We start from the raw sequence: 288,358 nt of genomic DNA, 5'->3' as shown, positions 1-288,358 counted from the left end.
AAAGCTCAATCAGAGCAAATGTAAACCCATGGAAAATCTGAATTGATGTTTGCTCTGATTCAGCTTTAAAGAATAGGGTTTTGCTGGGATAGCTTGGGGCAAAAAAATTCTGGCAAGATTCCCGCATTCTAATATGATACTGAATTGAAGGGAGGCCATTAAGAGCTTCTATCTCCAATTAGACATTAACTCCATAGTGCACAACTGCCTCTGGTCTGTTGTTTTAATTCATTCACTCACTTGGAAGCCATGCAGGCTGGAATGAGCTGGAGAGGATGGGGAGGAAATGCATGATTATTCTGACTTCCACAGATGTTGATGTAGTGCTTTACTTTTCTCTCTTTTTGGTCCTTTCATGAGCTTTGACACTTTTCCTTATGTTCTTTGTCTAGTTTAAGCTACAAGCTTCTCGGGTGTGTTTGTAAAGTGACAGTGACACTGATATGAATAATGCACTCCACATGCTGCAGGAATGCCATTTTTATTTTATTTTTAAGGAAGGTGTAACCACAGAGATGTGGTACAAAAAAGAGTGCGTTTTCACTGGATTCCCTACCTGGTAAGACTGATCAATCTCCTACTTCTCATCTTTCACTGGCAAGACCAGGCAGCGATTCCATCACCACCACCATTTATTTATTTATATCTACACCTTTGAAAGCGTAATATAACAAGGTTTAGTATCTCCATCCATCTGGATTTCTAACCTGACAGACCTCACCAGAAAGGCCTTTTGTCTTGAGAACCTATGGAACTGCTCATATAATTGTCTTAAAACAATGTTGTTGTTGTTGTTGTTGTTGTTGTTGTTGTTGTTGTTGTTGTTTAGTCGTTTAGTTGTGTCCTACTCTTCATGACCCCATGGACCAGAGCACGCCAGGCATTTCTGTCTTCCACTGCCTCCCGCAGTTTGGTCAAACTCATGCTGGTAGCTTCGAGAACACTATCCAACCATCTCGTCCTCTGTCGTCCCCTTCTCCTTGTGCCCTCCATCTTTCCCAACATCAGGGTCTTTTCCAGGGAGTCTTCTCTTCTCCTGAGGTGGCCAAAGTATTGGAGCCTCAGCTTCAGGATCTGTCCTTCCAGTGAGCACTCAGGGCTGATTTCCTTCAGAATGGATAGGTTTGATCTTCTTGCAGTCCATGGGACTCTTGAGTCTCCTCCAGCACCATAATTCAAAAGCATCAATTCTTCAGCGATCAGCCTTCTTTATGGTCCAGCTCTCACTTCCATACATCACTACTGGGAAAACCATAGCTTTAACTATACAGACCATACTCACTTCCAAAACTCCAGGCCTTGAGAAGGTTAGGCTCTGACTGCACAGTTTCCTGAATGAATCAGTCAATCAGTCAGTCTAACTAGATCTAATCAATCTAACTAGAAATGATAAAACTTCAATAATTCCATAATTCATGATTATCTATGGATGGAATTAAAAAAGCTATTTTACTTGTATCCATGGTGGACAACAGGCAGCACTTTAAACTCTTTTCAAGCTAAGCTTGGGTATTTAGCAATGCCAATCTCTAGCTTTGGTTCTTTGGCTCCCCGACCTTGTTCCAGGCACTTTGCTGTGTCCTCTGGCGCCTTTCCTGCCTACCTGCCCATATACAACCTTGTTCTAGGCCCACCACAGTTTGAATATCACAACTTCATCCCTTTTGAAGCCTGCATCAATCCTTCTTGTATGCTAGCATGGTCTGCCCAATTCAGGTCCCAAACATGCTGGTCTCCACATTCTCAGAAAGAAATGTTCTAGCATAGCCTTTCCCTGACATTCTAGTTTTCTACATGTGGGGTGTTGCTGCTGCTGCTGCTGCTGCTGCTGCTGCTGCTGTTATATATAAATAATGGTTTCAGTCAAACTGAAGCATTCTAAAGCAGTGCTGTCCAAGGAGTGAGGTAACCCTATGACATTTCCAAACATACAGTGTGTCTCTTAAGAGACAGTGTGCGTCATATAGTTAATGACACCCGCAGGACTTGTGCCCAAATACAAGATTTGGGTGTTCTTTTCCTATAAGAAGCAAGGCTTACAAGATTTCTGATTTTTTTCCCCAGCTCCAATTTTAATTGGAGTCAGAGAAGAATTCCTGGCTTACCTACTCCCCACCTGTTCAGCTATTCAGTCAGCCCCCAACACACACACCCAAACAATTCCTCTTAGCTTTCCACATGAGTTAAACAGGAGGGTTCAGGGTTTCAGGAGTAGTAGTGGGTCTACTGTGGGAGAGGCAGAACAAGGATTTATCCTACTCCTGAGACAAAAGGCCCTTGCTGGTCCTTGAGGAATTACCGGTAAGTTCTCTCAAGGTCAACTTCCAAAGATGGATCGGCTCAGAAAAATAAATAAATAATTTGGAAATAGCTTGATTTATTTCGAAGTTGTGGCGCTTATTTTTCTAAGCCAATCTGACACCCATCTCCAGTTTCATGGAAATGGCTATGACATCTCCAAACTGTTGAAGAATTCTCTTGCATCAACTGAATTCTTGAAAGTCTCTTTATAGAAGCTCCCCAGCTGCTATGCACCAGACTACAAGATGATGATGGAGTGTTTATCTCACAGTAAACGCTGCAAACACTGAATTCATGTACAGGAGGTGGAAGAATGAGGCTGACATCTGTTGCTAGGCAGGATTAATTAGGTATTACTTTAAATGATGAATCCTGGACCATTCCCATATGAACAGTTGGTAAATGCTCTGTTCTAATCAGAGATTTTGAAGATAAAGATGTTCTGTTACAAGTCTCATGCTGGCTACTAAGACCTTTATTAGTTGTATTAAGGTTCTTATCAGTTTCATCAACTTATATTAGCGTGTACGTTACACAAACTGTGTCACATTTGCCTAAAGAGAGCAAATATTTTATATTATGTAGCATTTCCCCTTTTCTTCAGTTTTTAAGCTTTGGTCAGGATTGATTGATTGATTGATTGATTGCTCTACTGCTATTGATTTTTAGGTTGGTTTGATTGGTGATGGGACAAGGAGATGTCCATTTTTTCCAGAGGACGGATGAAATTCCCTGGAAGACTTGGACCTCAGTGTTAACAGTAGTGGTTCCAGTAAGGAGATGTACACTCAGCACGACACTATGACAGAGGGAAAATACACACAGACGTGGGAAAGCCCAACAGGGCCCAGCAGGCCACAGAATATTGAAGGGGCCCTTGAAAATTTGGGGGGACTTGGCCCCTCAGCCCCTCTTAGATGGCTCCCCTGTTCTCAAGCCTTACTAATTGAGACTCTTCCAGCATAACTAGACAGTGGTCTGGACACCGCTTAAGGTTATCTGTGGTTTCCCAATCCCCATCTGACACTGCCTGACTAGAGGGGAGAGAACTGATCGAATATGATGTCCACAGGCCTCATTCATTGAAACAGCGTGGTCATTAAATGCCCATCTGCATAAGCTTCCAGCAGACATGGGAAAGCAGTACTAGATTATGCCCTGTGAAGATCCCTGTGTAGCTGGGCACTGCAAACTGGTTTAGATCAAAATCTGAATGTGTACAGGGCACTGATTTCATAACTAAGTATTACAATAAAACTTGTTACTCTGTGCCTTAATGGCGTGCTGTTTCTTCCCCATGACACACACCATATATTTCAGCATAAGCTCCTGTGTTTTGTTCTTTAACTAGCCTCTGAAAGCAGCTGAATTCGTTCCATTCCAATGTATTGCATCCAAATTCAATTTGGAGTAGGTGCCTTCTAAGTGCAGTGTTGAATGCAATCCATTCTTCTCCCTTTCTCTTCATGCTGCTAGGTGTACCCTGAAGTTTGTGGAAGAGTCTGAAAAGCATCACTAATAGCAGAGAAAAGTGAGACATAAAAGGCTTGAAGAAATCACCTCCAGATGAAGGAGGACAGAAGGGGACCATCAGATCCAGCACAACCAAAGTGTTCTGTAGTGAGAGGATTCCCCTGGAGCAAAATAAAAAAGGACATAATACAATAAAAAAAAACACTTTGAAGGCAGAGTGAGAGAAGGAATAAAACTGCCGTAGCACATATAGAAAGGAGACGATTTTGAAAAGCAAGGAAAATTGTGTGTGTTCTGACATTTCATCAGCCTCACAGCTAACATTGGTTTGGGGAAAATAGCCTGGTTTCTGCAACAAGAGGTGCCTATCTTCCTTACCTATGATTTTCACTTGTTCCTCAAAGAGGCAATGCTGCAGAAACTGATCATTTGGTCATAATTCTCCACAGAGGGGAAAGAAAACAAGAAAAGGAGCATTACAAGGATGTACAACCATACGCACCACAACTAAACAGGACCATAGCGGCCTTATACCAAATCACAGCCCACTGGTTGATCTGCATTGCATTGTCTTTACTGAAATGCAGTGACTCTCTGGGGTTCTGAGCAGGAGCTTTTGCAAACTCCATGCACAGCCGAAATGAGGGCAGCGAGCTGAGCTGACAGGAGGAATAACTGGTCCAACAACATTCTGGAATTCAAAATGACCACAACCTTATTGATTACAGATGTTGGTAGGCTTTGGCTCAGGCATTTGGCTTAGACTCCTGTTGGATGGCTGGCATTGGCAGGGTCATGTATGGGTTAAGGGTCATCCCAAGACACAGGCCAACTGAGCAGACCCACCATCAGCTTGCCATAAGAGCTTCAGGACAGAACCTTCCATCCAGACCCCTTTACCAGGGTACCCTGAGATCACCCTGCTTGCAATGAGATGGGGAAGGTGATGCACCATCTCACCCCACCCCCAAGAACAAACTAAGGATTCTACCCAATGCCTTAACTGCTGGAGTTGTGACAATTGCTATGATGAAGGCAAAAAAACCCCAACCCAATAGGTTTGCAAGCAAATTCCTTCCTGGTCCTGAATATGAGGACCAATTATCTCCATAGCAAGGTCTTCAACACAAACTGCTCTCGTGAAGCTTGTGTCTAGGATGAGTGAGTTGCTGCTGGCTCCAAGCGCAGCCGACCTAAATACCCCAGCAGCAGACCAGAGTGAGGACCAGAGCCCCACCTCCATCAAGGCCCCTATTGGCCAGTTTAAATTTTCTGTTCTGGCAGAGTATCCCATTGTTCTCCTCAGCCAGTTGAGGTCAAAGGAAAATGGCTGGCCATGAAGGAGGAATGGGCTACCTTCCCCGCTTCCATTCCTGGCGAGCAGCACTGGGCCGCAACTGTCACCTCCCCGTGGAAGGGGGTAGGCGATCGTTCCCTGTTCTAACTGAGAGGCCGGAGTTTGAACCTTGTCTGTGCAAAGCATGTGCTCTATCACTATGCTACCACCCTTCCCCTTGAGAATTCAGAGAGGCTACAGGTGCCAAGTTGGGCAAGGCTCTTGTCCAGTAGATTTTGGCATTTTAGCAGGTGGGCAGCTCATGAGACAGAGGTGAGAAAAGATGCTTGGAGACCTTCTAGATAGCAAGCAGCTAATACATTAAATTTATTTTTATTATTATTATTATTACCTGAAGGAGCGTCTCCACCTCAGTCATTCTGCCCAAACGCTGAAGTCCTGCGCCGAGGGCCTTCTGGCGGTTCCCTCGCTGCGAGAAGCCAAGTTACAGGGAACCAGGCAGAGGGCCTTCTCGGTAGTGGCACCCACCCTGTGGAACGCCCTCCCACCAGATGTCAAAGAGAAAAATAACTACCAAACTTTTAGAAGACATCTAAAGGCAGCCCTGTTTAGGGAAACTTTTAATGTTTAATAGGTTATTGTATTTTAGTGTTTTGTTGGAAGCCGCCCAGAGTGGCTGGGGGCACCCAGCCAGATGGGCGGGGTATAAATAATAAATTATTATATTATTATTAACATTTGAAACTCCCTCCCATTAAATATCAGAGAGACAATGTCTCTTCTGGGCACCTAATAAATCCTTTCCTTTTTCAACAGGTTTTTGAAGCAAAGATTTCTATTCTAGTCTGTATATGTATTATTTTTATAGATGAAATTGTTTTATGCATGTTTTTATTGTTAAATCGCTCCGAGGTCTTAAAAAACTGCAATAAATAAATTTGCTTATCCATTTGTTGTTGAATTTATATCCCATCTTTCTTCCAAGGAGCTCAGAGTGCCACACACAGTTCTCTCCCTTGCCCATGTTATCCGCACAACAACCGTGTGAGGTGGTTTAGGCTGAGAGATGGTAACTGGCCTAAGGTCACTCAAGTGAGCATCATGGCCCAATCGGCATTTGAACCTGGGTCTAATCCAGCACTCTAACAAGTGCGCCAGATTAAGCAAATGCTGGTTGTTCACTATGAACTCCCTGACTTCACATCTCTTGATTTTGCAAAATAGAAGAGCTAAAACAATATACAGGTAGCTGCTTAATCTAACTTATTTTAGTGGCTAATTTGCATATCAGTTATTCCATTCATTTATCAGTTCTAGCATGGCAGAATGCATGGGCTATTGCAAATGTATGATTTGCCTAGGGCATTATTTCACTGAGTTCACAACACATGGCATATATTCTAAGCTAATGTGTATTCAGACATGCTATGGGGTTGGGTGCTGCACGCAGTTCCCCAGTGCAGTAACTGTAGGCTTTCCGAATAACTGATATCCATGTACAGCTTTTTGAAGATATGTTGAGGATGCCCTCTGCAAAAGAGTTGTATCAGTCTGTACAGTTTCTACAATGGGATAAAATCTCTCATAGGCATTTGATGGAGAATAAAAACCCTGAAAGCAAAGCTCCAGAGTTTTCATCATGTCACTAAAAACATCAAAGCAAAATTGCAACTATAATTTATGTGCATAGTGGGAACAGATAATTTATGAGTGCATGACTTAAAAGCTACTTCTGCCCTTCCACTAATTGGTCTCTTGTCTTCCTTCGCATCCCATTCTGCACATCCTACCTAAACAATAAAGTGTCACTATGAATCTCTACCTTTATGTGAAATTGAAATTATTTGGAATTAGTGTTGGTGGGGATTTGTGTAGGGATTTGCCTTTATTCTGGACCTTACCTTGGGGCCGTTCTGTTGTTTTCTACAATTTAATTCAAAAAAAGAAGAAGACGTTAATAAGCCCAAGTCTAACAGAGCCATTAAATTAATACATACTGCTTTAAACAGCATGGTACACTTTCAACATGCACTTTGTCACAGTCTAGAATGGTTGGGATGGAAGCCATGTCAAGGAGGCTGGAGCTAAGTTCATGGATCAGTAAACCTGAAACACCAGAAACAGGTTATGAAAGCCAGGGGTGGAGGAAGGGGGGTGCGGTAGGTGCAGGCCACCCTGGGTGTCACCACTGAGGGGGGTGACAAAATGCCAGGCAGCACTCACCGTGGGCCCTGTAGAGCGCCCAAGCCACACGTCTCTCCTGGGAGTGACGCAGTGGCTTGGGCACCCACAGGTTCCACATTGCCCCAAATGGTCCGCCCGCCACCTCCCCCTCAGCTGTAGGGCAACTGAGTGTGAAGAGGTAGGCATGCTCCGGAGGCCCCGTGGTGCACCCCACCCCACCCTCGCCCTGCCCATATGGGTGCTTTGCCCCGCTCCTGGGCGCACCACCCCAGGCGTCCAAGCGGCTTCCTCCGCCACTGATGAAAGCCAGCGCCTCTTCTTCTCTTCCACCTCCAGGCCAGCCCTATAATTGGACAGAGTAAGGTGACCATCAGAGGCAGAGGATGCTGGAGGTGAGGGGCTGCAGAACTCCAGTCATTCCCCCCTTAACCTTTTGGCAACTTAACTCTGTTGGGACTCAAGTCCCTAGTTCACAGGACCAGGGTAAATACAAACTGAAATAATCTCAACACGTTTAAATGCATCATGCACTGCGTCCAACTTAAGCAACGGAAAGTCGCTGAGTAAATCAGAGGAAGCAGAAGACCGAGACAAGTCCCATGGTCTATCCACTCACAAATGCGTGAGTAACTTTACTCGTGTAAACTTCTTTGCAATTAGCTTTCATTAAGAAATTTGGCTGTAAAATGTCTGGATTTTTCATAAGCATTTATCCCTCCCTGGCTCTGCTTCAGTGTTTTTGACTTCATCACCCTACATAAATCAGAACACAGCTCAGAACGGTAACTTTAATGAACCTTTTCATCATGTCCTGTAAATCAATCCGTATGGGAGCTATGTACCTTGACTTTATATATATATATACAAAGCTCTGGCAGATGAAGTATAAGTAAATGCAACCAACAGGCTGGCACATTTAACTCTTGCTCCTCAACACAACTGGCATTGTCCTCTGTGGCCAATAAAGCTATGTACCCTCAACCAGAAGTGGGCCAGCTCTTCCTCATGCAGTAAAAATGTGACAAAATCACAGACCAGTCAGCATTTCCCTTTCATTTTGGAGTCAAGAGACCAAAAAATGTGCCAGGGATCACTGAAAGTTCCCAGATCAATTTAATTAGAGATGAACAAATCCATCTGCTTCTAGTCTTTGTCTTGTTTATGTGTTTTAGTCATGACTCCATTGCATTCTGTCTCCACATTAATCTGTGGATTTTTATTTTTTAAGAAACCCTCTCAAAACACATATTGAAACGTGAGCTTTCTTTTAAAATATGTATTCAAATGTACATTTTCTCTCAAAATATGTTAATGCATGTTTTGACACATTTAAAATGTCAAGGATTGCTTAACAATATTCAGAGAAGTGTGGAATCCAGTGGGGAGCCAGGTTCTAATGTTTGGTGTGGACATTAGAAGAATCATAGAGATGGAAAGGTGTGGATTAAGTTATTCACACACACAAAAAGACAGAATTCCTTGCGCATTCTGAAATTATTCACTACCAATCTAAGTCATTCAAGAGATTGTGGCAAGGCAGTATCCGTAAAGCCATTCCAGCTTGTTTCATTTCTACATTCCTCCAAATGCTACGCAACTGAATTTTTACACAGCTGAGGGAATTAAATTAAATAAAGTGTCCTAAATCCCAGGGAAAGCAAGGGAAATTTGCCTAATTATATCTGGCTGTCACCCTGTTAGTTTCAGTGCACATTTGAAAGGTAGCCTTAGTGATGGTTGCCAACAATTTGAAACCTGGCAAACAACCCGGCCCCCTTCCATGCACCTAATCTCACTGATTCGCAAGGCAGAGGAGAGAGGTAATCAACATTTCTTGAAAACTGTGCCACTGCACCACCAGGTATTCCAGCTCACTCCAAAATCAGGTGATGGAACCATAAGGTGACATTGGCACTATGCCACATCATTGCTGCTTTATCATGCATGGAACTGAAATGCCAGAAAAAAACTAAGCTGGCCGCTAAAGTGTACCAAAAGAGATAGGTTCACATGTTGCAGGGGGAGGCATTCTAAGCTGTATCCTCCAATGTAGTGCACCAATTAATTTCCTCTATTGTCATCTCACTAGGGGAAGGGAAAGAGAGCAGGAACTTAGCATACTAAATTATTCTGCGTAAGACCATTGGCCTGTCTAGCCCAGTATAGTCTACACAGGTTGGCAGTGACTCTTCAGGGCCTGGGACAAGAGGCTCATTTCAGCCCTACCCGAGGATGCTGGGGATCAAAACAGCTGCACCAACATCTGGACAGAGCACTGGACACCTCAACAGAGTTGCTTCCCATTTGTTAGTACAGGATTTCAAGATGAAAGTACCAAAAAGTGAACTGTGCATGCAATTTCTTTTGTAGGAATTATAAAATACAGAACAACTTTATTGTCCTCTCATGGGAATCAATCACCACAAAAGCAAAACCTGAGCACTTTGTTTCAGCACCTGTTACTGGATCCTATGTCATTGATTTCTTTTGGCAGTTTCCACCAGAAACAATTAAATGGTTCAGTCTTAATTGCTATGCTATCTTCCTGTCAGTGTACTCACTGATCTGTGCTGTCCAGTTTGGGTAGAATTTAAAGATGTGATTAGCAAAAAGTTGGTAGGAGCATGAGTGGAAGTCAATGAATGGGACACATATTCATTTAGAAAAGGACTAATCGTCTACTCCTAGTTCCATGCATTTGAAAATAGGACTTTGTTTACACCAGGAGTTTTCAGCCCATGGGTTTCCTCATAAGATTATCAGGGATTAGTCACTGTAAAGATCAGTAATGGAAGATAAGCATCCCTGAGAGGCAACATCAATCGTGATCAATATAACCATGATTGAGGTGTTACTATAAGTATATAAAGCCCTTAACAACTTGGACTCATTTTACTTGAATGATCTCCTTACCCTATAAAGGCATCCCTCCCCACTTTCGCAGGTGTTGCGTTCCAGGGCCCCTCGCACATAAGTAAAATAGCATACAGTGGGGAGCATCCTCTAAACACCCTCTTTGCCACTCTCTCTTCAATCCACACCAAAAATACTGTATCCAAAAATATCCACAACTAGAATTGAAGCTCTGGGGCCAGCAGGAGGCTGGAGGATGCAAGGGAAAGCTGCTGCTGCTGCCACTGTGCTACCCCGCACATCAGCTTTTTGGCAGGTAGGGCCCCTTAGAGTTTGTGCCTATGACTTGGCAGGTGTATCGCAACTGCTTCTTTTCTACAGCCCCAGGGAGGCAGCCAATACGGGAGTTGTGACCACCATATTTTGCGAGCATTGTGTTTTTAGTGTTTTCTCTTGGTGAGATAACCGCAGCTGTGCTCGGAGCAGGTGAAAGGTGATAACAAGTTCAAAATATATAATAAAAGTACAGGATACTGACATTTTAACAGGAGGCAACATTCCTCTCATAGATTTCATTATCCTGTTGTTTTTTTCCCAGAGAAGAGTACTTGGCAGTAATCCAAAAGTGAGAGGATACATTTAAAAATGACTAAATAAATGAAGTTCGCATGGATATAAGAAGAAACATTATCTCCTACGGTATTTCTCAAACCAGTTGCCAGATTCCTACATACATTCTAATATTAGTAGATTAATGCTGTAACACAAAGCTGAAAAACATGCAAGTGGGTGTGTAAAGCTGCATGGTCAAGCCGTTAAATGAAGCATAAAGGAATAAGATAATGGGCGGGGGGGGAGTGCATTCATTTCTGGAAAAGAATTTCTCTCATGGCCTCATATCTCACACCCCTTAGAAATTAAAATGCAGTAGGTTGAACACCCCAACAGTTGTTATAGGCAGATGGAATTGGGGAATGGGGGCAAAACATTGGAAAATGGAGCTGTCGATGTCATACAGTTTGCCCTGCATCCCTTTGCCTGTGTAGACATAAGACTGAACTGGCATTCAGATGGCTGCTGTATGTGCAACAGGAGGATGTTGTCCTGTCCTGTGCCTCAGGTAGAAGAATGTTTTGGGGTGACCATGCAGCCTCTGCAGGATCTTTCCCAACTCTTCAAAAGGAGGGGGGTTGGTTGACTCAACACTTGTCTGACATTTCACTAGTCTCTTACGAGGTGCTGTATCTGACAACGTGCTTTCTCCGGCACAAAGATTTTTGGCTGGGCAACAGAATTTTCTCTCCCTCTTCTCCTCCCTTAATTCTGTTCCAGGCATTTCTCTCTCCCCTTTAGTGCACTTTTCCTGCTTCCGTGTTGTTTTCTAGGAGTCACTGGAATCTTCATAGTTTTGTCCTTCCTTTTTTTCCCTAGCAACAGGATGCATCTTTTCTACACTGGGTTCATCTGAGATCAGGTACTCTCTGTCAGTGTTTGTAAAAAAAGAAAAGAGGTTCTGACCTCCCTTTGTTGCCTCAGCCTGGTCCTCGGACCTTTGTCGGCATAAAAGAGTCCACGAGAAGAGTATCCTTGCAGAGTACTTTCTGCTTTTATTCTTAAAAGTCTTTCTGCAAAAGCAACTGACCAACTGTACACATATCAACACTACCAGCTTTCACTAACTAACTAACTAACTAACTAACCAACCAACCCAGCAACAAACTAACATTTCTCACTCTATATATACAACCCAGTGCAGACCACTGACTCATGCTGAGCTTTTTAAGCATTAAAGAAACAGCGGCCAATTTTTTAGCCATGACACTCTCTAAAAGTTATGTTCTACAAATGCCATAGTTAACTTACAGTAAGTATTCTGGTATACATGTCTACTTAGAAGGACAACTCTTAAAATAGGTTTAATTCCAGGTAAGTGGTTACAGGATGGCAGCATATGCTTGGATTTAGGATTAGCACTGGAGGGGAAACAGAGTTATTGTGCCTTTAGCAGCTTTATCTCCATAATTAGCACCAGCAAGACATAGTCGACTTGCCATGGTATGCATGAGATTGTCTGGGAAGTAGATGCAGAGAGAAGCTGTAATGATTCTTATCTTATGCCATGCCTCAATGGCGGCTATTTTCTGTTATGCCATGCCCCCCACACACATGACAGTCATTTGGTGACTAGTACACAGAGCAACCTGTCAAAATTCGAAATGTGCTCTCTGGTTCAGAAAGGTTGATAAAGCTTGGTGAAGAATATAGACAAAAACACATTGTGATAAGCCAGTCTTGTTCCTTAACAAATACCTGTATTATTATTATTATTATTATTATTATTATTATTATTATTAAAATGGTATAAATGTAAGTTATGTTTTATATTTTAACACTGTACACTGAATTGATATTTTATGATATGGTGGTATAGAAATATTACAATAAGTAAATAAGTAGAACACCTTTCTTAAGATTATTAAAGGAGTGTTGCTTTTCTAAAAAGTATCTTTTCCATAACCATATTTCTCAGCTGTCCCAATGGAGATGAGAAGAAGCCATGCTGAATAACAAGGAGATTTCACAGCCCAAATTCCAGGGAGGTTATTGTGGAAAGAACCTAATACACTATACAAATTTCTCTATATTTATAGAGATTTTTTTATGGGCTATGGATCAGTTAGCAAAGAAAGGCATTAAGCTCAGCATTATTTAATTAATAGCTATTCATTTTATCACAAGTCTAAGCATATTCCAACAACAGGTTTCCTTTAAGTTCCAAAATAAGATATTTGACATTTAGGTCATGGTTGAGCTACCTTTCTTTGATCTCTATTATCTTTCAGCAACCTAACCATGAACTAATATTCCCTCCACTCACAGAAATATTAATATGATTTATTCATTGAATTTGTATGCCACCCTTCATCTGTCGATCTCAGGGCAGTTCACAACATACACTATTCAATCAAACCAATGCTCATTTACATCATAAGCAAAAAATATTAACCATAGTATCTTACCAGCTAGGTTTCTTCTGAATTCTTAGGTAAAGGTAAAGGGACCCCTGACCACTAGGTCTAGTCATGACCGACTCTGGGGTTGCGGCGCTCATCTCGCTTTATTGGCCGAGGAAGCCAGCGTTTGTCCGCAGACAGCTTCCGGGTCATGTGGCCAGCATGACTAAGCCGCTTCTGGTGAACCAGAGCAGCGCACGGAAACACCATTTACCTTCCCGCCGGAGCGGTACCTATTTATCTACTTGCACTTTGATGTGCTTTCGAACTGCTAGGTTGGCAGGAGCTGGGACCGAACAACAGGAGCTCACCCCATCACGGGAATTCGAACCGCTGACCTTCTGATCGGCAAGTCCTAGGCTCTGTGGTTTAACCCACAGTGCCACCCAAGTCCCAAGACCCGCATCTGAATTCTTACTTACTACCTTAACCATCACAGCACCATTGGGAATGGTATAGGTATTTCTCTTTATTTGTTTTTAAGCCACCTGCAGTAGCAGTGTGAGAGAAGCACTTCTAAAATGACATACAAATATGCATCCTATACAACTTTGCTATACTGGAGAAAACGCTGCTGCCTCCAGACAACCACTCCAGGAAGCTTCTATAGTACGTATACCTCATTCAAAGTGCTTTCTTGATGCCTCTGCTGCAGAAGAACCGTGGAAGGGTAATATAATAGGGTGGTGGGATGGCATTAATTTTTCCTGAGGTGGCACAGAGGCTGATGCTGCCCTGGTTTTCACAGCAGCTTCTCCTAGTGTGGTGAGGCATCACAGCAGCTCACCTGTGTGGGGCTGTGGCAGGGCAAGGAGGTGACATGTTTGGGACTGGGTGGATGCACCCATTACCATGAGAGTGCCAGATTGGCTGTGCCACTGCACCACACAGACCTCTCCACTACCCTGGCCCACCCCAATCCTGACTAAGTAGTCTTGCTACCCCAAACAGGTTTGACATATAAATGTATGAAGGTGCCTTATCTTGAGTCAAAGGAGAAGATGGAGAAGCATCAGAAGTTAGAGAGACAAAAGATGAAACCTTCAGCAGCTGCTAAGAAAACAGTAGACTATGGTAAACACAATGCAATCCATGTATGACACCCAGGGAAAAAGATAACTACAAGAGTGCAAAACAGAGTTCTTAAAATGTGTGTCATTAAGAACAGAATACTCTGTTCAGTAGCATTTGTTAATCCAAGGTTATAGATTAAAAAGCTGTCATATTTTGTTCTTGAATAAAGCTTTAAATTCATTAGCATTGTGAAAATAAAAAAATGAAACAACCCCAGCACAATTCATTTTCCGCTGCCTCATTTAATTTTTTTATTTTTGCACCTTGAATTCTGAAAGCCTACAATATCCTAAACTGTTCACATGCTTATTGTGCTTGTTATGAACATGCCAAAATGTGTATTTATGAACTCATCCTTTTCCCAATTTCTGAGAAGAAAAAGACACAATATAAGAGAGCAACACCAAAAAGGTTGACCTGTCAAACATAACATTAAAATGCTCTGTGCAGAAATCCATTGTGATATATCTGCATTTTCACACACAGCAACATGAGACATCTCAACTACAACAGAAAGGGAGAAAGAATAAGAATTTACCTCCTCACAGAAGTCTTCTACAACATGCTACCTCATGTACTGACTCCTATTTTGTCTTAGTTAAAGGAAATATTACAGAGTGGAAGGGGGTCTAAAAAACTTTGCAGAATTCCAATTACCTTATTAATGCAAAACATCCAGGTGTATCACATTTAAAGAGAAAATGGGTGCCTTTCTCTTTAATCCATACAATAACTTATTATAGCATTAACAATTTTTCATATCATTTCATTCATTTATTAGACCTATTAGTTGCTTTCCACCAGAAGTTCTCCAAGCAACTTACAACAAAAAGAAAAAGAAAAAAGGATATACAAAAAGTTGGGGGGAGTCATACAATACGTACATTAATATTTCATATAACATAACATCATTTTTTTAAAGAATCTCAAATAATAAACAAAGCAATAATCAGACCCATGAATGAACAAATAAACAAAAACTCAATCTACCCAAGTCCAAAAACCATTCATATCAAACCAATAATTTCCCCCCTTTAACCTCCTCACCCCACCCAGAAGTCTGTTGTCAAGGCCAGCTGTTGCAAATCAGTGGTTGGTAAATCCAGTGTTCTCCATGGATGGTCCGGTGTCTCTCCTCTCCCTTCAGTGGGAAGCAGGAACAAAACAAAGCAGGAATATGGTAACAAAAGTTTTACCTGCTTTACAGCTCCTGCTGCTGGTGGGGGTGCAGGTTTTCCACACCCCAACTTTTATCACTCTGAAAGCCAATTCAGAGTGAAGGCAATGTTTTTTACCCTCATTCTGAATGTTTAACCATTCAGATATGGTTATGTGACACTATAATCACACCATACATCTCCCTGACCTCGCTCCTCATTATTGGCTGACAGTATGAAAACCAGATAATATGGTGATATGTCATGGACCACGTTACAGGGATAGGAGATGTGGTTGTCTAGTCATGTGGTTGTCATTCTGCTGGGAACCTGATGCTCATCTTCTCATTTGTTTCTGCCTTGAAAACACACAGATATTTGGACATCATCATATACTGTCCAAATAACAAGAGAAAGAGCCCTTTTCGAGAAGCACAGTTTGCTCTGGGAAAAATGCCAATCTCCTTTTCTCATGGAAAAAAATAATAGGCAGACATTGTAGAATCTATACACCTTGATGCAGAGGAAATTAAACTGAAATAAGGATGAAAGAATTCAAAAGCACTGCAGCGTATACCCTTGGATAGATTTTGACATGTAGCAGGATGAGGAGCTTAATTAAGATGAGGTCTTCTGTGTAACTTCCGAAACAGTTTGGAGATCACAGCTCCTGACATGCAAGCACACCATGTCACAAAGAAGTGAAAATTTTGGGTCATTGCACTAGCTGCATGGCCTGGCATTTTGGAAGGGCAATGACAAAATTTGTTCAACTTTGCATGAATCAGAGGCTGGTTGCCAGATGGGAATTAGCAGTAGTTGTACACAAGGGAGCTCGTTTATACTGCTGAGTCAGATGCATTAGCAGGGCAGGTCATTCCAGTACAAAAGCCAGTTATGACCATAGTTTGCAGAAATTGGAATCTAAATGCAAGAGAAGTAAGGGAAGAATAAGAGACATTAAAACACATTTGGCTGAAAAAAGAAAACATATTTCAAATTGGCAAGCACTGAAACCACTGCAGTCAGTGAAAATTCCATAAAACAAATCTTCCCATAACAGATATCTACCAAGGGTTTTCCTTTTTTTATAGCCTGCAATTTGTGTATGTGTGTGCAAAATTGATGTTCAATCTGACAAGATATTTATGACTCTTAGGAACAAAGTGATTCCTTTCCTTTTGGAGTTACAGCCTGATGAACATCATCTGATGCTCCTCTAATTCCTATGATCAATCCCTTAAGGAAGTCCTAGGTAATAATTTGAGGAAAGTGGTTGATGGAGTTTGGAAGACCATCTCTTAAAGTACATAGAAACAGCATGCATCCAAAATGAGAATCTAAGGCTGCAATTCTATGCACATTTACCTGGAAATAATCCCCACTGAATTCAGTAGGATTTACTTCTGAGTAGTCATGCATATGATGGCACTGTAAGAAATGAGCTTTCATGTACCACTTCATTAAATCAGTCCCTAAATATTTTTATACTTCAGTGTATTTTTTTATTGGAAATGAAATTCTAGCTCAATTAATTCTTACCCACAAGTCATACTTACATAGCTGCACTTCCTCGAAAATTTCCATAGTTATACATATGGCCCTTTCACAAAGAGGTATGTTCATATGCTGCTCTTTCATTCAGCTAATTTCTAGACATGAATCTATAACTTTACGTCACAACACCACCCTCTTTTTTCTGAGATGCTCAGGCACTGCCCACACTCTCCTGGACCACCTTTTTTTCAAGCTGTCAGCCAATCATCACTCACCACCAACATTCCAAGGCCCTCTCTCCACCTCCCTATCTAACATTACCTTAACTATCATATTACTTAGCATACTGCATGTACATTCAGTATTATATAGAAGCACCAGAACATCACAGCTTACATCTTTGGGAGATAGATATCATTGAGACAAAGTCAGCATGGTGCAAACACACCAATGGATCCTGCTGGCATGTTTCCACCACTCCAACCTCACAACCACCTTGCTCCTGCCTTCTCCATCATGGTACACAGCAGCAACTTCCTTGGAGAGAGGCCAAGTGAGCTGTGTAGCCCCACCACACCATCTGCTGCCGATGCCATGGATGATATGGGAATCTGCAGCTGGGATGCAGGTGGCACTGTGGTCTAAACCACTGAGACTCTTGGGCTTGCTGATCGCCAGGGTTGATTCGGCTGATCTGGCTGGCTAGGTGGGTGTCCCCTTCCTCCCTCCCGCTCCATGTGCGTCCCTCCCGAAGCTGCGCGCTCGGTGGAAGAGGACGACCATCCCAGATAGAAGTGGTTTGTCATGCTGGCCACATGACCCAGAAAGCTGTCTGTGGACAAACGCCAGTTCCCTTGGCCTGAAAGTGAGATGAGCGCTGCAACCTTTGACTGGACTTAACCATCTAGGGCTCCTTTACCTTTTATGGGAATCTGCACACCTTTTTCTGCTGTCCGTCCATGCTCCTCCCACTGGCAACAATGAAAGGGAAATCATTAAAAGGAAGGGGGAGCCCATAAAGGAAAACAGAATCACTTCTCCATTCTACCTTCCACCCTATCAGTATGAGACCAGCAAGGCAATGCATATTCCAGATCCTCTGCTATTGGTTTCCCCCGCCTCCCTTGTCCCAACGGTTGGATTGTTCTGTTAATATCCCTAGGGTCTAAAAAAAATTAAAAAATAAAAAATAGTAATCCAGAAAAAGAAATATGAGAAGTAGAATTTCTGCAATATTTTATTACTCAATGCAAACTATCAGAATGCCTCTTTGAACCAACCGCAGTGACAAAATTACGTTAGCAAAATTAATTTCAGAGCAAAATATTCTGTATGTAAAAGTATTCAATTAGGTTTCCTGTTTCTTCTTCCTAATGAGAAAAAAAGATGGTGGCGCCGCCAGGGCTAAAGGGAATCTCCAAGCAAATGTTATCATTCATTATATGGCATACAACAGCAGGAAGCATAAATCATGCACACACAAGGAAGGGGTTGTGCAGTTATTAGAACCCAAAACAATAACTAATAAGGGTGAAGCACAGACCTCAGAGAGAATAGCATTGGGTGTACAGCTTCCTTTATCTTCATTATCACACCATTCAACCAGCTATTGATATAACAGGAAGGTGCTCCTGCTGTGGCAGAAGTGGCAAGCCATAGATGGAGGCATTACTGTCAGAGAAAATTAGCAAGGCAAATGCAGCAAAGAGCATCCCAGGAGAATTAGAAACCAGCATCACAGCAAACCAAGGAGTTGTCTTTTTTTAAAAAAATGAACAAAGCTACAGCAGGAGCAAGGACCCCAAATCAGTGGGGGAGTTTCCTTCCCAAAGAAGAAAGGGTAATATTCAATTAAGTCCTACTCAGAGTAGATCCACTGTGATTAATGGGCCTACATATATTGGTATCATTGGGCCTACTCTGACAAATGCTGAATATCATCCAAAATTCAGCTTTCACCTACAGCATGGTCAGGAATGCAGGGAGTCAGGTGGGGAATAAAGAACAGAACCTCAACTTTGCAACTGTTCTGGCTTCGGCACAGATCCAGGCATAGGCAAACTTGGCCCTCCAGATGTTTTGGGACTACAACTCCCATGATCCCTAGCTAACAGGACCAGTGTTCAGGGATGATGGGAATTGTAGTCCCAAAACATCTGGAGGGCCAAGTTTGCCTATGCCTGGATTAGGCTGTGTGTCTATCCAGAGAGCTCAATTCACATCTAAGTCTGGCTGACTTCTGTACATGAAGTAGTGAAATAACACTCTGGGTGGCTCCCAACAAAATATTAAAAACATCAAACATTCAAAACTTCCCTAAACAGAGCTGCCTTCAGATGTCTTCTAAAAGTCAGAGAGTTGTTTATTTCCTTGACATTTGATGGGATGGCCGCATGAATCAGCCCTTGCTCATGGGCTGTTCTGGTACTGCCTAGGAATAAATGAATAGACTGAGGTGTTTCTACCAATGCATTAATATCTGAGAGTTTTGACACACAGGGTTTGGCTCTTAATAGCAATGAGGTTTTGTTATTCAGTTAAGAGTTCTTACCTAAATCATCCCCTTCTAACAATGCAGATTGTCAAAAACAAATGATTGAAATATATTTGTTTCTCTGGATATGGCTGTATAATCCGAAACCAGATTTGAATCTATTGATCCAGGAGCCCAGGCAAAATAGTAAACAGCTACATGTCTACTGAGGGCTATAGTTAAGTCTATCCAATCAGTTTCCCTCAATTTATAACTCAAGCAGAATTTGTCCTCAGGGTTCACTCACCTCATACTAAGTCTACAAAATTTGGTCAGTAACAAATGATAATGGCTGGAGGTAATCTTGGCACACATTTGGAGCTGTGCATTCATTGGTTAGCTGCCAGCAGCAGTTCTGTTTAGCTGATTGCAGCCTCCGGGAGCTCATGACCAGGTCTGGTAAGCAGGGGTGTTTGCAAGTGGGGGAAGCTTGGAGTGCAGTCTCATTGTGTATGTAGGACTAAGAGAAATGGGTGGCCAGGGAGCTGCTACAGTGATCAGCAACACCTGTGTAATGTCTGTCACCCTGCCTGAGAATGTGCAAAACTACACCTGCAGCAAGTGCAAACAGGTTGCTTTGCTGGAAGAGAAGGTACAGCAACTTGAGGCCCACCTATCCACACTGCAAGTTATTGGGTAAGATGAATAATTTCTCACTAGAGCAAAGTAGACAGTCCTGCAACAGCTATGCAGGGGGAGTAACCCTAGGAAGGAGGAAGATCACTCATTGCAGGAGACAAAGCCCTGGAAGAATGGGACACACAGAAGAAGCACTGTCAGGAGTATCATTGCTGTGCCGTGCTGTGTCACTGGAGCTGTAAAACCAATTCCATGCCCTCACCTTGAATGCCAATTCTGGACCAGAGGAGCAAGTACAGCAGCTACAGACCTCAAAATAGACCTGAGGTATCTGCAGAAAGTACACTGTACAGAACAATTTCTGCCACTTCCCAGAGGAAGAAGACATGTGTGGTGGTGGTAGGTGACTCCAGACTAAGGGGGACAAAGGCACCAGTATACAGAGATAAAAGGATGTCCTGGGAGGTTTGCTGTCTTCCAGGTGCAAAGATTCATGATGTAACAGTGAAGATAAAGCCCACTGACCACAACCCCTTCCTTCTGATTCATGTGGGTACCACAATTTAAGAAGGATATTGGTAAGTTGGAACATGTGCAGAGGAGGGCAATCAAGATGATCAAGGGTCTGGAAACCAAGCCTTAAGAGGAGTGATTGAGAAAGTTGGGTATGTTTAGCCTGGAAAAGAGGAGACTGAAAGGAGATGTGACAGCCATCTTCAAATATCTTAATTCTTCAAAGAGCTTTAATTCAATTTGGCAATAATTTCTGGAGTTATTTATATACTAATTCTCATTACTTGCTCTATAGGATGTCCCTCCATGACCCATCTGCTTTTCACAGCACTTTTGGATAATATCGTATTCTTCATTCATTCTTGGGATTTATTTTTTTTATTTTAATTTTGAAGGCACTTATTTTATTTATGTGTTTTATTTATAGCATTCGTATGCCACTCCTCAGCCAAAAAGCCCCCCAGAGTGGCTTATATAAGTTAAAACAAGATAATCTCTCCCTGCAGGATCACAATTTTAAAAAGCATGACTCACAAGGAGAAGGGCACAGGGAGAGAAGAGGGGGAGACTCAGGCATGGGTGTATGTGGCAGCAAAGTTGGCATCTGGGTTTATTGCAGGCTCTGGTGCCAGTGTCCGTGTTACGTCTGGTTGTAGTATTATTGTGGGTTAGGAGCTGTTTAAGATTGGGTGGCTGTCTGTAGGCAATGAAAGGTCTTCCTCCCAGAGCTTGAGAAAGAGAACTATCATTGTCCAGGAGAGGTTGTAGATCTCTGATGATGCGTTGTACTGTTTTAACTTGGGAGCTGTATGTGATGACTAGAGGTGTTCTGTTATTTTCTTTTTTGGGTCTGTCTTGCAGCAAGTTCTCTCTGGGTATCTGTCTGGCTCTGTTGATCTGTTGTCTAACTTCATCTGCTGGGTATTTTAGTTCTAAAAAGGTTTGCACCAGAGCCTGCAATAAACCCAGATGCCAACTTTGCTGCCACATACACCCGGACAACACCATTACTGGCCCCAACAACATCACACATACCATCTCGGGATTATTTAATTGCTCATCGTCTAACATTGTATATGCCATCAAATGCCAACAGTGTCCTTCAGCTCTCTATATTGGACAAACAGGCCAAACCTTACGCCAAAGAACAAACGGACATAAATCGGACATCAAGAATCACAAGACAGAGAAACCAGTAGGAGAACACTTCAATCTCCCAGGACATTCTATACAAGATCTCAAAGTAGCTGTTTTACTACAAAGGAATTTCAGAAATAGACTGGAAAGAGAAGCTGCTGAATTGCAACTCATTACCAAACTTAAAACCATGGAGAGACCTGGTCTGAACAAAGACATTGGATTCTTATCTCATTATACATGACAAAGCCATTTTTCACCTTCTCACCTCTTGCTTTTTCCTGTAAGACCTATTGCAGTCGTTAAGAGTCGTCAACAGGCTCATCACAGCTATCTGCCAATCACCCATTCCCACCACCCTTCTGAGTAATACCCCTCCCCACCTTCTCACTATATAGAGGGATCTGGCAACTTCTGTTTCAAGTGTATCTGAAGAAGTGTGCATGCACACGAAAGCTCATACCAAGAACTAACTTAGTTGGTCTTTAAGGTGCTACTGGAAGGAAAAAAATTAGTTCTTATAATGGTCATCTGGCACAATTCAGGGGTAGGAAGTGATTGATAAAGCTGGTCTTCCAGCAAAGCTGATGGAATGAGTTATATTTCCTATCTCTCCCTCTGAGGCAGCCTGAAGCAATGGGTAAGGTTGCTGGGTAAGGTAATGGTGGGGAGCTTAGTTTGTGATGGCTCTAACTCATGCAACAATCTCCAACAGAGTCAGTGTCTCTCATTTCCCACATGGAGTGGCATCTAACTTGTAAGGTAGAAGAACAAAAGTCAGTATTTTGTCTCCTAAGTTTGGCTGGTCCTGGAAGCTGGAGAGACGGAGGCATGTCTGCTCTGTGCTGGACCCAAAGCTGTGACTTCCCTGGAAACCTATCCATATGAGCGCTTAGCTGTAACACTTTCATCCTTACCAAGGGCTATTTCAAGGAAACCAGCCCTGAGTGCTCACTGGAAGGACAGATCCTGAAGCTGAGGCTCCAATACTTTGGCCACCTCATGAGAAGAGAAGATTCCCTGGAAAAGACCCTGATGTTGGGAAAGATGGAGGGCACAAGGAGAAGGGGACGACAGAGGACAAGATGGTTGGATAGTGTTCTCGAAGCTACCAGCATGAGTTTGACCAAACTGCAGGAGGCAGTGGAAGACAGGAGTGCCTGGCGTGCTCTGGTCCATGGGGTCACGAAGAGTCAGACACGACTAAGCGATTAAACATCAACAAAAGGGCTATTTCTTGCCAATGCACTTCACTCTTCAGGCACCTCATGTGTTGGGTCAGTGGTAGATAGACTTCAGGCTTGCAGGATCTACTTTGTTGGCTTAATTTTACTCACACATTCCTGGATGCAGAATTTGGGGCAGGATAGGATGGGGTTTAATAGGAAAAGAATGCATCAGTGGCATTGATGGTGACTGCCAGCAGATGAGTTCTCCAACCTACTCCAATTTCCCCCCACTGCTTAATAAGCTGATTGGGTGGGGGATTCACCTGCCCCTTTCATAACTGAATCCACGCTGTTCTGAGACTCTTTTAGCCAGCTCTAAATAAAAATGCATAACGCTTCTCCCCGTCAAATTAGGCGCAAATCCAGTCAAAGCCAAGCACTTTCAAGCCCAATTGATTTCAGTAGAGGAGCTAAACACATGATTAAATCTCTCCCATGGAAACCAACGAGACTGAAAACTGCTTAAATTTAGCTTACTATGTCCAGTGTTCATAGCCATTTTGATCCTACAGAGAGTCATAGATAAATTGAATCATATATTTTTCTCCTGTGTTTACTAGAATTGAAAAATGCTCAGACATTTTAAACCTGCAAGCTCTTCAGCAATTATGGTTTTTGTTTAGAGCTAGCATTGATTTTGTTAAGGATAGAGTAGCATTCTCAATCTGGTAGTCATCAGGCCAGATGTGTGACTTTTTTTCTTTTCTTTTACCATAGGCATGCGATTACAGGGCTTTTTATACTGTTGGACCTTGCTGACAGTGTTTTTTGAGGTCCGTTTTTGTCAGATTGACCAAAGTTTGCAACCTTGAACAGTTCAACATGCTATCATTATTGTATTGCACTCATGGCACTGGTTGGGCAGAGTGGTATGATGACTTAATGTGTTCTGTTGGTCAAAGAAACGAACAGTTTAATTCAGCAAGGGAAGGGGAAATGGTCGTTTTATCTGGGATTCACGTCTTACACTGGGCAGAATGAAGGCTCAGGGTTCAGGAAAACTACTTTAAACAGTCCTGCCTTCCCCCAAAGAATCCTGGAAACTCTGGTCTGAAAATGGCGGTATTCCACTCACAGAGCTACAATTCTCAGAATGGTTTAACAATCAATTCCTCTTCCTAGGGAACTCTGAGCATTATACCTCTGTGAAGGTAACAGGGATCTCCTCACAGCTCTCTGCACCCTTAGCTAACTATGATTTCTATGATTTTTTTCAGGGAAGCCATGGCTGTTTATAAAGTGGTATGTTGCTGCTTTAAATATATGGTGTAGATGAGACCTAAGTCTTACTCCAAGCAGACTTGTTGAAATTAATGGACACAAATAAATTAGGTCCATTAATTTGAATGGGTCTACTCTGCGTGAAACTTGACTACCACCCATTTGACTGGAGCCAATATAATCACTTTATTGGGGATGAGAGCCTGCCTGCACAACCCTTTAAGCTAATCTGTTGCCCTCAGGTACGCTGGAAAACCCTGCTCAACCAGGGCTGAAGTAAGAGTCAACTTCCCATTTGGTCAGTTACCATATGTTGAATGGCGATATGCCATTGTGTCCTTTGTCTCAGGATGAAAAAGTGGCTTGGGCCATCACAGATGTCAACACAGAAGTCTCACTGAGTTCAAGAGGATTTTCTCCCAGGTAAGTGTATATGGGTTTACAGACTTGATGTTCTTTTTGTTGTGTGTGTGCATTTTAACAGTGATTGTAAATGAATGGGTTTTGTAATATTTTGTCCTTCACCATAGCTTGTAGCCTAAAAGGTAAAAGTAAAGGACCCCTGACAGTTAAGTCCAGTCGCAGACGACTCTGGGGTTGTGGTGCTTATCTCACTTTACAGGCTGAGGAAGCCAGTGTTTGTCCACAGACGGTTTTTCTGGGTCATGTGGCCAGCATGACTAAGCCGCTTCTGGCACAACGGAACACCGAAACCAGAGCAGTGCATGGAAACGCCGTTTACCTTCCCACTGGAGCAGTTCCTATTTATCTACTTGCACTTTTTGGTGTGCTTTCGAACTGCTAGGTTGGCAGGAGCTGGGACCGAGCAACGGGAGCTCACCGCGTCACGGGGATTCAAACCGCTGACCTTCTGATCAGCAAGCCCAAGAGGCTCAGTGGTTTAGACCACAGCACCACCCGTGTCCCTAGCTTCTAGCCTACAGTGCAATAAACTTGATTCTGAGAGCCTAACCCCATATTACATGTCGCTGTGGCATTCTTTTCTCTCACCATATATATATATTATTTTATTTTATTTTTGCAGAGAAGAAAAGGACTCTTAGGAAACTGGAATCCTGAACAGAGGAGGAGGGAATGGGATGTTTAACCTTTTTCCTGCCAGCTGTTTGCTCAAAATTCAGTCCCTGAATCTTTTGTCCCACAGGAAGGGAGAAGCAACTGAAAAGAGGCTTCTTTGAAAGGGAGTGATGAGCAGAAAAAGGGCAGCCTCTCCCTCATCCACACAAGGCCAACCGCCTTTGCTTGAGAGGAAGAGGGAAACTGTTGCAAAAAGGAATTACAATTACATATAATGTATAATTTGCCCTGATTTTGATTTTGTCCTGAACATTTCCATATATTTGTCTGAGTTCCTTCAGGAGGAAGGGCAGGTTATATACAATCAATCAATCAATAAATAAATAAATAAATAAATAAATAAATAAATAACTTTTTTTGGCCAGGTATTAAACCTGTTGCAGAAAGGGAATTCCTACCATCATTCCAAACAAGAGCTGTTAGGTCAGCTAGGGTGAGGAGGGGAAATCTATTTAACATCCTAAGAGCTAAGCCATGTTGAAGCGTCACATGCAACCAACTTAAAAGTCGCAAAGCTGATCAGGTAATGAAGGTTAAGTCAACTTTGTGCTGGGATTACCTCGCCTGTCCATGTCTTTCCCTGGTCAGGACTAATTTATAAGATTACCTCTGTTAAAAACAACTCTCTATCCTACTTGGAAGCCTTTCCTTCCCAAGGAATAAAGTGCTTACGTTAGTCCTTTAAAGCTGGTTAATCAAAAGGAGGTCCAGATTAATTTCCCTTACATTCTTTTCACAGCTGGAGATTCTAATTGATGTCGCTCTCAGCTGATCTATCTATTCCATTATAAAACAATAGCATGGATTTCTGGGTCTTTCTAAGTCATTTTTTGCAGTTCAGAAATGTTCCGTGCATATATATATAAATTTAACTCACATTTGTGACATTGGTCAGGCAGAAACAGATGCCTTTGCCATTGCTTGCTATTAAAAATAAAAAGCTTTATATTGCATTAGGGAAAGCCCATATTTGCATCATAAGAACACATAAATGGAGAGTTTATTGAGCTCCTGCTGAATGGGAAAGATCAACCTCAGCAATATAGTTGATGGTCATTCAGTGCTATCTGTGTTTGAAGGAGCAACCCAGGAGATACAATAGAGGAAAAGAATTAACTATGAGTACGTGACCAGGTGCAATGGGGGGAAATCATTGGCTGGAGGGTTACGTGGGAGCTGGTAGAAGTTAAATCCTTCGAAGACAGAGGTCCTTTGGCTGGGTCGGGATGTTATGGGATTGGGGGGCAACTCCCATCTCTTGCGGGGGCGCAATTAGTGCCAGCACCGTCCATTAAGAGTTTGGGTGTAATCTTCAACACCTCCCTTTCCATGGAGGCGCAAATTGAAGCTATGACAAAGGCGGCATTTTTTCATCTCCGCCAAGCTAAGCAGTTGGCTCCTTACCTCTTTTGCCCTGACCTAACCACTGTGATCCACGTGATGGTCACCTCCAGACTGGATTATTGTAACTCACTCTACTTGGGTCAGCCCTTGAGACTGACCCAGAAACTCCAGCGGATGCAGAATGCTGGGGGGACACTCCTTACAGGGTCCTTGCCGCAGGTATCACATTCACCCAGTGCTATACCAGCTGCACTGGCTCCCGGTGGAGTACAGGATCAGGTTCAAGGTGCTGGTTTAAAGCCCTATAGGACCCTCGTACCTATGGAACCGCCTCTCCTAGTATGTCCCACGGAGGACCTTACGGTCTTCAAATAAAACCATCTTGGAGATCCAGGGCCACAGGGAGGTTAGGCTGGCCTCAACCAGAGCCAGGGCTTTTTCGGCCGTGGCCCTGATCTGGTGGAACGCTCTGTCACAAGAAACTAGAGCCCTTTGGGACTTGACATCTTTCCACAGGGCCTGCAAGACAGAGCTGTTCCACCAGGCCTTTGGACAAGGCACAGTCTGACCCTCCTCCTTCAGTAATCCTCACAGAACTCTAGCCCAATGGTTGCCATTAATTTGATTTTGAATTGATTTTAGAATGAATTGGTTTTAGAATGCATTTCAATTAATTGATTGTGATTTTATGTAAACTGTGTTATTTTTATTGTTGTTAGCCTCTCTGAGCCCGGCTTCAGCTGGGGAGGGCGGGATATAAATAAAAAAAATTATTATTATTATTATTATTATTATTATTATTATTAACAATGGGTATACACACAGGTCCCACTTCACAAACTTTCACTATTCAAAAATTAACTTAGCAGAACACAATGAATTAGTATTCAGACTTTGCTATATTCACTGCAGATTCAGATACCTGAACATAGAACAATTTTTAATTCCTTATTTGCCTTTTCCTGTTTGGCTGAAGAATTTAGGGAGTGAGGAGGAGCAATTACAAATAAGAGAACATTTTTTTTTCTAGGCAGGTGGCTTTGGGAGGGTTAAAATTCCACAGTCAATAATGGATTAGAAATTTTCCTGTAGGAATCCATGGAAATCATCCACTCATTATGTGAATGCTTGCCTAATAATCGATGGCCAGAGAACACATTGTGTTCGGTAAGCAGGACCTGTGTATACACTGAATGTGTGTTTCTCCATCCTGTGGCATTAAAGATTCTGAGTTGGAGCTAGAGTGTCTCTTCTATGAATAGGAGGTTTCATTCCAATTATAAAAGGGACTATGAGTGGCAATTCTTGCTGATGAGGTGAGACAATTTTGCTGCAGCCCCCAGAGCCATTTCCCATGCTATTCCAGAAGGTCTCCAGATCCTTGAGAACAAAATAGAGTGGGCTATCAAGAGAAAGGATAAATATCGTTTTGTCCCCTTCCACCAGCAGAAGCATCCTGTGAGCTTCTCACTTATGGGAACTAAGAATTGAAGCCCCTATTTTCATACCCACTATCCAGTTTTCTTTGGAGTTGTCCAAGAAATCCATGCAGAGCTGGAAAAGCTCAGATTGTCAGATTCAACCCTGAACAAGTTGAATGAAGTCAATTTAATCCACTGAAGTAAAGTGTCACAATGCGCTGGGATTGGGGGAGCCATGCTATTTAAATAACATTAAAATGTACTTATATTCCTACTCATTTAAGTGAGGTCTGAAGATGTTGTTCAAGGTCCAGTCGTGACTGACTCTGGGGTTGCGGCGCTCATCTTGCTTTACTGGCCAAGGGAACCGACGTACATGTGGCCAGCATGACTAAGCTGCTTCTGGAGAACCAGAGCAGTGCACAGAAACGCCGTTTACCTTCCCGCCGGAGTGGTACCTATTTATCTACTTGCACTTTGACGTGTTTTCAAATTGCTAGATTGGCAGGAGCAGGGACCGAGCAACAGGAGCTCATCCCGTCGCGGGGATTCGAACCGCCGACCTTCTGATCGGCAAGTCCTAGGCTCTGTGGTTTAACCCACATACTTAATACTACCACCACCACCACTGATTTCAAGTCAGTCTTGCAATCAAAACTGCTATGTAATCAAAAGGCTGAGCTGAGAGCATAAGAACTGTGGAGACTAGCCATCCTTGAGGAAGGGCCATAACTCAGTGGCAGAGCTTCTGTCTTGCAAGCAGAAGGTTCCAGGTTCAATTCCTAGCATCTCCAGATAGGGTTGGGAGAGAGTCCTCCCTGAAATCCCAAAGAAAAGCTGCCTGCCAGTGTAGACAGTAAAGAGCTAGATGGATTAGTGGTCTGGCTCAGTAGAAGGCAACTTCCTCTGCTCCTATGTCCCAAAGAGCAGTGGGAAAATTCACCATCATTCCGCTCCACCATCTTTCTGTGCTACTAGGCTGGCCAGCTATTAATAGGGAGGGGGGATTAAATTCAGGTTGCATTTGAAGACAAATATACTAAAGTCACTCTTACTGAAACAAGACATAAACTGAAACAGTAATCATTTTAATTTTGCACACCTCTGAATTTTGCAATACAGCTCTCCAGCCAAACAATGTGTACAAAGTTGCATATACTCATGGGAGAAAAACATATTTTTAAAAAATGAAAAATGTTTTGCAAAATGTGTGTATTAGGCAAAAATGTGTACAAAATGTGTATGAAATTCACGCAAAAAATGCTGCTGAATTTTCACGAGGACTTTTAGAAAAATGCAAAATGATGTGGAAATGTAGTGGACTGAATTTGAGAAACTTAGTAAAACTGAAATTTACAGATTTCCTACTTACTAGACAGAGCAACAATCTCTCACAACTATGTTGTGGCAGAGCATGTGTGAATGTGTGTTTAAGGGCTCTTGAATAAATGAAATGAATAAATGCTTTTGAGAACTCGTACCAATGTATTGGTCTCTGTGTTGTTCTCCCATGCCACATTGCCTTCGTGATAGCTACATCATTAAATTATATTGAATTAACAAGCAGTACTTGCCAGTTCTAAGGAAGAGTTATGCGGAATTTGCTTCCAACAGGAAAGGAAGGGAAAGGCCAACATATTGGTTTTGTGCTTCTGCTACACAAACAGCCTCCCAAGTGAGTTGTCCTCCCCATTGGCGATATGCTACTTACTGTTCATGAGATTCCACAGAGATGAGTGTGTAGGGCTCTTTGTAGTAGCCAGTAAAATGGAACTAATTTGAGAGGGTTGATTGCCAAGCAAGCAGATGGAAAGCCATCAGATCTGCTTCTTCTCAACAGGTGTTCCAGCAATTTTTATTTTTTTTATGAAACATGTTGGCAGGAAAGGGAGACCATTCCAATTATTCTCAGAATGCAGCACTTGCATGGAGTCACTTTCATGACCTTTCATTTCCAGGAAGATTCATCACATAACATTGAGGGGAATGAGAACACTTTCTGACATGTCTGGCCCCAGGCGTGATGCTCTGCAATGTACACTAATAATGTTCTAGCTGGACTGTGCATAGCTTTGCATTCCTTCTGCCAGGTTTTGTCTGCTACCAGATCCCCTTGTGTGTCTATCCACGCAAATCCACATATTACATGCATTCACAAGGGATATTCTTTGGAAAGCTGTGCGCGACAGACATTGCAATGGACACAGCATTGCCTTGCTTATGTGGGGCAAATTCACAAAATGGAAAATACTATGTGAAATGGCTTTGCAGCTTGAAGCACCAGTAATGAAATGTAAAAGAGCAAGGTGGGTAGTTGTTACGAATCACACAGACTACCTGAAGTCATGTTGTCACAAACTTAATCTTAAACAGTTTCTCTATGGCACATTTTCTTGTGATATAATGCTTGTGCTACTCAAAGAGAAAACAAGAAGAAGAAGTGCTGGGAAGAAACAGTGAGATGAGGAGAGGAAACAAGGGTCGGACTCAAGTTAATCTGAAGATTAGGTCTGGCTCCTGAAGGCATTCACATGTTGGAGAAAGCTTGAAGTAGAGTGAAGCAATCCAGTGAATTCAATACAAAAACAATACAAAATGTATGTTTTGAGAAGTGCCGAGATATAGTAAAGAGACTTCCTGACAGGTGTAAAAGGAGATTTTATTAAATGTAGGGCTGGGTGGGAAGGGGGATTAAAGGATGTAGGTAATGAGCTGCCATTATACATCACAACATTATTTTCCCACCAGACAGTGGCAGGGAGGCCAGAACTAGCAGTCAGATGACTAAGATGTCCCTCATGGGGAAAGGTGGAAACTTTTCCCAGGAAATGTAAATTTAGATTTGCCAGTAGAAAGTGCAGACTGAAGTAGGAGGACTTAATCCAGGGGTAGACAGAGTTGTGCTCTCCATGTTTCTGGCCTGTGATTCCCATCACCACTGATCATTGGCCATGCTGGCTGGGATTGATGGGAGTTGGAGTCCAGTAACAACTTTAGGGCACAACACTGGCTGCCCCTGACAATCTAATCTCTAGGGAGGTGCTTGCTGTAGGAGGTTCATTGTTACTTTTCCTAGAGCTGCTTAATATTGGATTTGGGTGTTGAGATGGATTCCTGAATTTGCAATATTCAAGGTTATGGGGACTATTTAGGTGTGCATTCATGCTATTGCTGATATAGCGAAGAAACTCTGTGCATGGCAATGATCTTTGCCGGGAATCCCTGAGGCTTGCTTTCTTACTTAGCTAAAACTACATAGCTTTCTCTGATTCCTTACAATAGTGCTCAGAGCATTGTGCTCAAAGCAAAGCAAAAAAAAAAGCAACCTCACAGTGGTCTCAGGACACGTGCAGAGTTCCAGCTGAACTAAGATTCTCAGTAACATAACCTTTTTAACCTTTAATTATTGCACGGGTAGGAGAAGCTGAGTGTCTGCCTCACCACAGCACTATACGAACAGACAGATTTGCAGACCATATTTTACTTTGTGTAGTCATTAAAGACCCAAGAGGTATATCTGAGTAGAGGATCGGGCATCCATGTTTCCTGAACTAGCACTCATCTGACAAGCACTCCAAAGGACAAAATATTCTCAAGCAAGGGTTCTGAAAGGACAAGGTAGTCAAAAAGAAGCAGCAAGAAAAGAGAGCGGCTCTGAGTCATTAGCTTGGATATGCTGCCCTCTCAGAACACATCAGGCTCAGCAAACCTTTTGGTGTGTTTCTCTAATCAAAGGCTAAATAGCACCTCTTGAGGCTGGTCTCTCTTTTTGTTGGGCAAAGGAAGACCAAAGCCTGGTAATTTCCTCAGAGTTGGAAAACCCCATATTACATGAACCAGAGAGCTGGGTTCACTAACCTGTCGGTCTAAGTTTGTATAAAAACCACCTTATGTATGGAATGTTTATAAGCTTGGAGGGTGCCAGAGTGCTTTTCCTGGACACATTTTATTGATAGTCCAAGAAGAAGAAGAAGAAGAAGAAGAAGAAGAAGAAGAAGAAGAAGAAGAAGAAGAAGAAGTGTTTGGATTTGATATCCCACTTTATCACTACTGTAAGGAGTCTCAAAGCGGCTAACATTCTCCTTTCCCTTCCTCCCCCACAACAAACACTCTGCGAGGTGAGTGGGGCTGAGAGACTTCAAAGAAGTGTGACTGGCCCAAGGTCACCCAGCAGCCGCATGTGGAGGAGCGGGGATGCGAACCCAGTTCACCAGATTACGAGTCTACCACTCTTAACCACTACACCACACTGGCTGCAACAATTCCTCCCACTTTGCAGAGCCTGCCTACAGGCTCCTCTTTTCTTTCTCCATTCCCTCTCTTGGGTGGAATCTACACACATATATAAACCATTCTGAAAATGCTTTTTTAAAAAAAAAAACTTTTTAAAAAATACATGGAATTTTCCATAAGGCTCACCATCGCCAACTAGGGTCACATTGTGTATTGCACTTAAAACACTATTAAAACGTTTTATTTGCAGCTGTATAGCTGAGTCTCCAGTTTCCATTCCCCTTGCACGCTCTTACCTCTGATCTTCTTCTTTTCCCCTCATCCACTTCCAGAAACAAGGTGGCAACGCACACATCACCAGCGAAAGAAGAAATGCATCACCAGCCAAAAGAGGACAAGAGAGGGCACCAATTTGCATACAAATTTCATGTGCTAATTTATATGTATAGATGCAGATTTAGAGATAATGACTATAATTTAAATAGAAATGCCATGCATGTCACCATGATGGGGAAACTGTAACCAGGTAACCTTTGTGCCTTCTCGGTCTCCTGCACAGATGCTAACTATTGATGGGTAACTTCCTATCTTAATGTTGGGTTATCTTAATACTGGATCTGGACTAGACAGCCCTTCAAACAGAGGACAGTCATTTGAAAAGCCCTTCAAATTCAGTACTGTCCTCTGAAAGTAAGACATATAGGCTACCCTGTTCAGAAAAGCCTGATTCACATTACCTGCTGCCTTCTCTACCTGTTTTCTCCTTTCCAATGGCACTGCTTTTACTATCCTTCTTTTCCTAGACCCTTCAATCTGCCATGACCCTTCCTATAATCAGAATATGATAGTGGATGGTGATAAGGGCCATTTAGTGAATAGCTGTCAAAGACCTGCATGCTTGCCCACCCTTTCTCTGTACCAGAAGAAGAAGATAAGGAGGAGGCGGAGGAGGAGTTGAATGATAAATAGGCACTATGAAAAAAAAATATTTTAGTGATTAACACTAGAGAGCACAATCTTCAATTAATAATTCCTAGTGATTAAAAAGGGGATTGTTTGGGGCATTTCAGAAGATAAACAGTTTCCCTCTAAAGCAACCAATAAATGTAAGAAACTGAAGTCAGCACTAGAACACCCAATGAGAAACCTTTAAACCAGGCATTTCTAATAGTAAGAGCAAAACAACTCCCAAGAGAGATCATCACTTTGACAACTCAAAAGCAGTTTAGGTTCAGACGTTAATGGGAATGTGTGGGATGTTTTTGTTCAGGCAGGGGGCAGACAAAGTGACTCAAATGGTCCTTTCATACCCTGCAAGCTTTGATTTCATTTTCGTTACTAGGGCTGCCGCCCCTAACCACCACTCCAACCTAACCTGTCAAAGCCTTGCCAATGACTCTCCCTTTGATTACACCTGGCCAATCCCTGCTTCTGCCTCTCTACACCTCACACAAACCCCTTACCTCTTCCTTTATAGTTCATCCAACCCCTCTTCCATTTAAAGCTCACCCAAACCCACCTTCCCCACACAGCTCACTCAACCTCAACCTCTACTTGCTGGCCAGGTGAGGCATCAGATCAAGATCTGTATTTTAAAATGAGCTTAAAAAATATATTTGCAAATGTTTGTATCTCTCATGCCAGGCAGAAGACCAGCTGGGTTTGGCATATGTTTATCTTCCTAAACAGGGCCCCACTGATTTGTATTAGCATTAGCAGGAGACGAGTGCCTTAGGGTTGTAAAAGGAAATTACAGGCTAGGAGCAAAAGGTCACACTGACCATACAAATTACAGAATAATCAAACTGCAAAACACAATTAAGAGTTGGTAAATAGTAAGAATTATTGTGACTCCCATTAGAAACTTGAGCCACATTTTCATAAGGTTAAAAGGGCAAATAGAAACAGCAGCTGGACTAGGCAAAGCAGCTCTCTGAAACTGCTTTGAAGCTTCAGAGAACTTAGAGAACTTAGAGAACTCCCTTTCCTTCTAAAAAGCTATATATGTTAATGTATGAAATATATTGGCTTAAATGTAATTATGCAAAGGATTTAGAAAGTAAGAAATGTTAGATTCTTATGTTAGATTCTTATTTCATAGATGGTGTGTGAGAAGGTGAACCCAAGATCTCTGTTTAAGATAAAATTAGAACCATTAGCCATCTGTTTTGGAGTGAATAGGGTAATAGGGCTGCAGGGGCCAAAGGTTATCTGGTAATTAAGGTGCCTGGTCGAGGCAAATGTAAGATATATGACTACTTATTTGCCATTTATAGATAGAAGGAAATATAGCTCTTTGTCTCCCATAAAAGGTAATAGGAAATGGGTGTATCTTTTATGATTGGTTCTAGCAAACAGCCAATAGGAATTTCAACCAGGCTGATTGGACAGAGGCAGCCAAAGGAGGAGCAAGGGGGCTGAGCTGAGGAAATATAAGTGCTGACCATCAGGGCTGGAGTGGGCAGAGCTTTGGTAACCATATACCACTGTGTCTCTCATTTATTTGTCTGACAAATAAATTATTATTTTAATTTCTCTATTGCTGCGTTGAATATTTCATTCCAGCTAAGCGTTAACCACAAGCAGGGTGCTACACAGGCACTCACAAGTTTCTGTCTCGGCTTCCCACCTCCTTGCCCCCTCACCCACCTGCCAGCCTGTTTGACTGTATGCTCGTTCACCAGACTCAGCCACCCGCACATCTGCTTGTCTCTGTCTCCAGTTCCCCCCTCCTCATTTGTCTTCACACTATAGTTTGCAGTGCCAATCGTTGGTGGCAACACAAACTGCAGCATGATGACATTCTTACATTTTTTATGTATATAGGAAGATTTATACCACAAAAGTGGAACATACAAATCTGCCTCATAATGTGTCAGACCATTGGTCCATTGAGCTCAATATTCTTTACATTAATTGGCACCAATTTTCTGGAGTTTCAGAGTATTTTTAAGCCCCACCTGAAGTTGCCTGGAATTGAACCTGGAACAATTTTATTATAGTGGTACCTCAGGTTAAGAACTTATTTTGTTCTGGAGGTCCGTTCTTAACCTGAAACTGTTCTTAACCTGAGGTACCACTTTAGCTAATGGGGCCTCCCGCTGCCGCCACGCCACCACCGCACGATTTCTGTTCTCATCCTGAAGCAAAGTTCTTAACCCGAGGTATTATTTCTGGGTTAGTGGAGTCTGTAACCTGAAGCATATGTAACCTGAACCATCTGTAACCTGAGGTACCACTGTAGTTTCTTTATTTAGTACATCTAGGCCCTACTTTTCTTCCATCATGAAAATCAAGTAGTGTATTCCCAAGTAGTCTTCCATCCAGGCCCATGACCAGACCTAAGCCTTCTTAGCTTTAACAGGATAGCTATTTCTTTTGCCCTGGAGCAAAGCATGCATTGAGATACGACCCTCCCCCAAATTAACAAATCCTTAGTTAGTCTCTCTCACCTAGGCTCTCTTCTCATTGAATTCTATTTAAGTTACTGCTCCTAAGCTTACATCATCTAGTCACCCACTCCTTAATATGTCATTTGCTGCCAGATAAATCTGTTCCTTCCTGCATCTCCTCCTCCTCCTCCTCAACCTTACAGTAAAAATTTAATGCTGAATTTGTAACCTCTGTGTTTTGCAACTCTATAAATCTGAGTGTGATAGTGATGATTAAAAGTTTTATGAAAATGCTGAGTCAATTTTATAACGTTTCAGCTTGGTGCTATATACATGACTGAAATATTTGGTCATAAAATTAAAGAAAGAGTCTTGAAATACAGTCACGGGTTGTTCCTTTCAGAGAACAGTGTATGAACTTTAATTCAAGAACACCCTGATCAATGTTGAACATTGCTTGGAAAACTGGAAAGTAAAGGGGCTCCCCCTTTTTTTATTAAACAACAGTAGTGGGGGGCACCCAATGTCATAGTAGTAATTGCAATAATCAGTAAGAATAGTATTGGGGAATTATGAGTGGTAGCCAACTGAGTTTTACTCAGAGTGCACATACTGAATTTAATTAACACTATTCTGTTAAGTCCATTAATTTCAATAGGTCTACTCTGAGTAAGGCTTAGTTGAATACCACTTTCTATGTGTCTATGCCCTGGCAGTTGTGCTGTGAGGTGCAATTTTATCCCCAATGTTGTTTAAGATCTATCTGAAGGGGGGTCAATAGGAAATTTGGACCACAATGTCACTAATACACTGATGACACCCATCTCTAATCCTCTGTTACCTCTGAATTGGGAGACACTGTTACAGTGGTGCCTTGCAAGACGAAATTAATTCGTTCCGCGAGTTTTTTTGTCTAGCAAATTTTTCGTCTTGCGAAGCACGAAATCCCATAGGAATGCATTGAAAATCAATTAATGCGTTCCTATGGTCATAAAAAGTCCAAACAAAGCCAAATTTGGTAGAACAAGAGTTTATTAACTGCTCTTTAAAGTCACACATACTGTAAAGAGCAGTTCAAAAATTGAAGGAAAAATAAATTAAGTTTATAAACATGACAGAAAAACATTTAAAAATCAACAAAGTGTACAGTACATTTTCTAAGACTCTGGGGGACCACTCGAAGAAGGCTCCTCTTCCACTCTTTGCTTCTTGCTCAAGAACCTGTCCATAGTCTGCTGCTTCATCCGCCTTTTCAGCACCTCCCTGAAAGGCGACATGACCCTCGTATCATAAGTGTTCCCAAGGTCATGTGCCACGTGCTTGTCAGGGTGGTGCTGCTCTGCAAAAGCCTGCACCTCCTTCCACTTCTGGCAAATGTCCCTCAGTTTTTCGGAGGACAGCCGTTCCTCAGTTGCTTCCTCCTCTTCCAGCGAGGCCCACTCCTGCGCAGCCTCTGCCTGCAGTTCGACCAGCTCCTGGGTGGTCAGCTCGTGGTCGTGCTCCTCCACCAGCTCGCAGACGTCCTCCTCTGTGACCTCCAGGCCCATGGTCCTCCCCAAGGCAACAATGTCCTGCACCACTGTTGACTCTGGTGCATCAGAGCCACTTGGTGCCACACAGTCTGGCCACAGGCTGCACCAAGCGCAATTCAAATTTCTCTGGCTGACCCCGTTCCAGGCCGTGGTGATCATCTTCAAGCAGGTGACGATGTCGAAGTGGTCCTTCCAGAATTCCCGCAGGGTGATGGTGGTGCAGTCAGTCACCTCGAAGCATCACCTGAAAAGCTCCTTGGTGTAGAGTTTTTTGAAATTGGCGATGACCTGCTGATCCATCGGCTGGAGCAGTGGCGTGGTGTTAGGCGGCAGGAACATGATGTTGATGAAGCTGAACTCCTCCAACAAGTCCACCTCAAGGCCTTTAGGATGAGCAGGAGCATTGTCCATCAGAAGCAAAGCCTTCAACGGCAGGTCGTTGTCCAGCAGGTACTGTTTGACAGCAGGGCCAAAAGCAAGATTGACCCAGTCCACAAACAGCACACGTGTGACCCAAGCCTTACTGTTGGATCACCACATGACACTCAGCTGCTCCTTGTCGATCTTGTGTCTCTTGAAGGCCTGTGGGTTCTCCAAGTGGTACACCAGCAGGGGCTTGATCTTCAGGTCGCCGCTTGCGTTGGCACAGAAGAGCAGGGTCAGACAGTCCTTCATGGGCTTGTGGCCAGGCAACTTGGCCTCCTCCTGAGTGATGAAAGTCCTTTTGGGCATCCTCTTCCAAAACAGCCCGGTCTCGTCGCAGTTGAAGACCTGCTGTGGAACGTAGCCCTCCGTCTTCACAACCTCCAGGACCTCTGCTGCAAAGTCTTCAGCCGCAGGAACATCAGAACTGGCAGCCTCTCTATGCCTGACCACGCTGTGGATTCCAGATCTTGTCTTGAACCGGTCAAACCAACCTCTGCTTGCCTTGAAGACTTCTGGCTCCGGACTGGACGAGGTCTGCGTGCAAGGCCTTGGCCTTCTCACAAATGATGGCCTCAGTCACTGTGTCCCCTGCACGCTGCTTCTCTTCTAACCAGATGAGCAGCAACTTCTCGACCTCCTCCAGAACAGCTGGGCGGTTCTTCACGATCCTGGTGACTCCCTTGGCTGCATCAGTCGCCATGATCTTCTCCCTCATCTTCAGGATGGTCCGATGGTCGATGGGTTCCTGCCGTACTCCCTGGCGAGGTCCGTCACACGCATTCCGCCGTCGTGCTTCCGGATGATCTCCTTCTTCATTTCCAGCGTCACCTTCTCCTTCTTCCTCTCGCCAGCCTCTGCAGCAGCAGTCTTCTTGGGTCCCATGGCAGCACAGCTCCTACCTTCGTAAACTCACACACACAAAAAAAAATCAGTGATGTGCTTCAAATCCAAAAAATTCAAAAGCACCCAGCCACCCACCACACAGAAATTAAAACCCAGAACCAAGTCCTTGAATCCCAAACACCCCAACCCAAAATCCAAAACCCCAAAAAAAAGTTTTAAAAGTTTAACTTACCAAATGGATGCAAAAGCAGTTCTGGAAAAGCTTCAACAATCAATCACCTAAGTCTTCAGAAACCTCAAATGGCTGCAAAATAAGTTTTGGAAAAGCTTCAAAAATCACCAAAGTCTTCAAAAACCTCAACTGTTCCCCCAGCCACCCACCCACCACGCAGAAATTGCAAACCCCTCCCCAACTGCTCCCCCAGCCCCTCCCCAACTGCTGCAAACCCCTCCCCAACTGTTCCCCCAGCCACCCAGTACACAGAAATTCAAACTCAGAAAATTTTTCAAAAAAACCCAACATGGCCCAATGGTCACAAAAAATCATAGAAATTAAAAAAAAAACCCACAAGCTCCCAGATTCCTGCAGAAACCTCCCCAACTGTTCCCCCAGCCACCCAGCACACAGAAATTCAAACTCAGAAAATTTTTCAAAAAAAAAACAACATGGCCCAATGGTCACAAAAATCATAAAAATTCAAAAAAAACAACCCCACACCAAGTCCTTGAATCCCAAACACCCCAACCCAAAATCCAAAAACCCCAAAAAAAGTTTTAAAAGTTTAACTTACCAAATGGATGCAAAAGAAGTTCTGGAAAAGTTTTGGAAAAGCTTCAAAAATGAGCAAAGTCTGAAAAAAGGCTACCAAACCGCGTGCTAACAGTTGCTCCTCGAAGTCAAGTCGCAACTGCAGCTGTTCAAGCAACGCACCCTTGGTTTTAACGGTTTTAAGACAAAGGAAACAAAGTCGCAAGACGTTTTCGTCTTGCGAAGCAAGCCCATAGGGAAATTCTTCTTGCGAAGCAACTCGAAAACGGAAAACTCTTTCGTCTAGCGAGTTTTCTGACTTGCGAGGCGTTCGTCTTGCGGGGCACCACTGGACTGTTTTGAACCAGCGCCTAAATGCTGTGGTAGGCTGGGTGAGGGCCAACATATTGAGACTAAATCCTGATAAAGCACTACGTGAGCATTTCCCCCCCCCCCACACACACACACATTTTTCACCCCAAACCTTTGGCCCCAAGAAGTTCAGGGCAGTTTTATCTAACCCAGGCTGTTTTAACTTCACAAGGCACAAGCCTGCCTCCTGCCTGCATGTACAGTTAGATCAGGGCCCCAATCTTCCCCCCAAACCAGTTGTATCCATTGTACTCTGTTTTAGTCTTAAGCAGACCTTTCTTCCTATGGGCTGTCAGCCTTTTGGGGGCTGATGTAAAGTGACTGGAACCATAGCTATTTTAAACTAACATTATCACAACATATTACGGGCATGGCAAAATGCTGAAAACAACTGGCCAGTAAAGACACGTTGATGAATAGTTATTGACAGCCCTTGTGGAGGCATGCATTAATAAAAACTGCCAGGCCATTTCTGCAACATTTGGAAAGAATGAAAATAAAAAGCCTGAATATGTACAGTAATGATAATATGTGTATAGATCTAGGGGAAATAAACAGATCGTAAAATCTGCAAGCACAATAGCATTCTTCACAGATGCCCTCTAGGGAGAGAGATGTACTTTGAAAGAAATGTAAACATTTTGCAAATATTTTCCCTACCAGTACTATGTATTGAGTTGCTTGCTGAAATTGCAGTTGCAGGTTTTCATAACAGAAGGCCTATGCACTGCACAGTGCTGCAAGGGGAAGCTGGTTGAAACCAAGAGATCTTAGGGGTTCATCAACAGGAGGAAATGTGTGAATGTTGCAATTAGGGGTTGGGGATAAATGGGAATCAGCTTGCATTTAAAGGGACACCAATAAAATTCATATTTTCTGAAGCATTAAGCAAACTGAGAGAGAGTCATCCTTCAAAATTTGTACTTTTCCTGCTAAGGAATATATACAAAAATGCACACACAATGGTAACGTGTGTGTAAAAATGTTAAAATATTAGCTAAAATAGTATGTAAACATGCATAATATTAGGTGGAAATGCTTGCAGAAAATGTGCATTCAAGGCAAGATTACATGCAAAAATATGCATAGTAAGAGAAAATTGGACTAAAATGCTAATTAATTTTCATGAGAGCGTTTTTTTAAAAAAAATAAATGCAAACTGATATGGAAATATGGAGAACTGAACTGGAAAAATTAGAAATTGCGAAAAACCAAAATGGACAGATTCTCCCATCTCCAGTTGTCATGCTGCCAGACCACAGAATGTTCCTGTGTTTCTTTCCTTCTTTCCCTCCTAGTTGATTACTGAATGGTGTCTGTAGCAAGAAGGAGCACCACAAGAATACTGCTAGCTGTTCCAGATGTTTTGGAAGATGGTAGTTGCCTAAGTTACCAGCTCTTCCCTCACAATCACAAAGTCCTTGAGCACCAGCCACCCACTGAATTACCAGAACAGGTCATATTCAAGCAGGACTATAAGAGCATAAGAAACAGCAGAGCAAAATATAGAATAGAGTTCACCTGTGCTGAGAGCGTAGGAACTGTTGAGCCTAGCCAGAGGTGCCTCTTATTTAGCGTGAGCAAGCCATTCCTACATCACTTCATGCCATATGGCTGAGAAACTAATTAAAACGGAAAACATGTCACTCAAGTACTGCTCACAGATCAGAATAATCTCTCCACATTCTGGTAGAATCTTCAGAATCAAGCCAGGTAACCTGCGGGAGCACACCTGAACCACCCTTTGAGTAGAAACAAGACATTTCTCAATGGGGCTGGTATAGAAGCAGCTCCACCACATTTAGTATACATGTAAAATAAGTATAACTCTGTGTGTGTGTGATGCAGTTTGATTTAGTTAACAAAGCTAAACACTGTTGAGTGTCGTCTTCTGTTAGATCTCTAGAATGCAACCCATTTGGAGTCCCTATGAGCTTCTGTAGGTTATTGAAGATTTTCTCTGGAGAGATTCAGCCTAATTTATTGGACCCTCAAATCTCCTTCTGATTTGTTGTTATTAAGGTCATTGTCCCAAGGTGCTTACAATCTTATTCCACTAAAGGAACTCAAAGAGAAGGACTGGAACAAAATGAGATACCAGGGACTCAGCTATACAGCTGCAAATAAAACATTTTAAGTCTGTTTTAAGTGCAGTCTACAATGTGACAATAGATGGTGATGATGAACCTTTCGGAAAATTCAATGCATTTTAAAAAACGCTTTAAGAAAAAGCATTTTCAGAACAGTTTTTATATGTATGTAGATTCCACCCAGGGTACTAAGGGTTTAATATGGGCAGTTGACTTATTTATTATTGTATCTATTTAAAAGCATTTATAAACCACTTAATATTTAAAGTGGTATACAATCTAACAATATGTCAAGAAAACCAAAGCACAATAAAACAGCAATATAAGCACACATAAAATCATATAAAAGTGGATAAAATAGAAATTCAAAGGATTCAAACACATAAATCAGGGACCAGCCAGGGCCAGAAGGTACCGGTATGTCTTCACAAGACGTCTGAAGCTGTTTAATGTATGGCAGAAGGAAGGGCATTATGCAACACAGGAACAACCAGTAGTGGCCAACTGGGCAGTGCAAGTTGGGCTGCTGTGTTCTCTACAGCCTTGCCCATCCCCCTTTTGGTAACTGGCAGTAGTGTGCAGCACTGGGAATACAACCTTGCCCAAATTGCCCCATAAGCCTCTACCAGGGGCAACAGCAGAAAATGTCTGTTTTTGTCATGAACTGGCAGGATGACAAGGAGGAGGAAGAGGATCACGGCAAAGGGTTTTGCCAGGACTGGGGTACACCAAGGCAAGCAGGAGATGGGGAAGGGGATGTCACTCACAGGGTGACAGAGGATGGCGAGTAGATGGGGATCTACAGCAGTCATAGGCAAACTCTGCCCTCCAGATGTTTTGGGACTACAACTCCCATCATCCCTGACCACTGGTCCTGTTAGCTAGGGATGATGGGAGTTGTAGTCCCAAAGCATCTGGAGGGCAGAGTTTGCCTATGCCTGGTCTAAAGCAGGGGTCAGCAACCTTTTTCAGCTATGGGCCGGTCCACTGTCCCTCAGACCATGTGGTGGACCAGACAATATTTGGTGGGGGGATGAACGAATTCCTATGCCCACAAATAACCCAGAGATGCATTAGAAATAAAAGCACACATTCTACTCATGTAAAAACACCAGGCAGGCCCCACAAATAACCCAGAGATGCATTTTAAATAAAAGGGCACATTCTACTCATGTAAAAACATGCTGATTCCCAGACTGCTTGTGGGCCTGATTGAGAAGGTGATTGGGCCACATCCAGCCCCCGGGCCTTAGGTTGCCTACCCTTGGTCTAAAGCATAGGGAGCAGCGGGAGGGGCACCTTAAGAGGCTGAGGCAGGCAAAGGCCCACAGTGCAGCTCTCTAACTGGCCAGGTGAAGCTCACTAGCTCTGGGAGGAGGTGTGTGATTCCTCAGCTGGAGTAGGCTTGGAACAGGTGAGGACCACATGCTTCATCAAGCCCAGATGCTGCAATCAGCATGTAGAGTATAAAAGGGCAGTAGAGTTGAGGTGTTGGGTCTGTGTAACTGTCTAGGTTGATGGGCCTATGGGACTGTGCTTTGGGTTTGACTCTGGAAGGTGTTTCCTCAATTTGGACTTTGCTTATGGGGATTGACCCTCAGACTTGGCATACTGTCTTGCTGCCAGGTAGGCCAGAAGTTTGGGACAGTTTTCAGGGCACCACCCTATCATCTTCCATAGTTGAGCTTACTTAATATTTGCATCCTGCTTTCCTTACAGCAAATGTTGAGGTCAAACCGGCTTAAAATAATCACAATAGCATTTAAAAAAATTCAACACTATAATATGAAACACAATAGCATATAAAGCAAACAACAAACTCATCAAAAACATTAATGCAATTCAATAAGGTCGTAGTAACTCATAGTATTGCCAGGATACACCCTAATCACATGGAATCTTACTCCAGAACAACAGAATGGATTAGCTGCATTGTTTTTGCAGGTGTAGTGTAGTGGTTAAGAGCGGTAATCTGGTGAACCGGGTTCGCATTCCCGCTCCTCCACATGCAGCTGCTGGGTGACCTTGGGCTAGTCACACTTTTCTGAAGTCTCTCAGCCTCACTCACCCCCACAGAGTGTTTGTTGTGGGGGAGGAAGGGAAAGGAGAATTCTAGCCACTTTGAGACTCCTTCGGGTAGTGATAAAGTAGGATATCAAATCCAAACTCCTCCTCCTTTAAACACTTCATTGAGTGGCAGCCTCATTCACTGTATGTGAATTATAGGCTCCTACATGGAACAATACACTAAAAAACCATTTGAGGTGGGTGGTCAAGGTCCTTGAGTCAGCGGGGCCTGTCATCTTCAGACATCTGTTGGGTGGGGTGCCATGAGTAGTGTTCCCTCAGACGGTCAGAGTCATTACAGGTCTATACACAGACAGGCAACTTAAAGGTGATCAGGCTACGTACAACTCTTCCTCTTCCTTGCAAGCATTGTTTGAGGTAACATATGACATGAAGGCACCTTGCCAACAAAGGTCCGTATAGTTAAAGCTATGGTTTTCCCAGTAGTGATGTATGGAAGTGAGAGCTGGACCATAAAGAAGGCTGATCGCCGAAGAATTGATGCTTTTGAATTATGGTGCTGGAGGGACTTCCGGTTAGCGCCAGCGCTTAATGGCGGATTTCTCCCGGAGCTCCGGGAGAGATCTGCTTCGTGGGTTCGGGTCCTGCAGCCACGGCGGAGCGGGGACCCTCAAAAATCACAGGCGCGTAGCCTGTGAACTGGAGACTCGGCGGGCACCTTTGCGCCCCCCCGACGTTGTGAAATAGCCTTTCTAAAGGCTACGAAACAGCGGAGGGTGTGTGGAGCGGTGCTGAGAGTCGCTTTCACCCAGCCTGCGAAGCGAAGCCGCGTCGCCATTAGCAGAGAGCGCTGACTTCTTCCGGTGAATTTGGATTAAAAGACCAATTTTCCGTGAGTAGAATTGAACTTTAAAATATAATTGGACGTTAAAATTAAAGAATTTGGGCACCGAGACGGACAAGCACTAAAAAGGAAGTCTGCTTTCCGTTCTGTAGCAAGATCAAAGCGAAAGGCATTCAAGCTGTAACTTTCTGACAGGAGAGTTTTGCGAACTAAGAAATCCACCACCAAGTAAAGAACTCCCTCCCCCGAAGGCAGGAGGGGGGGGGAGAAGACGTTAAAGTGCTTTTCTGCCTGCTCAAAAGAAATTGAACTGTTTATCGCTGCTCCTTCACCTGGGGGTCGGACTGCCGGAGAAAAGGAACCGGCTAAGGACTGTTGTTACAAGAAGGTTAAAAAGTAACTGTAATATTGACTCTAGCTACTCTCAACTTGAAATACGTTACTTTGTTGCACAGTAAAGTTATTTGCAGGACACTATTGATTTGGATCTTTTAAAAAGAAAAAAGAATAATTGTAAGAGACTAGGAGGGCTTTTGTTTGTTTTTTGGAAGGAGTGGGACTAATTTGAAGGCAAGGATTTGACTTTACGCCCTCTAGAGGACTTGTGAATAGTTTCAGCAACAAGTGGAGTTTAAAACTTGAGATTTTCTTTTTCTGACAGCTTAAGAGTGTGGGAATGACCTTGAGTGAAAGACTTTGTTATGGCAGATGGTAAAGAGAAAGAGGACTCACAAGAAACAACCTTGAGATCTGGTAGACAATACAAAGTCGATCTTTCTATGCAAAGAAGGGCTTCTGTATCAGGAGCCTCTGGAACTGCAGCTGTCTCAAAGGCAAAAGTGAAAATAATGTCTTCAGAAGAAGCATTTGCTAAGGCATTGGGGAAAATAAATGACTCTTTGGAGGAATTAAAAAAGCAAGGCGCTGAAACAAATAAGAAAATTGAAGAAATCTCTGGGAAAATCGATTTAAATACAAAAAGTATAACTGACCTTGGGAACAAAGTGAACTCTAATTCAGAAGCAATTGGGAAACTACTTGAAGATTCATCTACAACACGAAAGATAGCTGAGGAAGCTAAAGAAATTGCAACTGCTGCCGAGGAAAAATTTCCACCGGTGTACAGGAAACTAGATGAGTACGAGCTGGCACTCTCTATGCAGGATATGCAACGCAAGGAGAGGAACCTAAGGATTAGACTTGTGCCGGAAAAGGAAGGAGACAACTTGGTGGACTACTTGACAAAAGAATTTTCTGACTTTTGGAAGCAGGAGCTGGATAAAGAAAAATTTAAGATTGAGAGTGCATTCCGATTGGGAACAAGGCAGAGGAAGAACAGACCCAGAGACTGCTTAATAACTTTAAGATCAAAGGAGGAGAGAGACAAAATACTGAACCTGCATTATCAAACAACCCTTCAAATTGAAGATTTTCACATTGAGATTTTTAAAGACATTCCCAAAAGTATTTTGGATGCAAGAGGTCCATACAAGGACTTGGTGACACTGCTGAAAAGGAACTACATACCATTCAGGTGGGAGTTTCCCCAAGGCTTGTCTTTTAAATACAAGGGGAAGAAAAGAAGAATAAAGACAGTGAGTGATAAAGACAAGTTCTTAGGAGAACACGAAGAAGACCTACAGAAAGAGACGTTTCCAGGACAAGGACACCCTTCAAGCAAGGGACCACTAGATACGGACACGGAACCACCGACAAAAGACGAACAACAACTGGGAGCTGTAGGAGGAAGTAAATAACCCCATCATGGCTCTGCAACTTCTAACCTGGAATTGTAACGGTTTAAATATTCCCAGAAAAAGAAAAAATATATTTCATGCTTTAAAGAAAGACCAATTGGACTTGATTTGCTTACAAGAGACTCATGTGACAAGAGCACATAGAAAATTATTAATAAACAAAAGATTGGGACAAGAATTTATATCTTCAGACAGAGTTAAAAAGAGAGGAGTGGTGATCTATGCAAAGGAAAATCTGCAACCGAAACAAATTTTTAAAGATGATCAAGGAAGATATTTGGCAATTGAAATTCAATTTCAAGGAGAAAAGTTTTTGATAGTGGGAATCTATGCACCAAATGAAGGGAAAGCTGAATTCTTTAAGAAGTTGCATGAGATTTTGATGGATTATATGGATTACAATTTAATTATGATGGGTGACATGAATGGAGTAGTTTCAACAAATATGGACAAAGCACAAAGACAGGTAGTCACAAAAGACGGAAGACTACCAAAAACTTTTTTTGAAATGACTGACAACATGGACTTGATTGACATTTGGAGGACAAAACACCCATTAGAAAGAGAGGGAACCTTCTTTTCTGAAGCCAAAATGACATGGACACGGATTGACCAAATTTGGGTGACTAGCAGTATGGCGTCGAACATAAAGAAAGTGGAAATCTGCCCAAAAACCTTCTCCGACCATAACGCAGTAAAGATGGTGATGAAGCAAACAACAACTGGCTCCTTCAGATGGAGAATGAATGACACCTTATTTAGAGACGAGGAGATTTGCAAGAAGGCCCAAAAAACTCTGAAAGATTATTTTGAAATCAACTTAAGGACTAAAGTAGAAAAAAGAATAGTATGGGACGCAAGTAAAGCCGTGATGAGAGGGTTTTTGATACAACAAAATACATTAAAGAAAAGAAAGCAAAATGAGAGGAAAGAGAAAATCTTGGAAAAGATAAAAGAAGGGGAAAGGAAACTAAGATTGAAGCCAAAATCGCAAGAGATTTTAAGAGAAATTAAATTGTATCAAACACAATATATGGAACTGATGAATCAAGAAATAGAATGGAAAATTAAACAAATGAGACAAAAGACTTTTGAATCTGCAGATAAATGTGGCAAGTTATTGGCTTGGCAAATAAAGAAGAGACAAAAACTCAACACGGTAACAAACATAGAAGTGGAGGGAAAGAACATATGTAACCCAGTGGAAATTAGGAACTGTTTTCAGAGCTACTTTAGACAACTGTATACACAAGGGCCGCAGAAAGAAATGGACATACAACAATTCCTCGAGAAAAATGGGCTGAAAAAGATTTCGCAGGAAAGTAAGACAATTTTGAACCAGGAGATATCAGCACAGGAAATAGAAGATGCCATTCAAAGTATGACGTTGGGCAAATCACCTGGACCGGATGGACTGACTTCCAAATATTACAAAGTTTTGAAGGAAGGGTTGATACAACCTTTGAAGGAAGTCTGCAACGAGATCATGGAGGGGAGGAAGGCACCCGATACGTGGAGGGAGGCCTACATCACACTTATACCAAAGACAGAGACTGAAAAGACCCAACTCAAGAACTACCGACCCATCTCGTTACTAAATGTGGATTACAAAATCTTTGCTGATATTTTAGCAAAGAGATTGAAAAGAGTTCTGATGGAGGAGATTCATGGGGACCAAGCGGGCTTTCTCCCGAAAAGGCATTTGTCGGACAACGTAAGGAATATAATTGACATTTTGGAGAAGTTGGAAGTGAATATAAATACTAAGGCTGTTTTGATATTTGTGGACGCCGAGAAAGCCTTTGATAATATATCTTGGAGTTTCATGTTGAGGAACCTCCGAGGGATGGGGGTAGGCCAAGGGTTTGAAAACGGTATAGGTGCAATATACTCTGAACAGAAAGCAAAATTAATTGTAAATAATGTGGTTACAGAAGAGTTCAAGATTGAAAAAGGGACATGTCAGGGGTGTCCTATCTCCCCACTACTTTTTATATCGGTCCTGGAGGTTTTGCTTAATATGATTAGGAGGGACCAGCTGGTTAAAGGGATCCAGGTCGGAGCTAAACAATACAAACTGAGAGCATTTGCAGATGACCTAGTACTTACATTACAAGAGCCAGAAGCTAGCACGAAAAGAGTTTTGGAAATAATTCAAGAGTTTGGTCAAATGGCAGGATTTAAATTGAATAAGTTAAAGACTAAGGTATTGGAGAAAAATTTAACACAGGTTGAAAAAGAAAGGTTTCAGAATGAGACGGGGTTGACTGTGGTTAAAAAAGTGAAATATTTGGGTATAAATATGACAGCTAAGAATGTGAACCTATTTAAAGATAATTATGAAAAAACTTGGACAGAAGTGAAAAAAGATTTGGAAATTTGGTCAAACCTGAAGCTTTCCTTGTTAGGTCGAATTGCAGTTATAAAAATGAATGTATTGCCAAGAATGTTGTTTTTGTTCCAAGCATTACAAATAATGGATAAAATGGACTGTTTCAAGAAGTGGCAAAAAGATATATCTAAATTTGTCTGGCAGGGCAAGAAGCCCAGAATTAAATTTAAGATATTAACGGATTCAAAGGAAAGAGGGGGGTTTGCCCTGCCAGACTTTAAACTGTACTATGAAGCGGCAGCTTTCTGCTGGCTAAAAGATTGGCTACTTCTTGAAAATACAGACATTTTGGATTTGGAAGGTTTTAACAATATTTTTGGGTGGCATGCATATTTGTGGTATGACAAGGTTAAAGCACATAAAAGTTTTAAAAACCATATTGTCAGAAAAGCACTATTAAATGTCTGGGTCAGATATAAAGATTTGCTGGAAAACAAAACCCCAAGGTGGCTGTCGCCAATGGAAGCTAAGGCAGTTAAAAAGTTAAATATGGAGTCGAAGTGGCCAAGATATTGGGAAATTCTGGAAAAGGAAGGGGACAAACTGAGATTGCAGAGTTTTGAGAAATTAAAAGGGAAGGTGAGAGATTGGTTGCACTATCACCAAATAAATGAAGTGTTTAAATTGGACAGTAAAATTGGTTTCCAGGTGGAAAAATCAAAATTGGAGACTGAATTGTTAGAATCCAGTACTAAGAATTTGTCAAAAATGTACAATTTGCTGCTGAAATGGAATACACAAGATGAAACGGTTAAATCAACTATGATTAAATGGGCTCAGGACATTGGTTATAATATTTTGTTTGCTGATTGGGAAAAGTTGTGGACTACCGGGATGAAATTCACGGCATGTAATGCCTTAAGAGAAAATATTATGAAAATGATTTATAGGTGGTACATAACCCCAGTCAAGCTTGCAAAGATTTACCATTTGCCTGATAATAAATGTTGGAAATGTAAAGAAAAGGAAGGTACATTTTTTCACCTTTGGTGGACGTGCCCGAAGATTAAGGCATTCTGGGAAATGATCTATAATGAACTTAAAAAGGTATTTAAATATACCTTCCCTAAGAAACCAGAGGCCTTTCTCTTGGGCATTGTCGGCCAAGGGGTGTTAAAGACGGATATAACTTTCTTTATGTATGCTACAACAGCAGCTAGAATACTCATTGCAAAGTACTGGAAGACACAGGATCTACCCACACTGGAAGAATGGCAGATGAAGGTGATGGACTATATGGGCTTGGCAGAAATGACGAGCAGAATCCGAAACCAGGGAAGAGAAGCAGCGGAAGAAGAATGGAAAAAGTTCAAGGACTATCTAAAGAAATATTACAAAATTAATGAAAGTTAGAATGATGTTGGACTGGAAAGTAAATGGTTACTATTAGTAATGGTTAAGACAAGGAGAATAAGGAAGATTAACTTAAACTTAAAGTAAAATAAGGGAAGATTTGCTGAATAATGGATTAGAATCTGGAATACAGAAAAGGGAGGCATGAGGAAGTCGGGGAAGAAAGGTATATGAAATTAAGATATGAAATGATACTTGTTTTTTGTTTTGTTTTTGTTTTTGTTTGTTTATGTATTTGCTGTTTTTATGTTATGTTTGTGTGATTATAAAAACTGTTTAATAAAAAATATTTTTTAAAAAAAATGAATTATGGTGCTGGAGGAGACTCTTGAGAGTCCCATGGACTGCAAGAAGATCAAACATATCCATTCTTAAGGAAATCAGCCCTGAGTGCTCACTTGAAGGACAGATCGTGAAGCTGAGGCTCCAATACTTTGGCCACCTCATGAGAAGAGAAGACTCCCTGGAAAAGACCCTGATGTTGGGAAAGATGGAGGGCACAAGGAGAAGGGGACGACAGAGGGTGAGATGGTTGGATGGTGTTCTTGAAGCTACCAGCATGAGTTTGATCAAACTGCGGGAGGCAGTGGAAGACAGAAGTGCCTGGCGTGCTCTGGTCCATGGGGTCACGAAGAGTCAGACACGACTAAACAACTAAACAACAACAAAATGACATGAAGGAGAACTTGTGGATAACTGCTAAGATACTCAGTCCCACATTGTATGTATTTTGGAATGCTAATGCTCATAATTAGCATATGGAACTATAATTTCTGGATAGGCACATACAAAGACCCTGCAGTTTATTATTCATTACCAGATTCTAATTGCACATTTTGGGATGGTCCAGTGACAAAGTGACACTTAGTTGTAAACCCCCGTCCCCCCATTTCTGCACTGCTCAGCATGAAGAAGCTGCAAAATGTATTAGAAACCAGTGTCTTTAATGACTTTCTTGAAATGCATTTCAGGTTATTCATGCTGAGAAATGTTTATCGTTTGAACTTTCAGACTGCTGGGCTATGCAAAATTAGCCGATTCTCTGTTAACTCATTGAGGGCCATTGTCTACTATCTATCTTCTATCCATCTATGTACTCTTGGAAAGTGGTTTGTCAGTCAGTTCATCTGCCCATCTGTTCTCTGTAGGTTCAGTTGCCTCTTGAGATATCATCACCAAATTCAGCACAAGGGTTCCCACATTGTGGGCAGTGGTTTTCATGGGTGTTGGGATACTGGCCTCCATTTTGAATCAAGATGACAGACCAAAACTTGACTTTGGCATGACTTTGCCCATTTTTAGCATGCCTTTGGCTGCCTCAGCAAACCTGGTCCATGGGTTCACAAGGTGTGGGAAATGAACTTCATCACTGTTTGGACACCAGGCACCATTTTAAATCAATATGGTGGACCCATTATTTGGCATAGCTTTGGCCAATTTGATGTGACCACTCCTAAGTCTATCCTGACACATTTTTGCATGAATCTGTTGCAATTTTAATGGATATTTTTAAATAAATAAATAAATGCATACATATTTTCTCTCAAGATACCCACTCTAAATCTTTTTTTATCTTAAAATACACATTTTGATAGGCATTTTGGTATATCCCTTGAGCATCACAAAAACTGAAGAAGTATGTACCGGTAAATAACACGATGAATGAGATTTGTATCATTAATTGTTATAAAATTTAATAAATATTAAAAAAACACAACTGAAGAAGTGTGAAATTCAAAGTATCACTGCATTCATCCCCATGTGGGGGGTCAGTTCACATCAGAATTTGTGAAGAAGAAATCCATCAAGCATCCCTATTCACTCTACACGAGGTCCCAGGAGGCATGCAGTATACTAACTTCGAAAAACAAGTTCCATTTGTGTGTGTGTGTGTGTGTGTGTGTAGTCATTGTTATTAGGTGATTCTAGCATTTATTAGGCCATTTTAAAAAGCTGGAGATTTGAAAGTCAACCATGTATGGATGCTTCTGCAGGAACACTTTAGCATTAGAAAACTGCAGACTACACATGAAGTGGCCATGTGAATTGGCCTTCTGTATGGTGAAACAAACAAGTCCCTTACAAGTCACTGGATCTGTGATGCTTTCAAGGCTCAAATACTAGCCCTTTCCCCTATTAAAATTAATTACATGTGAAACCTATGGGAGTAATTCTCTTTCCTAGATCCCATCTATGGATAGTCAATTTTCCTGTTTGAATTACAATCAGTTATTTCTCCTGCCATTCCTTTAATGTTGCTCCTGGGAGTATTTCACTCTAGGCTATACTGCGGTCATGGTTTTTGTGGTGTTAGCAGTCATAAATTCTAAGCTGTTGTTTCACATGCATACTTACTCCAGGTCAAAACAGGTAGTGCACAGTTTGATGAGATCACAGGAGATTAGGAGAAGATAACACTTGAATTCTTGCAATCAGAATTAAAACAGAGAATTTGTGAATTTTCTCCCCACATTTGTGTCAACTACAGTACAGCACAGATGGAGAAGAGTTGATAGATATTTAAGTACTGGATTTTTAAACTGGATTTTCAATCCACTTCAAATTTACATTCCCACCCCCCATGCTTTGCTGACGTGGAGTGTGGGGGGATACTCTGCCTGAAATCCCTACATTAAAAAAAAATCACATGCAACCATTGAAAAATATGTACTACAGACTCAAGAGGAAAATCTCACACAAGCCACTTGGGGAAGGCCATATTTAAAACTATAATCCAGGTCTCTCTAGCATCATTCAAATGAGTGGCAATTGTACTGAAGCATTTCCTCACCAGTTCTACCTCTGACGGAACAAAGCTGCCATTGATGTTTTTCGAGATACCCCATTTATCCATTTATCACTCTGCTATTGACAGATTATACACAGCTCATTAAGTTTTTGATTACAGCATCTTCTTAGCGTCTTTTTTTTAAATAACTCTATTCCCAGTAGTCTGTTATATTGAATTTACAGACTAAGACAAGCAAGGAATCCTGATGATTCTGTCTAGTTAATACATAGACCTGTTTGGTTTTTAAAGAAATTAATTGGGGAAAGGCCATGTCTTTCCATTCCCCAGGGGAAAAGCTTAAAGATCTGCAGGAAAGGACAAAGAATCAGCAGAATATCAGGGTTTCGCAGTGGAGGCCTTTGACTGTTTACTTAGATTATAGTGTGCCAAATGCACTTGATTCTGTGTATGTGTGAATGTGAGCATGTACACACTGTTCCTCTTGCCTGGGGTGCATACAAGCAAATAGTAACGATACAAGAAAGGTGGAGGGGGGCAGATAATTTATGTGACATGCGTTGATGATGATGTTGTTGTTATAGCAGGCACAACAAATATTATCAAAATGCATTGCTTTAAAATTAAATTAATCTCAAATATATCCAAGAGAGGGAAGCTATAAACCTTTCTAAGAATCTTGTCTTCTACCTGATAAAATCTCTTTGAACTTAATCTATACAACACACACGCGCACAAAATCTGAACAGGCATCCTAAAAGAATTGGGACGCGGGTGGTGCTGTGGTCTAAACCACAGAGCCTAGGGCTTGCTGATCAGAAGGTCGGTGACTCGAATCCCTGTGATGGGGTGAGCTCTCATTGTTCGGTCCCTGCTTCTGCCAACCTAGCAGTTCGAAAGCATGTCAAAGTGCAAGTAGATAAATAGGTACCGCTCCGGCGGGAAGGTAAATGGCGTTTTTGTGCACTTCTCTGGTTTGCCGGAAGCGGCTTAGTCATGCTGGCCACATGACCTGGAAGCTGTACGCCGGCTCCCTCGACCAATAAAGCAAGATGAGTGCTGCAACCCCAGAGTCGCCCGCGACTGGACTTAACAGTCAGGGGTCCCTTTACCTTTTTTTGTGCTAAAGGAAAGCAAAAACCCCAATCCAAAAATTAATTTCCCCTATGGTGCAAAAAGAAGTAGGGATGAGCCCTCTATGCAGCCTAGATGGTCCAGGTAAAAATTCATTAACCTGAATTGTTGTTTGCCCCGATTCAGCAGTAAATATTGAGTTTTCCTGGGGAAAGAAGCAGGGGCAAAAATAAATAAAGCACTCGGGCATGGATGGGGAAAGTGCAGACCTATGCCTAGAAAGCATAAGGCAAAAGGTAAATGTGGACAAGCCCTTAAATAAATGTAAATCTTTTTGTGCGGAGATTCCATTCCAGACATCCCCTCTCTGCATCTGCATTAGCAGAGTGTGCATAAGCCTTCCGCACCCTGTTCCTTTCCCGCCCTGGCCCACCTCATTCCACCTCTTTTCGCAACATCTTCTGGGATTGGCGCCGTGCACAGGTGTGCAATCATGCAACATTCTGATGCACCTAAACTGGGAATTGTCTGTATGAAGAACTTTGGTTCTAAGTATAACACCAAACGTATCCAATGAGACTGACTCTATGGTCTGCACCATATGATTCCCAATACACAAAAATGGAAGGAATAGGAGGCAGGTTTGACACTGTAGCATTGGTGAAGGCTCGTGGGTTTGCATTCCTAGCCTTCCTGTTACCTAGTTCAACATTATTTCTGTTGATTTTAGAATACACTTCATGGGAGGCATATGGTTTCTCAGAAAGCAAGATGCCCTTTCGCAAACTTCCAGATAAGTGAGAGGTGCTAATTTATACTTCTAATGTTCTCATTTTGAAAGAGTGTTTGTATAATGCTCAAAGTGGATATTTGGCGCATATATATCCCCAATTAATTTCTTATCTGCTCAAACTATAAATGTTTCTAATATTTTAAACTTGGCAAATAATTGGGTGAAAGAATAGGGAGCTGGGCTAGAAGAGCCGTTGGCATGATCCAGCAGGCTCTTCTTACATTCTTTTTTTATATATAATATTTTTATTAAGTTTTACATAACAAATTTAAATTCAAACACATCAATCACCTCTGAATCCCTTGACTTCCCTCCGCCCTTCCATGGTTACCATTATCAATCCAATTTTCCATCTGCTTATCTTATTTCCTCTAAGTTGTTACAAGAATATTATCAATTTTTCCATTGTTTTTTGTACATTACAAGCATTACTCTAATCTTGCCAAAGTTTTTAGTTGCTTACAATTTTATCTTAAGTACATTATGAATTTTCCCCATTCCTTCTTAAAATTCTTCTCTTCCTGGTTTCTGATTTTCCCAGTCATTTTCGCCATTTCGGCATAGTCCATCATCTTCATCAGTCATTCCTCTCTGGTTGGAACTTTATCTTCTTTCCATCTCTGGGCCAGTAGTATCCTCGCTGCTGTCATTGCATACATCCTTGATATAGTATTTTGAAGGCACCTGATGCAGGAACCTTGCCAAAGCTAAACGGATCAGGGTCTGGTCAGTGCCTGAAAGGGAAATCACATGGGAACCCTGTAATATCCACTTTGTGCTCCATGACAGAAGAAAGGAAGGCTATAAATGTAATTAATGAATTTCCAAAATTTCACAGGACAAGCTTGTAACACCCCAACATGTAACAAGCCTGATTGCCTTGGCAGTTCCTAATCACAGGTTCCTAAATGTTTAAACTCCATCCGCTGTATGGTCTTGTACGCATCAGCAACTTGACATGCGAAGAGCCAAGGTGTGATTTAGCAGCCTGAGCTCTATGCAGTGCCTTAGAGTTCCTCATGAAAGAATTTCCATGAGAGAAGATTAAACCTCCACCCTCTGCCACTAAGGCACTTGACTTCTAGAGACACTCTGGAGGAAGCTCTTCTCTAAAAGAAAATGACAACTCTAGCAATTACTTAACAACATTTAAAACATGGGAGAGGGAGGTGAAAAAGAAAGATGGAGATAGTGATTTATATGGGACAGGAGCCATCACTGGTAAACAGGGGCAATTGAGACTTTTGTGGTCCTAAGTTGATCTGGGTCGGGTCAGGTGGTCTGGATGGGTGAATTTGTCAGTTTCTCTTAGCTTCTCACATTTCCAATCTCAAATCCAGCTTGCCACATTTCCACATCAGTTTGTGACTTTAAAAAAAAGCCCTCATGAAAACCCATCACCGTTTAAATGTCATTCTTATATACATATGTGTGCAATTTTGCCCTATACACACATTTTCGCAGCCTTTCTGCCTAATATAATGGGTCTTTGTATGCTATTTTCACTAATAGATGCATTTTTCTGCATGCTCTCTGGCTGGAGAAGGGCACCATGAAATTTGGAAGGGTGGCAATTTCAAGAGCTAGCTGTGAATCTGTTTACATATTGTTTCAGGGAGTGCTAATTAGGCAGGTCCCCATTAAAACACACAAAACTGAATATATCCCTCCATTCCTATGGGAGGTGAGCAGGCAAGCCATGGTACGCTCCTTTGGGTTGGATCAGGTGAGGAAAGGGGCTTCCCCTCTCCCTCAAAAAAAATCTAACTTGATGAGCTTTGCTGAAGTTACCTGAGACCACAGCCCCACACAGAAGTGGTTTCTTTTCATTCCAGCCCTGAGAAACAAGGAGCCTAGACTGGGAGTTGGAATGAAGTCTATTTTTCCCCCTCTTTTTGGCTTTTGCACATATCTACTGGAAAAGTTTTTAGGTGGAGATGTCTTGCTCAAAGGTTCCACAGACAGGAATGGGAAAGATCTTCTTACCCTCAAGCGGGGGGGGGGGGAGAGAGAGAGAGAGAGAGAGAGAGAGAGAGAGAGAGAGAGAGAATAACTCCAAGCCAAGAAGGAAGATTAGGTAAAATCGAGCCAAACAACCTTTCACTGTCAATTTGATGGGTGGGGCAGGGGGATGCTTCCTTTCAGACCCAGGTTTCTTGATATAATTTTCTGGCAGCAGTGAGGAGAAGATGCTTGAGGAAAACCAGGCTGCCAGTGTTTTTACTATCTGATCATTACACCACCACTAGTCTACACACACACACACACACACACACACAGAGAGAGAGAGAGAGAGAGAGAGAGAGAGAGAGAGAGAGAGAGAGGGAGAATCCAATGCAAAGTACTGTTGCAATAAAGACCTGTTACAATGTCATCTAGCTTTATCTTGGTTGGGGAAATATATGCTTGTTCCCATCATTATATCAATCAATTGGAACTCCTCGCAAAATAAGGTGAAGGCATGTATATTTAAAAAATCTATATGAAACATACAGTGGAACCTCGTGTTACGGACAGGATCCGTTCCGGAGGCCCGTCCATAACACGGAACTGACGCAAGCCGAAGTCCTGCATCTGCGCACACGTGCAGCATGATTTAGTGCTTCTGCGCATGTGCGAGCGGCGAAACCCAGAAGTAACCCATTCCGGTACTTCTGGGTTGCTGCGGGATGCAACACAAAAACATGTAACCTGAAGCGGACGCAACATGAGATATGACTGTACACATCTTTTAAAGTGTCCTTTGCACCCACACCTTTTTCTATATATGTGTGTGAGGTAGAAGGCATGCAAATATTTTGTTAGTCTTTATTGTGCTACAGAACTCTTATTTGCCCCAACTCTTCCAGGCAGACATTCTTTTCCTGCAGAATCCTGTATCCACTGGATTAAGACATTTTTCTCTCTCTCTAGCACCATTTCCCCCTTCCCCCCCTGGTCACTCCCCAGTCTTCCCTTGGGAGCAGCAAATAAAGCTGTTGCAGGCACTAAAAACACAGGCCTGGATCAATAGCCAAATAATCGCCTATTGATTGAGCAAATTGGGAGCTGAGTTAGGGCAAAATAAATCAATGGGAAATCAGATGAGCCAGCTCAGCCCTGGGAGCCAGGGACATGAGCTGTTGCATTTTTCTTCTTGAACTATTGTTGTTGAATTGAGATGGAAGTGTGTCAGGGTCAGAGGTACAACTGATGACCATTAATATCCTATCCTTCATTTCCAACATCTTTTCTTAATGCAATCCACACTCCTTGACTGTTATAGTAGCATATAGCAATAATGTGCCGTGTTTTTCTTTCAGACACAAAGAGCAAGCTTGGAATAGTTAACCTAGCATTTTTTATTTTATTTTTTGTACTTCTGGGAAGTGAGAAGATTCCCATAATCCACTCTGACACATACACTTAGCATAGATACAGCTTTGCTATAACTTGGCTGAGAACAAAGACCGCAGCTAAAATCCCGAAGCAAGCTACACCAAAATCAAGGCTGCCATTCTCAATTTTCCTATGGGAAACAGTAAAGTGTTGTGCTTGGGGACACTGTTGCAGTGAGAGCAAAACTTGCTTTGTTTCCCTGACCCCCTCTCCCATCGATACAGCTGTCCTCTATGGAAGTATGCATCTCTGTACTCCCGAAGTCAGAGGCAAGTAGTCAGTGGACTAGGCTATTCCCCTAAATGATCCCCAGGCACCTCCTTCCCAAAGCCCTGGAAACTTCTGCCATGCTTAGGGAGGGAGGCATAATGCTCACTTGCATGATAGGGGGCCCCCATTGCCCTTGCCAGCTGGTGCCTTTAGCTCTGTTTCCCAATGAAAAATTTCAGTGCACACCACTGCCTGAGGCCCTACACACACACACACAAAATCTTGTGCCCCATGTTTGCACTATGCCAAGCTCTGCCACCTCACCCTCCCATTAAACAGCAGCGACTCAGCTGTCAGGAGGTTAGGTAAGCACCACTGCCCCAACATACTGCCAACTACTCTCTCCCTCTGTAGAACTGGTGAAGTTGTAGGAAAGTGCCACTAAAATATGTGACATAGGTTAGCTGTATGCTGATTTTTCTTGCTTCAGTTGTAGCAAACAAAACGGTTTGCTTTGCTAATATGCAAGTATGCACTGCTGATGCATGGACCAAAGGAATCAGTACCAAGGGAAGCAAATTTGGCTGGTTAAAGAAGAAAAGAAAAATGTGTTTGACTTTCAGGAAATACATAAGAATCAAGGCCAAGAACATACAGTTAGGGTCACTGTGATCTGGGAACAATATTCTTTTAAGGGATGCCATAAACGTAGTGAGGAGGAGGTCAGCCCAAATGTGCCATGTACTGCCAAATGTATAGCTAAATGCCAGCCAAAAAGTGTTTACAGGAGTCAGGAATTTAAGTTCACTATGATAGACGGTTGAAGTAAAGCTCAGTATAATATGATCTACATGTGAACATTTACATATCTTGGGAATGTGAAGTTCATAGTGGTGAATGATTACCTACACATCCAGAGAGGCAGTAGCCATCAAGAGCTTGTGAAAGACAATGGATCTATGACAACCATGATGTGAGAAAGTGATTCTGTCCCAGTTACATGGGAGAAACATGAATGGGTCCCTGATTCCTTGTAACAGTCTTATGGACCTTTGGTTCTTAGCAGGTCTGATTTTGCCTTTGATAAGATGAACAAACTCTGGTTTAATTAGAATGGGGATGGGAACTGTGGCCTTTGAGCTGTTGTTCAACACCTATCAGCCCCAGAGGTTTCCCACCTCTGATTTAGAGCCCCCCTCAATTAATTGGCATTCTGTAAGCTCACAAGTTCATGACGCACAGGGTCCCCCCCCCCCAGCCCTTGAATGTCATGTTCTGCATTTCTGTAGCCCTAGCACCTACTTCAAGTACTCAGAAGCCACTACCACACTTTTGGGTGGCCCAATTTCGCTCCTAGACGAGTTCACTATTATAGCAGGAATAGTATTATTCTGTTGTATTCTTGATCATGTGGATAATGGCTGCCCTGAGAGCTTTGAACTGAAGGGTGTCATAGGAGTATTCTAAATAAAGTGTATCACCAGTAATAAATGAGCAGCACACATACTTTAGATTTCAGGCTTGTGAGTCTTAAGGCTCAGTATTGTCAACAAGAGGTGACAGGGCTGCAGACAGGAGTCTTCCCTGCCTTACCTGCCAGGGGTAGAATCTGAGACTCCTGCTTAGGGCATGTCATTTTAGAGGGTATAACTTTATTTTTGCAAATTTCTTCAGTCTTAAAAAATATGTTTTAGAGTGTGATAAATTCAAATCTGCTTTTATTTTTCTGACTGGACCATATTTAGCTTGGTAAGTCTGCATTTGATGAGAAAGCACATAAACTGCTATCGGAAAACCAAATAATTTTATTTTTTCTTTTTGAAAACGTTAGGTAATGCTTGATTATGATGATGATACATATTAATATATAATATAACTGCAAGTACTTGGCTCATTTTTAAGGATTTCTGTGCAATTTTACACACAATTCACTTACCAAACAAAACCAAATTTTATTAATTTAACCACAGCTTTTGAGTTCCCAAGTCACGTTACAACTTTTTAGGACCCCTCATTTTTGGCAATTTGAATGCTGAAAAATGCTTAATGTATGCACTACCATTGAGCTATGGCTCTGCCACCAAAGTGAAATGCATAGGTGTGCCTTTGGTTTCAGTGAAAGAGCTAGGCATGTCCTCTCACAGGGACATTAAAGAACTTAACTTCAGCTGTGCTATTCTCTATTGTCACCTACATGACCTATTTCTTTAGAGGAAAACCAGGACTATATGAAGGAGGCTGTCGCCTCAAAAATTTTCATCACGTCACATAAAACCAATCAGAGCAAATGTCAATGTGACACCATCAGTCACAAAGGGTGCAGACACATACATCAGCGCAAGGAAACAGGCAAGGTGTGGCCCAACCCTTTTCCAGACGACTGCTAGTGTTAAATGCAGAAAACCCTGGGGATTTCTACATGAGTGCACCATTCACAAGTGGCAGTGCTGGGCATTCATTTTGGTGCCAGGATTTTTAAAGCAAAGTGTGAAGCACCTCAAATGCTTCAGTGAACTATGAAGAACCTACATGACCAAGGAGTGGTGCATGTGTGGTCTGGTGATGGTCGAGATTCAGGTTGCATAGAATTGGAAGGGACCCCACGGGTCAGGAATCTCAATGAAAGCATCAATGACAGACAGCCATCCATCTGTCATTAAAATCTCCAGTGCAAATATGTCCCACTGCCCAACAGCTCTTCTATCAGAAAGCCCTTTCTGATGTTTAGTCGGAATCTCCTTTCTTGTAAGCCATTGGTTCAAATCCTACGCTGTGGATGAGAAAAGAGGCTTGCTCTATCTTCCATGTGCCAGCCTTTTAGAAATTTGAAGGTGGCTAGCATATCTCCTCTTTCCCAGGCTAAACCTACCCAACTCCCTCAACCTTTGGAAACCACCAACTTTACCTGGAAGTGACATGCCATTTACACCAGAGGTGGGGGGGGGGACGACCTGCTCCCCTCCAGTTGTTGCTGGGCTGCAACTCCCAACCCCCTTGACCATTGGCTGAGCTGGCTGGGGGGCTGATGGGAGTTGGAGTCCAACAACATCCCAAGGGCCCCAAATCCCACCCACCCAGCTTTGCAGCAATCAGGCTTAATTCTTAATAAGATGGATACGACTGTAACAGGGTGTGTGTGTTAAAAAACACCTGTGCATTGTTAAAGCGAGAAAATGAGGGGCGTGGTAGGTGCCGGAGACGCTGTGGGTGGTAAGCAAAAAAAGTGGAGCTGGCGATGGAGCCGGCTGCTGATATCATCGGCGTTAGGACCGCTCGGCGCGCTCAGGTCCGGAGGTGGTATAAGGTTCGCAATCTCTCTCGTCGCTGCCAGTTGCAGGAGGAGATTGCTTTTAAGTGAAACGGCGGTGCCACCCCCTCTGCGCCTTCCTCGCAGCTCGCCCTCCCTCTCGCATTGATCGCGTCCTGTCCTTAAGTTTGCGAGCTTCTTTTCGCCACTGCAGGGGCCGCGGCGAGCGCCCAGGAGCTGCCGGTAGGAGTAGTACCCAAGGAGAATTTGCAGTCCTGCAAAAGAGAGGGAGAGGAGGAGGAGGAGGAGGGGTGTGTTGCATGTATATTTCATCCGATGGACTTTTCCCCGCGACTCGCCGTCGACGCTGATGTGCAGTGACATTTCTGACTGGAGCGCCGCGACGCGCCCCGGAAGCGGCGGCGGCGGCGGGGCCCTGGGAGAGGCGAGGAGGCTCTGGTCGGCGCCAAGGCTAATTGCGGTGATTTATGTCCCTTCCGAGCACCTTCAACGTCGGCGGCCGAAAATAAAATGAAAGCTGGGGGGCTCCCGCAGCGACAGCCGCCGCCGCCGCCACCAGCACGACGGGAGCAGCCGCGCCACCTGGAGCCGCCGCGGCCGGCGGGCGAGCAGCGCGCGCCCCGCGCCTGCCCGCCAAAAGTTTGACGCCAAGAAGTGCGGCGGCCTGAGGGAAAAGCCGGCCGGGGAAGGGCGGGAAAGTCCCAGCGGAGCGGGACGCCTGAAGGGACGCCGTCTCCCCGCGCCGCCCTTCCCGCCACCTCTGTCCGAGCCAGGTCCCTCCCTCTGCCTCAGGATTTCCCGCCCCGTTGTTAGCCAAGCTGGGCTGCTGCTGCTGCTCCAAAGTGGCCGCACCAGAGGAGTGGCTAATCCCCGCCGGGCGCTGCGCACGGGGAGCGCCCAGCCTCAGCCCCAGGCTCGCGTTGCTTTCCTTTGCCTCGCTCGCGCAAGTCTCTCTTTTTGGGGGGCGTGAGGTGTAACTTTGTTAGCTAGTCGCCTGCGAAGGGAGAGCGGCGGCGGCAACGGCACGCGGGAGGAGCGGCCAGTGAGGGCAGCCCTCGTTTTTCCCCCTCAGCGTCCCTGCGCTGCCGGAGAGGCACCACAGCCTCGTTGGCTCCAGCGCCCGCCAAGGAGGTCCCGAGCGAAGGCGGCGCCCGGTTCTTCGGCCTCGGCGTCTTCTCCTCCTGCCCGACGCGCGCAGCGATCACCCCGCACGGTGAGTAAAACCGCGCGCTCCACGCGAGCCCGCCCGTTGCCCGCCCTCCAGACGGCGCTGTGCGAAGGAAAGGAAGGGGTAAACTTCCCCACCCCGAAACGAGGTTTCTCCCCACTTCGGCTCGCTTGCTTAAGATCCCAGAGCCGGAAAGATCGAGGACCCTTTCGCAGCCTGCCCGGGGGAAACTTCGCTTTTGGCCAAACACAGAGGCACGAGATCCCATCCGAGGTTTGTTGGGACTTTCCCACCTAACTGGCTGCTGCGTCCTCCTCTTTCCCTTCCACCGTGCAAAGGGCTACCTGAAGGGGATGCTCAATTCTTTTTATTATTATTTTCTATCCCGGATTGGAGGGATGGAAAGTGGGGAGCCTTTGGTGGCATTGGATCTGGATGCAGTGCTGTGGTTTGCTCAGAGGAAGCGGGTGTTCATCTGTCTATCTGCCCATATACTTTTTTTAAAAATATGCAGCGTCTTCAGATGCATATTTCCGTAGCAAGCAGAATTATTGTGCTTTTCTGGCGTTTCCTCTTCTCCACCCCCCCTCCTCCCCGCAGTAACCAATTAAGAGATATTTAGAAGAGGGAAAGCAGATCAAACTTAGATACGAATAGAAACTGCGCCCTCTGCCGTTCGTCCGGGAGGGTCTTCCGTGGGGAAGGCGACCAGATTTGCGCTCTTGGCGCAAGGGCGGAAATGTGTTAGGGGGGTCTTTCAGAGGGGTTGTTTCTAGGAAAGAGGGCAATTGACCTTTTATTATCAAACAGCGAATATGTTCAGTGGTGGTGGCGGGGATCCAGGCATCTTTTCTGCCAAGGCAATGAAGCTAGAGATGTACACCTTGGGCTTGCACCGTCTCCCCTGAAATGCATTGTTCTGCTAGTGGGGTGTCCTCAATTCTGAACCATCTAATTAAATTCTGCTTCATAAGGAAACCTTCAATCGGTTACCTTCCTGCTCTGGACCTTTGCTAGCTTAGAATTTCATTTTAAAATCACAGAATCGATGGCACAAGATTTAAAGAAGGGAGAGAACCTCACTGTTGCAATTTACGAAAAAGGGTTATCCTCAGCACGAGATCTTTCCCTGAAAAAAAATTTTTTTAAAATAATGGCAGGCAGTAAGAAAAAGGAATATGTTTGCTAAATACAGACTACTTTTTTTAATGGATCATCTGAGCCAAAGCTGCTAAAAAAAGTGCACCGTTCATTCTGAATCCGAGTAGCTTTTTCAGTTCTGTGAATAAAGATTTTTGTGCAGGGAGGAAATGTGATTCAAAATACAGCAAAAAGACTGGGAGAGGTGGCTTAAGCCCAACTCCACTGGGTCTTCGTTCTGATGTGAAATGAAATACAATATTTCTAAATTAGTCAGATATAAGTGTTAGGGTTGTGGAACGGCGAGAGAGGAAAATGAGTTTATCCCCCCAAAACAAAAGCATCAGATGACAGTGAGCTATGATGAAAAGGTGTATTCAACAGATAACAACTCTTAAAAGTTTGCATGCTTTACATCTTGTTCCCTTAAAGAAAAAGTATGAGCCATATATTGATAAATATTTGTTTCTTCATCTTTCTATTTTCCAAATATATGAAAGGAGGGGAATAAATAAGGCAGTGGTGCAGATTGTGGGTTGCCAGGCCCCTTTCCTCATAGGTTTCCTTTTTTTAGGATCTGTTTGAAAATAGCCCAATCCTAAACCCGCTTAATTGGAAGTAAGCCACAGCGAACTTAATTGAGCTTTATCCTTGAGTGGATATGTAAAAGATGATTCTGTCAAATAGATTTCATAACACAATCTTGTTAGACTCGAAATGTGTTCCTGGAAGTCACTTAGACCATCATATAAATCCAGCCCATACTTTTCTGTCAAGTTTTAGGAACTTGAAAGATTTCTGTATTTGCCCTAACAAGAGAGTTGGGTAAGTACACCACAAAATGTGTCATTTGAATCATTGTGGATCCTGTATGAACTATTTCCACAGCAGTTCGCAATTAGAGATGGATATTCATTCTTTTTCAAATTGTCACACCTAAATCACATTTAAAAATGCAACTACATTTGTGATCCAAAGTGTAGAATTATTACTATTATTTTAAACAAAGCCAGGGCTTTTTAGCTTATCGGCAGCCAATTCCTTGCATATATTTAAGTGGTAACGAATATTGAAATTCGGCTGGAAAATTTTCTTATGTGTGTGTGGTGAGAAGCCATCCTGTACGCAGGGTTGCATTGCTACATGCAGAATTGTTGCCACAGTTTGTTACTTTCCAACAACTTTTCTTATGTCGTGCAGCCACCAATCTTTCCCTGGTAATTGTGCCTAACTGTTGCAAGCAATAGGCTATTCTGTAGCAGCTACTTAAATGAAGGATAGGCGTTTCAGCAATCTATGGCAGTTATAACAATACGTGCTTCCAACAGTGACTGATAATATTGCCCTCGAATGAAAACATGTGATTCATTTTCCTTCCAATTTGAATACTGTGCTACGCTATGAGGCATTCGTGTACTGTGTTTTCCGAATAATGCTGCAAGACAGAAAAAACGGAACAGTCATCATTGGGGGTTAGGTTGCTTTAGAGCCCTTGGTTTTCGTGATTAAATTTCAAATCTTGTCTCTCTCTCTCTCTCCTTACAACTTAAAATTCCAAAAATCCCTCTTACCTTCCCAAGGGAAAAATATCTGCACTGTTCCACAGTTCAAAAATTTTAATTGCTTTTTTTTAAAAAAAAAGCTAGACTATTTACCATCAAAATCCTCTTATATATTTCACCCACACGCAATGTATTTTACTACTTTTCAAGCCTAAGGGCATAAAGCATATACCCAATTATCCATATGGTCCTATTTTTGCTTGTTCAGCAGCTAATTTAGTATTTATGAAAAGCAGTGGGCTAGTTCTAAATGCAGAGGTTTCGCATACACCAGGTTTCCATAGTCGTGGGGGCACTGTACAAAATTGGCATTTTCCATTTTTGATCCCACATCCATGGAGGTAAAGTGCAAACCCTATTTTATATATATGTTCCCTTTTAGCTTCCAAAGTTGACTGAGCTTGACCTTTATTTTATTTTTTAAGATGTGGGCTGGTTTTAAATGCCGAAATCCTGGCTTACCCTACCAGATTTGATTTCCTGAGTGGTGGTGGGGGGAGTGGAAAATTGTGGTGGTTTATTGCACGTTCTGGATTGTGTTCATAACAGTATTATTGGAGCCTTTGAAAAAACACCACCCAAAATGCCATGAAAGGTTTTTAAAGAAAATCTGTAGAGAATAGCATAGAATATAGTTGACACATATCTGCTTCATGGTTTCATTATCTATCTACCAAGCTATCTACAGTACTAAGTTATGTTTGATTTGCATGTGACAATGTAAGGGAAGGCTGCAAACCTAACCACACTTCCTTAAAATGCATAAACGCTTTACTTCTTTTGAAGTAAATATAACTAGAACTGGTTTGGGTTCTTTATTTTTTTTAACTCTTTTTAAAATAAATATCAAGCCAAGTAGTAGAGGCAACCCTCACCTGGAGAGTTCTCCTGACAGCATCCCCAATCATCTCATTCTTGGGTGACAGTTTTTATAATGAGATGATTATTATTGCGAGTGTGGGAAGATGGTGCTGTTCCCAGTGACCAAGCCTACTACAAGAAGCTACATTTGCCAGCAAAATGCTAATGAGAATTGACAGTTCTCTTTTATAATAATTAATTACAGCTGGCATTCGCTTTTGGTGTCTGAGCTGGGGTATCAAATTTGGTATGCGTAATGAATGCAACATGCAAGGCTGGGCATCGATTACCCGTCCATGCCTAAAAATAGATTGCTGATTACGAAGCGATTAATATCACTGTTTTAAGTCACGATAAATGCAAGTTAAGAATGTGTGTGCTGGCTCATGGGGGTGGTGGGGTGTAAAATGCCTGCTGGCTTTTTTTTCAGACACTGGAGAATAGGGCATAGGTGGAAAATTTAAGGGTCAAAGTACCTCGGGAGTGATGAGCTATCAGAAGCAAGGCACAGCTCCAATACACTGTGTGTTGTGGCTCTGTTGAATACAGTTAGCATAATCCATTTATTTTTCCAGCAGATTGCAATTACCTTTCCTTCAACTAAGGAAGATGCTAGATTTTGTATGTGAGATGCTGTGGATCAATTCAGTTTAATATGGTAGATTGCATGATTGGATAGTAGGCAGAGAGGTTATAAAATCTTGGGAGGATTCACAACACCAGACGTCTGTCAGTTATTTGCACTTCTCTGTTATAGATCAAATTTGAATTGGGAAAATGCTGGGGTGGCGGTGGCGGAATCCTACTTGATACTTCAAAGCTCCTTATCTCCACTACAGATGTTAACGTTCAAAAAGTTTATGATCCTAAGGAAGTTCAACTAGGAATCTTATTTGAATTGTGCTGAAATAAACTGCTGTTCTGTTTAGGATCAAAGTGGAAATTTGTGAGTTCGTGCAACAAAATAAAATCATTACGTCTGTAGGTAGCTGAGACCTGGCTTTCATGAGTTGCTCTCCCCCCTCCCATGCATAAATGCAACATGGGTCACATGATGCTGTTGCCCCAAACACCTACGACCCTTAGCCTGTGATCTTAAGACAGTATCTTTCCCTGTGTCAGTGAGAGCTCATTAATAATGAGACGCTGCCAACTAGCTAAGGTACGCTGCGTTAGCTTTTGCCAAAGCATGACATTTTAAATACATTAATAATATGTCTGTAATGTAATGAAAAACTATTAATCATGTACCGGACAGGTGCCAGAAATTTAAGCTATAATTGGCTGCTTCTTGTCAAACATGCCATTCACATGTTCTGGTATCTGTCTGATTCTCATATCACCTGCAGAATCTTCTCCACTTTCCCCTTGTCAGCACACTAAATTCGATCAATGATACAGTCTATAATTCTGCGTAATGACCATCATCATGAGACTAAACTTTCCTTAATGAGGATTCATTATACAGGGGAAAGGGTATAGCCTAGTGAAGAGGGGTAGTGTTCAGTGCTGCTCTTAGTCTCCACTTTCTGCATTTGTGCTTTGTGTCTGCTGACATCTTGATGAAAAAAAGGAAAGCTCCACAAGAAATGTTAGGTATTTAAGCACACATTTGCTCAGGGGTAAAGGGTCCTGAAAATAATAGGGCTTACTTGCAGAAGTGCATCTTTTTATTCACAAAGGTACTTCATCATTTCAGCATTCATTATATATAGCTTTTTTCTGGTAATCATACATTTGATTTCTTAAAGAAAAGATCAAATAATACCAAAAAAGTGAATTATTTCTTTAGTAAACCCTTCCCCACCCCAACGATGAATGGGAGCAGGGAAAGGAAATCTGCCTTCTTTCTAAAAAGGTGCATTTTGGACTATACAATGGAAGAAACTCTAAAACAGCAGATTTGAAATGAATCAAACGCTGTTTCTAAATTACCAAATGAATGCATGAAATGGCTTGGTGATGATTACACAAGATTAAGCATACCAAAACTCAAGGGAGATGTTGGACAAGATGGTATGGTTTTAAAGGTATGTTCGTGGAAAAATATATATATTATAAAAATGCTTCTAGGTTTGTGACAATTTAAAATTCCGACATTGTGCAGCTCGTTGCTGGAAGGAAATTCAAGTAGCCAGAACACTTTCTAATGCAATGCAATGCATGTAACAGCTGTACAATACCATTTTATGAAATGAATATAATAGGAAATTGCACTTGCGTCCATAAGGCAATTATTGTAATTTGCTATGGAAACACAATTCAGCCATCTGTTGGCACTGCGTAGTCTCTGTAGCTAAGTTCAGTTTCAAGACGGTGCCTTCTTTGAATAGAAGGAACTTGTTTACAAAAAATTGCTTTGAAGACCAGGTTCCCTTTCCCTGGAAGTAGATGTTTTCTGGAATGAGCTGTAAGAAGTTACTATAATGTGGGGAGCTTTTTTTTCATATATGTGGCATCATAGTCTCAATAATGCAACTAGCTAGAAGATCAAAACTAACAGAGGTAAGCAGCTGTAGGAAGCACAGCTGCTTCCATATGCCAAGGGAGAGCTCTGGGAGAGCTGGTGGCGGATGGTGGCTTAATAACAGATTGTTAAGAATGGGGCTATATGATTAAACACATCATCTTGGGGGAAATTGCCAGAAAGAACCAGCTCCTTGTTCCCTTGAAGTCTGTAGATCAGGCTCCCAACGTTCAGAAAGCATCATTAAAGGCAAATAGAGTGGCACATTGAAATACTTCCATCCCAGCATAGGTCTGAGGACTGTGGCCTGTACCAGGGAATAACTAAACTCTCGTATTTCCAGGGGCCACACTATTCTCCAGGTGCTAGACTCTTAAATTGGAACAATATGATTTGCTTGCAGATACTCTGGATCCATGACCCAATCGGCGCCATCTAAAGCTAAGGGCTTCACAGATTTTGAGCTCAAACATCATATTATATACACATATGCACAAGCTGTGTGCAAAATCCAAGAGAGATGTCACCACCAAGTGTGGAATGCCTTTACTTCTTGGAGCCTGTAAACTCCACCCCCCCATCCAAAACCTTTGGGAACTTTTGATCACAATTTAACTAAAATTTGGTAGAGCAGGGCTGGGCAGACTTCAAGCTTGTCGAATCTATATTCTTGTTGTTGTTTACTAGGACATATAATTAGAATCAAAGCAGAAGATGCCATAGGAATTTGTTTTCAGTACCAGAACTGAGATGAGCTGACAGCCCCTCCACAGAAAGTCCACTCCCAGTTCTCTTCATTTCACTTCTTTTCATTAATTTAGGTGGGGAAAGTTATTTTGTTGCTGGTACCGTTTAACAACTGGCAGCCAGAAATCCTTTCTGATCTACTGCTGGTACAGAGATCTATCAGTAGATCCCGATGACCCTCTGCCCACCCCAGAGGACAGGAAAGAATGCTTTTTTGGGGGGAGGGGGGCTTGATTAAGCCTGACGGCTCTCAGGTGAACATCTCTGTCCCATGGTTCTGTGCATGATTTTGTGTTTAAAAAAAAATATAGTTGTAGCATTTAATTAATTTACAGCACAGTGTTTTATGTCCCTCTCCTGTGAACAGAGGGGGTTTGAGAGGATGGCTTCTGCTCTGGAAATTGACACATAAAAGGACATTAAAATAATAATAATAATAATAATAATAAAAAGAAAATACAGAAGGCCTATAGAAAGAGGAAATTATTATAAGCTGCAAATGAGCCAACTGTTATCTTTGTCATTAAACACAATTAAACAAAAGAAGCAAAGCTCTTCCAGTACTAATGAGAAAAAATCCAAAGAGACAGAAGTGTGCTCATAATATCTCTCTTATTAAGCTAACAAAAGCTGAGACGTGTACTAGACACTTGGAGCTGTCTCCCAGGCCTTCTTTCCAAGAGATGAAAAGCGCACAAGTTGTTGTCAGCCCTTTGTCGCTGTAATAAAAGATCCACTACCTCTGGTGGGTTGGGGGTTTCTATCCCCCTTTTGGTTATGAAATTCAAAAGCTGTTGAAGGGCTATTTCTTGCTCTCGGGCTTTGCCAAGATGGAAATACCATTTCTGAAGCAAATAAACCAAGGGAAAGAGGGACTCAGGACTCACTGAGAATGCTACATATCTGTCTTTGTTAGAGAGGAGTTAAATCTTTCATGTCAAAATAGTTTTGGTGATGAGTGATTCCGGTAGTTTGTTCACTCCAGTAAAAGCCCCTCCAGTAAAGGTTATCCAGATTATTCCAATTTACCTTATATTGTATCAAAGGCTCTTGAAATGTCAACATATCGTATATTTTTCTAATGCATTGATTCTTGGACAATAACTCTTACTTTTATTGTTTCTAAAAGGGTGCTGGTGCCAGAAGAAAAGAATGATTGATGGCAGTTAGACACAGGCCTGTAGATGCTCATCGTTTTGCTCCAACAACTGATTTATCGGTTTGGCTGGCCATTCCTCATGAGCCGCGAAAGAGGAGGATCGCTCAGGATTACTGACTACCCATCTGAAGACTGGCAGCATTGCTAAGCTATCATCTGATTTTGGACGTCCTTTACATATGTGATTAAGGCCCTGATACGTTCTTTTTAAGGCAGTGGACATCCTTCAGATGAAAAACATCTCTTTGTAATGCCAGGCTACCACCAAAGTTTCCAACTTTAAAAAAGCAACAACTGTAACCTAACTCTTCTGCTCTGGTCCGGAACATGTTTTTACAGTAACTCGCAACTCCTGGTGTACATACATGTATAATATAGACTACACCTTTGATTGCTACTGGTTATAGCTGTCAAGGCACCTGTGAAGGATTTAGAGATGTATTTGTCAAGATTCTTGTCACTTCATGCCCTTTGGGTTACTGTGTCGTCGGTGATACAGCACTACACTTCTGCTTGGGGGCATTACGATGTGTGTAAGACCCAGATTTACACAGATGAAGGGAAGTTTTGGGATTACACAGCCTGTCAGCCAGAAGCCATAGATATGATGAAATATGTGAAAGTGAGCCTGGATCCACCAGACATAACATGTGGAAATCCACCAGAGACCTTCTGCGGAATGGTAAGGCAAAAATCTGAATGTTGAATTGTGGCCTAAAGGATAGATCCCTCAGCACAACAAAGTGAATATCCTTAACTTCAGTCTTGGGGACCAAGACCAAGGATTTAGGCTTATGGCAAAATTTGCATGTCACTCTATACTATAGGTCTGAAAAACCTTTGGCAAATAGCAGCCATCAGCTTTTTAAGCTGAAGAGGTGATAAGTAGTCATTCGGTATGTTTTTGTTTAGGTTCAGTTGGTATCAATGGCAAAACCATTACTGGTTCCTTTAAATGAGAGGTGTGTCCTTTCACAACTGCAGTATTTTGAGTCAAAATGCACCTGGTTTCAGCACGGGATAAAAATGCAAACAAGGTTACCAAGATTTGATTTCAAGTGTATCTTGGTGTTGCCAGCATCATTAAGTGGTGCAGAGCACCTGTACTCTTCCAGGTAACTTCTCCTAAGAAGGTAACAAGCTTCTGCAAAAAGTAAGATTCCTAGAGAAACATTCCTACACGTCTGGCAATCCTATTTTTTCAGAGCATTATTTATTTATTTATTTATTTATTTCTGAGTGTGTTTGCTGTTTTCCTATAACTGAATGAACCCCAAATCCCAAAGCTGGAAGCACAGTTCTCTTGGGCAAGATGAATAACCTACTAGCTATTTAAACCAGCATTGGATAAAAATGCTGACTTGACCTGCATATGAGTCCCTACAGTTTCACTAAACTGGTATATGTGTGTATATATATACATTATATACGGAATCTCACCATTTGTAAAGTTCCTCTATAATTTAGGTGCAGTGAAAACGTATGCTCTGGTTTTGTCATCTACTACTTCTTGTGCAAATGATTATGCATTGTTATAAATTGCATGCATCCCTGGGCTATTTAAATCGGTGGCAAGCATTCATCTTGTGTTTTGTAATGTACACTTTGAGTTAACCACAGAACCACAGGACAAAGCTAGAAGTAAGAGGCAGAATATGCAAAATGCTGGACATATAAATTCCGTCTTAACCTGTACGCACATGCTGGAAGCTCACTTAGGGCATAGTCTACCCAGTGTGTACCACATTGAAATGAGCAAAAGTGGTACAAGAGGGCTACAAGCTCTGGTATTCATTTCATTTGGGCCAGGAGAGCTTCCCAGGGAATTGTGTTAATAACACCTATAAAATATTGCAGATCCATGAGAAATTCATGTAATTTTAAAAAGTAAAGTGTTTTTCCCCCCCATAGAGTTGAGTGCCCTGTTTCTGAAATGACAGAGAGCTACATGTTTGGTGAAGGATGATAGTTCACGGGTAGAATGATGTGCTTTCTGTGCAATTCTTGGCATCTCTGGATAGGACTGGGAAAACTCAAGACTCCTGCCTGAAACCCAGGAAAGCTACTTCATGCTAATGTAGACAGTACTGAGCTAGATGGAGCAATGGTCTGACTCTGTATAAAGCAAACTCTTTTTGTTTGCTGTGATGGAGACATGCAATGTGATCTAGTCACAGGAAGATTTCATTTTTAATACTTTTGCTTTGAGGAATGTTTACATGCTGAGAATGGGATGCAGGTTTCACAATAATGTTTTAAATCTAGCATGTTCCAAATCACAGTCATGGTAGGCACACAGTTAGCATATGGCTTTCCTTTAAAGTGTTTTTTGGCCTTGATCGAGACTCTTGACAGGTCACGTACTTTGTCTGGTCTCCAGACCCTGACCTGAGGTTTCAAAGAGCAGGAAGGGTTCATGTGCAGTCTGTAGCCCAGGCATACGAATGAATGAAAATGTCATAAGAAAATGTCGTCTGCAGCTTTTTCTCACTCTTGCTTATTCAAAAAGTTAATAAACTGAACTAGAGTGAAACAAAATAAAAAAAATTCCTTCCAGTAGCACCTTAGAGTGAGTGAGTTGTACGAATAGTGCAGCCTTTGGTTGAGATTTTGGTTTCTCTGTGCTTGTATGCAAAGAAGATTTTATTTATTTATTTATTCATACATACCCCACCCATCTGGCTGGGTTTCCCAGGAATGTATTCATCAGAGACTGCAGATTAGCTTCAACAGAACAAAGAGGGAGAAGATCCCTGTTGCGTTTTTAGTGGGTTATGGCTTCCAGTACCCCAGAGTACCCTGACTGGCTAGAACCTGGAGAAGAAACACTCTCTTGTTAGGAAGAGAAGGTGCACAGCAATATTCTGTTGCAGCTCTTCCTCATCTGTGCAAGATTGTTCTTTTGATGATCATGATGGCTGTGGCACTGCTTGGCCAAGCTGATGATAGCTAGCATCATGTTCACCTGTGTAGAGAATGAAACCTTTTGTAATCAAGTCTCCATGGGAGGAAGGAAGAGTGGATATCCCCCTTTCCGTTTCACTGCTGTACTGTGGGTTCCTTCAGCTCTGTGCTCAGCTCGCTCTCCTTCAGATTTAAACTGAGAATTTCTAAAATTATTTTCAATAATGAGCCGTTTACAGTTGGTGCTTCCCTCCTCCTCCTCCTCCTCCTCTTCCTCGGAAGTTTCCAGCTTGGAAGAGCTCATATATGCATTAATTAAAACAGTGGGTACAAAGAAGCTTCAGACTTTTGAAAACTGGGGGGGGGTTGGGGGTTCAGAGAACCCCAAGTTTGTATCAGTGTTATTTTGTTTCAATGGATGTTTGTAATGTTAAAAAATATGAAGAAAAAAATTAAAAAAGGAGCTTCAGACAGGATTCCCCCACCTCCTATTATTTTATCAATGCACACATGTACATGTGCACCTCAGTTAAATCACATCACAGAAAGGAATCTTGGGGGCCCTTGTGTGACGTGACCACATCAAGGCTCCTTTTCATCCTGTGTTTTAAGGAATTGCACATATGTGCTAATGTGCATTGGCCATCTGTAAGGGAGGGGTAGTAAGAAAGGCAAGCTGTACATGAGCAGATAAAGCCCATAATAATAATAATAAAAATATCAGATGAGCTGCAAACAAGATGAGGTCATTCAAAACCCAACAAAAAGTGCACATGTGCCAATTTCATCAGCATCACTCCTGGGCCATTGCATGAAGGTGGTGGAGCACTTGCAAGAAGTCCCAGGTTCAGTTCCCGGCGTCTCCAGGAAGGACTGAGAAAGAGCTGCTTGTGGGCTTCCCAGATGCTGAACTGGATAGACCTTAGGTCTGAAAGAGCAGGATGCTGGTGTACTTACCGGTACTTCTCTGTCTGCAGCCTTGGAGAGCTGCTGCCAGTCAAGGAACACAGTAGGGAGCTAGATGGACTGTTTGTCTGACTTGAGCCAAGGCAGCTCCCTGTATTCCTAATATTTGTGCATGTGTATTTCTCATGACAATTTATTGTTTCCAGGTCACTGGGTGGCTAGGTGCCCAAAGAACATGGTGCTATGCAGGAATGATTTTGTGGGCGAGGGAGGCAGAAGGAGCAGAGGTGCAGCTAGCAAATTGCCAGTGTCCACTTGTAATTTGCAATAAGCAGTAGTTTATTGAAGAGTAATAGCGACCAGAAGAGAGGAACTCTTTATTTTCTTAGGCAGCCTTTGCTGCCACAGCCCAGTGCAACATCCGAGTGTCTTTAAAAAACTGCAACTTATCTTGGAATTATCTGCAGCATGCTGCAGTTTTAGTTTAACTTTCTTTCTTTTTCCTGGAGAGGTTATACAGTGACTTTGAAAGAGCCTACAGATGGAGGAAGTCTGTGTACGTTTGTACAATTTATAGAGCTGAGTTGCTGATGGCAGCGTAAAAGCAAGCCTTTGAGTGCCACTATGGATTTCCTAGCCAATCAAAACTAAATTAGGAAACAAAGATTATTAAAAAGTCTTCTGTGCATGTAATTCTAGCATAACATTATGAGTTGGACCTTAAATGTTTTCCTTGGAGATTTTCGGCGTCATTAATGCAGCAAGCCTTTCATTACCAGTAGGCTTGCATTGCTAAAAAATTAGGGAAATAAAGGGCTCTCTGGTGTAGTTAGCAGTGCCATGATTATGTTTACTGAAATAATTAAACCATCGGATTCCATTCATCAGACTAGTTTATAAGGCAAGAAGTGAAATGAATCTGGGGTTTCATTTGGAAATGCCCTAATATATGCATGGATGCCTAAGGACAACAAATCGATACAGCACCGCAGCAGCAATATCAAGAACAAATCTGGTATGGAAGGTTGGTAGCTGGTAATTTATCATGAAGGGGAAAATAACCCATTCAGATTGTATACCTCCCTCCTTTTCTTTTCTTTGATTTTCTTCCCTTCCTTTCTTGATGAAAATGGGGTTTTTTGTGTGTGTGAATATCTTCATGTTTTTATGAATGAAGGTTATGTGACCTCTAAGCACTGCATTTCCTTTGGTTGTGGTTCATTTTATTATGGTTGCGTGTTGATGCTCATGCTTTTTTTTAAGGTATATGAAGCCACCTTGAGTATTTTTGAAAGGTAGTGTAACATTAGTAAAATAGCACTGTTTCCCACATGGGTCATGGGTAGTGTTAGATATATAGGCTAGGCACCCAATGGCTTCTTAAACCAAAGGTTACAGTCACCAAAATGGAGTGTCTAGTTGTCATTTGGGGCCAGACAGCTCTAAAGTCTTATTTTTCAATGCGGCTTTTTGGTTCTGATTGTGCAGAACCAAAATATAATGCATAGAATTCTATAGGATGTGTTGCTAGTGTGTGAAAACGGTCAAGATCCAAGGATCCCCAGGCATGCACCTCCTGGCACCTGGGCATATTCACTTGGTTGCAAGTGGCTGATAGCCAGGTGCAAAATGTTCCCGGTGCCTGGTGAATTTCAAATGCTGGCTGCAAGTAGCTAGCCTTGCCTAGGATGTGAAATAGCCTGGCACAGCACTGGTGGCAGAACTTCTTCCTTGCATACAGAAGGTCCCAGGTTCAATCCCTTGGCAACTCTAGGTGTGGCCAGGAATGTCTGCTATCTGAAACCCTGGATAATTTCTGCCAATCGTTGCAGACAATACAGAACTAGATAGGAAGACAATTGATCTACCGGTATTTTCCTACACCCCACCTTTTTCCATGGTAGACTCCAGCTAGCATGCATAGCATTCCTAGGTGCTTCTCTCCAATACAGACCTCTTTAGCTTCAGCAAGGTTCTTGTATGTGCACCTTCTGTTTCCTCATAATTCCCATCACGGGGAGAACGCTCCATGCCAAGGTCTGCATGCACCTCAGTGGATGGAAAGATAATGCTTTTCAGAGCATCACACTTCATAGCCCCATGTGATGTGCATGGTGGACAGAAGGGGTGCATATCACTTCTTCATGCAAATAGGAGCAATGCAAATAGGAGTAAGTTTATGAACCAATATGTAGATTGTAGTCATACAGTTGCAGGTTGAGAGTGGATCTGGGAAGGGATCAAGGGGAATGAGTGCATTGAAGGAAATCATCTGAATCTTATTTCAAAGTCCTATGCAAATGCACATTCAAAATGTCATTCTTTCTGGCCCAGCTAGAATACTGAATGAATATGTTTATAGTGATAAATACTATGCATGTTCTAGATGTCTGTGTTGGAGTTTTCATAGGCTATTTGTAGTGGCACACTTTTTGGTCTCATTAAAGGAATATAAATGCTCCTAATATTGCTAAACCCTCCGTGATGGCTTGCTGTGGGATGCTTGTTTCTTTTGCACCCCGACGGGAACAGCAGCAAAAAGAATATATCTTTCATGAATCAAAATTAAAAAGCCACATTCCAGGAAAAACAGATTCTAATGTCATTCATTAATCCACTTAAAAGCATGCTTGTAAATTATTAACAGGATTATGCCATGATGAATTTGACTGTAAATCTGTTTTCTAAAAGCAAGGTTTTTGGTTTGGTTTTGCTCTGTTTTTAAGAGAGAGAAAATGCAACTGAAAGAGTCCCACCCCCACCCCGGATCACATAAACACATTTTTAAAGTGAAGTCAGGATTTTATAAACAAATATGCTACTTGAGTAGTTGGACACCATATTGCTGAAATCTTACAACAGTTATATGAAATAAAATGGTTTTTAATAGAAACATGTTCTGGGGTAGCGCTTTGCATAGTGACTCATGAGTTCACTCATTCATAGATGATTCCATAGGCAGGAAACCCTGATCCAGATATCTATTTTTCAGTGCATGGGGGTCTTCTAATCCTAACCCTAGAAGGGCTATTAATAATGCTTCAGCATTCTAGGCCTGGTGTGGGCAGCTGGTTAACTCCCAGCCTGATGGGTGAATGATGAACTTGCCTTTGCTCATTCGTTTTTATTTTATTTTTAGCCGTTCTGAAGAGAACGGCGTGGAGAATAATGGTGTAGCCAGTGAACAGCCCTTACAAACCCCTGGGCTCATCAGCCAATGCCCAATTTATCAGGTTGCTGGCGCTGGGCTGCTCATGAGGGAGGATGTCTTGCTGACAGTGTTCTCAAGCTGGGGAAAGGGGGGTACCATTATTAATTAAGAAATACCATTAGGGGTGGGGGAGCTTTGATGACAGTGCAGGTGCAGTCCAAGGAGAACGATGGCACTGCCATATACTGTAGACTGGCCCAGTGTGTGATGATAATTTTAAGATTAATTTTATTATTTGCCCTATCCATCTGACTGGGTTGCCCCAGCCACTCTGTCCTGAGAAAAAGCAAGGTGGGGGACCCACAAAACCACCTGCCACCTTGCTTAAAATAATGGCAATTGCCCCTCCCCCTGTCAAAAATGAGCAAAAATTGGACGAGGTGCTGAAAATGTTTCTCCCTATCTGCAGGTTGCAAATGGCACTACAGAGGTAGGGGTGTGTGTGATATTTGGTCTCTGCTAACTAGATGAACTATCCATGCTGGGATCACATCATTCTGGTCCCTTGACAGCTGTATGGCGCCCAGAGTGGCTATTGTGAATAACAAAAATGACTAACCTGGATCTAAGCAATTATCTTGATTGGTCAGCATCCATTGCATTGTCCAGATCTGGAAATATAGCTGAAGTTGGTTTCAAACTAGCCGAATGACCCCCCCCCTTTCTTTTTCTTTTGGTGTATTGGTTAATAAGAACCACATCAGGCATGCCTTTGGAGACAATACTTGTGTCCAGTTTTCCTAACTGAGCTTTGTACACAGCCCCAGAAGCTGGTGTGAAAGACAACCCATGCACATCAGATAATTGTGTGCAAGGGTCCACATCCGGATAGAGACAGCTGGTCCATGCTTTGGTTGCCTTGCACTGGCCTAAAGATGGGGTTGGATATGTTTTCTCCACCGATGGTTGGTCGATTCATCCTTCTCACATCATACTGTTTTAAAGGAAAGCTGAAATTCCTGAAAGAAAGAGAGAAATCTTGCGCCTTGCAAATAAATCAAGTTAGCAACTGGACAGTTTAGCTAGGGGAGCATCAGCTCCCAATCTTCATACAGTATTTTACTTTGAAAAATTGGCAGTAATCCTAGATGCTTTATCTAATGGAGTGAAGCAGAGAAAGCTTGGGATAGAAAAATGTTAGTCTCTTAAGAGCAAAAGGTTCGGCAATATCCCCAGGCAGAAATATCCATAAACACATCATCTCTTAAGGTTATATTTTTAGTACTTCTTCTTTTTTTTGTCTCCAGAATTTAATAAATCCACATGGGAACAGTCACTTGGCAGTGACACTGTCTTGATATTTAAGTCCTGACAGTGTGAATGTAATTATAGAGAGAGGCTTTTGAATGAATTTTAATAACATGTATGCCCTACGAAGAGGATAGTTTCTTGCACTTTTTGATTATTAATCTCCTTCTTTTACTTGGGTGCTCAGTGATTTTCAGTCTGCAGGGGATAGTCTGAAGTCCAGTTCTGCACATACCTAAGCAGATAAGTAATGTTATATCAGATCACAAATCTACAGATCTCAGCATGGCGAGAGATATAGAAGAGGTAGTTAAAGAAGAAGAAATACATGAAGCCTACCTGGTAACTAGGGTTGCTTTGTAGGGCTGGGCGATAGCTGAGTTTCACCTTCGGGATATATCACCAGCTTAGTAAGGTAAAGGTACCCCTGCCCGTACGGACCAGTCTTGACAGACACTGGGGTTGTGCGCCCATCTCACTTAAGAGGCCGGGGGCCCCCGTTGCCTGGAGACACTTCCGGGTCACGTGGCCAGCATGACAAAGCTGCATCTGGCAAGCCAGCGCAGCACACGGAAACGCCGTTTACCTTCCCGCCAGTAAGCGGTCCCTATTTATCTACTTGCACCTGGGGGTGCTTTCGAACTGCTAGGTTGGCAGGCGCTGGGGCCGAGCAACGGGAGCACACCCCGCCACGGGGATTCGAACTGCCGACCTTTCGATCGGCAAGCCCTAGGCGCTGAGGCTTTTACCCACAGCGCCACCTGCACTGTCACCAGCTTAAACATGTGTAAATATCAGCAACCTATTATGGCTTAATAATCACAGGGCAGCACCAGTTTAAAAAGACTTGAGACTCTATAAAGCAGTATGCTAATGCAAAGACAAATCATCAGTTTTGCTGATAGAAAAACTCACCCATTCAGAAAATGAATCTGCTCAAAATAAATATGATACATATTTCTTGTCCTGTCTGAAAAAAGGAGTCAAATTATACCAAATGCTTCTATTATCTGAGTGAATACCTGCTTATTTCTAATCAGTTTTATGATCAACCTGGGTAGATTTTTTTTAGAGGTAGAAAGCTCTTCATTCTTAAAAAAAAAAAGCAGGAAGACTTAAACAAGCAATGAACTTTTCCACTATTGAAGAAAGAAACAGAGCCTTCTACTTATGTTGACCATCTTGATATTCCAAATAGAAAAGTAGTGTATACTCATGTGTATATTTGGTGGGATTACTGCTCTTTTGTAATGTACTTTGATCAGAATATGCAGGTTGGTTTTTCATTCTTGTCCAAAACCATTCAAGATGTTGCTCTTGGCCTACAGAACCCTGCATAACTAAGGGCTCTGTTTACTGGGGATGCTATCTCTTTTCCTAAATCCCATTATGATCAGTAAGATCACCTTTAAAATCAACACACCTGCACATTTTACACCTTTCCTGTAACAGCTCTGTCCTCCATTATGGAAACAGAAGCTGCCACCAACAAAATTGTGCTGCCCACATCTTCATCTGGGTCTCTTGTACCACCATGTGGACTGGAGACTATTTCATCAGTCTGATTTGCATCAGTGCAGCTCCACAGAGAGGAGGAGCAAAGCAGCTGCAAGCTTTTCTCCAGGATCCTGCAGATAAACATTTCACTTAAGGCAGGAGTTGGTAAGCTTTTTGGACCAGTGAGCACATTTGAATTTTGAGAGAGTGCTGGGGTGCCAGTCACAAAATGGCTGCCATGGTGGTAAGGTGAGGCATAGCACAAAATTAGAGAGAATGTTGTAATGGTGCAGCTTTCCCCATAATTGTATTTCTATAAAGAAGGCTGATCGCTGAAGAATTGATGCTTTTGAATTATACTGCTGGAGGATTCTCTTGAGAGTCCCATGGACAGCAAGATGATCAAACCTATCCATTCTGAAAGAAATCAGCCCTAAGTGCTCACTGGAAGGACAGATCCTGAAGCTGAGGCTCCAATACTTTGGCCACCTCATGAGAAGAGAAGACACCCTGGAAAAGACCCTGATGTTCGGAAAGATTGAGGGCACAAGGAGAAGGGGACGACAGAGGACGAGATGGTTGGATGGTGTTCTCAAAGCTACTAACATGAGTTTGACCAAACTGCGGGAGGCAGTGGAAGACAGGAGTGCCTGGTGTGCTCTGGTCCATGGGGTCACGAAGAGTCAGACACGACTAACTGACTAAACAACAGCAAATACTGGAAAGGACTTATTCTGTTGAATTTCTGCTTACCATATGAGCTGTTATGTAACCTGCTTTTCCACAGGGTGTATGAGGTGTTATGGGAGGGGTAGAACCACTGGTGGGGGACACACCATGCTCCTTCTGGGGTAGTTTGTTCCCACCATGCACTCTGCTCTCAACTGTGGCTCCTAGAAGCTGCCAGCATGTGACAGTGACCGCACAACGGTGAATGGCTTTGACTGGCCGGCTAAACCTGGTGAGGGAGCTGATAGGTTTCCAACCCTCAGTGAGTTAGGGACTTCCATTGCATGCAAAGACAGGCTCCGGTGGATTGAGCAGGTGAGAACAATAGTGGGTCCAATGGTCAAGAAGGCAGTTTCTGCATGTGCTGTAGAGGGAAGTGAAGGGCAGATGGGGCTCATCAACCTGGGAAGGTAGCCCATCTAGGAGAAGGAAAACTCTGATCTCAAACCTCTGCTGCCTTGTGGGATAACTTCAGCAGAAGAAAAGGATAAGGAGTAAACCCACAACGGAGTGGAGCCCACAAGGCGATTGGATGTCGCCTTGTATGCCTTCTTCTGGCGACTTCTGCAGGCAAGCTTATGCCAGATGTATTGCTCTGCTTTCCTTTGGACCACATCAGATAAGCCAAGAGGAGGGTCTTGACATCTGGGCAGCCTGGGACCTCTCTACACACTGCTCAGGCTTGTGTCCCAGGGAGGGCACTTTGGTGTTGCTAATACGGAAGTTTGGCTTCTGCCCTGGAGGTGAACTCCATTGTCTCTTGACGGACAGGTGCCAACAACCCTGTTTCCCCCCAATGCTGGCCGTAAACCAAAACCTAGGCTTCCATTCTGTACCCACTTACCTTGGAATAAGCCCCATTAAACACTTACTTCTGAGTAGACATGCATACCATTGTGTTGCAAGTTAACCATACTGTTAATTCTTAGGGAGTTCTTTAGCTCCTGCACAGCAGGACCTACCTCAGTCTCTATTCAAAGTTTTCACAGTTACCTTTTGTGAGGAAGGAGGATTATTCAAGATCCACCTATGCATACTGCGTATTTGCAGACCATAACTTTTACGGATTACCCGATCTTAGATGAACCCAGAACAGGAAAGATGCCTCTTGGTTTCTAGGGGGAAAGGAAGGGGAAACTATGGAGATTCCAATGACTAGAAAAGAACACAGAAGCAGGAAGAGTGCACCAAAAGGGAAGGGAAAATAGCACATCCTCAAGACACCAGGAATTCCTATTTGCTAGTGTGCAAACAACTTGTGTATCTATCACAGCTCTGACTTCATTCATTGGTTGAAATACTGACAGGCAGGAGCAGCCAGGCTGACTCACTTCACAGGAATTGCTTAACTTGAGGGCTAGAGACTTAACTTTCTTTAATAAAAAAAAGGAAGCTGAATGTCTTGGGCCCCTGTCCAGGGGTGCCAATAAAGACTTTAGTGGCAGGGCACCCATGTGTGCCAGGTTGTCGATCCCAGCTTAATATGTTGGCGATCCCAGTTTAGTAAGTTAGCGATCCCAGTTTAGTAAGTTGGCGATCCCAGCTTTAGTATGTTGGGTGAATCTGGCCCATGTCAAGCATTCTGCTGGTGCTTTTGAATGCATGGTAGTCATCGTAGTAGTTAGAGGTATGCAAAACCTGTTGCTGTAGTCTGTGCATGTTTCAACCTTGCCATGCTGGTGTTACATTTGCCTGTAACAGTGGGCATGTAGTTTTTACATTGGAACTAGAAAAAATATGAACATTTGCAGATACCCTAATGGAAAACTCTAAATAACTTTGCTGTGGCAACGTCACCATCATATTCTCAGAGTTTCAACTTGCAACTGCCTATCCCCACCCCCACTCCACCCCCACCCTGCTGCCAATATATGTCTTTGTGATATTTCTTTAGACATCTTTGCCTATACAGATTTTTAATTTGCATGCAAAAAAAACCAGCAGCTACTTTTAATTACATGTTCCTTTATTCCAAGAGGCAGAAGGTAAGCCTTTTTATAAGTAGGTAGTTAAAAAGGCATTAGAAAGGACTCTTTATGATGAGAGGAGCATTTCCGTACAAATAAGGGTGGTGCTTTCTAACATTTGAATGTTTTAAACTCTTTGTATCTGTAAAACTGTTGAGAGCCATCATACAAACTGATTTTTTAAAAGTTTTTTTTTTAACACCTGATTGTAGGAATCTTTCTTCTGGTGACTATTAGCAGTTGAGCTGCTCATGGCTGACATTTACAGAGGACTGAAGTGGCGGGGGAAGAAAAGGAAAATCTAAACAGCAAGCTACTAAGGGAGGGGGAAATGATTCATTTTTTGAAATGTATCATGTGTTCAGCCACAGAGGGAGAAATACAGATTGCTGTTCTTGTAACAGATCAGAAGAATAAGATTTCGTGTGAAATCAACCCCTATGTTTCTTGTACCTTTCTCCACCTTCCTCCATGCTGATGTTCACAACTCTTCTCGCCAAATGTAAGGATGTGATTTGTTGTATTAGAGAGCCAAAACATCATTGCAAAATGGCATGCGTCTTATCTGCACCTAAATCCACACCACATTGCCTATTCAAAAGCAGAGAGATTTCACTAAGCAATACCCAGATGTAAAACATGGTTTATGCAATACCATCAGTGGGAATAGTTACTTTACAGATGGATGCCCCTGAGGCATCCACACTCTAAATGCAGGGAGACAATAGAGAGGCAGGAGAAAGGAAGTGATGGGAGCAATGGGAGCAAATGCAGTTATACATACTGAGGCTTCATTTCAGCTAGGAACATGGCTCAAAGGGTTAAGCTCAGCACCTTGTGTAGAAGACTTTATTTGAGGAGTATTTTTGTTATTGGCTTAATTCAGGCATCCCCAACCTTCAGCCCTCCAAATGTTTTGGACTACAATTCCCATCATCCCTGACCACTGGTCCTGTTAGATAGGGATCATGGGAGTTGTAGGCCAAAACATCTGGAGGGCCGCAGGTTGGGGATGCCTGGCTTAATTCCACGTCATCGTGCATGTCCAATTGCTGCCTCCTTTTGGGATAAACTGCAGTCTCTAGGTTTGACCATTGTGGGTTTTTCAGCATCACTAACTAGAACCATCCTTCATTTCTGTCTTCGTAGGGGTGGGGGAGAGGCCTTCCCACTGTTTCGGAAATCATATAAAACTGGTAAGCAGAAATTAATAGTGCAGATAACCCAACTGCAAAACTTCGGTTATGTGTCCCTGGGTCCTGTCTGTCCGTCCAAGCTATTCTTTTTGGGGAATCCTAGGCTTCCCCCTTGGCCTCATGTTTCATGGAACAGAGATAACATCACTAGTGCAGTAAAAGCAAACAGATTCATACTTATTTAGGAATATCAGACCAAACAATGAAATCTTCTTCGACATTTGAGTATCGGCATCTGGAACTCTCTAGTGTGTTTATTTATGATGTGCATGCTACTGCAGAAATGCACCTATGCAGTCTGTTTCGTGAATCACGGTTCTGTGACCTTGTAAATAATGCAAAAAGGAAACGGGAAGGCATAATGAAGAAGAACAAGGTGTGTGTGAACACACAACCTCTTGTAATACATATATTGTACAAAACCATTTAATGAAAAATGGTGCCAATTAAAAAAAACAAGCAACGTGTATCTCTAATTGTAGCATGATTTGCTCATACAACATTTGCTTTATTTTAACCAAACACGCTTGCGCGTGCACACACATGCACACACAATTTCCCACACCTCCCTTTTATCAATCTTGTAGAATAGATTAAACACAAGCATCCTTTGGATTCCCAGCTGGAAACCAAGGATCTGGAACATATCACTCACTCATCCTGACATTTTTATTACTTTTCAAAAGTGTCAAGGTTTAATTGTTTCTTGGATTGAGATTGGCAGTTTAGCCTGCTCTGGCAGAAGCTTCCCAGCTAGTCCTTTGTTGTGCTTTTAACTGCTGACCTTGCTTTTTGGTGAAAAAATTCTCAGACTTTTTAATGTCGTTTGTAGTAGCTCTTCCAATGTGCAAAATGAGTTGTTGTGCTTGGTGCTGCTCTATACTGTCATGCTGGTTCGACTTTAGCTGTGAAATAGTTTTCGATTTAACTTATTATGCACCACCTCTGTAGGATGGGGTGACTAGTAAATAAACCAATCAACTAATGAAGGAAGATGAGTAACTATGAGGCATGGCCTGGGGCAGCAATAGCCAACGTGGTGCCCTCTAGATGCTGTTGGACTACAGCTCCCATCATTTTCTGCCAGCATGGTCAATGGGGTGGGATGATGGGAGTTGTAGTTTAGCAGCATTGTGTTGTTGTTTTTTAATTTGTATACCACCTTATACCCGCAGGTCTCAGGGTGGTTGGCAGCATAAGATCACAACACAGGATATGGTGGACTCTCCTTCCTTGGAGGTTTTTAACCAGAGGTTGGATGGCCATCTCTCATGGATGCTTTAGCTGAGATGCCTGCATTGCAGGGGTTGGACTAGATGACCCTTGCAACTCTGTGATTCTGTGATTATACACTGACTGGCAGTGGCTCTCCAGGGTATCAGATAGCACACATTCCCAACCCCACCTGGAGAGGCCAAGGATTGAAACTGGGACCTGCATCCAAGGCAGATGTCTGTTCCTGAGCTACATCTGCCCCACAGAAGTATATATGCTATTATTATTATTATCATCATTATTTTCTAGTTACAGAAAGTTGAAGCCAATTGTGAGCACTGAACTATCACTCCAATGAGCACATGCACTGATGGCCTCAGTAACTGGAAGCAGATGTACATGTGGGGATGTCATTGTGCTGCTGTCGCAGTAGTGGAGTTGGTTTCCCACTCTTGCCACTGTGCCTGCACCACACTGACCTCCCTGCCATCTCTCCCCTTTCCCCCTTAGTAACCTGCACAGACCTGGTGTTGGGAAGCCAGGGAAGGCAGCCCAGCCACACCCCATCTTGATTTGGGTTATGACCAGGGGTTGTAACCACTTGTCCTAGGCAAAATATACAACTGTCATCTCACACGGCTGCCTGAAACACTATAGTTGCACCGAACATGCATTGCACAGTGGGTGTCATCAACATTACTATTATGCCACTTTTCCTTAAAGGAGGTGAAGGAGAATGTGGTTCCCTCTTCTATTTTATACTTAGTTTGTTTAGGCTGAGAAAGACTTAATTGCTCCAAAACCACTTAGTGAACTTTGTGGCAAAATGAGGAACTGAAGTCTCATTCTATCAAGCACACTTGTTGGACTAGGCTTCCTCAATCTCGGCCCTCCAGATGTTTTGAGACTACAATTCCCATCATCCCTGACCACTGGTCCTGCTAGCTAAGGATCATGGGAGTTGTAGGCCAAAAACATCTGGAGGGCCGAGGTTGAGGAAGCCTGTGTTAGACCATCCAACGGATGTCGCAGAAGTGAAAGGGAATAGTGCAAACCCAACCCACCACCCTGAGATATGCTCTAGGGAATAGAGTGTCTGTTGCTTCTGTGACTGCAAAAACTAATTACATCACATTAGGTCTACTAAATGCCTTGCACAGTTTAGCATCTTGGGCAGGTTAATCAAAGGACTCTTAAGAAACAATAACCATCAATATTATTATTGATAATGATAATAATAATAATATAATATACAGTGCCATTGAAACATAATGCAATCATTATTATTAAATACAGTCCTGTAGCAACATTGTTGAAAAAGAATTTTTTTTAAAAAAAGAGGCAGGTCTTGTCCCCCAAAAGTTTGCAGAGAAGGATGGAGGGGAGGGATGGAGATGCAAGAAATAAGGAAGGACAATGCAAGCAGAAGCAGCTACACAACATTAAAAATTGTTGTGGTGACTATAGTGTTTCTATTTCAAATATTAGAGAATGATCCAACCCCCCCCAAAAAAAAACCTACCAAAAAAGAAAGAAACCACCAGCTATGCTATAAAAAGAAGCTAAGCATTGAGACCCTCTTTTCAGCTATGATTTCTTTGCCAGCTCATGATAAAAGAGCTTCTTTCCAGAGCCCCCTAAGCGGATGCCTGATAAAAATCTCTCTAATCTCATTTTTGTATTCATTACCTAGATCAACCTTTTCTTGCGAGTTTCTTTCGCCAACATACTGATCTGTCTCCAGCAGGTGTGGAAACTTGCAAGCAGAACAAAAGTAACGTGGCGCTGAGATTGTATCAAAACTGATAAAACGCTATTAGAAAACTTGAAGGCAGCTGAGAGGTGATGGGGGTAACACGAAATCCTGAGCTCTATGTTGCTACATTTGGGGGCATTGTGATATTCTCAAACGAGGAACGTACATGTGCTTTTTCGTCATTTCCCAGTGTGTGTTCTTTCTGAACTGAACTGGGGAAAAGAATATGAGAATTCTGTTGCTGTTCCTAATGGTGTGCACTTGCAATTGTGGAGAAGGACTGTGGAGTACAAATTAACAGTCCTGCAAAGTCCTGCTACTGAGTGTAGAGATGATGAGGCTATTTTTATATTCTATTATTGTTATTGCAGATAGGTTAGGCCTTTGGTGGGGGTAAGCACCATGAAAATCTTGTTAAAATAATAGTAACGCAGGGCAGCCCCTGAAAATGAATTGCTCTCAGTATTCACTTCATCATTTGTTGACCTAATACAGCACGCTTGGTTTTCAAATGGTGGGTCACAACTTCATCTAAAGTGAGTCACCACAGTGGTGGCATTGCTATCTTTTGGAGAGAGAGAAACAGAATAACACAGAGAGAACGAGAGCAGGGTGGGAGGCGAGAAAAATGTGACAATCGGAGAGAGGGAGGGAGAAATCTATGTATTTATTCGTACGTACGTACATACATACATACATACCTCAACCATCTGACTGGATTGCCCCAACAACTCTGGGTGGCTTCTAGCATAATAAAAGCACAACAGAATGTGAACATTCTAAAACACATCCTATCAGCGCAATGATTTCTGTTTGTTCCTTGGAACTTCCTTCACCTCCCCTCATGCATCATGTGCTCCCCAAATCTGCTCCAGAGGTTTTGGGGAACCCCTAGAACTGATTTAGGGTGCGGTGGGGGGAAAGGGCCATTGTGAAAGCGTAAGTCCTTGAACTGATGGGACTCATAGCCAGACACTGCCCATCCTCAGGGCTAACAAATTAAAAGTGGGGCAGAATGGGATTAAAGTCAAGCCCTCACCCTGGATCTGGAACGACTGGAGCCCGCTGATTAGGGGTGTTCAATTCAGTCTATTTCTATTTTGTTTCATTTGCAAAGGTTTTCATCTATAGCTCAGCTCTGTCCTGTTTCCATGTCAATCTGATCCCCCCTCCAAAAAATACTAAATCTACAGTAAAATTTGCACTTGCCTACTTATTTAACTTCACAACTGTATTTTCCAGTCTACACATTAATCTAGGGGATGCAGATCCAGTCAGCTTGCTTTGGAGTTGACAAGGATTGGACGCGTTAAGCATCCTTGCTACTGATATAAGAGATCGCAGTGGGACGTCATAATGGATCAGGCAGGCTCTTGGGTATGTTAGGCACACAGCATTGAAGACAGGCAGGAAAGCTGTGCAATTTCCCCCTTCCATAACTCATCTGAAGAACACGGTAGAAAGGTATATCTCTAAGCACTGGCTGCCAAAAGATAAATAAAAATAAAATAAATTGCAAATTGCAGCACCTTACAACTCTATTAACCAGAAGATGGGGAAATAGCCAGCTTTTCATTTTAATGAGATGTCAGATCTCACCCTTGCTGTCCCATGCATCTTAATGCACCTGGCTGGCTGCGCCGACTTGGGGACTCAGAGGCTTTGTCATTATTCGGCAGTGCCTTTCTCTAATTTCTTGTGACACATGGTGCTAAAATCCTCCAGAAATGTGAGGTGAGGCAGGAGAAGATTCTTGCAGACAGCCTTGCTGTGAGAGTGCTCATTTGCATTATTCATTAGGCAGGAGCATTGATTTGCATCTCGTCGTGGCTGTCTCTGTTTCACGGCAAGAGAGTTCTTGAGATTACTAAATTTTTACGATATTAATATCGCCAGTTTGGGAATAGAGCATCACCATTGTCTGGCTTGTGGGGTGTTTGGGGGGGTCCCCGTGCTGATCACAAAAAGGCTTCCAAAAACTCTGCGCCATCACCTCTTTATGTAAAATGCAGCTTTCTGCCGTTTAACAAAAAAATATGCTCCTTTCCTTCATTGCGCAGTTAAAAAATATATTTATATGACGGAAATACAGCCCTGTTAGCCGGTGCATCCAATTAGACCCTAATTGCAGGCTGGTTGCTAGTTTTATAAGGCAATCCTTCAGATACGCGGGCTGTTCCTGCTGCAGTGTTTGCACACTCTTTAATAACATCTGCAATACTTTCTGCCATTTAGGTTGTCTGAAGTACTAGCCTGTTAAGGACGTTATGTCTTTCATTCGATAGGACAGCTGTTCTGAAAGTTAAGGAACGCAGGATTGAGTTTCCTCCCTCCTCCTAAATCTCGTTAATTAATTTACATTGTGCTTAGCACTGAATCACAGTTATTCAATTAGAAAAGCTTGTGGGGGGGGGAGATCTAACGAGTTTCAGACTCACATATGCTATGCACATTTTTTGTTTTCCTTGTGCGTGGCATTATTGAACTGTGCCAGGCTAGTTTATTTATAAAGAAACAAAGCAAAAGCTTTTTCCTTCCCCATGTTTCTAATGGAGACAGTGCGAGTGCTAGTTAAAAGATGAGGTTGACCAGCCAAGAGCAAAGAACAAGCTGCTGTACTGTTCTCTGATGCACCCTGAAGCATTTATACGCCACTATTCTTGTCAGATGACGATGCGCAGCGTCTAACAATATTCAGTATATCGGAACAGTATACTGATGAATCCAAAAACATCTGAACGAAACAGAACAAGATGGAAAACAATACAGCCATCAGAAGCTAAAGCAGAAACAAACATTTTAACAGCCAGCCAAACTGAGGTATACAGAACCAACACAATTTTTACCCAAATGCTTTACAAAACCACTAGCTTTTAGCCTGTGGCCCTAGATTAAATGGCTCAGGACCTCAAAGACCACCTCTCTCCATATGAACCTGTTTGGACCCTGAGATTACCTTTTGAGCTCTTCTTTGTGTGCCTCCTCCACGAGAGGTCTGGAGGGTGGCAACACGAGAACAGCCCTTTTCTGCAGTGGCTCCCCATTTGTGGAATGCTCTCCCCAGGGAGGTTTGGCTGGCGCTTTCATAATAATACCTTTAGAAGCCAGGTAAAAACATTATTCTTTAACCAGGCCTCTGGCTGATTGGCATTCAATGTCCTTTTAAGATGTGTTGGGGAGGGGTTGTTCTTGTTTTTTATTTTTATTATGTATTTTGTGTCTTTATATTGTGATTTTATCTTGCGAACTGCCATGAGACCTGTGGGTATAGGGCGGTAAAATGTACATATAAATGAATGATTACATAGTGTAGTATTGGTGCCACACCTGAAAAGGCCCTGCTGCTAGGGGACACCTGCCTTTTCATTTGTCAGAGGTGCCAGGAGCAAAGCCTCTGATGTTGAATGGAGTGCATTGGGTAGCATGTATGGGAGAAAGCAGTTTCTTATTAGGGCTAATGTAGCTAAGTGGGTAGGAAGAAGAATTTCAGGTTTGATTAAATGTATTTAGGCTACAGTCTTAAGATTGGTGTGTGTGTGTGTGCGCGCACGTGCGTGCGCAAAACAGAAGGCAGTACAACTGCTGCATCCAAAGCCTTGCTGGAATCTTGCTTGCAGGGTGGACATGAGGTCAGAGGAATGTTCTTGCATGCTCCTGTCCTCTTTCCTTCTTTTACCTTCCTGTTATTTCCAATCCACAGAAGTGTTTGATGCCATCCACTGAACTGGCATCGTCCTCTCCTTATTTGGGAACATTGGCAGAGACCTGTGAAGGCTTTGGATTCCGCATATTACACCCACACCCTGACACATCCTCTTTTTGTCTTGGTCAATATCAGGTGTGCAAAAACAGCAGAGGCAGGGCCAAGGCGTCTTCTGCAATGCTGGTGGTAACTTGACATGTCTGTGGCACCAAAGGGGGGAATCTGATGTATCCTATGTCCCCTAGGATGCCCTCCTGGAGGGGGCATAGGATTACACTTAATGGTTAAATTTGCACCCTACCCCTTTTTCTAGGAAGTAGTCTTAGCCTCACAGGAACCTTCTGAGGTGAGTTAGGCTGAAATATAGTAATGGCTCACCGTTTATCGCTGATTTATGGTCTATTGCTTTTTATGCATTTCTGTGTAGATCATCAGAAGATTATGCTTTCTCAGCTTTAAGAGCCCATAGAACTTTCTGTCTAGAACTGATGCAGCTTTGGAGACAAAAACAAACAAACAAAATCCAGGAGTATCAAAGTATGGGTGTGAATGCATCCTGTAACAGCCATTTCCATTACGGTGCTACCTATTAAAGATGCTGCTACAATTACTGCTATTGTTATCTTCACACACAAATCTATGGAGGATTTTGGCATATAACGCTTGCTAAAGTTTTGGAGAGTTGCAGGGGAAGAGAGAGGACCAATTTCAGGAGGATGGTGTAAATGGTGGTGCACAAAGCATCAGTTGCACCACTTTAGCACATATCCCTTTGATCATCACGGGTTGGAATTGGAAAACATTAGGGTGAATCCTCTGGCCCAAATAAATTCAGCATACATCTCTCATAGCCATCATGGTAGCTGGCTGGCTATTGCTTTGCTTAAAAACACACACAACTGAATGCTGCAGAAAGATTATGGTGTACATGTGCATGCATGTTATACTACGTATAGACTTCCTTGTAATCCTTCCCAATAGTTAATGGATCAGACATCTTTCTGAGAGTTTCACAAATCCACATAATGTCCCTGATTATTTCACTGTATGCTAGGACCCAAGATTTACTTGCATAGATGTGGATAACAACCCCCTTGTCCTAACAGCCACGTATGGAAGTCAGAGATTTCTCTGCTATCAAGGATTAAACAGGAATTCTAGTTCATTCCACACACACACACCCTATCCCCTCTTGGCTCATCCTGTTTGAGTTAGCAGCCTGTGGAGAAACACTGCTTTAGGACAATTTCACATGCCAAGGGTCAAACTGTCTCCTTTTTTTTAAGGATACTGCCTTCACAGCTGTAGAAAAACCTGAGGATGAAAAGAGAATCGCCCCTTTTGGACCAATGTATCTTGATGTAACTAGGACAGCTGGTGATAGCCCCATAAGTGCATCACTAAAAAGCCAAATTACAAAAGAGGGCATAAAAATAGCAGCTGGCTCTCCGATAAGTTCTTACCACTTGCCAAAGCCCACTATACTTAACAAGCAAAAAAAAAAAAGCCCCCACAAAAAGTGCATTAAAATACAGTCCTGCCTTTCATATGCACACTTGATATGTTTCCAAAAACAGTCTGTGCACAACTGCTAGGTTTCAGAATGACTTTTAATAACCTGAACATTCAAGCAGTGTGTGGCGTATGCACTCCATTAAACTCTACTGGTTTCATGGGACTCCTTCTTAGGAGATTTATATTGTAATAGTTCCACTCTCATCATATTTGTCTGGAGTAAATAGACACATCTTGCAAATTCTCAGTATGCAACATTGGAAGAAGGCCAATTCCTGCCTCATTTTTCAGCCAAACTCCCACTGAAATGAGTGGCATCTTTGCCTCATTAAGGAGTTCAGAGCCAGGCCTGCAATATGCAAAATCCCACTGCATGTTGTTTTTGCATATCCCTCGCGAAGGAGGAAGCAAAGCTATCAAGACAGGCTGCAGTTCTGAACCCTTGCCTACTCGCTGTCCATTTTCACATCTTTTAAAACACCGAGCTACTTTAAACAAAACACCCTGCAATTATTCTTTCAATCTAACGGGTGTCTTGAAGCCAGCCATGCCGACATAAAACGATAACACTTCCAGGCTGCACATGTCTCCAGTTTCGCAAAGGGAGCTGTATTTCGTTCCCATGCAAATCAACTAATTTAAAATATTGTTACGATGGAAAAGTGAACCTCTTCCAAATCAGGGACTGCCAAAGTCAAGAGTGGCAAAATAAGCCAAATTGGTTCCCTTAAGGTTCTTGTTTTTTCTTCCAGACTAGATTGACTAATGAACTTGGATGAGGAGGGAAGTGTTGACGTCTTCTGTAAGTTTGCTGTCTCACCTGCAGCCTAGCTGAGGGAGAAAGTGCGCCATTTTTTCGAAGATAGAGGGATGCTGTCCTCTGCCCAGATTGCAAGTCCGCCTGGTTTCCTCTGAACTTGGTAGCTCCACCTTAGGAGACATTAAGCTTTGCTCCTGTGGCAGAAGAGTCGGGGTGTGTGGCACCATGGCAGCAGTCTTTTAAGCTGTGACAGCTGAAAATATAGGAAACATAAATCTTTGGCAAGGAGGCATATACGGCTGTAGACTGATACCCAGATTATGGGGAAGTTGATACCAAACATATAGTTTTCTGATTTGAGGTATAAATAAGATATTGTTCTAAAGTAGCCTTCACCCACATGGTACCATCCTGATATTTTGGACTAGAGCTTCCAATTCCAGCACAGTCATTTGAAGTGCAAAGCATGGCTGCCATGCTCTCACGGGAGAAAAAAAAGAAAGAGAGGATGTCCCGGGGATGGGGAAAGATGCCTGGTTTTTCCAGGACACTTGCAGGGTATGCCATATTGTGCACAGTGTATCTTTAAGCCCAACCCTTCAATAAGGTAGAGTTAGAGGGATTGTGAGATCATACTAATTAAAATATATTATTTATGCATTTGTGTTAATTTAGGCACGGGTGGTGCTGTGGGTTAATCCACAGAGCCTAGGACTTGCCAATCAGAAGGTCGGCGGTTCGAATCCCCGCGACGGGTTGAGCTCCCGTTGTTTGGTCCCTGCTCCTGCCAACCTAGCAGTTCGAAAGCACTTCAAAGTGCAAGTAGATAAATAGGTACCGGTGGGAAGGTAAACGGTGTTTCTGTGCGCTGCTCTGGTTCGGCAGAAGTGGCTTTGTCATGCTGGCCACATGACCCGGAAGCTGTACGCCAGCTCCCTCAGCCAATAAAGCGAGATGAGCGCCGCAACCCCAGAGTCGGTCACGACTGGACCTAATGGTCAGGGGTCCCTTTACCTTTACCTATATATATTATTTTAACTATGGATTTACCAATCCGTCAGTGATAATTTACATGTGTTATTAATTCACTCTTTAATGTATATTGTTGTATAATTTATTTAATTTCTTTCTTTCTTTCTTTCTTTCTTTCTTTCTTAGAGCACCTCTGTGTTATCAGAAATCCTAAGTTCATTTAACTGGGTGCATGCAGAAACTTCCATTAGATCTTCATACTCAATGTGCAAAGGGCCGTGTTCACATGTTGTAACTCTTCATAGCTGGCAGTTGTTCCCAAACTTGGTACCAAGGCGTAAATGGCTTGCTTATAAGCCACTTCTGTACCTTCAATTCTCTTTTATTTCTTATTCTTCCTTCTGGTTCAGAGAGGGAAATTTGCCACTTAAGGGTTAGTGTGCACAGAGTACAAGTGCCCTTTCCTTGGGGAAGGAAAATCTAGATTCACAACACCATCCTATGCCATCCCTCATTTCTGAATGGCCATCAAATGACAGCCTTTGAACAACTCTGGCTCATGTAACAAGCTATCAGACGCTTCACACATTCACGACTTAAAGCACAAGAGCAGGTCGCTCTTTTTCTCAAATCGAATCAAACCTGGTTCGGGGGAAACACATCAAAGAGCAGTATCTAAGAAGAAGAAGCAGGATAGATACAAGACAGATGTGGACAGATATGTGTACATGCTTCTCAAACCAGTGGTGGAAGCAAACTGGATGCAAAGTAATTGGGACCGTGTACACAGCCAAGGTCTTAGAGGCGCTCAGGAACATTGTGAGTATGGCTTGTGTGCAAGCCCAGACTCCTCTACGCTGCTTTATACCTTGTGTGTTCATGAAAATGCCTCAAAAAGGGATAGAGTGAACATGCAAAATATATCTTTTTTTCTATTGGCTTTTCCATACTCCTTATACATTCACTGCCGGGAACTGCAAGGAAAGTACAGAGAGGGGGTGGGGATGAAGAAGGCAGAAAGAGGTTTCTTGGTACAGCCAAGTGTTCATTCAGCCTTGCATATCCACAGATAAGCACCAAAGTGAATGCTTTAATAAATGAAAATTACTACCTGGCTGGTAAGTTGAAAAGGCACCTTGTGTACTGATTAGGGAAGGGAATGTGTAGGTGGATTTGGGGGGGGGGAGGAAAGGGAGTAAAAGTATTATTCTCTCAGATGTAATAATGAAAAGAATGTGTTCAAAGGTAACCCAATAAAATAATAATAAATTGGTAAGGAAGCAGCAGGGAGGAGACTTCAGTTATTCGGTGGTGGGGGTAAAGGCACTCTGTTGATTCTTAGAGGAACTTTCCTCATATTCTAGGACTTAGCATTAGTACAGGGGTGTCAAACTCAAATTCATCGGGGGGCCGCATCAGCAGTTTGGTCACCCTCAAAGGGCCGGTTGTATCTGTAGGACTATGTTTCCTGAATGCATGTAAAGTGGAGGTTTCCTGTGTAGAACGGCCGGCGCTGCTAGAGGGCAGACGTTCTCTGGCTTGTAGGCTGCCGCGCATGCGCTGAAGAGGCGGCTTTCTTGTGTAAAAAAAAAAAGCGAGAATAAAAGGTGAAGGCTGGCAGCCGGCGGCGGCTACACAGGCCACATGACGAGGTCTGGCGGGCCGGATTCGGCCCGCGGGCCTTGTGTTTGACACCCATGCATTAGTACATAAAGCAGCCTCCTTGGCTGAATCCTGGTGAATTCTTGGCACAAATTGGAATGGAGACATGGAGAGCTTTTCTGTCCCTGATGACAAGAAGGGCATCGAGTTGTAACAATAAATCATCAATCTGTTTATATGAAAAGCTGCTGAATGGGGGGGGGGAATGAAGAGGACAGTTGTGTGTGTATGTATATGTGGATTGTGTGGAGCCTGCAATTGCTCAGTGGTGAGAGAAAAGTGCTCTGAATATGTTCAGAGGAATACTTTTTTAAAACCGCTAGTTTTGCTTAGGAGTCCTATGTTGTGGATTTACTGATTGATCTCAGTATAGTCTTTCATTGTTGTGCCTTGGTGTTACTCAGCTATAAAATGGGGCCAATATCCTATACGTAAATGCAACATAATTCATGTATGTATAATAATGCCACCAGCACTCTGTACGTGTGTGTGTGTGTGTGTGTGTGCTGGGGAGAGCAGGTATCCAATTATGCATATGCCCAGAGGCTCATGCAGATAGCCATCTATATTTTTAGCTCTCCTTGGGAGAGTGGCTACAGACTTGGAGATTTGACTAAAGGGGGTCTGCCATGATGAGCTCCTGCATTTTGGAATTCATTCAATTCATTCACCACTGCCCCCATTCACTGTGAAAAATCTGATCTGCAGGTCACTTGGCATGGTGAACTCTGCTCATGCCTGATTTTGGCATGGTGTGAAACAGTGGCATAATTATGAGGAGTCACAAGTAGACACTGCACCTTTTGGGACTGTGCTGCCCCATGATGTGATTCACTTTTTCAGAACTCCCCTTTCCTGTCCAGAGCAGATCCTGGAACACCCTCCTGCCTGAAGGAGAGATAGCTGTGTTCTAGATCTGCATCCTCCTCCTTTCCCCATGTACATGTCCTCTGCGTTTTATGTATTCCTACAAATTTTTTAATTCCTTGAGCGTGCCAATACCTTGTGTGTTTGTGTGGTGCAATTTTGAATAGAAAAAAATGGATGCCTTTTTCAGACTACAGTGGTACCTCCGGTTACAAACTTAATTCGTTCCGGAGGTCTGTTCTTAACCCGAAACTGTTCTCAACATGAGGCGCGCTTTTGCTAATGGGGCCTCCCACTGCCGCAGCGCCGCTGGTACATGACTTCTGCTCACATCCTGGGGCAAAGTTCACAACAATGAGCATCGACTTCCGGGTTAGCAGAGCTCGTTACCTGAAGCATTCATAAGGAGGGCGGTACGTAAACCGAGGTTCCACTGTATTTAAAGAAATATTATAGTATGGTGAACTCGCAAGCAGGATTTGAGCTATGAGCAACGGAAGTAATTAGATTATAATATCATGGTTATGATCTAATAGTTACCGTAGGTTGCAGCAGAAGGGGGAGAAACAACAGCTTCATGGAAAACAGGGTGGGAAGTCGATAAAAATAAGAGGAAAGACGAAATTGTGTTTTGATAGTGTTGAAACTTAATAAAAAATAAGCCCTGAACTTTGGAAGTAGAAGGAATGATGTTCACTTGTCTGGGTCTTCTTTGTATATGTGTCTATACAAAATGTGTATATATTTTTTGTATATTCCCCAGCCAGGAAAGAGAGTAGCTATGGGATGGGGCTGGCACAGACCATTTGGCTCCAGCAGACCTTGAGCATTCTGCACCATGGTCATCCGCAGTCCATGAAAGGGATGTTTCAGAACAGAGAATCAGGATGTTAAGAGAACCAAAATCTGGCCTTTGTTTAGTTAGATGACATGGACCACGCACGTGGAAGATAATAGGTAAATCTGCAACACACACTCTTATGATAAGCAAAACGGAAAGCAGGGCAATTGCAGATAGTGTGAATAGTTACTCATGTGGGTTACCCGCTTGTAGCTTCTAACTAAACTGCCCCCTGACATATTATGAAGTGTGGTATCTAAATAATCTAAAATAAAGAACTGCTTTGTCTTTAGGTCCCCCCTCAATCATAGATGGATGGATGGATGGATGTGGATTATAACAGCCATCCAAAAGAGCTGAGAACCAACTGTGTGCCATCAGCGCCTGTTGCTCCAGCTAGGAAAGCAATATTTACTACATTTTTTAAACTGTATACACTGCGGAAATAAACACTGCTATCTTACTTAATTGGACACACAATGTGGGGGGAAATGTGCCCTTTTCTGAATAGAGATGAGGGAGTTAGCCTTCTGGTTTCAGTTAGGATAATTACAATTGTAAAGCTGTGTTTTCCAACTCCCACCACCCAGAAATATACCCTTCCAAACCTTTAATTAAACCAAGAGAAATGCTTCGTTTTTTTCTGGTTATTGCCAAAACATGTTTCGGATGCCTGGAGGAGTGTTTGATTGCACTTTCATTAGAATTCAATTTCTATCAGCCATACAGGTGCAATGAAAGAAATAAAAATTAATTAAAACTGTGGACATGTTTATCCCCTCCAGGTGCCATGAAAGGTAGTGGCAGAGACATTTTTCAAGTAATTAAACAGACATCTCTCTGTTTTCTAATGAGTTACTACTCGCCGCTCTAAAAATGCACCAAGCAGGATTCATCATCTGTAACAGGTGATGGGAGAGTTCTGTATTGGAATAGCAGCAGGATCAGCTACATTGTCTCCATTGTCTGGCTGCCCCATAAACAGACCAGCATAATGGGGGTGACTTTCTTTTCATTTAATGAGTCCCTGAATTCCCATGTGCACAAGCATGCAATATCCTCAGTTATATCAATGGAATACAGCCTTTCCTTCTTCCTTTTGTACAAACTGGGCATGTCCCTTTCAAATAATCTCTTCTCCAAACAGAACATCTTCTATCCTCATTATCCCTGGGCTCCAGAAGCTACCACTGCTGGGAAAGAGAGGCTTCCTAATTCCTCTTCCCTTTTACCCCTTACTCTCCAGCCACGCCCAGTTCCTGGCTTTCTTGTGAGTAGGCTTATGACCAGGTCTTTACTTACAAGTAGACTATTAGCTCGCAGGAATCCTTTTAGATGTCCAATACAGCTGCATCCCATTTGCCCAGCAATGAGCAGCGGGGTGTGGGTGGGTGGGTGTCAATCACCCAGAGACCAGCATTCCAATTTCAGGGCAGGCTGGAAAGCAGTCTTAAAAACAGCTCCTACCAGCTATTCATAAATATCTTGGGTCAAGAAAGTATTCCGCCTAAATTGCTAGCTTGGAACTGCCCAGCAAAAAGAAAGGACATTGTTAGAACTTTCATTGTGCTTCTCCTTTATGTAGTAAAGCAGGAAGTTGAGCACATTCTCTGCACCTCTTGTGGATGTTCCATAATGTCGTTTCTGTAGCAGAAAGAAATAAAACATTTATCTCCTAATGCCAAAGTGTGGACATATTGCCAGTTAAGATGAATTCTCCAAGGGATTTTTCATTTAACAGTCTTTCTCCCTCTGATTCATCATTTTGGAAATTTTCTTTAGGCTTCTGATTTTTATTATTTTTTATTATTTTTTACAGCATACCACTAAATAATATCAAAGGACATTTTCTTAGGAAAAAGACTTTGTGGCACGACCTTCAAAACCTTCACCTGGCTACACCAGAAATGATTATAAAAGATTGTGGCTGCAATCCAGCAAAGTGAACTATGAGTAAATTTTGAAAAGCAATGCTGGTAATTCATTGCAGGGAGTGAGTGTGAAGGCACTGAATGGGGAATACACAGACGAACTCAACGGTGTGTGCATACAGTGGCTTGTACAGTGGTACCTCTGGATGTGAACAGGATCCGTTCTGGAGTCCCGTTCACATCCTGAGTAGAACGCAACCCGCAACTGTGCGGGTCGCGATTTGCCGCTTCTGCACATGCGCATGACGTCATTTTGAGCGTCTTCACATGCACGAGTGGCGAAACCCGGAAGTAACGCATTTCGTTACTTCAGGGTCGCCGCGGAGCGTAACCTGAAAACGCTCAACCTGAAGCATATTTAACCCAAGGTAGGACTGTAAACACTTCTGTATCATGGCCTGTGTCAAAAAGTAAAATGCTTAGCAGACACTACAGTACTTTCTTTTAATTCTCTTGGATGCTGCTGCAGACATTTGGTGTTTAGGGTAGAGTGTAACTAAGTAGTCAAGAAACACTTACAAGGGCAAACAAACATTAGAGGAATCTGCTATCCAAATTTGCCTACAGAAAAATGTGAGAATGGAAGTTTTTGGTTTGTTGTAGAGTATAAAGGCTGCCTCCCTCCATTTTTTCAGAAACAGATCAGGGGAAAACAAAAATTGGGGAGAACAGATCCTTGCCTCAGTTTTCCTGTTTTTCTTCTGGGCTTTCACATCTCTAGTTTATTATAAAGGGAAATTTTTCCCAAGATAAAATTGGACTCTGGGCGGGGGGCAAGGGTTGACTCTTGTAAATTACTTTTGTTCTTGTAAAATGATGAATAAAATCAGGTTCTTTTGAATGGTTAATCAAGAGCAATTTTCTTTCTTTTTCTGCATCATTTTATATTCAATAGTAGGTATTGATTGCCCACTTCGTAAGCAAAATCAATTATGAGTGAAGTATAAATTCCTTGGTTTTATAATTACACACCTTATAACAGAAAGCATTAATGACACCCAGCTCCAGAGATACCGTCTGGTCACAACAAAAGCCTATTTTAAACCAGAGTGCAAAACATATTTACGTGATTCCGGATCTGGATTTTGACATCTTCAGAACTTTCTCTGCTCTCTTGACCAGGTCATTGTTTATACAACAAATGGTAGGTTGTAGTTTGCATTGCTTTAATATTGCAAGCACATTATGCACTGATTAAACAACAGAGCACAGCTATACATCATACCCTGCCGGTCAGTTTTCCAAGGTCTATAGTTCATCATTGTTGGGAGACAGAATACCAGACTAGAAGAACCCTTACTCTGATCCATCAAGGTGATCTTTATGTTCTTACATTAAAGCAGAGGAAGGCAGCATGGTGCGCTCGCCCCTCCCCTCCATGTTTTGGACAAAAGCTCTTATGATTCCTTTCCATTGCCCATGCTACTTGGGCCTCATGCAAGTTCTATTCCACAACATCTGGAGGGCACAACCTCCAGAGTTGCCCATTCCTTATTAAGGCATATGCAACAAATGTTGGGAATAAGAATTTGAAGACTGAAGAAAGGAATAGCATTAATTATAGTGCATCGTGCAATGGAGGTGTAATGGCTGTCCACTTAGAGTTCACACATTGAACAGAGCTGGCATTGAAAGAGCCAATTTGCCACTTGTCTTCTCCTTATGCTTGAAACAGTGGTCAAAGCTCTCTAGCATTGCACACCTTGATTATATTGGTAGAGGAAGGACTACATTCAGCACAGTGGCCACCTGAATTCCTGAATTATTTCATAGGAAATACCAAACTTCACACTGTCCCCTTATATCAGGGATATAACTGCTGATCCTCTGCATGTTGGACTCCTTCTCCCAGCACTACACTGGCCATGCTGTCTGGGACTGATAGGAGTTGGAGCCCAACAATGTCTGAATGGCCACAGGTTCTTCATCCCTGCCTTATGTGGGTATATCATACTTGTCTACCATGAAGAGTTAGGCAGGTGGTGAAGAGAAGGCTAGATATGGAATGGTTCCTGTGACATTAATTTGTTTATTGGGTTTATTAGGGTCCCATCGCTGGGTACAAGAATGAAATGAAACAATAAAGTGGCAATTAAAACCAATAAAAGCTCCAAGGGCCTTCTGATGGTTCCCTCACTGCGAGAAGTGAAGTTACAGGGAACCAGGCAGAGGTCAGCCCTGTGAAACACCCTCTCATCATATTTCAAGGAGATCAATAACTATGAAACCTTCAGAAGACATCTGAAGACAGCCCTGTATAGAGAAGTTTTTAATGTTTAATGTTTTAGTATGTTTTTATATATGCTGGAAGCCACCCAGAGTGACTGAGAAGAGTTTGGATTTGATATCCCGCTTTATCACTACCCGAAGGAGTCTCAAAGCAGCTAACATTCTCCTTTCCCTTCCTCCCCCACAACAAACACTCTGTGAGGTGAGTGGGGCTGAGAGACTTCAGAGAAGTGTGACTAGCCCAAGGTCACCCAGCAGCTGCATGTGGAGGAGCGGAGACACGAACCCGGTTCCCCAGATTACAAGTTTATCGCTCTTAACCACTACACCACACTGTGTACACAACTCAGTCAGATGGGCAGGGTTTAATAATAATAATGATAATAAATAATATACGATACCACATCAGCCTGTGGAGTGTATTCAGGAAAGTATGCTTGGCAGCAGTCCCACACTGCTCTTGCAATCTTATTACTTGCTTTGTTTTGTACACTTCCCTTAAGAATCCTAATACTTAAGGACAGCTTAGAACTTGTCAAAGTAAGTAAAGCATTTTAGGGAGAGTCTCTGCAGGTGGGCACCCTAGAAACAGATCTCTGTCAAGCTGCAATATCCTGAATAGTATTGATGGCACTTGGCTTGCCCCAGGACTCCATGATTGTACTGTACAAGCACAGTAACTGGCGTTGGGGGCAACATTCATATACTGAGGCTCCGAACATTCACCTTTCAAGAGATCCCTCAGTCTGAAGAGAACGGATTTCATTTCTCAGCAGGGATGATCCATGTCCTAAAGCAAACTTCCATTAAAAATGCCTACTGGTATCAGAAAAGTTTCTGGTGATGCATACAAGCTAATACAGGCCCAAAGAGCTTGCTTAGACCAATCTGAATATTCTAGCTGACAGTGGCCCTTTTTCTCATGGCTTTGATACATTTGTAATTTGTTTTCTCAATTTTGGACATGTTTGTTTGTTTGAAGAAAACCCCACTGCACATGGAACAGGTGTTTTCATTGAGCAAGGTGTCTTCTTTCCAAAGGTTTTGTTATTATTAATGCTTGTTTACTTGGCTTCGCAACTGTGAGTATTCCCAAAGCATTCTAATAGCATCCAAACTTTCTGAAGCTTGCAGCGAGGCTTCCTTGGTAATGTACGTTGTAAATGAAATGCAGCACGGACAGTTTCAAAGTCCGTAAGAGAGGAGCTTTCTGGGAAAATCAATTTTAACAATTGATATATTACATCCCTTATTGGAAGAGAAATGTGCTGGTAGCATCTTGGAAAACAGTCAGGTTCTTATAGTGTGTTCACTGACAGGCCCAATCTCTTGCGGACCCTTAAATTCATATATAGAAACCTTTACTTTCTTGCAGCCGTTAGCCAATGGACTCACATTGATGCACAGATACACCAGCAATGCAATTAATTGGTGCTATGGAAGTAGCATACTTTCCTCCTAGGTTGTTTCACATCATAATATGAAACATCCTCGACCAAAGAAACATAAGGTCACAAGCAGTGTTAGAAACTCAGATATATAATCTAGGCGCCAAATGGCTCCTTAAACCAGAGTTACAGTTGCCAAAATGGAATGCCTAGTTGCCATTTTTGGGCCAGAGGGCTCAAAAGTCATATTTTTCAATATCCCCTTCTCACAGTGGCCAACCAGATGCCATGGGGAAGCTTGCAAGCAGAATGGCATTTGTTAGCGCTGATCTGTTGTGAACTCCATTTGCCTTCCCTCCACTGTCAAAATGTGAAAACTAAGCTTGAGAGCTGGTTACGTTATAACAAACAATGTAGCTTTTATTTATTAAACTTTTTTGTTTTTGTTATTATGTTAATATTTATTATTGACACACAAAGTAGCAGAACTGGTATGGCTCAAATTCCAAGTATCTTCGCTGCTCAGCATCTATCAAATGGAAATATCATACCATTATCAAAAGGGAGGTCATTTTGTATAACAGTCTTCCTCTTCCTCTTCTTCCTCCTCCTCCTCTTCTTCTTCTTCTTCTTCAGCGATCACTCATGGACGAGTAAGACTGTCTTCCATGAACACGGTCTTAACAGTGAGTCCATAAGTGACCGTGGACGCCAATTCTGGATCCACACGTCCTTCCTCATAACAGGACAGTAGGACTCACAGGGGTCCACAAAATTATGGTTATCATTGGTAGCTTGCCTAAACTTTTCGGTCATTTGAATCCTACGCCCTCCCTCGAGAGGAGTGCCTTATCCTATATCTCACACCGTGTCTCAAAAATGAGAGGTTGAGGAGCTGGGGAGGATTGTGCATAATGTGAAAGCAAGCCCAGAGCTGTAGAAGGGAGTGGCAGGGCTTGCTTTGGCTGGTCTCTCCATGAACCCAGTAATCACAGATCCAAAGAAACAACAACAACCCCACACTCTGTCTTCCTCTGAATTTTGAGAAGAGTCGGAGTTTCCTCATTCTCTATAGAGTTCCAAGATTGAGAGGAAATCTGTATCACTGTGGCTGGTAACATTGGAGGGGGGAAATGGTTCTGTTCTTCTTAAGGTTTCTAAATCTGGCTGTAAACATTACCCTTCCCTTGAACCCCAAGCACTTTTTACTAGTGGCTGCAGCTGCTTCTGTAATGGTTTCTGTGGTAGCAGTAGACGTCTATCCTTGTCCCCTTTTTCTCTTCTCTAATGCCTCAAATGAATACTGGTTTGGCAGTATCTCAGCTGCCAGCATCCCAGGTGTCAGAGGCTAGGGGAACACAATTTCCCTTGACATCAAGCAGGCTGTAAAAATAACATTTCCCAGGGCTCCCGGAGCTCCCAAATCCAAAATGGGATCCCTGGGCTAATGTTAACAGTTTGGGCGCTCTTTGATGTCAGGCTTACATTGTAAGCCATTTACTGAATAACTGCCTTTCAATTAACCAGCAAATGTACATATAGAATAAATTAGAGTAATTTCAGACAGACAGCAGAAGGGTGAATAGCTTCACTCAGCTAAATTATATAAAATGAAAACAATTTTACATGCATTGAGTGGATTTAGAGAGACTGCTTTTGTCAACGACTTTAGTATTGATCATGCCTCATATGGCGTACTTCTGTTTACAAAGAATACAAATCTATTAATATTATTCTATTTCCCCCCCATTATTCTTTTACCAGTATTAGGAACACAGAGCTGTTTTCCACCCTTGGCTTTTCCATCATGTAGTATATTGATTAAGATATTTTATGATTAGCTTTCCCAGGAACTTCAGGAGTTATGCTTTAGTAAGAGGGCTTTTGTTGAAGTTTGAGAGCTACTGGGCTGGGAGTCTGACCTCTGCATCTGACATCGTTACAATTTCTAAAACCATCTGAGTTTGGGTAGCCCAGGATTACTATGACTGACAGTTCAAAAATACAGTGATCTGTTGTGTCTAACCTATGTCAAGCTGGAGAATATTTAAATCAATAATAATGCTATCAGAAGTGGAAAATCAAATGCAAAATAATTCCCTAGGCTTCCTGTGCATAATGACACTTGCTCTTTTGATGAATTGCTAATGCATTCTTGCACAGGAGAACAGCCAAATCTGGGATAGAAAGAGCAAGACTGGAAGAATTTGTGATTTTGTTGCCCTTACTACTGTTCACCGCTGTTTATTTTTTTTGTTTAAAAATGTAGAATTCACTGTTTAAAAACCATATTCAAGGCAGCACAACTCATACTAATTACCATTAAAAGATAAATCCACCAAAAACCACTTTGTTTATCTCATCAGTGGTTATGGGCTTGTTCAGAATTTAAAAGCTGGGGGGATTATAATAGCTACTCTTTCATCTCTTCATAGAAAGCACTTGGCGCAGCTCTGATGGAATTCTACTACATTGCAAAGCTGGCAGAGGAGCTGTACAACTGAGTACTCTTCACATCACAAATTCCCTGCCCATTGAAACATAGCATTTCAGGGACAGCGGTCATCCCAATGTGCTCGTTTTCCATTCAGTGAGTTTTTGATGTGCACGAGCCCTTAGTGATTCTATTTCCCATCAATATTCTGAAGCAGCACAAGCTTAAAGATTTTTTGATTCTCTAAAAGTTCATCTCTTATTTGGGGGGGGGGGAAGAGCTGAGAATATTTCTGCATCTCATAGCTATAAAGAACAGGAGTTGTTGTTTTTAAAGGATGGAAGAGCACATGAAGGCTGAAAGCTAAACGTAAAGAGAGGGGGGGGGTCTGTCTCTTAAAACTGGGGAAGCTTCAAAGAACATATATAGTGTCAGAAACCCAGGAGATTCCAGGCTTGCCATAACATATTGATTCGAAGCCCGTTGGAAAGTATATCCTTTCTGGCATAAAAAGGCAATAAATATTTGGCAAAGGTGTGTAGCCTTTCTGCACTTAAGGTAAGAAGGGTGCATTTTGCCAGTGCAGCTTTAATATGTACTAGTTGTTAATTAAAACAGACGACTTTACTAGTTCATGTTTTATGCATTTGTGGGATTTTAATACAGCCACAACTAAAAGGTTTGGTTCAGGAGCTTGGAAGCCTCCTGTAACCCTTTAACAAAGCACTTTTCGACTTAATTGATGTGCTTAATGCTGCTATGATGCCTACTCAAGGTGCTCTAGGGACGTCAAGTAATGAAAAATGAAAATCTACTCCCACTCTCTTCCTGTGTGCATTAATGGACACCATTAATGATGCAATCGTTTACCTTTCTACTCAAAAGTAAGCCTTGTTGTTTTTAATGGAGCTTGCTAGCATTGCAATAGCCTTCTCATGCATTCAGTGTATTAGCTCCATCCCTGCTCCCAAACTGGACGACAAGCCTGTAGTACATGTTGTTGCATGCCACCCCAATCTCTGAGTGGTGCAAGATTCCTGGGGTGCTAGGCAATTTACCTAGGGTCCATGTTTCCTTTTGGAAATGAGGCACAGCAGAAACGGTGGAGTCTTGATTTATGGTTGATTTACACCTATATGTGAATCAACCATTTACAACCTGAGCTTGGGAGAGGCTCCCAGCATTAACACTCCAAGAGACGCTTGTTTCTCCACAGCCATGGATGCAAACAGAAGCCAACCATCATGCTTCAGCCCTCTCTCCAGCTTGCCGTCTTTTCCAACCTGCAACCTTTTCCCTCCCGGTCACATCCCAGCCAATTCTAAAAACTCTGGCTTTGTCTTCTAATTAACTTGGAGCTGGAGGAGGGGCCCCACCAACTTGCCATCTGACACAGAGCCTTTGCCTTCTTAATGGGCCATTGACTTCCCTTTGTTTTCCTAATGGCTCATCACTCCAGGCGATTACCTCATCAGGAAACCAGCCTGGCTTACAATTTAATCCTTGCTGGATCCAGGGGTTCAGGAGGCTTGAATAAATTCTAGCACTTACTGGATCCAGGAATTCAGGGGAGTCTGGCTCGTCACTAATGCATATGGCTACGAAGACTCAGCATGAGTTTAAAACCCCAGGGGTGCATGGAACCACATTTCAAAAATATAGTTGACAACATGCTAACCTTATGGGGAAATGGGAGATGAGGTGGGGGAAGTTCCCATTTTTAAAAATCTCATTTTACTTTCTTTATTACTTTATTGTTTTAGGGGTGGGGCAAGAGGAAAAGGTTTGTGGTAGGCTGTATCAAAATTGTGAAGTAGACTATAAATGCAATTATACAAAGTATTTCAAGGCTGGGGGGAAATGGAGGGTACATTGAAGAGACTCCTCACCTGGAGCCTAATTTGGTCTTGGGTCAGTCGGAGCAGATGATATTGGGTTATGTGGATCAATAGTCTATCCCAGTATAATGACCTGACCTGCTGTTTGGGGTGGATAGGTGTAAGGGGCATGCAACCAGACAACAGACCATCAAGCTTTAGACAAGGAAGAAAAAAATGAGATAAGTGAAGATGGAAACAGCCACAATGGCCAAGGCTTAGAGACACAGCAAGCTGACACATGGAGTCAAATGCATCTAGCTCTTGCAAATTCTAGCACAGTATAGAACAAGCCTGGGGAGTGTACAGTGAGATTTCTGCTGAGGGGAAAACTTCAGGTAAAGTCTGTGTTCCCTGTGGAGAACACAGCTTTGCCTGAAGATGTCCATATCTAGAAGTGTTCTCAAACATCCCTCCAAATCGTAATCTTGTTGTTTCTGGAGATTTTTTAAATTCTCTAGTCACACAAGAAAAGGAACTGGAATTGCATAACGAATATTTGTCCGCCTTCACTCACTACACTCCATTCAGGATACATGCAAACCAAGGAAGCGTTTTCTTAATCATTTGGCAACACAAAATGCTGGCTGTTTTAGTTTTCCATTTGTTGATTTGATTTGCTCTTCACACTGAGGGAGAAATCCTGAAAATGGCAAGAAATGTCAATTTAATATGTTCTAATTGATGCTTCTGGAAAACTTACATCATCATAGGAGAAAGCAACACACAGTGATGTCAGTTCCGTACCAGCGTGAAAACCCATGTTTGTTTCCCAATGCCAAAATGTGGACATTTCGACAGTTAAGACGAATACTCCGAAAGGATATTTCATTTTACTATCTTTCTTATGCATCATTTTCAGAAACTTCCTTTAGGCTTCTAATATCGTTGTTACATACCACTGAATAGCATCAAAGGGCTCTGTGGCACAGCCTTCAAAAACAGTAGACAAGACTAGGCCTTTGGGGATGAAAGAAGAATAGAGCATTTTAATCCAGAAAACAGGTGTCTATCAGAAGTTTGGGAAACATTTGGTTCGTAGAGTAGTAGCTTATTAGCACAGAGCCTAACTATATGTGCCTGACCAACCCTTGTTTTTCAACCCAAAGGTATTATGATGCATTTTACAGTGATTTAAAACCTGCCTGGTATAATCCTCTGCGTATGGATGTGGGAGTGTAATCGCCGCCTTCTTTTTGCTCAGGAGTGCTAGCTAGCAAACCGCTCGATCTGCAACCTTGTTAAGATGAAGCACTTGGACATAAACAGATTGGGTCTTCCTGAAGTCATTGGAATTAAATTGGTTTAAATCCAAGCACTTAAGCTTAATTGGGGTGAGGCTTTGGGTTGTACATCTGACAGCGCATATATTCGTGACAAGTGCCAAATTCGCTCTCTTGCTCTCTCTCCACCTTGCCATCGTTTTCATTGGGGATGAGAACTACGAGCTGCATCGGAATTGCCTTGAAGGGATGCTCTGGCATTGTCCGTGTGATTTTTCTGCTGCTCAGCTTCCCTAATAAATCATTTATATCAGGAGAAGTGCAACAGGGCTAGTGAGAAAAACATGGTTGTGGTTGTTGTTGTTGTTGCTGCTGTTGTTGTTTTGTCTCCATGTCAGAGAGCAAAAAAGCCAATAGTTTCCCCAGCCCAGTTTGTCACTTTAGCTCCAGTTAAATGCTGACCTATCTGAGATTTTTGAACTTTCTGTTGACATCTCTATGAACTTGCTCTCTGTATCTTTGAGTCAGCTTGCTGGCCTCTGCTTAGATCCTTATGCTTCTTAAATCTTCAGTACTGTTTCTTTCATCTATTTTGCCCCTTGATAAGACTGTATAAGTTTTGGAATTGGTTAAGGAAGAAGAGAAAAGCTCATCCACTGCTGTTTTCTTAGCACAGATTTTTTTAAAAAGAGAGGAATGGGAAACAGATAGGGTGGTGGAATAACATCGGCCCCATAAGAATAGCTTTAGTACCATAGGCAGAATGGCATGTTCACTCCTACAATTTATAACGTGTTTTATATGGGAACAAGGGCAATCCTGTCCTATTAGTGCCAAATTAGAGAAAACATTAGATCTGCATCTTTGTCCTTAAGTGCAGGGCTTTTAAATGCAAGTTGCCATGGTGAAGGTATTAATCTGGACTGGTTCCCTACCACAGGAAAGGAGTAGTGCCAACTTTTTGTTGCCTACTATGGTTCCAAATCACAGGACTCTATGCTGGCAGTTTCTACAAGGAAAATAACTCCCACAGGATTCAACTGGTTCCCCCCCCCCATGGAAATTGCAGGCCCTGGGTCAGGTGAGCCGTCCAGATTGGGACTGAAGCAGGAAGCAAAAGCTGAAAACCCTCTAAACACCTGACCACCACCACCACTGCTTGGGTCTTGCTTCATGTTGGGGACCCTGCACTGGCAATTTGTGTTATTAAACAACAACCTGCACTTAAGGGCACATACATGGAACTTAAGTGCTACCTAGCTTGTGCCTCGGGACGCGGGTGGCGCTGTGGGTTAAACCACAGAGCCTAGGACTTGCTGATCAGAAGGTCAGCGGTTCGAATCCACGCGATGGGGTGAGCTCCCGTTGCTCAGTCCCTGCTCCTGCCAACCTAGCAGTTCAAAAGCACGTCAAAATGCAAGTAGATTAATAAGTACCGCTCCGGCGGGAAGGTAAACAGTGTTTCTGTGCGCTGCTCTGGTTCGCCAGAAGCAGCTTAGTCATGCTGGCCACATGACCCGGAAGCTGTACACCGTCTCCCTCGGCCAATAAAGCGAGATGAGCACCGCAACTCCAGAGTCTGTCACAACTGGACCTAATGGTCTGGGGTCCCTTTACCTTTAGCTTGTGCCTTAGCTTCTTCCATTCCCCGCTTTCCTAGCCAGCCAGCCCCCCTGCCTTCCCTTTCATTTCTTCAAAAAAATACCTGCTGATGGCTTGGTAACAGAAGAAGCTCCCATCAACAGCTGGTGTAGAGATGGACATTGTTTTCTGAAATGCTAACCTGGCAGCTGGGCTCTGGTGCCCAGCAAACTGCTGCAACAGGTATTTGAGGACATAATGGAGATGCTGTTTAAAAGGGAAGTGGGTGACTTTAATGAGGGCTGTTGTTTTCGACTAATGCCAGGTTTATTAAAAACCAGATCTGATATTTGCAGGGAGGAAGCAGTGGTTGCACTGGGCTCTTGAATATAAAAACCCCCACAGAATTTGTTCAAAACATATTTCCTATGAAAAACTCCCTTTTTTCCATCAAAAGTCTCAAGATTTGTCAGCTTTTTGCCAGGATCCCTAGGGGACTGCCTATCCACTTTGAAATACCATCTGCTTCCACTGGGACTAAGGCGAGGGACTTTGAGATTTGCACCTTCAAATGTTGAAATGTGGAACCAAAAGAAACAAGGGCTCTACGATGAATTCCAGTTTTGAAGCCTGCCTACACAAGAAACCAGAAAGTTTAAATTCTGTGGTCCAAAGGCAGACAAATCACTGATTTAATCTCTCTATGGTGGGAGTAGGCACTTGGTATACATAAAGTGGTCTTTCCCCATATTCTGGAGAACCATTCTTTATGTTTCCCTATGTTCTTCACTTGTGGTTAAACCAAGGTGCTTTAATTTCACACTGGGTGAATATTAAGCCTCTTGGTTCCGTATGTGGCCCTGTGCCTTTAATTAAAGAAAAGGAAAAAGACAAGCGTATCAGTTGATGCTGAACCTGAGGCCACAGTAATAGCTTTTCCGTACTATTTATCTCATTTAATATTCACAGGCCACAAGGCTCTGTCTGTCATTTGTGGTTAGGAGTCTACATTCCCCCCCCCCCTTTTAGTTGGAGAGAGCACTTGTCCTTTTTGTTCTACTTTGACACCGACACCGTGTTTCGCTTTACTCTGAACACAAAAGCATGAGCGCCCCGTGCTGTTTGTACATTGGTGTCACCTCCTCCACCTGAAATTAGCATTCCCCAGTGCCAGCCAGCATATTTATATGGAGCATAACGTCCTAACTTTGACAAGTTAGGAAACAAAAACCAGTGTACAATGAGCATGCCAATTGAGGCTGATTATATTAATTGCTATTCAGGTCAGCGCTCAGATTAATTATTATGTTTGTGTAGCGTGTTTGTTAAGTGGTTGCCTGATTGCTGTTCAGAAGATTGATTACTTGTTACATTTACCTTGTGGCTTCTGCGGGGGAAACCGGTTCCTGCATTTCATCAGTTCAAAGCACACTGAGGTCAGGGAGGGCAAGTGGGAATTGCGTGTTGATCTCTTGGTAGAAGCTTGTGCAGACCTGAAATGGCATCAAATGCTTTGTTGAGTTATATGCACCCTTTTGATCTTCCTTAGGGACATCCTGAAAGCATGTCACTATGTTTCAGGGATTTTCAAATCCTATATACACACACACACAGTTTTTAAAAATTAGATTCCTCTTTCGTCATTATTAGAGCTGAGCTGAAAATTCTCTAAATCTTTCTGAGAAGGTTACTGGGATTTTTCTTATTTTCTATCTCTGCACACACACACACACACACACACACACGGTAAAAAGGGGCCATTTTGCGGACCATTCTCCTTCCTTTACCTTTGTGTTGGAGCAGCCACTTCCCCTTGGAATGCCCCAGAATGATAGTATCCATGGCATCATGGGATATGCAAAATGGTACCTAGACTGCCAACGCAGCTAACACTGTTCACTTGCAGTAGCACCAAAAACAGAAGTGGGGAAGCTGTGCTCCTGCCACTGCTGTTGGCAAGATTCATCCTGGTTAAATTGTTGGAGAATTTCTCCCCTCCTTAGGATAATTGCAATTTCTCTGCCAACAAATAGGGCAGGGGAATTTTGATGTACCAGGTCATGGGGGGAAAGAAAGTGCACCCTCTTTGAATTCTGTAGTTTTACAAATGAAGGCATAAGAGCAACCATCTGTTCCTTAACAGGTCTTAAAAGTAGGTAAATACAACCTCAGATGAACAACAACACATGACTTATTACACTGTGTCATGCAGAGCAGAACATGCGTATAAAAATAAAATTCCTAGTTACGTCTGTGGGCCTGCATGACCTTGTACCTTGTTACACCAGTAAATCCTCTTCATTTATACAAATTCCAATTCAAAACTGAAGTATTTCCTTATGTTAAGAAAAAAATAAGGAATGCATATCCCCCCCCCCGTCATTCTAGTTTAAGTAGTGCCTTTAAGAATTTCCAGTACTTGCTTTGCATCCTCTGCTCTTTGTACTTTGATCTGAGCTATTTGGTCTCACATTTCCATAAAGGCAGTTGTCACCCTGGAGAAAGATAGCATCATATAATTTAGTAAAGGGCATACTTGGGGGGGGGGTTACAAAATACTTAGGGATTTAGGGACAAGAGGCTCTGTGATTAGAGCAAAGTGTGGAAGAGAACTTGGTTTTATTATCATGGAACATAAATGAAATATGCTTGGTGACTGGTAAAAAAGAGTTGTCGGTGAGCATATAAAAATAATGCAAATAGTTATTGTGGTAGTTATGAAGATAGTTGGACAGTTGTTTCAAATATCAAAAGTGTTTGGCTATAAATATACATTTACTAAACATGTGTCAGAGTTTTGGGAGGCAATACCATAATCGGATGAATTATATTGGGACTTAGTCCAATGTTGATTTAGTTTAATTGGATTGAGAGGCTATTCCAAACTAAGTGAAATCTTTAAGAGTAGCAGAAAATAGTGTGGTGTCCCAAGTGGAAACATCCACAAGTTCTGTTTATAAGGAGATGACTGATGAAGTTTTTAGAGTTGGCAGAAATGGATAAATTAACTGATTTGATTAATAGGCAGAAAGGTAGTTCTCAGAATTTAACGCATTCCTGAGAGATGGGCATGCTATTTACTGTGTCACAAATGAGAAAGTGTCCTCAGGGGCTAGAGCCCCAGTCCAGGGAGGTATAAACCTGCTGCCCAAAGCACTCAAGAAGGAAAGCAGGGGTGGTGATGTAACACAGCTCAAAACAGCTGGCGTCAAGCACAGGGAATTGGAATCAGCCTAGTGATGCCACGCCATCGATGTGCAAACCAGCTACCCTCTTTATACACTTCACAGATCCCACAGCACACATACTTTTAATGTAGGTGGAGGTCTGCTTTAGTTAAGCTTTGTTTTAGTCAGGGTTTAAAAAGGGAAGCTTTTGTAGGGGGATTTTTGCAAGAAATGTCTGCTGTTCAAATGGATCATACTCCAGAAATGCAATATGTTTTTAATATCACACGCTTGGGTGGCAGTGAGGAGTAAGTTCAAGCTAATAAGATTCTTCTCATTGTCTTCCTGGAATTCCTCCTTTTGCATCAGGGGGTTATACACACAAGGGAAGACATGAGCCTTCATCCTATCCCATCCCTTGGAGAAAAGATTCATAAGTAGGCTGAAATCCTATGTGCCTGTGTGGTGGTTTTTTGATATTTTTTTTAAAAAAGAAATAAATATATAAAATGGATTAGAGATGGGCATGCTATTTACTGTGTCACAAATGAGAAAGTGCTTTTCCATATCTCACTCAGAAAAGTTGCACAGGCAGTAAAACTTAGTTTAGTTACAAAGTTGTGAAAGTTCCTAAATTATTAATATTGGAACATGGGGATGGCTGGTGAGAGGCACGTGACTGAGTTGAGGCAACCAACTCAAACCTCTTCACAGGCTGGGTTTCTCAGGTGGACAATAGGCTGGATTACTTATTTCCTCCCAAGATAAGGGAAATGACATCGCTAAGCCTGGCAGGGCAGCCCACTCTATGGCAGGGGTAGGCAACGTAAGGCCCATGGGCCACAAGCAGCCCACGGGGGTTGTTTAACCAGCCCACAAGCCACCCCTGAACCAAGCCACCCGCTCGGTGAGTCCCCGCGTGCTGCACTAAACCGGCTCTATCCATCATATTCAGTTAAAAGGCCTTAGCAAACATACAGCAATGGAGCAACCCAAACTCAACCCCCTGATCCAACAACTCTTCCCAGAAGATTTTTGTTTAACACCCACTGTGTTTAGTGTGTTTGACCCTGTTACATTATACCACATGTTTTTCATTGTCTTACAGGCATCCATTATTACTATTACTATTATTATTATTATTATTAATTTTGCAATATTAAAACTTAATTTTTCAAAACTAGAAATAGAAATTTTACTCGGATCTGACAAATCTCGCCAGCACGGAGGCACTCCTGGGAGGTAATCATGACAACGGACATGCTTCAACTGCTTGAAACAGATTACTCATTTTCACCAAAAAGATGCAAGTCCCTGCATAGAGCAAATCAATTCCTTGCAGTGACAGCCTATTTGTTCTGAAAGCAGAAAGACGGTCCCCTCAGACTCTGAACCAGCTGGCGTTAAACCCTTGTGCCTTTTCTCTGGGTTGCACACATTCCATAATGCACAGGCCTAGTTTTTTCTACTCTGTCTCACTCTTTCAGAGCACGGACCTGAGAGGTAGTTTGAGTTTTTTCATTCTGGAGAAACATTATGGCCATGACTGTTATTGTCGGTTGGCTGGTTCTTGCTTAACTGGAAAGACATAAATCTTCTTTAGAACGCTAGCTGTTGTACACACTCCCTTTCGCGCTCTCCCCTTCAGCCCGCCCATGCTATTAGCTTTGGACATACTGAAATGATCTTGGTCTAGCATCAAAGACCTCAAGAAGTAATGATGACAGGGGATCTAAACTCATTAAAATCTATATGGGAGTTGGATCTACACTCTTAAATTGGTAACGCAAACTCGAGGAACCTTTTAAATCAGTGTCGGCTAAACTGAGAGAAAATAGTTTCAAAACAATTCACAACCAATAAATGCCACAGGTTAATAATATCTCCTTCCAGTCCTTTATGTTGGAGTGCATTACAAACAATTCGTTTCATATTTCCATATGTGATGGGGATGCAAACCTGTACAATTAATTTTAGAAAACTGTCTTTGAAGAAGTTCCTCCTATTACAGGACAGGCGATTCAACCTGGTCTGAGGCTAGCTTTCTTAAATCTGGTTATAAGATGACAATAACAACAAATTAATTCAGTTTATATTCTGCCCAATACCCGCAGGTTTCAGGGTGGTTCACAACATAAAATCACAACATAAAATCACAAGATACATAATAAAAATAAGAACAAGAACAACCCAATAATCCCCCTTTTCCACAACACATTTTAAAAGGACATTGGGTGAAGGCCTGGTTAAAGAGGAATGTCTTTACCTGGCATCGAAAGGTGTATAATGAAGGTGCCAGCCAAACTTCACTGGGGAGAGCATTCTACAAATGGGGAGCCACTGCAGAAAAGGCCTGTTCTCATGTTGCCACACTTGGACCTCTCGTGGAGGAAGCACACAAAGAAGGGCTCAGAAGGTTATCTAAGGGTCCATGTAGATTCCTATGGAGACAGGCAGTCCATGAGGTATTGCGATCCTGAGCCAAATTCATTATTTAAGGACTTACTAATCTTTTTCATGTCTGCAGCAAGAAATACAATAACACAATGTAGGAAAACAGCTAATAACTTAACTCTAGAGGCATGGTGAGATAGAGTAGCCTTAATGGAAAAACAAATAAGCATCTTAGAGAGTGCTCAGGAACACAAAGACCAAATATGAATTTGAAACTGGATGGCACGTGTTTATTCAGTACACAGGAAAGGACAAGGTTGTCAACTCACCACAAGCTTCCCATAGCTCACCCTAGGACGATCTGTATTATTTATCTGTATTATTTACATGTCTATGCATGGAATGTTTCTTTTGTGGGGGTAGAAGTATATGGGGATTGTTTGTTAAAAGTATTTTTAGAAACTGAAAATATAAAGTTTAGAAACCAGGGGGAGAGAAGTAATGTGTAGTCAGCCTCCCTAAGGAAACCTGTGATTTACTGCATCCTCAGTGTCCGGCTGTTCTATAACGTGAAAGGCTTTGTGCCTTCATATGCTGCAGAGTGTATGATTTTGGCCCATCAAGTCAGTGTTCAAAACTGCTCAAAGGCTGTGAGGGAAAACTGAACTCTTTTGTGGGGAGCCTGTACTCTTCCTCACCCGATATTGTGCCTCTATGGCATTGGATCTACACTGCGGCAGGAAGCTATGGGCCACAGAAACTTAACAGGAAGGCTGGCTGCAGTCTTCCCTTCCAAGCCTTTTCTCTTCAAACAGTTTTTGAAAAAGAACTTGGTCCATGCAGGTCAGCAGCTGTGTTCGCACTTGGTTGGATTGTTCCTGCTGTGTCAAGGACATGATTTGCTAGACCTTTGCTAGTCTTTACACATATTTGGCCTTATAGGTTTTGATAAGTAGAAGCGTAGGGCTTAGTACAAAGCGTACGGGTGAATGATAAAGGAAGACAAATGTCAAGCAGAATTGTCACCAAGTCTTTAAAATTTAATCAGCTTCTTTGAGTTCTTCACACCCTCCTTTTTTGTGCTCCATGCCATTATCAGCTCTCTATTTTAGTCTTTAGTGAGGCTGCCCACAATTATCACTATTATGTGTCAGAGACAGTTCTGTTCTCCCCACCCAGACAACTGGCTGTGCCCTGAAAGCACCTTTAGTTTGGGTCACAGGTTGGCCAGAAGCCTTGCATGGGATGCCTGACATCTCCTGGTGCTGCTCCATTCTTCCAACCTTAGCAGAGTTCTTACCTTTGTTTCCCCACCCACCCCACAAATTATGTGCTGTGTTCTTCTAGTCTTAGAAGAAAAGTCTGAGACTCAAGCACATAGCTTCTGCAAAGTTCTGCATGACTCGGTGACCTGTGTAAGTATTTGTGCACCGGTGGCCAATTGCCTGATGATATGCCACACTGCTATGCCACTTCTGAATGCAGGCAAAGCAGCATGTGAATTATAAAACCTTGAAACAAGTTGCTGTTTCATATGGAGCCCTGCATTCACACCAGGGACAAAATTTCAGTTTTCCAGGCCATCCCCTTGAAAGCTAGGTCCAAGGTACTTTCTAGAAAGCATCTATGTTTGTCATTTATTGGGCTGGCTAAGAGGATATGCATCTTTCTCCTCCATTTTCTAATTCCATGCTGAAGTAGTAAAACGAGTGGGATTGCATCCTATCTTTCAAAATTTGCCATCCCTAATTCTAACATATCTCCAAACCAGAGAAAATATTTGCACGTGTCCATACATGTACTCCTGTATTTCAGATGCTATTCTGCCCAAGTGTCCCTTCTTTTTAAACATTTCATCAGCAAATTGTGCTCATAGCCATAATCTACTGCAAGCCTTTCTGGCAGTTGAGGATCCCAAACCATAGTTTTCCATCTTTGGAGAAAACATCAAAATCCTGCTTGCGGCAAAACTGTGAATGGAAGTTTCTCATCTTCACCACTCCCTAGAAGTGGGAAAGGAATCATACAACCTTGAGGCAGCTAATATTTCAAACAGTCAACCATCTGAATCCAGCCGCTGCCTTGCCACACAAGAATGCTGTGTCTGGATTTATCAAAATGCTACATAGTATAGTTTCATTGCTTGACTTGCTGGCCATAAGTAGCCCTGTCTGTACAGTGGACGCTCAGGTTGCAAACATGATCCGTGCAGGATGCACATTCTCAACCCGCAATGTTCGCAACCCACGTCTGCGCACACGCGGGTTGTGATTTGGCACTTCTGCGCATGCGCAAAGCGCAACTGCCAAAAACAGGAAGTAACCCATTCTGGTACTTCCGGGTTTCTGCGGTCTGAAACCCGAAAAAACACAACCTGAAGCGGCTGTAACCCGAGGTATGACTGTATTGTAGTTTAATGGCACATGACAAAGAGTAGGTGGAGCAGCAAACATAATTGAAGAAACTGGGGACATCATGCAAGGAGGTGCCAACAAAAGCCCAGTGACACCTAAAATAAATTGCCTGCATTTTAAAAATAGAAGAAATGTGTCTGGGGCATCTCTGAACAGTCTCATCAACAGAGGGAGTACCTTTATCACCTGCTGCTGTGTAGACAAAAAAAAAAGTGTGGGGTGAAAGGATTATTAGTGAACCTTGTCATTCTGAAGTCCAGCTACTGGAATAGTTCCTAGGAGGTGTTGGCAGAAAACACATACAACAGCTCCTTCTTGTTTGCTGTTATCAAAACTGGGCAGGAAATTTGCAGAGAGAAAGAAATATTTATGCATCATGCCAACAGCCCTGCTTTTCCCAGAGCGATTACATATAAATTCAGAATGAAGCAGATTTCACGCACCTGGTTCCAGCAATGGTGAATTCATTTTCAAAATGGCCGAGTACTAGCCTTCACCAAACTGGGAGCCTCCTGTTGTTGTGGACTATGTCTCCCATCATCCATGATCATTGGGCCATGGTGGCTGGGGCTATTGGGAATTGTATTCCCAAACATCTGGAGGCCACTGTGTTGGAGAAGGCTGGCAAATATTTATACAGGGCAATCCTGTGTGTGTCTGACTCCATGGTAAGTATTATAGTCACAGACTATGGTTTTTTTTAGCTCACTGATCACATTATTCTTTCGAAGGCTCACCCCCTTCATCATATCTGTTACTTCTGCTGCTGCAGATCACTGCCTTGTGATGGAAGTGGTAATGGAACATGACATATTGTAACTCTTTACTTTCCCTGGACGGGCCAGAAGAAGGATGGGCACCTGGGGCTAGGCACGTCAACTGCTTTTGCAGTGGATCAAAGCGTATTAGAATGCAGTCCGTCACTTTGCTTCAACTTCACCTTTACAAATCGTCTGAGCACCTCAGCTCCATGTGTCAGGAAGCAAATCACATAGCCTCAACTCAGCCAGTCTCATTGGGGTCACCTGTCATGTATCAACATTAGGCAGATCCTACGGCGATCTGTTGGGAGCTCCAACGTGTCACTTTGTTCTAGGAATAGCATTATAAATATTTGTGTCCACTGTAAACCAATGTTTAACATGGCACTGGACAGCCAAGGAATAGCAGCAGCAACACTATAAAAACGGCCTTGCTATTAGGCCACTTCGTTCCGCATTCTGCTTCCAAGAGCAACCAGCTGTGGAAGCTCACAGGCTTTATCCTCAGCATCTACTGCTTATCCAAAAAAAAATCAGGTGATGTGATAAACCTGTGTCTGGATGGTCCTCAGACTGGAGGTGGGACTCAGATTATGGAATGATCTGCCATGCAAAACATTTCTACACGAAGAAATCGATTGTAGAACAGGGAGAAGGCACAGCTTGAACTTTTCCCCCTGACCCTCCAGCATTCTGACAACTCATCTTCTGTTTGTGGGAATGGGATCTTGGAAGCACAATGCTTCTGAACCTGTAGCTATCAGGGCTAATAGATTGGTAGACCTGTTCTCCATCAACTTGCCCAATATTTTTTAAAGCCAGTAAGAACATTAAAATGGGAATTGAGATTCAACTTTTTTTAAAGAGTCACTAAAAACATGGAGGGGGCGGGGATGTGCATGTAAGCCACTGTGCACCCCAGTGTCTCCAAAGTGTAAGTGGCAGTCCTTGGGGTCTCACATTTCCGTGGTGTCCTATGCGACGGCAAAATTGTGTGCCTCCCTGCCTCTCGACTTCCATTCTACAAGATAGTTGCTGAACCCCCTGTGTGCCCAGTGTGACTAAACCAGTGGTGCTCTCCTAAAGCCGCCTCTGTTTGTGCAGACCTGGAGAGAGTTTCTAAGCACGATCTATTGAATAGACTTAAAAATCTTCCCATAATTGTAAGACAGGGAGATGTCTAAGCATGTTCAACTGAACCCCTAGAACCCCTCTTCAGATCCTCAGATTAGTTGCACGAAGATCTGAAGAGCCCACCACCACCACATAACGGGGGCACAGTGTGGCAGGGCTTGCATATGTGCCCTGCACCCCAGCAGATTTGTATCGATTGCATGTTGAGGAGAATACCTGCATAGGGTTTGAAACATCATCATACATAAGCAGCTTGCCTTATTTTCCTTTTTTGTTTCGTTTTGCATATTTCTCTGTTAAGTTTGACTGTACTCTCCAGACAAGTTTTTCAGTGGTGCAGTTCTTTCGACTGTTGGTCCAAAGGTTTTCTTCATGCTTTTGTACATTTTGCGAGCATTGCAGCAAGTTGAATGCTCTGACACAGCTTTAGCTAATAGTCATTGGCACATTGTCTGGCAATCAGCTGGGCATCTGCAGGAGCTGGCTTCAGGCACCAGGCCTGTTGGCAGAGCAACTCTGTGTTATAAAGATGTCTGCAAATGTGACATGAAGCCTGGCAACATTAACCCTGCCGTGTGGGAAGCTGTTGCAGACAACTGAAGTGCCTGGAGACAGGTTTCACTGCGGCGACCAGAGGAGAAATGTCTACTGGGAATAGCACAGAGAAAAGAACACCATGGTGCATGTGCACCAGCGAAACTAGACACCTTCAGCTGCCCTGCCTGCACTGAAACATATCTCCCCCATATCGGTCTCTACAGCCACAGCAGGTGCTGTAACTCTCCAATGCTTTGACTTTACCCGCAATGGCGCACTCTTCCACTGTCTCTCAAGACAGACGGATGCCCACAAGATATGTGATAGTATTAAATGCTAATCTTGCATAGAGTTCCCTGATTTTATATCCAATTTGTTGGGGGGTGTTTTTGTTTTTGCACATTTTCTGAAACTAAACAGCATCTGCAGCTTGAGGGCTTAAGTACATGTTCATGTTGTGTAGTGGAAGCAACATCAGAGCGATTTTTTTTAAAGTTTTGTGTGTGTCAATGAGGTACTCAATGTGTAGGGAGGAATGGCTTACCTTTCCTTGGGGGAAAATGTGTTTCTCCAGTGGCAAATGGGTGCCAAAGGGAGTCCAAGGTCTGTTCTTTTTCTTTCATATCCCTTGTTATTTATAGCTTGCATGCCACGGTTATGCAGGAAGAAGCTCGGGGTGACTCACTCCCTCTTTAATCCTCACAACAACCCTTTGAGGTAGATTAGTTTGAGTGACAGCAGCAAGCCACTAAGCTTCATAGTGGAATAGGGAATAGAAGCCAATCCAACAGCTATATTCACTGCTACTTTGTTAACAGTAGTTTAGAAGCTTATTAATTCCTGTGTTTCATAACTGTAAAATAAATGGCTGCTATTTTCAGGCTTACGACCTAATTAATTTAAGTCACTTTCAAAGCAAGCAACTGCTGTTCTTTTTCTTTCTTTTTTCTCAAGAAAAGTGTAAAAAGGGCCAGTGTGCGTGTGGTGCTTATGTCAAGACAATAAGTGTCTGTATGATGATGGGGGGGAAATGTGTTAAGGGAAGCAATGTGCGGAGAATTTCATTTTAAAAACCAGTTGTCTGCTTTGGCGAGTATCATTTACAGGTGCACCTCTGGCCAAGAAGGAGAGTCCTTAGAGGACAAAGTATTGATCTGCATTGCCCTCCACTCTGGTGAACCTAGTAATGTATTGTATTCTGCGCTCTTACAGTGGATAGAAGCCAGTTGCTGCTATGTTCTTTTACTTGTCAGTCGTAATGGGTGAATCATTCTCCTTCCTTATCTTGGGTTGTATCTGACTTACTTATGTATGTGGGAATTTTTCATAATTTAAAAGTCAGGAAGGCGGATTATTTGCATGTGCCTCAGTGCACATGCCATAGCTCCCAATGCTGGAGTTTCATTGTTGAAGTGAATGGAAAGGTGGGTAGCTCCATGCTCACAAGTGGAGTCCCTGGGTAAGAGCTGGGGTCTCAAATCTGAGCCTCTTCATGGGCAGCTTCAGAAAGAGAGAACAAAAATTTAAGAACCACTTTTGGACTTCTGGATTGGAAAAAAGATTGGTGTGTGGGGCCTGAGAAGAATTATGCCTGGCAGAATGATAAGCAGCGATAGAATAGGATATTGCTAGGTATTATCCTGTAGTGCATGTTCTGATTAATTTGAAGGATTATTATATGTACAATTGGCAGGTGGTGAATTGGATTTTTCTTTTCTTTTTTGCTTAACTTAGCTGTTTTTATTTTTGATTTCTAGAAGTCCTCTATCTTGGGTTGATGAGGACATGCACAGAGAAGTGATAGGTGGATGGTGAGCGGTTCTGTATGGGAGACAGGGTAGAAAGGGCACCCCTCCCTCTCGCCGCCTTCCTCTCCCCCAACCCCTGAATGAGGGACTAGAGGTGGTGGCGGCGCTGAGAGGACAGAAGGCCCTGGTGACGGCAGGATCGGCTTAAGCAAGGAGGGCCAAGTGCTCGCCAGCTGGCTCTAGCCTGGCAAGATGAGGAGAAGGAGAAGAAGCAGTGCCGTCACTTCCACTGCGGCCACCCCAGACTCACCTTCCTGGGCACCGACTGGGAGAATGACGGAGCTCCAGTCCGAGCTGCCACTGTGGAGACGACCGACATGTTAGTCCATCCGTCCGTCAGTTGGGGCAACACAAAATGTAGGGGTACGTATACCCCTGCGTCCCCCCAGAAAAAAAGCACTGAGAAAGGGCCCCCCTGGGTGGGAGGCTGGGGGGAAAAACAGAAGTTCCTAGGTGAGACCTGGGAAGGGCGACTTTTTTGTATATGCATAAAGGATATGATACAATTTTGATAGAGGGTTTCTATATCTATTTCCCCCCCTCTTCTATCTCTTGCCTTTTTATTTTTGTTTTTTCTCTCTCTCTTATTTTGGCTTTTCTGTATCTTTTTCGTTTTTGGATGAGTTTGGCTTTTATTGTCTCTTATGTTGAAAACTTTGAATAAAAATACTTAACAGGGAGAAAGAGAGAGAAGCACCTGAGCGCATAACATTGTTTTTTGTTCCATGCCCAGCAGGAATACCTGCCTCTTTTGATGGGAGTCACTAGCCAATAGCTGCCAGGTGCCCATCCTGTGGTGTATATCTTCATCACGTTCACTGTACACACACAGCAAGAACATTCATTCAGAGCAGGTGTGGAGGACTTAAGGCAGCCTGAGGACCAAATGCAGCCTCTCTTTTTGGTTCTTATGAGTTTCCCAGACTAGGCTCTCTCCCAAGCTATACCCTTCAATGGCCCTGCTCCACACTTGTGCTTTTGCCAGCTGGAATATGTCCTTTAACTGTGATAAAGTCTCTTGTTTGCCATGGAGGAGAGAGACAGAGTGTGTGTAAAAGAGACAGAATGAAGAAACATCTGATTTTTGCCTAGCCCTAATTCAGAAGAATACTCAGGAACACACAACCCTTGCATTCAGTTTAGAGCCCTCACTCCTATATAAACTTGCAGAGATTGTAAAACCATATAATCTTGCCGTTCTTAATTAGAAATATATGTAAAAGATACGTATATTTATAGGGCTGAGAGCTGTCAGGATTAACTTAGAAATTTTCCAGTGCTGGGCATTTCTAAAAGGTTCGTGCTAGGAGGCTTGAGATCAATATTGTGATAATTTCAGCTTTGATTTTTTTTTAATATAATAACATACTTCTAGCCTTTCTATCTGTCGAGCAAAGGCCAACTAGTGTGTCAATAGCACCTGGAAATGAAACATCAGTTAAAATGGTGTTATATCTCTTTTAAGAGTCCATAATGGTCGGTTGGGAGCAGTGAGTTCGAAGAAGCTTGTAATAAGAATATAAGTAGAGCAGTTCAAATGCTGCTTAAACCAAGAGAGTTTCTGTTGGGGCCAAGGGTTTTTCTTCTTCTTTTGTTCAAAATGATTTCAACTTCTCTCTCTTTGTAGATTGAAACTGTAACTTTTCTTTTTAGAAACAATCTGTTCTGTAACCCTACACACACATACAAATCCTGAACCATCCATCACATGTGCTAAGGAACCATTCATTTACCTTACGGCACAAACAGCATTTCTATTCCTGTTTCCAGAGAAATCCCACACAGCATTCCACACTTCATTGTGATTCATCAAAAGAATATTTATTTTGGCCTCAAGACAAACCAAATGAAGGCAAAGTCATTTAATACCCCCAAATGATCACAAAAAACCCATGTGTAGCTGTTACGATATCCAGGGCCACATATCAGCTACCTCACTTGGTGTTGGGGTAAGTATGGATGTTCCTAACACAACACACTATGTATTGATTCAAATACCCATTCAAACACTTCATTGTTAGAGATGAGGTCCAAGGATTTGTATCTGCATAAATGCCTCTTAATTCTTCCACCGCTGGCTTAAGCCCACCAGACTGTTCTTCTGAGTGGTAGTGAGTTATGTGTAAAGACCAAAAATTATGAGAGGAGGTTAACCTCTCTCAGGCGGTACTCAAACAGGCTTTCCCCTCAACATATTGTCTTGAAGACTCTAGCTTTAAGTTTTATAGTGTTCTGTCTGTCTGAAAGTCCAGCAGAGTTTCAGTAGCTTATATGCAGATGAGGCAATGTCTGTGCTCCTCTCCAGCACCTGAGACCCTCAAAAAGTGGGCTCACTGGGCCTCCTCAACTCACAGTCCAGAACCATAGATTACTGAGCAGTCTCTCAGCATGGTAGGGACTAGAGCTATGGCAATATAATTCATGTAGATTAGGGTTTGGGGAAAGGACCCAGATGGCACACCGGATCTTAAGGGTCCCCATCCCCTGCAGGCTACTTCTACAGGCGGACGAGGGCAGTGTGACAGAAAAAGGCACCAGATTCAGAGAGCACCAAACCATAGCTCAAAGCCTCCACAACTGATATAATGTCAAGTGCAGGAAAAGGTGGGCATGGTTTGCCCAAAACGGCCCTGTGAGTTTATTATGCCTGCAGACTAGAGGTATATATTTCTGCCCCACATTTCACTGCAACAGTTAAAATATGGAGTATCATATAAAACAATAAAAACGTGTGCAGAAAATTACAACCCTACACAAATCTGGAGTGGAGTCCCTAAGGCGGTTGGATGGCTCCATGTGCGCCTCCTTCTTGCAGCTCCTGCATCCAAGCTGGTGCCAAATGTATTGCTCTGCTTTCCTTAGGACCAGCGAGGCCAAGAGCGGGGTCTTGTTATCTGGGCAGCCCAGGACCTCCATACACACTACCCAGGCTTGTGTCCCATTGAGGTCACTTCGGTGCTGGTAATGCAGCAGTTTGACTTCACTCCCAGAGGTACCCTCCATTGTCTCTCAAGACAGATGACTGCCAACAACAGATCAAGGAAACCACTACTCCCCACTGAGGCCTTTACCTTTATGCTCTCTTGCTCCTTCCCTCCATCTCTGCTTCTCTCTTCTGCTTTCTTCCTCCTACTTTCCCAGCTACCTGACCAGTTCTCAGGGGCTCCATCCTATAAGGCTTTCATTTCTTTTAGAGTTGGGTTATCAGCCCAGGATTGTACAGGCTCATAGGCACCCCAGGGTTCTCTAAGCCAGGAAATTTGACGATAAACATGATCAAATACAATAAAGCCGAGTGCTGAGTTCTGTGGCAATAAGGCAGTCTTGTTATTTCGACTGAGGAGGGAAACCACCCTATTTTTGCATAACATCAGCAATTCTAATTGTGGTGCTTGACATTCAGGGCTAATCCACCAGTTCGAAAGCTTATTAACAATGGCAATGAGAACATTGGTAGCAATAGGGGAGGTCAGAAATCGTCTGGGGTAATGCTTGTTAAAAAACCAGAGATAAAATTATGGGTAGAGTCGGAATGAGGGCTTGGCATGAAATCCACAGGTACAGAATCAATAATATGCCAGAGAACAATGAATCTTGCCTACAGATGCAGATAGTCCCAGCAGCAGAGCTCCCTCAGCAGATAAAGAAGCCCTTTATATATTTTTAAAACCCTTCTTTTATTTCTTCCCCGGCTGTGTGGATTCTCTTCCCCATGGAATCAGAAATAGAATTAGCAGCTGAAAATAATGAATGCCAGCCACAAAGTAAGAAGGAAGAAGCAGTTTAGATTTTGCTCCTAGCTCAAAAACAAAGAGATGGTGGTCAAATTAGCTCTGTTATCGACTATGCTTTAGTTTTCCTCTTTGAGACCGAGGGAAAATAATATTTTGCTACCTTTACAAACTGAGCTAAATACATACAGATGAACAGCTGAGGTGGCAGAAAGCATTAATCTCCGTATAGGTACGAGGTCGCTAGAACAAACAATAGCAGAGTGCTGTTGCCTTTGTGCCAGTTGTGAGGTTCTCAGAGCCAAATTGTACATTTGGCAGTTATTTACATAATGTTAACCCAGCACTGGCTTCTCTACCCAAAAGCATCCTTGCAAAGTAATATGCAAGGGGAAATAACAGAAGTTTAAGCAGTTCCCTCTCCATAATGGGTGCAACAGCAAGGATGCCTCTCCGTCTCTCCCACTCATTGGTGCTGCCTTGAGCTGAAGTTGGGGGTGCGCCACACGCCTGTGACATCTGGAGGAGGCAGTGCCCAGCGCCACACAGCTTTAATGGCTACTTTGATCCATTAAAACGGGGGTAGTCAATATGGTATCCACTTTCTGTTATTGGACTCCAAATTAGCCTCACATCAGTCCCAGCCAGCGTGGGCAATGGTCAGGGATGGTAGGAAAGTAAACCAGATTGATGGATAGTCACAGGAATTGGTTTAGTTGCTGACGTCAGGGATCCTGGTAGCAACGTATGCAATCTTTCAACAATAATGTCAAACTTTTAACACTGTAATGTGCTATATAGATAATGAACTAATAACTTCATTTCTCGTGGCCAAGAAAGGGACCCATATAATGGGGAAGGGGAAGAGCTATTTATTTCATATTTTCATCCCTGTGATGTCTTTGTGAGGCTGAGGAAAACGTTCTTTCATTATTTATTCAGCAATTCAGCTTATGAACTAGATGTATTCCACTGAGGATAGCCTGTGGAGGATTTTGGAACAGGTCAGTCTAGGTGGCACTATCATATTATGGCAATAATTATAATTGCTTTCTGGACCACATTTCAACCACTGTTTAAATCCAGGCCCTCTCTCTCTCTCTCTGTGTGTGTGTGTGTGTGTGTGTGTGTGTGTATTCACATCAGTTTTGACAAAAAGAGAGAGAAAATATTTCACTGTTGCTACAACATTCCAAGCAGCCTTTTTAAAAAAATCTCACTGTATAATCAAGAACCATCCCCAGGAAAATTTAGTAAATTAAGGTTGACATTGGTCTGTCACAAGCAAACATTAATGAACACCATGGAGGATTGCTTGTCTCTCTGTTCATTGTCTTTCTGTAATTTATATCCAATATCCCAGAGATTATGCAGAATATATATGTGTGTATTTGTTGTAGCTGCACAATTGGACAAGCCAAATAGGATTTTATAAATTGGTGGAAGTAAGAAGTGGAAAATAAATGTGTACCGTATGCTTCCTTGGGATGAATATTTGAACCATGATAATATGTGGTTTCTCAAATGGCGTAAGGTTTTCCTCCAGTGCTCCGAGTTGATTGGTCTCGCTGAATACAAACGCTTCCAGATGACTGTATAGTGTTATCGCCAGCTGATATAATGCATTCTGACATGTCATAATCTGCTTCATGACAACACGGATGCCTCACTGAGCAAACCTTAAAACCCAAAAATTATATTTATGTAAAGCGATATAAGGAACCTATCAAACTTTCACTATATCCATGATTCATTCTTTCTTTCTTTCTTTCTTTCTTTCTTTCTTTCTTTCTTTCTTAAAAAGGGAGGAAAATACTTGTTGCAAGAGGGAGAGATAGCCTGTGGCCCTGCAGATGCCATTGGACTCTTAACTCCCATAAGCCCTAGCCAGCATGGCCAGTTGTCAAGTTGTCAGAGTGATGGGAAATGTGGTACAACCACATCTGGAGGAGCCTGTGGTCCCTGCATTCATCCCCAACCTATACAGACCAGTTTGATTTGAGATGGCCACCATTGTGACTCTAGCACACTATGAAAAATGCAGTATTTAAATGGCTAAAATAAGTTTCTGTTGAATCAACCTCCCTTGAAGCCAGGTTAGTTAACAAACCAATAACAATGGATGCAAACAACGTGTCAAAATGTGCCTGCCCTTGGTGGAGGTCAGCTGTTCATCTCTGGCTGAGCAGCTGTCTTCTTGGTGCACGTATTGCAATCAGGAAGCACACCCAGATCAGATCACACCCAGAAAAGCACACCGCATTTCTGCTCACGCTGTGTCCTCCAAGTTTGGGTAGCTTTGCACATCTCAGAGAATGCATTGTAAGTCACATGCATTCAGTAAGAGCTCCAGAAAAGTAGGCTGTTAGCATTGCTTTTGCGCCACATCCATTAAAAATATTAGGACTGCGCCACCCTCTACTGTGTATAACTGTGAACATCACTGTTCTTTACAAAATTTGCAATTCAATGCATTTTGCTGTTCACACTTGGTACCCTGGATTCACATATAGAAGAAGAGAGCTGAAAAGGTCCCATGGAGCTTCTGTTGCCACATTGCCCCGGCGATCCCAGAGGAAAAGATTTAGGAGGAATACTATGGACTGTAGCAGTGGCAGAGGGCTGAAAAGAATCCATGGCCACTGCCTTGCTTGCTAAGGAGGAACCTGGAAGCTGGGATCTGTAATCAACAAAGGAGGAAAAGGTGTGTGCGTGTGGGAGAGAGAGAGAGAGAGAGAGAGAGAGAGAGAGAGAGCGCGGGAGGGAGATGCGGATAACACAAAGGGAGAAAAAAGGGGTGTCCCTGCCCATTTTTAGTTGTAGCTTCACTCACCATCAGCTCTGGCTTCATGCATGCTGGTTCCAATGCCTAATTCACTGTCCCTGTGTTTTGACAGCCCTTCACTGAAAAAGAAAGTTCTGCGCTGCTTGTCTGGACCTACCGCTGACAGCAGCAGCTCTACAGGGTTGTACAATTCTCAGAATTATCTAGAGGTGCCAGGTGTTGAAACCGGAATAGTCTGTATGCAAAGCATTTGCTCTGCTACTGGGATATGGCAGGGATGTTGGATAGCTCAGTTGGTTAGAGCATGGTGCTGATGATGCCAAGATTGCAAGTTCGATCGCAGTAAGGGACAGATGCATTTTCCTGCATTGCAGGGGGTTGCACTAGATGATCCTCAAGGTCCTTTCTGACTCAACAATTCAATGATTCAGTGGTTCAATGGCCCTTCCCCAACAGATGCTGCTCCATGTGGGAATCTGTTTTTGTGAAGCAGACCCTATGTAGCTGTAGAAGTTACGCATGTATATATATATATATATATATATATATATATATATATATATATATATACTCTTAACCATTTTTAAGAGTGAGTGGCTGGTGCGATGAAAATACACCCATTCATTCCACAGCTGGGCCTCCATTTACTTCTGAGCACATTAAGAAGGCATGGTATTCAAAGAGCAGGTTATTATTCCTGGAACTGCTAGGCAACAAGCATACGGTAAGCAAGACTGCATTAAGAATAGCAGCATTGCTCTATAGAAGAGAACTTGGGCACTTCAATTCCACTTCAGCAGTTCAAGGCTGTTCAAGGTTCTTTGAGGTGCTACTGTTAAGTGCAGCTGCACAATCTGAAGAGACCAAAGAACTAGGCAGAGGATGAAGATAGTCTTGGAAATAGCCAGATGAAGGGCACAATATCTGCACACAATCTATGGAAACATGTTAACACCCAGAGCAGACAGAAATCAAAAGGTGCTCTAGCTGTGTCTCTCTGTATCTGTCTCCATCTCTCTCTCTCTCTCTCTCTCTCTCTCTCTCTCTCTCTCTCTCACACACACACACACACACACACACACACACACAGCAGAAACCAGGCCTATGTGAAGCAGGGAAGTAAGGCCTCAGGACAGCTTACTAAAATGCAAATTAAAAACAAACAAGCTCTTAGCAATCACTCAATTCCCTCAGTGTTTGCAGCCCATCTTGTTGGTTGCAAAAAGCAGGAAGAATTCCGCATCACACAGAGAGATCCTCGGGGGTCAGAATTAAGATTTACTTGCATAACAGCACAAGTTCTAAACTCACCAAGCCAAAAACAGCTCACCAGCTGTGAGTACCACTCTGTCAGAGCTCAATACGCATGAAGTGGAATTGTGCATGGACCTGGAACTACCCTGGCCTTGGTGCCACCTTGTCCCACCCTATCCTGATGAGTGCAGCACCACTACTGAGTGTACACCACTGCCACTTCGGCTCCTCATGAGCCACCACTGTATCTGAGTAGGAATGGAAAACATGAAGCACTATGCTTCCATTTCCCCAGTCATACAGATTTGTGCAACTTGCCTGTTGTGTAGTATACAGACTGCACACTCATTGAATATTATATGTGAATAATTATGCAAGTGAATAGCTCAACTATTTGTGTACACAGATTGTACGCTCATTGAATGTAACATTCAAGGGAAATGCCTGCTGCTGCCCTTCTTTTGCAAACATCTTCCAGCATAAATATCTCCTAAAATAAATATAGACATCTGGAATGTGAATTCACTGCCAGGGGCAGGTGCTTACATTTTCATTTGACCTTTCACCCATCATCTTCATCCATGTAGCAGGTTGCAGGCTATAACACACTTTGGGGAAGCTTTGTAGTATAGCTCCTTAAACACAGAGATGGCCAGATCATTTTCTGGACCATATTATGCCACTAAACTAGCTTTGAATCAGATTTTACACATCTGAAATATGCCCTGTCTGAACTTAGATGCTTTTAGGCTGTAGCGTGCAATTATGTCATCGTCAAACATTAGAATCTAGAGATTTCTGACCAGTTGCAGACATTGAGAAAGTTCAGCTGGATGTCTGAAATGAGCTTAATTTTATGAATCCAGCGGAAAGTTCAGATACTTTAGGTGTTTACCATCATTTGGAGATTCAGGAGACATGAGCCTGCTATGCAACTGTAAACCTATCTCACTCTAGATTCATCCCCTAAAAGCTTCCAGTGACTTTACTCTTACATCAGGAAATGTTTTTGAGGTCTGTTCTATATTTCTTGTATCCAAACTACAACACCAAACAGCAGCATTTCTTCCTTATTCTTTTTTTAAAAGGTTTTTGAGATTTGATTGCTCAGAATTTATTTTTAGCTCCATAGAATCTTGACCTACTTGACCTTGATGGTCTTTGCACTTTGCAAAAATCCCCCCACCAATCCTCTGGAGGGATTTAGCCAGGTATCTATTATGGCATGTAATCTGTGATATAGCTTCCCAGTGTTCATGCTCCTGAAAGGTTAAGTCCCCGCCCTGCATCTTTCTTCCTGGTTATTTTTTTTAAAAGGTCCACATGGTATTAGCAGTGTTACATACAGGGATAAAATGTTTTTGAAAAAGCAACTGCTTTAATCAAGTTCAGAGCTACAGAATATGCTGAGGAAGGATCCTTGTGGTAGGAAGCAAGAGGATAAATATTTCAACCAGAAGAGCTGCAAAGACACAACAACTGCAAACACCAGTATAAGCTCAGTCATGATGTTGTATTTGCTTTCACTAGGCAAGGGGCCATTAGTGTGATGGGCAGTGTGTGTCTCTGAGTGTGTACGGAAGAACAGTATATGTGCAAGGATCGCATGGAGTCATACTGTACCACTATCTGATGCTCTGTGCATCTAGATGCATGCATGCATGCAAGCTCTTGCGTCGAAGAGGCTTAGTTTGATCAGAATCAAATATACACTTTGAGAGTTTTAATGCCAAATACATTACTTCTGGTAAATGAGCCACCACAACTGCTAGAGGGCCTTGAAAATTTGTGTTCCGGACTTTTTAGACTTGACTGTTCATGTACTATCTGAAACCAAAGGGGCCCAATTGGTTGCCGGATGTGAAATATATTGGCATTATTTTCCATCTCTCCTTCCCCCATTATTGCTCTACCACCTCCGCCCCGACCTTTCCATACATCCTCCCTGATTGGTTCAGTGTTGTACAGCAGCACTGTGCTGTGCGCCTGTCACGGAGCTGGAAACATTGGTCGGTGCCTGGGTAGCCGCAGCCTCTTGTACAGCAACTGTGCTAGCATGGAGTCCTCTTCGTCAGATGGCGCTGATGTAGCAGTCATTGAACACAACCCTAATAACCTATTTGCTGGTGTATTGGCTCGTAAGGTTAGAACGATAAATCCATATCGCACTCACTGAGAAGCAGGGCTTAATTTGAGTAAATATGGATTTAACTGGAACGTGTGAGGACTCAGCACTAAAGCATATGAAGCAATAAGGTGTCAGTTGAGCCAAAGGGCAGGAAAATAGCTTGGTGGTAGAGCACATGCTTTGCATGCATAACATCCTAGGTTCACTCTCTGACGTCTTCAGGTGGAAGGTAGGAAAGACTCCTGTGGAACCCTGAAGAACCACTACAGATGTACTGGGCTAAAGCTTCAATATTCCCTCACCCCTTTGGTCATGCATGCTTGGGCAGACAGAAGTTCCAGGTTAGAGGAAGACTGGTGTAGACAAGTGCCTGGCTAGATGTTCTGCTGATGCACCCCACTATCAGGCAGCTATCTGTGTTTCTAAACAAAGCAGCTAAGACATTAAATACAAAAAAAAAAATGATCTCTAAAAATGGGGAAAGGGTTTCTTCTTGACTAGTTAATCACTGCCCTCCCACACCACACACCTGAGATTAGGGCATGAGGGTTTGGGTCAGGGTCAGGGGTGTGTTTGTGTACTTTCCAGGAACGTTGGGTTTTTAACAAATTAGCCATGTCCTGGAAAGGAAATAAAACTTCCCCTGAAATCCATTTGGCTTGCTTCTCAGGAAATGTGTTTAGTATTTGGGTGGCAGTAAAGCAGAATGAAAAGGATCTTTGTTAAAAGGATTGATTACATATTTTAATGCCCTTGTGATAATCCTCCTTAATGCTCCTAATGCTGAAATGAATGCAAAGGGGGAGAAAAGCCATTCCCTTACTTGTCAAAACAAAGCACATTTTCTCTGCTAGTGACATCTAACAGACTCGAGCATAAGCAACTGGAGCTAATTATCTTGTGACCAGCAGGCAGTCTCGAACAGATCTTTGCCAAAGACTTCCAAGAAGCAGCACTTCAGCTGGACCAAATGGGGGTGGCGGCATGCCTTTTTAAAAAAACTATCTCAAATATTTTCAAATAATTGAACAGAAAGCCTCTAAATACTTTCCCAACTATTAGCAAGGAAAATGGGGGGGATTTTGTTTTTGCCCTTCTGTATCACAGTGTTCTAAGTGTGTTTTTCCCCCCACGGCACCTCTGGGAGTGATTCAGGCTACTATTAATTAGCACATTGCCTCTCACAGCATTACAATTTTATTATTTTTGCCTCGTCACACTTTGGAAAGTCAGCAATATAGCCAAACATTTTGGCAGACTGCAAGGATTTCACTTCACTTTTAGTTTAATTGAGCTGCTTTCAAGCTAAATGTGTGTGTTTGTGTGTGCACGTGTCTGGACATATACATATGCATGCATGTACACACATACATGCATGCACTGTGGAGGTTAAGTTCAACTACACAGCAGAGAATGAAACCATCCTACAGCACCATAGTGTGGAGCCAGAGGCTAGAGCCCGCGAAGACCCTCACAATTTACTCGGTCCAGTATATCTGAAGGAGTGTCTCCACCCCCATCGTTCTACCCGGACACTGAGGTCCAGCGCCAAGGGCCTTCTGGTGGTTCCCTCACTGTGAGAAGCCAAGTTACAGGGAAACAGGCAGAGCAGCCTTCTCGGTAGTGGCACCCGCCCTGTGGAACGCCCTCCCACCAGATGTCAAAGAGAACAACTACCAGACTTTTAGAAGACATCTGAAGGCAGCCCTGTTTAGGGAAGCTTTCAATGTTTGATGCATTACTGTATTTTAATATTTTGTTGGAAGCCACCCAGAGTGGCTGGGGAAGCCCAGCCAGATGGGCGGAGTATAAATAATAAATTATCATTATCATTATTATTATTAATTATTTTTAATTGAGAAGGGGTTTTGTTTTTGCTTTTGTGGGTGGGGCTGTTTGGTTGGAGGTGGCCTGCTTTTTTTGTCTTTTGGAGGAGGTAAGTTTTGCCTGTTGTTGTTTTTAAGGGGAGAGGTTCTAAGCATGCTTTGAAAATGCTTTGAAATGGCCCCGTTTGCACTATATACATTTAATGCAGAGGAAACCATGGTTTCTCAAAGGGGACTGAAATGCCCTCCAACTTACTGAGTCCCCAAACTGGGATGCATGTAATTCTGCCCGTGCTCCTGCGCAAGATCATGGAGACCCAAACACAAGTGTTTTTCACGGCTGTGCTCACACGGTGCCCAAAAATGCATGTTTTGGAAGTGCCGTGTGGGATTGCAGGCTCACCCCAAATGCTTTTTCAGGGAAGAGCATTTTTTCAGGGTGAAATCCCTCCATGAAATTGTACAAAATCATGGCACCCAAAATGACCACCATGCTCTCATACGAGAAAACGGGATATCCCCCTTTTTTCTGGGATACCTGTGGGTATGGCTTGGCAGTGCTTTTAAATGTATAGTGTAGATGGCCCGTATAGACAGTGTTACTATATCAGTGTATCATGACTATACATGGACGCAAGTGGCGCTGTGGTATAAACCACTGAGCCTTGGGCTTGCTGATCAGAATGTTGGCAGTTCGAATCCCCGCAATGGGGTAAGCTCCCATTGCTTGGTCCCTGCTCCTGCCAAGCTAGCAGTTCGAAAGCACGTCAAAGTGCAAGTAGATAAATAGGTACCGCTCCGGCGGTAAGGTAAACAGTGTTTCCGTGTGCTGCTCTGGTTCACCAGAAGTAGCTTAGTCATGCTGGCCACATGACCCAGAAGCTGTACGCTGGCTCCCTCGGCCAATAAAGCAAGATGAGCGCCGCAACTCCAGAGTCGTCCGTGACTGGACCTAATGGCCAGGGGTCCCTTTACCTTTACCTTTTTGTTAAAGAAAATGAGGTGCCAGTACTCATATAATGATAAAAGTGGTGTGGGTGCCAGCACAAAATGACTTGTTACAGGAAAGTCCTGACTGTACATAAACATAGTAAACATTTTGCAGAAAGACACACATGCCCGATTCTTTCCCCCACAGCAATGCCCGGGATCAGTTTAAGTTCTCTCCCCACTGAAGTTCAAAACATCTCTTTTATTGGGTTTGCACTGGGATTCCTGCCTGCCTTCTCCTGCCTAAGACTACTGTCACCCTCTCATTCGTTCCTCCTCAATAATCATCAAATTGTTAACCTCTATAACATCATTTAGCTCAATGAAACCAAACAGAACACTCTGATTGATTGATTTTGCTTTATCAGTAGCCGTTTAGGCAGGAAGCTCATTTGGAGTGATTTGCTTACAGAACAGTTTCAGTAATGTTTTGCTACTTGAAATGATTGTGAAGAATGGATACAGGCAAAGGACAAAGCTGTTGTTCAAATGAGCCTGGCTGAGCATGCAGCAGAACTGGATTTCCAACTCATACAGTGGACGCTCGGGTTGCGAACGTGATTCGTGTGGGATGCACGTTCGCAACCCTCAGGGTTCGCAACCCACATCTGTGCGGGTTGCGATTTGGCGCTTCTGCACATGTGCGACCGCCAAAACCCGGAAGTAACCTGTTCCGGTACTTCCGGGTTTTGGCGGTCCGCAACCCGAAAAAACACAACCTGAAGCATCTGTAACTGTACTTCTCTTTCTTTCTTTCTCTCTCTCTCTCTCTCTCTCTCTCTCTCTCTCTCTCACACACACACACACACACACACACACACACAGCACATACATTTCAGAGTGAACCACAAAACCATTTGGTTCCATCCAAAATAGATCTGCTGTTTCAGGCCTAGCCATGACCTGGTTCCTGCATTCCCTGATTGCGTTGTACAAGTAATGCAGGTGTGGTTCAGCACCAAGCACTGTTAGTCACCTGCTAATGGCTGGGGAATTAAAAATGCCAGCTCCCATTGTGACCACCACTGCTGCCACTGTCACCAGCTAAGCCTGCTAGAATGCAGTGGGGTGGGGCACTATGCCCAGGCCTTTAGACCCTGTCATGGCCTTCACTAAAAATGGCCACCACCTCATGGCCACAACAACACCGAATTGTCCGCCCAGTGATAAATTATTGTGTTTCTTGTGTAATTGTGCTTCTGCACATGCAGCACACAGACACGCATGCATAGCCCGGGGCATGGAGCATCTGTGTCCTGGTATGCAGTTAGTATATTTCTGAGTTTGGGGCATGGGTTAGAAGACACCAATTTCTGCCTGAGCTGAGCGCCACTTTCTCCCTACCCTTCCTTCTCATCCTTTCTATCTGTGCTCTGCCCACTCATCTAGCCCTGTTGACCGCCTTTTCAACTTTGTTCTGAATCTTACTCGAGTTATGGTAGGTGGAAGGTCATATCCAGCAGCTAGGTTCCTGGGGATTCAGCTCACCTGTTCAAAGACCACTCTGAAAGGTCAGCCAATTTCCTCCCAATCAAGTAGTTAATATTCTTTGTCCATTAAACTTTAATTAGTTTAATGTTAAGTAAACGTCCAGTGCGCTTCCAACGCCATAAATCTTATCTCAGCAGAGAATTTCGTGCAGCGGTTGAAGAAGGCAGGAGAGACAGTACCTTTCAATGAAGAATCCTGGAGCAAGCACTTTGGAACTCAGGAAAAAAACTTTATTTACAAAAGAAAAAAACCCTGGCGATAAAGCACACATGCTTTTATCTCCGGCATAAAGAAAACTTTACTCTAAACTTAACTCATATCAGCAAGCACGCCCATGGCCACAAACTGAGTCTGCGAGTCAGGTCAAGGGGGGGGGAACACACGGGTAAACTGACTATTTATACAAACTAACTCACATTCCTGGATGCTTAATGACTTCCAGCTGCTCAGTGATTAGAGCGACTTGTTACCTCTTAACCCTTTAGTACCAACATTCTTTAGCAGCTCCTGCCTGCTTTGCTGCAAGGGAACAGGCAGTGCTTTAAGGAGACACAGCAGTATCCAATCTAGGTTATCCATCCAACTTCCTAAAACCTGCTGTCTGGTAGCATCTAGGGACCCTTGTGTAGTGTTGGAGTAGCTTTAGTTTTCAATATAAAGAATCGCAACAGATCCACAATCGGAGTTTCTTGGCTGTGCTTTAGGAGACCAAAGGCAGCTGTCAGAGCAGCTTAATATAAATGTATGTAACTTGCTGTTCAGTAGCTTTGATTTTCTACATTCTGATATCCCTGACCTCCAGATAAAGTAGTTGTGTGTTTTGGGTGGGTAGGGGGTTTCCACAGGAAAAACTAGCATGCAAGTTAATAGTTACTCAGGCAAGCCAGGTGTTGACAAACTTTGAAGCTGCCTAATTTCAAGTCAAGGTGTGATTTGTATAATCCTGACCTCTTTATGTAAAGTTCACATTTACATATATTCAAAATCTATAAATCCCAACAGAGTTGAAAACATTTAGTGTTTTCATTTGATTGGGGGTCGGGGAAGCCACTGAATATATTAAACTGATTTTTCAATGGCTAGCTGAGCATGCTATCAATCTTACTTGTAATATTTGGGGGTTTTTTTAACTTATCTGCATTTCATTGAATATGCAAGATGTGTAAAAAAAAAGTTACTGAGCATGCATGGGAGGAAATGATAAAACAAGGGCATGAGCCAGTCAAAGAGAAGCACAGTTAATTACACTGAAAGCCATAAAATTGTGTTGCTGGATTGTGTTGTGAAGGTTTTAGACATGTTCTTTGAATGTTTTCCAGCATATTTCTGAACTTTAGCATATACTAGGTATGGGCATGCCCCCCCCCCCCCAATTTTCCTTGTATCCAACAAAAAATTGTACCTGTTTGATTCATTCTGTGTTCACTTCCCTCTGTGCTTTGGGTTCTGAGCTGCTTTGTATAATGCAAACTTATGTGTTCCCTATAATGGGGAAACTAAAAGCAGCTACAACTACTACCCCTTTTGGTCAAAATGGATTAAATTTAAAAGCACAGAGTAAATTATGCCTTCCAAATTGCAGAAAACAGGTCTAGAGATTTTCTTTTGGTGGGGGTAAAAGAGATTCAACTCCTTCCGCAATCCCTTTTAAGCTAAGGGAGCAGGGGTTGACTGGTAGATCCTTTCTGCTGAATACAAGGAATAAACTGCCCAGTTTGGCATCAGCAAACAGAGAAAAAGAGGGGGGATTTTTTTGTGCAAAGAGGGCAGGAGCCTGGAGCAACAATGACATCATATGTTTGTGGGATGGGGATCAGTAGCATGATCTCCACATTCAGGTTCAGGAGAACATAGCTGACTTCTGTGGTAAGCTTGAAGTAGCAGGCATGCATGGTCCGACATAGAATTTAAGAGACATAGACTGTTCTGGACTTGTTTAAATGTATGGAGTCAAGAGGGAGGGTTGCAGCTTAGAGGAGGAAAGGGACCTAATCATTGGCAAATTACAAGATGAAGTCATTATGAAGTAACATCCTGCAGTCAGATTATTGGTGTTCATGCCCTCCCTTTATTTTATTTTTAAAAAACCTGAATAACTTTGAAAGTACTATAAATATTTCAACAAATCTCACATTAATGGGGGCCTTAAGTTATAAAATAGGCAACCTTACAGTTAAAATACATGAAACCGGCAACTGCCAAAGACCGAAGGTCCAAAAATCAATGTACCAAGTAACTTTTGATTAGTGGGTCACCATGCCAAAAAGGTTGGGAACCACTGCTCTGGGGAATGGCAGGACGAGTTGATTTCCTTGAAATTGACATGAATATAAATCTTGCAACTTACCTGGTGACCAGGGGAGAAGCCATTATTGGAGACTTTGGATCACACAGTAGGTATGATTGAAAAGCTCCAAAGCCCTAAGGTTAGGAGATGGGAAGAAATACGATAGTAATTACACAGGGTGGAAAAGGGAAAGATTAATTATCTAGAGAATTATTCCCCTACCTAGATATGAAAAAAGAACTCACAGTAATTAGAACAGAAATTTCTTGCAATGAAAAAGATGGAACAGTGGTTAACCCTCTCAGTAACTAATATTCAATTCTCTGAAATATACAATGTTGTTTGCGGAAATTTTGGCATCTTCTGGAAATGTTGGGTGGTATCCAACTAAGTCATAATCAGAGTAGATCCATTGCAATCAATGATTTCAACAGATCTACTCTGAGTATGACTTTCTTGGATATAACCTGTTGACCTCAAGACTTTAGGACAAGTCCTGGAAGAAATCTGTCAATGCTCCTTTTAAAATGTATGCTTAGTTCATTTTTTTTATATATATAAATAATTTTTATTATTTTCCAATACAAATATACAATTCTGCCAAATTTTCACAATTTTAATTCTTTTTAGACTTCCTTCGGCTTCTCTGACAATCATCCATATTTATCCCTCAATTTACTTCTTTGGGTGGATTTTTGTGTAGAACAGTGGGATAAAAATGAACTAAGCATAAACAGAGGTATGCTTAGTTCATTTTTATCCCACTGTTCTACACAAAAATCCACCCAAAGAAGCATACAAGAACATTAATACTGATACAAAAATAGAAATAGAGCAAAAAGGAGCAGTAAGATGACAAACACAGGTGAAAAACAGCACAGAGGTGATATTAATCGAATGTGTGCCTGGATTTTTGTTAAAGTCTTTATAGACCATCTAAAACAGGATCATTTCAAGAAAAAGAATTCCAGGAAAACAACAAGTCCCATCTCTGAGAAAGTAGTGTCTCCAGCAGCATAGTCTTTCCATGTTTTAGTCCAAAAATCCAAAGTCATTAAATTATTATCAAGAACCATCCTGCAGTATTCAAATTTTATTTGTTGGACTCAAACGCCCTTAAACACCTGCATGAGTAAACCCTGTTATGATTTGTAATGCAGGGTAATAAAATCCTGTGAGCATGTCAAGCTCATATTTTGCAGGTGGGAAATCCTAGGAGCAGCACTTGTTATGCCCAGGTAAAGGATCAGACCCCTATGTAAGATTCCTATAGCACGCGTGCAGGAAACTGGCCTTGGAACCTTCCTGCCTGCAGCACTTGGGACCTTCTCCTCCCCTCCCATTCTGCAGTAGGTTGTCATGTTTGAAGGGCTATCAGAGGACAAACCTCTCTATTTGAAGGAATCCTCTAGAGCGGTCCTGTTTCAAGACAATGAACACTAAGAACAGAAAACATCAAGGTCATTGAAGTTGCTCATCAACAGTTATCAGTACCTGGATAGCAAACTGATAGCAAACAAACCACAATGCTGGTATATCCTGTACTTCTGTTTAAATTGCAATAAGTATTTCTTAATTTGCATCTATACATATAATTAGCACATGCATTTTTTATACAAAACAGACAACCTCCTTTGTCCTCTTTTCTGGATCTATGCTTCGTCATGGTTGGCAGTGCACAAGAGGCAACCTGCTATTCTGCAGGCAAGGAAGCCTTTGTAAATTGGAAGAGGGTTGGTTTCTTTTTTCCAGGCTCTCAGTGTGAACTGAATTCTTACTGTGAGTACAGAAGGACTGGCAAAAATGCTTCTGGGCTAGTAACCTTTATGGACTTATTTGCAAGGCTGTTTTCCCCTTCCAACTGATTCCAAAATATAAGCTTCTTCACAGTCATCTTCTTCAACTATTTTCTTGCCTTGCTTTTAATGGCCCAGGTAACAGGTTTGTCCAGGGCGGGTAGACATGTGTGCAGTCCTTCTTATGCTTGATTTTGCAACAGCCAGTGGATCTTATGGGCCAATAAAAACTTGCCCATATGATGGCACAAAGTCATCTCACCCCCTCTCTATAGCAGTAAGCAGAGCAGTCTCTGTGCTCTCCTTGCCTCTAATAGGGTCGGTATTTAGCTGCAACAGCACTTATCATGGATTTGAGCTGCCAGAAGCTGAACTGATATACAGATGATTTAAGAGACATGATTTAGCCCATTGTGATGCTTTTGGAGTAGCATTTTTTGAGCCACCCCAGCCTCCAAACAAGATAGCCTTTTGGAGCGAAAGGCAAAGGTGGCAGCTCTCGAGTTAATGCATCGAAAGGTCAAGAGGAGAATAATTCACTTTCACCTTGCCACAGAGGGAAAGCGCAAGTAAAAGCTGCCCGCTTATTGGCAAGATTATATATAAACGTGCAGTTCATATCTCCAGCTACCACCTCAGGAGCAGTCCAGTTACAGAGTTGATGTCATCGCCCACCTCCCTAATCAAGTGGTGCTGGATTATCTTGTCCTGATAAATTGGAGCCAGCATCTACTGGAGGGCAGGAGGGAGAGAGAGAAGGAGAGGGAGAGAGAAATAAGTCTTACATGAAGTACTCAACTAGTTTGTAAGTAATAGGGTAGCAGATGTCCGGATCAAGCCCCTGAGCTTGTAGTCTGCGGCACAACAAAATGATTTGTGGTGAGCAGTGTAAAGGTCTTTAAAGGAAGACATCACCAAGCAGGCACACAGTTAAGCATGACATATTTGAGGCCAAGGGACAAAAGGAATCCAAAATGCCACAGTGGCTATTGTTTTACAGAGGAATGCATACAGTCTGTATGGCTTATCTGGATGCATTTGCCCTAGAAGGGACCATTGTTTTGCACTGCTCTTCTTGGGCAATGCACTTGTGATTAAAAGAAGAAAGAAACATTCCTAGCTTCACTACTGAGCATATTTCTAAAAAGAATCAAGGGCTGTTGAGCTGCTAGGCACTTGTTCGTTGTTCTTTTTTGGGGGGAGTGAGTTGATTACCAGCAACTCATTCAGGGTAAATAAACAATTTTGTTCCTCTTAAACCTCAGTAAGGCTAACATTAAAATTTGCTAACTACATAACTGTGGAGGAAGGCTTTATTTAAGAAAAAGACAAAGCAGGACTATTCTTGTTCAGATTTTGGAAATCCACTCCTTAATAGAAAGGTATGTGGAAAAAGGCAATCTGCAAATGCAATAGCTGTAGCCACTGATGTGTTGCAAAAATGGACATTGAGTTTTTAAGGGCGATTTCATTATTGGGCGTACATTGGTTGGGTCTCTACTGCAGGAATTCAAAAGACCATCATTTGTGGCTGAGCATTTTATTTTCGTACCAAACATCTGTGTTTCAATCCCTGACATCTCTAGGTAAGGTTGAGAAAGACCCTGGTCTGAAACCCTGGAGAACTGCTGCCAGTCAGTATAATGAAACAGTATAAGGCAGCTTCTTACATTTCTCGGGTGCTTTTGCATTTAAAATCCATCATACTAGAACAGATGGCACATGTTTGCCACTCCAGTCATCAATGTATAGTCACTGGTTAGTTCTATTAGCCAGTTAACATATCCAGCATCTGCATATATAACACTGAGCAGGCATCAGTTGGTTGTTTATGTCAATAAATATCTATAATACAGTGGTACCTCTTAGGGATGCGGGTGGTGCTGTGGGTTAAACCACAGAGCCTAGGACTTGCCGATCAGACGGTTGGCTGTTCGAATTCCCGCGACGGAGTGAGCTCCCGTTGCTCGGTCCCTGCTCCTGCCAACCTAGCAGTTCGAAAGCATGTCAAAGTGCAAGTAGATAAATAGGTACCACTCCGGCGGGAAGGTAAACGGCATTTCACTGTGCTGCTCTGGTTCGCCAGAAGCGGCTTAGTCATGCTGGCCACATGACTCGGAAGCTGTACGCCGGCTCCCTCGGCCAATAAAGCACCGCAACCCCAGAGTAGGTCACGACTGGACCTAATGGTCAGGGGTCCCTTTACCTTTACCTTACCTCAGGTTACAAACTTAATTCGTTCCGGAGGTCCATTTTTAACCCGAAACCATTCTTAACCTGAGGCGCACTTTCGCTAATGGGGCCTCTCCCTGCCGCCACGCGATTTCCATTCTCATCCTGGGGCAAAGTTCGCAACCTGAGATAACTACTTCCAGGTTAGCAGAGTTTGTAACCCAAAGTGTTTGTAACCCGAGGTATCACTGTACACAAAGAATGTAAGCTCCTGAACACCCACATGGTTTCTGATACACTGAGGACCAGACTACATCAGATGTGGGAGATCTGTGAGCTAATCTCCCCCAACTGTTTGATTTCTTACTTAAAACTACTGCAGGAGCCCCCTGGTTTGCTGCAGTGACATTAGTCCTTTCCTCCAAGGCCATTTTCCCAGTCTACTCCCCCATACTGTTTCCCAACCCACCCGCTGCTCTTTTGGGGAAGAACTTTACACTGAGAAAATGGTGGGCATCAGAGACTGTGTTAAGAGCACACCCTCCCGCTCCTGCTCTGATGAAAATCAGGGGTCCCTGGAGTTGCAGCAAGTCATAGATATCTTGTGTAGTTTTTCTTGGGCAGTTTAAATAATGATTAAGTTATTTCATTTTTGTTTTATAGTGAAGAGACTCTCCAAAGATCTAAATCTCCCATGCCTCTGGCATGCAACCTTTTGCCAATTATTTGGAAGTTGAATAAACCAATAGCTATAACCTATGAAACTGACTACACTCTCATAATCATTTCATCCAAGCGACTATCCTTCTTACAGCTGTTTTTTCCCCTTCTTTCCAGGGAAATCCCTACATGTGCAATGAGTGTGATGCAGCCATTGATGAACTGGCGCATCCGCCTGAACTGATGTTTGATGCTGAAGGAAGGTATCCCTCCACCTATTGGCAGTCTACCACTTGGAAGGGTTACCCCCAGCCTCTCCTTGTGAACATCACCCTGTACTGGAACAAAACCATCGAGCTAACGGACAACATAGTCATCACCTTTGAATCTGGCCGCCCAGACCTAATGATCCTGGAGAAGTCCCTCGACTATGGTCGGACGTGGCAGCCATATCAGTATTACGCTACAGATTGTTTAAATGCTTTCAACATGGAACCAAAAACAGTGAGGGACTTGTCCCAACAAACAGTCCTAGAAATCATTTGCACAGAAGAATATTCTATGGGGTACATGGCAAACAGTAAAATCCTCCACTTTGAGATCAAGGACAGATTTGCGTTTTTTGCTGGGCCTCGGCTCCATAATATGGCTTCTCTCTATGGGCAGCTCGACACAACCAAGAACCTAAGAGATTTCTTTACGGTCACAGACTTAAGGATACGACTGCTCAGGCCAGCAACAGGGGAAATATATGTGGATCCACAGCACTTGACACGCTACTTTTATGCAATCTCAGACATAAAAGTAATTGGAAGGTAAGACGAAATAAACAAATGCATTTTCATTTGCTTTTTGTGTGTGATGGCAAACTTCCATCTTTCCTCCCCTTTCTAAAGACAATAGCAATTTCCACTGGAATTTGAATTGTTAGCCACGTTGAGAAAATTCTTTGTACATCTGCATGGTTGCAACTTGATAATTTGTAAGGCTAGGTTTCAACTTCAGATGGGGAACCTGTGCCCCCCCCCACACCATGTTGTTGGACTCCCAACTCCCATTAGCCCCAGCTAGCATGGTCAGTGGTCAGGGATGATGGGAGCTGGGAACAAATAATATATGGACAGTCACCGATTTCTCATCCCTGGGTTAGACCAGCTAGCACACTATAATTCTGAAGACTTGCACTTTGATATGGGTTTATGCAGAAATTTTGCTTGGCAAGCCCCAGTTGCTTGGTTTACAACTGGATTTTCTCTTTAACTTGGTTAATACCTTTCCATTTATGAGGTGACTGCAGCAGGTTTGCTGTTTTGTTGCTCACTGTACACAAGCTTGGAATTAGCTCCTTCCAGTGCCTCTAGTATCTAGCTTTTCTCAAATATTGGAAGGGATGGAGAGACATGTTTTCTATAGAGGTAACTTGTTTGCCATTTCCCCCCACCTTATAGATGGAAGGGGAGAACTCTTGCACTTGTAAGAGAAACATGCAATCTCCAGTTGAAGTGAGGAATAGAAAAGTTTAAATGGTTTCCCAATGACAAGAGTGTTTCCCTTGATGGGAGCAGACATGGCATTACTTACTATGCAGCAAGGTGACAGATTTTGGCCACCACTGAGAGAACAGTCTCTGGTCTAACCTACTCTCTTTATGTGTATTTGTGTCAATGAGGCATGGACAGGGGAATTTCCTGGAGGATTAGGCTACATATTAATTCATGAGAGGGAGAAGAACCTTTCAGATACTCCAAGTCAGTGTTAGGCTACTCTACTGCTTATTTTAGCTCTGTTTGAAGAGATGCCTAAACATTTTAATGTGATGTTGGAATGGCTCAGGCTCATACAGAATTTTTAAATTTGAAAGAATATATGAAAGGTGACAAAGTGGTCAGAAGAGGGACTGCTGCCAGTCATCCCAGTCAGAGGCTCATAACACTAAGACAACTACCAGTGTCATAGAAGCAACCACTGTGTTTCTAAGTGTGTGGGTAAAGATGGTGAACCACACTTGACCAACATCTCCAAAATGGAGAATTCAGTGCCAGGGAAATGTGATTTCCTTATAATAGATTCTCTTTGTTTCTAGAATCTAGCAAGTGCTCAGCAATAGTTTAACTCCCTCCCCTCCTTTCCTTACCATCTGGAAAGTATATTGGCCATACTGATAATCTGTTAACTTTTGGTACTCTCTTTTTGCTGCTATAGAACTTGATTTTCATTCAAGCTTAAAATATCAGGGGGAAATGCTCAAATACCTGGAATTTTGTTGTGCCAGGGACAAACAAATCCAAGTGTGGGCGGTTTTCTAAGTAAATGTTCATAAGAATAGGGCTCAGGTAGCACAGTATGGCTAACGTTCAATTGCTCAGAATTGCCTGTAAATGTGACTAAACTCATGCAATGGCAGTCCAGTGTTAGGAAAACATTTTGCCTTGTCTCAGACCAAGCCTTCATTTATCACCATAAGGATAGAGCTGACATCTATTCATGCTAATCCTTGTCATAGTAAATATCTGGAAGCAGTATTACTGTTCTGATTTCTCAACTGCTCCCCGCTCCCCACTGGCACAGAATGATCAAACTTTTTAAAAATCTCAGTGAGTTCTTAACATGCAGTGCTCATTGTATAGTGCAGGAGCACTATGGAAAACACTGATTTATTCCCTTGGTGCTGATCCCACAAGAATGATCCACCCATTTAGCCCCACCCACATGGGTATAGGCCTTTAAAAATTAAAACTGTATTGTGGGATGAACTTCCAAAAAAGTGCTTCTCAGGAACGGTGTTAAAAAGCAGGGATAGGGAACCTGTGGCTGGACTGTCAACTGCCATCATCCCTGCCCATTGACCATGCTGACTGGTCTGACGGAAGCTGAAGTCCATTGGCAGGGACACAGGTTTGACACCACTGGTTTAAAGGCTGCCTTAGCATCTTTCCACAAAGAGATTAGCCAGGCATATAGAGAGACATGTCTCTCTCATTCATTCATTCATTCATTCCTTGGCTCTTGCTTGATTATTGTACTTTCACAAGCCCTAAAGGTGAAATATATGATGAAAGTGTTCTGTGTAACTAGTCATGTGCAGATAATGAACATGTACTGTGACCCTGGTGAGAATAAGGGATTGTGTATTCTCATTAGATGCATGAGAAGGAAGGACTGACCTCATCCAAACTGTGCATTGCTCCTGGATTTCATGTGTGCTGGTTCCGTATCCTGCACTGCTCATGTGCAGTACTCTGAATCTCACCTTGGGAACCCAGTTGTTAGAGGCAGATATTCATTCAGCAAATCTTCATCAGTCTCCTTTGCTGGGTCTTGCTATCACTTGTAATTTTCCTTTCGTTTTAAAAAAAGAGTGGATTCTCAATCATTTTTAAACTCGAAGAAAGGCCTTAATGCAGTATATTGATAGCTGATTATACACAACCATCCAAAAACTGGCTGGACATGACAAAGGCAGTGTCCAGTAAATGCAGTTATCGGCAATCAATAATTGATTTTATGATCATTCACCAAAGTCCTGTTCAGTCTTTATACATGAATTCATAATCCTATGGCCCACTCCTAAGAACTGGTAACAGTGAGGAAAGGAACACAGAGTGCCAAGATCCTAGTTCTACTGCATGGTTGGTAGCCTTTTAACAGTGCATATACCAAAACCCAGCATACACATAATATCATCTAGCAGTCTTAGTACACCAGAGGTTGCCTTCTGCACCCATTGCAGAGGTACTGTGTAAGAACAGCTGCCAGAGGTGATATGGGCAAGGGATCCACTTATCAGTGGTGCCTGGAAAACCTCTTTGCCTGATATCATATTTGACCGTCAATGGTAGGGCAGGTGGCCAAGGCTTGGCCAAAATGGCCTCATGGGCCAAATAGAGAAGCCTAGTAGGTTTGATTAGGGCTAAGGGTTGGAGGTTCCCAACTGCTGCTTCTATGAGCTACTTCCTGTGCTCATAGCTCTTCCCAGAGATTAAGCTTGGATGATTTTTCTTGTCCTAAGTGTAACAAAAGCTTGCTTGATTTTTAAATGTTAACACCCAGTGCTATTTTTCTATAAAAAGAGGTGACTGAACTCGCCATGAACACCTCCATTGTTCTCTTACAATGGCACCTGAGAGGTGCCGGAACTGAGTTCTGGTGAGTTCTGGCTGAAAAAAGCCCTGTTAACACCACAGTCTTGGTTTAGTGAAGTAAATTCAGTTCAGTACAAATGTCTGCTTATCTTTTTATCACTTAGCATATAAAGAAAACATACGGCAGGCAGCAAGTCAGGCCTGAACCTATCAACACAGCTTCACAAAGAAATTGTGTTCTTAATGAGAAGAAATAATTCGAATTTGGGGCGGGGAGGGAATAGCTGGTGTCACAGTTTGTTTTCCTCGTGCCCTTTCTCTAACACGCATTAGCAGTTATTAATTTGAAATGTCACAACACTGGTAAAATGCCATTGGATTCGTAATTGTTATTTAAATGCACAGCTATTGTTTGGGTGGTGAATTGTAATGTTTTCTAGAGATCTCTCTTTTATACCCGTTGAAGGAACAATATCCCTTCATTCATTTTGTATATTTTGCTCACTCTATTCCTGGCAAAGGGGTTCAACCACTGGATATTTTAAGGTAAATATTTGGATTCAAATAGGAGAATTGTTTTAGGGTTCAGCGAGGCCACAAAATTTTTTACAGCACATTTTTAACTCTTCCTAGGTGTACGGAAGTTTGAATTGCACCCTCCTATACATACACAATGGGACGCAGGTGGCGCTGTGGGTTAAAGCCTCAGTGCCTAGGACTTGCCGATATATAGGTTGGCGGTTCGAATCCCCGCGGCGGGGTGCGCTCCCGTCGCTCGGTCCCAGCGCCTGCCAACCTAGCAGTTCGAAAGCACCCTCGGGTGCAAGTAGATAAATAGGGACCGCTTACTAGCGGGAAGGTAAACGGTGTTCCGTGTGCTGTGCTGGCTTGCCAGATGCAGCTTGTCACGCTGGCCACGTGACCCGGAAGTGTCTGCGGACAGCGCTGGCTCCCGGCCTCTAGAGTGAGATGAGCGCACAACCCTAGAGTCTGGCAAGACTGGCCCGTACGGGCAGGGGTACCTTTACCTTTATCTTTATACATACACAAACAAGACTGTCTCTCCTTGCTATTTACACAAGCAAAAAACCTTTATCCATACACAAAAATCACTCTCCACTCCCATTGCTCAAAGACACTTCCCTACTCCTGCTGCAAAGGGTTGTTTCCTAATAATAATTAGGAGTCCAACAAGAGAGAGTAAAAGAGAGGAAGCCTATTGCAAGGGAATTAAAATTAAAAGCCTTCTGAAAGACAGCTTTTTTATTTTTATTTTTTTTAAAAAACCCTCTCAGTAATCCCATAGCAAATTGGCTCTAAAAATTAAGTGTGACAGTTCAGAGAATTTATCTAATGGTGTTGCTTGTTGGCTAAATCCACCAGTAATCGGACACACACATTACAAAGGGGTTATCTTCTATGTAATCCTATCCTAGCAGATTAAATTCATGTGAATTTTTTGCTCAACCAGTGCTGATAAAGCACCTCTTGCAGAGTTTCACCCTCTTGCAACTCATCTGGATCCTTGCCTCCCTTTCACTGATAAGAGCTTAATCTATTCCCCCATAAGTAGCGAAAGGATGGCTTTCGCTCCTGGTTGCTCTCACGGCTTCAAAAGAAGAGCAAGCTGTGATGCTTCTGTCATTCCTCATGAAAGATGGCAAGTTTTATATTTCACCCGGATGACTGCTAGAAGATGCTGCTCTGGGGATCTGGGGGTTTCCTTCTGACTCCTACCCACCACGTACCTGGATAAATCCTCTCCGGTTCTTTTAGGGCTTGTATACACAATCAATTAGCCTCAGATAACAAAACCTCTAGCTTACTTGAGTCTGTATTATTATTTCCCCACGCAAGTTCAAGGGTCAAGATGCGCAGGTCAAAAATTTAGAATGAGGAGTGGAGAACACAAAAAGTTAAAACCTGTTATCACAGGAGTCTTTTATCAGAAACTCTGGAGCAGGAAAACATAGCCATCTCCACTGATCCAGCTCTGTTGCCCTGGCATTTGGGGGGGGAGGTGGCATCTGTCAGGAGTGGGGAGCCTGCCACGTATGTGTAGGCACTTTCTGTGGTCACACATCCCGCTCTCTCCCGACCTGGTTTGGAGGCTGGCGGAGGGCTTCCCCCTCCCCCAGCCCCGCAAGCTCCTAGAGCGATGCCGAAGCTCGGGCTTCCCCCTCCCCCAGCCCTGCAAGCTCCCAGAGCGATGCCAAAGCTGCGCACAGCTCCAGCATGGCTCTGGGTCCCGTTCTGGGGGCTGGGGTCGGGGGAAGCTCAGGCTTGCGGAGAGCTTCCTGTTCTGGGAGCTGGGGTCAGGGGAAGCTCGGGCTTCCCCCGCCCCAGCCCCGCACCTGGGGAGGGAATTTTTTTCCCCTTTATCCCCCCCCCCAAAAAAATCTAGGTGCGTCCTATGAGCCGGTGTGTCCTATAAGGCGAAAAATACGGTACCAGAACCATCACAGCTCTGTTGTTCATGTTTTGGGTGACTTAATAAGAGCTTGACCACTCGAGCCCTAAGAGACCTATAACCCTGTTGTTTGCTTGCCATTGTTTGTTTTTTCTTAACTTTAACTTCCTGCTGTCATTTAGTGCTGCACTAACCATGGTTAATCCCATCTGAATATACAAGCCAATTTGAAGTGGATCTGCACCTGCACCAAACAAACCATAGTTAGGAGAATTTTGCTGTCTATCTCATTTCAAGGTGATGGATTGAACTCTCTGATGTCCCTCTATTCATGTCCAAATGCAAGATTTGCCTTGGTGAGATATATTATGGGTTTCTTGTACGTTTGGGATCTTAAGCAGGTTTAAAGAAACAAATAATACTTATCACTATCCAAGGTTTGCACCCAGATTCTGTTGGGTATGTAGAGATGACTGGAGGTACAATTCAATTAAAAGGAAGCCCTAACTGATAATGTCCTGATGGAAAGGAAAAGTGGCTGTGGTGCCAAACAGAAACCCAAGAGTAAAAACCAAATGTGCAGATGAAAAAAACTCAATACTGTATATATGGGGGAACATCAATTGACTTAAGTAAATTTGAAATTCAACTGCATTCTATATTTGCAAAACAGTTCAGTCTGCAAAGAAGGAGGCCCAATAATAATCAAACAATCCAGGAACAAAATAGATAATTTGAAAATTATGCTACAGTGGTACCTCGCAAGACGAAATTAATTCGTTCCGCGAGTTTTTTCTTCTTGCGAGTTTTTTGTCTTGCGAAGCACGGTTTCCCATAGGAATGCATTGAAAATCAATTAATGCGTTCCTATGGAAACCGCTTGCCGGGCTGGCGGTGCGGAGAAGGGCTTTTCTCCCCACCGTAAGCCTTCAGGACAGGAAGGGCTTTCCTCCCCACCGCCAACATTCAGAACAGCATTCTGAATGTTGGCGGTGGGAAGGAAAACCCTCCTCCCACCGCAAGTCTTCAGGACAGGTCCGGGAACAGAGGGGAAGGCGCGTTGCGCTTCTCCTCTGTCCCTGGACCTGTTCTGAAGGCTGGCGGTCCACCGCCAGCCTTCAGAACAGCCATCCGAAGGCTGGCGCGGGGAGAAGGGTTCTCCGCCCCACCGCCAGCCTTTGGATGAGCCTTCCGAAGCCTGGCGGGGGGAGGAGGTCTCTCCGCCCCACCGCCAGCCTTCGGAGCAGCCTTCCGAAGGCTGGCAGCGGGAGGAGGTCTCTCCGCCCCACCGCCAGCCTTCGGAGCAGCCTTCCGAAGGCTGGCAGCGGGAGGAGGTCTCTCCGCCCCACCGCCAGCCTTCGGTGCAGCCTTCCGAAGGCTGGCGGCGGGAGGAGGTCTCTCCGCCCCACCGCCAGCCTTCGGAGGAGGTCCGAGGACAGTGGGGAAGACACGCTGCGCTTCCCCGCTGTCCCCGGAGATTTCCCTATGGGCTTTCGTCTTGCGAAGGAAGCCCATAGGGAAATTCGTCTGGTGAAGCACCTCGAAAAACGGAAAACTCTTTCTTCTTGCGAGTTTTCCGTCTTGCGAGGCATTCGTCTTGCGAGGTACCACTGTATTTGCTTCCACTGGCCTTTGAAGATGTAGAAAGGGAGGGAGAAAGGAGGTGATTTTGATATGAAAGCTACTGCATTGAGTATAAGAGCAGTTACGCAAAATCTTTTCTGGTGCATTAAAGCTGGGAAACCTACCCATTTAATATACAATTTGTTTTCTTATCCAGCTGCATTTTGCTGTGAAATGAGTCTAATGCATATTGCACCAAGGATGAAACCCTGCGTTCTCATGATAAACACTTCAGTTCTTCCGTTACAAGTTGTTTATTCAACTTCCATTTGCTACCTTTCATTGTGTGTTTATTAAGAAAATGAGTAAAACAAAACAAAAAGACAAAATGTGGCTGTTAGCAATTTCAGCAACCCTATTGTGCTGCTATTATTTGGGAAACCTCATAATCCACATAAACTAATTCTGACTTATGGACGGCCTGCTTCACTAAATCAAGGCGATTTTCTCAGGTGAATAACAGGCGAGTTCAGTGTGCCAGTGCCTTAATTAAAGAGAGTCTCTCTTCATCTTGATCTCATTTTAATTTACAGGGTAATACTACAATAATATCACTAATGGAAGGTACATTAAAGGGCATCAAGTAGTATTAAGTGTACTAAATTATGGCACTTGTGTTAATTAACTTCTGGAGCAAGATGGTCCTAATGGCTGAAAAAGGTCCACTAATGCATAAATAAAGTCTGGCTGAGTGAGAATAGAAATGGGAGGAAGACAGGAGAGGGCTTCTTTCACTCTGTCCACTGCCGACTGTAGAGAGAATTTTAAAAGCTAGACAATGTGAATAAACTGCAAGAAAGCTTTTCCTATTGAACTGTTTGATGAAAAGGCAATTTTACAGCCCCTGAATGACTCTGATTAATGGAAAAGTTTGCTCCAGAAATTTGATTGTAAGGCAGCATGTGGAAAATTCTAGCTAAGGGCTCCACTAGAAGACATCCAAGTGCCCCCACAAGTTACTATTGTGCCTGAAAACATAACCATCTGGTTCAGATGTAATGCTAAACTATCATTTTGCGTTATGAACAGGAGCTTTGTGCTCATGCCTTCCTCCTCCCCTCCCCTCTAAGGCCATTCAGAAGAGCTAAGAAACTTTCACTTATGTTTTCGATGAATCACAGTGTATTATTTCATTTAAGTGGCTCGTCTTATCTGTGGCTATAAAGGGGAACAAGCCAGGATGCTAAACTATGGTTTGACATTGACTCGTTTTCCTAAACTAAAGTCAGCTCTGAGCATAGTTTGTCTGGGTTCAGGTTTAGGCTGTATCCATGAGGGCATTTATATGTACATGAGTGGCCATTTCAGTGTGCTCATTTGTGCACCTTCAGCCTCATGTGAGCACTTTCATGTTTATGCCTCTTCCAACTCTCTTGCCATTTCCCATCCCGATTTGAAATGCATCTATAAGCTGCATTAATTTCCTTTTGCAAGATTTCTGAACCAAAGTACGGTTGAGAGGACTTGGCAGGGATCCAGTGTGTGCATTTTGCCATTGTGCCTGAATGTGCACATTCTATGGCTATGTTGATTTCCCTCCTAAAAACATGAAGTTGGATCCTGGCAAAAAGTTCAATTCTATGCATTTCTACTCAGGAGTACGTCCAACTGAGTTCAATCGAGGTATGTACGGTACAGGATTTCAGATGTGATTGTTTAAAATAGTTACCAGATGTTGCAGCCAAACCCCTAGATGTGTACCTCACCTTCCTGCCTGTGCCTGTTTTGATCTCAAGCAACAGACAAAGTTCCTCAAGCTGTTATTCTGCTTGTTTCATTGTCCACCAGTTCCTCTTTTCCCATTCTTGCTCCTACCTAGTTAATATACCAGTGTATCCACTTAGTAGATTTCCACGAGACCCTGCATCTCTGATACATCTAGTTTCTCCTTTTTCTAATGTAGTTCGGTACATTCAGCAGTGAGCAATGTTTGCCTCCCAGGCAGCCCCTTGTGAAATTTCGCCTTTCCTGTTTCTACCAGCAGACATGAATACTGTTTCATTTAAATTTAATAAATCATTTGAATGATTTCAGTCAATAATGGGGGTCTCGGGGTCCAGTTTGTGACTTGAATTGGTCTCAAGAAAGGCCATACATTTGCAGAGGTATTCCTGAAAATGCTCCAGAATTTCCTTAACCATATCCTAAGCTACAGAATGAGAAAATAAGTAGCTACTGACATTTTCAGGCAGATTACTGAATGGTGAGCGTTTAGTCACAGTAAAATTGTAGGCATGTTGACTGAAGGGCGCGGGGAGAGAATGGTAAACTATGAGCCCCTCCCCTTGGGGTAACTAATTCGGACTCTGAGGTGGATTAAATTTAAATGTGAGGGACAAAAACAGAGCTCCTGTTATTGCTGGGACATAGTCGCAAAGCCCTGGGGCTCAAATACAGAAGATTCCAGCAGAGGGAAGAGCATAAAAATAAAATGAAAGGCTTAATGGTATGTATTGCAAAAGGACTCAAAGATATTTTAAGTTTCAGAATAAAGCACTAGTTCTTGTATTGAAGATCTGAGCAAATGGTCCCTGGATTTCATCTTGGCAATCCTTTCTGAGCTCAGAGGAGCAGAAGTCATCCACAGCAATCGAAGTTTCATCATCTGATCCTTAAATACCTAAATTGTCCCAAGTAACTGCATAGCAAAAGGATATAATGATAGAAACAACATTGCCTGATATTGGGTTCAAATATTATGCAGTGCAGAGGAACAAGAAGTACAAGTGATTCATTTGTTCCCTGTGTAGGTCGCAGAGACCCACAATTTATAAACTTTAGACCCACAATTGACAATGGTTTCACTGAGTACCATAAGGCTCAAAATACTCACAAGGGTTCAGAAAGTCTGTAGATACTGAACATAACTTGTGTAATCAGACTTCAGGAGTCAAAGGGATTGGCATGCGGGGGTTAGGCCTTCCCCTTTTCACTTGATGCTGCTGCCACTGCTGATCCAGTTCTGGGTGCCTTCCCTGTACCATTCCATGTCATGCCAGCTCCACTGCAGAGCCTAAGGCTGACAGGTCAGCAGCCAGTATCCATACGTTCTCTACACTGGTGTAAGTTTTGGTAGCACTCCCTGCCGGCAAGGCGTTCAACACCAATGTGAAGGTCTTATGTGCATATCGATGCAGACACACTTCACATTGCTGCCAATTGCATAGCCTTTAGGGGGAAAAGTCACGATCTTGCACCATTCCCTACAATGTGTGAATACCACTACTATTAATAGTGCTGGTTATTATCATAACAACAAAATGTTCATAAGCAGCAACATAATGTTAATAAGGCACTGCAGTAGTTGGACTAGATGACCCTTAGGGTCTATTCCAACTCTGCAATTCTATGATTCTATAATAAGGAGCTGGTCTAATTTCATGTTTATCAAAAGTGTTTAGCTAGACTTATAGTGCGGTGCTAAAGTCTCCTAATAACATCTACTTCATACTGTTAAGGGGAGATTAGAAAATCATTGTGGTTTGAAACATTTATTTACAGCACCTGAGGTTTCTTTTTTACAAAAATAGTTGCATGAGCTTATCACATTCCTTTGGGACTTTTGCCACTTTTTGGAGTGACTGCATCTAACAATTCTTCCAATTAAATTCCAAACTTCATTAATAGAGTTGGTGGGGGGGGAGCTTATGTACTTATGATCTTGTCAGTTTATTCACAATTCCCCTGTGCTGGTAGAAAATATTTTTATAGCTGCTGCACTATGTCATTAAAGAAAAGGAGTGCTCATCTTTTCTAAACACTTCAAAAGCTTTTAAAGGAAACATCATGAATAAAAATGAATGAAATCAGTTCAACATGCATTAGCCGAGTTTAGCAGCATTTGAGCAAACTGCTCCGGATTTCCTTGGGTTACTGCCTGTGGTCAAGCAGGTTGTTTATGCATTGTAACCTAATTTGGATTTCAAAAGGTTCAAATAGTATTGTCATTTTAGCAGCAGTTCCATGCATGCATGAAAGGTTGCAACCTGAGAATGTTTGGATTTGGGTTAAACCACAGAGCCTAGGACTTGCCGATCAGAACATCAGCGGTTTGAATCCCTGCGATGGGGTGAGCTCCCGTTGCTCGGTCCCTGCTCCTGCCAACCTAGCAGTTCGAAAGCACATTGAAAGCAAGTAGATCAATAGGTACCGCTCCGGCGGGAAGGTAAACGGCGTTTCTGTGCGCTGCTCTGGTTCTCCAGAAGCGGCTTAGTCATGCTGGCCACATGACCCAGAAACTGTACGCCGGCTCCCTCGGCCAATAAAGCGAGATGAGCCACAACCCCAGAGTCGGTCATGACTGGACCTAATGGTCGGGGGTCCCTTTACCTTTACCACTGTAAGTAGAGCCGTCAACTGAATTGAGTTTCTAGCTGATTAACCACCTGTCTTTTAACCATACCCTTCAGCATCCCACAAATGAAACCAAGACAAGCCCATGCATGAGTGCAAAGGGCAAGAGTCCAACCATCCAGGGATGTGTTTGGACAATGGTAGGGTCCATAGAATCTAGACTTAAATGTACCACAATGCAATATTGTGGGGGTAAGTTCACTTGAACTCATTCAGGGCTTACTTGTGAGTAGCCAGACAAATGAATATGCTCTTAAATTGCTAACAGATTGCTCCTGAAAATAAAAAGAGTGAAACTATCCATAGACTAGTTGCATGAAATACCTGTAGAATGCACACATAGACTATATTGCATATATAATAGTTGAAATGTGGTCTCATTTTACAGATGAGAAATACTGAGGAAGAGCAGTGACTGAGAAGCCCTGGATTAGCTGTTGAATCCACTTTAGAGAATTTTTAAGCAGAATTTGTTTATTTGTTGTTTGTTTATGAGACTTGCTAGTTGTTACCCAAAGGTCTCACTTTGGCAGCTTACTAATAACAAGCAATATCACCCTAGTCTTATCAAAAGGCTGCAAACCAAAAAGATGTCAATGAAGGCTCCAGACAAACCTTGCTAGAGAACCCACTCTGCAGTTAGGAAGCCACAACTGAGAAGATCCTAGTCCTTTTTAAGCATATACAGATTGCTCTCCCTCACCTTTCAGCAACTGAAGCCATCCTCCATCCAGACACTTTGACTTTTGGCCTCTGCCTTAAAGCCCCAGAACCTTTCTCTTTAAAATATCAGACACTTATTCCACCACCACTGCTGAGAAACAACTCACTCCCAATTCCCCATACACTTTGTTTTAAGCAACATTTCAGGGGGAAATTGTCCTCCTACCCAGAAAATCTTTCCTAATCTTCTTGCAGTAGGTAATTTTTTTGTGTGTGCTTCCTCACCGTTCTTTTATTTAAAAATAAATAAGTGAAATGCCTCTAAACCTAACATTAATTTGTAATTAGATTCATTGCCATATTTCACCACAAGACTGCATTATATACAATAGGCAAAACACACCTACAGAAATGAACCCATAACTTGAATGCAATACCATCAAGGGGCCCCTGTAAGATAACTCCAACGTATACCCTCCAACACCTTGAAACCAAAATCCAGGACGCCGTCTTCTCATATGCCATCTCCCCCTATTTTATTGCAAGAGCATGGCGGCCATTTTGATTGCTGCGACCTCACACAATTTTGTGCTGAGGTTCCCCCTCCCCAAAAAACACTTTTGGGGGGCACAACTCCCCAAAACACACATTTTGGGGCACTATACAAGATTGCATCCCTGAAAAAACCAACACTTTTGGGGGGGGGGAATTACAGTCCCAGTCGGTTGCCAGGCAGCAGTACTGTAGACCAACTGAAGTTTCTGAGACACCTTCAAAAGCAGCCCCATGGACAATGCATTTTAGTATTTTAAGATGAGTATTACCAGAGCTTGGGTAACAGAGGTCAAGCTGTCCTTTGACTAGGAGAGGACACAGCTAGCTCATCAGCCTTAGCTGGTGAAATATGCTTCATCCACTAATGCCATTTGGGCAATGGACTCATTAGGTGATCTTGGACATGCCATAGTTCTGCCTTAGCCGGTTCTTACAATATTTCAGTGTTCCCAGACAGGAACACCCAAAATACAAAATGCACACACTGTGCACAATAAATACAAAGGACACATTGTTTAGACCGTTCATCTCTAATTTTGCATATTGACTGGAATTAATTAGACAATTCTTTGGCTACAGGCTTCTAGCCATAATTATGAAGCATATCAAGCATGTAAAAGCTTTTGTTTTCTATTCGGAGTAGGTCACTACGCTCTTCAGAGCAATATAGTAAAGCTATTAGAGTATAACAATTTCGAAGCTCAAGGATGAGCTAAATGGATCCCCTTGTGATCATAGGCAGCACACTTCTAAGTATAGGTACTGGATGAATAACAGGATATGTGTCACATCCGTGCTGTGCTTTAGAATTTCTAGAGGCATCTGCCTGACTACTGTTAGAAAAATAATGCTGGACTGCATGAAGTTTGAAATGCAAACATAGAAAATGCTGTTTGGAGCAACCCCAAATATGAGCCGCTATATCTTTGATAGGGAACTTATTCTGCCCCAAGGGCCACATTACCTTAGAGGGACTGTATGCCAGTGGTAAAGCAAAATTGGGTAAAGTGGTGTATGTGACTCTTACCTTTTGTACGGAATATAGTCTATATTTCAGCCATGCAAAAGCCAGAGGTTTACACACACACACACACACACACACACACACATATCTATCCTTCATCCAGACTTTTTCACATTCAAGGACACATTCCAGCCAGGCAAAAGTACTCAAGGAGGGTGCAGAACAGGTCTGGGGAGAGGTATGGTCTGAGGATAGAGGGTGTGGCCTTATTAGTGTCCTGAGGGTCAGCCTGGAGAGTTGTATTTTATCCAAGGTCCTGAGGTTCCTACCTACCCCTATTCTAAATGTTTCAGTTCCCCTTATAGATCAATTGTCCTTAGTACAGGCATAGGCAAACTCAGCCTTCCAGATGTTTTGGGACTACAACTCCCATCATCCCTGGCTAACAGGACCAGTGGTCAGGGGTGATGGGAATTGTAGTCTCAAAACATCTGGAGGACTGGGTTTGCCAGTGTGGTGTAGTGGTTAAGAGCGGTAGACTCGTAATCTGGTGAACTGGGTTCACGTCTCCGCTCCTCCACATGCAGCTGTTGGGCTAGTCACACTTCTCTGAAGTCTCTCAGCCCCACTCACCTCACAGACTGTTTGTTGTGGGGGAGGAAGGGAAAGGAGAATGTTAGCCACTTTGAGACTCCTTCGGGTAGTGATAAAGCGGGATATCAAATCCAAACTCTTCTTCTTCTATGCCTGCCTTAGTAACTACAACCCCAATCCTTGAAGAAAGGGTCTGTTAGGGGTAGTGTCAATTCAGTTCACATTTAAAGCCAAATTTCTCAAATTTGCACTTTCTGAAACAATATGAGAACTGAAACACAGCCATCCTTCAAAATTCACACTTATCTAAATTTTGCAGTGCACTTCTCCCAACCAACCAATGTTTACAAAAATGTATTTATTAGCTGAAAGTTTGCATAAAAATAAATAAATGAAAATAGCATAACATGTATTACTTTATGAGAAATTGCTTGCCAAAATGTGTGCATTGGTCAAAGCTGCATACAAAAATCTTTTTATTAGGAGGAATTCACATTAAAATGATGAATAAATTTCTTGAGGATTTTTTAAAAAAGAAAATCTGCAAATTGCTGCAGAAATGTGGCAAACTGAATTTAAGACTGGAAAAAATAAGAAACAGAGAAAACAAAAATTGGCAGATCCATCCCTACTCAGGAATTCCTCATGGCATATCACCATGTCCAAAACTGCCATAGTGGTTCTGGATGTGGAAAAGGCCTTTAATTGAATAGAGTGGCTTTATTTACCAGTGATATTTAAAAGAAAAAATATTATGAATGTGGAATGCAATTCTTTTCAAATTGAATCATCAATATATACACTTCCCAGAGTAAGGGTAATTACTAATGGGCACGTTTCTAATATCTGTCTCTCCTTAATAGAATCACTAATGATAGCTATATAGAGATTCTTGGAATCTCTGTTGGGTAACAGGAATTTAATATTTATTTGTACACAGAGATGTAGCTCTTATATCACCCGTACCTGAAAATGCTTTCAGTTTGGTACAATATAGTAATCATAAATGGCAAAGAGTGATTAATAATGAATTAAATTTCTGGTCTCAGTTACCACTGGTAAGGAAGGTAAAAAGGTAAAGGTACCCCTGCCCAGTCGTGTCCGACTCTAGGGTTGTGCGCTCATCTCACTTAAGAGGCCGGGAGCCAGCGCTGTCCGCAGACACTTCCGGGTCACGTGGCCAGAGTGACGAAGCTGCTCTGGCGAGCCAGCACCAGCGCAGCACACGGAAACGCTGTTTACCTTCCCGCTATAAAGCGGTACCTATTTATCTACTTGCACTTAGGAGTGCTTTCGAACTGCTAGGTGGGCAGGAGCTGGGACCGAAAGACGGGAGCTCACCCCGCCGCAGGGATTCGAACCGCCGACCATACGATTGGCAAGTCCTAGGCACTGATGTTTTACCCACAGCGCCACCCGTGTCCCTGATTAGGAAGGTAGCTTTAATTAAATAAACCTATTACCTTGGTTGTTTTTTGAACATCCTCAGAAATATTAATTTGAGATATTGGAATAATGGTAAGGAATTAGCTGCCATATGCTAAATAAAGGATCAGGACTACCTGATATCAGACTATATTACCTTGTGTCAAGTTCTGTAGCAATATTTGACCAGCTGACCTAGATAAAAGTATATCATTTTACTGTCATTTAAAAATGGAAGGAATAAAGGGCAAGATTATAATCTAAGAGTCAATAACATTTTGTTAGCATAGTAAAAAGGAAAAGTCAACCTACCCACTATCTCTTATCACAACTAACAGTATTCTATAATACTGAGTTTTCTCCTCTGGAATTGCTGAGAATTATCTCATTGTAATATCTGCCTCAATTATTTCAACTTATGTATCTGTTGAAATATATATATTTTTTACTTTTCATGGAGATTTAAAAAGGAAGGAAGCAGGCCAGAAGAATGCATGTTGTCCCTTAGATTAAAATGTTGAGGTTGTAAGTGGCATTATCTGATTACATCTATATAAATGAGAAAAGTTGCTGGAAGTGTTAAATCCTTAATGCTGACATATTTCAGATCTTCTGGACTCATCTAAAAGGGTTTGGCAAGAAATCCTGAAAGGATACAATTTTCTGTGAAATTCTTAGTACTCTAAAAACTGTACCGTTGGGATACCTAAAGGATTTACCCTAAAAGAAGACTTGGAACTGATCACTTGCCAGACTCTGTGTTGTTTGTCCATTACATGTGACTGGCACAAAAGGATATGGATGAACACAATTTTTTAAAACTTACATATTGAAAATCTTCTAAGGAAGCAAATAAGCTTGTAGAAAAAATAGTTTTAAAAATAAAAATGGAGTATGCACACACATATAGCATACTCCTCATTAACTGGCGCAAGACCTCCTACAAGGTGCACATAGCTTGAACAAGGCAAACAGCACATTTCTCATTCCTCTATGACTGCCAGGAGCCTAGAATGATAGCGGCCATTTCCCATGGCTCTTTATTGTCTTCTCCATGACTTTGAAATGGAACATAATGTAACAGCGTTCCGTTATGGAATCAAAGGAGAGAGGAAACATCCAGCAGCCAGAATCTCAAGGACAATAAAAGTGGCCTGTTTGAAAGGCTGTATTACTGAATGTATTATCGATGCAGAAACAGTAGGAGCAAATGACTGCATTCAGAAGGAGGAAGAGACAATTCCAAATAAAAATGAATGCAATATCATCAGGTTTGAATGTTAGATTCAGCATGGGTTAAGGGAAATATATAAACTTTAAATTTCTTTTCCCCCCCCCCTCTACTACACCAACTTCATTCTCAGGAAAGTAGCATTTGGAGGGGCACGGAACCCAAAGTGCGAGAAAAGCAAATAGATTTATAAAAGAATTTGAGTTCCAAATCATAGATTTTTATACTTATGCACACATGAATACAGGCTTCTGCATATGTATCCCTGGGAAATGGGTTCAGGGGTTGCCAACCCAGCACCTGAGAAAAACATGTAAGTCTCTAGCCCTCTTAGAAAGAAAATTATAGAGCAAAATGTGCAGATCCCTGCTAAGTCATTTCTCATTGTGGTGGGGGCACCTTTTATATTTTCCTGGTACAGTCATACCTTGGAAGTTGAACGAAATCCGTTGCAGAAGTCTGTTCAACTTCCAAAACGTTCGGATGTTCTGCTTCCAAATAACATTCACAAAACGGAACACTCACCTCCGGGTTTGCGGCATTCAGGAGCCAAAACGTCTGAGTACCAATGCGTTCGGGATCTAAGGTCCAACTGTACGGAGGAATGCTCCCCATTGTTATTGGGCGGCAACAGCATCATATTCTCTGTGTTATCAATATTATGTGATCACTACAGTCAGGACCAGCAGTGCGTATCTGACTTCCTATTGCAAACATAAGGTGGTGAGGAGTGGTTGTCTCTCTAATTTTGTGTTATGCCATGCCCCCATGGCAGCCATATTGTGCTGGGTTACACACACACATAATGGCAGCCATTTTGTGACTGGCACCCACTGCACTCTCTCAAAATTTACATTGTGCTTACTGGACCAAAAAGATTAGTGACCTCTGGTCTATATAAACAGATGCTATGTATGTAGGCATGCTTCAGTAATTTGATTTTGTATACTGACCTGAGTTTATCTGATCCACATCTCCTGGATTAAAGTGCATATTATGCACTGGATTTCACACATTCTGAAAGTTTTGGTCCAGTTCTCATCTAAAACAAGTATCAAAACTTTTTTTTATGCATATTTTGAGAGAAGATATAAATGTGTGTTTTTGAGGTAGACATATTTAAAAATGCGTATTCTGAGAGAAAATAGCTTTGAAATATTTAATATGCTCTCCAGTACATAAGAGCATTAGTATTATTACTACTAATATTACTATTTTTACTACTACTACTACTTACCTATCCTTCACCCTAATGTCCCAGGGTGGGTTACAATATTAAAGCACAATATTAAAAACAGTTTAAAACAACTTCCAATATATAGGCTCCTAATTGCAGCCATGACACAAACCTAATTAGCTATGGTAGTGGTGTAGTGGAGACAGGGGGAGGGGGAGTTGTGGTTCAAATTTAATTGCTTTCACAATATGCAAAAAGATACAGATTTGGATACCACAAGGATATGTACCCTGAGATGTGCACTTTCACACTCGAGTAGTTCTTTGCCCCTGACTGCTTTTGAGTTGCTCAGCAACATGTGGTGCATAAATCATTACAAAATGTGTTAAATGCAAATGGTTGCTAATAGGGTAACCATCTGTTTGATGCTGTGAACTTTATGAAAGGAGGTAGTGAGCATTTCCTTTCGTAAAACACGGGGAAAGTTCTGCAATTATCTGAAGTGGCGAGGAGGGCAAGCCCAGCAACAAATCAGCCACCTGGATTACTGTCAGCAGCAGCACCTTATATCCTTTCCATTTCCCCATCAATTTCCACAGAGGTAATTTGGCACGGTGGCATGATCTTGACTTCAAGACCATATCCTGGGCTGCAGCAATCTAGGCTACCATTGCTTCTTGCAGCTTGATCATTAAAACTCAAGCCGTATTTGTTGCCTTTGAATAGTTCATTAAGGAACAGGCTGGCCTACCCTCCCCAGGGCATCTTTTCATCCACAAATATAATCGGACTCTCTTATCCCGCTTTACCAGCAGCCTCATACCCCATGGAAAAAATGGATAATATTTTGTAAGTGATACATCAGTGACATTTTCCTGCCCGATAATGTATTGCAGTAGACTCCATCAGTGTGCACTTTCCATCTCGTAATCTCTCCTGCAGTATTACTATTAAAGATCTCTCTTTTTGCAAGGAAGGGGGAAATCGATTCTCTTGCCCCAGACATACATTAGTGGATGCTGTCACATACCTTCCTAATGAACATTGCTAGGCAGACTTGTGAGTGACAAGGTAATGCATTAGGAAATTACCAGTGGGACACATGAAGGGCTGAATAATCCAGTTGCTTGAGTTTAATACCACAGTAGCCAAGCTATACAGGAGAAGCTGTAAACTACCAGCACCATTATCTGTTGCAAGGGCAGCTAATTGTTGGTCCATGGACTGCATCAACTCCCTGCCCTAATTTTGTCTATCTCTTCCTCCTACACACACATAACTCTCTTATTTACCAGATTGGAAGGGGGTGTGCTCCTTTTTATTTATCAAGCACTTTTTCCTTTGGGAAGTGAGGTTGCTTTGGGTTGCAAGGCATCAGGACTAAACACGGGACTCTCATAGCAGGAGTCCAGAGCCCATACTTGCTGGACCACTGTAGGAGTTGGCCATACAAGATAGCTGCTGGCTTTCATTCCCATGAGCAACACCATCACCACTGCAGTAGTGGCGCTGTAGCATCCAGTTCAGGAGTCACAAGAGACCAATAGGGTTCCACCCACCGCTGCAAAGCTATCAAGGCTAGTTTGCACATCTTACCCTCAAGTGCATACTGAGCTGCCTTCCCCTCACATTATGGCTTAACTTCCAGCTTGTTTCTAGACTGCCAGGTCACTTCCTCTATTCCCAATAAACCTTTCAATTTATTCCAGAATCTCCCAAACCAAGCTTGTGTTATGCAGCCCGACATAGAGCATAGTGCACATTCCTGGAAGTGAGGAGAGTGTGGAGTGCAGTGTCCAAGAGGAGCTGTAGCTAGTGAACCAGCCATAGCTGGAAATGCATACTCTAGTGATCAAGGCTAATTGAGCCTCCAGTGACCATGTTGGATCCAGGAGCTACCAAAAGCTGTGGATCTCTTCTTTACAGGGAACTGCAGTCCTGTCTGGAATAGCCTTTCTCTCCATCTCCAGACTTGAGAACACCTCTTGTCTGTTTTGCATTCAGCTTAAGTTTATTGACCCGTATGCAGCGCTTCACTGTGTCCAAGCACCATTTGCTTGTGGGCCACTGCTTAGTATTAGACTGTGCATGTATCAGATCAGAAGCTACTGTTGAACACCCCCCCACCTCCCTGAACAAATTGAACAATAAGTCCCTTCCCTGTACTGGAACTGCAGAAACCTGGAGATGTGAGGGGCATTAAGTGCATATCCCCTGCAGAGAAATACAAGTGTGTGTGTTTTTCGTATTGTGTGTTTAAAAGGGAGAGTGGGATGGAGAGAAAGGAAGAGGGTGTCTTAAAACCTGCCTTCTCCTGTCATCTTACACAAAGCAACTTGCTCACTGAAAGTACGGTACGTATCTTGACAACTTCTTTCTGATTTAGAAGGAACCCAGGGGTGTTCAGACAGGGTGGCTGCATGAATGAGGCACATGGAACCTGTCAAGGATGTGGGGAGAGTCCTTTGACTAGTACTTTGGCACTACTTTTGTTGAACACGAGCATTGCTCCAGTTCCCAGAACACTGCATATTTTTAATGTGAGTTGCTGGTGACAGGACAGCAGCAGGGCTGTTGATTGTTTCTGACTTTTATATCTGACGAATCCAATTTGATTCATTTTTGCTGTTTAGCAATCTAGAGCAATACAGGTACAGAGATTTTGAAGGTATGATATGCTGATGCCATCAGAGGCATGTTGATAATTGCAACTCCTTTCCTCTTCTCTCTTGGTGAAGCCACTTGAGAGAAACGGGGCTGGTTTGCATATGCTCATGTATCTCAGTGGAAGTACTCAGGCTCCACATTAAAAGCTTTCGTATCATGTCGCGCCCACTCAAACACGATGCTTCTCAATGGAATCCCATTCACACTTTGAGCTAAGAAAGCAAATGCTGTACGTGCAGTTGTGAACTGCCCTTCATTGTGTTCACTTCCTGCAGGTTGCTTTATAGACAAGTACATCACTCAGTTTCTTATCAAGTGATAGCTACAGTCCTCATGCATGTGTCTGAGCCTGCTAAGCTGTATTGGGACTAAGAGGGCATTTGAGTTATCACCCTGAATGATGCACTTGGGATGATAGTATGCAGCAACTGCACCCCTTTGCTGTTCCTTCACAGCCCTGAAAGGTGATGTCACTAGGGTGCTTGTCTCGTTTGGTATACTTAGCTACACACCTCCAACTGAACACATACTTCCCCATATTTCATTTCAATGTAGATTTTCTTACTCTGTTCATGGAAGTGTTGTACTGTCTTCTTCCCAGAAATTTCTGGGTCCTTCAAATGCTGACCGCTTCTACTGTGTCATGCTCAAATTTAATTAGTGAGAGTCCCCAAGATTCAGTTACCTTAAACTTGGGAGGAGCTTGCACAGGAGTGCTAAATAGAGTCTCCATGTGATAGGAAGACTCCAGCTGATTGCATTAGCTGCTGATTCTTTCAGCTGCTACAACCGCATGTGGAGAACCCCTTGGCGTCGTCTCTGACTGCCATTGCTTGCTCTCTCCACTTCTGGCAGCACCCAGCTGCTTCTCTTAGTTGCAGAAAAGAACAAAAAATGCACTGCATGGAATCCCCTGCATGACTAAGTTTTCCTTGTTCTTTTGGTGGCACTAGAAGAAGCCAACTGATGCTGGAGACTGAGTAGGCTGCAAACTCGGAGAGAGATGGAAGAGTTCTCTTTGTAGGTTGTTAGAGCTGATATCTGCTACAACTGTTTGGCGGCTCCTCACTGTGTGTGAACTCTGGGGCTCCTGTGTCAGCCAGGTCTTGGGTCTTTTTATTCCATGCCTCTGTTATCATGAAGTCATCTCCTCCAAATTCTGGAGCAGTAGATTGCAATCAGGGAAGAACGTGATGAATACATGCTAGGGTAGTTTTTGATAGGGCAAAATCCTACTTTCTGATGCTTTTCCAGTTATGCCAGTAATGCTGACTGCAATCATGACAGATAGGAACTGACTTTTGAGTTCAGTGCTTTCAATGAAAATACTTTCAGGTGCCTTAGGAATCCAATAAAAATGCAACGCTATGTATTCAACCATACATTTTTCAAAGCATGAATGTTTCAGAGCTGCAACAGGCAAAATTATAAACAGATCAACAGAAAAGGGAAAGAGTTGCCCCAAGAGAAATACATGAGACTTCTCTTGAACCAGTGAGGCTCCTAGACAGCTGCTTCGGGCACAGCAAGGCACATGAACAGGTGACAATGTGACAGCAAGTTGCGTGATGACTTTTGTCAAGTACATTGTCACCATTCTGAATCCAAAGTACATTTGCCTCCGGGGGGATTTGCACATCTGCCATATATTTAGATTACTTTTATTTTAAAGAAAAACATGCATATAATTCATATGTAGACACAAGAATACAAAAGACAACCATGTGGGAGGCTAAATTCATGCAGGCATTTCTGAGCTGGCATCATACAAATGTGCTAATGTACTAAATGATGCGATGAAACCTACTGTTAGAAGGTTTATCCAAGCACCATACTTTGGAGTCACTCTGTAGCTTTGTCATTTTTGTAGTATTTCATCAAAATGTGTGTGAGGACTGAACTAGCTGTGAGTGGAAGACCTGATCTCAGCCAAACTCATGAAAAGCATTGGAAGGCAGAGTTCATTTGGAGGGGAGAAGTGGCAGGTGTTGTTGCTACTTGATTCCTTCTGACTAAATCTTCCCTACACTCTCCTCCCCAGCCAAGATTCAGTGCTGGGGGGGGGAGCAGATTGCTGGGGGCAGGACAGGAGAGAGGTCAACACCCATCACTTTTTATTCCCAAATGACACCATCCACCACTTTTCCCTCTAAATTTTAAGCAGAGATCCAAGTTCCCAATTCCATGTCTCTGTCACAGCATTCTGATACATTGCTTTGTCAAAACTACTACACAGCTGCTAGCTGCGCAGACAGAAAAATAATAATTGGGGCTTAATGAAATCAGTGTAGGTAACCGTTATGCCCCAGCATATTGCTCTGTTTCTTCTAACCTGTGGTTCGCAGCATTGTTGCAATCTGCAGCAGTGGTAAGGCAAGAAAGTACAACACACACTGGCAGCTATAGAAGCAAGAAATAAAGGACCCATGTCCCCACGTTGCCCTATGGAGCTCTTTGGACATTTGCTCATGTGACAGGGCAGAATGAGAAATCACAAGAAAAACAGAGGTGTTGTTTTCATGACAAACAAAGCCAGAGGCAGACTTTCAGTGCCGCATCCTAAGCGTGATGCCTCTGGTTGCAGTGCAGCCATGAAGGGGGCTTCTGTGTGACATGATGTTACCACACAATGCATTACCTCATTCCCAGTAGCCTGGTCATATGATGCCATCCCATGCATTGTGTTACACTAGGCATTTTTTCTGGGCATTGCAAGGCAGAGAAGAGGAACAGGCAGCAATTGGTCTCTTCTCCACTTTTTGCAAAAAAATAATAATGCAGCTCTTTTCAAAGAACTTAGAAAGATGCTACCTTTCAGGAGGGAAGAGCAATGAGGTTGCAATGGGAGTAAGTCTCAGCCTTCTCACTCACCTCCTTGCACTCTTTATGCAAGTGTGTGAAGGAACTGCCCACTGAGGTTACCACTAACCGCTTTATGTTTGTGGATGAAATTGGCTCTAGCAGATGGAGCTGGTGCCACAGCGAATCTCCTAGTCTTTAAGGTGCCATGATTGTTGTTGCTTTTCCACAACTCTCTAGCACAGCCCCAGCTGGAATTTGTTCTTTCAGTGCTTGTGGAGAAAGGGGACTGTCAACAGGAACAATGTGTCTCATGCACAAGCTAAATTTCCCCCTGTGTGGGAAATTAAGGGGGCAGAACTCCCACCCCTTCGGTCATGCTATTCAGACTCCTTGCCTTCTCTCCTCCCTCCCTCCCTACTCTGTCCTTCAGTCCTGATCCTCTGCTACTTAAGCTATCATCTTGGCAAATTTCTCCATTGTTGAGGAGGGAGGAGGAGAGTGTGTGTGTGTGTGTCTATGCATTTTCTTCTTATCTAAGCTGCTTCAAAGCCTGGCCAGACATGCCCAACCAAGGCCTCAGCTGCACTCCATCAATTTCAACCTACAAGGGCCTGCCAGGCCGTTTCTCCCCAGACTGAATTAAGCTCTCGTGGACCAGTGAAGGTTTAAGGTCATCCCATCTCATTGTTTCACTGGCATACACCCAGTGTCGGGCTTTCAGACCCTACGTAAGATGCTTACTCTAACCCAGTTTTTCAGATGCAAATGTCTGTTATGCACACAAGTATTTCTAATCCTTGGGATGGTGGGCTATTCCTGTTTGTTTGTTTATTTTCAGATTATCTCAAGTATTTCTTTGTGAGCAGAAGCAGCTTTTGCATTTTTCATTGCTGAGTGTGGCTGAGCACGGGAAGCCTGAATGACATTTTCAAAAAATGGGGGTGAGGGGGGTGGAGAGGGAGGGAGAGACGACAGGATTGTAAAAAAAGCGAAGTCAGGCAAGGCAGAGTCAGGAAGGTTAATCCTTTAATATAGGCATTGTTTTCGTCAGCAGTATTTCACAATCTGTTTTTCCTTTATGACAGTCATAAATTATTTATAACAGGCAATCTATTCCTTAAAATCTTCAGTTGTACGTTGCTGTTGCTTTTGCTGGTGGGGTGATCCCAAACTCAGGCGGGAGGAGGGGCTCAACAGAATATTGATTTGAAGCATTTGAAATATAAATGAAGTTGTTTAGTCCTTTCTGGTAGATGGAATCTTAAAGCAATTGGGTCAAATTCAGCAGACCAGCAGGATCCAACCTTTCTCTACCTCCCCAAGACAAAATATCTAAATAAATAAAAATGCTTTAAGTTTGCAGAGCTTTCTGAATTGCACCTCTCATCCCACTGTTGCACCGTCTTTGAGTTAATCAATATTTCTGAAAATGAAAAATAAACAAAAGAAGAGATATGCATATATTTTCATCATTGCGGCTGATTGCATTTTTACCTCAGGTTAGTCCCAATGAACTCAATCCAGTGCTGATCACATGCACTCAGGGAGCAGCAGGTATATGGAACAGCCATTTAATGTGTGCAAACACACACAGTTCCTATTACACAGGCTGAGATGTGTCCTCTGCCCTCTTAAATCTCTCTGGAGCACCAGTGGTGATGAGCAAACTAAGCTATCTTAATGAACGAAACACCAGGTTCACTTAGAGCCTTGCTGCCCATGAGTGCCAGTGGCATTATTCCATAACAGATTTTTATAGGGCAAGCTGTCACAGGTAGTTACAAATACCATATTTTCAGCAATAAAAGATAAACCGTTGGCTTATGAAACAAACATATGGAAAACACAGTTTCTGAAGTGCCTCTACTTTCAGACTTTTTTTCTGAAAAAGATTATCCCTTCTGAGAGCACTGAGAGTACATCCCCCTTCATCTCAGTAACACAGCACCAGTAGCTTGAAGACGGCACAAATACAATGGAAGGAAAGAAGAGCCTCTTTCCTCTGTTTCCTCTTCCTGTTCCACTGCAACTGCTTCTATATCCATACAAGTCAACGGGAAGATGCAGAAGCCCTATCAGGATGGGCCAAGATTGTGATTTCATAAAGAAAACAGTGGGATATCTTAGTGTAAATGAGAAACAGTGCCAATGAGAGCTGTGCAATATTTAAATTTAAGTAACCCATTTCCAGCCAGGATCTATTTTTAACCATGGGAAGCAACCCAGAATACCGGCTCTATCCAAATTCACATGGCACAGTCAATCAGCCAAGTCTGATTGTCAAAACCTCAGATGGGGAACCGTTTCCAGCCAAAGAGCCATCATTTACTTCCAAGTAGCCTTATGGGGGGACGCGGGTGGCGCTGTGGGTTAAACCACAGAGCCTAGGACTTGCTGATCAGAAGGTTGGCGGTTCAAATCCCCGTGACGGGGTGAGCTCCCGTTGCTTGGCCCCAGCTTCTGCCAACCTAGCAGTTCGAAAGCATGTCAAAGTGCAAGTAGATAAATAGGTACCGCTCCAGTGGGAAGGTAAACGGCGTTTCTGTGCGCTGCTCTGGTTCGCCAGAAGCGGCTTAGCCATGCTGGCCACATGACCTGGAAGCTGTACGCCGGCTCCCCCGGCCAATAAAGCGAGATGAGCACCGCAACCCCAGAGTCGGTCATGACTGGACCTAATGGTCAGGGGTCCCTTTACCTTTTAGCCTTATGGGGGCCACGTCCCAGCCTTGAGTGAGGGCCAAGATTGGCAGAGCAACTCATGCAAATGTTACCTTCTACAGTAGGCTAGTCTCTACACACACATCTGCACATCTCTCTATCTATCCTCCTTCCAGACAAGCAAGATGCACGGTTGGAGGTCAAGGATACATTCCAGCCTGGCAGAAACGTTCAAGGAAGATGTACAGCTGGGCCACCGTAGGGTTTGCATGTAGAGAATCCCAAGGACCAGATAGATTGGATCAGAGGGGCGCAGCTGGTCCTTGGGTTTGAGGTCCTGATCACAGCCAAAGGCCATGAAAAAATATAGTACTAGATGGGGATTCTGCTGCACTGAAGAATGCTGCCTCTTTAAGAAAAGATAGTGCCTTTCCCGCTTTTTTAGACCTCAGGGCAGGTTAGGAAATGTAGGCACAGCAATATTCTAGTTTCTTTTTTTCCTTTTTTTAATGCTTTATTGGTTTAAAATCATAACAAAACAGAAAACCAAATCAAACAATATATAGCAATATTAACAAAAACCAAACCAAAATAAATACTCCTTATGTACCAAAAAGAAAGACACAGAATTAATTTCATTCTTTACTAATTCTAGTATGACTTCTGGTACCCCCACTGTGGTTCCTAAATTCCCTTTCACTGCACACTTAATTTTATCTCTCCTAGATTCTCCATCATTTTTGTTCTGTAACCTCTTGTTTTCAAGCAGAAACTCAATCAAAACCTGCCAATGAATTGGTAATATTGCAATGTTCTTTTAGGTAATCTCTATAAATATTCCACTCTTTGTTGAATATTTGATCTGTATGGTTTCAGAATCCTGCAGTTAATCTTGCTAGTTCAGCATATTCTAACATTTTACTTTGCCAATGTAACTTTGTGGGCGCGGAGTCCCCTTTCCATATTTTAGCAATAACGATCCTAGCTGCTACTACCGCATACATAAATATTTTCCTTATTCTTTTTACAATTTCAATATTCTAATTTCTATTGACTCTGCCCAAATCGGGAAGAAACCTCCCTTCCTCCTTTGCAATCTAGTTTCAGTTTAATTCTTCAAACCTAGAAAGAAGGGTGAACTCACTCGTTCTTACAGAACTCCACCGAGAACTCTACATGGAACTTCATAAAAAGCGTCTAACCAATTTCATTCAGAGCCAAAAAAACTATTGGAATGTTAGTAAATATTTCTGCATGTGCCTTGTGATCTTTAATAAAGAGTATGAGAGCTTTGTGGGGTTTTGTTGAATACTATCCAGATTGAGAGAGATTCTCAGGACGGACTGGCTAACCCACTACTATTTATCTCCTCTGCAATGCAGAAGGGAACCTTGAGCAATTTAATATATGTGAATGATCTCTGGAGTTTCAGTAGTCATCCTTCTGATAATTTAAGCTAGCAATACTTAAGAGATGCTTGAGGAATTTGATCTCAGTGAATTACGATATGAAATATCAGGAAATATACATTTCAAGCATTTTAAATATGTGTTTTGAGAGGATTTTTTAAAAGTTGTTTAACGTGGAAATAGAATGAATATAATTAGTAGTTGGTTGTTGTTGTTTTTTAAAAAGTGAAAGTAGCATGGCTCAAAAAAAAAAAGGCAAATTAATCCATCCCTAGTAACGCTGTCTCACCCAAAAGAAGCCTGGGTGTTTCATGCTTCCAAACCTGCCAATTTTCAAAACCATTATTTCTGAACAATTTTCTTAATTTTCTGAATTCTAAGCCAAAACCAAAACAAACAGACAAAAAGCCAAGAAAGACTTCAAATATAAAAGGGTTGGCAGCCTCTTTAAAAAAACAACAACAACACTCCTGTATCTCTAGTCCAGCATAGTTTCTCTTGTTGAATTTCTGCCTGTCACACATATTTTTATGGGTACTAACCATAAAAAGGTTGATAGGTGCTTCTCTATATCAGTACACCTGGAGAAGTGCCTCACCAGAAATGTAATTATGAAGGCTGCATGGTTGCATTAAAACAAAAATGCAATATAAGCAGTATTTACTTGCTGTTTTGAGTTCAGCAAGCTTTTCTCTCTGGCGGGCATTCCTGGAAGAAGGTTGCAGTCTTTCTTGCCAATTGCTAGCAGTTTTAATTCTGTCCTTCTGTACCAGCTCTGTCTACATATTCTTGGCATGTCCTGTATTTATTCCCACCTGTTAACATAAGGCTAGCTGAACTTGGCAGATCCGATATTTTCATAGGACTCACAGAGAGTCTAGTGAATTAACTGCTCAGCTTATGTATTAGGCTTTTCCTTGCTTAAGCGGCCAGTCTGACTGAAAGGTTCCTTCCACTTTGAGTTCTTTTGAAATATGGCCAGTCAATCTTTTGAGAATAGACTTGACTAGACTAGACATAACGAAAGAAAAAAAGGGGGGCTTGTTCTAGTCTCCAGTAATAATAATAATAATAATAATAATAATAATAATAATAATAATAATAAATTTTATTTATACCCCGCCCTTCCCGGGTCAAAAACTGGGCTCCAGGCAGCTGACAACAAATTTTAAACACTTAATTGTAAAAACAGCATAAAATACAGTACAAAAACATCAATAACAATAAAATTCAAAATTCAGAAAGCAATTTAGGGAAAATAAGCATTAGATAATCCCCAGGGCTAGCTGGCTGAATTGGTCCTACTTGGGCCAGTGAGGAGGCCAGGGGAGAATTAGCTGTAGGGTCTCAGAGCGGGTAATCTTCATAAAAGAGGAGGGGGGAAGAAAAGGGAAATAAAAGATCAGGCTGAATTCAAATTAAAGGCCAGGTGGAATAGCTCTGTCTTACAGGCCCGACGGAAGGAGGTTAAATCCTGAAAGGCCCTAGTCTCATGGGACAGAGCATTCCACCAGGTCGGAGCCATCATCCAGTGAGGCTTAGGTGTGGGTGTGAATGCGAAATGTGGAAGAAAATGATAGTTGTGCAAAAGAAAGCAAAGTGTACATTACACAGACAACCACTCTAGCATTGAAAAGCCTGTTAGAAGGCATCAAGGATCTGTTGGAAGTTTCAAACAACATCCATTCATGACTATTTAAGACTCCTCTATTGTACCAAAATGCATTTGGAGACTGTATAAATATATGTAAAAATAAAGGGTTGCAATGTACCTGAGGCCACGGATAAGTTTTAGAACCAATCCCAGGCGGTCTTGAGCACAGAAGTGCTTCGGTGTCTATTGAAAACAAACAAATGCACTGCAGCGGTGAGCAGGTTTTCCTGCTGTGCGTTTCTGTACTTACTGCTGGTTTGCTCAAATACAGCTCTCTTTTTCCTGCATTGCAATGGGGATGCTATTGTGCTAAGAGAATGCTGTCTCCTGAGTTTTGTACAGCTTGCTAGAGAAAGGTGCTTGTTTAACAGGTAGTAATGGTCAGTGATGTTTCTATGGATAAGAATGGAGGTTATGCTTATCTGCAGGAGTCAGGCGCTGGATACAATGGTTTTGCAGCTTAATCTCACATGAGGAGAGACAGACAGACTGAGAGGTTGTTTCCACCCAGTTTATTGATAAGAAGTACCCATGACGGGCTTCTTGATTATGCTGTTGTTTTGGGTCAGGGTAGGAGGAAATCTATTTCCTATAAAGGAATGTTTACCTTTGGGAAAAGTTAGCAGGGGGTGGTGGCCACAGCTGGTGGTGGGTGAACCTAAAAACCAAAGCTAATCAAAAGTTGCAGCATTGTATAACTCTCTAACCCACCCCATCTCTCCCTCTGTTTCTCTCCATACCACTCCACTTCATGAAATTAGGCAGTCCCCATGACGGAGTGAGCTCCCGTTGCTCTGTCCCAGCTCCTGCCAACCTAGCAGTTCAAAAGCATACCAGTGGAAGTAGATAAATAGGTATTGCTATGGCAGGAAGGTAAATGGTGTTTCTGTGCGCTCTGGTTTCCATCACGGTGTCCCGTTGCACCAGAAGCAGTTTTGTCATGCTGGCCACGTGACCTGGAAAGCTGTCTGTGGACAAACACCGGCTCCCTCAGCCCAAAAAGTGAGATGAGTGCTGCAATCTCATAGTCGCCTTTGACTGGACTTAACCGTCCAGGGGTCCTTTACCTTTTTACCTTTTTTATTTAGTGAACTGATGCTGCGTGAGCACCACCCTCTCAGGCTGAGCATCTCACTGCTTTGTTGATTGTTCTGTATATTAAGAAGAAGAATTAATAATAATAATAATCAGAACCATAAGACAGAAAGTTCACAATACAAGAAAAAATCATTTCTCCCTTTTCTATGTGTTACATAGCACAAACCATGACACCAAGGTGCTGTGTAAACTTCCCTCTTGTATTTTCTGGAAACCCCCTCCTCAAAACCCACCTTCCCTTGGAGCTGTTGGCTTAACCCCTTAGTTCCCTTACCCTACTGCAACCAGGCTCAAATTATACATCATGCCTAATGTGTAGCATGAAGCTATGCATGGGCGTAGACAAAGGAGCGGGGGTGGGGGCAGCTGCCACCCCTATATCAAGTAAATAAATAAAAATGCTTAACCAGTTGCATCACAGATAACTCAGTTTTGCCCCCCAACATAAAGCCTGCCTCCCAGAATAAATGCTGACTATGCCCATGAAGCTATTCCTCATTTTTTTAAAAATAATAATAGCAATAACAACAATAATTACAAGCAAAGGGAGATTGTTATTTGGACTACATTTCATCACTTGGCAGGGAGGTTGATATCCCCTCCCCAGCTGCACCCCTCCCCCAAATATCCCCTCTACACACAGGCAGCTATGAGATATAGATAGACAGATAGATATAGTGTCAATCTGAACTCTTTTTTAATTAATCCTCATTGCTGTCTCAGGGATGGGCAGGGAAAGAAGGGATTAATTTCCCCTCTCAATGTCAGACACAAGTAGGTGTTGGCTCTCGTGTGTGTGTGTGTGTGTGTGTGTGTGTGTGTGTGTGTGTGTGTGTGTGTGTTCCCTGGAACCCCAAGATCTACCAAGCAGAACCAGGTTCAAAAGTTAGCATGAAAGAACAGGGCATCCCCTGACTGTTATGGGCCTATGAATTTGTTTTCAGTTCCGGGACTGAACAAAATAACACACTAGTCCATTACCTTGTTTAATTTCTGCAACCTAACCTACGAAAAAATAATTTGGCTGTTTTTATTGTTGAAGAATTGAGAGTCTGAAACACTTTCTAAGCAACTGCAAACCACCCAGAGATCTACCAGTGGCTCCTAATCTAAATTCTGCCCATACCAAACGATGCATTGAGCATGACATGTAATTCGACCCTAACAATACAATCCAAACCCAAAATCCACAAGGATGAGAGAGTTTGGTTTCAGTATACCTTGGGCTTTCCCTGCTGAGGCAGGGCTCAGCAGAGGCTATGCTGGTATAAATTCCTCAGCCAGCTCATCTGGAGATATGCTGGGGCTCAGAATTTATGCCAGTGTAAAAGGGGCTTTCAGCTCAGTCACATGACCTTGCAACCTGGCAGAAAAATGCCAACCTTTTGGTTGGTGTAAATAAAATCCCTCCTGAACTGAGTTTGGAATAGGGGAGATTTACACAGGCTTTCTATAGGTAGGATTGCTTGGTTAGCAATCACATATTATTTCCCTCTTTGTCCTGGCCTCTGCTGTTTCTCAACTTTTCCTGTAAGTTCTTCAGGTTGTGCTCTGTAGAGTCCCATGCACACTGACGGGGGTGAATAAGCAAAACATACAAATAAGTAAATAAAACATAATCGAACGTTGGTCGTTGAGCCAAAGAAACACAGTGCTCCACGATGACATCATGTCATACGCTGTGATGCTATAGTATATACATTGTAGGGAACAGGGGAGAAAGAGACAACATGTTTCTTGCACTATCTAGCTCTGTTGTTACAGCATTTTTTAAAAAGCAGCTGTCAGGTTCCTCGCTAAAGCTCTTAGTACTCTCTCCTCACAAGCAAACTGTCCCTGTAAAAATACGCCTCTGAAATTTTTCTACCATTCCTTGCCTGTTTCCTCTACTGATGCCTGTGCCTGCCACTGTATTCCTCCTTACAGGGGATCACTAAGGTGACAGAAACACATTTAGGCCTGGCCTTGCCATGGAGCAGAAAGGAAACTATTTCATCTAAGTTTCCCCTAATGGAATTTTGTAACGGGAATTGCTACAGTGATCGGCGCTCTGTAATAAAGCAGAGTGAAAGAGATGTGGGTGTTTGTTAGAAACACCATAGCATTGATAGGGATGGGTGAGCATAAAGCGTCTCCTTTGGTTTTCAGAGAAGCATGGGGAAAAGAGGAGAAAGACATGTCCCATGCCAGAAGTAGCCACTGCTTGCTACCCAAGGGGGTAAAAGGTTCCCCGGGTGACCAGAAGAGACTGATGTGCATGCATGTACACGAACAGAATCAGGATTTGCAGCACTGAAGGTGCAACTGTCACATGAACTGCCTTTTGACCTAGACTGTGTTTTCTGGGCATTTTGTAGAACTTGCACATTCATGGTGGAGATGCTGCTTAGATCCACAGTGGCAACATACTTTCTTTTCATGTCCTATCCATTTGCTGGCTCTGCTGTTTTCATTTGCTTCACTTTTTGAGCATATGTCTGTGTTGTCACTGGGCTTTTCAACAGAGGATCCACAGCTTTGAACTGAACTGTGCATCTTACAGCTTTGTCTGTTTGGCTTCCACCATCACTTTCTCAGTTTGGCTTGCAACCATTCTTGCTTTTTCTAAGTTTTGAGATCTCATACTGGAAGCAAGTACTTGCCTGTGCAAGGCATATCTCTTTCTCCAGTGGCTGATCTCTGGTCATTTCATCTGATTTGTTTGCAAATTCTCATTCATCAATTAGTTCACCCGGTTTCCCCCATGAAGTTGCTGCTTGGCGTAATTTATCATGATCTAGCTACACAGAAATTGCTATAAGGATTGGTCTATAAATAGCTAAAGAGAACTTCCATGTTAAGAGGTGGTGAGTCACTTCTGAGTGCCAAGTTCTGGGAATAGAAAACAGGAGTCGGCCATCACAGAAAGCTTTTAGAGACATCTGGTTGGCTACTTGAGAAAACATGGGAACATAAGAAGTTGCTTTATGCTGAATCAGACTATTGGTCCATCTTGTTCAGTATTGTCTGCAATGTCTGGCAGTGGCTCCCCAGGGTTTCTGGCAGGAGTCTCTGTTATTGGTAAGGAAAAAATAGGTATATGAAAGGAGAATTCCTGGCAGCCAAAATCCAAGTTTGGGGCGAATACTCTTTGGTAGGAGAACCCCAGCAAAATCACAAAATATGCAGCAAAGTGAAGCACGGAAATATAGGTTGTTCACCCCTTAAAATATGCCCTTGGGAGTTCCAAAGCTTCCCTCTTTCTCCAACAAAGGTAAAGACCACACATTTGGTAAGTTAAAATTTGGTTTACTTAGAAACTCTTCAAAGGTCAGGTTCATGTGCTTTTCCATACAGCGTTCAGAAAAAAGTTGTGTGGCAGTAAAATTTAGCTTAGTTTCAAAGTGATGAATGTTCCTAAATTATTTGTATAGGAACTCAAGAGTGGCTTGTAAGAACCATGCGGTCTGAGCTTGCAGCATCCAGCTCAAACCTCCTCACACATTGAGCTTCTCAGGTAGACTAAAGGGGAACAAAGGCTTGAGCTGAGGTGAACTAAGCCTGGCAGGACAGCTTACTGTGTGGTCTGCATTAATGAGACTTAAGCATGTTTGTTATATAAGGCTGGTTATCCCATACTCTATCCCAGTTCTATTTTGAGATGCCAGGCATTGAACCTGGGACCTTCTGTCTGCAAGATGCTCTGTCATTCACCCACTGACCTTCACCAAAACAATGCTGTTGAACCATAATCTGGTTGATTTACTGGTAAGGCACTTTTTGGGGAGAGGCAGGGAGTTGCTCTAAAATTCTCTCTAGTAGGAGTGGTAATAGTACTAGTAGTATACCACTTCACAGTTCTTCAAATAACTATGTTGAGAAAATCCTTTTTTAAAAAAAATCAAAGTCAAATACTACAAATGCAGAATGTTATAGCAGTAGAGAACAATTAGATGTCACCTTAAACATCAGTATAAACTAAAATAACTATTGTAGAGTCATCTCTGTAGTTGCGTATCTGCAGCATGTTAACCATTGCACTTTTGTCCTACTGGTTATTTTTCTTTGCTTTTGTGTTTCTTCCTGTTCAAATTCTTTTAGTTCAGAGATTGCTTTCAAATGGAAAACTACCACCTCACCATGCACTGTAGCGTTTATCCTAAATATTGGGTACACTCTTCCATCAATGTTTAAGTGGAAGTCCCTGCAGATTCATGGGGAGCTATCTTTAAAAATCAATGGTAAAATGCCAGAGTAAATTCCTACCAATTTCTCCTCCCCCATTCCCAGACCAGTATATGTTTTACTGCCTATGACCCTGATCAGACCTGACTCTCCAGGGGGAAATCTCAGCCCAATCAGAGTCTCAGGCACAACCTCCTACACTTCCTTATCACATGAAGAAAGTCACAGACTGCGCTTTGGTGCTCCACTTGAATTCAAAGGTTTTCAGACATAAAGCTTCCAAACAGTCAGAGTGCATTACAGCAGTCTAGTCTGGATGTAACTAGGATGTACAACTATTGTAAGGTTAATGTCCTCTAAATAGGGCTGCAGCTGGAAAATTAGCCTAAACTGATTTTTTAAAAAATCCTAGTCACCAGGGGAGCACATCCTTTCACTGATAAGCGCTGAGTCCAGGAGATTTTTTTCCCCCAAGGGCAGTGCAACACCCTCCAAACTCTGTCACACACCTCCCTACAGATGAGCAAATTCCCCCAGCCATAGTATCTCTGTCTTATATGAATTAATTTCCAGTTGGTTTCCCCTTAAATATCCTAAAACTGCCTCTGTATTCATATCCATGGTTTGCGCAGCCTCCCTGAGACTAGAAAAAAGAGAGGTAATTCTGTGGGTTACTTGCATACTGATGACACTACATCCCAAACCCACTTCATCCCAAATTCTCATGTATCTGTTAAAAAACATCAGGGACAGATAGAACTCCGAGTAACCCCAAAATCAACAGCCATGAAATGGAACAGTAACCTCCTAGCACCTGCTTCTGAATGGCATTAAAAAACCACCTAGAGTTCCAGGAGAACTAACAGGGTTAGTCTGAAACCAGGTCTGAAACCAGATTGGAGCAGATTCCCGAGTAAGGGGATTTCTTCTGAGTACACATGTATGATGTCACTGCAAAACAGCTTCTAGCAGAGATAAATTAACACTTTACCAAAAGTCTTCCTTAAAAAAGAAAGTATTTACAATGTGGCAAAAGGTTATTGAGGATGTAAGGTGAGGAATCAAGAAGACACTACATCCTGTTAAATATGACATAGCCCAGTTCACGTGTTTCTTTCTCCATGCATATAGGGTCAGACTACATTTATGCTTAATGTATAGCATGTGATATGTCTCCTGTTTTTCTTGAGTTAATTACATGGGGGGGGGCGTGTCTTGCACCTGCCTGAAGACCACACAAACACCCAGCTATGACACTTAGTAAAAGAAATAAGAAAAAAAGATCTCATCAGTAAGTATCAATGGGAACAATTTGTACCGAGCCTTGTAGCCATACTGGGAGAGGTAGGAATTTTCAGGTGAGGTTGCAGCTGAGGAGGGAACAGTATAAATTTCCAGTCCCTACATTCTGTGATCCCAACAACAGGCCACACCACAACTGTTACTGTTTTTGTTTTTTTAAGAAAGACTTAGCTGCGTGCTGTGCATTAAGCATAATATGTTTGCCCCTAAGTGGGTTAAGGGAGGGTACCTTTAGAGCCTCTCTCCAAGTAGATCTGCATCACGGGGCTCTTGCGTGCCACCCCCTGCTTCCTGGCGTTAACATTGCTTTATTTTTAAAACATTTATTCAAGCACACATTTTTTTTATATCGCCCACATCTGCTGCTTTGGAGGAGGCAGACACCTTGAATTCTCCCTGTTCTTGCTTTACAAATTTCTTGGCAACTTTTTGCCCGTTAACTTGTTTATCCAACAACACTTGACATCCCAAATCCTCACCCTGCCAAAAAAGAGAGAAGAAGACACAAATGGTTTGTGATGAAGTTTGATTGCACTGTTGTGGGATGCTGCTCTTTGAACATAAGGCGAGCCAACCCTGCAGCGCAGCTCAGATTGTGCAACAGAGCCAAGACAAATGTCTTAATGGGGCCTGTGCAAGGGAGAGAGCCAGTGAGTGGAGACATAATCTGCTACTTTGCCCAGCACTCTCCTCTCCCAGCCGAGTCAAACATGCATGTTTCCCAGCTGAGACAAACATGCATGTGGAGACCCAGCAGCAGGAGGAAAGCAACAGTAGAGAGTGAGAATGGAGGGGGAAGAGCAGTGGGGTCACAAAATGGTTAGGCCTACCACTTCTCAACATCACATCATGTGCTCCCTCCTGCTTTTTAGCTGGTGAGTGGAGACCAATGTTCTCAGACCCAAGGCTTCCTCATGTACTTTGCTTCAAACTTCTACCCTTATCTGTCTGGCCATCAGAACGCTTCCTAGGCCACACCCCACACTGGTCATACTTTGCAGCCTGACTGTATGTTTGCTTGCCTGGAATTCGTCTTTGAACTCTGATAATGCCTCTTCCTTGCCTGGATGGAACAGCTAGCCTACTGAACAAAGGCAGAATTAATATTCATTGGAGTGAGCCAGCAATAAATTACGCAGAATAAGTGAAGTTAACATTTCATTAGACAAAACAAGGTCTGCCCAGGAGTGCCAGGCCTAATGAGCACAGTAACTCTTCTTGATAGGTCTTGCCCCTATAAGGCAATTCTGGAGACTGAAGGTCTTGATCTTCCCACAGCTGCCTAAGTCTCTTCTTCTCCTGGGTTTTCCCCAAGCACTACATTGGTGCGCCCACCTTTGCTCCTCCCACTTCATACCTCTCCTGGACCTGGAAGATCAGGGAGAGGGGAACTTGTCACAACAGGAAAGGGAGACACCCTTGCTTCTTCAACACCCTGACATATCTCTGCTTCTTGGCCTCCCTCCTCTTCTGCTTCTACTTCAGCTTCTGGTCTTCTCTCTTCCAAAACCTCTCCCTGCTCACTAAACCCTTTTACATCTTTAGCTTCCAACACCTCATCCTCCCAATCTTCTCCCTCTGACCACTCATCATCATCTGCCACCAATCCCCTGGCTCTGAACCTTCTTCCCTTGGGGGGTTCCCCAGCTAGTGCCTCCCACCATTCCTCTGCATCCTGCCACTCCATGACATCAGCCTACCTTTTGCTCTGACCCTGCCTACTACTGGCACGGGGCCTCAGAAGATTGTCCAGAAAGGAACGTGGTCCACGGGTTAATCAAAAGAGTTCCTTCAAAAAGCAGTGCCTAAAAAGTGTCTATTAAATTGCCTCACTTTTCAATACATTGTTGAAATCATCTGTGGGCAACTCATGACATGCTGTTACCTTGTCATCACTTTTAGCAATTTGTATTTAGAATGACCTTTACAGGTTCCGACTTAAGCGTGCTCATCAGGGGAAAAGCAGGCATCCCTTGTTTTTTGCACTGCCTAGTAATAAACCCTTAAAAAGGATTAAATGTTGACAATCTACCTTTTTCCGTAACAGCAAGTAAGCTCTGTGACACAAAGCTAAGTATCTTGGCTCATTCTGGTGGTGACTTTTCCAATCCAATCTCTTTCTCCTTACTTATTTGACTGCTAACTTGAATAAAGGGTTCGTTTTACCAGTGCGCTAAACAAAAATGACAAAAGTCTACTGCAATTATTACAATATTTTGGAGTTCCTGTTTGACCTTTGGACAATAATATACCCAGAGCAAATCATGCCAGAAGCCTGAAAAGGCTGGCTTGTCACTAAATCAATCACTTGCTCACAATTAATCCCATTGGGAATCAATGAGATTTCTTTATGAACTTCAGCATTAAGAATGGTGTCCTTGAACATCTTCCATAAATTCTGTGCTTAGGATAGAAATTTAACAGTGCAGTCCTGTGCATGTTTACTCAGAGGTCAGCCCTACTGTATTCAATGGGGCGCACTCCCAGATACCTATGGATTGCAGCCTCGGTAAATAAAGTGGAGTTCAAATAACAGAAATTTATTATATCACTGAGAATCTGGCAATGGGAATTGTGAAAGACTGCCTAATTTCTTAGAATAGAATCACAAAGTTGGAAAGGACCTGAAATCTCATATAGTCCAACCCGCTAGGTAAAGGTAAAGGACCCCTGGATGGTTAAGTCCAGTCAAAGGTGACTATGGGGGTTGCGGCGCTCATCTCGCTTTCAGGCCGAGGCAGCCAGCGTTTGTCCATAGACAGCTTTCCAGGTCATGTAGCCAGCATGACTAAACCGCTTCTGGTGCAACAGGACACCATGACGGAAACCAGAGCGCACGGAAATGCCGTTTACCTTCCCACTGCAGCGGTACCTGTTTATCTACTCACACTGGTGTGCTTTTAAACTGCTAGATTAGCAGAACCTGGGACCGAACAACAGAAGCTCACCCCATCACAGGGATTCAAATCGCCAACCTTCTGATCGGCAAGACCAAGAGGCTCAGTGGTTTAGACCACAGTGCGATCCGCGTCTTTACCTTCAGTCCAACCCTCTACCAGTGCTAGAAGTCCACTGTTGCAGCCTTCCTGATATGTGACGAGAATTTGTTTAGAAACCTCTGTATGAATATCTGTATGATGTTACATTTCTCTCTTTATCAGGGTAATTCCAGTCCTAAAACAGACAGATCCAGGGCAGTACAGTTTGAAGTCGCCATCACTCTGTTTCTCCCACATTGAGGTTAGAACACAGCATGGAGGGAACTGACTTGAAACTGTATTGTTCTAGAACAGCGTGTCTTGGAATTGATCAGTGTAGCCTGGAATGCATTTAAATTTCCAGATACTAGTTTCTGTAGCAAATCTACATTTGCAAGGGTAGCACCATTTAGTAAATTAATTGGCTAGATTAATAAGAGTTTTTATAGGGGGGGAATCAATCAGTTAAAATGGTGCTGGCAATCAATCACAGGATAAGATTTTTATTTAGTTTTACTTAAAATCCCATTTTTTAAAAAATAGAAGTGCTACACATGGCAGATGCCAACGTTGAAGAGGAGGAAATGTCTCTTCTAAGATTGCACCTCATGTGTAATTAATGTTGTGCTCTGCCGGCAGGGGGCAGCGTCTCAAAAGAGATATCCCTTTCCATCTGTGAGCAAAAGGGGGAAACTGGGTGCCCTTCAACTAAGTTTTACTCAGAATAGATCCATTGATATTGGGTTAAAAACAACACTCTGCTTTATTATACCGCATGTAGAAACCCAATCGGTATCCTCTCAAACTGAGGATTGAACAGTAAAGACTAACCAAAGTAATGAAGCAAAAAAACTAATCAGCCAATGAAATCACAAATATTCCTTTCCCACACATAGTTCTCAAATATGAACATAAAGGAGGATTGCCCAGCACAGGTAAACTTCTTTCCCAGCACAAAGCTACTTACAGAATTAAGAAGCTTAAAAACCTTATCCAATATTAGTCCTTACTTTGTTAATTAAAGAATAATTTAGCTATATACATAATGTCATAATACTACATTCATGTTTGGCGGAACAATTACCTTTAATTGTAAATGCTGGTCTATTCTTCTGTTTCCTGTTGCCCCCCCCCCCCATTTAAAGAAGATCTGCACAATCTGTGACCCACTAAACAGAATGGAGCTCCCTCCCCATATCTATGTACTGTAGTACCTCAAATGGATAAGTAAAAGGTAAAGGTACCCCTGCCCGTATGGGCCAGTCTTGCCAGACTCTAGGGTTGTGCACTCATCTCACTCTATAGGCCGGGAGCCAGTGCTGTCCGCAGACACTTCCAGGTAGCTGCATCTGGCGAGCCAGCGCAGCACACGGAACGCCGTTTACCTTCCCGCTGGTAAGTGGTCCCTATTTATCTACTTGCACCCGGAGGTGCTTTCGAACTGCTAGGTTGGCAGGCGCTGGGACCGAACGACGAGAGTGCACCCCGCCGCGGGGATTCGAACCGCCGACCATGCGATCGGCAAGTCCTAGGCGCTGAGGTTTTACCCACAGCGCCACCCGCGTCCCTTGCTAAGAGTAGGCCCAAGACTACTGTTAAATCTTTTTGGCTTCCACCAACATCCCTCAGAAATTTTACTCAAGCAAGAACTTCTACATTCTCCTCAGATTTTGCTTTAGGCAAGATTCAGGGATATCCAAGGGACATGCAAGATATCTCATCCACCTTATAAACCTAATCAGTCTTATCAAGATCCTTTTGCGTTTTTCTGAAAATTGCATTTGTTTTGCCTCGGCGAGCACAGATTTGCCTCAAATTTCACTCCAGGCAATATTTTTATAGCAACAATAATGGAAGAGATATATGGGGTCCCCTTCCTCCTATAAACAGCTTCCTCTTTAACCGCAGATAAGGCTAAATGCATCCCTCATGCTCTAGCTGTCCCTATTTACCAGCAGCAATCTGTATTTTATGAAGCTAGTTCCTTGTAAAACTTTCTCCCTCATTTGCCTTATGAAATGATGGCTGTGGTCTTTTAAAACATTGCCAGTGGTACACATAGGCTATGGGAGTTCTAAACGGGAGAGTTATGCCTTGACTCTATGCAGCATGAATGGACACGAAACGCCAGTTCGCAGTTTCCCTTCCATCCCTGCCTCCCCATTATATTGTTACAAAGGTTGAATGCCACCTCCAATCTCTGCTGAGCTGCGGCAAGATTCATGCAGGTTCCAGGTGCCCACATCTTAATTCTGTGTTCCTTTGATAATTAAGGAGCATTAAGAGGCTGCCGTAGCTTTAAGAAATATGATTCATTCACATATTTACACCTGAATTTAGATGAAGGGAGCCCATATCTTACAACATGGTCATCTCAAGCAGGCCTTGTTCCCTAGAGCAGTGCAGCACTGGAGTCCAAGACACCTTTCCCAGCTTCCCTTCAGCCAGCCTTCCAAGATAGAAAGGAGAACAAAAAACTTCTTCCCAGCACACCTCTGCTCCAAGCAACTCCTCCCCATCCATATGCGATCCAAAACCTAGGTTTTTTAGAGGCACATTTTTCCTGTGAACACAGCCTGCCACCTCCCCATCCCCTTGGCAAGCCCTGTCTGCCCAGGCCCAAGGACTATGGCATGGGTAGGCAAACTAAGGCCCGCAGGCCAGATCAGGCCCAATTGACTTCTGGACCCATGCTTTCCTTCTCCCTCACATGGCGGTGGTGCCAGCGTCTCCTCCCTCCCTCCTCCTGGCTTCTCCCTGCCCTGCCTAGAGGAGGAAGGGGGCTGGGCTTTGTTGGTGCCAGCAGCAGCAGCACTCGAGCGGCCGCCATTTTAAGCAGCCCCTCTCCAGAGCCCTTTCGCGCTCTGCTCATCTCCCCCGCTGCCGCCAGCCCCTGCCGCTTGCCCCGGGGCTCATGGTGTTCTTGCATCATTCCCCCCCCCCAAAAAAAATATAGTCTGGCCCCCCCACAAGGTCTGAGGGACAGTGGACCGGCCCCCTGCTGAAAAAGTTTACTGACTCCTGGACTATGGGCTATCAACGCCTTTTGTCATGTTAACACCCAGGCAAGGCCCTGGCTTGGAAAGAAAGTTGAGCCTGTAGTTTTCCACTGGCCTGGAATTTTCCCTTCAATACTCCAGATATGAGCTAGCTCTTGACATTCATTAATTTCTACTCTTCCCTACTAGACTGGTACCCCAAATCTGTAACAATATGTATGCATCTTTACTGCTCACTCAACCATATTTTCTGGGGATGTTTATAATTTAAAATCTAATAAAGTACCAATACAATCAACATTTCTAAAATGTCTATCCAGATAACAGCTAATATAACCAAATATATTTGAGTTGCACACTGCCTTCTAATACAGCCTTCTCTGACTTGATGCCCACCAGATGTTTCAGACTACAACTCCCATCAGCCCCCGTGGGCATGGCTGGGCTAGAAGGGAGTGATATGAGTTGATAGTTGGGTCGTAGAGTTGAAAATAATGCCAATAAATTTCTCATTTGGCAACCAATGTACCACTCTGGTTTCAGATAGTACATGGGTAGATGAGCTCAGCCACCATAGCCACTAGAGGGCCATGGAAATTTGTGTCCTAGGCTTTTTAGACTCCTCTACCCATGTAGTATCTGAAACCAAAGGGACGCATTGGTTGCCAGATGTGAACTTTTTTCAGCTCTCCTACACCATTGCGAAGTCCACACTATCTGTGGGGCACCACACTGAGTGAGGCTGGTCCAATAAAGTATAACCACATCCATTGTGGGACTATGCATTTATTAACTCCATATATATATATATATCCTCCAGATACCAGTTTTAGGACAAGTATTGTGGAGCTATCATGGAGGAGGGATATGCAAAATCAAGTAATAGAAACACAGAGCCCATCATCCTGGAAAAGCAAAATTAGATAACGTTTTTAATAGCAGGGGAAAGAATTCTAAATGTTTTTGAGCTGGCCATTTTATATATTTTATGAATAGATGTGGTAAATTTGTATTATTTTCTCAAATTCCAGACTGTGAACAAGGCAGACCCAACCCACAGTAATGTCACAACACTATAGAGAGAACATTACTAATGTAAAGCTAATTCTGCCTATCCTCCTCTGCTAAGGAATGTCACACCTGCTTTGGAAACTTCAGTTGCTCAGTGCCATCACTTCTCATGGGTATGGGCTTGGGCACAAGCATGAGCATCTGAGGTACATATTGCAAGAGAGGGGTTAAAGAGCATTGCCTTTGTCTCAGCTCGGGAGAAAGAGCTGAGGTCTATAATGAGTATGCTCACTTGGGCTATATAGAAAGACTATGGGGTGGTATCCAGCTAAGCAGTTCCTCTAGCACAAGCACTTTTGGCTATGCAATGGGACTTCCCCTCTCCTTTCCCTGAGCACCCCCTAAATCTGTTGTGGAGTTTCACCCAACACACACACACACCCAACCAACCAGAGCAGATTTAGGAGGTCTGCATGGCCTGTGGGAAGAGGAGAGGGACAGAGAGTTCCATTGCACAGCCAAAAGTATTTGCGCTACTGGAACTGTTTAGTTAGTATCCCAGTATCCCAGTTTCTTATCACTAGTCTATACATGGCTTTTATTCTGATTTGCCAAACCTTGGCAATTCTATGCAAAGATCCTAAGTTGCGTATTAAGAGAGGAACATATGGCTCCTCGTTAAAAATGTATCCAAGAACAACTCTCACGCACTCCTTATTTTTTTGTTTTTAATTTTTGTCAGCATGAGAGATCCCCTCATGTGACCTCCAGTCTGCTGGTTGACACTTACAAGCAAGTGAATCAACTTGCTATTAGCAGTTATACCTTGGTGATATTTTCAGCACTTTAATGTCAGTTACATAGATGTAAATAGAAGCTGCAAGAAGCTGAAGAACCCATGATTTGTTCCCACACAAAAACTAAGGCCTCTTCCTTGGGTGTTCCGGAATGCTTACGTAACTGCAAAAGAAAAAAGAAAAAAAGTTCTTACAGACAGAAAGGTATTTTAAAATGTGTTCTGCCAAAATAATGAGAGTAGCAAAGATGTGTGGTCAAGAAAGCAAATAGACCCATCCAAGGAGGAAGAGCTGATCCCCAGGATATTAGGCAGCAGTTTGGAGGTACTGGGAATTAAAACTGCATATTTTGTGTGCCATGAATAAGGTTTTCTCGGTTGGAATAGGACGATAGAGATCAGCTAGTTGTGGAAACAAACAGTGCCAAGATTTCCAGATACACTGTTGAATTTCACCATCTCTGCTCTGACAAGGTGGCTGTTACAGTGACAGACCATAAAAAGGAAGGTTTGCATCATACATTTAATGCACATGACTTCCCCCAAGAATCCTGGGAACTGTAGTTGGTTAATGGCTCTGGAAACCGTAGCTTTATGGAAGGGAAACCATAGTACCCAGACATGCTTTAAATGTACGCTGTGGATTTGCCCCAGAGGTGTGCAAAATGTGTGTCAACATCAGATTTTAGTAGCTGAAAGATGGCTCCCTCCCCTCTCTAAAACTCTCTCTTTAGAACAGGGGTGAGTAATAGGTGGCCCTTCAGACAGTGTTGGACTATAGCTCCCATCATCCTAGGTCATTGCCTATGATGGCTGAGGTTTATGGAAGTTGGAGGCTTTGTGAGTTTTAGGAGCAAGAAAGAAGTCTAGGCAATTGCTTGACTGTCCATCATTTTATTTAGATGGAATAATACTGTGGGTTAGCATTTTGGTTACTCTGGACCAAGGGGTAGCCAATATGGTGCCATCCGGATATTGTTGGAATACAACTGCCATGATCCCTGACCAATAGGTTTTCTGGCTGGGGCTGATCAGAGTTGTAGTTCAGCAACTTCTGGAGGACCCAATGTTGGGCTGGGCAGAAAAAGAGCAAGAATGCATGTGTCTTTAATGTTTAATAGCAAACCTAGCTTAGACTAGAAGGAAAACAAAGACTTCATGGTATCATTTGACCCTCTCCAAATGTCTTCATTAGATCCTTTGTTCACCTCCAAGTCTTGGCCTCTATCCCCACTTTACCACCCTCTGGAGTTGGCCATTAGCCAAATCTATATTTGCAACCTCCACTGCTGGACACAAGCATAGTTTAATAAGAGCAATTGAATTATCCTTAAATCATGTGGTTGCGCTGTTTGTTGGTTACCATCTTGTAGTACCCCAGAGGAAGGAAAGAAATTGCTATCAAAGCGAGTTGGATTCCTTTTTAGCCTCAAGCCATTATCTAATTGTGAAATATAATCATCATTATTTTGAGCTCTTTTTTATAAACAGCTGGAAATGGGTCTTTATGTTCTCTCTTTCATATCTTTGTATTTTCTCAGTTTCTCATCAGCATGAAAGAAGTCAGCCTAGCTTTTCATCTTTTCCTACAGAGGAGTGCTTTGGGGGATGGGAGTCTGGCCATGTACAAAGGCTTCTGAAGGCTTTGGAGATTTGGGTGTCCATTTAGCTTTAGTCTTAGTGTAATGCCAGCATTTGGGGTTTAGGTAGACACAAAAGATGGGGGTGAATTTGGGGATTAAGATAGAATTGAGATAAATATCTGGTCTAAGCAAATGTGAGGTGCTGGAGTTTGTTTGGGGTTTTGAATAAATGGCTAGCTTTGCCCAAAGGGATTTGTTGTTTGGACAGGTATTTGACATGTCCGAAGGGATGGGTTTTTTCATAATTTGGCTGGGTGTGTGACCTTATGATCTAGATATATATCTTACCTGGCTTGAAAAATAGAAGCATTTTGTGACCTAGGTGGAAGCCAAATTGATGGATGGCCTCAGTTAGAATAGAGTCTGGTAACTGGGTTTTAGTTAGCCAAATCAGTCATCATTTCTGTTTCAGTGTATCTGAAGTATGCATGCACACGAAAGCTTATACCCAGAACAAACTTAGTTGGTCTCTAAGGTGCTACTGGACAATTTTATTTTATTTTATTTTATTTCCAAATCAGTCAGTCTTTTTAGCAGACGAAGCCCAATAATAGGGCTCTCTAATCCAAGTCCAGTTGAACTTTGGCCCCAGTTCTGATGCAAACTTTTTCCACAGAAGCCAGCATGTTGCAATCCAACAGAATGTTTTGCACTTCTTTGACATCTCTGAATGAGACAAATGACTGTATTGTGTTTTGCTAGTCACTGCAAATGAATTAAGATGAGCTCCAAAGTATTTTTTATATATTGTTTTTGTTTTATACTTCATCCGGTCCATGGGATGGGGTGGGATAAAAATTCAAAGAAATATATATTGCTTATAAGAGACTTAAAATATTGTTAAACCAAAGTTGTTGTTTTTTTATGGGAATAATCAATTAGATAATGAAGACAACTAACAGATGGGTGGTTTAGATGTGCTCTGCGATGGAGTCTTGCTTTCAAGAAAAGCCCATGGATATTTACATTTTTCTGATTTCTGTCCACTTACACTTCAGAGGCAGAATCCAGAATTCTCTCTTTTGGCATGTACATCCTTCAAACATTCATAAGCCCATCACTGCATATATACTTCTCAGCTGAGCTGAGCGTGCATTGGCTTCCTTTATCCATTCATTATGCATCATTCTCTCTAGTACACAAGTCATTTTTGTAGCTGTAAAATGAATTTCCTCACAATGACATGCACAGAATTTACTAGAGTAGTTTAGCTGCATCTCACTAGATTGATAAAGATATAGAGAGCCCCATGTTCAGAAGGCAGTGCTTTTCAGTATGCAGCACAAAATGCTATTGCTTTCCTCTTATTATCTCTCAGAGTATGAATCTCTTGCTATGTCCTATGGAATCTAAGGTCAAACAGAGACTGATTCCCAGAACTCTGAACTTCTCACAAAAATTAGACATGGGATTTTTAGCCAATAATCCCTGCCTCAAAAATCACAGGATGTAATGCTTCCCATTATTTATATCCTCCCGTTTACGGTGGTTGTTGTATGAAATCATAACCTATTCAGGTCAAAGGGAATTCTCCCCTAATCTGAATATATTCATCTGCATCCTCCTGATGGCCTTTTTGTTTTAACTGAATAAGAAATTAAATGTAGTTGAGGCTGAACGAAGGAGGTCGTGTTGGAGCATGAGACAAACAGTGATCCAAAACACCAAGCCTGTGCTGGCTACTTCAGAGATTAGTTGTCTGGGAGAACAAGACTGAAGGAAGAAGCCATGATAACTAATTGCAACAAAAGCCTTTAAGAAGAAGAAGCTTCTGGCTTTCCCTGCCAATCTCTACAAGCCTGAGCCCGCCCCCCATCCCCAAGTCTCAAGGCGTAGAATTTATTTTTATTTTGCAAATATGTATGTGACTTAGCAGAGCCTCATTTATTGTAGCTAATGTAACTGCAGTGTACCTAATATAAGTGCAGTGAAGAATGTGCAGAAACACCACTAACATGCAGAGTCACATTAAAACGTTGAGCATAGATGCATAGAATTGTAGAGTTAGAAGGGACCACGACGGTCATCTAGTCCAATCCCCTACCTGTGAACACACAGACAGTGTGAACAGGTGAGTCTGCACATTTCCCAGGCAATATGCATTGCTTCCGAGGAATGCTGGAGAATGTGCACAAGTGGGTGATGTCAACAGAATACTGTATAAACTGGCCAAGTAATGTCTTCATTCAATACAGATGTGTTATGCATGTTACATATGAAAGTTACATAGAAGCGCTGTCCGTTTATAGGGCAATACACAAACCATTTCACATTCTCCAGCATCCATTGGTAATTAGCTGTATTAACTAGGGGAAGGTGTAAGAACTCCTTTTGGTACTGTTAACTTATGCACGTCCATGTGAATGTAAGCAAAGTTGTTTGTACACATTTTGCCTGTCAGATCACATAGACTGAGCATGCTGGGGCTGCAGGACTGTTTGCTGTTTTTAGAACAATTTGACTACTGCTGTGTAGTCAAAAACATGACAGTTGCCTTACATGCACCCTCATATCACACAAGTGTAGAAGCATGCATCTTATCCATAGCCCCGTTTGGTACAAATAGTCCTAATTCATCCTGTATTTGCACCTCCAGAATACTGCATAGAGGAAGGAGCATTTGAGCACCTTGAGCTGCTTAACACCATTAGAGACTATTACTCCAGTAACTGTTATGTAGGACTTAATGCAATGGTCTTTCCAAGCCCTGCTCCCTTTTAAATGGGAGTCCTGGGAACTGGAACTGGGATCTTTTGCATGCAGGTTGTGTGCTATGCCACTAAATTATGGGCTCATGAGAGTAGGTGGGTTCTGCTGAGAGTTTATCCGGACCATGGTGCTTTCATAATATTTTAACAGGAGCTCTTGCAAACCTCTATGAGGTCTGTTTCTTTTTGACTTTGCTCTTCCAACTCTTGGAAATCAAAGCTGTAGATGTGGTGAGTTTTCTTACTCATTTTGAACATAGAAATCTGTTATTTGAAAACTCAGTGGAATGAAAGGAAACGTAGTACTGGTAGAACAAAAATGCAATGGCAGATCTATGCTCGGATCCTGCCTTCATACATGCATACGTTAAAAAAAAAAAGACACAACCAATCTGAACAATTTCCACATAAAAGAACAAGTTCTAAAAGAAAGATACAGAAAAAGAACAACACACCCAACAAAACCCCGTAAGACCAGGTCTTCCAGGACTCACAGCCAAAATGGTTGTGCTTCCCATATACACCTGGTTAGCCACTGTGAGAACAGGATCCTGGACTAGATGGGCCATTGGCCTGATCCAGTAGGCTCTTCTTATGTTCAAGGTTTTTTTAAAGTGCTTGTGTGTGTGTGTGTGTGTGTGTGTGTGTGTGTAGGGGGGATGCCACCTGGGCTTCATATCAGGCAGCAAAATATCTGATGACTCTTCATTTATAACACCTCATAGAACCTCTCCGATTTCCAGATTTTCCATTCTTTACCTATTTTAATCAGTATTTTATTTTTTTATTTTTTGTCAGGAACCGAGCAGTGTTTTTGTTTATATTTAAAGCCATTCTGTAAATGTGTGCGAAGAAAACAAGCCTTTTATCAGGGAATCTAGCACCACTAATATAGAACAATTAAACTTTCTGCTTAGCGGAGCCTCATTTATAAACCTGTTTACAGGGATTTCCCACCACCCTCGCACACCCATTTTAATTAAAAGGGAAAAGGTGTTTGTTAATATTTCCAGCTAGAATGAGGTATTATAGCAGCCATTCTTGAGGGTATCATTTACTTAAGCCACAGATGAAATGCAAACTGCATGTACCAGGTTACCAATTCTATCTGCCATTATCCTGAATTCCTTAAAGATGCCATAAGTTGGCTTTGCCCTGAGGATATATGTGTGGGTTGCTACTTGCCTCAGGTCAAATTTCCCTTAAATGGAAGTCAGGTTTGGCAGCTGTTCATTTGCACTTGCTATTTAAAAAAAAATGTTTGCCCCTTCCTTGCACTGCCTTGCCCTAATTACTAGTCACTCCGTGGAACAGGTGACAAATGCCCACAGAAGAATCTTTCCAACCACCGGATGTAAAATCATTAGGAAAATAATCAACCAGAGTTGCTAAATACCTGGGCACCTCTCCAACATGTATCTGAAGGCGATTTTAAACCATTTCTGACATCTACTGGAAAGAAATAACAATGCTTTCATGCTGATAAAACGAGCTTTTTCATTTTGAACGCATCTTCAGTTCTTAGGGGATTTTTGGGTGTTTGTTAAGAAGCTTTGGGTTCATTAAAGGACTTTGGTCCATATTCTGGTTCGTTCCATTTCAATTTGCATACTTATAGCACAGTAGAATACATTGTTCTTTTTATTTTATTTTTTGCCCCAATAGCCTGGGGCCAATGTCTAAAATTAAAATAACCAGAACTTTTCCAAACCACTTATTGATGCAAAAGGTTTCCCTTGAGGTGGTCATGGTATGATGGTTAAGAGCTCAAGTTTCCGGATCAAGTTAGTTGCATATAGGAGCATTTTTGCAAGTCCCATTTCATTCTGAAAGGGGTGGGGAAACAAAATTCTATTGACTTGATCACTATATTCCCCCCTCCGCCTCACAATAATGCAGTGAGGTTGTCCCTTAGAGCTTCCTGCCCTGTTCTCATAGCTCATTGCCTCTTCCATCCACCAGTGTTGACAAACAATGGAGTTTCATTTAGCATGAACTGAGTGGAGATTTATCCAAGGAGACTTCTTTTTTCTTCTTCTTTTTTTTGCCCCCTGCCCACCAAAAGTTAAAGAATCTTGCAGCTTTCCCAAAATATAGTATTTCAAGAAATGCCCTCCCTGCTTTTTGTCACCTGCAAATAGGATGGAGAATTTTTGGAAGCTGCTTCCCTCAGCCTCTTTCAGTTTGATGCCACTTAGAACTGTCAAGCCTTCCCCCCCACACACACACACAGAGTCCCAGGTGCTTTGAGGCCCATGCAGAGTTTGTCTGAGGCCTAGGACGACTGGGAGACACAGGGATTGGCATGGCAGTGTAAGTCCAGCAGGCCTCTGGGCAGCTTAGCCCTCCAAGGCCTGGGGCAAGTATACCTGGCTGCCCCCCCTCCTCTGCACAGGTCTGGGTGCCATAGCTCAGAGACATTCAGAGAATTCCCTGTTGGTAATCCCTCATTGCTATACAGCCACATCACAGAACTCCCAATTTCCAAGCTTTCCGGAGATGGAGGAATTACAATTTAAGCCAGTTAAGTCTTTAGTTAAGTTTGTTCTTCATAGGATTGGGATATAATATACAATTGTTAATTATAAGGAGCTATGTTGATTTGAGCACAGGGCTTAAGAGAACCAGATCTGAAAGTTTTGATGTAGTTACTTTTTCTTTGATTAGTACACACCAAACAGCAATATCCAACTGTCACAGCATTTATGTATGAAAGCAATTTGAAACAGTGCTGGGAGGCTTAAAAAAACAACAACAACAAACCAACAGAAGTTAAACCAGCAACAACAAGAGCAGAGTGTTTTGTTATGTAGATGTTTCTTGCCAAGAGCTGGTCTTCAGTTTGGAGAACAACATCCTGAAATGAAATCTCCACTTGTGATAACACCTTGCCTTTTCTTTTGTTAGGTGCAAGTGTAATCTCCATGCCACCGGCTGCAGAGAAGAAAACAAAAAATTGTTATGTGAATGTGAGCACAACACAACAGGCCCAGACTGTGGGAAATGCAAGAAGAACTATCAGGGGCGGCCTTGGAGTGCAGGCTCATATCTTCCCATTCCTAAGGGCACTGCAAATATCTGTGAGTACTTATGCACAGCAGAACTGCTACGGTAGTGATGATACGTTTTGGCCTCTGGCCTTGTGGGTAAAAAAAATGATCCTAAGAGAGCACATCAGCCAAACTCAAAACATCCTAAAACATTATAGCTTAAAGGACTAATAGAACTTTAACCAGTCATGTGCGTGTTTATTTGGGAGCAAGTGAACATGCACGTTACCACTGTGTTTGGTGGGTTTATTCCCAAGTAAGTGTGCAAAGGATTAGAAGCTAAACTTTAAAAAAAAAAAACCAGCTCAAAAATGTGATATCCACTCATATGTAGCATTTCCATAAATGTAAGTGCCAAATTTCCTTCTCCACATACTTCATACTTGCTATCGCATTCAGTAGAATACCAACATCTCATTCTTTGGGCATTTTTAATGTAGTTTGATCATTTGAAATTTCTATTGTTCATTTCCTGTTCACTGCATGAAATTTATAGGAAGGGAAGAGCACATGATAAGCCTATAACGTGAGAATCACTGTGTAAACAAGTGGTTCCCAATTAGGGGTCCACGGCCCCATCCCTCACCTCTCCCCAACTAAATTTTTGTCATTTTTGCCCGGTAATATCACAGATTTTATGGTCTTGTGAGATTTTTCAATAAGTTAGCCAAAATCAGTTTTGAAATCACACCGCAATAAAGATTTTGACCCGGCAATACACAGCAATGTATTGCTCCTCGTGTGAGGGAGGGAAGGCAGCCGATTGCGAGGCCCTGCCTTCCCCTCACACTGATGGAGAACAGAGCAGCTGATCACCCTCACTTCAAGGCACCGGGCACTACCTTCCCCTGGCACTGAGGCAGAGCATTTTCCCTCAGTCAGCAGGAAAGCAGCAGCAGCCACAGTAGATGCACATCTTCGCTGGCTGCCACTGAAGGCGGCCTGATGCACCCCCATCCCTTCCCACTCAAACCACGCAGTGAAGGTGACTCCGCTTCCTCTCCTTCCTTCATCCATCAGATCTCTGGACTGCTCCTTCCCTCATCCCCACACCTGATCTCTTACCTTTGTCTGTTTTTTTTAGTATACCTAAAATCCTTTGCTTATTCGGGGCTACCCCACATTTTGTTCAGAAAGTTGCTTTGCAGAGGTAACAACCATGGAGTTATCAAAATTTTCAAAAGTAGAAGGTCCGTGGCTTGGCTTTTTAAAAATAAGGGGACCTCAGTAATAAGCTGATTTGGAGCCACTGGTATAAACTATTACATTTATATCCCACCATTCCTCAAACATGATCAAGGCAATGTTCGTTGTTTCCCCCACTCATATTATCCTTTGAACAATCCTGTAAGGTAGGTTGGCTGAAATAGTGGCCCAGGGTCCAGTGAGCTTCATGGCTGAGCAGGGATTTCAACCTGGGTGTCTCCAGTTGGAGTCCAACACCCCAACTCCATTGGTAGTCAATGTGGTGCCCTCTACAACTCCCATTGTTCTTGACCGTTGGCCTTTCTTGCTGGGACTGATGGCAGTTGAGCCAAACATCTGGGGTCATATGCAGACTTAACCCATTGAAATGAATGGACCTAAGTTGGGTGTTCATTTAAATGGGCCTACTCTGAGCAAAAGGGATGCAGGTGACACTGTGGTCTAAACCACTGAGCCTAGGGCTTGATGATCGGAAGGTTGGTGGTTCAAATCCCTGCGACGGGGTGAGCTCCCGTTACTCGGTCCCAGCTCCTGCCAACCTAGCAGTTCGAAAGCACGTCAAAGTGCAAGTAGATAGATAGGTACCACTCCAGTGGGAAGGTAAATGGCATTTCCATGAGCTGCTATGGTTTCGCCAGAAGCGGCTTAGTCATGCTGGCCACTTGACCCAGAAAAACTGTCTGCAGACAAACGTTGGCTCCCTCGGCCAGTAAAGCAAGATGAGCGCCACAACCCCAGAGTCATTTGCGACTGGACCTAACTGTCAGGGTTCCTTTACCTTTACCTTTACTCTAAGAAAAGTTAGTTTGCTAACTACTCCCTAACTATTACTTTCACTGGCCTACACTAGCTTGCGCAAGTTCATACTTCCATGCAACAGAGGCATAAAGGTAAACGGTAAAGGGACCCCTGACCATTAGGTCCAGTCCTGGCCAACTCTGGGGTTGCGGCACTCATCTCGCTTTACTGGGGGAGGGAGCCGGCATACAGCTTCCGGGTCATGTGGCCAGCATGACTAAGCCGCTTCTGACGAACCAGAGCAGCGCATGGAAACGCCGTTTACCTTCCCACCAGAGTGGTACCTATTTATCTACTTGCACTTTTATGTGCTTTCGAACTGCTAGGTTGGCAGGAGCAGGGACTGAGCGACAGGAGCTCACCCCATCGCGGGGATTTGAACCGCTGACCTTCTGATCGGCAAGCCCTAGGCTCTGTGGTTTAGACCACAGCGCCACCCGCGTCCCTAACAGAGGCATACAAACCTCCAAATAAAAATGCAGAAACGGTTTCGTCTGTGACATAGATAATATGACATCAAGAATCCTATTCAGCCAAGTGTAACGGCATATCTTACAGCTGCTGCCTAACCATGATAAACAACTGCCTGTGAGCTACTCCTTGTCACAAATAGGTCATCACAGAAGACCAGTGGTTTTGCTTGAGTTTGTTTCTATGGTATTACTAGGCGCCGCATCTCTGCTCACTTTGCTCGCCAACCCCACAATTAACCTCCTAGAGCTTTCCCTTCCTACCCCATGCAACGAACAAGCTCACTTTTCACCATCCCTACTCCATTTCTGATGCCGCTTTTCTGCAGCCCTGCATTGCGCCCATTTTCACCCTTACCCCACTGTCCTCACCCCTTCCTTTTATGCAGCACCCCTTGCTTGCACACAACCACCATGGTAGCCTCCTGAATATTCCTCCTCTCTCACATTGCAACCACTAGGCACCCTTTTCACCTTCCCCCCATTTTGAAGCAACCATCCTCTCCTATTCTGCAGACACATTCATGCCCCTGCTTCCTCTTTTCTGCAAGCCTCCCTTTGCACCCTCATTTTCACCTTCACATACACACTGCTTTTCTCAGTTCTCCCTTTTACAAAGACTAGCCCCACTGCCGTGCACATCCTTACACTTTACTGTGCAATTGGATTGTGCCTGGCATTGGATGCTGGGTTAGATTCAAGTGTGGTGTATGGTCTCAAGAGCTCCTCTTTTTTTATTTACATTCATGGATCGTTGGTATACAGTATATGCCTTACTTTGTTCCCCAAACAGCCATGTAAAACCCACATCCAATGATCGTTACTTGGATCCAGTTATGTTAAGCTTGTACACTGTGCTTTTCATCTACTGTGAGGTCTTCACACAGGAACTTCTTTTTGCATGTGTGGATGGCACCCAGTGTTATGGTCTGCTTGCTGGACCAGGATAAATGCTTTAACCAAAAGTACTAATATTCAGTTATTTGAAAATGATGAGCATGATACAGCCAAAGTTAAGTACTCTGAAGTCCTAACAGTTTAAATGGGAGAGATTAAAGCTGGTGCTTAATTCTCTCTTTTAAATCAATGGGACTTATAAGTGCTTAGCTTTTGGCTGGATCATTTCATGCACATTCATCCCTCTGACTAATAGTATTGAGAGCAGCACAATACAGACTTCAGATTGAGGACAGGAAGAGGTACAAAAAGAAGAAAGGAACATAAAAAAGCAAGAAATCCATGAAACTGTTCTGCCATGCAGGCAAGCGAGTTATACATTAACTCGGATCCTTGCTAATTTGACTTATGTACCTAAATCCCTCAGAGGGAGAGGGGTGGGGGAAAGGAGCAAGCAGAGAATAAGCCATCAAACCTTTTTGGAGTAGAAGTTATTAGTTGCTTTTTATAAAAAGTCCGGAGTTTTACCCTGTATAAAAGTAAAAAAAAAAAATCTGGCTTTGGAAATAACCATTCACTGAAGTTATTTTGAAGAAACAGGGTTATGTGCCGCAGCTAAATGAAAAGTTAAAGGAAAAAAACAGCAGCAATGTGCCATGTTCCGAATGTTATCTCGCACTTCAAAGCAGCAGCTGTGAGGAATCAAACCTCCAAAATGAATATCACAGGAAGCAGGACCTTATCAAGTTTAATGTGAAAGTAATAGACTAAGTAACAAACCATGAAGTGTGGGCAGGGAGGGCATGAAATTATGATAAAATTCCTACCAGGCAGGGGGGGGAGTGAACCTTCAAAAAGAAGGGGAAAACATTTTGTAAGAGCATTAACTTTTAGAAAAACAGACACTTTGGATCACAGAGTTAATACTTTAAAGCTATGTTCACGATACATTTTGAAATTCACAGGATTCCCCCCTCCCTCCTCGCACAGAGAATTCACAGCCTAGAAAAGGCTTCAGAATCACTCAGCTTGAATGATGCTGCATGGAAAAACACAGTTCCTCAGCATCCGACTCTGCTCTGACTCTCAGTTGCTCCTTGTAGAGCATCCTATATCCTTTATGCAGCTGTCCAGGTGTCTCCCTAGTGATTGAGTCCCTCTTATACATAGACACTCTCAAGCTCTTGCAATGCAATATATACTTCACAAATCTTAAACAAATACTTAGCATGCAGAGGTATCACTAAAGGGATTAGCAAACATGATCAGAGGCGGAGTTTTCCTGCATCTCTTGTACACCATCAAATTTCCACTAAAGTGGGGTTGCGGGTGAAATCTGGAGTGTTTTCAGCCAAACATGTGCTAGAAGATAAGAGCAAGTACCTTCAGACTTTCATCAGTCATGAACGTTGACTACCACACAATAAATCATAAGTCCTAGTGTCTGACAGAGCTGTCAAGCTCAGCTAAAATCTGGTACAGTTCTCCTTTTGTTTTCTGCCTGTCCCTTTGCTTGAAGCACAATGTGATCTACCCTAGACAAACAAATGGGTAGGGGGGAAGTGGAAGAGGAGTTGATATCCTCAGATTTCTTGAAATCTTGGATTTTTCACAGCTGGTATAAAGGGGGACAATGTGTAGTATATTTGTCTCAAAATAATGTAGTATGGGCATTTATTAGGCAATGTGACTGGGGGAGAAACCCCTCCAGATTGATTGCAATCTTACGTTGCCTCACCTGCGATTTTGTATCATTTCCGGCATCTAACAAACAAACTTGTACAAATGTAACAAACCAAACTGATTTTAGACACATAGGCTCAGAGAGGGATGGCTTTGCTCCTAATGATGACAATCCATCCAACCTTGAATTTGGCTTTCATTTGTACAAAAGTTACTCTGTCCCTTATGCCAGCCATGCTGCTAAGTATACTTCCCCACAGGTGAGAAAACAGCATTGCCCATAGGTGTAGCGATAAGAAATTTATTCTGCATTGCAGATAATCTCACAGGAACCCAGGGTTTCAATAATAGAGTGTTATTTGCCTGTGGGAAGCCTTTCATATTGTAACATTATTGCAGAAACTTTTACTTGGGCTTCTTTTGTTTGTTTCTCTGCTTTTGCAACACTGTTTGGGTTTACTTGCTGCCTTGGTTGTATGGTGTAATTTATTATTTTGGCACTGGAAACTGGCAATGCAAACTGGCTATTTTAATAATATAATTAACAGTTCTTAATGCATGGTATATAATTTTGAGACATTTAGCTGCCTCGTCAAACCATTCAGCTATTTGTTTGTGTATTTTTCTTTTCAGCTCATTATAAATATATTCTACCAGCTAAAGCATCAGTGTTCCTGATGCAAACCTGTTTTCTTTGGGACTTTTTTATCCGACAACTCCCATCACACAAAGAGCTGAATGCATGTAGAAAATCTCCTCCTCCTCCTCCTGCAAAGCATGTTTGCATGTTACAGTGCAATATATTGGTTGTGGGTGTTGGAATGGAACGAATCACTTGATGCAAATAACTGTTATGATCAGGCAAATGTTTCCAATCTCAACGAAAAATGGCCACTTGGAGGAAACTTTCAGCCAATCGCATTGGGCTCTTCCACGCTTCCACTTGTCCGAAGCCTAAAAAGCATGGGTCCGAGAGGTTTTTCCACTTGCCCCATGCTTTCCAGGCATGGGTCCACTTGCCCCACTGCATTCCCCAGGAAAACCTGTTCTTTACTGCTGAACTGGAGCACAGAAAAGCTTTCCCCACGCTTTAGCCTCTTTGTTTCTGCAGCTCCTGGCCCATTGTTCTTTCTTCTCCTCTTTAGTATTGCTATTTCTGGCCCCTTGCACCCCCTAGTCTCTGTTTCCACCTCCTCACACCCTGGTTCTCTCATTCCCCACACTCTAACCCAGTGGTTTCCAAACTTTTTCCCCCCTCTGGGCCATACTTGCATAATGAAAAGTTGCTCACGCCACACCAATTTTTTTTCCTTGCTAAGAACTACATTGGAAAACAAAAAGAAACAACAACTAGTGGTGCTTGATTTGTAACATAGAACGCAACAGCTTCATAATATGATCATGGGACTTCCAGAAGTATAAAGCAATGCAGTTAAATATGAACATGCATCATTCCCAAGATATAATTATAAACAACAACTAGGTTTGTCCTCAGTATCGCTTGATGCTTTTTCTGTCATTTTGAAAATATATCTATCCATGTTTTGCAAATTAATATAAGTAGTACCTCGGAAGTTGAATGGAATCCATTCTAGAACTCTGTTCGACTTCCAAAACATTTGGAAACCAAGGCCATTCGGGTTCCAAAGAACATTCGCAAACCAGAACACTCACTTCCGGGTTTGTGGCGATCGGGAGCCAAAATGTTTCACTCACAAGGGATCCAGGGTATGACTGCAGATGGATGGATGGATGGATGGAGATGACAGATAGATAGATTAGATAGATAGATAGATGATAGAATGTTATACTACAACAAAATGTTTAAATGTTTCTTTGTCCTTGAATCTTCCCAGCACACTTGCCATCCTCTCCAGTGTAGTGCAGCACACCCTTTGACAACCACTGCTCTAACCTCAATATTTCTTCAACATCACAGCCCCTAGTCTCACTCTTCCCCCTCCATCCCTTAACATCTATCCTACTCTCCCTTCACATCCCCTGGCCTTGCTCCTTCTCCTTCCCCACTACCTAAACTGTGTGTGTGTGTGTGTGTGTGTGTGTGTGCCTGTCTGCCTGTCTGTCTGTCTGTCTGTCTGGGTCAAATGTGTCTGTTTCAAGTGAACCCCTGCCAATTTTTAACCCTGGCTTTGCCTACCTGCTCTGTCCTCTGCCTCTGCCCTGTTTTCCACCTGCACCAGCCTAGTAGTCAGCAGCCACCACTGAGGACAAGCCACCCTTCATAATACAATACTGAGGAGTTTACTGTTGCCATTACCAAATTGTGAAACAGGAAAGCCAAATAGCTGTGATACAGATAATGAAGGTTAATGAGAGGAACGTATGCTCTGTTTGCAATTTCCAGTGATTTCTCACACGTTGGACATAAATAACATTCCCAAATGCCCACAAGTTCTGGCATGTATTAACCACTGTGGGAGCCTCCTACATAGCACCTGAACCTCATTGAAAATAAGGTCATTTTGAAAAATGCTCGATTGCATGAGATCATTAGCTGGCTGTTTTCCTAGCATGATATTGTCTGCAAGTGCAAAGAAATTAGAGGTGGGATGACTAACTGGCTTCAAATGATATTTTTATTTTATTTTTAAAAAAATTCTGTTGCTTTCTAAAGCCAGCAAGTGAAATATTTATTAATTACAAGTTGTTTGAGCATTTTGCAAGCAGTTACAAAGAATTGTTTCCTTTCTTGGAGTAACAGCCTTACCTCTGAGTATAAAAATGCTCATCTCCATATTCAGTGGCACTATTCAAAATCCAGAATTCGAAGGTATTAATGGGCAACTCCCCAACTTTAATTGAACTTGAGAGTAGTACAAAGATCATTATGAGCTATATGTTCTCTCTCTCACACACACGCATGTATATACACAATGTGGTTTAACTCTAGTAGGTTCAAAACAAAGACAAAAGGTACTGTAACTATAATACAGTAAACAATTATCAACAGGTGGCCAAAGAAATCCATACTGCAACAATGGCAATATTTGTTATATTACCTACATAAACATGAAATACAATTTTTGCCTGAAAGCAAGACAAATATGTTTGCTTGCTTGCAAATGGCTTATATTTAATTTAATGTAATGTAATAGCTGCACAGAAACCCAGAATCTTCAGAAACAATTATTTCTTTGTTAACTGTTCCACTTTGCCCTTACACATGGAAGATTTGGATGAACTTAACAAGTGATGGAGGCAAAGTTAAGCACTTTTTAAAGTTCAGCAACATGTGCTTCATTCACCCATAGAATTCAATGGGACTGTGAAATGCTAGCCTTTGGCTAGAACTTGCCCTTGGTGCTGCTGCTATAACAATGAAGTCTACTGATGCAGTAATATAAAATATACATCAATATATCTGCATCCCTAACCAAAATTCTCTCTTTTCTTTTCAGGTATGCCCAGTATTTCCAGCATTGGTAGTAAGTAATACAGAACAGACTTAGGCCAGCTTTGCTTGTTGTTCAGCCTCTGAAAATCTATTTTTCCAACATCTATTTCTGTTCTCCCTGAAACCTGCAGTTGTGGTAACTGGAGAAATATTACTAATATTCCTGCTGCATTTGCACATCTTAGATATTTATGTTCAGAGGAACACACCTCATAACGCAACAGCCAGTGCAGATTGTGATTGCTAAACAGACATTTTTTGCAAATTAAGGGATTTCAAATGATACACATCTAATATTTTTCAAGTTTGACAGTGAATGAAAGCAGAATCCTTTATTATTTGCTTTCAAACAAGCACAGCAGAGGAAACCAACTACTCTTCAAACTGCCAGGACTGTATTTAGAGATCCTTCACTATAGCCAGTCCAGATTACATTGAATATTTTATTGTAATTGTTCCAAATTAGGTTCAAATCTGCAAACCACCCTGTTTATTTTTCTTTGAAGGGTGGCATAGATATCTGATAAGTCAATACTATCATTTTCCAGGACTAGAGGATAAGCAAAATGGACATGATTTTCCTCCTAGGTGACCATACACTTGCTCATCCAGCTATGGCATGGTTTTGCTTAGCATTACATGCAGATGAGGCCAATAACTCCTGCTAGAGAAGATTTATAGAATGCCCTTCTCTAGACAATAAATAAAAGATGAAAACTGAAGGCACCTTGTCCCTGAAATAAGTATTTCTATTCAACACCTTTTCTACATGTATAACTTATCTCACTTGTACCCTAATTCAGATACTCAGGTTTTACTTAAGAAATCTGGCATGATCTCACTGTAAATAAATTTGGAACTTTATAATAAAGAATCCCAAGTGCTGATAAAGTGTACTCAGTCACTGAATGTCTTATACAGTAAAGTAGTGACGTGGGAAACACAGCATATGCACTTTGGGAACAATCCTTTTTAATGCAAGTGCCGTGCTTATAGGCAGCGTAATCCACATGAACTCCATAGGGTTAAAAAATTATTCCCATAGGGCTAAATAGAGCCCCATTTTCGCTCTCTCTATCTTGGCTTAAGTAGAGGCAGTGCTGGAGAGCATTGTGGGAAAAGAGGAGTCTGTGCTCACTTCCTAAATCCTCCCTTCTCACTCTGTATGTGATGCAAATTAGAAACTAGCAAAGAATGTGGAAAGTGTGCACAGGCCTTCTATTCTCCATGATGCTGTGATGCATGTGATCTACTTTACACCAAAGTAGGAAAGAGAGAAACAGGCCTTGGTAGATCTCTGCAGCCATGCTAGGAAGAATCGTATTTCTTTTCAGCACAAGCTCTAAACAAGTTAGTCGGATCTAGCTACTCTCAATTTTAAATGCCACTGACTTCAACAGGAGAGTTAAGCATGTGCTTAAAACGAATGGGATTTAAATCCACTTTGGTTGGATTGTGTCCAGATTTTGTGCTATGCAGGACCCTTATGCATTTCTTAACTACCGACAGAAGATTTGCAATACCTGACATCCGGCTGAAAAAACAGTGACCTGATAATTTATCAGCCGCATTTCTTCTTCTAAATTGAGAGGCCTGACCATGCATTTATAAGTCAACTCAGTTTTCTTCAGCTCATAAATAGGCTTAGGGCTGATTTGTTAAGCACCACATAGCATGCTAAATGCATTCAAAACTAGCCTTGTCATGAATGCATGTGGTGCTCTTTGTCCATTTTTGTACTGGCTTAAATGTTAAAGTAGCCATTTCCCTTGCAATGAAATTAGTGTTAACATTATGCAGGAGAAAAGTGCTATGTATTTTTTCTGCCCTAGTATCCTCCTCAGCATAGTTCTGACTGCAAATGCACAGTGGTGTGAAGCCCTGACAATGAATCTGGTTGCGTTATTTGATGCAAAGAAAAGTGGGGAGGAGCCTAAGGGAAGCCAGGAGAGAAATCTTATGGTTCGTAGCCAAACAAAAATCCATTATCATAGCTAACAGAAATGGATAAGTGGTAAAAATAGTTCTTGTGCTACAGACTGTTGGTATTGTCTTGCATGCACTCGTGTGGTTGTGACATTCACTTTACACTCCCATATAGCTTTCTTCACTGCATTCGCCATCTCTGAGCATCAGCAGATGTTGGCCTTGGACTCTTAATTGGGAAACTCATATAGACTTGGATTAATCCAAGATGAACTGAAAGGATGCATTGCTGACCTCTTTGAATTTTGACACTTTTAGCAGTGGTGTAGTTAGTATCAATTGCCTTTGCTAAAAAGGGAATTGTTTCAGTTGCGCTAACCTTTCAGAGTCCCCCCGTCACAGGCCTTCCAAAATAGTCAGTAGCTCATGTTATCTGTTAGTCCCTACAAAGGGGGGGGGGCAATCAACCTTGCCTGCTCTCCTGGAGGTACTTCCTGCTTTGAACAGGTGGTCAGGTGACTATTGACAAATATGGCTTCTTCAAATTTGTTGCATAGCCTTAGTTCACAAATAATCCCTTTTAGATACCCTTAAGAGGAAATGTGGAATAGGTTTCACTTCAACAAGTGTTCATTCAAATATGAGCACTTTTTGATGCATAAAATACCATTCATAAATAATAGAGGATTGCATCCAAGTTATACTTAGAGGAGACACAGTGAAATTGATGCACCTACATTAGACATGCCTATTAATTTCAGTGGGTGTGCTCTGAGTAAGACTAACAGTAAATACAACCCCGTGTTTTCCCCATTCTGATCTACTGAGATTCACTGGACTGCAAATTGTGTGTGTTCACACACACATGCCAAACAAGATTAATAACATCAGGCTGCTTTAATGGATTCTGTGTGATTTCTTCTTTTGTCTATGCTAATGCAATATTTGTGTTCATTCCAGGAGGTTTTTCCTCTCTCAGCTGGGAATAGATTATTCTCAGGTAGTGCATTTAATATCGCTTGCTAGAAAACACTGAACTGCGTATATTGGCTTCTGTATGCCTGGAGCTTTTGCTCAGTTTAGTGGAGAGAGGGGGGAAATGAACACAAAACATCCAGCATACAAAGAAAATCCATTGCAACAGATGTTCATGTATCATCCATAAGACTAAGATGATCAAAAGCATGCCCAAGGAAGAATAAAATATGTATATATTGGTGCGTAACATATATGTATAATTCTGTATTCACTTTGATCTCAAAGGATCTTGTATTAAAGCAGCACATCATTAATGTTTAAGTGCAATGCAAAGAGTGGTTGTTAAGTAAACACATCCTTTCTGATCATCTACACAAAAAATTAAATCAGAGCTTTCCCCATTAAGGTCATTTGTACCTGCTGTTGTCTATCAATTGAATAAGAGGTTCTTTGATCATTTCCAGCACATTTGATTCCAAAGCTGATCTTTTCAGCACTGGCTTGGGGGCGGGGGGATAGCTGATAGTGAGATGGTTAGCAATTAATGAGTCCCAAAACCAATTTCAGAATACTGTAAAGCTTTTATGATCAGTTATGCCTACAGAGCACCTTACTTTGACCATCGTTAAATAATCATGGTATAGACCAACCTGTCAAAAATACTTTTGAGACTGAACACTGAAGATTAAAGTCCATTCCTTCATGCCTTCCCTTTTACACATTTTCTGCACTCAACCAGCAATTCAGGGGTGTTCTATGCATTATGTAGATGAGGTTGAAACTGCACTGCATCACTTCAGACAGTAGCCATATTTTTCACATGTCCCATGTAACTACACCGGAGCATGTCAAAAACTAGGACATCAGAGAAAGAACTGTGTTGCACTTCCGATGCACTGGTTTACTACATACAGTGAGTATATTTCGTGTAAAAAAATTGTGTTTTTTTTAAGTGACACTACTATTTAACAAGTGAAATACCGCAGTCCATAATTCTCTCTCAATCATATACCACCCTATTAGCTTATTCTCTGTAAAGTGTAGATTGGGCTATACGCCACCACTTATGAACCCTTCTCTATTACAAAATGTGACAAAGTGGAACCCACCACTGCACCTTGCTGTGTGCACGCTGCCTGTTTGGCCAGGGTTTTTCTCTGGTTCCCTGCCTTCCATCTCAATGTTGTCACTGCCTGTCACATCTATGTGGCCACACTCATCGTGGTAGAGGAAAGCCATAACCCCTGAACCACCCCCCTCCTGGAATTTCAAAGCCCTGATTTGAACCAGTTGTTTGTTAGTAAACTACTGCATCTAATCTGTATTCCGCAGTACACCATGACACTAATTATGCTAAGTAGTTTGTTAGAAAGTGCACAATTACGCAGAAAATAGGATTGACATGATGCACAGATAGTTTTGTGGGGGTGATTACCACCTCCGAAGCTATCGCTGACAGAGAAGTCAGAGTTTAGAAACAAACAATGTACTGAAGTACCAAATGCAATCAAAGTCAGCAGACGTTAAATCTGATGTTTGCAGTCGTGTCATTTTTCCTCCAATTACCTCTTTCAGAAACACAGTAGGGCCCTCTCCTGTGGAACAAACTGCAGACCACCAAGAATAATGTTCCACACTTCCCCAGACAATAGGGCATTCCAATACATGTCCAGTTTCCTTGTGACCACAGGATATTGGAGATTGTAGAATACTCGTAGTAGTATGTTTAAGTACATATATATTGTTACATGCTACCCTAATCTCCAAGCAATGTGAGATTCCAGAGGTTAATGTGCTTACTCAGCGTCAGTGTTTCCTCTTGAAAATTAGGAAACTGTGGTGTCTTTAGGCTTATTTATACATATATACAACCCAAGCCTATGAAGGAGGGGTTAACAGCATACACACCCCAAGAGGTTCTGACTTCTCCCATAGCCACAGCAGCCTTGGTTTTAAGGGCGCCTCAACCATTGTTCTCAAATGTTGCTCTCTGACACTCTCTCCAGCCCGCTACTTACAATATCTGTTGCATAACTCCGATCTCCAATTTTAAGAACCCACTCACCGAACTGACTGGAGAACTGGGCCAAAACTAACAAAATGAATTTCAGTAGGGACAAATGTAAGGTTCTACAGTTAGGCAGGAAGAACCAGCTGTGCAAATATAAGACAGGGATGAGGCACCTGGCTTGCCCGTAGTACATGTGAAAAGGATCTAGGAGGTCTTAGTAAACCACAAGCTTCACATGAGTCAGCAATATGATGCAGAAGAAAGAAAAAAGCTAATGCTATTCTAGGCTGCATCAATAGAAGTGTAGTGTCCCAATCAAGGGAAGTAATATTTTATTCTGTGTCCAGTTCTGGGTGCTACAATTTAAGAAGAATGTTGACAAACTGGAACGTGCGCAGAGGAAGACAACCAAGATGATCAAGGGTCTGGAAACCAAGCCTTATGAGGAACGGTTGAGGGAGTTCCAGTATGTTGAACTTGGAAAAGAGGAGAGTAAAAGGAGATAAAATAGCCATCTTCAGATATCTAAGGGGTGTCACACGGAAGATGGAGAAAGCTTAATTTCTCCTGCTTTAGAGGACAGAACTCAATCCAATGGATTCAAGTTTTAAGAAATGAGATTGTGACTAAACATCAGGAAGAACTTTCTGACAATGCTATGTATTCTAGTACATAGTGTCAAAAACTCATTAAGCCAGGACTAGGTTCCTCTGTGAGGTGATAGCTTGAGGGTAATGAGTGATTAGGATGACAAATGATCAAGGGCAAATCTTATTTGCAAATGAGTAGGCACACGCTCTCCTTCAACTGAGAATCTCAGAATTGTGGAGTTCTAGTCCAGCCCCCTGTAATGCAGGAATCTCAATTTGATCATACATGACAGATGGTAATCCAACCTCTGCTTTAAAACCTCCAAGGAAGGAGAGCCCACCACCTCTCATGGTTCCACTGTTGACCAACTCTTATTCTAGTACATAGCTCAAGTACACACATGGGTCTAGCCGCCAGTTTTAACACCAAATTGTAATTATATTCTAACACCGATTAGACCCAGGAATTTAGGGTGTCTAGCACACACACTCATAACAATATACAGATTGAATAGCAAGAATGCAGGCAGCACTGCTAACCACAATCCAGGACCAATAGAGCAACCCAAAAGCTGTAGGACGCCACTACAATTTTTCTAACCAAGCTTGAAAATCAAATGCATATGAAAGAAAGAGAAAGAAAAATCTACTTCCTTCTGGGCCTCCCCTTCCCCTCATTCACATCTGTGCAAACCATCTGAAGCTGCAAAATGGAACTGGAGATGAGACAGGAATCATCTCCCCAAATGCTCACGGAAAGAGTAAAAGACATGGACACGACACACATCTTACAACCTATTGGCTGCAAGACACATGGTACAGACTTAGGATAAAATTTTAAACACAGTTGAAGGTCCAAGTAAGACCTATGAACAGGATCTCCCTCTTAAAGTAACAGCAATAACAGTCAATGTCGTAATAGCAGTAGCTATAGGCAGACAAGTCCGTTCCTGGCTGCTGGACTCAGGAAGGGAGGATTCAGTCATTTATGCCACACTATTTTCCTTGATTAAATTTCTCCTACACTACACAGGAGAAGGGGAGAAATTTGGTTCACATTTTAATGTGAGCAATCTAGTTTACACTTTCCCAAGTATTAAGTGACTCTTTCTTCAAGTGGCATTCCATTCTCCATCCAAAAATTGTGATACAAAAATACATATATTAGGCAAAATGACATACACGTCAGATCTGCTTTCTGCAGTTCAGGAGAAACTGCTTGCAAAAATGTATAAATTAGGCAAAATTCTGTTAAAATGTGTTTAGTAGGAGAAGGGATGCAAAAATGCAGATAAATTCCTGTGCAGACTTTTTCCCCTCTTATTTTGCAAATAAGGAAAGGGGGTGAACCAAATTTAAGGTTGAGAAAATGAGAAAGTGAAAGTGACGTGTTAATTGACATATCTACTCTGGTCATAATATATAGTATTTGTACAAGAAATATGGTGATGATGCTGTTGTTTTGGAAAAACTAACTGATGATTGTCCTTTTCAGAAAATACTGCTTATGGCATTAGTTTGAGTAAGACTTAAGAGTAGACAATTGCACCAAAATGTGTCCTTGCTTAGACTTGCTCCTAAAAATGGATAGACGCTTATGACCATGCAAAGCGAAGCATGAAGTTTGGACTCTAAAATCTGCCAAACATTCTAAAACCATGTTAGGAAGTATATCAGAGTCAATTCTCAAAACCAGCTTACTACTACTTCATGTTTTCCACTTCAAAAAGAACAATTGTCCCTTTACTGCATGAGTGGCTGTGGATCAGCAATCACTAAGTGTTGTTTTGTACAGTGAAAGGCAGTTGTCTTTAGAAAGCTGGCAGTGTGGTAAACCAACCAATAGCAAAGTCCCTATGCCACAGGGAATTACGGGTGTGTGTCTGGGGGTATCGTGGTAACAGAAGGTGCTGTGTTTGGCCAGGGTGCTATACACCACCACAACAACAACACCACACACAAACACACGAGGGCGGGGACACACAACTGTTTTCCAATTAGTCCTCATTGAGATATCAAACCTAATATACTTTGCAGGCCATGTTGACATTTATCATTGTACTACTATATTAATAGACTCCACACTGGGGTGAAGGATAGGATATAAATACATTTCATAAACAACGAAAAAGATAAATTAATATTGTATGTAAGGCTGGCACCAATTCTGAAGAGCCCTGCCGCCCACCCAGGAAAGTGCTCTCCAAGAACAACGTCCAACACTAGAGGCTGAAGGATTTATAAACAAACAAACAGTCCACTCTTATGCATATTTATTTAGAAGTAATTGCCTCTAAGTTGAGAGGGAGATAGGCACATTTATGAAGTCGGATCCAATATGTATAATCGGAGCTAGCAACGTGGTTGCTGCCGCCGCCACTGTGGTTTATCCCGCACCACTAGAGGTTCATGTAAAGTTTCCCTCAATTAAAGCTGCATACATAACATACATTTAAAGCACTTCCCCCAAGAGAATCCTGGGAACTGTCCTTCACAGAACTACAACTGCTAGCACCTTTCCGAGACTACAGTTCCTGGGATTCCTTGGGGGGGGTCACCACCCCACACAAGTGATCAATTGTGGCCAAGAGTCATTGTGTGGCATGGATGTCACTGAAGCCATGCGTTAAGGGCTCAATCCTATGTACACTTACCTAGGAGTAAGTCCTATTGAATTCAAGTAGAGTTACATCTAAGTAAATATACACGGAATTACACTGAAGGGCATCTAACTCCTAAGTAAGCATAAATGGCTTAGGCCAGGATTCAACTAAGTTGTTGCATAAGTGGAACGAAGTCCGCTCATACAAAGGGACTTTCCCTGTTCTCCTCCCTCTGTACCTCCTAAATCTTCCCTGGAAGTTTGGGGAACTCACAGAAGAGGTTTAGGTGGGTTTGAGGGAGATAAGGAAAGTCCAGTTGCATGAGAAGACCTCCTCCTGTTCATACATACCCTACTTACAACTATGTTGAATTCCACCCTTTCGGGTGCAGCATAGGGTGAAGGGAGTTGTTTATAGGCAACCCCCATTTTAGGCACGCACACACAGCACTAAAATTGGAAGTGACCCAGAAACGTTATAAAAAACATCACTAGAAGGGCAGAACAGAGCAGGGACAGAATGGGGTGTTTAGATTGCACATGATTTCACGCAAGCACGCAGTGACTTGGAACTCAACCCCCACACAAATCGGGAGGTGCCAGCATTTGTTAAGAACTGTGTGTTTTGTTTTCTTCAAATGTGATCATGTGGGAGCTGTTACATACCCATTATAATTTTCTTTGATTTGACACCATCTTCAATTGCAGGTAAATGTTGAAACTAGGGTATACTACTGATTTAGTAGTTCTAATCAAGATCATTTCTGCCTGCATTAGAATATTTTCAATTATCCTAACCATTTCAGTTGCTCAGTAATAAATAATACTGCCTATGATGTTGACAACTGGCTAAAACAAGCCTAGACAGGCCACCTCTTCTGGCTTTAGTGGTTGCTTGGTGTGCAAAAAATAATAATCTGCTGGTGATACTTTTCACAGCATGGAGAAAAATATAATCACTTGCTAATGTCTGAACGACAAGCTGCTGTTAAAGTCACAGCTACGGTAATCGATTACAATATTGGCAAGCCTAGTTGTCTTCAGCATAATAATTCACACTAATGAGATGTACAAATTGACTGTATATTGCACACATACATTAATTAACCAGATATGGAAAAAGATTTGTAGAGAATGAAGTAAAAAGGAGGGGGCAGCAACAGAAAAGGCTTTCCAGCACCTCTGTCCCAAGTAAAAAAGCTATATTCAGAGAAAAATGCTACTGATATCATATGCTAAATGCTGGGTTGTTACACTCGAAATTACATTCACCCTCATTTTAAATAAAGCATACCCATAAGAAACAGATCTGTTGGCTGCAGTCCTAACCCCACTTACCTGGGAGTAAGGTCTGCTGAATTTACTTCTGAGTAGACACGATTAGAATTGCATTAGCAGCTCCTAGTTACATAAAGCATGCTTGTGTCATGTTAGCATTTTTTTCAAACCAGACGGTTTCAAATGAAACTTGCTTTTTAAAAAAGGGCTTTTTAATTTTAATTTTTTAAACTGTGTTTTTTTAAACTGCTCTGATCCTGCTACTAGAATTATGAGATACTGGGAAGGGAAGCAATCATTACTTATGTCACAACCATTCTGCAAGGTGGTCTGTTTCGTCAGTCTGGCAGCAAGTCGACCACATAACTTGAGGCCAACATGGTTTTGAAAATATGCTATAGTGGGATCTCAAGTTTGGGTACCTCTGTGCAAAAATGAAATCTTTTGCTCTGTGGAAAGGAGGATTCAGAAGTTGCCAAAGAGCTAATATTCGGAGACACTGAAAGATTTCCCTCCTGCCCACTCTTCTTTCAAGAGTGTTAGGGAAACCATTCTGGCCATAAACTACACTGAGATTTGCTACCAGAGTGTTTATTTTATCAGCCTTGTATAACCATTCACAGAAAGTTTCCTTTTTGTAGAACAGTGCCTACACCTGAGGTCTCCTGCCATGAGTAGAAAGTGGTACAGCCCAAGTAAAAAAGTTGTACCAAGTGATTCTGTTGCTGCCTCTGTAGGTTGACTCTTATTCCCTATCACGAAACATGGCACAGCCACAAACTTAAGGCAGTTGTAAAAAGCGATTAAATAAATGCATAGAGGAAAAGCCTTCACTAGCTAATAGTTACGCTGTCTGTATGATTGCTAGTCGCTGTAACTCTCATGTCCTGCTTTTTCGATATCTCAAAGGCATCTGGCTGGCTGGCTACAAAGAGAAAGCTTGGACTACATAGACCTTTGGTCTGATTGAGCAGGTTTAGTCTTATGTTCCTGTACTTTAAGATGTATGAGATTATCTCTGAAGCATTGCAGGGGTTCTTATTGAAAGAAGAAATGGGAAGAAAACATCATTTCATTTCTGTGTTATCATATCTTCCAGCATTTCATGGATGAAAATAGGGACACCCTTGAGACTTGTAACACTCCTGTTCTCACATTCACCTCCCCTTTCTCACACACAAAAGTTGTCACACGTTGCTGTGCACCGTATTATAACTTCTCCTGACTCTAGCTTTTGCAGCAGTAAGCTGATCTTAACAGTTTCCTTTTTAAAAAAAAAGAAAAGAACAGAGAGAAAAGCAAGGCTTTTTAATACAATATTTACTCTCACACTGGATCTGGCTGTAGTCATTATAGAAGAACTACAATTCAAAACATATTCAGCAGCAAATGGTGGGCCAGAGTGGGAAATGGAATGAAACTCTTAAAGTGAAGAATTTTGTCTTCACTTTAAGACAAGTAAGAACCCAATCCTAGGCATGTTTTCCTAGCAAGTCCCTCTGAGTTATTTGGAGCATACTTCTGTATAAACACACCTAGGATTGGGCAGTAAGAAAAAATAAACTTGAATATGGCCATGTGATATAGCTAGATGGTGTTATATTAGGAAAACCATACCCTATAATATATAATATGTCTATGGGGTGTTCTGCTATTATGCTATGCATTTTATATTTTTATGTTGCAAACCAACCAGTAATCGATGGGGATTATGATGCCCCAAAATGTTTTCAATGCAGGCCACTTTTTGAATTTCTGAACCCCATCCCTTCACAGTCATCTTTTTGGCAGGTGAGCTCAGAATATCCTTGCAGAGCTCTGCTGCTGCTGCGTGCATAACTTAAACTGATGATTGGGGCGCTACTAATCCAACACTGGCACTAGAAGAGAATTGGAATAGCACAATGCAGTGAACCACTGGTGGGGTGGGTGAGCAGTTAATGACAGGCCAGGACAGGGACATCACTTGAAGCAGATTCAACTTACTCTGGTTTGCTTCCCATCCTCCTCCCTTGTACAGCAGACACTTAAGGAATTCTCAGACCCTGGGGTGCTGTGGGAAATTAAATGTGGCTAGACACAGCCACTGTGCTGCTTGGAACATTGCCCTAAAAATCAGGCAAGCCTTTCTGATGAAAAATAGCCCAACCAAAGGACAAGTTTCAGGTTCGTTCACAAGTGTGAACAGTAACCCAGTCCCTTGCTCCAAGCAAACAAAACAGAATGAGACAGAAAATGCATGTGCTGCCTAACTGTGAATAAAATCTCCCAAGAGGTTTGTGGAGAATATAAAGTATACATTAAAATTGTCATTAAAAATAAGAATTAATAGGGGTTTTTTAAAAAAAAAAAGCAGTTGAAAATGAAGAGTGGACTTCACCATTGTACTGTTCTGAATGTTCAGGCTGCATGAGCATTTCAGCTTGCTAAACAGAATGATCCCCACTCTCTTATTTGCCCAAGTGGTGGAGCATCTCCCGAACCCCCACCACAGAGGGAGGATGGGGAAAAGCTCCATTGTCCAATAAGAAGTCCTTGCACAGGGCTTCTGCTTATAGATCTCCTTAGTTGAATTTTGCCCATACTTATCAGCTAAAATAATGTCAAGTTTAGGTCATGGTCTATCTTTACATTTGGGGGGGGGTATCCTTAAGCGGCTTACAAGTATCATAGCATAAGTATTGCAATAAACGTTCAGAAAAGACTAAATATATTATTAAAATTTTGTAATGATTTGTTGGGTCTCTGGACCGTAATAAAGATTGATTATTATTAAAATGTCCACAGTTGGGCCTAAGGCAGGGGATGGAAGAAACACAGGGAGCTGCAGGTGTTGGGTTACAGCTCCCATCTGCCCCAACTATATGCCAAGCTGGCTGAAGCTGATGGGATTTGGGCTTCAACCTCTGGAGGACCACAGGGTTTCCCACCCCAGCCTAGGGCACACTGGTATGCAATTATACGTTTTACACAGTCCTCTGTCATGAAGGAGGGAGGCAGGCAGTTGGAATAGTTTAACAAATTTCCTGCTTCTCTCTTCTCAGTAAGCAGACCAGGAGTGGTTGCCTAGCAACCCCAGTGCTCACTTTCTTTCCCCGGAAGAGGCCTAAGGGCAGCAGCAATTAGTGTGACCAGATGAAGAGAAAGACGGGACTCCTGTGCTTTTAATAGGTGTGGAGAAGAGGGAATTTTAGCAGATGCAGCTTGTCAGATAGGGGTGAGGGAAAGTTACACCTGCTGGAAATCCCTCTCCTCTACCACAGCTAAAGGTACACAGGCCCTTTCCTCCTTTGCATCTGATCACTCTAGCAACAATCTGGTTCCTGAGGTTTGAGAGCCCACAGATTTCACATAGCTTTCTCTGAAAAAAACAAAGGGGTCACTCATTTCTTTGTACATGTGCCTTAGGGAAGCCCATCTGCCAGTAGTTTTCAGAGTTATCCACCTTGGTACTGGAGGAAGCAAACTCGTATCAGATTAAAAAGATAGGTCACAGCTGGCGTTGCCAACTTGTAGCTGTGTTGTGGCTATGTCTTTAGCAGGTATTAGTGAGAATGTTTATCTCCATGCTATGAGACGCATAGCTGTTGATTCCTCTATGGGCAAATTTCCCCCACCCCACCCCCCGGTTCTGCCAGTGTAGGTTCTAGGGTCCAACTTAACTGTGGACAGGCCTGGGAACATATAACCAGGGCTTTTTTGTGACCCATTCAAAGGTTATGTAAGTGGATAGGTGTTTCCATATTTTCAGGGCCTGGAGACTGAATTTCAATGGTGGGAGAAGTTAAACTCATAACTTCTAAGGCAGACAACCCCCTTTTTTTTTTAAGCTTTGCTAGGAGCTACGGGGGGGCACCAATTTCTTCCCAGAATGCTGCTGAGGATGACACTATGTCGTAATGAAACATTCTTCTGAGGCAATATTGGAAAATATAAATGGTGGAGGCCAGCCAACAAAACACAGCAAGAATCCTTGTAACTGCTCTTCCCACACTGCTGAACTTCTCCCTGATCGCCTGAAAGGCAAAAAGCAGAAGGGAGAGCCGCCCCCTTTCTTCCCCACACCCCTCAAAAATGGGTGAAAGTTCTCAAAGGTGAAAAAATCAGGAGAGCCAATCAGAGATATCATGTGCTATGTATGTTTTGGCCATATAACATATTTAGTTGTCTAAAGATTCATCTTGTGCAGCACCACATGTCACTCACTACCAGTAATATCCCTCACTTTTATTATAGAAAAACATCATTTTGGTGCCAGTTTACTCTCACCTAGGCAAGGATCCAGCATGTGCTGCCCACCACCCTCAAACAAACACCAATTCATCAATTATGTTTGTGTCTCTGGCCATTTTTCAGCCAAGTGACTATGTGAACCACCCTTAAAAGTCTACATCTGTTTGGACTTCCGGGTTAGCGCCATCGGCGAATGGCGGAGTTCCTCCGACCGGAGGAACTGGCTCCGTGGAAACTGGGTCTTCCCGCCGCGGCGAAGGTGGGGACCTGCTAGAAATCCCAGGTGGAGGAAGCCTGGGAACGTGGAGTTCGGCAGGGCACCAGGAGCGCCTCCCCTACTCGCGGGGAACCCTATTTTGGGGCTCCAGAGCGAAGTGGGGTGAGCGGCGCGGTGCTGCGAACTGATTGCTACTTTCACGGAGGGAAGCCGCATAGCCATTGCTGGAGAGTGCTGACTTTTTCCTGTGGACAATTGGACTCTAAACAAGTACCCGTGAGTAGAAACGGAAAATTGGATCAAGAAACATTCTAATTTGGCATCGAAGCGGGAAGGTTTAAAACAGGAAGTCCGCCTTCCACTTTTTGTAAATAGACTGAAGCAAAAACCTTGTAAGCTAATAGCCTGGAAAGTCATTTGTAAAGGTCGAAATCTCCTTCATTTATAACCACTAAAACCCCCTTGGAAGCAGGAGAAAAGTGGGGGAAATTTTGACTGTTCAAGCCTGCAGGAGAAAGAGTAAAAGAAAAGTAAGTTTCCACTGTCTCAAACCTGGGAACAGGGTGTCAGAGACAGAAATTGTCGGAAACGTTCATTGACTGTGAATGGAACATTTTGACAGATAGCTAAAAAAAGAGAAACAAACTGATTCCAATGTTGCCTTTTGCATCCTAAAGAAACAAAATATTTGAAAAATGAAAGTAACTTTCCTTTGTTGGATATGTTTTAAAAAGTTGGACACAAATAGAAATTGTCTCCTCTAGAGGGAGCTTGTTAAATTGTTGCTGCAGTCCACTAGGGGACTTTACAGCTGCGAGATTAAGATCGTGGGATCAGTCTTCTTACCTTGAATAAAAATGTGCTGGGAGGAAGTCTTGGTGCTGGCTTTTTGTAAAACAAATGCTTTGCTGGAGCATTTGCATGAGAAGATGGATCTGATGAATGAGAAGTTGGACTTGATGACTGTTGTAGTCAGTAAATGCGGACAAACAGGGAATACTGACACAGAAATCATACAGGGACCAACTCAGGAAACTGGTTCGACTGGGCAAGTGCAAGGGCAGATGATAATGGAGGTGGTGGCGGATGCACCTCAAGTAATGCAAATGGAGAGATCCGAGGCCCTGCAGGAGCATAAGCTGCTGTCTTTGAAGATTGAATTTGGAGTGGGCCAGGGGGAGCCTGGAGCTGAGGAGGGTCTTAACTTTGGAGGGACTTTGAAATATGCTGTTAACTATTTTTTGGATTACATTGATGACTGCGGGGAGTGGGACTGTGGGGAATGGGCTGGTCTGATGAGGGGAGATGGAAATAACTATCGGCTGGAATCCCCAAGAGATCTACTCCTCAAGGAGAAAGGAAAGAAATTAAGAAAGAGACCAACAAAAGACAAGGAAAAGTGCAAGTATAAACAAGAAGAAGAAAATCTGCAGAAGGGGCATGGAAGAGACTTAAGGGCCTCTGACATAAGATCACCAGGTTGATGGACTGGATGGAATGGACAGTAAGGACTGACATAACCCGAGACCAGGAAGAAGGGACGTTGGATGAAAATTAGAAGAAAGTCTATAAAGAAAAAATTTTATTTTGGGAATTAGTGTAAAATTAATGAATATTAGGGAAAATGTTGGAATGAAACTATCTGGCTTAATGGAAATGATATAAGGAGTTATGTATAAACAAGTAATAAGTTTTAAGCTTTAAGGTATTTTATGGTAAGATAAGGTTAAACAAATTAAGGCAAATTGGATAACAGAATATGGTGAAAGATGGAAAGGATTTGCCGAGTTAATTAATAGGCTAGACTGTCAAGATAAATTATTAAAATAAAAATTGAGAAAGATGGAAAGAATTTGCTGAAATAACTAATTAAGCTAGAATACAAAAAGGGAGGTGTGAGGAGGTCAAGGAAATAAGCAAATGAAAGATGTAATATGGGATTTGCATTTTTCTTTTTTGTTGTGGTGTTGTTGTATTGGCTTTTATTTATTTTTTCTTTTTTTCTTTTTGTTTTTTTTCTTCTCTTTTCTGTATTTTTGAAACTCTGAATAAATATCTTTTTTAAAAAAAAAAGTCTACATCTGTTCTTGGCTAAGGTAAGAACCAAGAATAATTAATTAATTCCATTAATTAGTGCAATGCCTATTGTGGAGAAAAAGGAGTGAATGGTGATTGGTTGGTTGATATGTGTTACATTATAGACACCTGTCTAGCAGACCATACCATGACCAAAACGTGCCATTAGCCCTGTTAAACATTCAGACCTTTCATCACATGCCAAATATTGTCTTGTTCATTCCTTTCTTCCATATATACAGAACAGATAGAAGAGGGAGTGGTATCGCATCCTCTGGCCTCATTCTGATCTCCATATCAGACCATCCAAGTTTCCCTGTTTTCCAAGGACAGTCCCGGGTTTACAGAAGCCATCCCGGTTTCTGATTTGATCCTGGAATGTCCCGCTTTTCCTTAGGATGCCCCTATTTTCATCAGAGAAAGGTTGGAGAATTTTGGAGTTATGCAACCCCCGATCCAAGGAAATAAGTAACTTTACAAGCTTTAGAAGATATCTGAAGACAGCCCAGTATAAGGAAGTTTTTTAATGTTTTTATATATGTTAGAAGCCACCCAGAGTGGCTGTGGCAACCCAGTCAGACAGGAGGGGTATTATTATTATTATTATTATTATTATTATTATTATTATTATTATTATAATACGTTCCTATTTTCATCGGAGAAATGTTGGAGGGTATGCCGTATTTCAGGCTTCCTCAACCTTGGCCCTCCAGATGTTTTTGGCCTACAACTCCCATGCTCCCTAGCTAGCAGGACCAGTGGTCAGGGATGATGGGAATTGTAGTCTCAAAACATCTGGAGGGCTGAGGTTGAGGAAGCCTGCCGTATTTTCAGTGGACTGTCAGTTTTGACCCACGAAGCCTAACACAGGTCACCAGCCATGTGCGATAATCCACTAGTGGCTCAGTAAATTTCCTGGTTTCGCTTCCAGCAAGGGGAAAAAATCACCATATATCATAGATGCATTTTGTTTAGCAAGTTGTATAGGTCTGACCCATACTACTGATATCAAAATAACCATAAGAAATTCCCCAGAGGAGTGGGGCTGATACCAGTAAGCACAGTGAGCTAAGCATTTTATAAGAATATGGTTCCCCCACACTTTAAATAATTTGGAGTAACTGATAACATTATAGCTTACCTATTTTTGGTATGAAAGCTTGCATTTGGTGGTTATTATTATTATTATTATTATTATTATTATTATTATTATATATTTTGCATATGTTGTATATCCTGTATACATGTCATAATCAAAATAATGAAAAATAAATATTTACTAGCAACTATCACAGCACACTGTTCAGCATAAAGCCCAAAACATCATAATTAAGTATGAAAATGTTTTATATGGCATTGGGTGATTTTTTAAAAAAATCATCAGAATCTGAACATCTCCTTCAAAAAAACACAGCTGCTGAAGATAATTTTACAAAAGCAAAGCAAATCTTTGTCAGTACCTGACTGGTAAACTATGTGGGTACTTTTTGAATGTCATTTATTTATTAAGATTTATACACCACTTAATTATTATTATTAAAAACCCTCTAAGCAGTTCATAAAAAGATAAAATTAAGACAGACGTACGAACATACTTTAAAATATACAAAAGTTAAAATGCTAAATCAGATTAAAAGTATCTCAACTTCATCTCTGGAGGAAATGTAATAGCATATAAATTTAATAAATAAAAAGTTCTGTCTTTGTGCATATCCACAACCCCTGCACTTTTTAATAATAAAAAAACAGCCCTTTGAGATCACCGGCTGCATTTTACAATTCAATATCTTTCTTCTCAGACTTACCTATACCCCTGCAGAGATCTCAGAACTATTATGTTATTTTCCTGCTGCTCAGGAAAAGAGAGTTCTTAACAAATTGCGGTAAATGAATGAGTGGCTATTATATGGCCTGGCTATTAAAGGATTCTGATTGAAGCCTGTTGAGAATGAGTCATCTTTTCCAGTTACCTAAAGACTTCACAGGCAGCCTCCAGAAGAATCTCTGAGTGACTCAGAAGTTTTCATCCCACTATTCAAGCATTTTTTTAAAAGCCAAATGCGCAGAGATTGGGTAGTGTTCATGCTGTATCCAGCCACAAATTGGAAAAAAAATGAAAAGCTCAATGCCTAGAACGAGGGCCATATTTGTCATGGGGGGAAAATGTAATAATTGATATACTGGCGGTGGAACAAGGCTTAAAAATAATTCAAGGTTCAGCCCAGTGGAAGTAGCTTCAATCTAAAGCTGAACAGGCTCTGTACCATTATTACTTTTAAAGGAAGATGCTTGAAGGATCCAGTAGTTGAAGTAAGAGAGGGGAGGAGCAGATCAAAATAGGCTGAGAATGTAACAGGATGTGACTAATAAAGATATCTTTAAGAACCTCTGAAATCTAGTTCTCATGGATAAAGGGGTAGATACCAAAACCCTATTCAGTGAGATGTGAGGGGTTTTTTGTGGCATCACAAAGTTGGAGGAGGAGATATTAGACAGTTCAAAGGTCAAATGTGACCAAGACTGCAACTCTAAATAAACGTATAAGGAATAAGACCCACTGAACCCAGGAGGACTTATTTCTGGAGTCATGCATAAGATTGCATTGCACGACTGAAGATTAACAGCCAAAGCAATCCAAACCCAGGGCCGGAAGCCAGAAAGGTTTTAATGAGAGGTTATTATAATGTTGTATTGATTGCCTTTTAATGTATTTTATTGATTGCACACCACTTTGTGAGGCAATTGGCCTACAAAGTAGTATAGAATTTATTTTTTTACATAAATGGCCAGAGCAAAACAGGGAGTGGGGAAAGCTTTTTTTTTTCATATATATACCGTGTGTGTGTGTATACACACACATTCTTTATATATATTTGCTGTGCCAGCTCCAGACTGGTGAAGATGTGGAACTCAAAAATCAAGCCCCTTAGGTGAACCACAGGCTATGGATACATTGATTACTGATATTCCACTCCAAAAGCCACCAGCACCTCATATACCAGGCTGCAGCAGAGTCTCATCAGCACCAGTGGCACTCTTCACTGGTGGAGAAAAACTTGAGCTCCATCCCCATTCAACCACCAACAGAGAGGCATAGAAATGCACTCTCAAAAAATTGCTGTTACGCAATTAATCCACTAGATCGGAGTAGGCAACCTGATGTTCTGAACTTCAACTGATAAGTGTGTATAATGAACAAATTATTGCTGGGGTTTTGTTTTGTTTTTTAAAGAAAAGACTGGGGCAGAGCTCTGCCATGTTGCACATGACATTAAACTATTGAGTCTATTTAATAGAATAGCAGGGGGTGCACAAAATAGCTTGATTTCTTCATTAAAATTGGTGAAACCGGTTGCTTTGCACAAGGAACAAACGTAGCAGTAGCCTGCCATGTTGATCAGTAGTCCAAAATAATATCCAAACATTCCACCCTGCAACTTGCCCCTTTCCAAAGCAGAAACAATGCACAATTCATCAAGGTGTCAAGTCTTATAACTGAGAACCATGCACACATAAGTCAGATCTCTTGCCTTTAAACAGGAAACTGATTACAGTGTGAGGATCAGGGGTGGTGGGGAGGAAGCATATGAAATATGGTTACAGAAAATCCTACCCTCACAAAAATGCTGTAACTTCTCTAGTTGATAAATGTCCCAAACATGTTGAAATGCAATAAAACATTAGATTTATTATTATTTCACATTAAGCAAAATTTTATTTCATTGGTGCTTCTTTCCTGTGATTTTTGTTGTCGTTAGCATGAGTGAAATAAGACACATAATGGGAATGTTTTAATGAAGAAAGAGAGACACACTACTGCAGCTAAAGGACAGCTGTGGAGGACGTATTTTCTAATTCTGCCAGGGGAATGCGGAAAAAGAGATTGTGTGTGTGCCTGTGTTTGTAATGCACACACTCACATATATAGAAGGTGATTCTAATGGGTCTACTCTGAGTTTGACCAGCATTCGATATCACAAATATATGTGTGTAGATCCTAACCAAGTAAGGCAGATGACCAGATAGGAATCCTTTTTAACATGTAGCAGTTCTGATTACACTGAAATAAATCAGAATTACCAGGCAATACTTTGAATTAATGCTAAGGACATTAAAAAAAAAATCCTTTGCTAATTCTCATCAGAAGGCAAAACAGTGATCAACAAGTTCATAGAAACTTAGTGATTATTTCTGCTATCACATAAGCATTTTTTCCCCTTTAGTTGCTTTCTGCATATATAGTTTGCTGGATATGATAAGAAATCAAGTGAATTCATTCTCTAGAAACCCCAGTCTACTTATTTTTAAACCTTTTGCTATAATTTTTGAAAAAACACGTCTGGATTTGTCTTGCTTTCAAGAGCACGGAGGAGCAAAAAATTATGTAAAATGCCTTTGCTATCCTAGGCTCATACTCTAATTTTATATTTAGAGTATGGCTTTAAATAGGAAGTGTTGATAATTTGTTGATTTGCTTCACTACTAGATGTGGTTGCAGGCAAAATGGAAGTGTATGTTTGTAGGGTTCTTGTTAAGACTGGTCCACATTCATCACTTGGATGACTAGAACAATGAATGGGCCATCATCACAGATGTGTTGTTTATATGCCAAATAATAAGTAGCAGTATTATCAATGTTAGTCAGAGTCATCTTTCTTTGGACTGGCGTCTTTGGCATGTATGCCTAGTATGTTCACCCATGTAATTGTTTATAACAATATCATTTGATGTGTGCAACTAGCAAGTTAGCCAGAGATTTAAGTGTTCCCGAGGAATCATCAAGCATGGCACAAATCAATAAGCAGAGCCTATCCTCCTCTCCACTGCCCCATCTACCATCCCTAAACATCATCCTTGACAGATGAGTGTCTAGCTTTACCCCAGTTATCCAGTGCCCCTTCCTGTAATACATATTTTAACATCAGAATTGGTAATGTTAGATTATAAAAGCTGAAATGTCTCTCTCACACACACACACACAAACAAACACGTGCACACAAAAGATGTAAATGTCCATTCAATGTTTTGGGAATCATCAATTGCTTGTTCTTGTTCAATGTGGCCTTGATGTATTGTCCAAGTGTGTCATTGACAAAGTCCAGTAATGGATGTTTGTGCTTTATGTTTTTCTCCATACACGTCTGTTTAGAAATAAAACAAATAAAAAATATCTATCAGCAGATGTAAATAACAAATCCTGATTTTTCCTGATATATGCAGCTCCTCCAAAGTTTGATAGGATATGGCCGAATATATCTTCCCTTGGGGTTTCTAACCCAAATCAAGGTAGGATTCTGTAAAATTCCTACTGGTCTATACTTTTAACTGCTTTCATAGAATCTGAGATGATGGCAAAAAGGACAAAACACATTTTTTCCTCTCTTGGGACTAATAAAAAAGAATACTGTCCAAAAACAACTACTGGGAATTATCATAAAAATGAATCTTACATGAAAAGGCTTTATATAACATGTACAGATCTTCCTCACCAAAGTTATAAGCGCTTTTATAGCTTAAATTGAATATGAGTCCCTGGAGAAGACTGGAATTGTATAGGCATCAAGGTTTGCATGATAAATAAGTTTTGAGAATTTTTGAGTGCCAGAGATTTCTTTTGTCTCCATCAAATCATTTCTTAATGTCTCTCTCTTCTGCTTTGTTTTCTTAATTGAAATGAATGTTATTTCGGTTGGTATTCAGAGCTGAGGCTGCATTGAGACAGACTTATGGTGGTGGTAGCAGCAGTATTCTCAGGGAATTTCTTTGAACAATGCAGCATCTTCAAAAAGCTGGAGTTTTCTCTTCTCCATTCCCCCCCCCCCCGCCAAGAGGTCAAGTCACACAGTAGGTTGCTTCCCATATCCCGTATCCTTTTTTGTGTGCTTAAAGTATTACATTTCCACTAGCACTGACAGCAATATTTCTTTCTGAAATCCCTAGTGCACAAGTTTCACATCTGAATTCCAGTGACATTCACACACACACACACACACACACACAATTACTGTCAGACTGTGGCCTGATGATTATTCTGGGAGTGGGGAATGGAGTGTGGTTTAAAAAAATAAAAAAGACAATGAAGAACATATATAGTTAAAATGCTATCATTTTAAACGTTTGTTCTCCTGCGGAGCTTTTACGCAGCAAATTCATTCAGTCAGGTGTAAACGCGTTCATTATATCACATGGAATTATCTTGTTTTCCCTCTTTAAAAGCAAATAATATTGGTCTACAGCTTGCCATCGTTATACACAGGATGTTCCTTTTAAACTCTAATGAATACAGATGGAGGAGGAAATGAGCAAAAGAGGATCCAGGAAATAGCTTCTAAGCTAAAACAAAATGTATTAGCAATTTGTTGGAGAGCTAGATTGGAATGAATGCAGTCCTAGCCCTTGATCATAGTGATGAAATTGAGCCTGCCCTAGATACATACATTGCTAACAGCTAGAATTGCCTTAATCATGGAATCCATATTATATTTTACAAGTTTCTTCAAATGTGCCTTGAAGAGGTTACAGTAACCGATCTTTCCTCTACAGCTCTCCATCAAGATTGACACTGAATTTGAGAGCACATTATTTATTTTGTATTTCACAGGCAATTGACTATTGATGGCATTGAGTGAATTAAGATTCACTTAGCATGTCTAATGGATTTTGTTATTTAACAAATTAATTGCAAAGGGTCTTGGGTTTCAACGTAACTTCCCACTGAATCTTGAGCAATGCAGCATTAAGCACTGAGAGGTCAAGCATCAGCTATGATGCTCAGGTAATGGTGTAAAATGGGAACAGAACTATCCTCATATAGGGAATAGTTTGCAAATGGTTGTGTGACTAGCTTAGCCCATTAGCAGTTTGTCAGAAAGCAACAGTTACAATTACAATTGCTTATGATAAAGTAGGACGGTCTAAGCATCAAACAACTAAAAAAGTATGTAATAAGCACTCTCTCTCTCTCTCTCTCTCTCTCTCTCACACACACACACACACACACACACACACACACAGACACAAAATGGCCAATACTGTTGAAGCTGACAGCCCTGATTGTTTGTTTACCACAGGGTTTCGCAAACTTTGGTCTCCAGCTGTTTTGGACTACAACTCCCATCATCCCTAGCTGGCAAGACCAGTGGTAGGGGATGATGTGAATTGTAGTCCAAAAATAGCTGGAGACCGAAATTTCAGAATCCCCGGTTTAGCAGGAGGAAGGAGGCATCTGACTGAATTAGCCCCATACCCCTCCACTACCAATAGATCTGTAGCCATCAGAACATGTAGCACTGATTACATTTTAGACCACTTATATTTGATGTACAAGCATCTCACATACACATTTGTAACACTACAGTTAGGGGTTTTAGATACCCCTCCCCCACCAGCCTGTTGTATTGCAGGTTGTCAATCCATGTGCAGATTCCTGTTACTGAATATCTAACTGCAACGGTGGCTGAGTTTTTATCAATAGTATTTCTCAGACTGGTGAATGGCACTATTTAGTGGAAAGAAACTCCAATGAAAATCCACATTACATATTTTTACATGCATAGCTGTCAACTTTCCCCTTTTTTTTAAGGGAAAATCCTATTAGGAATAAGGGAATTTCCCTTTTAAAAAGGGAAACGTTGACAGCTATGTTTACATGGCTGTTAATTTGTATATTTTTTTAAAAAAATTATATATGGATGTTTTATGATGGGCTATATTTGTAATGCCTAATAAAGGTTTGGCAAAGTAAGTTATTGAATATCTCTTGATCAGGGCATGGAAGTACAGGAGAAGTTATGTTATGAAAAAGGAACTGAGAAATCCCAACAACATATTTTGTGTGTGTGTGTGTGTGTTCAGGGTTTTAATTAACTTTATATTTATAGTAGTGAGGGTTCTCTGAGGTCACCTGTTTAAGCCAGAATACCTAACTCCTTAAATAAACCTGTTTTATTTTACAAATATATCATACATAAATATCCACATCCAGTATTACCAATAGTGCAATCCTGTACATGTCTATGCAAAAGAAACTCCCATTTAGTTCAAAATATTTACTCCCATTTGAGTTTATATAGGGCTGCAACAAATTCATCTTAGGTTCTGTTTGGTTTTTTAAACTTGTGCCTATATGACAATTTCCTAATCTACTCTTCATTTTTTAAACCTATCCAGTTGCTCCAAAATTAGCTTTGTCTACTGTTTCTTCTGTTCAAGTTGCAAACCACAAAAGAGGTAGGAATTCTTGCATTCATACAGTGGTTTCCTAGCGTTTGTCCTGTGTTGTGTAACAGATTGCACTGTATGAATCTGGAATAACTGTGATGTGGTGTCTAGTATCATCCCATTAGTGAACACAAATGAAAGAATTAAGCATTGCTAAGGACATGAACCACAAAAGGGGCACATAAAAATGATTCCTAGGCTGTGTCATGTTTGTAAGCCACCAGGGATATATTACTGATGAGCAGCCACTACATACACACACACACACACACACACTAAAATAAAATCACAGCAATCATATTTTTGACAGAATTTATTATGAATGATATTGTAGCTGTTGGGGGGAGGGGGAGAATGTCCTCTAGATTGTGTTACTAATTTGATACAGTAAATGAGAAACTATAATCCAGTAAAGTACAGGCAAGTGAATCATGCAGAATTGATTCCATTATATGCCTTTGACAAACAAAACAATCACTGGGCAGTAGCCAGCTAAGCAGTTCTACTAGCACAAGGACTTTTAACTGCACAGTAGAACTTCCCCACCTTCCCATCTCTCCACACAATCCCTAAATCTGCTCTGGAGAGTTAGCGGAACCCCTGAACCGATTGAAGGGTTTGAGAGAGAAGAGAATGCAGTTAAAAGTCCTTGTGGAACTGTTCAGTTGCACTTGAATGTTATAGCCAATATATAACATCCATTCCCTGACCCCCACCCCGCAGTGAAACTTTCTCACACCTTTTATGGAAACATGGGGTACAGTCCACCAAAAATTATTCTCACACAAAGTACATTGAAATGAATCGTTGCATCATTTTTTTTGGTAGCTACATTTTTTTTTCAGTGGAGTTTAACTGATGTGAGCAGTATTGCACCACACACACAGTAAACTGCACTCATCTTTTTGGGAAGTTGCTTGAGCATCCTCGGTTGTTTTGCTTAAGCAGAATCGTGTGTTTTTTCCTTGAATTTTGCTTTAAGCAAAATTTGGTAGAAATTCTAGTCTTGAACTTCCTGGTGAACCGGCTGCATCCATCGGATTCCATGTGCCCTGATATGGTTTCAATATTTTATCAAAATAATGGAATTATATTGACATTTTAAAAGCATAGCACAATTGTCTTGACAGCTCCCAGACAGTATGCCCCAGCTGAGCATCTGTCATTTATAGACCAGAACTATTTTTGCTATTTTTCACTTCTCAATTTTATTTGTTTAAGCATGTGAACAACACATTGCAATATTTGTGTAAACCAAGCTATTGTTCTCAAAATGTCCTTAGTCATGGGATGAGAGTTGCCAAGGCATATGGGCTGATTAAAACAACAACAACAACCCTTGACCTTTGTTTTGCCCCAGGGGATGGATAAATGACCTACACTATGAACCCGGATTATTTCTAATGTAGAAATTTTAAGCTGATAATGAAAAATATATTTGTTTCCATATTTATATTGTAAAAGAGAAGAATAAGAAAGTTTGATATAGCGTGGGGACAGTGGCTTTTAAATGTTTTTTATATCATCATAGGATAGTGTTACTACAATGGTAGCAAGAAATGGAAATGTTCGTTTTTGGGGATTTCCTTCCATTGAGCCATTTTCAAGCCCTCCATTGCTGCTTCAGCCGCTAAGCACAACCAAAAACAGAAGAGGTGGTTTTTCTATAGGAATAACAAAGTATTAAAAGAAGGGAAAGGAGGAACACTATTGCAAGGGATTTATTGCACCTGTAACTTAGTAAAGTGTAATCCTTTGGGAAGTGAGGGCCATAGTCTGTTTTGTCCCTGAGCAGCTGCTGCAGTGGACTGAATGTTATATCTCTGATATAGCTGTGGCAAAGTGGGACAAGTGGACCAGAGGCACTGCACAACATTTTGGAGCTCTCACATCCCTCTCCCTTCTGCTGTTTTGAAATTGAAAATCCCAAGTTCCACTCCCCCACAATGGGCTGCTGGAAGGAAAAGTGGAGTTAGCACACCATTTTTTTGTCTGTAATAGTACAACAAACTAAATCAAAAAGCTAGTGAGAAAAGCTGAGCAGAAATCTCAGGGACAAATATGGAAGATGGGGTTAAAATCCAGCACATCCCAAGTGGGGGGAACCATCTATTTTCCTTTGAATTCTTCTGTGGTTGTTCACACCCCTAGTTACCACCACCAGGTTGCTGAAAGAGGCAGCACCAAATTGGGTGTGGGGGGGGGGAGTGTCTTTTGTGTCTTCTGGCACTGTGCTGCGTATCAGAATGCTGGGAGATATAAATGGTGGCCTCTTCCAAGTTTCAACGAATTGGGGAGCGGGATTGTAACTTTACAGATAAAGTTGTGAAATGGTATTAAGTTGAATCAGACATACCAACAAGCCATATAATTATAGGTGTATAAAGGTTCTCAGAAGGTTCTATATTCTAAGAAATTAAAATTATATCGAGATTTACCTACAGAATATTGACATGTGCTTGTATAAAGACAAGTCCACAAAATTTCCTTGGTTGCATGGATGGCCAATTCATTTGTTTCTTTTCTAGCTCAGTGCTACAGAAACTGTGCAGGTAAAAGAAGTTTATGCCTTTCAACTTTTTGTTTTTATCTATTTTGTATCCGGAGTAGGGTGACAGAGCTCTACCATTACCTGTAGACATGCTATTCCAGCAACATCAGAAATTCCCAGTCACGTGGGAAAAACCAACAACTTGGTTCTCTTCCACAAAGAGCATCACCTCTTTCGGTAACTGGGGGAACAGTTGTTCCCATTCCCCTAAGGCCATTTCAGAAACAGCTGTAGATGGCATTTCAAGTGGTTGATGGCAGCCTCCCTCTTCACTGCACCCAAAGCCCCTTTCATGGCACATCTCCGTTGTTCCGGAGCTTCTCTTGAACAATAGTAAAATGAGGTCCTAACCTGCTACTGGCCTAGCAAGGACGCAGGTGGTGCTGTGGTCTAAACCACTGAGTCTCTTGGGCTTGCTGATCGGAAGGTCAGCAGTTTAAATCTGCGGAATGGGGTGAGCTGCTGTTTCTGTGTCCCAGTTCCTGCCAACCTAGCAGTTTGAAAGCACACCAGTGCAAGGAAAGGTAAACAGCATTTCCATGCACTCTGGCTTCTGGGATGGTGTTCTGTTGCACCAGAAGCAATTTAGTAATCCTGGCCACATGACCCAAATTCCGTCTGCCTCAGCATGAAGCGAGATGAGCACCACACCCCATAGTTGCCTTTGGCTGGACTTAACCATCTGAGGGTCTGTTACTCTTCTTCTTTTTACCTTACTGCCCTAGCACAGCAGGTTTTGTAAGGTGTCAGCTGCTAAGAACCATAGAGGTGGGCTGTGATATTTTCGCTATTTCCAGTTCCTGATTTAAATGTAACACCCACCCCCCACCGCCTGGTTATCATAGTGGAACTATTCTTTTCTCCCCACAATATATGTTTTTTTTGCTGTAATTATGTAAATGTTATTTGTATGTCAACCAATTACAAAGGAAGTTTAATTGTTTTTCCCTCAGCCTACATCCAAGCACAGCTTGATTATTTCAAGACGTGTTCTTTGAATCTAAAGGACACAATCCAGCCATAAAATACTTTTAGGTCCTATTCATTTCAGTGGGAAACTAGCCTGGAATATAAGCAAGGAACACAGTGGGAATTAATTCTGAATGAACATGGGAATTACTTCTGAATAAACATGCATAGGATTTCTCTGTAAATCTAACTGGCTGAAATCAATAGAACTTGTTTCATGCTTCGCATTGGCTAGATTGTGCCCAAACTGTTTATTTTGGTGACGCAGTTACAATGGTAGCATCACTTCCATTTTTAAAAAAGAATTCACATTGTTCATGCCTTATAGTAACAGAGGTTGAATAGTGGTGGTTGTCACTTGTAATGACTGGTATGCTATTTTAGATATTCCAATCACTATGGAAATTTTTAGTACCTACTCTTTGAAAACAGCAACTTTTAACTACCTCTCAATTTAAAATTATGCAACAGATTGTTGTTGGTTTGCAGAGTGGTGGAAATTATTTGCAATATGGCCTTAGAGTTTGGCCAATGGGTTTGGCCAGTGTGGTTTTAGTGTGAATCATGCCAGAATGACAGGAAATTGCTCTGTTGTAACAAAAGCCAGATCCCATGGATATTGGAGAAATGAGCATGAAAGTATATTGTGCATGGAATTTGAGGTTAAAATAGGGCAGGTGTATTCTTTTCTGGACAATGTATCTCTTTAAGAGCTTGGACAATAACCGCAGCTCCACAGGTATGTTTAACTTTACAGTGAAGAAAGAAACAACACTTGTTCACTTACATTTTGCTTTGGGGCTCTAAAAGGGACATATTACCTGTTTTAGCTAGAAACCTTAGGGCTGAGAGACCTGTGTTGTCAATTCACAGTATTCCTTTATTTCTCCATCATATGTTACCTGAATGTCAAAAGAGCCCCTTTCCTTTGGCTTTGCTAGGTCCTACCCATACTGCTCTGATTTGGTAGTTAAAGGAATATGTCCGGTGTCTGGGTTCTAAAGTGCCTGTCCTTGTAGGACTGCATTGCCATTTTTGCTTAAGAGAAGGCTGGCTTTGATAGTTAAAAGATGCATGGCATGGCCAACCTGATGTGCAGACAACTCTACTTTATGTTGGTGAGGTTCCCCATGAAAGATCCTCTTGTGGTGAGAGAAACCAATACTGCCAACCTGAAGTGAAAGTGAATGTGCGTCAGAAGGGCTTTATTCTTGTTCAGCATGTCCAAAATACTCTTAGTCATGTGCTTGAAAAGTCAGAGTCACTAATAAAGAGGCAGAGTAGGCAACATGAGGCAACATTATAATTTGCTGAGCAGCTTTGCCATTTCAAGGATCACGGCCATTAATTAGCAATTGACTTCGTACTTAACAATCCAGTGTTTTCCTCCTAAATGACTCTCTTAAATTCACAAAGGGAAAGAGGTCTGTCATGGAAAACTCCTCCGCCTTTATTACATGCATTAATTCCGTGTCCAGGAGAGGATAGTCATCAGACAGGACTCAATAGGTAGCAGGGGCTCACTGTATTAAAAAAATAAAATAATTCAAGACAACAGCTGCTCAAAGCATAGCTGGAAGGACAGCTCTTCTTTATAAAGCTTCAATTAAGAAATTGAATAATTGATGAAAAACTTTTTTTTTCTTCCAGGAAGTTCCAGGCTAATGTGGTTGGGGAAAGTTGCCTTGGGTTCTGTTCTATTCCATTTTTTCCCCTTCACTGTTACAAGTCTCCCATCTTGATTAGGATCAATATCCAGAAGTTCTCTCCAAGATGACCATGGTCATTCAGTCAGGTGAATCAGCTGCTAACCCAGTGATGAGCACAGTGCCTGCCACCACTGGTAAAATGCCTCATAGGAACCTAGGAAGCTGCCATAAACCAAGTCAGACCATTAGCCCAATGAGTTCAGTCTTGTCTTCGCTGACTGGCTGCAGTGCCTCAAATTCAGACAGGGTTCTCTCCCAGCCCTACCTGGAGATGGCAGGAACTGAACCTGGGATCTTCTGCACACAAAGCTATCACTGAGCTTTTACTCTTCCCCATAAGCACTTAATAAGAGAGTTCTGACTCTCTTGCATTGTCTGTATAGCCATTTCATGTGATAAGCTGACTGTGCAAATGCAGCATTCTTGCCTAATATAGTATGATAAGAGCATGGCTTCATCTAGCTATTTAAATGTAGACTGGTAATTCTAACTAACACTTAATTTGAAATAAAATATGGGAGTTATCACAGAGCTGTCAGAATTCTATACTCAAACAAGAAAGAGGAAAATGTTGCAGCTAGTAACTAGCAAGCATAAGATTTTGGTCCAACGCAGCAGAGACATAAATATGAAGGCATTGGGCTACATTTTTCTATCAGCAAGAGGTGATACCTGTCATTTGAATGCCTTGTCCCAGTGACAGATTTCTATCTTGCGTTTTCCTTGACTTCTCCATAGCTAAAGTGTTAGTTCACATGTTGAATTTTTACTTTCATGCACCCGGAACCTGGTCTATTGAAGGAAATAAGTCTCCATGATACTCCAGGGCACAAGGTTTACCAAAACAGGCAGTTGCATGTACATCAAGCATCCACTTCCTTCTTTAGCTGTCAAACATCTTCAATCAGTATCCCCCCAGTTCCATTCATCTCGATTCATGGTGGGCATTTTGAGGGGAACAGTCAGTGAACATGTGATGGGAGGCACCACACATTAAGGTGGAAATAAAAGTCATTCACATTCCAAGTGGCAACGCCACTTATACCACACATGTTTGTTTTATTTATTTAAGGATTTCTATCTCATCCTTCTAAGAATTCTCCAGGGCAGATATACAACGTATATAAACAAAATAGAAACAATAAAAAACTAAAGACAATTAAAAATTCATACAAGCATAGCATAAAATCAGATTCTCCAGGGATGAATATGGTTTTAAAGGCCTGGGGAAATGAAAATGATTTCATCTATTGCCAGAAAGATAGCAGAGTGAGTGCCAAACAAATCTCCCCAAGGAGAACATTCCATAACTGGTGCATCACCACCAAAAAGGCCCTTCTCACCTCAGATGGTGGAATACCTAAGGGAAAGTCTCTGAAAACTACCTTAATGTATGTGCAGGCTGAAGTAGAGTCAGGTGAGTTTCAGGTACCCGAGACTTAAGTCATGCACGGCTCAATTCACTAATCCTTTGAACTGAACTAGAAATTGATTGGGAGCCAGTGCAGCTATTTAAGCACTGATGAGGTATGAACCCAACGCCCATTCTCATCATCTTAGTAACTGTATTTTGAGCTAACTAAAGACAATCAAAGGCCGCCTCATATAAAATGCCACAAAGCAATCTAACCAAGAGGTTACAAGAGAATGGATTACTAGGACTAGGCCATGTCTGTCAGAAGGGGTCATAGCTGAAACATGTCAGCTGCGGCAGAGGGCACGCCAACCTGTGGAGGCCACATGGGCCACCAGAGGCAAAGGTGGACTAATAAGCACAGCAAAGGTGCAAATGTGGTCCTTCAGGGGGAGGGCAAGCCTATCCACCCAAAAAAGTGCATTTAGCCTTCAACGTGTATCATGAGAAATTCTCAATAACGCATTCAGCTTCTGGCAAAATCACCAGGGTTTTTGTATTTATTTATTTTTTTAAAGGAGGCTATGATTGCACATTGTGCAAAAGCCATCCCACAAAACCCATGAAAGGTTCACAGCTGCAAATGCTTCTGCTCCATTAGACCTACAGATTATAATACTACTCTCAGTGCTATGTAATGGATGTCTAATCATTCTAACCTGCCTGAAAAGAGATACCACCTCCATACAGTCAGACATCTGTGGTTGTCCATGTACGCTACTGTAACGTTAATTAACATGTTGTGCTGCTGTTCATTCATAATCTATTCATGCTTCATTTATTTTTTTAAAAAGAGCATGTGAATTGCTATAACTGCTGCAGAATACCCTTTGTGTACATTTTTGTTCTTCCTTGCAAGACTGTGAATGCTTCGGCCACTCCAACCGGTGCAGTTACATCGATCTGCTCAGTGCATTCATTTGTGTGAGCTGTAAACACAATACTAGAGGGCAGCACTGTGAGTTGTGCAGGCTGGGCTACTACAGAAATGCTGCAGCAAAACTGGACGATGAAAATGTATGCATAGGTCAGTTTCATTCTAATTCTGGCGTTTCGTTCTCTGCCTTTTTTCAGCTGTTCAGACCTCTTTAGTACAAAAGCGAGACATTTCCAACGTTTCTCTTCATTGTACCAGCTGAGCCAGAGTGAGCTTTTTCAATGGAGAATCTGCACACCTTACATGCATTTGTTCTAAGCCTTAAGCGTCTAGTTTGAATAAGGACTACACAGGGTTATGATGGCCATGCCTCGGTATTTTAGACATTTCCCCCTTCAAAAAAAACAAAAAAAAACCCCTTGATATTGCCAATTGCTCTAGGTCTAGACCCCTAAGAAATCACCAGTTCCCAACAATGGATCCAAAACCCGCCATTACAGCCATTGAAACACCAGCATGAGATTCCATTGGAGAAGCTATATAATTGGATCAAAAATTACAGGATTCGCAGATCACAGCACCCACCCATATGTAGCCCAGTACATATAATAGAGTCCAGGTCTTCAGGACCCATAGGTGGGCATAAGACCATGCTAAGTGGGTCATATCAAAGCAAGACTCCTCAACCAAGCCTGGAGACTTCAGCTTGTCCCCCCTTATGTAAGAGCGTTTCCTCCCCACATTGCCCCTCCCACCCTTACTGCTATTTCCTTCCCACTCCCTACTGGGAACATGCTGCCTGGCTATCCATCCCATTTTCCATGGCCCCAGAATGGGTTGTGGCAGGATGCCCAGAAGCCATGGGATACCTCACCATAGATAAGAGGGGCTGGTATTGTTTCTGTTGATGGCACTGGTGGGGCACTCGCTCAGGGCAGGAATGAATCCAGGCATCCCCAATTCTAGAGAGCAAGCCTTCAAATGTGAGGGTTTGCTCACTAGTAAGGACTGCTACTCCACTGCACACTTGACTTGGAGTAGAAGGGTTGGACAGGAACAGCAGGGGATCCCACTAGAGCTTAATGGGCAACCATGCCTAAGATATTCAATTTTGGGGGTGCCCTCTATTTTGGGTCCAGTCCCCTTGACATTTTTATAGTTCCCCTTTGATTATGAGCATGCATAGATTTCTCTTGCTGCAGCTGGATTCCCAGAGGAGGGTTACTTGGGGAGTAAAAGCTGCTTGGGTTCAGCTATGGTAGGGCTTTCCTTTTTCCTTTTTACTCTCAGTTTAAAGTTGCTGCATAGGTGTTGCACTGCTATCACCTGCAGTCCAATTTTCTGAGGACACTTCCCAGTATGTGGGGCTTCACTGCCAGGAAAATGTGCCCATATAGGATTGTGACTTTACAGCCTGATTTGGATTGCTATGTGTTTACTGGAGAGCAGGTCTCACAGGATTATTGAATAGTTTCTCTCAACTCATTTGTTCATTCAGGAGTAAGATTGCAATGCCGATCCTGCTGACCTGGGAATATGCCCCATTGAATTCAGCAGGGCTTCCTTCTGAGTAGACATGGCTAGGGGTTCACTGCAATGCTTGCTTTATACATTGACTAGGCAGCCAGGCATCTTGCACACTCAGGCCTCTTATGCACCTGCCCCCTGCCTGCCAATAATACTTAGAAGTAAGGTCAATTTAGTTAAATGGGACTTACTCCCTATTCAATGGCTGAGGACAGCAGCAAACAACTGCTGTGTAGATTAGGTTGTGAGGTTACCGAAGCATTTTGATTTATTCTGTGTACATTTGATTTCAGGCACATTGATACAAGGAGAGGACAGATAGGAAGGTGGTTCTGAGAGAGAGAGAGAGAGAGAGAGAGAGAGAGAGAGAGAGAGAAATTCATCTACTGAAGCTGACAAAAAAAGTAAAGAAGGAAAGGGAGCGGAGACTCAGCTCTCCAGATTAATTCATTAATCTTAAATTAATATGCAGATCTAATGCATGTCTACTCAGAAGTAAGGCCCATTTATTTTAATGGGACTTATTCTCAAATAAGCATGCAACTTTAGTATATCAGGGTTGATTTGGAATGCAAATTAGCTTTATTTAGTTGGTTTTTTAAAAAAGAATTATAAGATGGCAAGACTTTGCAAATTAAGAGGGGGGAGATGGTTGTTGTTTTGAAATGACAACTCCTGAGAAATCCTGCTCATTTTTATTTCAGGCAAGTTGACGTTAGGAAGGGGACAAAGGGCACAGAGAGATGAATTAAAGGTGGCCGAGAAGGTGACACAAGCTGGAAGAAAGTGAGGAAAGAAAAAGCCAAAAATGAGAGGGAGGGAGAAATGTAATAGTGAGCAGGTAAAATGAAGTAAAAGGAAGAAAGTTTGAGAAGGTGAAGAGAATGTAGAAGATGGCATGTGCAGAGAGAAAGAGGAAATAGACAGATTGTGAAAGGTGGTGACAACAGATAAAGTACTGAGAAAGTGCGAGGAGGAGGCAAAGAGGAGATGGAAGAAGAGAGGAGAGGAAAACAGAAGCAATGCAGGTGATGGAGGACAAAAAGTGCCAGAAGGTAGGGAGAGGAAAAGGCAGCAACAAGGGATAGAGAAATAAAGGAGGTGACTCATTTTACTGGAAGTGATAGAAATACTTTTTTGGTAACAAAACACAAGCATGAATGACTGTGCTGGCTTGTCCTCTTGCTCAATATTGACCACAGCCCCTGCCTCTGAATTAAAAAATAACCCGGAAATCAAAGACAGGATACAACTATTAAAAGGGTTCAAAAGTTTGACCAACAATATAGGAAATATTGGTTCACTTTTATTGAAAAAAAGAATAGTATGCTGATACCCCAGGGTTTGATATGTGGTGAGATACTAGCACTATTAAATATAAATCAAAAGTGAAAATGTGAAAGTGGATCCCTTGTTCTTAAAGTGTGTCTTCAGTTTGGACTGGTTGAAGACCCCTGTAATAGAGCAGTCACAGAATATGGAACTGATTTAATTCCAGTAAATTCCATTGTATGAATGAGAAATCTGCTCAAAGCTACAGAATCTGAAAACAAGAGCAATGTTGGTACTCCTTGTTTCTGTTCCCTTATCGATATGTGTAAACATACGCAGGAATGTTCAAAAGCAAAATAAGATTGACCACAGGAAAATATCAGGTGTAAAGACCAGCTGCACAAAATAATAAAAGGAATGATTTTAAAATATGCCACAATATGTGCTCCTGTAAACCACAAAAAAGGTGGAAATTGGCAGCTATTTTCCATTGTAGAGTAGATCCCCTGGAACAAGTTTGTTCACACAGCCCAATTCATACTAGATTCCATTGGTTGCAATGCTTTAGACAAAACCTCAATCATAGATCAAGATTACTGAAAACTGAGCTTTGCCCAAATACAAATGTAGAGAATTTCACAGAATAGGGCCACTTCAGGTGTGATGAACTTTCAACACACACCATCCACATGCAGGAAACTCACCTGCAGTTAACATACTCCTAGCTTTTTTACCACAACTCAGCAGGGTAACAACTGTGCATAGAACACGAAAAAGAAAAAATCTGTATTTAGGATCTGTAATAATGTACACATAGAGTTCATGCAATTTCCTGCACAGAAGAGTTGTCCATGTAGGAAGTAAATCCTAAACCAGCCCTTTAGACCCGAATACAGTTCATAAATTGGACTGACCAAACCAAATTCAGCCTACCAGTTCTGTATTGTAGGTTGCCAGGGGATTGATAGCCCTATTTTTTTTATTTTTGCAGCACAGCATTATTATAATTGTTGCTGTTGATACTGTTTTTTACTTTGCTACCCCCCATTTTTGTCCATAGTAGGCTGTCATGCTTTGTTGGGTTACAAATTCTGCAAGACTGCCATAAGGTCATGAAGTTAAATGTGTTTTCCTAATTAGCCATCAACTCCAGCTCCTTGCCAATGCACCATTCTGTGCACATAAACTATAGATGGTACTTGTTTGCCAATTCCTTTCTTCAAATAGAACATCATTAGTCAAGTACAATGTACTGCATAGTCTCAAAAAAAAGGTATGTTACACTACAGCAACAACCATTTCCTTCAGACATTGTTTAGGGAGCATCATTGTCAATTTCCCAGATCAACATTTATCATAAATATAGCCTCACTCTATGGTCATTAGCTACCAAATTGTCTTAGAACCATGATCTGCTGAGGAGGTTCTATGTTGTTTTTTAATTGCACCTCTGAGACCCCTGTATTGTATTACTTAAACAAACAAACTTTTGTGCTTGGATTAGAATTTCCTCTATCTACCACAATGCCTTCTATCATTTATACAGAGAGATTTTTTTATTTTAGCAATTTAAAGTATATTTTGTGCAATAAAAATACAACAGATCCACATTAATCTAAATTTTTTAAATAATCAGGGTAGGGTGAGGTGTCAATCACAACGTATTTTGCTCTCATGCACAATGTTTCAAATACCTTATTTCATAAAAGAACACAGCATCCAGAAACATGCATGGACATACAATATAATGCTCACATCCCTTTTAAAGTCATTTGGTGCTAAGTGAAACGAAAAGATTGATTCCTTTGAACTTAATTATGCTGCACTAATACTAACTACGTGTGTATGACAAGTAACAAGACAGCCGCTCATACTGCCCTGCTCAATACAATTAACACATCCGACAAGCACAGGTCTTTTAAACAGAGCATCATCTGCTAATTAGCGCTTGATAGAGACAAGGAATTATCTTTCTGATATCAGAGGTATGTGCCTAGCTTCAGAGATCTGTGAGGAAATTACCTCATAGCTTCCTCCTTTTCAACTGGAAACGGGCAGGAGAAAAGGGCACCAGTACCCCAGCTAGTGGAGTCTGAGGGGGCTCATTTAGAGCAGCTCTCTGAAGCAGGAGGACCACCAATTGCCTATGTAAGAGTTTCGGATCAAGGCCAGCAGGGAACCTAACTATTTGTATAGCTAAAGAACTGGCTGGACTTGGAAAAAGCCAGCTTGGAAGGAAGGAGAGATAGAAACTTGAGTGCACCACTGGCAGGACCCTGGTCTTCCAGACAGTGGTTCACTGAAAAGTGCCAGGGCTCAACTCTATTTGGAAATCATAGCTTGGGGCCCCCTTTCTTGAACATATGGAGATGTTGGCCCAGCTCCCACAAAAATCAGCACCCTTCGATGATGGAGAAACTTTCTCCTTACTGTCTTCAGCAACCTAAGCATCAGAAGCAAATTTTTTTAGGTTCCAGTGGTACCTGGGTTTTTGCATTCTGATTAGGCCCGTCGAGCGATTGTATTTAACTGTTTCTCATTGGCTTCTGCACTTACAGTCGTGTACAGAAGATTCATGATCCTGATCCTATCTATGTGCATGTTTGCATTCATGAGGAGAGCATTAGTATGAAACAGGTTGCAACAGATTTATAGCCACAGCGTTGTCCCTCCCCCCCCCAATTGTGTTCACACTTTCCTGTTGCCATATCACATGTGTGTAGGTTAATGTTCGGGGGGTATCTCCTGGCTGCAAAGAGGCAACCCCAGAACAGTAATTTATATGGAGATGCAGTGGACAGCCTCAGCACAGATAATTTGGTTTGCGTTTCTCTGCAAAGCCAGAACAGCAAAATGTGCAAGCAGCATTTGAAAGTGCATAGGAGCAATTAGTTGTGTGATTGATTTCTTGTGCTGCACAGGAAGGTATCTTGTGTCACACTAAGGTGCCTCATTTGACAGTTCAGGAATGATCAGCCATGCTGCATATGTGGGCAGCATGTCCAGTCCTTAATACTTCCTTGGCACATAACTCACTTTGCACGAGTGAAATCTGCCTGGGGCTGGATCTAGACACGTCAAAGAAGCGTTTCAGTTAAATGCGTTGTAAACTTTGTGTGAGAAATCGGGTTGGCAAAAAACGGAACTCCACATTGCCATCTGGTGTCACAGTGTTAGAATACAACACACATAAAATGCTCTTTCTTTGCCAATGTAGCTTAACCCAAGGTGAAATACCAGCACCATTGAAGTCAATACCAAACTTTTGTTGACTTTGGCAATGACAGAATTTCTCCCTCCGTTTGTTAAACGAGGTAAAGGCCAATCAGTTCTTATTTCCATGTAGACATCTGACTTTAAATACATTTATCCACCTCTGACAACCTTGGTTCTGAAGCCATTTAAAAGTAAGTTCTGAATATCAATTTCATTCAGAATTGTCCCTTTTTTCTCCTGTGACATACCACATGGTTAGATGCCTTTGCCAAGGGCAAAATTCTCAGTAACTTTGTTAATGTATTGCAGCTAACCAACTGACAGGATTATCATTATTTCAATTGGCACATTTTTCCAAACCACCACCAATAGCACTAGCCTACGTTCCTTTGGAAATGCCATTTCTAATTTGTAAGGATTGAAATCCTGAGCAATAGATGCAATATTTGCTACTCAAAACATTTTCCCCTTAAGCTTCTCCTCCCCCACCCCCCATTTCTATTTGCAATGTTAAAATATTCTCAGTTTTCCCCTCCTGTTTTGTCATTTCTGATCTCAAGGATTCATAATGAAATCCCAGGGAACAAATCTAAATGGAATGATTAAAAGAAAAAATAGAGCCGTTCACCCAGCATGGTCTCTAAATTCAAAAAGAAATACTCGCACTCTTTGCATTTGATAGCAGATATCAGGGGTGTTGGGAAAGTTATTATTAACTTGAAGTCTCAATTCTATCTACACAAGTGGATCTGCAATCAAAATCAAATCCTCAAGGCACTACCAGAAGTGCAAACAACAAGATAAACAAGGCAAGGATATATAGGGAAGATGCAAATCACATAGCATTCCAGACATTGACAACCTGATTTTTTTATATATGAAAAATAATGATTTGCAATAGAATCATACAATTGGAAGATACCTAGTTGGTCATCTAATCAGAGGCAGCAACCAGCCTCTGCTTAAACACCCCCAGCATGTATACACTGCAGCCCTGGGCCAAATCTGACTCCCCAGTTGCCAACCAGGAAAGAAAAAAAACATGAACAGAGTGTGACTGCACTGCATGTATAGACTTGCCAGCAGCCTACTTGGGGGAGTGTCAGTGGTAATCTGGCCTGCCATTATTACAGCAGCACCCCCACCCTTCCTGCAACAAAGCACTCCAGAGATTTAGAACCAATAGCGGTGCGAGATAAGAACATACATTTCCTAGGAATAAAATATGAAAACAAAATAGGTTCAATAAAACTGATCCAGTGGTTATTATAAGACACACGTTATCACAAAAATTCATACGGTCAAAGTTTGTGCATTTCACATCTGTATGTTTTTACATTCAATACGGTAACAAAAATGGCAGGCTTAGGTTTAAGTTATTATTGGCCAAGGCTCTGGGACACTCTCATTCATCTGCTGCCCATTGAGTTCTCTCAAGTAGGATATTGTGGCATAACTTAAAAGGTGTACTAACATTGCAGGAGGGGGAAAAAATACAGCCTGTAAACTCCAATCACTAAAATGCCATGAATAAATTAAGCTGATGCCCATAAACATAAAGGAAGACTGCCTTGGAAATTAGTAAAGTGCATTTATGTTGCCATTTAGAAAATATTCAGCATCAAGTGTGGAGTCTTACCTATTTTAATAATTTAAAGCGAGCTTTAACTTGATGGTCTATTGATGTTTCCTGAAATAGCAAGCTGTCAACGTTCATTAAAATGATATAAAAACGTGAAGAACAAGTTGTAAGCGCTATCACCGTTAGTTACTTCTGAGGACTTCATTCTTTGCTTTATTTCTGCTAATCTTCTGCTCATACCACCATGGAAATGTACCATTAAGGGTGGTATCCCAACTAAACAGTTCCACTAATGCAAGTACTTTTGGAATCTAGGAAGCCAGACAGTTACCCTAGTCCAACTTGCTTACTGCCTGGTAGTGGCTCTTTGGCATTTCAAGGCAGAAGGTCTCTCCTAGTTCTACCTAGAGATGCCAGGGATTGAATTTAGGACCCTTTGCATGCAAAGGACATGCTGAGACCCTTCTGGAGGGCTGGGGAAGACCTCAGAAAGCCTCAGGATAAATGGAGGGAGCAAAGTTTCATTGCACAGCAAAAGTCAATTACACTAGTAGAACTGCTTAACTGAATACCACCCTAAATGTATAGCAGTAGTCTTCAGTAGTTCAAGCAGGGACCCACCTTTAATCAAAAACTGCAACACCGGACCCACTTTCAATCTTTTTATCATATCTTTCTCACTTCTCCTTTGTCATTTTCTTTTTTTAAAGTAAACAACAACAACAAAGAATTTTGTGGTGTGTTGTAATGGAGTCATTGCTGGGATCCACCTTGGATTGGGGGTATGACTCAGTTATGGATCCCCTTGCATCAGTTGAACACTGATACTCTCAGTGCTTCCCAAACTTGGATCGCCAGCTATTTTTGGACTACAACTCCCATCATCCCTAGCTAACAGGATCAGCGGTCAGGGATGATGGGAATTGTAGTCCAAAAAACAGCTGAAGACCCAAGTTTGGGAAACCCCATTCTAAACCAATGAGCAAGTGGACTTTCCAGCAGTCTGCCGTTATCAAACCATCTTCCTTTATGGTTAAACTTGGCCACTGTTACCCCTATCAGTAATGAATGACTTTTAATCTTGTACCCCTGTACCAAGTTCATATGTGTTGTCTTGTTTCTGCAGAATGTAACTGTAGCCGTTTTGGCTCAGTCCATGATCGGTGTAATGAAAGAGGAATTTGTGAGTGTAAGCAGGGAGCAACAGGGCCTAAGTGTGATAAGTGTCTGCGGGGATATAACTGGCACAACCAGGGTTGTCAATGTAAGTAACTGCCCTACATCTGCCCTCCTCCTCCTCCTCCTCCCCCCCTTCCCCCCACCCTTTGCTGCCTGCGCTTCTCTGTGCCAATGTGTGCAGTCCCTCAGCACTTTTTTTTAAAAAAAGACGAGAAACCTTTCTGCAAGGTCTCAAAACTCCTTCAGCCTGAAGTTTAATGAAAGCACTCAAAAGGTAGCAAATTGGCTATGCAATTTCTTTCGTTTCAACATGCTGCGTATGTGTAGTGCCCTCTCCCTTTCCTTCTGCCAATGCCTGGAGAAACCTTTAACTAAGATAGCACATATATGCACCTTGTCAGCTACAATCAACTAAAGTATGATGAGCTGTATCACCAGTGTCTGGGTTCTAAAGGCATATTGAAAACAGAAAGGTGAGAAGAATTGTGCATGTACGTTTATTTAGTTGCATTGCCCTTTCCTAGACCCTAGAAATTTTAATTAATATATTGAGCTGTGACTTTCTGTAACAGGCTTAGGGAACCTCCAGGTGTTGCTGGTCTTCCACTGCCAACAGCCCCAGCCAGCATGGCCAGTGGTCTGGAATGATGGGAATTGTAGTCCACCAAGATCTGGAAGGGCACAGTTTCCCTCTCCATGCTCTACAAAGCCCTAACTGTGGATGTTCTGGTTTACTATCTATTATCTAACCATTCAAAACCCAATACTAAGAAATGTGACAAAGTTCATTTGAACTGTAGGAGACAAATCTATGTAGCAAATCTTTTTCTGGATCGCTCCAATAATGCAGTACTACTTGTTCATTTTCCCAATAGAGCAGGAGTGGGAAATGTATGGTTTTCCCCCTGTTGAGGGTTTGCAGTCACTTGGGAGAGGGGGTAATCTACTTTGGGGGGGGGGTTGTCACATGCAAACACTGAACAGAATGGGAGCCATTGGAAGGCATTGACAAAGGTCACACACCATATTGAATGTGGCATAAGTCATGGTAATTTGTTAAGGGTGCTGAGAAGCATTAGGATGTGGACACCTCACAGAGCCACAATTCCCAGCACCCTCAATGAACTACAGTTCCCAGGATCCTTTGGGGGAAGCCATGACTGTTAAAAGTGGTAAAATTGTGCTTTCAATGTATATGGATGTGACCAAAGCCTGGGAGGAGCCCAAGCCTAATATTGGCAGGGACAGAGCTTTCACTTTTCTCCAGATTCCTCCTTGTCATTCACATGAAATTAGGCCAAGGACCATATGAAATTGTGTCCCAAGGTTGCCCACACAGAGAAGCTCCTAAGTAAAGGTCTGCTTACCAAGTGGTTCACCAAGCCATGCAGATGTAACATGTTTCAAAGTCACAAACATAGTATTCTTCAAATATAATGCAAACCATGGTTAGCTTTAAACTGGAGCTTTAAAGCAGGTTTGTAAACCATCGTTAAAACTAACTATGGTTAAGTGTTAGCCTCAGTGTAGAAATAATGCTAACGCCAGTATATACTGGAAAGGGAAAGGGGGAAGGACTTTTAAGTAGGAGAGAAGAGGGAAGGGGACTAGTATATGAGCTAAAGGGGCACACCCATTGTTGAGCATGGGAAATATTATCTGTGCCACTGGGCCAATATAGTGCAGCCTTCCTGGTGCTTGCAGTGCAGGGTGGGTGCAAAAAAACAGGAGCTTAATTGAGAAGTAGAAACAAGAATGGATTTTCAGGTAGGTGAAATGCAATTATCCAATTAGAATTCATCAACTTCTATAGTCTTGCAGTGGAAGTCTCTGGAGCAGAGTGAGCTATTCAGAGCAAACATTTCATTAAACGCATCTTGCCTAGCTCTCCATTAGTGGATTATCAAGAACAAGCTTTGATTTGATGTGTTCATTACTTGATGTTGTGTGCTTTATGCAAATGTATTTCCATTTGTGCCTTGTTTATTGGCTATTTGCCAGTTCCACCCTGTGCATTTCCCCTCATCTTCCAGCAAGCATGCAAAATCACCTTCATCTTCTAAAGTTAGGGTGCATCCTAAATCTACAATGGTGTACTAAAGGTTACATGATTTGGGCAACCTTTAGGCAAGTTAGCATCAATATCCTGTCCCTCCATCCTCCCACACCTGGAAGTGGGTTCCTGCAGAGTATTAATTGTCTCATGCTACCTCTGTCTGTCTCAAGTACTTAGTGAAGTACAAGAATAGTTTGGGGACTGGTGGGTCCTTCAGTAGTTTTGTAGCTTTCGCACATATGCAAAGGTAAACTTGCCAGCCTCTGGTGCTCTTCCTGGTAGCTTGCTTTGAATGTAGGGGCATTACATTGTTTTGACTAGATGTCATTTGGAAATCTCTTGAGATAATACTACATCCTTGCTCCTAGTGCAACTGCTGAAGGTTCCACAAGATCTAACAAATGATTTCATTGAATTGCCTCTCATATCAGAACACCGCCATCCCTCAGAATGCAAGTCCCTTCTTTCTATTCATTATACATTTATCAAACATAATGGAAGACTACTCCAACTCTAAAGTTGCATGTATGCCTATATCTCCCATGGAAATATGGCACTTTAAGGTGTTTGACTTTGACTGCATCACATACTAAATTTTGATAATGTGGGAGACAGCAGAGACAGAAGGGAAAGTGGGGATTCCATGGCAAGGGACAAATGTAAACAAATGCAGTTTTATTTACTCAAAGTTCAATTAAGTTGGGGGTATTGCATACAGCATTAGCCTAAAGGCAAATCAATATGCAACATGAGCTGCTGGTAGAGGTTCAAGTTATGGTAAGCAACAACCCCTGATAACACTGGTTCTGTTCCCAATGCCTATGCAACACCAGGTGAAACCTCATTTGTCTTGAATCTAAATATTTGTCAGTGCAGTAACATCCAGTTAGATTTTGATATATTTTTAGGTTACTGAGAGGCTGCTGTTGTACTGTTTCAGATTTGTTTTTATACTCTAATCTGTCCTGAAACCCCCAGCAGTAAATAGAGTTCAAGGAAGGTGCAAATCAGCACCTTCAAGGTCCACCATTTGTTACACATTAATAGTTGCCCAAAACTGCAACCGGATTGGGACCTTGGCATGTAAAAATAGCTGCTATTGATTTGATTAAATTCACACTGACATTTTCAATTGATCAACACTTTGGATTGAGTTAAGCTATAGCCCCTGTTCCAAAAAAGTTTACTTAGCCAAGACAACAGTCAGACCAGGGGTTTCAGAGGAGGCTACAGGAGGTTCACAGACAGACAGATGAGTGGCCAGAAAATCTGAGGTGGTGTTTTTCCCATAATATATATTAAAAAAAACATTATATATATTTCACCGGGAACTAGCCTTCAAATTAGCATGAATTTTGAAGTGTTTTGATGTCAGCTTGTGCTACCTATAGGTCTTCTGCCTGATTCCCTATTTTTCAGTCCAGGACTCTGTAAACTTTATAATCAGCTCCTTTTCATGTTCACTTCATTTATTTCTCAAGGAAATTTATTATAGTAGTACAGAAAATTACAAGAACAGCAACAGCAGCAACATCTCTCTAATGTGCTATAAAGACTCCCGAAAGATTACTTGCATGAGCATGCAAAGCATACACTCAATATAAATCCTTGTCTCAGCTGAAACTAAGCCATAATGACAACGAGTAGAATATGTGTAGCACGGGCAAAGTTAATGAAGACAGAGCCAGAGAACTGGTGTTATGCAGAACTGGGGGGGGGGGGTATTCTTTTAAGGCGGAACCCAAAAACGGGGAAGAGAGGGGGCAGTGGGTCTGCTGTGAGGTGTGTGTTACAAGCTGTGGCGCTCTGTGTGTGTGTGTGTGTGTGTGTGTGTGTGTGTGTGTGTGAGAGAGAGAGAGAGAGAGAGAGAGAGAGAGAGAGAGAGAGAGAGATATGCATGGCTATGTCCAATGTATAATGAGAATGAGGAAATATAAGGACCCATGGCCTCAGTCACACGTGCATCTAAGCATGCATATGAACTTAACAAACATATGTAATGAAATATTTAGTTCAGAGACAGTGTGCAACGGAGAGGTTACATTTTACAATAGTATGTTGGAAAATCAGTACTTGGATAAAAGTCAAAAGCTTAACATCAACAAAACATACAGTTTTATTACAAAAAATATATAAATATTTATTACTATGAAGTCTTCTGCTGAAGGAAGAAGAATTGGCAAAGCAAACAGCATGTAAATTGGATTGGTAGTATGTTTTTGCCTCGGGCAGAAGGAATGGTGAGAGACACCAAATGAATAAGTGGATCCTAATTGGCAAGAGGAAAGAGGAGGGGAACAGGATTATGTGTTACTAGCAGGCAAAATGCAATAACTGGGGTCAATGTACTTTGATGGATATGCAAAATGACAGTGAGGCTGATCTCAGAAACAAAGGATAGTGTGGAAGGTCCTTTGGGGTGAAGTCATAGTCAAGGGAATGGGCCTGCCCAGAGAACCCTACAAACACTAGCTGTATTTACAATAGGCACATGCATGTTGAAGAGGAGTCCTTGCTGTTACACCAACCTAATGCAATTTGAAATTTGGCCTTCTGTCATGAATCTAAGTAATTGTCCCTGCTCACAAGGTTGGGTCATTCAGACACAGCTGCTAATTGCATAGGATGCATAGTGGTTCCTTCGTGGCTGCGGATACGTCTAAAACATACCTTACAGAGCTCTAGTTCTGCCCAAGAACTATCCCTCCAGCACATTCCCCTGTAGGCCAAGTTCTCATCTGCATAGGCAATCTGCTTCTGCAAGGCTCAACTAGATGTTATTATATGCAACTATACCTATGAGGTTTCTGGTGTTAGAAATCCGTATCATGCTTCCAAGGAGACCTGTATCAGTGCAGCATAACAACATCTGTGTGCCCTGGCAAAACAGGAGGTCTCTGTGCAAGCTACTGCATGGGCTACAGCATCTGACAACTCATCCAGATCTGCAGAATTCTGGATTCTGTTTAGGTTAGTTGCTTTGTATATGTCTGCTGCCATTTGATTTAATTTATTAATATTATGCCTCAAGGGCCAATAATGTTCATGCAATATCTTATTTTACAGATTTTACTTACTATTTTAATTTGATGTTAAGATTACGAGCCACAGGACACCTAATTCATCACATGCATCCATGGACCTCTGCAATATAAAGTTGTTACTGATTTACTGATGTGAAATGTTCAAGGCAAATTTGTAACCATAGACAGCATGGATGGAAGATGTTACCGAAAATTGACAGTGGGTGTTATCTGCTATCCTGCTGTTAGTCGGGGGCAGGGGATGAAAGTGTCCATTCAATAAGCACAGCTGGTAGGGTCTGGGACCAGGGTTGCCACCAAATTTACCTACAGCAACATTTTATGGTCAACTTGAAAGTTCCTACACAGAAGAAATCCCAAGGAATTTTGAAGGAAGCAAAGAGTTTTAGTAAGTTCTTTTTTAAAAAATGTCAAGGGTGCTTTACATATTCCCTGTATCCCTATTGCAATGTCCTTTCTTACGGTAGTAGAGATGACCCTTGTGAATATAGGATTTATACCAAAGAATCAACACCCTATACCGTGTTTTTATCTGTTGATTCTACACTACTATCTTAACAAAGAAGAGCAGGCAAATAAATAATGACATTGCACATCTGAGGATTTCTTTTTCTGATATGTAGATAGAAACAACTTTGAAAAATGTGTCACATCACCTGCTTTAACATTTCACCTGGAGGGAATCTGTTGCACATTTCAATGCATTCAGGTGCCTATGTAACAGCTTTTGAGTTTTTCATTTGTAATATTACATATTCCTATGTTTCAAACAGAGACTAGGAAATATGGGGGAGGGGAAAATCAGAGTCAGAATTGCTAAATCTTAAACTTCTCAGGAGGCAGCTTCCAAAGCAGTGACCCCAGTAGAAGCTTCCATGAAAGTGAAGCCCAATTTAACAGTGAGGCCTCTATCTCTGTTTCTGGATGAGGCACATTTGCTCTTCCTTCTAGTTTCCAAATGACTTTTCTCTAAAGCTGCTGGCAACCCAGGGACACACACACACACACACACACACACACACACACATCCATGCTCCTAAGTCAAGTAAGAGCAAAGGCTTTTCCAAAACGGCTGGAGTGCCTGTCTGCATAAGAGGACACAGATGCCTTATCCTCCAAGGAGGCTCCATTCCAGGAAATCAAGACTCCTTCGCCAGATTATATAAAGGAGGGGTGGGAACCTTTGGTCCTCCATACATTTTTGGACCATGACTCCATCACCCTTGGCAAAAGATGGCTGGGGCTTGTGGGAGTTGTAATCCAAGACACCTGTAGATCCACAGGTGCTCTATCCCTGGTATAAAGCATCAGTCAACACCAAACACTTCCAGTAAGCCTGTAGTTTAGGGAGCTCTCCGTGGTCTTGACTCTTATCTGCCTTTATTGCATTTCACCACATCTGACTGGAATATATCCACAGACTCCAGCCTGGAACAGGAAGAGGATGTGGTTTTATTAACACTGAAGGCAGAGCTATTTGCAAGTTTCACTTGGGGCAAGTGTCTCCCAGTGTTGCACATTCAAACACTGTTCAGGCGACTACTCTGCATAATATTAAGTGCTGAGATAGCTGGCTTGCATGGCAATGGTCAAGATTAAGAAACAATGATTTGCCTAAAGCCACTCAATGAATTAATGACTGAATTCAACTTGATGCCTAGGAGTTATCAGCTCAGTTCTCTTAGACATTTTACTTCACTCATAACCATGTATTTAACCTTTCTACGCATTTGCGATCATATATGACTTCAATGGGATATAAAACTGTAAAATATTTGCCCCCTAACATGTGTGACTTCATTCTGCCTGTAAAATGGAATAGTTCATTATTTGGAGGTGTTACAAATGACATCCTTTCCCTACTGTGCATTTTTTATCCCAACTAAACTGAATTAGGGATGCAGGCATGAAACACTGAACGTCTATGGCCCTGTTGTGAAAATTCTCATTTATGTGCAGAACATTTAGATAAAGTGTTAAGTATTATTTATTGTATTCATACCACCAATATATAAAGAAATTATCTTTTAGAGATCCCAAATTACATTCCTGCATACTTCTAAACTGTGCTCTAAACAATAATCTGTAATACAATTTTTTGTTTTGATAAAGATGGCCTAAATACATCTCATTCTAACAAAGCAAAACAGAAAGACTTAATTTGGTTCCATTTGACAAAATAATATCAATAAAGTGTAGTAGTTGCTTTAGTGTAGTGAGTTAAATGGCACATTTGTTCAGCTCTCACTATGATCTGTTGTTGCAATGCAAATAAACACTAATTTAGCCACACAGGAAACTTTTATAACATGTCTGACACTTGTTGCAACACTCTAAGTTGGAAAAATGTGATGATGCCCTGAAGCTGCACTTATGAATTTACCATCAAATCTTTTAAGTGAAGGCAATCTAGTGGAGTTATTATATGAGGGCTTCATGCCAATTGGAGAACAAAATGTGTCCCAGGGGCTGGTTCAATAAGTTGACTCTGGCCAGGAGATACATTGGTCTGCTCTAGTAATGCTGTTCTTATGGATCTTTAAAAAACACACACACACTTCATTTCCATACAATTTCATATGTTGGCCTTACATCAGTCAGAGTATAATGTGTTGCCATGAATGTAGTAATGGGGCACCATACTAGAAATGCAACTAACAGTTACCTGTAAGACTTCAGTATAGGCAAAGAAGCATAATTTTTCGCATCTGTTGAGGTAGATGTCTCAGACAATGGTCCCAGTGAAGTATGACCTTTTCTTAGGAGGCTGTCAACTCCCCTAGATTGTCTCAGCAGAAACAGAAGGGGATTTTTATGCCCTCTCCCCAAATTAAAAAATACAGTTGTATCCAGTGCAGTTGTCCCATTAGCACAAAGACTTCCTCCTGCACATCAGGACTCCCTCTCCCTGTGCGCCTTCCACCCACCCCCAAATCTAGAGGGGATAGAGTGGGAGTTCTTGAACTAACAGGATGACTTCGTTAGATGCAACCCATAATGTTTGGATGAAGGTTACTGCTGGAGGAGAGGCATTCAGCTTTGCTGAAGGTCCCAAGCATCTCTAGTTAAAATAACTTTTGGCTGCAGGGCTAGGAAAAGCCCCCTTTCTGCTTCAGACCTAGGGGTCCACTGCTACTCCAAACACAACTGGACTAAATTTTATTTATTGCATTTAAAAAAATATTCTGTCCTGACCTTTAACATAAAAATTTTCGGACAAATGGCAGCTTCATATGTTCATTATGTGTTTGTTTATCCATATCCTTGCGATCCCATCCCCATAGCCAGTGACTCAGGTTTAAGCCAGGAAGCTCCACAAGGGTACTTGCTCAAATTATGGTGAAATATTAGATATACCCACTCATAAGTGTACAAAGATTACAATCCAAGGAAAAGGCCATCTTGCTTTATCAGCAGTGTCACATGAGAGTTATTTTCACTTCTGTCGCATGCAAACAATAATGAATGTATAAAAAGTTAAACAAGGAGCCTGTTTCTTCTCTTCAAAAAGTATAATTTTTAAGCGGCTAATACTTGATGGCTTGGTAATAAATATTTCAATACAAGATATGGCAATCAGAAGTAGCTTGGAATGAAAATGCAAAGGGAGCTTAGAACAGAAAGAGACAGAGCTTCTATTAGGTGCATGAAATAAAACAGCTTGAAAGATTAAAACAACAATTGCTATGTTGGACTGCAAATCTATTGAAGGGGAAATTATAATGTTTATCGAGAAGAATTATTCATTGCTCATTTGAGCAAAAGCAGGCATGGGCAGCTTGTATTGTGAAATGACAGGTGGGCAGACATTACTGTAAAAGTTTGTCCTCAGTAGGAGTTGTGAAATTAAACTTTGTATAAACTGTTTGCTCATCACTGACTTAGAACAGGCACACACAAAATTCCCAACAATCCAGCAATATATAAACCTGGCATTAAGGCCAGATATTAATAGATATGGACTATTTTTTTAAAAGTCATTAATATTAAATTCCATTGCATTTTTTTAAGCCAAGATTATTAAAAGGAAATGCTGCTAAATATGGGGTATGTCCATGGCAAGTCTGATGGCAGAGCAACTTCACCTAAGGTGGACAGCTATTTCCCCGCCCCCCAACAAGTCTACTACCTACTACCAAATACTATATCACAATACTACCCAAATGACAACGGGGCCACAATCAGAAAGCAAACATGGATCCTGGGCTAAAGGATTCTCCCTACTACCACCACCAAATGATGCAAATCAAATAGGGCAAACCCACCAGGTCACCATGTGGGGTGTTCTATGGCTCGCTGGCCCCTATCTGGGCCTTCGGACACAACCTTCCCCCTGGACTCCTTTACTGGCGTACCCTGTAATTCTGATTGTGGAGAAAGGGTGTGGGACGCACCCCCTTGGCTAAGGATCCAATCCAATGCCTCTTTCCACCAAAACGTTGTGACAGTTTCTATGAGGAAGACAAAACCCCAAGGCAGGCCCAATTTTGGGGCAGCGGAATTCCTCCCTGGGGCTGAATATGGTGATTCATCAACCACAACAAGGTGATACATGCGTGCTGCCCACTTGCCTCTGGGCAGCAGTCTCATGCTGACTGCTGTCTGCTCCCAGCGCAGCTGGTTTAAATGCTGTGGCAGTGGACCAGAGTGAAGCCTGGGTCCATCACCAGAGCCCCGCCCACCCAAATGGCCATGATTGGCCAATTCAAATAAAATTCAGTGGTAAATCTCGTTGACCCCTGCAGCCAGCTGAGGCTGATGATGGAGTCAGCCAGGTGTGCAGATAAGAACCCGCTGCTAACGGTAAGCAGTCTTTACTGATTTTACAGATAGGGCATGCTGAGCTTAGTAGAAAACATATCCCATACTAAAGAAAACACTAAACATGAGCTGTAAGCATGGAAACCAGTGTCATACACTGTTACTTAGAAGTGAGTCCCATTCAGTTTAATGACATATACTTCCTCCCAGGTAAGTGGATATAGGATTGCAGTCTGAATCTCTTTACTTGCCTCTGTTCAGGTTATTTCAACAGCAACAAAGAAATACCATTGGCAACAAAAAAGAAAAATTAAGGCAGCTCTACTACTAGCATTTAGCCGGGAATTAAGTGCTATGAACAGTTTAAGCCTTAAAAAGGTAAAGGTACCCCTGCCTGTACGGGCCAGTCTTGACAGACTCTAGGGTTGTGCGCCCATCTCACTCAAGAGGCCTTACATCTCAGTAAATATTGCATGGGATTGGGCTACATAAGTGTGAAGCAACGAACTGCATTTTTGAGAGCTATGGACAGATCGTTCCAAATAGAAACAGGAACACGCAATCTCTCAAACATGTTCGCAGACATGTCCCCAGGCAGACAATACATATCTAGAAATACACAATTTTCGGTCATTGAAGGAGCTTTTGAGCCGAAGCACACACTACATCCTCATTATATATCAGCAGGAGATTGTTCAGCAGGGTGCTCAGTTAATGAGATGCTGCATTGTGGTAAATTTGGAAAAGTAGCCATTTTGGTGTCACAAGGTGAAGTCCTCTTTCAGTGAAAAAGATGCTTAACTTAAACTGTTGTTATTGTCTAGGTTTTTTTCTTTCTTAAAAAAAATTCTTATTTCCAAGGCAGTTGTGGAGAGACAGTTTCACTATATGTGGCCCTCCCCAACCACCATAACTAAGAGTGGGTTTGGAGAATAAGGCAGGAGCTGCTGAATATTATAATGTAAACGGGTCAGTATCTTTGAGCCCAGTCACCCACTTCTACCTACCAACGGTAGAAGAGATTTACAAACCTCTTTAACAGGCACAAGTACAGAAGCATTGGGCTCCAATCCTATACATACTCAGTAAACCACACTGAATTCAGTGGCGCTTACTTTTGAGTAGACACATATAGGCTTGTGCTCTTGTGACATGCCTAACACCAATGCAGCTGTGCCAGTTTAATATGTTCTTCTTCATCCAGCATTCTCACACAGCAATACAAGGGACACAACTTAGTCTCATTGGCACAAAAACATACCAGAATTGCAGACCCGAGGTCAAAGAGCATCACCCCAAAATGTACCTTGTCCACATTCACAATTTTCAGATACCCATAGCACTTTAAACAAGCTAGCTATTATACATGATATGCTCATGTTAAGCTTATCACCATGCAGTATATTTAAACTTTTAAGAAATTCAAAATAACTCACTAAATGTTTAGCTGCATGCCTGTAATATAAAGTTTTATGTGACTTTCAGGTTCCTTTCCTCCTGACAGATCCTTGCCGTATTTACCAACCTGGTCTTTCCCAATATGCTTCTCAAACACATGATAAACTAAGAAGATCCTTCTGGATCAGGCCAATGACCCATCTAACCCTGCATTATGTTCTCAGAGTGGCCAGCCAGATGCCTGGGGAAGCCCACAAACACAGGGCCTGAACACAACAGCACTCTCCCCACCCCCCTGTTCCACCCATCTGTTCTCTTCTCTTCACTTCTACTCCCAGTCTTGCTTTCCTACGCATCTTACTCCCTTTCCCCTTCTTGCCTTGGATAATCTGACCTGCCATTTCCACCAGTGGCAGCTGCAGGCTCTTCAAAATGTCAAACTGCTGTGCAACAGAAAGGCAGCTGGGGTCATTACTGAAAGAGGCTTCTTCATCACCACTAGAGCCATAAAAACAATTCCCTTTGTAGATTATAGTACAGATACTGAGAAGAAGCAGGCTTCTCTGTTTCCTTAGTTGTCTTTGAAAAGTGTTTAAAGTTCTAGCCATCATTTGAGAGCCTTGAGCAACTTCACTGTATTAGAACCAGGGCATTTTTTTCCAGCCATAATTCAGTTCCGGCACCTGTCAGGTGGGCCATTGCCATTATATGAGAACAAGGGAAGTGTTCATGGTGAGTTCTGGTACCTCTTTTCCTAGAAAATAGCACTGATTAGAGATATTTAACTTCATTTCTTGCTTCACCTAAGGTAGATTCAAAGTTTAAATCCTATGTGTATTCAAAAAGATATGAACCTTATACTTTTCCATAATTACTAGAAAAGACAGAAGAGTGTTGTTTAGTTTACATTACTAAAGGTATTTAAAAGAGAAGATATTGTGAACATTTTGCTTCTTATTTAAAAGTCTTCGCTGATAAGAAAATGTATAAATCTTAAATACCATATCATAATTTAAAGAGGTATGAGTGGGAGACATTCCAATAGAGAGATTATTTATTTTCACCTTATATTTTACAGTGCTGGCACAGTGACGTAGCAATAAATAATCTGCCTTTTCCCACACATAAAGCAAATAGGGGGTATGTGCCTCATAACTAATATAAATCCTGATTTCCCCCTCCCCCACCTGTTAGCTTGGTTCATAAAAGTAATGTTATAATTTTACTCTACTTTGCAACCTCCACAGATAATTCTTCGGAGTTTGTCAATCCAAACCTTGCTTCCATCTCCATACAAATTTGAGGGTTTGAAAAGTGACCCCTAAACTTGCATTCATCCGCAAGTAAAGCAACACAGGATGTATTTCACAAGGCCTTCTGCCTATATCACCATAACCACATTTGGAATCCCTGATCCCTAGGGAGAAGGCCAAGAATGCAGTCCTTTCCTCCTAGCTGGAAGCAAGGATTACAGCCAGATGTAAAGAGCTTGCACATGTGGCTTTGCCACATTCTTATTATCCATTCATTTATTCATGAAATGTATTTATTAAATTTATATTCCTCCCTTCAAACCCAGAGCAGTGCATGACAAAATATATATAATATGGAGATCATAAAACAACAATTATAAACTGTATATTTATTTATTTATCCCTTCACTTAATTTTTCATTTGTGCCACGTTCTGCTCTTGTAACTGGTGTTCTACTGCTGTTAGTTAGGTTTCCCCCCCAGAAAACATAACATTTAAAATAACTGATAACCTATTCAATTTCAAGCCATAATGTGGAAACATGGCCTCTTTGCTACTATTCAGCTCCTGTCAATATATCAAGTAAAATCCCAACTTCTGTGATTTACCATAGGGGGGGAGGGAAATCTAAAATGGAATTTGCACAAATTGTCAAAACAATAAATTGTCATTTTGTTCAAAGCCAAAGCAATATTAAAAATAGGACCAGCTTCTAGTGCTCCCCCCCCCCATGCACAACACTAAAGTGAAGCAGTAATTAAAGTTTTTAATTGGCATGGATAATCCAGACAGAAATCTAATATCTTTCTCATTGTGAGGAAATTCAAATCCAAAGGATTCTCTTTTAGCTACCCAAATGTAGAATAATTCTTTTCAAAGCATTTCCATAAGCATTTTGCTATGCACAGCGGGTATCTCGCACAAAAATTTACATAACAGACTTGACTTACCTCTTTGGATCCATTCTAATCTACTTATTAAAATGTGTAGGGCAGTATTTTTCTTCCCTGACAAAAAACTGGAGTGTACATATATAGCTCAGCCAGAACAAATTTCCCTTTTAAGTCAAGCATACAATTTTCAAATGTGGTATTAGACAAGAGTCTGTACGGAAACCCACCGTATTGCTCAGTAACCCTCTAGTCACATCCCAATGCAAGGTTTCCATAAAAGAGCTGTGCTCCAGTATTATCTGCATGCTTTTTAATAATTCAGAAGATGAGGAATTGTATAGCTATAATCCAGAGTCCAACGTATTTTCCAAAGGTCCCCATAAACTCTCATTGCCAACTATAGTGGTTTATACTGTGTACTGAATACATTTCTTCTCTTCTGTAGTAAACAGTGCACCCAAGTTGCATACACAAGGCAATATTTAATATCCACATACTATGGAGGCAGCTTACTGAGAGCTGATCCTGAAATGAAGGTGACAGAACAGCCATTTTATGGATAACTGTGAGATAGATTTCACATTTTTCACAAGCCCAAACCCTGCTCATGAGACTAGTTGAAAGAAACCACCTCACTAATTGAATTCTTGAGAAATGAATAATTACTGATGAGAACAAAAGCTTTCATCAAAAGTCTATTGTTTTATCTAGTTTTGAATCCATTTCATAATTTTCTACACACACACACACTTTACAGTCCTTGAGAAATATACATATTGCCCTCGCTTGCTTTAACTGACTTTAGTTGCCTTCAGTGATCATCATTTGGTCATATATCTTTATACCATCATAACCTAATTACATCTACTATATCAAGGGTGGAGAACTGGATTTGTCCAGCAGGACAAGTCCGAGAGGTGAACAAGGCCTCTCACCTGTCAATCACCTCACAGTTGGGTATGTGTAACCTGGTAAAGAGAAAATTGAGAGGTGATTTCATAGCCATCTTAAAATATACATGAAGGGCTGTCAGATAGAAGATGGAGCAAGCTTCTTTTCTCCTGCTCCAGAGGGACCCAAACCAATGGATTCAAATTGCAGGAAATGAGATTCTAACTAAACATCAGAAGAACTTTCTGACAGCAAGAGCTGGCAGCTGGCAGTGGAACTGACTACCTTGGAGAGTGTAGAATCTACTTCCTTAGAGGTTCTTTTTAAAGCAGAGGTTGGATGGCTATCGTGTCAGGGATTCTTTAGTTGCAATTCCTGCATTGCAGTGTCAAGTGGGACCCAGAGAATGAGCTAAGTAGTGCTGGCAATAGGCCCTTCCAAGACCTGAGGCAAGTGCCCAACCATGGCAACCTCTGGTGCCAGGGGTAGGAAAGGAGGAGTGTGTTCTCGGGGCAGGGAGTTGGTGGGTGGGGCTTCTGAAGAGTAGAGGCAGTGGGGTGGGCAGATGGAAACCAAAAGGGAATTTTGATCGAAACCATAAAATTAGTAATAATAATTTGTTGTTGTTGTTAATTTATTTATTTATACCCTGCCCATCTGGCTGGGTTTCCCCAGCTACTCTGGGTGGCTCCCAACAGATAATAATAATAATAATAATAATAATAATAATAATAATAATAATAATGCGATAAAACATCAGACATTAAAAGAATGTAGAGGCATATAAGATTCATTTCTCCCTTTCAAACATACCAAGCACTCCAAACCACTGCCGTTCCTATTAGAAAGACTTCGTCTTCAGGTCTGGTTGCATACTCCTGACTCTCTTAAGGCTGCCCAAGGCTCTGTGTTATGACATGTGGCTTTCCTCCATCAAAAAAAATTAGGTTGTCAGTACCTTCGGGGAAGAATAATCTACATTTTCATGCGGACTCTTACTGCATACTTGGTACAGATTTTCATATATAGATATATGTAATGTCCAACCTAAAGCTGAACAGGAAAACATTTGCTCTCCTTCACTGTGGGAGTCTTTTATCGCATTTGAATACTACTATGTTCCCTTCATTTTCTTATCTCTAAGCTGTATGCGCACAGTTCCTTTGGCCTTTCATTACCAGCCTCATGCTTTTGAACTTCATTATCACATTTACAGCTTTCCCCAGTCTTCACCAACCGATTGTACCCCTCAGGTGACTCCAGCAGCTTTGAGGACTGTATTATGAACTGCCTGGTATCCAAAGACAATCAAAAGGATTTATGGCATGGCTGGAGCTGAGGATTCCTTCCCACCCTTAAGAATCTTCTTCCTGAAAGCACTTGATCTAAATCAGACAACTGCACAAGCTTAGTTAACCGCGCCTCCCCTTGCCTAAGAACAACTGGAGGGCTCCATCCCCTCTGGGACAACAGTAATTCTAAAATGCCTAATCCTGGATTTATTTTCAATTTTGTCCGTTTTAGAAAGCAATCTCTTGTTATCCTCTATCAGGCCTGTCAAAACGACTCTATGATGTGAGATTATTATCTCTGTCTGGAGAGAGTGCCCACTTATTCTTTTGTGCAGTGCTGGATGTTGTTCCTTTACTCTTTTACCTTTTCTGTTATTTCAAAGTCCTTGGTAGCTGCATTTCTACTGTTGCACACCTCTGGAACCGATTGTATGATTTCATAACATTTTTGAGCATAGGAGATACAGAATAGTTTTAAGTCTATTTCTCTATAACCCTGGTCTCAAAAGACCCTTCCTTCCTTCCTTCCTTCCTTCCTTCCTTCCTTCCTTCCTTCCTTCCTTCCACATATTAGGAAATGTTGAGGTTTCAAAATTGTGACTTACATTGCCCATATGCAAACATTCTGAATGAGTTTCTGCTTCCCATATTTTCATGGAGCAGAGTCTATATGAATTACTGCAGTCCTGACCCTATTCCATAGTTTAGCCCAAAATTGGGTCATCATCATCATCAAACATGGCATCACTGCCTTACTCTTCAGAAGCCGGTGGATCCTGATCAGAAACTGGCTTAAAACAACTTGCTACGCCAACAACTGTCAGATTTTTGGGTTTTTTTAAAAAACTCATTCTCCAGAGATCTAGTATAAGTTCAAATAAATATTTACAGAAGGTCATTAAGTGTGATGCTTTGAAAATAATCTGATTTAATTCACTGGGACTTATTCCAAATTAAGTGTGCATAGCTCCAGGCTACAGTCCTATGAATATTTACTTGGGGATAAGACCACTGAATTCATTGGGATTTACTTTTGAGTAAACACATGTAGGATCGAGTTATTATTCAGCAATGAGTTGCCTTTGGGCAATGTTGTTAACTTGTTTTTATTATTTTAAAACTAACTTCATTTCAAATTAAGTGTGTGGCTACCAAATCCCTTTCAGATGACATAGTCGAAGATGCACCCATCTCCAGTTCTGTGGCTGATCTTGATTTTTCTTAAGCACCTCACCCCCCTTGATATGCAGTTAATTACTTCACCTTCTCAAAGACCATTACTTTCACTTTTTTGTCTCATGGGGGAGGGAATATTTCGTTTTCAGCCTAGTCTTCATGTTATAATTATTCATTCTTTCCATAGCATTGGAGTAAGTGGTTGTTTTTCATAGCGGCATACAGCTTTCTTTCACATGATTTCACATTGTAAAAATAGGAAAAATGATATAATGTTAGTATATATATACTAATCCACTGAATGAGTGTCACTTTTTAGAAGATCTACTGCTGTACCAGAGGTCAAAAGCTGTTACATTCATTTTCCAGTCCATATTGCTGGAATCGTGACTTCATTCAAAATCTGGGCTGGGGAAACCTTAGGTGAAATGTTAAGAAACATGAAAAGCCTGCAATCAGCAGCACCTAAATATAGTATACTGACTCTCGTAGTCTTTAATAGGGTCATCCATTATGCTATAATGATTATAGGGTGTCTGCCTTGAGTGGCTCCTTTCCCTTCAGTCTTAACACTTTGGGTCAGTCTCAAATGCCACCTTTTCTCAGTTGCTTCAGCATTAATCAGCCACCAAGTTGAAGAAATGGCTGCTTTTCCCAGGAGGCCACTAGCAATTGCATCCCAGATCTCCCATTGCCAAAATGTGGAAATCCATCAGTCCCAGCTATTAAGTGCTAATGAGAGCAAGGTTTCTGTGCATTTAATAGCCGTGTGGGAGCAGGGATTTCATCAGGTGATGCTTATCTCACTTGTAGATGATAAACTGCCACCTTTCTATGCAACTGTAAAAGTACGCCAGCACAGTGTGCTTCTTTGCATCTTCCCCTTATTGGAGTTCATACAGGTGATGGCTTGCACCACTCTCTATTACTGGTATTCAGTATTTTATATTTATTCAATATGTTATTAACAGTAATCAGCTTTTTGTCGTGTGATGGTGAGACCTTTGTTCTTGAATCCTGTTTTAGGCACATAAAAACCATGAAATCTACTTCTGACCTATCTGGGCCGCATATGAAGCTGTGGCATCCCCAGACACTCTGGGGTTCTCCAGTGGTGTACTATACATCTCAGTTCCATCACCTCCCTGTTAGTGAAAAAGATTCCCATGCCCCAGAACGCTGTTCCCTGCAGCATATGTTGATCAAAACAACTCTTCCCCCCCCCCTTTTTTTTTTTTGCTAGATTTGCAATTATTAATGACACTGGGATTAGAAAACAAATGGCTTCTTGTGAATCTATACTGCCATTTTCTAACACGTGAACTTGTGCTACAGTGTTGTGATTATGCCTCTGAAGTTGTGTTTGCTAATCTGCCATGAACCAGTCATAGTTGGAAGCTAGCTACTATGGGTCCTACCAAAGGTCCATTTATTCAAATATTGCTTCTGTCTGATGATGTGAGTGAAAGCAACTTGTGTGGTAGAACAGTCATCAAGGAGGAAATAAATTTGTGGCTAGCCAAAGGTTGAAGGGTATAGGTGACTCACCAGCTTCACTCAAACATCAAAGATAAAGAATAGAGATGAGCTGGATATGATTTGCGTAAAAAAACATTGTCATTTGCAGCCAAGCAAAGGTAGGTAAAGGTAAAGGTATCTTATTGCAGCCAAGCAATAAGATAACGAATGCATGAAACTACACACACACACACACACAATGCATACAAACCAATGCATAAAACACCCCCTTCAAGGTGTTTTACATAAGAATTTGCCTTCACTTTTTTAGCTTGCATGTCATACCATGGATCAAGCTACTAGTATCCTTTCTATATGGCCCTCTAAATACTTAGGACAGGGCATACCAAGAGTTAGAGCATCACAAAACATATCACTACACCGCAGTTGAAAAAGCAGAAGTATCAACGCAAATGATTAAAATGGAGCTGCCAGTAATTTCATTGTAAACTTTATAAAATGCTGCAGTTACTGTGGGGTGGAAACCATAGGCGCAGACAGGAATCATTCACTCTTAAACACTCAAATGTTTTGCAAATAAAAATAAACCAAAACAATAATTATTAGTTATGAGATAGGCACACTTAAGGAAATGTCTCAATTTGCATTCAACGTCTAGATATTAAGCGCTCATCTGGTGTTTAAGAGGGGCATTTAATTAAGTATTAGTTTCCCATTTAATTATTTAAGGCTAGTAATGATCAATATCCATGCTATTGCATTGATACTCCATGCCTGACATTGCCCAGTTTAGAAAGAAACAAAGAAACACCAAACCACAGCTGCCCTTTTCAAACATGCCGAATCTTTTAAGGGACTTTGCAGCTGGATTTTTCTACAAAAGTTTTATTTATTTCAAGCCAAATGAACTGAAAGATCATATGTGAATATTAGATATAAGCAGCATAGTCTGCAACCTTACACACACTTAAGTCCTATACATGTCTACTCCAAAATGGTCTCATTGGGTCAATGGAACTATACCTCTTATGGTAAGTGTCCTTGCTGAGGATATAGACTGTAAGGAATAATAATCACTGATCATTTGACTGCAGTGCAAAGCAGTCATGTGCAGACAAATCATTTATCAACAACACAAATCTTCATTCTCTCCTCAGAGGCATTGCTTTTCAGTGCTGTTGGAAATGCATCACTTTACATCCAACACCACAAACAGAAATAGAACTCAACATATGCTGTGGTATTCACTGGAGTCAATTTATTAATTTAGATGCTAATCAAAGGATTATATACATATTTGAGTGAACCAGTCTGAAGATTTCCAAACAAATGTGGAAATTCACAAAACACAATCTTGCTATGAGTATCTAAGAAAAAGTCTAGTTCCTTATTCTGCATTTATTTCTTCTGTTGCTGCTTGCAATCTTTTCCCAGACTTGAAATCTCATCAGACTTGCTTTATGGTTTATTATTTCTCTTGGTTTATATCTGCAATATAAATATGCCCAATTAGGCTCGTCTAGTGTGCTATATTAAAGAAGACTAAAATGCAGACATATGGTCATCATCATCACAATTCCCTGAGCAAGCAGCATTTATAATGGCTTAATATGCAGTTGTGACATTTACAGATCAGAAACTGTGGATGCATTTCAGTGTTGTGTCAATGGGTCATAAAAAATACATTAGCACTGCAAAAGGAATCACACAGGAAGGTGACGAAGGAGGAACATGTTTAGATGCTGCCTGTTGGTTGCCCTCCTGTTAATTATGGCACGGTATGCTGGAGAGGAAGTGAAAGAGCATTATTATTCAACGCATTTGCATGAACAGAATTAGAAGTCAACTGTGCATCGGGAACAAAGGGCATGCTTTATAAGCAACTGTAAGGGAAGCAATTCCACCAAGAACTACTTGTTGCTGCAACCTCTGTTGATTTGAATAGAGCGAACACATGAAACTTCCTTATTTTTGTGTCAGGGTTTGGTCCATCCTGCCCAGTGCTGGCAGGTCCTACTCAGGTCCTACTCAGGTCTGCTCCCTGAGATTGTTCTAACTAGAAATGGAGTCTGGATTGAACCTGAAAACTTCTGCTTAAACAACATGCATTGAATTACTGAGCCATTGCCTTCCCCCGATAAAGAAGACTATGAGGGATTTATTTGATTGGTACTTTGAGTGTTTAAACTCCTTTTAGAATATGTCTATCATAAAAGAAGGAGGATTAGCAAGAGATTGGACAGAGGATGCATGCTGGGTGGGTGGGTGGAAGGAAGAGAATGTATGCATAGGAAGAAATGTTTTAAAATGTGACATATGTGCTTCTCGGTTAATTGTCATCTGTGGCTAATAGTCACTTTGGTGTTGTTGTTGTTGTTTTAAAAAGGGAGGAATTTGTCCTGTTTCTTTCTGTATTCACTTGCTTATGAGATTCCCCAGGAGCATGCTCCCATCGCTCTGCTATTTCCTCCTTGCGCTTTCTGCTTACCTTCCACAGATACGTTTGCTCAGTGTAATGGCATCATGTCTCATATTGGTATTTTGCTTTGGGCAACTAAGTGTTGCCTTTTTGTTAACGCACAAGTTTTGTCCTGTTTGCTGCAAATATCATCATTGTATATAAACATGACTATTAATAATTCCAGTTCAATCATAATAATGACAACATATAGAGACTTTGTTCAGACAGTAATGCTTCCCTTTGCTATGCCCTGTCTGTCAGGAAAACTGCACCTTAAGGCACTCCAAAGGCAAGGCCAGCCCAGCTCTAAGGCAATTGCCTCAGGCAGCAGGATCCACAGGGACAACAGATCCTGATACCAATGTTCACTCACCCCTTCTTCCCTGGGGGGGTGCCATTTTGTGGTTCGCCTCAGGGGCCAAAATATCTTGGGCTGGCCCTGTCCAAAGGTATAAAATTACTTGGATACTGAATAACTGTGAGCCTGCAATCTGACAACAAATTAAGTAGGCATTGATCCCAAAAAATCCCCATTGTATTTGTGTCTGTGTAACTGGGCACTTGAGCCCTGGTTAAGCATTCACCTGAATGCTTGTGTGGGTAGAAGTGGAGAGAGGTGGCAGTGCTTCTGGACATGCTGCCTTCACTTCAGAACTTCCTGCATTTGGAGAAGACTGTATCAGGGCTCATGAGCATGCTTAGCATCCCCCTTCAGACCCCTCCTCTCCGCACAAAGGAGGTCTGAAATGCATGGGAAATGCAAAGGAGGTCCACATGGAAAGGTTGGGATCAGGACTTGCTCACCCCTGCCCTGCCTGCCCTCTTTAAGTGCACGTGTGTTCACTCCGAAAGCCTGGAGAAAGCCAATATTGATAGCACAATCCTATTCATGTGTATTCAGAAGTAACTCCCACTGTGTTAATCTGGGCTTACTCCCATTTAGGGTGCATAGGATTGCCGCTTAAAGCTTTTGGCTTCCATCCAAGAAAGTCATTTACATGCAAGTAATACTTGGAATTTATATAGACGCTCAAAAGAATTGCGTAGAAGGCACTGCTGCAGATAAATATTCAAAGATCCTGTTATGTGCCTGGGATTGAGTATTTGAGCCAGGTTCACTCTCTCCAGTAATTCAAAGTGGACTGGTGTATTTTGCCATCTCACAACAAAAAACTAATGTGAGCATGGTAAACATAATGGGTTGGATCCAACAATGCCCTTCTGCCTACAGAGGGAGGCTTCTACTAACAGAATGGCTATTTCACATAGCACACAGAAGGTTTGTATGAGAAAGATGAGGCAAATAGCACAATCCTAACCATTTCTACTCAGAAGCCAGTCTTGTTGAAAGCAATGGGGCTTGCTTCCAGGTAAATGGGGTTAGGATTGCAGCGTAAAACCAGAATTGTTATTCTTTTGGTGCAGCATCAAATTCAACCTCTTGCACAAGCTGGGGAACTGCTATAGAACCTAGCAATTTATAGCGCTGCATGTATTTGCAGAAAAGTGCTGTGTGCTATTTTCCTTCCACTCACTGTTCTTTGAATCTCAGCTCTATAGTTTGGATTCAAAGCAATGATTACCAACGTATATACAGATTTTGGAAACACACAGAGCCACCTGTTACACAGAACTGTATGCCTGGTTTTCCATTATTCACATAATTATTTATATCTTTTGAGTGTCGGTTACATGCACCCAGGAAGATGCATGGGCATCTCATCAGAGTTATGCCACAGTATAATTTTAGCGCTGAATTGGTGTTGTGATCTTTGGGCATATTCACATAGCTTTCAAGTCACATTCAGAACATTCATGAAGCATAGATCTCCCAAGACTGTACCACCACTGTAGGTGAGGCAATAGCGTTTTCCTTAATGTGGAAAAGCGGCATATCAGGGAATGAGTTGAACTAGTAACCTTTACTCTAACATGTTAAGTTTTCTGGAAGGGAATGCTCAGACATGTGATCCTACACCTGCTGTCTGTAGTGGTACAGTCCCAGAAAGTCTATACAGTGGTACCTCGGGTTACAGACGCTTCAGGTTACAGACTCCACTAACCCAGAAATAGTACCTCAGGTTAAGAACTTTGCTTCAAGATGATAACAGAAATCGCGCCACAGCGGCAGCGGGAGGCCCCATTAGCTAAAGTGGCACCTCAGGTTAAGAACAGTTTCAGCTTAAGAATGGACCTCCAGAACGAATTAAGTTCTTAACCTGAGGTACCACTGTACTGTATTTTTTTCTGAACGCATAGCTTGGATAAATCTGCACGATACACAAGTGCAAAATTCCACAGTCTAAAATGTTCTAGGTTTTCCTCTTTGACCTCTGCACTTAAGCAGATTGCCATAGGCTGGTGGACAGCATGTCTGGCTTTCTTATGTTCACCATGAGGAAAAGGTGATGCCTCCTCCCCCTCCCATGAGATTATATGCACCCCAGACTAGCAGCCTTGTATGTGTTCTATCCTGCACACCAGAGTCTGTGGTAACCCTGGTAACATGAACATGGGAAGGTAATTTAAGTCTTCAGCTGGGAGCTGTAACACAGGTTGGTTTATACACAAGTTGGAAAACCAGCACATTCAGTGTGCATAACTGCTGGCTGTGGGGGGCAAGCACTTGACTGCTTATAGGCTGCGTATATAAAGCTAACCCTTTCAGGGAGGTGAGGGGATGAAGTCACAGAGATTCACGACCAAAGAGGCAGGCCCACTCTCAAGCCACGTTCTTCAGTACATTTGCTGGTGAGTAATTACCATGGGTTTAGGAAAGCTACTCACAAGTAAATGCACCGAGTACTGAAATTATCGGAGTTTAGGGGTGGGTGGGTGGGTGGGTTGAAGAACCAATGCTTTTATTTTTATTTTTCCTCGTTGCTTGTCATAACCAAGTCACTTATACTGATTATGCTTTTCTCTTTCTACTCCTCCTTGCAGCAAACGTATGTGACAATGAACTTCAGATTTGCCAGAATGGGGGAACGTGCCACAACAACGTCCGCTGCCAGTGCCCCGCAGCCTACACTGGTGTGTTGTGTGAGAAGCGGAGTTGCGAAATGGACCCAGACGGTTGCAGTCAAAGCTCTGCGCAAGGGGCAATATCATTACCACGTGTTATACTCCTATTACCACTGATTGCTCCATTAGGATTAAGTGGGTTTCTCATATTCTAGGCAACCCAGCTTTGGAGGATCGACTTCAGACTGCTTAAAACAAAAAAAGAACATGCCACAGGAAATCTGGGGAAAAGAAATGGCAGCAGCAGCAAGCAGATGCTAATAAGTCTTTCAAAAACATAAAAGGGGGAAAACTAAAATCTCCACACATATATAGACTCTATAAAGGCCCAAACGAACTAAGCCATATCTATCCATTGTGGACAACCCAGCGAGTCAAGACTGTTATTTTCTGACTCAAGCTTAAGTCAGCAGCTGCCAATACTATTACTACTAAGTCACAGCTGCAAAAGCTTACACAGGATCGAAAAGGCTTTCGTAACCACCCCCAGACGGGAATACAAAAAAAGAAAGAAAGAAAGAAACTACAAAACCTTGCTCCTCCAATCTGGTGCACAACTGTACCTCTTCCCAGTGTGTGGACCAACCAAATAGAGGCAATTCTTTGCTGTCAGTGCATTGTGGGTATAAGGAAATCTGTTTCAAAGCTGCCATATTGGCCTGCTTCAGCCCCTGAAATTCCCTTTCCAACTGTGCTTTAGTGAACGTTGCTCTGTAACCCTTGTTGGTTGAACGATTTCTTTGTCTGATGTTAGTAAATGCACATGTGTACCAGCTCCCTCCTCAATAAATCTAAAGCCAGTCATACCCTTGTATATTTTAGAAGCACTGCATCAAGTTCATGCAGTGCTGACCTACTGTACAAGAGTGGCTATAGGACAAAAAAAAAAGAGTGTATTTATCCTTTTGTATTCAAATGAAGTTATTTTTCTTGACTAACGTAAGACGTAGATTTTTTGTATTATTGCCAATTTGTGTTAACAGACAATTTATTAATGTACTTTAATCCTAATCAGATTAAGGGGGGGAAAGTTATTTTTTATTTTCATCCTATTTTTTTCTTTCTTTTTTTTCTTCCTTTCGCTTTTCATTTAATTGTGCAGAGATTTCTCTGTATGGGCAACGTGCTGGCATCAAAGAATATCAGTTTACATATTATAGCAAGTGTAATAAGATTCCACCAAAGGACATTCTAAATGTTTTCTGTTGCTTTAACACTGGAAGATTTAAGAGAATAAAGATTCCTGCGTAAACAATTTCAGGGATTAGTATTGCAATTTCTTAACTGCATTTTACCAGTTTGATGGAATAGAAATTCAAATGCAGAATTGTGCAAACACAATGAGATGGATGCGAAAGAAAACCTCCCCAAATGATTCAGAGACAGCAATTATGAGTGGCAAGGCCACGGTAGGTAATGTTTCAGCTGGCAGACAAGCTCAATTCATTTCCTTCAAATCAACTCAGTTTAGCTACAATCATATACCAACTGACTTGGGAGGAAGCCCCATTGGCCTCAATGGGACTTACTTCTGAGTAGGATGCCTAGGATTACAAGTGTCAAAATACTAATTATAATTTCTGCTAACTAATTTATTCACAGTAATATGTATAACACATAACATACATGTATCAAAATAGCTTTATAAAGCTGAAATGAAATCAATGTTCACAATTCATATTCCAATGTTGATTTTTTTTAAGTCAAGCTCCAATACATGAAACTTACAAGTCAAAATATGACATGAAAATTCAGCATTCAAATATTTGGACTGGTTAAATGAATGAAGGTAATATAAAGTACTTAAGTATAAGTAATCTATGCAAAACTGCCAAATACTGATTGCTACTATGTCAGATACAGTCAACTTATCTAATTAATTAACTGTATAGAATGCCTTCAACAAAGAGGTTCCCAGGATAACTGACAAAAGATAAAAGAACAAAAAGCTATCATAAACAATCAAAATGGTACTAGACTAGCAGCTACTAGCAGCATTTTTAACAGTTTGAAAAAGCAAGTTTCATCACTGCAAAGATGAAGGCACTAGGCAAATCCCCTGGGAAGGAATCTCCAAAGGCAGGGTGCCACAACCAAGAAGGCCATATTTCTAGTTCCCACTTATGAAGACCGAGGCACTCACAGGAGAACCTTTGTAGATACCTTCAGTGCACATACTGGTTGATACGGAATGAAGTGCTTGTTTCTGTTTATTGCCATGTGTTAGAAACTATCAAACACTGATTGGTATTGCATGCCATGTCTCTAGTAGAAGAAGAAGAGGAGGTACGGTTAAACACTGATGAATACATGTCAGCAACTGACTAGGGCTGAATGCCACTTGTCAGATATCAGATATATTGACTATTGTTGCAAAACCTATGAGTGCCAGTGCTGAATTTTCAAGTATATGTCAAATATGTGCACATCGATATAATATCCGTGATCAAAAATTCTGAAAGCATTATTACTGGGGTGGGGTGGGGGCATTTTGCTATACACTTAAGCTAAAATAGGTCTGTGGTTAACAGATGTGTGCTATGATTGCCAGCACTGTGGAGCAACAAATGTCTTGCAACCCCCCTGCCCCATAAGCATTCTGAGTACTTTGCTAGGTGATCTGTTTGCCCCCAATGTTAGACTCTGAATAGGTGCTACCAGGAGAATGATTTGCATCTGTTTTATAGAGATAGTTAACTCAACGGATGCATATAAGTGAGATGCAAGATCTCAACTTACCTGATACACTGCTTCATGCCTCAACATAACAGGAGAAGCCTGCACAGCACAAGGCTATGGTAGTATGATTTACACTACAATAACCCTTCTGTGATCTACTTTCTCTGTGCAGTAAGCAATGGATCAGATGGACTCACATTTTTGCCATGTTTTGGGGAAAACAGCAGAACTGGGCTTGTGACACATCATTAGAATAAAATAGACTGAATATCGAAATATTGGGAGTGTTTGGACATACGTAGCTGAATAAAAGCCTTAATTGTCTGTATTTGATTGGAATGTGTTCAGAAGTCTGAAAAGCTTTCACAAATAGGCACTAGATAGAAATCATGCTATAACAGCATGCTAGAAAGAAAAGTGGAATTCCTTGGTTTTTACAATAGCACTTGCTAAGTTTGCATGTAATGATGCTCCCCCAAATATTATCAATCCACTGCTGTTTAGAAGGCTGTCTGGCAGGCTTCCAGGTACATGCTAAACATTGCTTTCCTGTTGCATCAGGTATCCAGAGTTGCAGGTTCAAAACAATGAAGCAGCATAGCTTTATGAATTACCTATGGTCTAGCATAGAGAAAATTTTGGTAGTAATGAATCGCATTCCCCAAACTCATGCACAGCTGGACATGCCCACCAAAATGGAAGTATAAACAGATTTGAACACAGCTCTCCCAAGAATACTAACTATGGTTTGAACGCCTTTGTGGTGGTAACGAACCACGTACTGAGAACTTTACAGGACATCTTTGCCCCACAGTCATCTTTTCCAATACTTAAGCCTAAAATTCATCTTCTTAACTCAAATTTATTCTGCTGCAAAACATCTGGAGAAGGTTGACAGTAATGAAGTAGCTGTAGATTCCAACGGCCCATCATCTGAATATTCATATGCATCCCAAACCTTAGTCTGCCTAAGGAAATGTATGGACAACCCCCACCCTATGCATAAAAGAGCACAGCTGCATGATTTAAGTTTTAATAAAGCCAGATTTAGTATTTAAAAATAAGTGTCAAAATATACAGTAGCACGTAGTGGGGAAAGTGCTGCTCTAGCAAATAAAAGTTTGTTTAAAAGTATTGCCCAAGGTATAATAAATTCTTGTTTCTGCCTTTTATTAGCCCAATTACCGCATGTGACAGCAAGAGATGGAGCAAGGAGTGGAAGCAAAAAATACTAAACACAGCAGTGTTTCAAAGACAAGGAAGAATCAAAAAGTGGCAACACAGGGCGAATTTGCTTAGGAGCAGATATTCTATCACACATAATGCAAATATTTTACCAATATAATAGCCTCGAATGGAAAACAATTAATCAGCACAGACAGAAAGCCCAAGAGAATCCAGCTATTTTGTTCCCTTCAGGCTCTGTATTCTCTGAATCTGGCAGTCTATAGTCTTTGAATCATCTTTGATAGACTTGCCTGCACCTCAAGGGTTTGGCTGGCAAATACTCCCCAGGAACACCCACCAGGGGAGAAGTCTGTCTTATCAGTTTTGTTTCTCAGAAAGCCAATATAGAGAATGACAGTAGCAGTAAACTGGTGATATTTGTGGAGTCCTCCACAGCAGCACAGCTGATGGAATGTTTGTTATTTGCACCATCAGGCTTTTTGGGTGTACTGGAATAAGATAAGGCAAAGATAAATTAAAGCTTTGGCTGACTGCCAGCAACGACCTACATGAAATTGTAGATTTACACCAGAAGCGCACTCATGATAATAAACAGAAAATTATATTGCAGCCTCACAGAGGAGTGTAAATGCAAATACAGCTGACTGACACATGGCACCAAGGATTACTTATAATTAAAGTGGATTTCTAATATTAAAATGTGGAATTTAAGCTGCCTGGAAATTTATTAGAACAGAGCAAAAAAAAAACCAGGCTGTGTAATTATCAGAAAAGAAAATGCTCAGGAGGTAGATTGTGCATGTTTGATTATAGAGGAATTTGCAAGCCAATGGCAAACTACTATGAATTTCATACTTCGGCCATTTGACTAACTCAGCGTACCCTAAGGGAAATCTCAACTTGTGTTTCTCTAACAAGAGCCTCCCACAGTTAATGGCAAACTGCCTTTGAACTGAAGGAGAATTTCAAAAGCAGTTTGTGGGGTGGCATGAAGATTTGTCTTTCAAAGAAAAAGCCAAAAAAAAAAAAAAACCCCAACCCACTAGGCACACCCAATCCCGTGGACACACCTCTAGTAGCTCTTTGAACACTGACCAGGATGTTCTGTTTGTGCATTGAATGATCGTAGGAGTGTGTGTTAATTTCAGGAGTAAGGAGCAAATAGGCCAGATTCATGGAAACAACACGCACTGACAACATTAAAAAACCCAAAAGAACTTCTATCTATTCATAGCTCCGTAGGATGTCCCTATACCAAGGGCGGTCCACCACACAGCATTTTATGGCATGGAGGGAGGGGCTATGTGAGGTATTGTTGCGATCTAACACTTATCAGCCAAAACCTGGCATAGAATTTAGAATACCGGTACAAAATAGCTTCTAATTCCATCCAAGTTAACCATATCTTGCACTGTACCCATTGTTTTCATTCATCTCTGAAAAGTTATACAACCCATTTGGTCAGGCATATACTAAGGTTGATAGATACGGTGAATTTCTTCATTAAAAGGGAAAATAAATCCTTTGGCATCAGTAGTCTCTACAGTGCCTTTGTAGTGAAGTGTCAAGAGTGAAACAGAAACACAGAATGGATGTGAGTTTTAGACAAATTAGTTATTCAGTTTCCTTTTAAAACAGGGCCTACTTTGAAAATGCAGGATTGAAGGTCGGGGGCTGACAGTAGGACCAAGACCTGGACTTGATATGTTTTTCCTCCCCAATCAAACCATCCCCAAGAAGGTTACATGTTGTTGGAAGGTTTCAAAGTACATTAGAAGGCCCACTGACCTGGTGAGAAACACTGCAGTTTGAGAAATGAAGCAGTTGAATGGCTATTTATTTATTTTACTCAGAACATTTTAAAACTGCTCTTGAGCTACAAAGGATCCAAGAGGAGTTGCTTTCCATAAGATCAAGACAGCATCTCTCCCCACAGGATGCCAATCTAAAACACATGACACTTGTCACGCAGGCAAGTTTTACCTCTGGCACTAAGAGAGCCAGTGTGGTGTAGTGGTTAAGAGTGGTAGACTCGTAATCTGGTGAACTGAGTTTGATTCCCCGCTCCTCCACATGCAGCTGCTGGGTGACCTTGGGCTAGTCACACTTCTTTGAAGTGTCTCAGCCCCACTCACCTCACAGAGTGTTTGTTGTGGGGGAGGAAGGGAAAGGAGAATGTTAGCCACTTTGAGACTCCTTACAGTAGTTATAAAGTGGGATATCAAATCCAAATTCTTCTTCTCTTCTTCTAAGACCTAGCCTTGGCTAGCAGCAGGATCTGCCACTCAAATGTTTTTTTTCAGAGTGATGGAGGCAAATGTATCAATGCTGTTTGGCCGTAAGAAACCTATGGCACACAGTATTATCCAGGCTTGCCAGCACAAGAGCAACAATTGCAGTGGTGAAACTAAGGAGTTTTTAGAAAGCAGTTTGGCAGAGATATATGGCCCTGGGCACCGGACAATGGTATAACTATGCCATTACACTTAACAGGACAGGATTGGGCTGCTCAATGTATAAATACTGCATTGCACAATGGAATCTCCTAGGTGAGACATCTTAGTGTTTAAATATTGCTCTTTCATTATCCGTTTTCATTCTTGCTTACTTTAATTCCAGTTTCATTTCACAATATTCTAGATAGAGATTTAAATAAGCAAAGGCTCTGGTATTCCTACATTTTTCTGACATGAAATGAATAGGTTAGTTTATAATTAATGCTTTAATTCCTGCCTTGCTCTACTCTCATATTGAGGCTGGGAGGGGGGTAGAAATCTGGATGGCAAATTAAAGAGTGGCAACATTTAAGATTAAGTGATAATTTTATTAACTTCCAATAATTGCTACTGAAATAGGCCATTATTCCATGATATGTAATTATGGTAATATTCAGACCTGCTGAGGAAAATTAGGGAGATCTCAAGAGTAAAAATAATGTCCATTTTGTTCCCCTTGTCATAAAATTTTTCTCAGATGTAGTTTTTACTGTTCTTTCATTAGGGAACTAAAAATTCTGGTGGAAGGATGATTTATGAAAATTAAATGTGCAAATTCCATTTTTATCTGCATAATCCCTAAGACTCCCACATATGGCAGAGTAACACTTTAAAAGTAGTGTTCACTTCACAGGGCTATTTGGTTTTTGGAAGGACTAGGGGACAGATTCCACTTACATTTGGGCCTATGGTCCAAAGTCTTTGGATGCTTCCATGACCACTTAAATTGTCGGCAAATTTACTATGGAAAAGTAGTGTGTGGTATTGTTTTAACTTTAAGAAATCTGGTGCATTTTTTAAAAATTGGACTGTCCATTCAGACCTTCTCTTGGAAAAGATAACCTGCATTGTGGCAGAGGATTTGCGAAGGCCTCTGAGCACCAGCTCCACCTAGATTGGGCTTTTCAGCTTATGGAAACACATATACAATACCAGTTTTCATGCTTGTTTTCTCTTTTGGATTAGGACATTTGTTTTGGGGACAGCCAAATATCTAGTGTACCAATTTACATGAGTGGAATCACATGGATTTCCACCACCTGTTGAACACAGTTTTTCTTTTTGGTAATGCATCTTGGCACAGCTGCATCTGACCCTTGGCAGGGTTTTTGTACAGCAATCATAGTCAGCCATAAGTGTCATCAAACCAGCCATCTTCAAATTATTATGTAAAATATTATCCATCTAATTTACAAGTAGGTGTAACCAGGCATATTAACTCGTTAATGATTCTAAGGCTGCAAGCCTCCAACTGTTTTTGTTGGAGCAATTTTGTTGAGTAATTGAACATGCTTACTCCAGAGTAAATTGTTGGAGGCTACAGGCAAACACACACAGAAATCCGCTTTACCTACAGCAACAAACAAACTGTGAAAGTCAAATAAAGGAGATCCTAAATTATCCCAACGGAGGAATGATTCTCATAAAAGTGATTTTTAGCTGCCGTTTAGAATGCAAAGTTAATTAATGCAAGGCGTTGGGATATATCTGGAGGACAATAATGCTTTAATAGAAACATTAATGTGCATCTTTTAGAAATAAATTGAGGACATATTGAAATATAGGAAGGACGGAAACAGTAAACAAAAAAATAAGGAAAATGTCAAAGTAGCACATGACCTCATTGGTTGTATTCATGCATTCTAAGCTTCTATTGTCATTACATCTCTTAATCCATGGATGATTCAAGAGTATAAATGGAGTTTCCATATTATACTCCTGGAGCTTACCAGGTGCCATTTTGACACGACACAGTGCAGCACTACATGGTTGGCCCTAAACATTTCTATACCCCAGAAAGGAATGCAAACTTCACCACTCATTCTCACTGTCTTCTCTTACCCAGAAGATTAATTACAAGTTATAAGACAGATAAATAAATGCAAGATACATAAGTTTTTTCTCATTTGTTTGTTATACTGAGGAAGGTGCAAGGCTCATTGTTAAACCTGGAGAAAGTGGTGAAGGGTTTGAGAAAAGAGGGTGAGCTTAAGCAGACCATTAATATATTTTAGCTCTCTCAATAGCATTTTCCAACCCAAATTCCCCTAACTCAGGAATAGGAGAAGAGATTAAAAACAACAACAACCACTTGGATAGAAGAAATGGAAGGAGATTTTCAGAGGAGAACAGCAAGCATGGGAAGAATTACCGTATTTTTTGCACCATAACACTCACTTTTTTCTTCCTAAAAAGTAAGGGGAAATGTCTGTGCGTGTTATAGAGGGAATGCCTACGGGTGGCATGCCTACGGATTTTCCTCCTCTAAAAACTACGTGCGTGTTATGGTCGGGTGCGTGTTATAGAGCGAAAAATACGGTATGTGTCTGACTTTTTGGTTTTTCCTTTACAAATACCTCCTACGTTTGCATTACCTTGGCAAACTCAGTACCTTGTACAGCAGTCCCACAAAATTTACATGCATTTAACCTGTGCACATTCAGTTTTGTGTGTGTTGCAAGAACAAAAATCAAATAAATAACAATAAAAAGGGGGCAGGCATCCAGGAAAAATGACTTCGGCAATCCTGCCCACCATTGCATTGAATGTGTTTTAACTGTACACGATTTTGGCTTTAGGTGCAATCCACAGAATGTAACCCCTGCGTAAATTGAGGGCTTACTCTAGTTCAACCTCCTCCCCGATACTGTTTCTGCTTGCTCGGGTTTTACACAAAATGCCTTTTACACCCCTTCCTTTCTTGCCCACTGCGTAAGAACTACATTGCTAGCCTCTCTTTCCCCCGTCCAGTCAGCTGACTGTTCCATACCTCCCATAGGTCAAGCAGTGAGAGAAATCCCATGTGTATGATACAAATGAGCCACCATTGAACAGAAATGTTAGGGACCTGGTGATCAAGGGAACCCATGGAGAGGTGAGGCCTCATTGTACCATAGGTGTTATCCTCAGTGCCAACCATAGAAAGGTGTGGTTACACATTACCTCAGATCCTTGTTCTCCTCCATCTTCAGGACTTCAGGAAACGATGATTCATCACTGGAAAGCTGCAAGGCCCATTGGCTCATATGTACCTTCTTCCATTCACCAGCAAGCACAGTTCTAGTCTGCTCTCTGTGTGAGAATTTTTCCACATATGAATCCAGTCAGGGTAATATCTCTCTTAGTGCTCATTGCATACAATGCAGTGGCTGTTCTTGTCCCACCACTGTGTCATCATAGGCTCATGTGTATACTTAATTAAAACAGTGGTGCCAGCTGCTCAGCTAACCACCATCAGCTTCTATGTGTCATTGATTGGTTCAAACCTGCTTATTTTTATTATGTCTCTTCCCTTATAGCTAGCTCATGAAGGAGACAATGCCTCTGTTCACTTGCTTCCGAATGTTCTTGCAGCAGGAAAGCTCAGCTTCCAGAGATGAAACAGAAATGCTGAGTTCTTTCAGGTGCTGTAAGAGTCTTTGTTGTTTTGCTGCAAATGACTAAACACAGCTGTCCATCTGCAAAACCAGTAAACTCAACTGAGCTCACATGCATGCAATTAATATTTGAAAGGTGGTTTCCTATCTTCATATTATTCTGAAGCAGAAGCAATTTAGAATTTACCTATTTCTGAGTGAATGCAACAGAGCTAAAAAAGAAAGCAAGCAGTAGTATATCTGCCTTATTTTTCAAAGAAACTGGACAGCTGCAAAGCATTTGACACCTTGCCCCCCCTTTCGTTAAATTTATTAATGCCCACATAATGTGTGCTGCATTAAGCCTCTAAATTAATGTGTAAAATCTCTTGCACCTTGAGAATAAATTCATTTGCAGAGGCCTGGGATTCTGACATTATTGGGGTTTGATACATGGATATTTCTGCTTCCTAGAAACTCGGTTTTGAAGGACTCTCCATTTTGAATGCCCTCATAAATATATATTGAATTTAATCTTCTCAGATGTAAAACCCATTTTCCAGTTGTTTAGGTGGTTTGGGGGCTGGTTAGGAGAAACAGAATCTGGAAGTATTTTTGTTGTATGGAGCTAATTAGTTCATAAATCAACATGTCTAAGTACGGTGGAGATTACCCTCAAGCCAGCACAGAGTGAATTGCCGCACACATAACTGCACTTTTAAAGACCTTTTACCTATCTCTAATGTCCCCATCTTCTCAGACTATTAACTTTTCTGTAGCAATTTAGCTAAGTACTTAGTGGTAACTCAGCAGGTTTTTATGCCACTTCCTGTCTGGGGGACTTTTTTAGGGGGGGGATACCTTCCCTCTCCTTTCTGTTTACCTCATTCAGGCTGTACATTAATGCTCCACACACCTCAAAAGTAATTTTTGAAGTTCATAACCAGGCACACCGCATTCAGTGTGGAACTGAATGTACACAACACTTGATGAATTGTTGTGATTACTTGTAATATACCTCTGAAGGGTGACCAGAATGAGGTAACAACTGGGATCTCATACTGTTCCCAGCTGTGAGGGAATGTTAGCACCTGTGGTGTTTCTCGCCCCTGCCTGCCTGACCTGCTGCACCTGGCAATGTTCCTGCATGTTCACACTTATTAAAAACACAGAAACCCTATTCTCCTCCTTTGCATTTGGCTAGCTGCTTCAAAGTAACTTTAGAGAGCCCTCAGAGGTTTCTTATCAGCCCTTTCCCCCCAAACATAGACACAAGGGCCTCCATGATTTTCCTCAGCCACATTCTCCCATGTAAACTAAGAGGGGGGCAGTCTTGGGGTTCTTCAAGCCCTCTGATATTTCCTCCCTCACACAAGTACTCTAGCTGCCAATTTCCTCTGAGGTGTATGAAGCATAGTTGTCAACTTTCAGATTTGAAAATAAGGGATCAGCAACCTCGAAAATAGGGGATCAGCAGCCTCACCTGTCCCAGGGACAGTCTACGGGATATCTAACAATCTGGGATAGCAGCGGGAAGCAGCGCTGGAATAAGGGAATTTCCCGCCAAAAAAGGGAATGTTGACAGCTATGGCGTGAAGGAAAGAACTTTGCAAAAGCCCTTGGTGGAATTGACTTCACATGGGAGAAGTTTAGAGGACATTGGCCTGGGTGTGACTTGGGCAGGAGGCAACACAGTTTGTTTGTGGCCCTTCAGCCCTTGCTTAATGTTGTCATTTTAAATTAGCTGCCCACATAGTCTTGGCAGTTTTACAATGCTATACAAAGTGAGTTTGCAAGTACAGGCTGGGCGGTAAAGTATGTGTGCCCAAGTGAGGACCTCTGTGGGCAGATGTGTGCCCACTGGTGCCATGCTGGTGATCCCCTGCTTCAGAGGCAACTTGCAAGAGTTTTTTGCACCCTGCAGAACTCCTGAAAGGGAAAGTGGCAACCCTACATGCCTACAAAAATACACCTCTCAGGCGCTGTTATGCAGCATATTTCTTTAAGCATGTTTTCAGAAACAGGTCTTGTACATATGCATGGCTATGGAACTGGAGGGTAGAGAGCTTCTGCTAGTCATTTTAAGCAATACTGAGCTAGGTTAGTCAAGAATCTGACACTTTATAAGGAAACTTCTTGCAGTAGGAAGGTAGAGGCAGCCCAAGAAGTTTTGATGGCCAAGGCGGAATAGTCCAACTTGCAACTTCCCCATGGTGGTAAAAGTATCATTACAATAACAAAATAATTCTCAATTTGCTGTTCTTTAGTGGTTATACCGTTCACCAACCACCTAAAAGCCACTTCATACCACTTAATAGTAGGACCAGGCCAGGTAACTGGTTCAATCCTCTCTTGTTGCCTCAGCCCTATTTCAAGTCACCAGTTCCAGGTGACAACTCAGCAACTGTAACTGCAGCCCATTTGAATGGGCTTCGAGTCAGAAGGGGGGGGGGACAGTTCCATGTGGGGAAGTGACAAAACTAACCCCAGAAGGCTTGCCTTCCCAGTGCCATTTCTTCCTCCTGCATTTCTACTTTTGTTGTGCATTATTGCAGAATAGAAATTATCTTCTTTCAAACGTTCCCACAGCTGCAGCACTGCTGGTGACAAATGTCTTAATTTCAAAAGCAAGGGCAGCATAGTGGATACCGTTTCAATCCAGAAGGAGAATGAAGTTCTCCAAATCAAGCTGTTTGCACCTGCAGTTTGCTTGTTTGTTTGCCTGCCGCCGCCGCAGTTGCCGCCGTCCGCTGCATCACCACAACCGTCTTAATCTACATAAGCATTTTGTACTGAGCTATCTTAACTGACATGATTTTTTTTCTGATAAAAAGCACTGCCCTCCACCCCACCCACCCTCAGAACAATTATTTATGACACTATTGTGAGATAACTAGGCAGCCAACAGGGAAATACACTTGCTTTCTAACAAATACCAAATGTATTGTTAACTGTGCTGTTTCTCTCCATTCTGGGTTTGAAGTGAGCGTGAGAGCAGGCCGGTAGACTGAACACTGGGTTGGGAAATAAGAGGGCTGGTTTCTAAGTCCATTGGTAGCAGATTCAATGAAATCTTTCTATTTCTTAGCCTTCAGCTGCAATCCTACATAAGCCTACTTCTGGCACAATTACATCTTACTAAACATGCCTAAGATTGGCCTGCATATTCCACACAGCAACAAATTGCTTTAGGAGTCAGCTAGGCACAGATGAACTGAGCTAGGCTCAGTGGTCTAAGCCACTGAGCCTCTTGGGCTTGCCAATCAGAAGGTCAGCAGTTCAAATCCCTGCTATGGGGTGAGCTCCTGTCGCTCGGTCCCAGCTCCTGCCAACCTAGCAGTTCAAAAGCACATCAAAAAAGTGCAAGTAGATAAATAGGTACCACTGTGGCGGGAAGATAAACAGTGTTTCCATGCGCTGCTCTGCTTTCGGTGTTCCTTTATGCCAGAAGCGGCTTAGTCATCCTGGCCACGTGACCCGAAAAAACTGTCTGCGGACAAACGCTGACTCCCTCAGCCTATAAAGCGAGATGAGCACCGCAACCCAAGTCATCCGTGACTGGACCTAACTGTCAGGGGTCCTTTACCTTTCTCAGCACAGGTGAAGCCCCAGTTTAAGAGTTACCTGAGCCACTATTTGAGGCAAGCCAGTTTTATCTCAGTCTATCATATGCAGGTAGTAGTAACACAAACCTTCCTTGAAGGGCCATTGTGATAATGCATGGAATAAATTATTAACAATGGGTTGGCTCTGGTGAAAGAGGATAAACAGGTGGTTTTCCTGTCCCATCCTCTTCCCCATAGGTCAGGGGACCCCAGTGAATGTGGTGTCGTGTGACATAGGGTGTGTGTGAAGGGGAACAGAAGGATAACTGAAAGTAAAGCTGACACACCCTCCACGAGCAACATAAATGAAGGAGGTGCTTAATTTTTAAAGGCTCGGGATTGCTAGAGTATCATTTCCTCTGATTTAGAATCCCTGACCCAGCTCTATGTGTCTAGATGATGATTGCAATTCCTCAAGGAATACCCCCTTTTTAACTTTGCAGATTATACCAACAAAACATGTAAGCCACCAAGGAGCTTATTGGGACCACAGTGTAATTACAGGTACCTAGTTGCCTACTTTTGATTATTAAATATGTTAGAAAACAGGTTGCTTTGGGAGCCCGAGGACCGCTCCTTATTGCCTTATGCAGTAACTGCAGCATGCAGAGTGTTTCTAAACAAAATGTCAACCACTTCAATTATAGTTCTCTTAAGTGACTTACCGCTATTGGTTCTCTTTTGAGCGAACAGTGTTGTACTTTGCTTCCTCTCAAGTGATTTTTCTCAATTTTGGTGTCCTATCTTTTTTGTGTAAACCACTTTCACAGTCAAGTGCTATATAATTTTTTAAAAAAATTAAAATGCTCATTTTTGAAACTAAAAGGAAGGACTGAGACTAAAAGATGGCTGAGAGACACACAGTTCTGCTTTCTGAAATAATATGAACAAACTCTCTGCATATGTGACTCTGTCCATAAGAAGTTCTCTCACTGTTACAAAAACAACTCTAGGAATGCTTGATTTCCCAACAATTCCTTCCTCCTGTACCTTTAACAGTAGCCCGGGGCTGGAAGTAGACAAGAATAAAAAGAGAAGTTCATACAAAAGCCCTCATGTCTTTGCCATGACCCTCCTGTGCCAATGAATCTACTTACCAGGAAACCAGAGATTTATTGTTAAGGAGGAAGGGGGCTGTATGCACGGAGTGCTCCCCCCAGAAAATAGGCCAATCAGGAGCGAAGGAGCCTTATGCATTTGCAAGGTACTGGCAGCATGACCAGCAGCTCCACTGGTGTGGGAGGCATGGGCAGAAGGCATATTCCTGCCACCTGCTTCACACATTCACTGAATGTACGAAATACCTCCCCAAGGTTGCCGCTAAAAATGACAAAGCCTTGCTGAGTCCCCCACTCCTTCTGTCTCCATAGTCTAGTTATGGGAATGATTGATATGACCGTGTGATATGGTGATGGTTTCTTTGCTTTCATGCCGGGCTGGAGGATGAGAGAAGTGTGCATGGCATGTTTTCACACATTTCCATAGCTGGCGTAACAAAGCACAGGGTTGCCATTTTCAGCATCAACCTTGTATGTGGTGTCATGACTAGTCCGTGCACTTTCTCTGTAAGGAAGAGCATTGCCAGACCGGCATGTATACATTTAGCAGCTTTTTTAAAGCAAAGGATCAAGGGAAAATAGAAATGGAGAAACAGAAAGAGAGAGCCCCCCCCCCACCCGCACCTCTCTGTCTGTAAAGAAAGGGGAAAGGCACTGGGCAAAAAAGTGATATAATTGCAATATCATTGACCCATAAATCATAATAAAGTGAGGCCTTTGACTGAACACGACTTTCTATTCACTACAGAATGAAAGATAAACAGAAAGGGGGGGGAGGGAGCAAGAAAACAATGACATTTCAAGCTCTCGCTCAAACACATTACCAAACTTTTTTTTCCCCTTTCAGGCCTGATTCGTCACATTTCAGCCATTTAAATGAACTCAATGTGAGTCAAATGTATAGCTGAAAGGATAAAACATTTGAGTATGTAATCTGTTTAACTGAGCCGCAGTACTTAAGATTGTATTGCTGTGGAAGAGAAAGAAGAGACTTTAATTTTCTCTAATTTGTCATGCTTTTCAGTAGCATTTGAATGGTTGCCGCAAGAAGGCCCTCACTGTGGCTTTTTTTTTTTACTGTGCTCAGTTAGCTTTATCTTGTTCAAGTTGGGTGGAGGGTAGCCAGGTGTCCCAGTTTATGCAGTCAGTCCTCTATGTGAAGGGCTGTCTGAGGGCAGTCCTCTGTATGAAGGTGCCCTCTGTTTGAAGGGCTGCCTGTCCAGTCCAGTCCAGTCTAGTCCAAGCCCTGTTTAGAGATAAAGAACTATAAGAAGGGAGAGCACGGTGTTTCAAGAGGCCTATCAACAGAGAGCACTCGGACAGCAGACTGAAAAGGCACACAGGCCAGCTAGTCCCAGTCTTCCCCACTGTGGTGATGTGCACCATATTTCTATTTAAAATTATAGCAATTGTTTCTAAATTTGCATCGATACATATAAAATTAGTGTGCAATTTTATGCAAATCCAAGCCCTCTTTTATGTGGCGCACAAGCAGCCACTACGCCAGCGTTGTTCGTTACTTATTTAATAAACTGCACATGCCGTTTGTTTGTATAAATAAAACCCTCAGCCTCATCAACTCAGCTCTACCTCACTGTATGTTCAAGGTCACATCCACAGCATACACTTAATGAACTTGGCTTCTGCTAAAGGATCCTGGAAACTGTAGTTTATGCCTCACAGATCTGCAAAACTCTTAATAAAATACAGCTCCAACCTTCTTTGGGTGAAGCCACTTGCTTGCTTTAAAGGTATGATGTTGATGTCATGGGAACAGAATATACAGAGAGGATAATGCATTGGTTTGTTTTTACACCCGACTATAGGTGAGCAAAAACCTGAAATGACAGGAATGAAGTGTCAAGACACAGTACTTTTTTACATTAAAAAAAACCCCACTCTGTCCCTCTGACTAAACTTTTCATAAGGGTGGCCCTCCCCTGCTAAATTTAGGGCTGCCAGATTACAACCTAAGGATGGTAATGTGAGGCAGAGGATGTTCTGTTGCTTCACTTGTAAGGACGCCTTTATTCGTGAGCAGACTATTCCACATGAAAAGGCCTAAGTCCAGGTAAAGGAAATTGTTTTTGAGCTCTTTAGCAGGTACAATATGTCTCACTCCCTTTCTCCATTCAGTTTGCTTTTAAACGCACTGATGCGAGAAGAAGCCCCAGGTTGCTGCAGCTGCTCACACTACTTCCTTTTTTTTCATGGCTCTTCCATACCCTCCAACATTCCTCAGGTGTTCCAAGAACATTCCAAGCGCCGGTTCATCCTCCTTCTCCCTGAGCTTGGCAGCAACAGGGAGAAATAGGGACATTCAGGGATGGCTTTCGTAATTTCGAGACTGTCCCTGAAAAATCAGGACACATGGAGGGCATGCTCTTCCCCCACCCCCTCCAACAGAAGTCAGGCAAATGTGGAGTTTTGCTTACCATTAAAGTGGATAGATAAAAGGAGTTGAATTTCTGTTTGTTGACATGATAGTTAAAGGGTACAGGAGCCTTGCCATCTTTGTTTGTGCTCATTTTTCCATTTTAGCTCACATGGACTGCAAGGGCATAAAAGTCATGCATCTGCAAAGTAGCAGAGAAGCACTTAGCAGACATTCAACAAGCACATCTCTTGCATTTCAGGCCTTCTCATGATCTCAAGTTTAGCTACACTGGATTGCCTCTAGTCCTATACAGTACTAGGTTCTCACCCCAATGCCATTTTTACCTGGAAATGATTCCCCGTTTATCTCAATACTACTGCCCCCAGCACCTCTGACATGTGGGCTTACAACTGCAGCTATAAAGTGATGCCAACCATGTAAGCTCAGGTATCTGACTGAGTTCAGCTGGACTACTCCTAATAAGCATGTTTTAGGGTTATAACCTTATAACCTTAAGCGACAGTCCTATTCCTTTTATTGCTGCAGCAAAGGCAATACATGAGCGAGTGTAGTTTTTCCAAGCACAGTGCTGCAATGATTGCAGGAGATGTACTAGGTGGATCCCTGTCCCCCTCACTAATGTCAAACTGGTAAAGGTCCAATTGTCTTTTCACCACTGGACAGGATAACCCAACATTCAGATAGCTAAAAGTGTCCTGTTTTATTAAACCACTGAGTTGTTTAACTGAGGCATGATTCTGAATCGTAGAATTATAAAATAATAGATTTTTTAAAAACAAACAAACAAAAAAGCTGGCAAATTAATTACTACTCCCTTTCTTTTGAGCAGAATGATTCTTCAACCATTTACTCTTGCTCAGGTAAGGCTGACATCTTGTGGTCACCAGGAACATTTCAGTCTATTAACCAAACATCTGTATGCCCCCTCAGATACAAGCAAGCATGCTAATGACTGCATTATCATTTAAACAAAACACAAAACAGTCTGGAGCAATGTGAGATGCAATTATTTCACCTAATTAGATCTGGTGCTGGTTTCAGTCCTGGATGCTGATGAGACAAGCTGAAGCATAATTGGAAAGATTAAAATGCAGCTATCAGTAATCTGGCTGTTTGGTTAACTAGATTATTTCTTGGAAGGTTTGGAGAATCCTAAAGTGAAAACTATTTTGGGAAGGAGGGGAGGGGTCAAAACAAAAGAAGCATATAGTATGTTTGCAGGGTGAGTAAATGCAAAAAGGTTGTTATTTTTTAAGCACTTCTGCAGAGGCAGGAATTTTGGCAGGTGGAGTTTGACTTTGACATGCTGCAAGGGATGGAAAAGTTGAACCAGCTGAGATTCATTATTCTCCAGATCAATCAAAGCTATATCTATGCCAGATATTTAAACTAGCTTATTATTATTTATTTCAAAATATCTACCCACACACCTACAGCATTTTCCCTAGTGACATGCAGTTAAAAACATTCTGTATAGCTGATGGAATCCAGTTGCTTTCCTTGCAGGTCCCCTGGCAGTTTCTGATTCTGCAGATGCCTCTGCCAACAAAAAAGTAGGGGAGGCAATGTTTGCCCCAATGACAAATTTTTAAAAATCATATTCAGATAGTTGGGGGATTCTCTGGAGCAGGGTGGAGGATGGTATGAAGTTCTGCCGAGTGATGAACAAACCAGCAAAAAGTGCTTCCCTGCCTCATCCACTAATGGAGGCACCCACTTGATTAGAAGCCCTTCCACAGGCGCAATGGGAATTAATTGACTTCTACCCAATACAGTCAATAAGATGTGCTGCAGCTTGGGTGTTAGGAGTCCCGGGATGGTTCCTAGGTCTTGTGTGATGCTACTGGAACAGTATATGTAACAGTGGAATGAACACGACCCCTTCATGTTCCTGATTATTTGAGAAAGTGATGTGGTTGAATTGGGCTTTTTCTAACTTCTTAAGAAGACATCTGAGTTAGGCTGAGCCCAATTACAAATGATGGTCTGCCCACTACTAGACTGCTTGGTAGAGCCTGTGTGTTTGAATGTTTCCGTGTTGCATATATGGTATGCAACAAGTGTGGGGGTCGGCTTATGGGTGGCACAAATCCACACAGCAAATATTCCCCATAAGTTACAGTGGGGACGGCAATGTTGCAACGGGGATGCTACTTTTGTATTTCTTGTTTCACAATAAATGTAATAATGAGTGCTATAGTTCAAAGAAGACATAATGAGAAAGGGAAAAGGAAAGGGAATTAGGGTTGGATGGAAGAACATTTTGCCAGTAACTAGTTAGATCTGGAAAACATTTAAGAGAAGTAAGAGTGTAAAATGTTTAAGGCACAAGCAGTGGGAACTGGAAGAGGGAAAGTTAAAAGCATCTGTGTATATTACAGGGCTATTCGGTCCAGTCCATAGAACACCCAAAGTGCCTATAAAATGCTTGGCAATCCAGTATCTCTTTGGCTCGTTTTAGTGGCCATTATAAACCCACACATCAAAACAATTCTTGGTTAATATGGTAGGCAAAACTTGAGTGCAGGGGAAGGACGATTGCAGACAAATGATATCAACTTTGGGCTACAATTAGTACTTCATTGCTCTTTAAACTGCCCAAACGTTAGCACATGCGAATTCTGACAGTTTGACAAAGATGTATGTGTAGCCTTGCCAATGCCATGCAGGCAAATGTCACTTATGTCGTTATTAGAAATCGCCCTTAAGCTAACATCGTATGTCTTTTTGACAAGATGAATGGTTGGCTTCTGACAATGAATAATTTTCATTTATGCTGGAAGAAAATGTTATAAGGCTTCTTCAATTAAAGAAATGCATATATGGGATTGCAGATTATTAATTAAGAAAGTTATGCATGTGTTCAGATACGGAGGTTATCTCTTTGTGGTCTTCCAGAAGATGATGACAAAAGCAGTCTGCTTATAACCATATTTACTCAAATTTAATGCTCACCTTTTTTTGGCCGAATTACATTGCAAAAATTAAGGTGTGCATTAGATTCGATGGCACATTTACATTTGCCAGCAAATGCTTTTTTTGGTTTCAAGCTTCTGAAAACTGAGGAGCGTATTAGATTCAATTGTGCATTAGACTCGAGTAAATACGGGTATACTGTATTGCTGGATAAATGCTTATTATCATTTGACTCAAGTATTTGTTGTGTTTATAAGTACTATGTGAAGCACAAGCTTAAGAGTTAACACCTGCCCTGCAATTATTCTTTATCATTTAAGTGACCTAAGTCTGTTCATTTAGCACACTTGTGATAAATAAGGAGCTTAGGACAGTATCCATAGGCCATCTTTATCCTTATAAAGAAAATATGCTCACAGAAAGCTATATCCAACGCTCAATAGCCATGGCATCAAGGTAGTGACTCGCATCTTTGAATGCGCCACCGATGGAACAGTGATATAATCTCACATCACCTCAAATCCAGCACTCCAATATTCTGTATCCTACATCACACTGGCTCCC

At 42.0% G+C, this 288,358-nt stretch overlaps 1 protein-coding gene across 9 annotated transcripts; it reads left to right on the top strand.

Moving 5' to 3' along the window:
* Positions 1-61,418: 61,418 nt before the first annotated feature.
* NTNG1 (netrin G1) lies at positions 61,419-269,354 on the top strand. 9 transcript variants are annotated; one of them, XM_053391581.1, is made up of 10 exons: positions 61,419-62,620; positions 70,482-71,193; positions 143,636-144,273; positions 195,332-195,504; positions 203,948-203,974; positions 225,075-225,140; positions 228,024-228,083; positions 235,577-235,744; positions 244,318-244,455; positions 268,019-269,354. In XM_053391581.1, the coding sequence occupies exons 2-10, from the start codon at positions 70,948-70,950 to the stop codon at positions 268,252-268,254; spliced, it is 1,752 nt and encodes a 583-aa protein (XP_053247556.1). In that variant the 5' UTR covers positions 61,419-62,620; positions 70,482-70,947; the 3' UTR covers positions 268,255-269,354. The 9 variants fall into 9 exon arrangements, with proteins under 9 accessions (XP_053247556.1, XP_053247547.1, XP_053247549.1 ...); XM_053391572.1 differs by lacking the exons at positions 225,075-225,140; positions 228,024-228,083 and having other exon boundaries at positions 61,421-62,620; XM_053391574.1 differs by lacking the exons at positions 228,024-228,083; positions 235,577-235,744 and having other exon boundaries at positions 61,423-62,620.
* The last annotated feature ends 19,004 nt before the right edge of the window (positions 269,355-288,358 follow it).

The sequence above is a fragment of the Podarcis raffonei genome, chromosome 6 (genome assembly GCF_027172205.1).
Source record: "Podarcis raffonei isolate rPodRaf1 chromosome 6, rPodRaf1.pri, whole genome shotgun sequence".
NCBI classification, from domain to species: domain Eukaryota; kingdom Metazoa; phylum Chordata; class Lepidosauria; order Squamata; family Lacertidae; genus Podarcis; species Podarcis raffonei.
The sequence above is the reverse complement of the archived record's forward strand: the minus strand, read 5'-3'. Positions and strand labels throughout refer to the sequence as shown.

Coding starts and splice junctions, on each gene's coding strand:
- NTNG1 (XM_053391581.1), top strand. CDS start 70,948: ATGTATTTGTCAAGATTCTTGTCACTTCATGCCCTTTGGGTTACTGTG. Junction 195,505..203,947: donor TAAGGGCACTGCAAATATCT/GTGAGTACTTAT, acceptor TTTTCTTTTCAG/GTATGCCCAGTATTTCCAGC. Junction 225,141..228,023: donor GGTTTCTAACCCAAATCAAG/GTAGGATTCTGT, acceptor AAACCTATCCAG/TTGCTCCAAAATTAGCTTTG.